Source organism: Marmota flaviventris, chromosome 16, assembly GCF_047511675.1.
Source record: "Marmota flaviventris isolate mMarFla1 chromosome 16, mMarFla1.hap1, whole genome shotgun sequence".
Lineage (NCBI taxonomy): Eukaryota > Metazoa > Chordata > Mammalia > Rodentia > Sciuridae > Marmota > Marmota flaviventris.
Window position 1 is genome coordinate 26,872,961 of NC_092513.1, and position 237,240 is coordinate 27,110,200.

Sequence of the window (237,240 nt, forward strand, 5' to 3'; positions counted from 1 at the left end):
TCTGGGTGAACAGCTTTAAAGCCAATAGCTTTTTGCAAAACTTGATCAGCACTAGTATTTATTTTTCCACACACAGTGACATAAAATCATCAGTAGGTGTTTGCCAGAGTACAAACTCCACCTTCCCAAGCCAATAAATCACCTAGAACCAGCCTATTTTCAATCACCAATTGGGCTAGTAAGCCTAAATATTTTAGCTAGTCATTTAAACTCTTGTCAAGTTTCTATAGCAATGTCCCCTGTGGTTGCGGAAATGTTTTGAGTGGTCACTGCATTGCAAATTATTCCTTCTACCCATCCAATAAGTTATCCAATTAAGGTTATTACCCTAGCTATAATTAGACCTTGAATTAACTCTCTTTCTCCTGACCTGTGTAATGTAGAGGAGTTGGTGCCTCAGGGGTCACTAGTGAAAATTTGCATCTTATCTGCTGGAGTGACAATTTATCTCATGTCCCATGTTCTGGTCATCTCTTGCAATCTGTGCAGTGCAAAATTCATGTGACCCTAGATAGCTCTGTATTTGTGTTATGAAGAACATGCCACTAGGTAAGCACAGATGTCTGTGTTCAAGATTAGCGTCTCATCTTCAGGAGATAGTGAAGGGTTCCTTTGCTTAACAGAGATAGGATGATATTTTCAGGAAGGCAATTTAGGCCTTTAATGATCATTGGTGAATGCAGACTGTTAGAGATGGGGGTTTAAAGCCCTTGGGGGTCTGCAGGATTGATAGGATACTATCATTTGGTGGGGAGAATATTTGGGGTTTTTTTTGTTTGTTTATTTGTTTTTAGGAAAATAAAGACTGGCTAGGCATTTTGTCCTTCCTGATATCTTGGTGTCGCAAACCTAAGAATCTATTTGAGTTAAAACATCCTCAAGCATCCTCTGAGCCTCTCACTTGATGTCCTGTTGTCAATGGTTCCAGGAAGATGGGTGAATGTCCTGTTGTTAAATGAAGGGTTGCATCCAGAGAGGCATTCTGGAAGGAACAAGAAGGTTTGAGTGATAATTAGTTCTCCAAATCTGCAAGTCAAAGGTCCTATAAACCTTTTGACTTTAGGGGTGCCATCAACACCATTTACAACACAGGTTTGATAAGAAAGGGGTTTGGAAGGCTTGAGGAAGGCAGAAAATGAAACTGTATCCAATCAGAAATTGATATTTTTATCTGCCATATCAAGAGTCACCTGAGCCAGGTGCGGGGTGTCCCAGTGGCTCTGGAGGTGGAAGCAGGAGGATCTTGAGTTCAAAGTCAGCCTCAGCAAAAGCTAGGTGCTAAAGCAACTCAGTGAAACCCGGTCTCTAAATAAAAAATACAAAATAGGGCTGGGGATGTGGCTCAGTGGTCAAGTGCCACTGAGTTGAATCCCTGGTACACCTCCCCCACAAAAAGTCACCTTAGGGGGCTGGGGATGTGGCTCAAGTGGTAGCGCGCTCGCTTGGCATGCATGCGGCCCGGGTTTGATCCTCAGCACCACATACAAAGATGTTGTGTCCGCCGAAAACTAAAAAATAAATATTAAAAAATTCTCTCTCTCTTAAAAAAAAAAAAGTCACCTTAGGATCTTCACAAGGGATCTCTAATTTGTTAATGGGGGCTATGTGAGACCTCGGGCAAGTCCCATCCTTGAAAGCAGTCATCATGGGAACCAGATGTCCCAGCCTCCTTTTGGAGGTAGGGCCATTCTCTCCTCCAGTGGTTTCTCCCTTTGCATAGGGGACAAAGCTCAGGAAAAGTGGCCTCTGCTTGGGCAGTCCTTTCTCCATTCCCCGTATTCTCTGCAACTGAGACAGTTTTCCCCTTTTGGATTATATCTGCCTCTCTGGTGATCCTGAGGTACCAGGGTGTTACCTGTAGCAACAACAATTAATTAAACTTGTTCTCTACCCTGTTGCCATTCTCTCTGGATCTTCATAGTCTCTTCTATGAATCAAGATGATTAGAGAACATTCGAGGACCCATTTGATTTTAGAGCTTTCTGCAGATATCTGAGGCTGAATGGCTAATAAAATAAGACTCCAGCAAAATTTGTCCTTCCACAGAGCTAGATCAAAATTAGTAAACTTTCTGAGGAACTCAAATAGCCATCCAAAGAACAGAGCAGGGCTCTCATCTCTCTCTTGTTATTTCTTTGACTTTTTCATAATTCTCTGGTCTACTGAGGGCTGACAATGCTTTTGTTTCTTGATCTGTGTGCTGGTCACCTAGGTTTACATGTACTTTTTTTTTTTGGTAAATGTATTATACTGCAACTTAAACATTCTGAGGATAATTTGCATTTATTATTTTTAAACAGATTTGTTTTTCTAAAGAAGCATGCATCCAAAGACAAGTCTCAGAATGGGTACCTGATGGCAGTGGAGGATACGCAGGACCAGAAAAGAAATGAGGTTTCAAAAATTGTCCTGAATAAGTAAGACAGAACTTTACTAACTCTACACCTGAGCACCAACCAGGTGAAAATTAGTACTCTGCCAACTTGGATTCTGTGTGCAGGTGACATGTGTGTGGTCCAGTGACAGGGTTCAAAAAATTGAAGAAAACAAGAATGGACAATTAAGGTTGTGTTGGGATCAGGGACAACTGAACAGATACTCCCATAATTAAGTATGTCCCCGCCTGCATGTGTGGGAGAAAAGGTACCATCTGAGAGCCCAGGGACTTCTCCCAAGGTAAGTTGCTTTGGTCAGCTAGTGCTTTGGTCCATTCAGCTGTAAAATGAGTTAGCCAGAGGTTGGGAGATGAAAATTCATTAATATATGTGAGAAGAGGCAGGAATTACTCTAATGATGGGCCCTCCATATGTCTGGGTTGTTCTTTTAATTGCCTAAAAAGCCTACCTGTGACCTCCTGGATAAATACCTGAACTCTTCCTAGACAGCACAGGGTCCACTTCCACCTTGTAAATTTACACAAATTCCAAATTACTGGTGGAACCCTATAAGAGTTCATGAGGATTTACCGTGTATTCCTGGGTCTTTCCAGCTCAAAAAGAAAACTACTAAATGTCACGACCAGGGGTGTGGGAGTCTGAGTACTTCCCACCAAAGTTCTTTTTCTCTCTGAGATTTGGGTTTTATTCAAGTTCCAAGTAGAATTCCCGGCCTGACTCCAGAATCTCCCGGTGTCTGTGGGTCCACCAAAGGGGCTCCCTAGAATCATCCTGACTGGGATTGGTGGTGAACGCGGCCGGCACGTGACCAGGGACTGCGGTGTTCAGATAGCAGCGCGGTCGCCTGGCGTGCTGGGTCAGAAGCATGGCTGGGGATACACTTTTCGAGGTAAGGATTTCTGCAGAGGTAGGAAGTTCACATTTTATTTCTGTGATTATTTTCCCCCCTGCTTATACTTTGAAGCATTCCGTGCTTCCGGACATAGTTGCTTACAAAGCTTTTGGGGACCGTGGCCTCCGAAGGCGTCCGGTCGCCTGACCTTAGGTTTACCCGTGGTTAAGGATAAGACAGTGTCTTGGTGACAACAGGGTCTTTGACGAACCCTAGGAACTGAAGTTGGGGAGGAGGAAGAGGCCTGCAGCAGAAGCGGGCTGCCCCTGAATTTCTGCCCTGTCGGACGCCGGGGGCGCGGGCGGGCAGCCCCACAGGCCATTAGCATGCAGGAGTCGCGCGCGCCGTCCTTGAAGGGCTGCCCGGCTGACCTTGCTCCGCTTTCTCCCGAGCAGTCTCCAGGAGCGTGCGAGGACGCGTTCACGGCGGTGACTCAGTGCCCTGCGCGCCGCATGCAAATGATCCTCTCCAGCAAGCCCAGCTCCGCAGCCTCGGCTTCCCCATTCTGCCCTCTTTTTAATTCTACGATTCCAACTCGGCGTTTTCCGCTCCATCCCCTCCCCCTCTTCACGGCCCGCCTGTCATTAGTCTGACTCCAGGAGTGTTTTATTTTCCATTCCCATCCCCAGAACTGAAGGCCAACCTTTGCGCTTCCTCGCTTAGGGCCGAGGGATCAGACGTGGCCATCCTAGTTGAGCCCCAAGCTCTGGGCGACCGCGATCTGAGCCCAGCCGGAGGGGGCGGTAAACCGCGCGCTGGAGCGCACGGGCGGACTGTGCCCAGCCGGATCCCCATTGGCCATCACCTCAGCGGGAGGGGCCGCCCCCGGCTTGGGGCACCTGCCTTCGCCCCTCCGTGGGGGAAATCAGCAGCTGCCGGGCACCCACTCCCGGAGGTAAAAGACAGCGGAGGGAAGGCCTGGGGCTGCGGCCGAGCTTCTCGCGGGCGGCCCTGTCCTGTTGCCGCTGCGGCGCCGGAGACATTCAGATGCCCCCTGCTCGGGCTGCTCCAGCCGGAAACTTTGCCCTGCGAAGTCCTCCGCCCGCCGGACCACGCTGTGAGACGCCGGTTCGGCCGCGCGCCGCCGGGGTCTCAGAACCCAGAGCGTGATTGCCGGGCCTCCCCGCACCCCGCGCCCGCGGCGCCCCGCGACCAGGATGCGCTACGCAGACCCCTCCGCCAACCGGGATTTGTTGGGAAACCGAACTTTGCTCTTCATCTTCATCTGCGCCTTCGCCTTGGTGACCTTGCTGCAGCAGATCCTGTATGGCAGGAACTACATCAAGAGGTAAGAAAGTCCGAGACACGGGGTGGGATGCACGAGGCTCACGGGCGAGCCCCCAGATGGCTGATGCTGTGGTCTCAGCATCCCCGGGGCGAGTGACCCTGGGATCTGCACCTAGTCCCAGGCACCGTTGATTTAGGCTTGGGTCATGGCGCTGCGAAGCGCATCTCAGCGGCCAGAAGAGCGCCTGCTCAGCGCTGGTTGTGTGTGTGTGTGTGTGTGTGTGTGTGTGTGTGTGTGTTTAGGGGGAGCGGGGGGGGCTACAACTTTATTCCGCTGTTAAGAAATGGGGTGCAGTTTGGAATTCTAAGCAGCTAAACTGGCAATAAATCCTTTAGAATGCCCGAAGCTGCGGCGGGGATCAGATCCGGGGGTTCCCCAAACCCACAGTTCCGTGGCCATTTGATTGGAGCCCGAAGGGAAAGGGCTTAAAGTCAGGTAGAATTTTTTTTTTTTTCAACCTGGTGAGTTCTGAATTTTTTGTACGGGCCGCTGAGGCATAAAAAGCATATTTTCTCCCCCAGGAGCATCGAACTAGGTAGCAGTGTTAATGGACTGTGGCAATGCACAGGGGTAGTGAATTCTTACAATTCCATAGCCATTGGTTCTGTGAAACTCCCAGCCTGATCCCTTCTGAAGGAGAGAATTCTCTCCCATCCTTAGGGCCAAAGGTCGGAAAAGATGGACTTTCCCCATCCTACCCGCATCCTTGCGTTTAACTCCACAAAGAGAAAGGGCGGTAGGAGGTGTTGCTCAGAAACACCCCATTCTGTGTGGGGACAGCCCCATTCCTTGTGGGAAAGATAACACCAAAATGCCAGCTGCCTCCCTCTGTGGCTCCATTGACTTAGAGGAAACGCTGCTGTGGTTCTCTGCCTGGCTGGGGGCTGGGGGAGGTTGGGGGGAGGGTTGTCCTAGAATGCTCCTATACCAGAGCCTCTGGTGGTGGGAAGCCCCTTCCCCTTTCTGCTAATGGTTCATCCTCCTCTGTCTCCTGTGTCTCTCTGCTCTCTCCACTCTACCCCCAAACGGATAGGAAACAAAATGTCTCTCTGGCTTATAAGCATCCCATCTTCTTGAAACTTCCAAATAATGGAATGGTTTTGTTTTTTCTTTCCACCACTTTGGGGCCTACAATAGTCATTTGTGCTCCCAATTGTGGCTGAGCATGAGGATGGGAGGGCTAAGGTTGCTGCTGGTGGTCTCACTCCCAGTGGGAAAACTAGGCAGTCAGGCTATTTCCCCTCTTTGTAACTACTCCTAGAACTGAGGAGTCTGTGGTGACTCCTCCCAAACCTTTGTTTCCAGCTAGTCACTGCTACCATCCCAGAGAGGCTTCTTCCTTGGGGGGCAGCAACTCATGTGCTCTTCTCTGTGGCCCCCATGGCTTTAAAGAACATTTTCAGAGTTTCCTGGCTTGTTGGATCTCACAGGACCTGCCTCCTATTTTGGTTCCTGTTTTACCCTGAGATGACACCATGCGCCAACAGCTGGGTCCCTGAATCAGCTGCCTGGGACCCGGCAGGCCCTTTGCCTGCTGCTGTCTTGGTACTTTCTTTTCAGTAGGGCAGCTCTGGGTTCCTGCCCCCTACTGGTACCTCAGTGGAATTGCTGGGGCTGGATTCCTTCTGCCTGGTCAATAGGGCCAAGTATCAGTGCCAGGGCAAATGCCAACTGAATTACCTGCTTGCTATGGCAGGCCCTGCCTGATCTTGGGTGGATGGGCCGGCTGCCCAGAGCCCAGAAGGTACTCCAGTTGCTTCCCATCTGCTCTTCCTCAGAGACCCTGACCCCCTACATTGCACGATGCCACCTTGCAGGCTCACTCCTGAGACTCAGTTTAATCCAGCCAAGCAAGCACAATGTCTATGTGCTCTGATCCTGGAAGGGAGTCCTGGGGACAGTAGAGAAGGAGATAGATGATGCTGTGCTGGTGCTCAGGGGCTTTGAAGTCTATTTGGGGAAACATAGTAGCACAAATGAGATAGGAAGTAAATGAGAAGAGAGAGCCTAGTGGACTGGAATACTTGAAAGACTGCCTGGAGGAGGCACAACTTGAGTGGGTCTTGAAGGAAGGATTAGATAAGGAGGGGTGGGGGGGACAAGCATATCTAGAACTAAAGAGAGCAGGAATAGAGGTGCAGAGATGCAGGTGTGGTATATCCCCTCATCTCTCCCACACCTGACCCTACCTGCACCTCTCTACTTGCTCTATCCCTGGTTAGTCTGTCAGTGACCTGCCAGGACCACAAGCTAGACTGTGGCTGCCACATGAGTTGCATCCATAGCACTTGCTTACCTATCTTGTTTTCTGTGTGCACCATCATTGTAATGAGCTGGCTTATGTGAACATGAGTGTGACTCCTGTTGGAAACATCCCATCAGTATTCCCCAAGCAGAGGCCAGCACTGAGACCACCTGGAGGGCCATAGAGATGCAAATTCCTGGGTTTCTGGAGCAGATAACCTGGGGTATGATCTTGTGAATGCCTCTTTAGCAGGTTCCCAGGGAGACCTGTAGCAAGCTTCTCCTGCTCCATACCAGGGATTCTAGATTGAGGGCAATTCTTAATAGGCAGAGGCATTTTTTTTTTTTTTTTTTTTTTTTTTTAGATTGTCACATGTGAAAGAGGAGAGTGCTACTGGCATCCTGTGGGAAGAAGCCAGAGGCACTACAAACATCCTCCAATTCATGGTCTGGCCCCCAAACAAAGAATTATCCAGATTCAAATGTCAGTAGTGCTGAGGTTGAGAAACCTTGCTTTCCACCGGAAGCTCCATAAGGTGGGGATTCAGTGTCTTCTTCCCAGCTTTGAGCTCCACACGTGTGTGTAGCAAGTAAGCCCTCAATAAATATGGATGATGGATAAATGATTGGGATGGGCGAGGAGTGTGTGTGTGCACGTGTGGACAGAAGAGACATATTGAAGAGATGGATCCAGTGGTGTACAGGGAAGAAGCAAGCAGCTGTACCAGTGGTCAGTGGCTTTAGTGAAGTGCTTTGAAGACCAAGAAGGAGAACTTGACTTGGTTCATTGGGCCATAGGGAGCCATGTATGGTCCTTGAACAAGGTGGTGTCATAATAAAAGCCACAAAGATGGAAGCTTATCTGGGCTTTTTACAGGAAGGGGTAGAGAGGGAAAGAGGCTGGAAAGTATTATTAAAACACCATGTCAAGAAAGAAGTCAATTTGGTACAAGGATTGAGTCCACGTTAGCATATGGGGTTTCCTGAAGGCTGGCATTCTTCACTTCTCCACTGAACTGGTGTCATACCACCTCACAAAGACCTCAGGGGCACAGAGATGGCAGAGTCGGTCGGGTGATTTAGGGACAGATTGCTGCAGAAGGAAGTGGGGGATGTAAGTCAATGTGCATTTATTTCCTTGGACCTTTGGCCTCTTCTGGGCTTCAGAGAGACTCACTGTGAGCAGTCATGACCTGGGGAATCCATCTTGGTCTGAAAGTGGGAGAAAGAAGGGGGTTGTGGATGGTATCTTGGAGGAAAAGGCATGGAACAAAGCCGTGAAGTTTGCCCTTGATGCTCTTGGCTTCCTTGTCCTTGCTTAATTGAAGAAATAACTTAATGAAGGCTTACTTTATGCTGAGCACCAGCCCAGGTGCTTAGGATACAGTGGGCACTGAGACAGACACTGTCCTTGGTCCCTGGTTTGGGGGGTGGGGTGAACCAGAGGAGGAGGAGGGAGCCGAAGTAAATCAGTGTGCTTCATGGTTCACAGAAGCCTTTGAAGGAGGTCTTAAAGAGAAATGGTCCACAGGCTTAGGTGGAGATGGGAGGAAGTGGACGAATACAGTTTAAGCAGGAATTGAAGAGAACAAGGAAAACCTGAGTGTTCTGCATTATAAAGTTAGGGCTGTGTTGGTGGGGCAGGTAGGGCAGGCAGGGCCAGGTTATGAAGGACCAGTAGGACTGTGGGAAAAGAGGCACATCTGGAGGAAAGAGAATTGCAAGTCTGGGTCTGAATCTGCTCAAACACTGGAGCTGCAGATAGGGAAGACCCAGCTAGCAATGTAAACTGTGGAGTTGCCAACCATCAAAATCATGAACTTTCATGATTGTGATGCATAGTAGTAGGAAATACTTGGCCTTATTTACAAGAAATATGCTCTATTATTTTTTATTCTACTTCATTAAAAAACTTCTACTTTATTTAAAAAGTGCAATGGAATATTATTCAGTCCTTAAAAAAAAGGAAATTTGGACACAGGTTACAAGATGGATGAACCTCGAGGAATTGTGCTTAGTGAAATAAATCAGGCACAAAGGGATAAACATGGTGCCATTTCACTTATGTGAAGTAGCTAGAATTGTCAGATTCATAGAGATGGAAAGCAGAAGGATGGTATCTCCATACCACCCTTGGTGGTTGCACCAATTTGCAGTCTCACCAGCAATGTATGAGTGTGCCTTTCCCCCCATATTCTCAACAACGTTTATTATTAATGTAATTCACTGAATTCCTTTAACAACATGGAATAGATTCTAGTACCATGCTCATTTTGTAGATGGGAAAACTAAGGCACAGGAAGGTTAAGTAATTTGTTTAAGGTTACATAGTTATGACCAGAGGTATTTTCATTATCTTTAATTCCAAGTATTTTTCAATTTCTGTCTTGATTTATTTTTTTACCTATAAATTTAGAAACATTTATAGGTCAAAAATTTCCAGGTACTTTGTGTTTTTTATTTATTTTGTGATTTTATTAACTCAAAGCTATTATAATAAGATAATGATGCTGATTTGCCTTTTTCAACATTTGTGTGTCTTTTATTTTGTCTCTTGCTACCAGTACATAGTTACATTGTTTTTCTTTTTTCTTTTTCTGGTACTAGGGATTGAACTCAGGGGCATTCAACCACTGAGCCTCATCCCCAACCCTATTTTGTATTGAGTTGCTGAGTTGCTTAGAGCCTCACTTTTGCTGAGGATGGCTTTGAACTTTCCATCCTCCTGTCTCGCCCTCCTGAGCCACTAGGATTACAGGCATGCATCACCGTGCCCAGCCATAGTTACAATTTTTATATTGAGTGTGACAGTCTTTGTTTTTTTACCTCAAAATTTATAAATTTAGATTTTTTTATGATTATTGTTAACTAAGGATTTATTTCTCATATTTTTATGTTTTTTTATATATCTTGCCTTTTCTCTCTTTTTGCCTTTGGATTGCTTGCATTTTCCTGACTTTAGGAGGAAGTTTCTATTGCAATCCTCCACTTTGGGTAGGCCCTGTAGCCCTTGCAATGGAAGCACAAATCTCTAGCAATGGCTGATGTCACTAGGGCAGCGTCTGACTTTAACACTCTACTACTTCTTTCCTTGCCAGATTATTCATCCATTTAAGAAGACATTTTAAAGATGTTTTTAATTGTTGTTTTAGTGTTTTGTAGTGGGAGGATGTCGCACATTTAGTTCCCTAGAAAGCAGAATCTGAGCCAGAGTTTAGAATGCAAAATGCTTATTAAAAGAAGTGCTCTTGAGATCAATACCTGAGAAAGGGATAGGAAAGACTGCAATTGGGAGAGCTTGAATGGTAATATAGTCCCAGAGAAATCCTCAGCCAGCCCCAGAGGCAGCCCTGGAAATGGGATGGTCCTTCAGGCATGCCCAGAGTTGGGGCGAAGGATCAGACCTTTATACCTCTGTGTTGACCAGTCACTGGGTAAGGGGCAAGGGGGTTCTTCTCTTCTGAGGCAGCTCCAAGAGGGGGCTCAGCTCATGGCATCCCTGGCAGGCAATGAAGAAGTCCTTCACCCCTGCAGTGGGTTGGGGCACATCACAGCACCTGCTATAGAGGGCTCCTCATTTTGCCATTTTGTCTGAAATGGAAACCCTTGAATGTCTGTGTTCCCCACCCCACCCCAAATAAAAATCTCACCCTCTTGGTCTGCCTGGGTCTGAAGCCCACCCTGAAGTGGAGCATTTCCTCACACAAGGGTCTTTTCCACCCACGACGTCTGTCCTTACTCTGTGCTCTTACCCGTGCTGTGTCTGTCCCTGCTGTTCCTTCCTGGCTGCCTTTCAGTCCAAATCCTGCCTCTTTCCATTCCCAGCCCACAATGTTCTTGCCCTCCTCTGAATTCCTAGCACCCGTACTGGCTGCACTTGGCACGCTCTGCTTAGTACTGTCCTTTTGCTATGTGATGGCGCAGAGGACAGCAGATGGGCTGGGCCTGTTTTCTCCTACTCTGAGGACAGAGGACAATCCTATGCTCTGTCTGCCCCACCAGCCCTCCTCCTCCTGCACCCTGAGGGTGCAGACCTGGCCTGTCTGCATGTGGCTGGTGCAGACCTGAGACTTGAGGATTTGAAACTGGGTCAAGGGAAAGGACAGCCTGACTTTGGGCCACCTTCATGTGTATATTCGAAGGCTCTCATCTCACAGCCAGATCTCCCCACACCCAGGGGACAAAGCCTGCTGTTCTGCTGTCCTGAGAAATAGGCAGAGCCCCAGGAGATTGGGACCATGGGGAAGGGGGCTTAGGGGCTCTATTATCCAGAGTGTGGCTCTAATGGGGAGGGCGCCCTAGGAAGGAGAAAGGAGCAGACAACAGCCTGGGCTGTAAGCTGTGCTGCCAGCAGAAGAACTTCATAGTCTTGCTGCACAGGGCAGGTTGCTTGGGAGCACTGCTGCAGGCTGGGAAGAGAGTGACCTTCCTAAGGGACCCAGGAGCAAACCTTAGGGAAGCCCCGCTCTCAGTTGTCAACCCACTTGATGAGCCTGAGACTTGAAGACCTCCTTAAATGTCACATCCTTGCCCTTGCTGGGCACTCTCTAGGCCTACCCTGACCTACTCTGCCCCACTCTGCACTAGGGGAGGGATGATAGTTTCCTGTCCTTTTCCCAGTGCCCCTCAGGTGCACAATGATCCCCTCTCACTTCTGGATTTTTTTTTTCTTTAGTACCAGGGAGTGAACTCAGGGGCACTTGACCACTGGGTCATATCCCCAGCCCTATTTTGTATTTTATTTAGAGATGGGGTCTCACTGAGTTGCTTAGTGCCTTGCTGTTGCTGAGGCTGGCTTTGAACTCAATATCCTCCTGCCTCAGCCTCCAGAGCTGCTGGGATTACAGGTATGTGCCACTGGGCCTGGCTAGTTCTGTATTTTATTTTAATTTTTAAAAAATATTTTTTAGTTGTCAATGGACATTTATTTTAGTTATTTATGTGCAGTGCTGGGAATCGAACCCAGTACCTCATGCATGCTAGGCAAGCGCTTTACCATTGGGCTACAACCCCAGTCCTAGTTCTTTATTTTTTGACACTTGTTCTTTTCAGGAAAATTTTGCCTCTTTAGAGGATTTAGTTTCTCTTTGACTTACCTAAGTCCATTTGCTTCTCATCTAATACTTTCCCAATTTAGCTCTTAGCCCTACCCATGATTCTAGGGACTATCTTACAGGTGAAGAATTCATCAGGTAATAATATTAGGGTTCAGGGGTCAGGCTGTAACCTAAGCAGATAATTCTAAGTGAGGATTATTTCATTATTTTATTTATATATGACAGCGGAATGCGTTGCAACTCTTATTACTCATATAGAGCTAATTTTTCATATCTCTGGTTGTATACAAAATATATTCACACCAATTCTTGTCTTCATATATGTACGTTGGATAATAATGATCACCATGTTCCACCATCATTTCTAAACCCATGCCCCCTCCCTTCCCCTCCAACCCCTCTGCCCTATCTAGAGTTCATCTATTCCTCTCATGCTCCCTCTCCCTATCCCGCTATGAATCAGCCTCCTTATATCAGAGAAAACATTCTGGATTTGGTTTTTGGGGATTGGCTAACTTCACTTAGCATTTTCTTCTCTTATTCCATCCATTTACCTGCAAATGCCATGATTTTATTCTCTTTTATTGCTGAGTAAAATTCCATTGTGTGTATATGCCACATATTTTTTTTAATCCATTCATCCACTGAAGGGCATCTAGGTTGGCTCCACAGTTTAGCTATTGTGAATTGTGCTGCTATAAACACTGATGTTGCTGTGTCCCTGTAGTATTCTGTTTTTAAGTCCTTTGGATATAGACCAAGGAGAGAGAAGGATTATTTCATTTAATCCTCACCATAGACCTGTTAAATAGATTCATTTAATTCCTCATTTAATATTCAAGGGGAGAGGACAAATAACTCATAAGGGCCATATAGTTTGGAAGACTCTTGTAAGACATAAAAGATGTTTTATTCATCCGTGAGTTCTCAGGACCTAGCACAGTACCTGAAATTCACTGTTGAGTGAATGGATACAAACAAAAGGAATCCCAAAGCTTTTCCCCAACAACTGACAGACACTCATCAGACACCTGCTCAGCTTTGTAGCAGGAGGGGGAGGGTGCCGCTGAAGAACTGTTAGGAGAGGTGCCTGCCTTGAGGCACTTACAGAGCACCTAGAGGGACAAAAGGAAAAATCAGGTCAGATGACATGAACAAGCTCAATGTGATGTGGAATAGACTATACGTCATGCAGTTTTCAGAGAAGACAGCAACCAGGGTGTTGACAGTAGCCAGGTGGAACCTGATGGAGGCTTTGGAGAACAGATAAATTTCAGGAACTGGATTTGGGGAGAATCTGGAGGACAGATTGAGGTGTTGAGGCTGGAGGAGCAGGTGAAGGAAGGTTTTAAATTCTCTTTTTGTACCCCAGTGTTTGGTGTGGCCAACAGATGGCCTTTCTGGTCTCGGTTTTGTCCTATGCAGTTTGAGTGGGTAGGCAAGATGGCTGCTCTCGCCTCTAGGTATGATGATGTAGGTCACAGGGGCTGTTCCTTCGGGAGAATGGCTTGGGTTGGGCTTTGCCAGCTCCTTCTGGGAGGAACTAAGAGCCTCTAGACTGGGGGCGTGGGTGGAAATAAGGCAGGTAAGCCAGGAGATGAGTGTGGAATTCCATGCATGGGAAGTGCTGGGGGTTATTGGGAGAATCGCATGCACTTGTGTTCACTGCAGCCTGGGATCACACGTCCTCTGTAGTGCTCGCGCCTTCTCTGGGCAAAGGAAAGCCAAGCATCGTTTCCCTCACTCCTCTAGCAGGCCAGCTGCCATTCTTCCCGCAGCTCAAAGCAGCAATGCTTCTCAGGGTCATTGTTTTTATTTCCTAGAAATAACCCCCCTGCCATCCCCAAGAAGGCTTAAAGGGATCAAGAATCCCTGCCCTCCGCCATCATCTTCTCTTTCTACATGTCGGGCTGAGAGTTGCTGTCCTTCTTCCTGTCCTTCTTGCTGGCAGTGCCTGCAGAGTTAACATTTCTGTACCTCTGACCTACCCCTGGAGGGGCACTGTGCTGTAAGCCACCATCAGCCCCTCTTGCTTCAGGTGGATGAGCTGGCTCATTCATTCAGTTCCACAGCAAGCCCAAACTGAGCCCTCTTTATGTACCAGCCTTGCCCTGTCCAGTACCAGAGCCACTTGCCTCATGTGGCTGCTGAGTTCTGGAAACGTGGCAAGTCTGAATTGGGATGTGCTGGCTGTAAGTATAAATATGCACTGGATTTCAAAGATGGAACACACACATTAAAAGTTGTAATAGATCTCATTTTAAAAATATTTACAGGTGGAAATGATAACACTTTGGATATATTAGATAAAATAAAATAAAATGTATTATTAAAACTAATTTTACTTTTTTTTTTGATACTAGGGATTAAATCCAGGGGTGCTTAACCCCCGAGCCCCATCCCCAGCCCTTTTTACTTTTTATTGTGTGAGAGAGTCTCACTAAGTTGCTTAGGGCCTCACTAAGCTGATGAGGCTGACTTTGAACTCAGATCCTCCTGCCTTAGCCTCCTGAGTCGCTGGGATTATACCACCATGCGCCACCATGCTTGGCTCTTTTTATTTTTTAAAATCCTTTGGGGAATTATAGATTCACATACAGCTCTCAGAAATAACAGAGAGAACCTGAATACCCTATTTTCCCTCAAAGGTACAATGTCACAACCAGGAAATTAGCTTTGCCACAATCCATCAACCTTCTTTGGACTTTGCTGGGTTTACGTGCACTTATTTGTATATTGTATGTATTCCTTCTATAAAATTTTATTATATGTGTTTTAACTTTCTTATGAGAAGGCTACCAGACAGTGTTAAATTACATATGTGGATCCTGATATATTTCAATTGGATGGTGCTGTCTAGACCCTGGCTTCCAAAATGGACCAAACAGGCTGCTCTTAAGGAGCTCCTAGGGGGCAGGCGTCCAATACCCATGGAAAGTTGACAGACTGCCTCATGAATAAGTTATAAGCCATGTATGTATAATGTATCAAAATATACTCTACAGTCATGTGTATCTAAAAAGAACAAATAAAAAATGAAAAAAAAAGTTGACAGACTTTTCTTGGGTTCTAGGTGTAAAGCGGGTGACACAGTCTCTTGTTCAGTGCTGCTGGTGTTAGGGGACTGGGAGGCCCCTCTGACCTGACCTAGGGCCACAGAGGAGCCTGCTAATTCACCTGCTTTGCTGGAAATAGTGTGGGGGCTCTAGTCCTGCCCACTCAGCTCCCTCCTCCTTGATCCCATCCTCCACCCCTGCCCTCTCCTCCTCTGCAGAGACCTGAAGGGTGCATGGATCCTTCACCCGGCCAAGTTGGGAACCACTGAATAAGGCTGAGGATTTTAGGGGAGTCTGGGGAAAGAAGACTAAGATTTTGGCATGGAGGATCGGAGGAGCTACTTTAGGTGTGTTAGTTTGCAAGGACTGCTGTAACGAGCACCACAGATTAGAAGGTTTACACAACAGGAAGTCACTGTCTCACAGTTCTGGAGGCTGGATGTCCAAGATCATGACACCCGCAGGGTTGGTTCTGTCTGAGGCTCTGATAGGGAATCAGTTCAGTGTCTCTTCCCTCCTTTTGATGTTTTGCTGGTAACCTTTTTGCTCTTTGCCTGGTACATCTCTGCCTTCAGCTTTACATGCCATTCTCCCTTTGCATGTGTCTGTGTCCAAATTTTCCCATTTATGAGACCCCCAGGCATATTGGCTTATAAGTCCTACCTATGACCTCATCCTACTTAACTGAGCAAACCTGCAAGGGCTTAATTTCCAAATAAGGTCAAATTCACAGGTACTTGGGGAGGGACTTCAACTTATCAGTTCTGGGGGAGGGGAGGGGGGACACAATTCAACCCAGCAGAGGAACTAGCTGGAAAGGCCAGCATGAGGAATAAAAGGGTTGAAGTTCAGTTGGACTGGGTTCCACAGGCTTGGAGAGAATGTGGGCACTGATGATCTCACATACTTATCTATGTGCCGGGTGTGCACACACACGTGTGCACACACACACACACACACACCCCAGGGCATGTAACAAGATGGAGAAAGCAGTGCTCGTGGAAGCTCTGACAAAGATAGCAGTTAGAATGATGTGGGCCCTCCCCTTTGTCCACATCACTCTGCAGCCTCAGGGAGGGTGGGATCTGTACTCTGCTTGCTGTTTGGTGCCTGAATCTAAAGGAGAGTTGGGAGGCTGGTGGGTGCATCCCCTGTCCCCACTCCTCAACCTGTTGCCTCCTATGGGCAGCCCCTCCTTGAAATAAAAGTTGAGTATATATTTAACAAAGAGTAGCTGGAAGGGTTGTGACATCATTGGATGGTCCAGATGCCCATGTGAATGGGTCTGACTGGGGGGTAAGCTTGGGAGATGAGCAGGGAGGGGAGTGGGTAGGAAGTGAAGGTCTGGAAGGCTGTGTCAGTGGCAGGAGCATCTTGAGGTTGGCCCAGGTTTAGCCCATCACAGTTCTGAGGCCGGATGTGGCACATGGTCCCAGAGCTTGCCTGCAGCTTGTTCTGTTTCTCTCTGGACCCTTTCTTGTCAGAGTGGCCCCCATGTGCACCCTTTTCCCCACCATGCTTTGGCACTGTGAGTATCTGAATCACCCCAGAGGGCCCTGCAGAACCACAGGGCTTTAGAATCCAGGATGCCCACCTGCTCATTAGAATCTGGGGCCCAGGGCTGGGAGCTGGGGTCTCAGGGAGGCCACCCCCTGCAGTCCACAGAGCCCTTGTCTGCTCTGGTGCCTGCTGCTCACCCTGCCAGTCTTCTCCTTCCCCTCTGATGGTAGGACCAGCCTGGGGTCATCCACCCTGCAACATCTTTCCTTTTACCCCAGATGAAATGTCTCCTGGCAAACCTGGAGAGTAAAATCACTTCCCTTTCCCCTGATGTTCTTCTAGGGAGGCATTACTGTCTGGAGCTTCACAGGGAAGTCATGAGCCTGTAGTCAGTGAGGAGCAGGACAGTGAGGAAGGGGAATCTGGTAGCTATACCGCTAATCCCCCTGGAGAGGTGTTCAGCTGCCGGCTGGCAGCACTTCCACCTTGATCTGGGTGGAGAGGCCCTTGGACTCCTCCTCTGGACCTGGGGGGATATGGACAGCAAAAGGAGGGAGATCTGACCCTCACAGACTCCAGGTAGCTGTGCTGAAATCCCTACTTCCCAGAGGATGAAACTGGCCTACCTCTATTGGGAGCAGCAAGTGAATTATGGGTCTTGAATTGCCCAGAGACAGAGGGAATATCTCTCTTGGGAATTTCTCAGTGAGAAGGTGCTGATCAAAGATTGCCCAGTTGCTATGGTGATGCCCTGTTCAAAGGGGATTCTGTGCCAGCCACAGAATTTATCAGTTCATGACCTAAGATTCAAATGCCCACTGCCCCTAGGGGGTGGGTAGAGAATTATGGGTGCAAACTGATAACTGTAATTGGGTTGTTCATACCTTTGACCTCGGTTCTGTTTGTTTTAGGGTAACTTTCTCACAATAAATCCCTTTGATGTTAAAGCTTATTTAATAAATGTGCTGAGCTTGCTTGTGGACAGTCTTCCTCCATTGGAGGTTGGCGGAAGCACCAGGCCCTGTCTTTTTCTCTACTTTTGTGTCTGTTTGTCTTTTCTCAATCCCGTTACTGCCCAGTTTGGGAACCTGGAACCTGAATAAATAGCCATGCAGGACACGGCACACCACCTCAGAGAAGGCTTTGAGGGAGCACAGAAAGGTGGCATTGCTTCTATGAAGTGTCCTCTTATCCACCGTCACCTGCCTCTGGCTCCTCAGCCCAACAGAAACCTCTGGCCCCGAGCTTCAGGCCTTTGCAGGTGCTAATCCTCTCAGCATCCTTCCCCTGAGGTCACCTCACCACCTTTTGGTCCCTTTCAAGTGGCCCCTTTGGGGAGAGGCCTCCTTCACACCCTGTGTGGAAGGGCATCTCACCTACCCCAAGCTCCTCATCCTCTTTTTCTCCCTTTATTTTTCCCCACAGCACATTTCCCCCTCAGGCACAGTACACATTTTGTCACCTGCTAGTTTATTGTCATTGTATCTTTCTCCCTGTCGTAGAAGGGAAGCTCCAATGGGTCTGGGCCTCTGTTGGTTTGTGCACTGTTGAGACTTGGCATCCAGCCTGGTGAGGTTTTTTGATAATTATGGAATAATATACTAAAATAAATACATGTAATAAACAAAAAATAGAGTGGATGGGTAAAGGAAAGGTGCCTTCTGCCAGCTGTGAGGTTCAAGGCCAGTGATGGTGAATAATGGAAGAGTGCCTGTCCATTTTATTTCACGAGCATGGTGTGGTGTGTGAGAAATGGCTCCTTTAAAGATTTTTATTTAATTAAAAAGCAATGCCAGGTCTTCTCCACCAGTTGGTAGGAAGTTGTAATGGCTGAGGCGCCTTCCCTCCATCCCCAGGGTTGGGTGGAGACCTGGGGAACAGGACATTTGAGTGACCCTCTGGGCCACACTGAGACCCCCTGGGCCTCAGCTGATCTGCCTCCTATTTTCTGGAGGCTTCTGGAGCCCTGGCCCAGCCTCTAGAGGTGCCCCTAGCAGCAGTCTTTCTGAGGCCTGCTGTCCCTTCGGAAAGGTATGGAGAGGGGATCCCAAACCCCTATTGTGGGCCTCCCTGTCTCAAGGTATCTCCCCTGGGCATGGTCCCACCACTTCCTCTCTACCCCTCTCCAGACCCAAAATTACCCGCCTTCTGCTTCCCTCCAGAACAGTCTAGCACAATTTCTTCAGTGAGCGTTGAAGCCTTTCAGCCCCCACAACCCAGATGGCCCTAAAGTGAGAAGATAAAAAAGGCAAGCTATCTTCCTGGTGTGGGGGAGGGAAGATACCAATGAATAATTTAATAGATTCTCCTCCCACGAAAGTTAAGTGAAAGTTAAGTACTGGTGTTTGTGAATGATTTTCCTCTTATTATTATTATTTTTTTTCAAACAGAGCCTACTCAAGGTTATCCTTGTACTAATAGTGAGTTCAGCATTTGCATTCCTATTATATGCTGTCAAATGGGAGGGAAAGAGGTGCTTTCAGGCAGGGCTCCAGAATCACATTTACCTGGGCTTCCAGAGTGGGCAGCTGTCGCAATGGTGAGCAAGTCCGTCATGCATGAGGTCAAAAGGCAGAGGGTTGCTGACCCTGCACCCCAACAGGGGAAGACCCCAAGGTGTGGTGTGCAGCTGACTCCCAGGACAGAGTCTAGAACTTTGCTGATTGGAGAAATGAACTGAGAGGACTCCTGAGTTCCTGGCCTCCCTTGGCCACTAGTTGTCTGAGCACTAACTTTCTACTCTGTATCCCAGTTTCCTCAGAGGTGGGGGTGATGCACACTCTATCTCCCTCACAGGATAGAGTGAGATGATGTCAGTCAGGGGCTGCCAGTGGGTGGTCCCCAGCCTCCAGCACCACATATTTGGTCTGCACAGTGTTTCAAGTTTGAATTAATTGACAGCTTTTAAAAATTGGAAAATTAAAAATAAAAGTCTGGCTTCCCAGCACCCCTTGGAAAACGGAAGGAATTGGTGCCATGAGGCCCGTTTTCCCATGTGTTGGGCAGGGCGTGGGTTCTCTCGTTCTGGGTGCCTTTGTTTCATTCGTTCTCTGTCTGCCCCCATTCCCCACTCTTGAATCAGCTCCCTGGTGGAAGTGAAGCACTGTGGGAGCATAAGGCATCAATGTCTAGATATGATCTTGTTGGATATTTTAGCTGGGGTGGGCTAGGCTCTAAAAGGTCCAAGGAGGGCATGAAGATGGGAAAGTCAGGGTATCATGGGACCATCCCTACCTTTAGGGATTACTGTCATAGAATAAGAGTGTCCCTCTCAAGGCTAGGATGGAGTCCCCTATGACAGTAATGGCACCTGTTTCTTGAGTGACCCACTGGCTTGAGACCAAGTTGATTCCAGGAAAAGAAGTGGGTTTGGCTTTGTTCTTGGTCGAGACTTGGATTGGGAAAGCCTTTCAGATCAGCTGCTGGTTCATGTTCAGTCACTTTGGGCTGATGGTCCTTGGGGTCCCTGCCCTCCACCTGGTCCAGGGCTCTCCTGATGGCACGAGGGGGAAAGCAGGGACATGGGCTGGGTGATTCTCCCAGTGGGTCACTGGCTCCCTAGGGGCTTGAGTGACAGTTGTTAGGAAAAAGGCATGAAATCTCTGGAAAAGCTTCACCTGTAAAGTTTTTTCATGGGGTGGGGGAAACTCTGCCCCTAGTTTATTATTATCTATTTTTTTTTTGGTGGGTGTTAATATCAGCTATCCATCATCATTGCCATCTACCTGTTTGGGCAGTACCAAAAGGATTACAAAGGACTTTTTTTGTTAGGGAAAGAAAATATTTTTATAATTGAAGAAGCATCAAATCAGAATGTGGTTCTCACAGGCAACCTGCTAAGAGATAATAGAGGAAGAAATCTCACCCTTTTTTACAGCCACCCAGATACAACCTATTTTCCACATCTTCTCAAGATAAACAGCTAGTCCTCACGCAGTTGACAGCACCATTTGTCACACGATGTTCAACCTCACTTTACCTGGTGCTGTAGTTTGAATGTTGAATATTCCACAGAGTCATGTGTTGACAGTTTGATCCCAGCCTGTAGCACTGTTGGGAGATGGTGGAACCTTTAAGGGGTGGGGCCTAGTGGAAGGAAGTTAGATCATTGGGGGTGTGCCCTTGAAGGGAGATTGGAACTCCAGCCCTTCCTAGCTCACTTTTTATTTCCTGACCATCATGAGGTGAACAGTCCCCTTCCTCCTGACACACCTGCCATCACAGGCCCAAAGCAACAGGACCAAGTCACTGTGGACTGGACCTTCTGAAACCATGAACCAAAATAAACTTTTTCCCTTACTAGGTTGAGAGTCTCAGGTATTTTTGTCACAGTGATGGAAAACTGACTTACCAGGACAGTAATGGCACCTGTTTCTAAATACCTAAGGCTGGTAGTTGCGGGGGTGGGGAGTGGGGGTGGGTTATGACCATTGTGTTGGCTCATTGGCTTTGTCTAGAGGAGAGCAAACTTCTCAAATCTTTCTGACAGGAGGTAGCTTTGCAACTTGGAGCAAGGTACATGTTAAAGTTAGAATCCTTCCCTAACCCTGAGACTGGGAGATGGGGGTGCATGCTTCCTTGATTTTTACATTTCAAGGAGATGGCTTCCAGGTCTTCAAGAAAGATGTCCCTGGGTCACAAAGCTGACAAAAGGCCTATCATATTTTGAAAGTGATTTATATCCATTTCAAAGAGAAGAGAAAGGTGGTGCAAGTTTTCTAAAGTAATACAGTAAGAAAAAGGATGCAAGTAGACTTTTATACCTTTTGTCTTTTTTTGAGAAAGTGCAAGGATACTTTGTGGAAGATTTGCTTTGTGCCTACATACAGCTTGTGCAGTTTTCTAGGATTCTTATTTTGTTTTTTGCCTTCCTTTTTAAAGGATTATTATTTTATTACAATTACTTATTATATTATTTTAAGTTTATTATGCTGTTATAACTTTTTAATGTTATTACAGAAAGAACACATGTTCAGTGTTAGGACAGAAAAGCATCAAGAAGCAGAAAAAAAAAGTCTCAAAAATCCCACTACTCAGAGACATATTAACTTTTTGGTATATTTTCTCTCAGACTTTTCTTGAAGCCTTTTTAAACAGAAATAAGATAATAGTGAACTTCTACATATATTATCCTCCTCCTTCTCCTCCTTTTTCTTCTTTGCTTAAAATTACCAATTTCCCCATGTCATTTAAAGCTTCTGCACACTATGATGTTGTGGTAGCTATAGGGCCACCCATTGCATTGGTGGGTTGCATTTTTAAGCCTTGTTAAACCTTTTGATACATATTTCCAAAATCTCTTCCAGACAAGTGATTTCCAATGACCAGCCCTGATGTTAACATTACATATATTTTGTCATTTTGACAGGATAAAAAAAAAACTATTAAGACTATTATTTTCATTTGCATGCCTCCAGTTACTAGTAAGATTAAACCCACACCAAAATGCATTGGTGTTTATTTTTCGAAAAAGTGATAAATGTATTAGATTAAAAAACTACAAAAGAGTATGTGAATGGAAAGTAATAATCCTGAGGCTGGCATTGTGGCTCAGTGGTAGAGCGCTCGCCTTGCGTGTGTGAGACCCTGGGTTCGATCCTTAGCATCACATACAAAGGTGTTTTGTCAAACTACAACTAAAAAAATATTTAAAAAAAGAAAGTAACACTCCTTATCTTGTTATCAATCACCCCATTCTCTTTTCTTGAAGCAAACATTATGTTAAATGTATCTAAATGGTTTGTTGTTAGATACAGCTTTCTTATACTTAACATTTGTATGTCTGCTTTTATGGCTGTTTCTATCCTTAGATTGAGGGTTATATTTTTCCATTTGTGTTATTGTAATGAAATACCAAGGCTGGTAACTTTATTTTTTTAAAAAAAGGTGTATTAAGCTCACAATTCTGGAGGTTCAAGGACCCACCTCTGATGATGACTTTTGTTCAGCAGAATGCTGAGGCAGCTCAGGAGTCACATTGTGAGTGACCAGGAGCACACATGTGTCTTCTCTGGGCTCTCTCTCTCTCTCTCTCATAGAACCACCAGGATTTAATCATGCAGGTTCCAGCCTGATGTCCTTATCCAATTCTAATCACCCCCTGAAGGCCCCATCTTTGAACACCAAAGTTGTCTCAAGTTTCCATCGTCCTAACCATTGAGTCCCATGTTTATGAATCTGAGAATAAATGAAATGGAAACAGGTACTCTAAAACAGGAAAAATTGGAAATCATAATCTAGAGATTATGCATATCAGTTAATTGATATAATCATACCACAATTATATTATGTTAATATATTAAATATTAATATATGGTATAATTCTATATTACATATAATATTTAAGGTTTTTTGGGGTGGGGTACCAGGGATTGAACTCAGAGACACTAGACCACTGAGCCACATCCCCAGCCCTATTTTGTATTTTATTTAGACACAGGGTCTCACTAAGTTGCTTAGGGCCTTGCCATTGCTGAGGCTGGCTTTGAACTCAAGATTCAGCCTTCTGAGCTGCTGGGATTACAGGCGCACGCCACTGTGCCTGGCAGTATTTAAGTTTTTATACGTGTTTCACATCTGGGATGATGGGGCAAAATGGGCTAATGCCTCATGGTGGTAATTAAATAACACACAAGCCTGTGGAGGCAACCCAACCATATCCAACCATAGCAAAGGTCATTCCTCTCCTTCCACAGGTGAGGAAACCCAGGCTCCAAGAGGTTAGCTGCCAGGAGTCCTGCTGCTAGTTGGTGGTGGGTGTGGCTCTTGGGCTTCCCATCCGGGAATCTCAGGAGGCAGCTGCAGTTGGGTGCGTGACTGAGTGGCTCTGGAATGGCTTCCTGTCCAGAAACCTCTCCCTTGTCAAGCTGGTGCTGCTGCCTGAGATCCCACCAGAGGCTGTTCATCCGCCAGGGTCCACTGACTCCTCAATACCCTGAGGACCCGGGTAATCTCCACTCTTGGCCTTTTCTTGTCCACTCACACCCACCCCTGGGTCTCCCAAGACGCCCACTGTGCACAGGTGGTCATTGTCAATCAACAGTACAAACAGGCTGTCAGTTATTAAGCACATAGGTGTCTAATAGCATTGAAGAAGGCCATGTAGCATTGTGGGGGGAAGGCCCTCATTCTTCTGGAAGTACGAGTGACAAATAAAAGTGTCAGATATTCTAAGGCTAGAGATGGCCCCTGTGGCCCTTCAAGTCAGGCCCATTCCTGCCTGGTGGCTCTTGCTAGCACTGCTGGGATTATCCAATATGAGCCTGGGCTTCTGGGGTGGGAGAGTGCCTGGGAATACCTCCGCGCAGCCCTTCCCCCACCTGGGATGGTTGGACTCAGAAGCAGTCTGGTCCCAGCTGGGCCTCCTCCTCCCCCAGTTCCTTCCCTTGCCTGGGACTGATGGCAGTGTCTGGGCCAAATGGTAGGGAAGACATGAAGACCAGAGGCCAGCTGGGAGGCAGCTGACCTGAAGGAAGTAACCGTGGCTTCAGTCTGACCTCCAGAGCCTGCAGGAGCCTGAGGGAGGAGACCCTTGGATGAGTCTCCTGAGGAAGGGATTCAGTTTTCATTTTGTCCTGAGGCACCTGGCCAGCCTTTTGGTGACCTGGCTGCATGCTGTGCTCTGCGGGGTGGAGCATTCTTCGTGGGGGTCCTGGGCTCCATTGTCAGGGGTATGCTTTGCTCATGGAGCACAGGTGCCTGCAATGCCCAGTGGCTTGAGCCCCACAGATCCTGCCTTTCTTGGCTCAGCATCCCTGGTGATTCCAGCACCTGAGTGGACCAGCCGATGCTTGGCCAGGCCGACCATGTGCAAGGTTGGTGCTGACCACTGAGCCACACTTCCAGCCTGCCACTACATATGAAGGCAGACTGTGTCTGTGCTCATGTGCTGGGAGCGGAGAGCTATGGATGTGCTACTCGCCTTGCTGTCCCCCATAAAATTGCCCCTCTGGCCTCCTCCAGGGTCACAAGTTTATATTAAAAATCCATGACTTTGGGCTGGGGATGTGGCTCAAGGGGTAACGCGCTCGCCTGGCATGCACAGGGCGCTGGGTTGGATCCTTAGCACCACATAAAAAAATAAAGATGTTGTGTCCACTGAAAACTGAAAAATAAATATTAAAAAAAAATCCATGACTTTGGGTCTTCAATCAGATGGAGAGGCTCTCAGAGATGACTTGGTGCAGCCTCTTCAATTTACAGTGTTTCCAGTACTCTCCACAGCGACAGTAGAAGCTCTGATGATATTAAAAACACCGAATAATGCAGAAGTCCTTCAGCTTTTTGATTTGTTTGGTTGCAGTATTGGGGAGGGGACCCAGGGCCTCACACATGCTAGGCAAGTGTTCATCCACTAAGCTACACCCCCAGCTGTTTTTTAAAATTTTCTTTTGAGACAGGGTCTCACTAAGTTGCTGAGGCTGGTCTTGAACTTGAGATCCTCCTGCCTCAGCTTCTCAGTCATTGGGATCACAGGCATGTGTCAGGAAAGTATTCTTTTGTTGTTGCTTTGAAAGAGAATAGGGAACCTGGCATAGTGGCCCACACCTGTAAGTTGCTAGCCTCAGCAATTTAGCAAGATCCTGTTTCAAAATAAAAAGTGTTTGGGATGTAAAAAAAAACCCAAAGCACCTCTGGTTCAATCCCTAATACAAAAAAAAAAAAGAAAGAAAGAAAGAAAAGGAAAGCAAAGAAAGATAGATAGACCATGGGAACATGGATGAGGCTAAAGAAGAGGAAGAAGCACAGGCCCTGGAGTTGGACTCCAGCTTGAATACTTTTTTAGCTTCCTATAATAGCTGGGCAGGTTATGAATGTAATCTCCCTGAGCCTCAGTTTCCTAATCTGTGAATGGGGATAATAATATTTACCTCAAAGCTTTTGGGAGGAATGAAAATGACATATAAACCTGTCCCAGTGCTAAAGCATATGTTTTCTTAGCCACATATTTTCTCAATCCACTGGCATAAATTTTAATAAGTTAATGATTACAATTTTGGAGGACATTGTTAATGGAAGTAATTCCGTCTAATGGGCAATTCCTCTTGTTTTTAAACAGCATCTCTAAAATGTGATCTTGCTTTTTGCCCTGAAATTCCCTGTAGTTGACTTTGGGAAGGGTCAGATGGCGGGAGGATCCGTTGCTTTGAGATCAGGGGGTTACATTCCATGTCTGAGGGTTATGCAACAGGGGACGTGGATGACCCCGGTTGTCACCAACAACCACCACAACAGGGGAGAGCTGAGCCCCAGTGAACCTATCCCAGATTTCATAATCAGGAAATCTAGACCGCAGCTATTTTAATTCTAATAGGCGTGTAACTTTAGGTGGCACCAGAAACTTTTCAGTGCATGAGGCCTTGAAATTATCTGAATCCAGTCGTGAATAAATCAGTTTATGTAATTCTGTACGTGTTGTGTCTATAAGTTTCAGACAGTGTTCAGTGTTGGCTAAACCTGTGAGGCGCAAAGACACTACAAGTCTGTCCAAGACCAAAAAGTTGCCTGTGGCCACTCTGGAGCTTGTTAGTGAACTCCAGTTTAGAGAAAACACTTCATTTGCAAAAATTCCTCCAGGGTGTGGATGTAACTCAGTGGCAGAGTGTGTTGAGCATGCGTGAAACCCCCGGTCAATCCCCAGCACTGCAGACAACAAAAATTATTTTAACACATTTTTAGAATGAAAAGATGGAATGCTAAAGAATATGGAGAACAATATAATAAACATTCATGTCATGACTGAGTATTAACAATGTTGATAAGGTTCACATTCTGCCATGTTGATTTCAGATCTTTTTCTTCTTGTAAAATAAACGAGACAAAAACAAACCAAGACAGAACATCAATAGCCCCTCTTTTAGCACCTAATTTTGTCCCATGTTGTTTGCTAATGTTTTCACCTGCATTTAGTTGTTTGCTCATATTTCGTGTATGCTAGCAGGTTCTTGTGTGTGTTATTTTCACGTGTGTTAATATTTGTGTGTGTGTTAGTTCACTCACCTCTATTTTATGGCAAATATTTTGAAGACAAGAATTTGCTATCCTTTTATTATTTGTCCAAGTGTCTAGGACAGTTTTTGGTGCATAGTAGATGCTCAATAAGTAGTTGTTGAGTAAGTGAATAAGTGGATAAAACTTTTCTTTGTTAGCTGGATGTGGGAGCACATACCTATAATCCCAGCTAGTTGGTTAAATTCAAGGCCAGTCTCTCTCTTTCTTTCTTTCTTTAAGGGGGGGAGAGAAAATTTTTTAATATTTATTTTTTAGTTTTCGGTGGACACAACATCTTTATTTTATTTTTATATGGTGCTGAGGATTGAACCCAGCGCCCCGCACATGCCAGGTGAGCGGGCTACCGCTTGAGCCACATCCCCAGCCCCAGCAAGATGCAGTTTCTAAATATAAAATTAGAAAAGCTGGGGATGTAGCTCAGTGATAGAGCACTCCTGAGTTCAGTCCCCAGTACTGCAAAACAAAAACAAAACAAAACATTTCTCTTTCCTTTGTTATCCTCTCTCATACCAATGCTCACCTTCCTCATGGGAGTTTAATTAGCTAATAATAGACAATTCCTTCACTTAGCTCAGGAATAGAATTTTAATTATATATTAGCTTTGAAAATGATGCAATCAACTTTTTGAGATAAATAGAAAACATTTCGAAACTAAAAGAAGGATGAATTTCAACCATTTTCGCTTTTTTTTTTTTTTTTTTTTGTAGTGCTAGGGATCAAACCCTGGGCCTCCCGCATGCCACACAAATGCTCTACCACTGAACCCCATTTCTAGGCCCCTAGAAGAAACACATTTTAGCCTACAAAGATAAGTAGCTTTATGATGTAAAGCCTTATAAAAGTCAGATGACTACTGCATCTGACAGTAGTCATCTGACTTTTATAAGGTGGCCTGTTTCTTTCGTTAATTTATAATGAGCACCCTTTCTGTGATGTTGCCCTTCCTGCTCAAGAACTATAAAGAATGCCTGCTCATGATTCCTGACTGCTATCACCCAGGAAGCACTGTCTCCTGTACGTGGGAGAGTGACAGTGTGGCTTGCTGACCTTTTGTACATTTCATGGGAAAACCTCTTGCTGGTCAGAGTATTATTTTTTTGTGTGAATTTTATTATATGTAAATTATATCTCACTGAAAGCAATTTGCCTAGACATTCTTTTTGAGAGTCTTTGACCTGAAACTCAAGAGATACACATTCAAACATAGATGAAATAACATTTTTCTCTGCACATTAAAAATATAATTACAGTGATTTGATCTACATATTGAGTTTATCCAGACTTGCATTGTCCAGAATGGTAACCGTCAGTCACTTGGGTTTGTTCAAGTGTAAATTAACAATAAAATAATAAAAGTTCTTCAATGGTATCAACTAATGTCAAGTGTTCAGGGCCCACTACAGGAAGTTCTTTTGGAGAGCCTTCATCTAAAATTTCTCATAAGGAAAGTGCTTTCTTTTTCAGGGCAAAATGAACTAAGATATTAATTTTCTGTTCTGTCCATCCCTACACCATATCCGGTGAGAGTATTTAGAAGTAGCATGAAAGTGTGGTGGTGGAAATTTACACCTTTGAGCTCTTCATAAGTTTACAGAGACAAATGTGGTTCTTCTAGAGGGTTCTTGGTTCAAACAGGGTAGTTAGAGTAGGAAGGAACTATTGCCGTCTAGCGGTCTGTGTAGGTCTCTGGAGTTGTGATCTGATTAAATATCAAGGAATCTGCATGGAGGCAGATGGAAGGGCAGATGTTAACTGATGTTTGCCTCAAACATCAGCCCTTGCTGTCTGTGAGTCTCAATTTTGTGACTTTATAGATAGGATTATTATTATTATTATTATTTGGTATCAGGGATTGAACTCAGAGGCACTCAACCACTGAGCCACATCCTCAGCCCTATTTTGTATTTTATTTAGAGACAGGGTCTCACTGAGTTGCTTAGGGCCTTACTTTTGCTGAGGCTGGCTTTGAACTCGAAATTCTCCTGCCTCAGCCTCCTGAGCCACTGGGATTACAGGTATGTGCCACATGCCTAGCTAGATAGGATTATCAATTACATAAAAATGACACATTTCATGTGGACTTTCCACAGTTAAACATAAACTCAGGGTGCAGGTAATTAAGAGCACTCCTTGTCTTTGGGACTCTAGAGCAACTGCTATGCAGAGCTCAAGCACCCTGGAGGGCTGTCCTGACTTGTGAGCTAATGTCTCCCCTATTTATAGTTTTTGTTTTCTGAATGTCTCAGGATATAACCACTAGCCATCGCCATAGTTTTTGTGTCCATATGTTAGAGTTTTTACTAAAAATTGCTAGACAGTTGGGATGCAGTTGTTCTGCTCTAAAGAGACAAAAATGTGGTGGTGATGATTGATGATGATGATGATGATTGATACCAGGGATTGAACTCAGGGGCACTTAACCACTGAGCCACATCCCCAGCCTTTTTTGGTATTTTATTTACAGATAGGGTCTCACTGAATTGCTTAGGGCCTTGATAAGTTGCTGAGGCTGGCTTTGAACTCGTGATCCTCCTGCCTCAGCCTTCTGAGCCAGTGGGATTACAGGTGTGCGCCACCTTACCCGGCTTGATGATGATGATGATGATGATGATGATTGGGAAAGCCTATGAAACATTAGTATGTAATTGGGAAAAATTTGGATTAAACCTTTTGTATGTTTTACTTCCATCCATTGCAGCTTTTGAAGTCACAGGAAATGAGGGGATCTCCTCAAGGATCTTCTCTTTGCTATGATGTGAAGTTGTCCCTGGGAAGGCCGGCATTTCTTGCGAGGCATTTTTCAAGCCGAGGGGTGTTTTCCACTTCTGTATGTGGTCTTGCTTTAATGTGCGGTTTCAGAGGTCTCAGTTCGTAGAAGGCCAGCTCCATGGCTTTTTGTCTGAGGTGAGACAGAGCATTATGGCAGAAGGGTGTGGCCGAGAAAAGCAACTCAGGACATGGCACCACAAAGCAGAGAGAGAGCTGGTCAGATTATTTTTAAGAAGGCTGTGAGTTTCATAGCAGACTCCTGGGCTGGGGAACTGATTTGTAAACCAGCTAATTTACAGAATCTAAGGTGGAAATATTATTTTCTCATCCCATATTCAGCCTAGTAAAAGTCTTAGGGAATAAAAGCTTTTTGATAAGACAACCCTGGGTTTAAGTCTTAGGTTGGTCAGTTGTTAGCCTCGTGATCTTGGGAAAGTTACTAAACCTCTCTGAGCTGCACGTTTCATCAGCTTAAATAAAGTTCATGAGACTTTTTGGATGGGTTGTTGTTAAGAATTGAGATCCTGTATGTAAAGGGCCCAGTCCATAGTAAAGTGTTCAACAAGTATCTCTAAACCAAACCTAGATGGTATCACCAAGCCTTAAAGTAATGAAGCTTAACCAACAAATAAATAAATGAATAACTATTGAATGAGACCAGAATGGAGTGCAGTTGTTTTCTGAATGGACAAAGAACTGGATGGGCATTCTGCTAGGCCTCTGGCCTCTGTGAGTTATGCCTGTTCCTCTCCCAGGCCGAGCTCCCTTCTGCCATGGAGACTGGAGAGGATGAGAAAGGAACCCACAGCCAGTCAGCAGTGCATTAATTGAGCACTTTATGTGTGCAGTGCTCCCCTAGCAGCACCTGAAGGGGCACCCTCAGCAGAGGGCCAGCTGGGAGGCTGGGCCAGCATGCCCTTGGGAGGTGAGCTGGACTTGCAAGGAGAGGTGCTGGGCACCCAGAACGCCCAGCTCCATGACACTTTTGGCCAAGGACTTTGGAGACGTCCGAGACAGTTCCCTCCCTTGAAAGATGAGAGCAGAGACTGGGAGCAGCACTGAGACTTGCCTGAGGACTTTGGGCATCAGTGGAGGTGGCTCACTCCAGCTACCACCTGCGCCCCACGGCCTTGGTGGAGAGCCTGGTTATTATTAAGGGTTTTATTTAAAAATCTTGTCTGCCCTTCATCTGAGTATTCCTCTTTTCTCTGAATTTCTTTTTTGGTTTTTTGTTTGTTTGGTCTTCTGGCTTTCAAGTTCAGACTTTCTCCATTTGCCAGTGTCCTTAGCAGCCAGTCCCTAGAAGGTCACTTAGAAGCTCTGCATTGCTATGCAACAAGAGCTCTCAGTCAGGTTGATCTTTCCCCAAGGGCATTTGGCAGTGTCTGGAGACATTTCTGGCTGTCATAACAGGAGAGTTGGGGTGCAGTACTGCTGGCACCTAGTAGCAGACACCAGGATGTTGCCCACCCTACAGGCACAAGACATCCCCACCAAAGAGCTTTCCAGCCCCAGGTGTCCACAGTGCCAGTAGGGAAAGCCTGTCCCAGGGCTCTCAGATGGCACAGTCCCTTTTGTTCTTTGCTGTATCCTTTAAGCCTCAGTTTCTTTTCTGAGAAATGCATCCCTGGCTCAACCAGAGGGGCAGGGTAGGTGGTCCCAGCATTCTTCAGAGTTGGTGGGCAGGCTTGCAAGTGCCCCCAGCTGTTTTCAGTGTAAGGTCTCCAAGGAGAACAGAACAGAACTTCTCTGGGTCCTCTTGCTATGGGGGCACATGTGCTGCATCTGGGGTGGGCAGGTGGAGCGTGAGTGGGTCTGGGAAGGAACCTGCAGGGTGGTGGTAGCAGGAGAGGTTCATCTAGCTGCTCCTTATCTGGATTTAACACATTCTTTTGCCTTTAATGCCGTTCTATCTACCCACCTGCTGTGGGCCCCAGCCCCTCTCTTGCCTGAGTCTTCCAGAATGTGCGCTACCAATAGATCCTCCTCTTTTGCCTGAGTGTCTGATGCTGGGGATGGAACCCAGGGGGCTCCACTTCTGAGCTACATCCCCAGCCCTTCTTTATGTTTATTTTGAGACAGGATCTCACTAAGTTGCTGAGGCTGGCCTCGAACTTGTGATCCTCCAGCCTCATCACTCAAGTCTCTGGGATTACAGGCATGTGCCGCCATGCCTGGTTCAGCTCTACTTCTTGTAGATAGTCAGGAGTCTATCCTCTCCACCTAAGTTCCTTACCCATCTGCTTGTTGTCCATGCCCAGGTCCTTATTATTGCTTTGCTGATATTTTTGCAGGTTTGGGGAAGTAGAGACACATGTTTTAAGTCCATCAGCTTAGCCCAGGAGCAACACCCTTATGCATTGGAAAACTGGCAATTTCATGAAAATCTTTGAAGCATATTTTACCTCACGAGGGGACAAAATACTGGCAACCAGAGCTCTTCCGTTTAAGTCTCTAGAGGCAGGAATTGAGGGATGGCACTATAGTAAAGGTAGAAGAGCCCTCTGACCTTGATCTCACTGAGCCTCAGTTTCCGTGTGTTGAAAACGTGTGGTCTCAGCCCTGCTGGGAAAGGGGAAGTGAGCAGTGGCTGCAGGAGAGCAGAGACGCTGGGTCATCCTCATGGTGGGAATCCTCACCGTCAACTCCATCAAGTGTATGATCAAGGTGATGTGTCACTTGGGCACGAGGACAGAACAAGCCTTGTTAGACAGGCTTAACCCAACAAGTGAGTGTGTGTACCGACTGCCTCGTTTTCTTGCCAGAGGCCTCCAGTTTGGTTGGCAGAGTGGTGACCAGCTGGCCAATTGGACGGGGCTCTTTAATGTCACCGACAACCCAGCAGTGCAGAGCAGCAGTGACTCCAGTTCCAGGTACAGACCCCGACAAATGGCCAGGGAGGGGGGAGCCCATCCTGTGGGGACCCTGGAGTCTGTGCCCCATGGTCCACCCCCAGAGCTGCCTTCAGGGGAGAGGCAGCTTGATCTGCTGGCTCAAAGCAAGATCATTTGGGGATCCTCCTATCTCGTTACCCCAGGGGTGAGTGGATGTGAAGGCTGAGGAGTAGGACCCACGCCCAACAACATAGGGACTCATTGGCCCTGGGGTATCTGGGTCTCAAGCCTCCATCTGAGGGTGGGAGCCAAGGCTATGTCCCTGTAGCATTGATTGGGACATCAGCTGGCAGGTGTTGGCAGGGTGTGTGTGGCATCAGGGATGGGTGTTGGGCTAGGGTCCCTTGCTCCTCTGAAGTCCACTGCCTGGGCACAAATGGGCTGCCCTTGGCTGGGCAGAGACACTTCAGGGCAGTGCTGAACTGTGACGTCCGTGCTGTCACGGGGTGTTTCCTCTTGATCTCAGTGTTTGGAGCTCATGTCAGTAACCGAGGGCACTCTGCAGACTCAGGAGCGGAAGCTCAGCAAGATTGTTGAGCAAGTGCAGATGGAACATCCTCGGGCAGGCACAGTCCTTGCAGGGAGGGATTGTGGGGGATTTCCTGAGGAGGTAGGATGCTCTCTCGGCTGGGAGCTGGGTGTGGCTGGAACCTGCCAGCTAAATGCTTCCAGGGGCCGATGGAGGTGTTTGGTTCTTGTATTCCTAAGTACAGGCTTTCAGAGCCACTGCCCTGGGAAGAGGCCTGAGTTTTCCACACAGTTAATTTTGACGCCCAAACATGAAATTGACCCTGCAGAAGTTGAGTTTTTCGGAGATCCCCGGTAGGTATGCGTTTGTTCAATACTTAAACAAGTAAAGACGTGGTGGCAATGTCAGAAACCAGGCAGGCAGATGCCCACGGGCAGGACTGAGGTGTGGGGACGACATGGCGAGGGCTCCTGGGTCTGATGCTGGCTACTTGGGACCACAGTTCTTCCTGTTTATGGCCAGCTGCGTGGCCCTTGGGATGTCACAGGGAGGGTGAATGATCCATGGTTGTCCTTGAAATGTTGAGCTTGCACACTGGCCCGTCTGCCGTGTGTTCTGCCTGCAGAGATGGACAGTGGCCTGGGGAAGTGAGCGGCTGTCCATCTTCTGGGGGAGCCGCCTGGGAGAGGCTTGAGAGGCCTTGGCTGGAAATGCTGGAGTGAGCAGGAAGGACAGGCCCCTGGGAGGCTGTTTCTGGACAGACGTCCCCAGTCAGTGGCTGAAGTCATTGAATGGACTGTGTCCCTTACTCCTCCTGGGCCAGTATCCTCCTTCCCCTCCTCTTCAGTATCGTCTCGCCCCCCCTGCTCGCTGTCTCTGTTCCTGTCATCTGTTCTTGGCCGGTCTTTCATTTTCCTTCCCTTTGTCATCTCCCCTGTTCTTTATTTTCTCTTCCTCTCTTTCTGTCTCAAGGACTCAGGTCAGTCTCCCCTTTCCTAAATACTGGGATCCCTCAGGGGCGGTGATACCACTGTCCCCTGTCAGTTGGGTTTTGGAATTCAAGTGCCCTTTATCCAAGGTCATGACCAGCTGAGTTGACTTCCTTTTGGAGAGCAGCCAGTTGACCAAGAATTCCCTTAGCCACAGAATAAATGTCATCCCAAGTTTCCCTGGGACAGTTCCAATTCCAATCTCAGTTTCTAGTTAACCCCCAAAGGACTGCAGCATGCTCAGCTCTCCTGTGAGACATGGTGGTTCGTGTCATTAAAAACTGAGCTGGTAGTGCCTCAATTCACAATAACTGAGCTATGGAACCAATCTTGGTGCCCTTCATGAGATGAATGGATAAAGAAAATGCGGTACATATACACAATGGACTATTACTCAGTATTAAAAGAGAATAAAGTTATGGCATTTGCAGGGAAATGGATGGTACTGGAGACTACCATGTTAAGTGAAATAAGCCAATCCCCCCAAATCAAAGGCCAAATGTTCTCTCTGATATGCTGATGCTAATACACATTAAAGGTTGGGGGAGGGAAGAATAGAAGTTCATTGGATTAAACAAAAGGGAATGAAGGGAAGGGAGGGAAGATGGGAATAGGAAAGAGACTAGAATGAATTGGACATAACTTTTCTATGTTCATATATGCATACATGACCAGTGTAACTCCACATCATGTTTCATCACAAGAATGAGAAGTTATACTCCATGTATGTACAGTATGACAAAATACACTCTATTGTCATGTACAACTATAAAGAACAAATTAAACAAAAGAATAGGGGGCTGGGGTTGTGGCTCTGTGGCCGAGCACTTGCCTAGCATGTGTGATGCACTGGGTTCCATCCTCAGCACCACATAAAAGTAAATAAAATAAAAGTATTGTGTTCAACTATAATTAAAAAAAAAAAAAGAATAAAAGGAAAAAAAAATAAACTGAGCCGGATGTGGGAGATTTTTTTTCCCCTTGGTGAGCAAGCAGCTTGTTCTTCTTTAAAATGGGTCGCTTAGCTCCTGGCAGCCAATCAGCAGGGCCGGGGGAGGACCTAAGCAGGACACAGTGTACAGCATCCTGATGAGCGGCCCTCCGCGTCTGGAGCGGGGAATGCTCTCCGTGGCATTATCCAGCTATTGAATAATTCAGTGCCTGCCATATTTTGCTATCTATAGTTGTGTAGTGTGTCGATGTGTGGGACAACCTGTTATCATTTATTATTAACAGGGTTGGAAAGGAAGTCAGGATCTACCAAATATAACCAGGGGAAAAAGAGGGGCAGAAAAGCAAAGGATTAATGTACTGTATGCTCAAGCAGGAGCCACAGAAGGAACCAGTCCAAACGACCAGTCTGGAAGACTCCAAACAGGACCACAAAGAAAATCCAGACTGTGCTCAAAAAGGCCCTGGTCAGATCTTCTCACTGGATACATGCTGGGGAGGTCCAGGCGGAACTGGAAAGTGTGTGAGTTATAAAATCACATGAACATACAGCTTGATGAAGTTTAAGTCTAAGTCTATGAACTATTATCCACTAAACAGCCTCAGGAGAACTGTTTTAATGAGCAGATAGAAATGCTTTTTAATCAGCGTGTGTTTTATTTAACTGAGTACTTTGAATAAGTAGGAAGGTCTTTCTTGTCTTGTTTAAATTATGAGCTACTGGTTCCATGTCCCCAGCTCGATACTGATTTTGCTTCTTTGAGTTCTCAGCACCTTCTATGGTGTCTACTCGGTGCTCAGTGTTAATTGAATAAAAGAACAAAGTATGCAGAGAAGTGGTAAAGGGTATTGGTAAGATTGCAAACTTCAACCTCAGTGCTCCCACATCTTCCCTTAGAGATTTATTCCTTTGGATTCAACCTTGCTATCTCCTCGAATGGTCTTGGGAAAGTCACCACCAGAAAGGGGGAAGCACTTTGGATGCATAAACTCAGTCACAGGTTGGAATTATCAGAGCATTTTCTCTTGGGAAGAGCAGATGACAGGGCAGCCTGAGGGTTCTGAGCCCCAGGGTAGAAAAACGGGGAGACTGAAAGTTGTAAAGAAAGTAGAAAGGAAGCTGAGCATGGTGATGCATGCCTATAATCACAGCAACTCAGGAGGCTGAGGCAGGAGGATCATAGTGAGACCTTGTCTTTAAATTAAAATAAAAGGGCTGGGGATGTAGCTCAGTGGTAGAGTGCCACTATGCAAAAACAAAAACAAAAATATAAGCAAAAAAGGAGGCAAGAAGGCGGTGGTGGATTGTTTACTTTTGTGATGATGAGAAACCTCCCCAACACCTCCCCCCAGGCACGGCATTTCTGGGAGGAGAGGCCGAGTACTCATCCTACGGGGCCAGCTCCGCACCTTGGTCCCTGCTCCACACCCTGGTCCTGTCTTCCTGCCAATATGCGCCTCCTGCCCCACCTCCTCCTGCAAGCCCTCCGTGATGGCCCAGACTGCCTGAGCCCTTTCACTCTACTTTCTGTGAGATGTGTCTGCTTTCAGGTCAGTGTCTGTCATTACACAGGGACAACTCTCCCACAGTGTGAGGTGCCTTTCCGTGTTTGTTGAGGCATCTGCAAATCCCTAGGAGCCTCTCCCCTTGGAGACCTGGCTGCACCATCTGTGCATGTATCCCCAGGGCCCTCCCGATGCTCAGCCCCAGGTGCAGCCCACTGGCAGCCTGGTGGGCTGGCCTCTTCAGTGCCTTTTCCCTAGCTGCACACCAGCCTTGGTCCTCTGGTCTTTCCACTGGGACATGATGGCCAGGGGAGGAGAGGAGAAGCAAGTCAAGGGAGCCTTCCCACTGAGGTCTGGAGCAGACCTGGCTGGGTGGCCTGTGGCTGGGACTCCCTTCTCCCTGGACTGCTGGGCTTCTGGGTTGGAGTGTGGAGTACAGCTCCAGCCCCAGGAAAAAAAGAGAAGCCCCTGACCCATGACAGAAGAGAGCCATCCCTGCAGAAGAGTGAGCTGAGTGAGCGAGGAGGAGGTTGCCTTCTGTGTGTCTTGCAAGTCCCATATGTCATGGGGTTTGGAATTGTCATATTTTAGAGCACCTTATTATGCTGTAGTGAATTGTTCCCTAATTGTTTCAAGATAGTGTATAATTAGATAATAAATTATGTGGCATAGTGGGCGAGCGTTCTTGGAACTTAGGTGGAAATCAAGATGCTTTGGTGAGGAAGCAAGGCTCGGCTGAGCCCTTGAGGGTCAGCCCGCAGCCTGGTGTCATGGGGTTGATGGTGTGCCAGGCGCTTGCTGGGAGCCTTCTGTGCATTGTCACATTTAATCCTCACCCTCAAGCCTTTGAGATGGGCACTCCCACCATCCCCACATTATAGGTGAGGAAACGGAGTCATGGAAAGGTGACATCACCTCTGGGGGGTGGGTGGTCGAGGCAGAGCACACGGGTGTGGTGTGACTCTGAAGTCCCAGCTCCTGGGCTGCGGACAGGTCATCCATGCTGGGGTGAGTGCCGCTTGCCTTCCCTTTCCAAGGCCTCTCTTCCCTTCTGTTCTTGTCCTCAGCTCCTGGCAGTGAGACAGAACAAAAAGGTTTTGAATAAAAAAGGACGTGAGTGGGTCATTGCTCTGCGCATTTCCTCTCATCCTTGGGCTGCAGCAGTGGCTTTGGGCATGATGCTCCTGATTCTCTCACTGCCCCTTCCTAGCTCTCCCCATCTTTCCTCCTCTGGGGCCTCCTCCCTTCCCCTCACCCACTCCTCTGGGGTTCTCTCTGGGAGACTCCGATCCCTGAACTCAGTACTTTCCTGACGGCTGCTCCCCAAAAGATGCTTCCTGCCCTCTGCCTTCAACTAGGGATTCTGCACTTCAAAGGGAAGCCCTTGGGATGCGGTGAAATGTCAGGTGTTGCAGTGACGTGGGTGCAGGATGGCTTAGGGTGAGCCTTTCTGGTCAGTTTCCCCTTTTGAGGAAAAGGAAGGGGGAAGTGGGAAGGTGGCTGGTGGAGCTCTTGGTCTCCATCCAGCTGGCAAGAATTTGGAGAGTCAGGTTAGCAAAATCTTCTAGTGTGGGTGCTGGTGAAACAAACAAAACAAAAATGGTTCCATACTTTTAACCGACTTTTTAAAAAAAAATCACTTATTTTGGAGTCATGCAGCTATGAAATATATTATTAGTCTCCCCTGCTGTAGAGAGCTGCTCTGATGAGTAGGTCATAATGATGTTGGTTGCATGAGTTACTTTTAAGAGACTTGAAGGCTGATTCTTGCAAAACCACCATCTCTTCTCTTGGGCCTGTGCAGGTGTCCCATAGGTGATCTCTTGACATTAGGAAGCCAGAACCCCTCAGATCATGGGAACACCATTTCCTGAACATGCATCTGATGAAGAACCGTGCAGGTCGTGTGTGCACAGACCCCTGGTGACTTTACCTCTTATTGCTTTACATCACGCTGCTTCTTTATCCCAGAAAAATCTAGTGAGGAGGGTGGAGCATCATCCTCACCCCAACCCCTCCTGACCCGGGTCAGCTCCCCATGCTCCTCCCTTTAGCCGCCATGACCACATCTCCCTCCTCCCCTGCCTCACAGACCCTGTACTTCCTTCCTCTTCGCTTGTCTTCCAGAAGTTCATTCCAGTCCCTGGCAAAGGTAGGAGGCCTTGCGAAGCAGTGAGGATGAAAGGAAATGGAGAATAGGAAGAAAAGGGGCTGGAGTTGGGCAGAGAAGACCCAGCATCTACCTGGTAATCGGATGGGGGATACTTGCAAGTGTTCCCTAGAAGCTAGAAGTTCTAGAAGCATCTAAAGGCTCTATGTAACTACGCATAGCCCTGCATCCTCCTTAATCCATGGCTACCAAGACTGTGCTGGGATTATAGGTGATGGGGAATCACGAACAGGCAGAGACGGGGCCTGCACACAGGACCCTGGTCAGAATGTGCTCCATGTGTCGAAGGTAAACCTTCCCTCCCTGATGCTCAGCTGGCTCTTGGGTCTGCCCATTAGAGCCTCGAAGAACATGTTAAGTCCATCCCTTCCTCCTCCTCCACATCGATCACCTCCTGTCCCCTCCAGTCCCCCAGGACCTAGCTCTACCCCCCCCCCCTTGGTTTTCCTCACTGCGACTTCACGGTCAGCGTCATGGCAGCTGCCTTGCCTCGGCTTCTGCCCACAGAGCGTACCTGCCCCTGTCAAGACCACTGGTGGCCCCCTAGTTGTCTCACTGGTCTTGCCCTCCCTCCCTCCTGGACCCCATCAGCTCAGGATGGACTTGCCCTTCTGGCCTGGGGGGCGCTCTCTGCTCGGAGCATCCTTGTCTGGGTTTTCCTCCCACCTGCCCTCCTTCTTTGTGTCTCTCTGCCACCAAGGGCTGACCTCAGGCCTGCCCTGGGCCCCCTTGTTCATTCTGTCTGCTCGCTCTCCCCGACTTCTCAAGGAGTCCTTGTCCTTTGATTGGGAACATGTATCTCCAGCCCCATCCTCTGCTCAGGGCCACAGGTGTGCGTATCTGACTGCCTACCTGTTATCTCCCCTCGGATGTCTGAGGTCATGGTGACTTCACATGGCCCACTCCCCTTTCCATTCACACCCCAAAACTTTCCTCTCCCCTTCTGTAAATGGCTCCATCCCCTACCTGTTGTTCAAGCTAAAGTTGTTGGTTACCATAGACACCCCCCTCCTCCCCGCTCTCTGACTTGCTGAATCTTGGCCATCAGCATATCCCACCGGTCCAGTCCCTCAGCTACCTGCTAGGCCTGTCTCTTCCCCCACCTGCTCAGCCTCTGGGAACAGCATCAGGTCCCCCACTCTGCACCGTTTCCTTTCCTCCTTCCCAAGTCCCTTGGCAGACAGCGTGACCTTTTAAATCAGATGTTGGTGTTCCCCTGTTTGAATGCTCTGAGCACCGCGATGCTGGGTGGCCCACAGGCCCAGTGTGTCCCAGGCCTGCTGCCTTCTGACCCCCCACCCCTCTTCCCACCACACTGGCTGCTGGTGGACCTGCAGCTGGCCACCTCTGGCTGTCCTCAGAGCATCTGTGTTCACTCACTGTTCCCTCTCTGGGAAGTTCTTCCCGCACATCTGCATAAGGCTCCACCCCTTGCATTATGTCCCCTGTCCAAGGAGACCTTTCTTGACTGGCCTCAGGTGTCCTCTGTCTCCTACTCTGCTATTTATTTATTTATTTATTTTGATAGATTTCATGGTCGCCGTCACTCTGTTATAAATATCTGATCCTCACCCCTTGGCAGTGTCCAGGAGGGAGCGGTTTTAAATGCCTAGATCATCACTGGGTTCTGCCCTAAACGGTGCCTGGACTTAGTAGAAGTTTAGTGAACCTTCAGTGGGTGGAAGAGAAGAGCAACTCTCAGCTTGTGGAGGGGCCCTGACGAGCCATGGAGGGATGGCTTGTCATTCAGCATAAGGAGGGCTGGGGGAGAAGTAACCAGAGGAAGCTAACCAGGTGACCTCTGAGGGATGAGTAGGAAGACGCACTGAAGTTCTAGACAGAGAAACCAGCCTGGGTGAGACAGGAAGACCAAGTCAGGTCCCTGCTCTGCAGAGGAGATGAAGAGGAGGTACTTGTCTTGGGCACTGGAGGAGGGTCATAGCCCACTAGGAACATTAAGGACACTGACCAGTGCTGATGTAGACACACTGAGTATCCCAGGCTCTTGAGCTGAATTTCATAGAAGGGAGCTTTCAGACCTTCCTGGTCTGGCCGGAGAAATAAGATCACTGCCTTGGTACCTTTGCAGGGGATGAGCTGGACCCTGTGCCTCCGCCCTGCAGAAACTTTGGCTGGGGGAAGGAGGTGTGAGTCTGGGCATGTGGCTTTGCCCCACCACGTGCCAGAAATGACAGCCCAGGCTTGGTGGAAGGTGCCCATGGGAGCAGATTGACCTCAGGAATGCTAGGGCTGCCCTAGAGCATCAGGCCTTTTGCTTTTAGACCTTGATGTCTCAAATTCCTGGGGACAGGTGAGGAATTGTGGCCCAGAGAGGACAGGGGAAGCCTGAGGCTGCCGAGCAGGGCCATGGTCCAGCCAGGCTCCCAGCCAGGGCTCTTCACTGCCACTGTGGTGTCTCCTGCTGACCTCTTTCTAGACTGACCGGGAAGACGCTGCAGCCCTGGAATTGCCAGGCTGCTGTCTTCCGGCTCTGGTTTCTGAGCATTCGCTGATGGGTAGTGTACCAGCTCCAGCCGGCAGCTGTTCTGGCTCTAGAAATAGCACTGAGCCCTCTGAAGGGCTATTATCCCTGGGAGGGGGAGGGGGCTGTATGCTGAGAAAACCCTGAGAGAACTGTGCTGTCGGAGTCAGGGAGAGGGGCACGTTGAAGTCATTAAGACCCAGGATTCCGAGATCTCATGAACCTGAGGTTTCGTTTCTAGTGCCACCATTTATTACCTGAAGGATCTTAGGCAAGTTGCCCTAGCCCTTGCAGCCTGAGTTTCTGATATAAACTGGAGGAAATAATACCTGTCTCATGGGGATGTTGGGAGAATGAAATGAACAAGGTTGAAGTCCAGGATCAGGCTGTTTCATACCGTTACTCAGGATGGGCACGGCACAAAGACTCCCAATCAAGGAGACAGGTTGGGCTGAAATCAGCTCATTTTCACTTGACCAGCCAGCCACATGCCTGGCATGTGGCTTAATGAATCTAGAGAAAAGGGTGCTTTCTTCCAGATTTGCCCAAAGGGGCCACGTGAGCTAGTTAGTGGTGATCCTACCAGTGTGAAATAAACTACTCTGAGGTTCTTTAAGACTCTGCCCCAGGCTGAAAGGAGCCCAGGTATTCAGACTGCTTGGCTGGGTAGCTTCCCTGCTCCTGGGGCTGGAGGAGAGGCCTAGCAGGCCTCTTGTATGACACAGGGATGGCCCTGGCTCCTGTGCTCTGTGGAGCGTCTGTGAGTTGGGCGGAAGTGTTCTAGAAAGCTGAATGTGTGCGTCTCATCTGTACCGGTCGGTGGTTGCTGGCCCAGAGTATTGTGACCTCCAAGGATGAAGACACCACTCTGGAGAGACTCTGAAGGGGAATCAGGCTAGCAGAGGAGACCACGGGGCAGGCTTGTGAGGAAGGGCTGGTGGGAATACAGGACCAGGCTCTCTGTGGGCTGGAGCCCAAGTTTGAGTGGGATGAGGGGACTCATGTTAAGGGCCACCTGGGGCCCTTCTGTAGGCCTTTACATTTGGCTTTTCATCTGTGGACCAGGCAGCTAGGGCTGCACAGGGACAGGGGCAGATTGGCTGTGGCCTAGCACCAGCATCAGATTTGGCTACTGGAAGCCAAATGCCATTGGAGCGGAGCTGGGCTCCCTATAAAGCAGATGGTAGAACTGCGAGAGATGCATAGGTGATGCTGCGTCCCCTCCCCTTTGAGCTGGGTGGAGGTGGCTTTGCATAACTGAGAGGAGAGAATGTGATTCACTGTCTCGCAAAGTGTGTGTAGTGTAGAAGGTTAGAGAGACCCCCTCTCTCTGACTCCTCACAGGCCAAAGGGAAGCTTAAGATGTTCAGAGGGAGGCCCATGACTGAAAGGCAAAGACCATCTATTAATGCTTTCTGGTTGTAAAAGAATCATAACCCAGAAATTTATAAAAATATGGAAAAGCATTTTTACAAGAAACCCCATCACCGTCCCACCTTGGTTCTTCTGGCTCAGTCACCCCCAGTGGCATGCGTGATTTATTTTGGAGACGACAGTGCTGGACCTTGCGTTTTGCACTCAACACTATCATGTGAGCATCTTCTCACGTCAGCACACAAAGCCCCCTGAGTGTGCATGGTTTCCTGAGTCTCCATGGTGCTCTGTATCCAGGCCACATGGGGCGTTGCCTGGCTTCATTCAGACCCCATCCTCGGGCGTCCTAGCAGAGGCAGAAGTTCAGCTGACCCAGCGTGGCAGTACTTCTCTGAATAATTTCTTTGGCTCTGGGGTGTTGGGGCTGTCCCTAGTTTTGTGTTTCCCAAGTCAGTCATCTTTAGAGACCAAGTGGGTAGTACAGCCCCCAGTGGGGAAGCCCAGGGGAACAGAGAGGGAAGGAGCTGGTCTCCCTTTTCCAGATGGGAGAAGCGAGGCTCCAGACCCAGGCCGGGAGCAGTGTCGATGGCTTGGCTGAGGTACCACATAGAGAGTTTTCAGGGGACCTGTCATTGCGTTGGTCCACTGGGGTAAGATGCAGTTACAGAAATGACTCACGAGGGAAGGGGTTTTAAGCCATAAGCAGGGCTGCCTGGGAAGCCCGAGGGCCAGTCAGGAAGCAGAGGAAGCACAGGGCAAATGCAGGCAGGAGCCTTCCACCTGCAGGAACGGGTGAGGCGAAGTTTGCAGGCTTGGGATTGGCTCGTTTGAATAATACCTTTGGCTCTGGGGTGTTGGGGCTGTCCCTAGGTGCCCAGTACCTGGCCCTGGGGTGATTGGAGCAGGGGACTAGAGGTCCAGAGTGTGGAAGTCCCCCGGAGGAGTGGCTGGGGCCGGGCTGAGCGTGGGTTGGCTTGCATATGAAAGGTACACTGTGGACTCCTTTGTTACTGTCTCTAGGAACTGACCACCCCTGGCAAGACCCCAGGGTCAAAGCATTGGAAACCCATGGTTAATGCATGGAGTCTGCAGCAGAGACGGGATGATCAAGGACGTCCCCAGGCCCAGGCAGAACTTGGCATGAGCTTCATCCGCAGGGTGGCAGGGGGAGGTTTACTAATCTTGGCAGAAGGGGGTGTTGCCAGAGCAGATGGTAGAGAAGCTTCCTGAGTTATTCATCCCTGACTCAGCTCTGCCGTCAACCTGCCGAGGGACTGGAAGCGAGTCTCTGACTTCCTGGGCCTCCCTGTGGCATCTGCTGGCAGCACTTGCCCTTTAGTGGCAGGAGAAAGGGGACAGCACATGCGAGCATTTCTTGGCACTTCTTGAAAGCCAGTCCCTCCCAGAAATGCTCCCCAGTGTCTTATCTCAGCTCTGCTGCTCGTGCCCGGCACTGTCTTTGCTGATTTTTCAAATGAGGAAACTGAGGCTCAGGGAAGGCACAGGTCTGAAGTTAGCTCGCTTAGTTGGATGCCAGGGCTGTGGCGATCTTAGTGTCATCGTTTGGGCTGCTGTAATAAAATACCATAGACTGGGTGGCTTATAGACAATAGAAGTTAACTCCTCACAGTTGTGGAGGCTGAAAGTCCAAGATTCAGGTGAGAGCCTACTTCCTGGCTCTTAGGCAGTACCTTGTCACCTTGTTCTCACCTGATGGAAAGAAAAGGTCTACCTTGGGCCTCTTTTATAAGGATAGTAGCTCCAGTCATGAGGCCTCTGCTCCCCTCACCTCCCAAAGGGCTTACCTTCTAAAACCATCATCTTGGGGGACACAAACATTCAGACCATAGCAGTGGCTAATGAGGGATGTAAGTCCAGTTCTTAAAGCCTCCCCACCTAAGAGCCACCAGACATATGGCACAAGACTGGAGTCATTCTACTGGCTGATTTGGTATATGAGTGATATTGGGGATTCAAGAGAAATGGGGACCAGGTGGGGGCTGGGTGAAAGGAGGCAGGTCAGCATTCTGGAGGATACGGGAAGCTGGCTGGTCAGAGGGAAGATGTTGTCTAGTTCAAACAGATTGCTTTAGGGAGAAGACACAGAGAGGGGAGGTGATTTACCCAAAGTCACACAGCTGGCTTGCCGCCACAGCGGAGATGGGTCTGCAAATCTCCTAGCTCCCTGAGGATTCTAGAATGAGTCTCCTAATTATCTCCAGCATCATTTGCATCTAGAGCTTTTCTTAGCAGCAGGCAGGGATCTTGGTTCCAAAGGCTTAGTGACACCGGCTCTGGTTGCAAAAGACGGTGCTTGTGATAAGACACCAGACCTCACTTACTGCTGTGTGCCTGGAAAACTACTTGAGACAGAACCAAGGTCATGGACTGGCTTGGTGGCCCCAGGTTGACCCCTTGTTCTCAGTTGCAGACAATAGAATCCATGTCAGCTAGTTAAAGGAGAAAGGGATTTATTAAGGGGACAGCTGGCTCCAAATCTTTGAGAAAACTGAAAAATGGTTCACTTCCAGGAATGGAAAACTGCATTATAACAAGGGGCCATCATGAAAACTGCTGCCCCTGATAAAAATCACAAAGGTGCTGCCACTGCTGCAGTTTCCAAGAGCCATGCCACCTGGACCGCATTCTCCACCAACAAAACCATGCCTTGCAACTCTCCATCTTCTCCTGTAACAGCTCTGAAAAAGGTCTTGTGCAAATGCTTCTGATTGGTTGAACCTAAATTGCACCCAGGGCCCTAGCTGCAAAGGAGTCTGGGAAATGTAGTCTTTAGCTTTCCTGCCTCTGTAGTACAGAAGGTAGAGAGAGAAATAAAGACATAGTCCTTGTGTTTGAGAGACTTGGCGTTTGGAAGGACCATGGTATTAAAAAAAAAAAATGCAATACAATATTATTTGCTCTAATTTAGAGACAGTAGACTGGGAGCCCATGGGTCAGGGTAAGAGAAGGCTTCCTGAAAGTATGAGCATTTGAGCTAGGTGCAGAAGAATCGGTATGAATTTGCCAGTTGAGAAATACAGAGAAGGGAGTTCTAAAACACAAGGGAACCAGAGAGGAAAAGGTGAGTTTGATATAGACCCTGTGGTGGCTGTGACCTGTCCGGAGCCAGCTGGTACTGAAAAAGCTCAACTCCTCTGGAGGTGGCCCTTGGCCAAGCCCCAGGCCTTCCCTGCACTTGACATTGTGACCTGGGCCTCTGTTTAGCCTCAGTCTCTAGTTCTTATTAGCTCTCTCTTTTTTTTGTACTGAGGATTGAACCCAAGGGTGCTTAACCACTGAGCCATATCCTCAGCCCTTTTTTGTATTTTATTTAGAAATGGGGTCTTGTTGAATTGCTTAGGGTCTCACTAAGTTGATGAGACTGGCTTTGAACTCATGATCCTCCTGCCTCAGCCTCCTGAGCCACTGGGATTACAGGTATATGCCACCTTTCCCAGCTCTAGTTCTTATTAGCTCATATAAGAACAAGCAGCCAATTTGTTGTATAAAATATTTTTATATTAAAAATATCATTTAACATTACTTAAGGGCTGGGGATGTGGTTCAAGTGATAGCATGCTCGCCTGGCATGCGCGAGGCACTGGGTTAGATCCTCAGCACCACATAAAAATAAAATAAAGATATTGTGTCCACCTAAAAAAACAAAACAAAAAAAAATTAAAAAAAAAACCCAAAAAACAATACTTAAATATGTAATTATGTTACTTAAATTAACTATTAGAGTATATTAAAATTAAGAATATATGAATAAAACTTTAAAAATATTAAATACGGAAATTATATTTTTTAATTATTTAAAACACAAATATTTTAAAAAGAAGTCACTATGTCAGGTAAAATGTTTTGGGATTTCCAAGGCAGCCTGTCCGTGTTTGTACATGGCAGTTCTGTGTATAAGGGGACACGTGGAGTGACAGCCACCCTGTGCTGGGAGGTGCTGGGACTTGCTGGAGGGAGGCTTGCATTTCTGTCCCTGGTCCTGGCCCTGCAACAGCCCTGGGTGCCTCTTTCACTTTTGGTTCTTGAGGGCTCCCTGTCATGAGGCCACTGTTCCCACATTTATGTGGTGTGGCTCTGCAGGCATCTGGATTGGTGTCAAGGCTATGCTGGAATTCAGCCCTCCTGGCTCTGTCTGCCCCAGCTGTTGAGCCACCTCTGGAAAGAGAGAAGCTGTGGAGAGGGGTGACTCTGTCCCAAGAGGTGCTTCTTATCCCGTGGTTGTGGAAGATCTGAAGGCCTTCCAGGGACACCAGCTGTCTGTGTAGCTAGTGGGGGCAAGCGCAGCCTTGAATCAACATGCAGGTTCATGCCCCAGCTCTGCTCCCTGCCAACCAGGTGACACTGGGGAAGAGGTAACTCCCAGGGCCTGTGTGGTTTGCTTGTGCTGATCATTTCTTTCACAGTCTAGTGGGAAAGATTAAAAGTCAACACTTGGCCTGGCAGTGCCCTGTGGCCAGGCCTCAGTAAGTGCTGGCTGCAATGGGTGGTATCATTCTGCATGAACCTGACAGAGGGACCCTGTGGTGGCTGTGACCTGTCTGGAGCCAGCTGGTGCAGAAAAAGCTCAACTCCTCTTCAGGTGGCCCTCGGCCAAACCCCAGGCCTTCCCTGCACTTACAGTGTGACCTGGGCCTCTGTTTAGCCTCAGTGTTCTCAGCTGCCAAATGGGGAGAAAGAAACATCAGCCTCAGCTGCCTCACAGAGGGGAGCGCACAGGGAGTGAGTGGAGAGAAATGGAAATGCTCCCTAAGTAGAAAAAAGCAGCAGACATCCAGCCCTGCCTGTGGCTGTGTTGTAGGACATTGTCCCAGAAGGAAAAAGAGAAATGGGGTCAGGAAGGGCCGGTGGCTGCTGGTGGGCTGGCTCCCTGCCAGCCTCCCAGGACTGCTGCCTCCTGGCCTCTCATCTTTGTCTGATCACAGTCCATAGCGTCTCTCCTCTGGCTCCTCCTTCACAGCCACAAACTTGGAACCAGACCTACTACTGCATGTCACGGCTGAAATGGGTTCTTGCTACTGTAGGTGCTTCTAGTCCCAGGGCAGCAGAGTGCTCTCAGTAACTGACCACCCTCCTGGAACCCAACCCCAGCCCCAGGTCCTCTGCTGCGGTGGGGCTGATTGGCTCTATTTGTTTGACTGAGACAGACCCCCCACTCCCCCACCCCCGCCTCCCTTGGCAGTCCTTGGCGGGCCGGAAAGCCTGGCTTGCTTCTCTGTGTAACCTCTGTCCCTGTTGGTCCTCAGGTACTTTGAATTTTACGAGGGGCCTTTTGAATATAACTCCACAAGATGCCTGGAGCTGAGGCACGAGATACTGGAAGTGAAGGTGCTCTCCATGTGAGTGTGGCGGCTGGGTGGAGGGCGCAGGGGCATGCGGAGCTGGGGCAGGGCTGGGACCGGGTGGGGGCAAGGACAAGGCCATAAGGGAACAGGAAACGCAAGGCAGATCGTGGGGAGAAAAAAATTAGGTCTCCTTTTCCCGGAGCACGGGCATTCGGAAGGCCCTGGAAGCTGGTTCTTGACAGAAGGCCAGGTTGGCAGGGTCACCTCTGATGACTTGGGTGTTAAGTCCTCAGCTCAGTTACAGCCTTCTTGATTATCATCGCCGGGCTCTTGTGTAGAAATAGAAGAGGGCACCTGAGTGACTCACTTGAAATTCGGCACTTTGCACCACAGGGTCAGGCCCTCTTACTGTCGCATTTTTAAAATTGAAGTTTCATTAAGTCTTGATTTTTCAATTATTTAAACGATTCAACCTTCAAGGTCCAGGGAAATGCTGCCCTCTCCCAGCCATGAGCCCTCCCCAGGGGCCTGGCATGCCCTGTGCATCTCTCTGGGGCACATTGGGGCATGAACAAGCACCTATGTGGGGGACTCTTGAAGTCTGCCTTCTTACACAAATAGTGAAAGAACTATGCTCCTCTTCCGCCTCCACAATATGTCACCTAGTACCCTCTTACAGCTGTGCAGGAAGCACATTAAATGGTGGCCGTTTCAATGTGCATGTGCCCGCCTGCCATGAATTCAGCAGACAGATCCACTTAGAGGAGTTTGTGTGATATTAATCATGGCAGAATCTGTATTTATAAACAGTTACTTCTGATGGTGGGTGGATGTTCAAGGCAGGCAGTGTTGGGTTCTTACATAGACTCAAGGTCCCCTGACATGACTTCAGCTACCTTGGCCCATGATGGCACATAGATAGGAGCCAGGCCTCCTTTACCCATTTGATGTGATTCCAGCTAGTGGGGTGATGGGGAGAGCATGGCCTTTGAGCTCAGGCAGACCCAAGTCCAAAGACAACTCTGAGCCTTACCAGCTCTGTACTGTTGGGCAAACTTACTTAACCTCTCTGAGCCTTTCCTTGCCTATAAAAATGGGGACAGCATTACCTACCTTTAAAGGGTTGCTATTGATCTGCTGAAATGACGAACATGGAAATGGGTGACCTAGAGGTCTGCATGCACAACGGCACACATGATAGGTGCTCAGCCGATGCTCATGCTTGACTTGCTTTCTTCTACCTCTTTCCTTCCTCTTCTTCCTGTGAAGTCAGCAGCAGTTTTTCTGGCCTGTCCTATACAGAGACTGTGCTATCAACAAATACCTTAGACAATCAACTTGTAAAGAAAAAAAGGTTTACTTTAGCTCACAGAATTGGAGGTCTCCGTTCGTGGCCAAGTGGCCCCTTTGCTTTGGAGCCTGTGGTGAGCCAGCACAGTGTGGCAGGAGCTGTGTTGAGTAAAGCCACTCACTCATGGGTCCCATGAGGGCACACCTCCAATGACCTAGAGACCTCTCACTAGGCCCCACCTCTTGAGTGCTCCACAGCCTCCCGATAGCACCACTCTGCCAAACAAGCCTTCAACACACGGGCCTTGGGGACATTTCAGATGCAAACTATAGTAGACTCCATAAGCTAAGCCCAAGAGTGAGGCCAAATGTCCAGCTGGCATTGTCTGGGTCAGTTATGGCTCCTGCATTCACCAGTTGTCTGTGTTCCCGCCCTGGGGTGAATCCCTGAGGCAATCCACCATGCACCCCTGTGGTCCCACCCCTCATGGGGGAAACAGACGTGAATAACTAAGAGGTGACAGAGAATTGGACTTGGGCTAATGTGAGAAGGGGCTGGCCAGGCAAGGCCTCCCCGAAGGGGATGGCACAGCTGCAGCCTGCATGGTGATAGGTGCTAATTAGGTCAGGAGGTTCCTGGATGGAATATTTGTCTGAGGCCCTGGGCCAGGAGGGAGTCTGTGTCCCTGCCCTGAAGGACCAGGTCAGCTTGAGTGGTCAGCTGAGCAGCAGGAGGGGCCTGCCGTGTGGACCCACACCTGGGATTTTGTCTTTATCCAGAGGCCGTGGGTGCCCATGGCAAGGTTTAAGCAGGACCAGGAGTTGTTTGGAAGCACTGTCGAGCAGCTGTGATTTAGTGGCAAAGACCGCCCAGACTTCAGTCAGGGCCCGTGAGCAGAGAGCCCCTGTCTTTCCTCAGAATTCAAACACTTCAGGCCTTTGCACTTGGGTGGAAATCCAAAGCATATCTCAGCGTTTTCAAAGGGAACATAGTGAATTTTTAAAATTATAAAACATACAGTCTTTACATGGCCACTCCGAGGTCTGGACAGGAAGAGTGGAGAAGCCCTATAAGCTGGCCGTCCTTCCCTGCAACTCTGTCTTTCCCCATGTGATTCCTATCTGCTGGTGTTGGTCACTGCATAGGCTGTAGGGGCCTCTGTGACAGTCCCACAGACAAGGGACCTTAAACAACAGACACCGATTCCTCACAGTGCTTGACCCCCGGGGGTGTGAGGGCATGGGGTCAGCAGGACTGGCTTCCTTCATGGTCTCTCTCCTTGGCTGACCAGTGGTCACCCTGTCCCTGTGTCCTCACATGGCTGACCCTTGGTCTGTGTCTTGCGTCCTAATCTCCTCTTCTTATAAGGACACCAGTCACATTGGGGTTCACCCTGATGACTTAATTTTGCCTTAATGGCCTCTTTAAAGACCCTTTCTCCAAATACAGCCACACAGTGGGGTACTAGAGGTTATCGCTGTAACTCATGGGTTGTGGAGGGACACAACTCAGCCAGTAACAGTCCCCATCACAGCTGATATTTGGGGACCAGATGAGAGTTGACCTGGGCCCTCTGATTTGAGCCCAAATTCAAACTTTATGGACAGTGATGGACAGCCTCCTATTTCCCACATCTTCCCACCTGCTGTCCCTGGTCATGGCTTTCATTAGGGGTGTCTGGTGGCATTTTTTCTCACATTTGCCTTTGGGGAACCTTCTCTAGTCCCCCAGGGCTGAGTTCCTGAGATAAGTAGCCATCTCAGGAGGTGACTGCAGGTCTAGCTGCGCGTTTCATGGCCTGTCTCTTCCATGGTAGCTGCTCTCTCTGTGGTTCCAAGCCCCGGGGGTCTGAGAGGACAAGCGAAGCCCAGGCTACTCATGAAGCATCAGTGCATGTGCCCAGGAGATGCCAGGGAACTGCAAGCCCCGTGCCTTCCTTCCTGAGCCTCCAAGCTGAGGGTCTTCCAGTCCTCCCTGGATGAAGTCAGAGAAGCCCAGAGGCTGGCCTCTGATCTGAGCAGCTCTGACATCATCTGGGGACCCACAGGCTTTGCTGGGCTCCGGCTCAGCTCCATGACCTGGACTTATGAACGATGGCCCTGAGTCACTGGAAAAAGGTCACATCCCCATCTGTGGAGGGAGACTGCTGGACAAACACACTCATGTCGCTTCAGGCGCACACAATGTCAGCTGGTGCTGTCTGAGGAGACAGGGAGATCTGTGATTCATCTGGGTATAATTTTGATGCAAAATTGCTCAAATCAATGGTAAAAATCAGTCAACCAGAAAATTCCCACATGGGAAACGCCTCACTCCCTGACACTGTCAGATGCGGGAGGAGTTATTCTGTGATGAATTGTTATGAAAATACATGGTTGCTAATTCTTGTTCAAGTTATTTATGCTTGATTTTAGTCATTCTAGTACCTCTTTATTTTTAAATAAAAATATTCAGTTGCTGCCTGCCCTCATATCCAGCTGGTGGCCATGCAGGAGAACTCTCAGCTGGCCTCTCCACTGCCCATGACCCATCTTTCCAGGGTCTGGGACTCGGTGCTGAGCTCAGTAATGAGGCCAGGCGAGAAGCTGGGAGCCACAGGCACTGGGCAGATGCCTGCCGTCTGGGCTGGGAGCTGCTTCATGCCCCTGGAAGCTGTCTCAGGGCAGCGTTCACAAGTCCACTGCACTGGGGCTCCTCGAGGGCAGAACTTGAGCCTAGGCAGCTCCGAGATCAACCTGCACAGGTCCAGGACACACCTAGGAAACGAATGAGTGGGTGAAGGAAGAGGGTGAGACCTGGTGCAAATAGAAGGCTGTGGAAGAAAAGGGGAGAACAAAGACGCATAATGAGATGATCATCTCAGCTCATGCGATCTCCGCCTCCTGCCCAAGAAACCTCCAGTGCACAGAGACTCACAATAATAAAAAGTCCCAGTGCCCTGCACCATGCCTTCTCACCCAAGCTACTCCTTCCGATTCTCAGCTGTCTCCTCTGGTAATGACCTCTCACTACCATGCACATGCTGTTTCCCGTCTTCACCGATTCCATGCTTCAGTGGGTGAGGATTCTGTTCCCTTCCACCAGGCCCAGGCCCCTCCCCACACTTCCCCAATTGAAGGACGCTGTGTTTGGGACATGGTTTGTGCCCCCAGGGTTCATATATTGAAGCTTTGGTCTTCAGTGTGGCAACATTGAGGCAGTGGAATTTTTTAAATCTGGAGCCTAGTAGGAGATATTTAAGCTAAATAAGTCTCTTTCTTAGAAGAACTAGCCTCAGGTATTTTGTTATAGCAACAGAAAATAGAATAATACCAGGGGGTATTGATAGCCTTTGTAGTTCCTGTTTGTAGAGATTACCTAAGTAACGACTTTCCCCCAGGATGTTGAAGACCTTCACCATCTTCTAGCACATGGTTACATGAGAAGCATGAGAATGGCTGTTCCAGACTATCTGGTTTCTTTCTTTCTTTTTTGCCTCTGGGATCTTGTTAGCTCAGGCCACTTCTGAATGTCCAATGACATTCTCATTTTCCAGTGGGACCTCTTCATCTGAGCTCATGTCCAAACTCTTTTGTGTGTGTGTGTGTGTGTGTGTGTGTGTGTGTGTGTCTCCAAACTCTAGAACTTGCTCTTGAATCTTTCTGTACAGTTTTCTTCCTCTTCATTGGTCTGTACTTCCTCTTTCTAGTATATCTAAAAGCTGGGCTGGGTCTTCTCGAGTGCTTCTCTAGCACTCATATCTTTTAATCACAACCTCTTTCTCTCTTTGCCATTTGCTTCTACTGTCTGGTCAAATTCCTTGACCTCATCTTCCAGTTCTTCTAATGAACTCTTCCCTCCAGTTTTTCTTTTCTTACTTTCAAAGATGTACTCTTTTGAATAGCTCTGGAGACATTAAGCAGAACAAAATTATTACTATTTGATACTGAGGATTGAACCTAGAAGCTCTTTGCCACTGGGCTACATCCCCAGCACCTCCCACCCACGCCTTTTAAATGTTGAGACAGGTGCTCTCTAAGTTACTGAGGCTTCCTCTAACTTGCCATCCCCCTGCCTCAGCTTCCTGAGTTGCTGAGACTGCAGATGTGCAGCACCATGTGCCAAGCAGGATATTTTTAAGTGGTCTTTTGCACCTCCAGTAGTTTTCTCTGTGGCCATTTTATCTGGTGGTTTGTCCTGTTCTGTCTCCCTCAGGTTGACCAGGTGACCCTTGGTTGCCTATGCACATTTAACTTAAAGCAATTAAAAGTCAGCAGGAGCTTCACGTCTGAAGTTGTTCTAGGTGCTCCTGAGCCTTTTGCAGCTAGAAGGTCTAGGTTTTTAGCTGGGAATGGTGCAGTTTTTAGAGAGGAGTTAACAGTCTTGCTCCCCAGCCACACATTAAATCTTTGCCTGTTGTGGGGGAGGGGTGGGTTTTGCTCTCACAGCCTGACTCTCATTTCCAGGGACAGGGCCTTCCCCCTTTCTACTCCCCTTTTGGACTGTTCTATTATCCTGTCCTTTGCCACCCGCTCCACTTCCTTTCACTTGTTGAGATCTCTCTTCCTCCTAGAGGCTCCTCCTGCCATTCTGCTTATTTGGTAGGTTTATGCCCGTTTTTACTCTTTTGGAGTGTTAGTGGTGTCAGGGGAGACAGGGGAGTCTGGGGCAACCCCGTCTTTAAAGTAAAGTTGATCTCTGCACATGTAAAGCAATCTATAAACTGTTTTTATGCATATGATTCCATTTGATCTCTCCGGCAACCTTTGGGATGGGCAGGGCAGAGGCAATGATATCCATCCTACAGATGATTAAATGACTTGCCCAGGTCACTTTGCAAGTTGAGGATGGAGCCAGGATTTGAGGCTGGGTGCTCAGGGTGCAGCAACGGCACTGGAGGCCCAGGGAATGGGGCCTGGAGGTTGCTCACGGTTGAGTTCAGGACCTGGCCTGGCAGGGCTGTTTCCACCAGGTGATGGATGCAGTGGCTGTGCAAGGTGCTGCTCCAAGGGCCTGTGGGTTGGAAGGGGAGCCGTGGGGGAGCCAGGGTGCTGCAGAGTAGTGGCACCTCTTCTCCTGTGAGGTTCTGAGTGCGGAGAGCTGCTGCAGGAGGTTGGGAGGCCGGAAGGAAGCTCTCCTGCCTTCTGTCTGGATGTGAGGGGCTCCTTCCAGGGCTGAATGCCAAGCGGGTTCTGGCCAGAGCCTTGTACTCCCTCTTCTCTGCCTGGGTACACTCTCCCCAGATATTCCCTGTATCGTTTCAGTCTTTGTGCAACTATATTGGGAACATTGAGTATTTAAATAAAGTTTAATGCTTTAGTGCGAGACTTCTCAGACCCTTTAATAAAGGAATCTCATGCGTATCATCTCCTAGAGTTAATGGATCATGGGATCGACCCACTGAAACAGCCAAGAGCCACTTCCTTCTGTCTTCACCCTGCTGCACAGCGCTTACTACTCTCAGGCGAGCCATTATAAATTTTCTTCCCCGGGCCTCCACCCTAGTCTGTAGGCTTCCTGCAAGCAGGGAGTTGTTTTGGTCGGGGACTGTATTTCTAGTTTGTGTCATCTGGAGTTATAAATAGTTAGGGAACTTGATTTGGACTCAATATTATTGATCCATTCATTCATCTCTTGAAATAATAAATATTCTATAGGCACCTGCTCTGTGCTTTGCACTGGACTTGACAGTGATCCCTGTATTCTTGGTTATTTGCTGTCATGGGAACAATCAGGATTGAGTAAGGACAGGTTGTGGGTTTTACAAAAATGCAAAGTACAGAGGGTCGCAGCAGTTCAGCTGAACAGCAGTAATAACTTACACCCCCAGGTGCTTGCTGTGTCGGGCACTGGGCCCCATGCTTTATTGTGTCATCTTATTTAGTCATTTAAAAACCCATGAGGGCAAGAGACTATTATTATGCTCATTTTATAGATGAGAAAACTGAGCTCAGAGAAGTTAAATAACCTGCTAACCTGCCAAACCTTCAATAGTTAGGAGGTATCTCAACTGCGTCCCTGTAGTTTCCAAACCCATGCAGTCACCATCCTCTGTGACTTTTCCTGCGACCACCCCTCCCCCACCAGTCATACATCCTCCCTGTAGGTGAGGCTTGACCTGACTGGGGACAACTGTCACCCCCTCCAAATAAACTCAGGGACACACCTGCAGAATGAACCTTGTCTGGGTTGTTTTTTTTTTTTGTTTGTTTGTTTTTGTGTGTGTGTGTGTTTTAAATTATAGTTAAGTGGGTATCTGCCTTTTTGGGAATCATGATCCCTTCAAGAAGCTGATGAAGGCTGAATTCTCCCCAGAATATGCCCCAGGTGGACTCCCTCAAGCCCTTCAGGAGACTGTGGGGTAAGAACTACAGTCGTAGGGTTTTCTTGGGAACTCTCGGCTCCTGGATCACTTCCTCATTTGTGATCTAAGCCAGAATAGCTTCCTTTAAGGGGCTTCTTCTGCACAAGGGCCCAAGTCCAGCCAGCTTCCGAAGACCCACTACTAGGTGACCCTGGACGTACCCCACGCCTAGCCTTTGGTTGGGGACGGTGTATGATCAAGAGAGAGAAAAGTCTTGGTATTGCTTTTAATGAGTGTAGGGCCTGCCTTGCATTTCAGTGTTTCTGTAGAATTTCAGTTTTAGAAACAGCTCGATAAGAAAAGGATCCCATGATCCATTAACTCTAGGAGATGGTACGCATGAGATTCCTTTATTAAAGGGTCTGAGAAGTCTCGCACTAAAGCATTAAACTTTATTTAAATACTCAATGTTCCCAATATAGTTGACCATAGGTTCCCCTTCTTTAAAAAAATTGGTTAAACCATATGCAAATGCCATCTTGTAGCACTTTCATGTAGTTCAGCTAATACCTTGTGATACCACATTGAAGTAGCAGTCCATGGAACATTCTTGGGAAAACACAAATGTCCTCATACAGATTTTTCTCTTTTCTCCTTTATGCCCCATTCTCCCCCCACCACCCAAAGAGCTAACAGTATAAGGAAATGCATAAAAGTGCCAACCAAGTGGTAATAGTAAAAACACAATCTCTTAGTAGGCAGCCCAGGGTTATGGTAGCCCCATGTTACAGATGAGGAGACTGAGGCTCAGAAATGATTTTTCTGCGGTGACACAGGATCCAAGGAATAACTTCTCGAGTGCAATGGAGATATGTAACCAAGGATAGGGAAGATGACAGAGACACTGAGCACGTATATTAGAGAGAGGGTGTGAGACGTGGCATGTGGCCTTCAAGGTTAGACACTCTGAAAAGGAGAAGGGAGATGCTGGCCATTGCGGTCAATGTGTATAAGGGTCTCATGATCACCTGGTGTTTGTAGGAATTTGTATCTTTGATTTACTCATTTACTCAACAGTCATTATCAAGTGTCTATATTTTGCTAGGCATGCAAATATAGTACTGAAACTCAATGCATAATTACAAATATGCAAATGTAAATTGATAATTTAAGTAATAATTCTTTTGTGAGTTTCAAAGGGAAAATCACAATTTTTGATTGAGATCTTCCATTTTCTGTGAGTGCCTGAGAACAATGCTCAGATATTTAAAAATCAGTAAGCATAACGCCTGGCAGATCATCTTTCAGAGAAAAGGGGCATACCCATAGTTTCTCACCTCTTTTGTATGTCACTGGGCAGTTGTGATCTGCCCTGGGACAGGAGGATGAGAAGGGTTGCCACAGTCCTGAGTCTCCTGTGGGCTGTGCACAGTGTGGGGCTTGATGGGAGCCCTGCTAGAGAACTGATGTCACTCCTTCATAGCCCTGAGTTGGGTGTGGTGGCACATGACTGTAATCCTAGTAACTCCGGAGGCTGAGGCAGGAGGATTGCAAATTCAAGGCCAGCCTCAGCAACTTAGAAAGACCCTGTTTCAAATGAAAAATCAAAAAGGCTGGGGATTGGAGCTCAATGGGGAAGTACCCCTGGGTTCAAATTCTAGTACAAAAAAAAAAAAAAAAAACAACCAACATTTCCTGAGAGCGCTGTGCAGACCTGAGGGACAAGGAATAATGGCTTGTTAGAATCAGGTGTGGAAAGACATGCAGACCCAAAATGACCATCACAGGGCCCCGTGGGGAAGCCCTAAAGCCATTCAGAAGGCAAGCGCAGGGAGAGTCCGTCAAGAACGTTAGTGGGTTTTTTTGTGGGTAGAATGGGCAGGGTGGGAGCAGTCGTGCTGACAGCTTTGGGACTGGCTAGGATCACTGTGGCAGGCTCTGAGGCTTAAGGATTGCCACTGGTTGTCTGATAGCTGGCCCTGGAGGGATTATGGCAGGGGACAGCAGCTCTCTGAATAGGAGGTGACTGCACTGCTCAGTTTACACATGAAAGGCACGTGGCTGGGACTTGGCTTGCTGTCTTCAGGAATTAGCAAGGCTCCAGTCACCAGAGCATCAAGAACACAGAAAATAAAAAATACGTATATACTTATTTTCAAAGCACCAGTCCAGGATTTTGCATAGGGGAACAGGAAGGGGGCATTTTTGGAAAGATGACACTTGGTCCAGCCTGGCCCTCTTACCTGCTCTCTGTTCTCCACTCCCAAAGGGTGAAGCAGTCGGAGCTGTTCGACAGGTGGAAGAGCCTCCAGATGTGCAAATGGGCCATGAACATCTCCGAAGCCAACCAGTTCAAGTACCTACCGTCCGTTGTCCCCCCTCTCCCTGTGTGGCCGCACTGTCCCTCTCATTGCCACCTCTTCAGAGTCCCCCTGTCCTGCAAGGTCAAGCTCTGGGAGGCCATCTGCCCTGGAGCTGGCCCTGACTGGCTTGGGAGTGTGGGCAGTGGCAAGGTTCCCAGGCCACAGAGGGCAAGGCGGGCAGCCGAACAGCTGCTGTCTGCATCTCTCTCCCGCAGTCTTTGTAGCGGCTCTGCAAGGTCACTGCTGTCACATGCAGCACACAGCGGGGGTTAACTGAGGTGCCTAGTAGGGGGGCTATCCTTGCTTGAGGGCTCCCCAGGCCTCTGCAGCCTCACCAACCTGGCCTCCCTCTCTGGGACATTGCCTCTGACAAAAGACAGCCTCCCCTCTTTTCAGAGCCTGTGTTCTGACAGCCTCACCAGACGCCTGAGCCTGGCTGTAGATTATCTCCTAATTGCTCTCCAACCACAATGAACAGATTACAAACTCCCAAAGAGACAGGAGCTGTCTTAACGTCCTGCTGTGGGTGGCAAGCAGATGGAAGACATCCAAAAATTCTTTTCATTAGTGCAAGTGCCCGGGTTCCGTCTCTCCCTACAATCCCGCGAGTGTATGGTATTGTGGCGGTGCAGGTAGACTTGAGGCTGCGGAACTGATACGACCCTGGTAACCCGGGTGTAAGCTAGATTTCCACATCAGGTGCGAGTTGAAATGTTCAGGGAGCTTCAGCATGAAGGAATCCTATCCCAGAGCTTGGGAAGAGGGAATGTTACCGAGAATTCTGTATTCTCTTAATAAATCATTTATTCCAGTTTGTGGCAATTCCAGGCCAAGTCTAGAGGTAGGATAATTGTTTTAAGTAGCACATTTTTAGAAATGTGAATGTCTGAAGTGATGAGCCCTGAAGAGCAGGTGCTAGCGGCCTTTGTGAGATGCCAGAAACCCTGCTCAGGCCCAAAGTAGTTTGCAGAGGTCCACCTTCCCTCAAAGCCGACTGTGAACCTCAGCATTGTGCTGGAGGAATGGTATGGTGCAGGGGCTGTGCTGCAGTCTGCCCCTCAGAGGGTCACTATGTGCTGCCCAGATCGATGCCCCTGGACTGAGAAAGGCCTGAGCCCGCCCAGGGTGGCCGTAGAGCACAGCACAGGTGCAGTCAGTGAGATGACCGTTGTCTAGGCTGAGAGGCTCATCAGTGGGATTCACATGCCTAAGGAAATAGTGAAGCAACCGGAAAATGACAAGGGAAACACAGGGGTCATGTGGGAGCCATGGCAGGGATCAGAGAGCACCACCCAGGACAGCTGAGACCTTCCAGGGAGGAGGGATGTGGAAAGGGAGGTGTCATCAGGCCTTGGGGTGCTCTGAGTAGAAAAACCTCAAGGCCATCCAGTGGCCTCCCTCTGCTCATGTCTCAAGCTCCTGGAACGATGATGAGATTATTCATGCAGGTTGTAGGAACCCAGTGCAGGATGGGAGGGAGGCCTGAGCCCTGTAGTTGCAGGAAGGAGCCCTGTAACTGAGTCCTGCTCCTCTCCTGTGGCCTACAAATAGACACTGGCATTTTGGTTTGTATGTCTGTTGCTTGTAAGCTTGATTAGTATGAGTCGATTTCCCCAATGAGGGTACTCAAGATGGAGTTCTGCACCAGCGAAGCTTAGGGACAGATGCTGGTGTGTAGTGCTGACCTGTGATATGCCCTGCCAGGCTTCTAGTCTCCCCTCTGGAAGCCACCTCTCCATAGGAAAGACCACTGTCTGTGACTAGCAGCCAGCTGGGCTCTCAGTGAAGTCCCGGCAAGAGACATAATCATAAAAAAAATTATCCTGTAACTTTCCCAGCTTTGGCAAGCTGGAGTCACAGAATCACAGGGGTCAGAGTGGAAGAGCCAATTCTGCATGTCGCCTATGAGGAAACAGGCCCAGGGGGGGGAAGTGACCTGCCTGGAGCCCCACAGCCAGCAGTGGGAGAACAGATACTAGAATCCAGGCCCCTTGTCACCAGGTTGGTGACCTAAGTTTCCATCCCAGAACTTGGGCTTTCAGAAATCTCCTCCTGGTTCTTCATTAGTGGTCATTGCAGGGCTCCGTAGGGAAGGTGTCCCTCTCTGTAGGGAAGTTGCCTGGATGCTGGTGGTGATTGTGCCTGGATGCTGGTGTCCCTGGAGGCAGCCAGCATGTGCTGAGCCTGCTGCTGCCGCTTTTGGGAGGAAGTGGGCCTCATGGGCCCAGATCCCTGACATGAGGGGGCAATGGTCTGTGCCCTTATTCAAGTCCAACGCCCTCTGTGTTCAGAGTTTCACGTCCCCAGGGCTGGGGAGCACGGTGTGCCCAGGATCTGACCCACTGAGGCAGCGTGTGGAGTCTCCTGGTGCCCCCAGAATGCATTGCTGGGTGGAACACCTGGTGCAGAGTGGAGGGGAACCAGGCTCCCCTGGCCTGGCTGGTGCCCGGGCCTGCCACACCAGCCTGTCCTACCTGCAGCTTGTTCCTGATGAAGCTGCTACCTAAGCTTGAGCCCTGTGGCTCTCATCAGGACTCCTTTTATAAAAATGACAAACCCTGACATTTCTGTTGGAACCAGCAGCATCACCCACCACCCAGTTTCTGACCCTTCCTTTTTCCTGACTCAGTTTCTGAGTGGTCGATAGCACACAATTCTGTTGGCCACCAGGATCTTGGTTCTGGGGAGACTTCAGACAAGGTGGATGCCTTGTCTAATCTGCGATGGGGGCTGAGGCCCTGAGAGGAGCTCAGGCTCCCTGGGGGTTTCAGTTCAGGCTGCACAAATGCGGCAGGAGTAGCCTGGCTCTGGGCAGCAGGTCTGGATGGAGGCTCCAGTGGGGAACAGCTAAGGGTGTGACTAGCCCTAGGCAGGATTGGGAGGGGGAAGCCCCTGCTGTCAATGGCTGTCACCCAAGCCCGAGCGGGACATGGTAGATGAGGTTTATGGCTCCCAGTCTGTGCACCAGCCTTTGGGACAGTGCATTTGTGGGGACAGGGGCAGTAGGAGGCTTCATGGTGGTAGACCTGGTCTGGCTGAAAGGACAGTGCCTGGGGAGGTGTCACTGCTGGAGGGGGAGGGAGCCCCAGTGGAGGTGTGGGCAGGAGCAAGTGTGGGAATCAGAACCGGGGAGGCTCAGCAGAGTGACCCCTGTGTCCTCGGTAGGCTGTGCTATGCCTAGTGTCACCCTCCTGTCCTCCCACCCGGCAGGTCCACTCTGTCCAGGTGCTGCAATGCCCCAGCCTTCCTCTTCACCACCCAGAAGAACACGCCACTGGGCACGAAGCTCAAGTACGAGGTGGACACCAGCGGCATCTACCACATCAACCAGGAGATCTTCCGCATGTTTCCCAAGGTGCTCTGTGCGGGGTGCTCTGTGTGGGGTGAGGGAGCCCGTACAGCTGAGGCCCTCTGTGTCCATACCTGGTGATTTTGTGTGACTCATGCTCTGCCCTCTGTACCCAAGTGGCTTGTCCTGGTTGACCAGTTGCCTGGGCCCTGTAGCCTGTCTGCTGGCTTCCTTGGGGGTTCTGTCTAGGCACCATGAATGCCAACTGGCTATCACCCATGTGACTTTGGCAAGAAAGTAGTGAAAATCCTGGTTATTGCATTGCTTGCTGAGGACAGACATCTGGGACACGGATCTCATGTGCCTCCACTCCAGAGGTAGACACAGGAGTGAAAGAGACACCCCAAGGCTATGAGCCCCAGAAGGCACCATCCAGGGCAAACCAGGCTCTGAAACTTAGCCCAAGTCAGATGACCTTGGGGTCAGTCTTTCACAACCTCAGTCTCTGTGTCTAACAGGGGCTTGGAGTAGGCGTAGATTCAGTTGCTCATTAAAGAACATCCACAATATCCTTAAACCTTTCTTTCCTTCCTTTCACATAAGGAAGTCTGGAGTGGGTGGATCAGCCTGGCATGGTGGTCACAGAGTGAAGGATATACACATGTGACCTGTTCAGATCACTGAGGTTCTCTTGGGCTGACCACAGGCACAGTCCCCGGCTCCAGACTCTCATGGAAGGGGATGCTGTACTTGTCATCAGATGTGGATGGGGTTTGGCCTCTGAAGAGAGGCAGGTCACATGGGGCATGTGCACTACTACACTTTGGACCAATTGTGGAAATGTTGAGTGGAGCCAGTGTGGGGGACGCACACCTGTGATCTCAGGGACTAGGGAGGCTAAGGCAGAAGGATCCTAAGTTTGAGGCCAGCCTCAGCAACTTAGCAAGACTCTGTCTCAAAATAATTAAAAAAAAAATACCCAGAATGTAGCTCAGTGGTAAAGCACCCCTGGGTTCAATCTCTAGTACCCCCCCCCCCCCCCGAAAAAAAGAGAAGTAATGCTGAATGGAGGTGTGTGCAAATCTGTCTGGATGAAGCTTGAGGTCCTGGGGGGTGTGAGTGCCACCAAGCCCAGTCTCCCTGCAGTCCTACCAGAGGCGCCAATAAGACTCAGGTTCTGTGGAGCTCGGGGCAGCAGCTGGAGGCCAGTGGTTTCTTCCCACTGAGTGGTTTCATCTCAGTGCCGGAGAGGATGGTGGTGAGCTACCTTTGCAAGGTGGGTCTTAGCCCTGGAACATGAGGCTGGTGAGGTGACCAGCGAGTGAAACACAGCCAGGCAGGGACCTGGGGAACTGGAACAGCCAGTAGTGTGACTGCAGAGGCCCAGGGAAAGAGCAGAGGTCACCGAACATTTTCTGAAAGAGCCAGATAGCCAATGTTTTGGGCTTTGAAGGGCATATTGTCTCCGTCACATCCCACATCCAAGCACTAACGCAGCTATGAATGACAAACAAAGGATGGCAGCTGTGTCCCAATAGCACAGAAATCTGAATTGTGTATAATTTTCACATGTCTTTGATTTGTTTCCAGCCATTTAAAAATCTAGGAGCTGGCAGCGTGGCTCAGGATAGGGTCTTGGCTGGTGGGCACAGGCTCTGGGTTCCATCTCTAGCAAATATAAAATCTGTTCATAGTTTGCAAGACATACAAAACCAGGAGCCGAGCCAGATGTGGCCCAGGAGCCATAATTTTCCGGTCCCTGAATTCTAATTCAGGTGACATAGAATGGCACTTCCCTGAAGGTAAGTATTTACTGGGTTTGTAAAAATTCTCAGCTTCCCAGCCTTCTGTCCCTGCCCTGGACATTCTGATTCCATGATTCTTAGATGAAGCCTAGAAATGGATATTCTCAGGTAGTTCTTGATTTATGGAAGTTTGGAAAACATCCATATAAAACATAATAAGGCTTTGATGATTTTTCCAAAGATAACCTTGGTTTTCTCCTTCCTGTGTAAAAGGTAAAGAGTGCTTTCACTGTCCTTGAGACACCTGTGCTTTTCCTGCCCTGGCCCCCTGGGGTCTGTCCCTCCAGGGAAATGGGCTGTGAATACCAAGTCTCCCGCAGACGCTGCAGGTCTCTAGAGTTAGCCTAATTCCTGATGCTGCCGTAGCACTATCATGCTCCAAGATAAGCTTCTTCACAGATGTTCTAGGAAGAAGCTGCCTACAGACTCCTGGGTGTCAGAGGTGGGAGGGACCTTTGGGGCCACCTAGCAATAACAGGTTGACCTCTCTTCTCATGGGCAAAGTGGAGACCCACTTTCCTCCCACATTCCCAGTAAGGCTCGCTCATGGGGCCAAGAGATCCTAGAGGTAGACGTGGTTGCAGAGGTGAGCACCCCAGATGAGGGCAGGGGTGACCTTGGCTCTGACCACTGTGCCTGTGCCTCCCCCAGGATATGCCCTACTACCGGTCCCAGTTTAAGAAGTGTGCGGTGGTGGGCAACGGAGGCATCCTCAAGAACAGCCGCTGCGGGAGGGAGATCAACAGTGCTGACTTTGTCTTCCGGTAAGAGAACCCTCTGGGTCTGTACCTGCCATGGACCCCACCACCCTCCTCCTCTGTGACACCCCACAAACTGCAGCTCCCCCTCATGCTCTGACATTGTCCTTCAAACAATTAGCCCCCCATTCCCCAACCCTGCACACCCTTATGCTCCGAGGTATCCTGCTTTCTCTCTCCAGCCCATCCCTTGGGGTAAGTTGTTGGACTCCCAGGTCCTCCGTTTTCCCATTTGCAGAATGGGAAGCATGTAAAGAGCAAAGATCAGGCTGTGAGGCCCTGAGGACTTGTGGGCCAGGCTATGGGCACCCACCTCCCTGCCGGTTCTACACTTCCCTGAGTACTGATTGGAAGCTGGGCAGCCTTGTGGCTTCACCCTGGCTTTAAGCTGGACACTGGTCCTTGTGTCACCTCTCCCTTATGCAGAATACTCCTATGTCTTTAGGGAGCCCGGCTTTCCTCTTTAGCCTGGGTAGCAATGGGTTCAAAATAAGAGCTTCAAGCAAAGACCCACAGGTTGTCTGCAGGGGGATCTCAGGGGTTATGGATCTGCAATCAGGGGGCCACTCAGAGTTGGTGGCAGGGAGGGAGGCAGGGGAGGTTTGGTGTGGCTGGAAGTCCTGAAATAAAGGCAGCTCTTGCAAATTTTGGGTTCCTGGCAGTGCAACCCCAGCCTTCTGTCCCTAGGAGAAGGAAGCCAAGGACACCCTGCATCAGGCTTGGAAGTAGCATCACTGACGTGGGTGGGTGGGTGACATGTGTGAGAGACACCTATTCCTGCTGCCCTGAGTCAGCCCACACTTCCTGGGGACACCGAGAAGCCTAAAAGAAGGTTCAGAGTTCTCCAACATGGCAGCCATCCCCAAATCCTAAGCCCGGCTACTGGCTTGCTAATGGAGGCCAGAAGGCCCTCCCGGGTCTTTGGGGCCTATCTGAGCTTCTGTCCAGGTGCTTGGCCTTAGGAAGTCATCTTGCTCCTCTGGACTATGGTTCCTCACCTGCAAAGTGGGGTTAATGACAGCAGCTTCCCAGAGCTGGGGAATTAAGTGACATAGGCTGCTTCAGCTCTTATGCGTACTGCCCTGGACACTCTGTCAGTGCCTAAGAAATGTCAGCTACTACTCTTTCAAGGTCTCGTCCTCTCCACCTAGAAGGTTGCCCATTCTGGCCCCCCTGACCTTCTGGCTATGCTGTCCCCTTGTCCTTCAAGCTTAGTTCAGGGATCCCCACTCCTTCCCTGGCTGTCTCCGCTTGCACTCTTCATGGAACCTGGTGCCACATCTCATGTGGCATTAGACACCCAGCCCTGTAGCCATGATCAGCCGAGTGGTTTCACCTGTGGGGACTGGAAACACAGAGAACTTCCTATGATAGTGGCTGGCACATTGTAATAACTCAGAAAACGAGCATGGGGTGAAGGGGTGCAGGAGTGAGGGGAAGGACGGGGTCACAGTATCCCCAGGATGCTTCGTGGTGATAGATTGGTTAAGCCATGAGTTTGAGGCCTGGAAGCCTGCGTCTGAACTAGGGACTGTGTCACCTTAGGCAAGTGACCTAACTGACCATTCCATCTTCCCTTCCTGAAATGCAGGATGAGGGCCACCATGGTACCTACCCCCCCCTCCCGCCCCCCCCCCCCGCCGCCCCCGTGAGGATTGAATGAGTTAATACAGGCAAGATCTTCCAGCAATGTGGGACACACACTAAGCTTTGTTATAATACAAATTTGCCTTTTGATATTCTCTCATTTTACAGATGAAAACAACTGCGGGGGTGTGGGGGTGACATTCCAGGCCCAGACCACATGGCTGGTCACGGTCAGAACTAGGGATGTGGCTCTTGTCCTGCGTTCTCCATGCAGTACCATGGCCTCTCCTCAGCTCCCCAGGGGCCAGGAAGCATTTCCCTGGGGCGTGCTCTCGTCCTACCACCTGAGCCAGGTGTAACGCACAGTTGTTTGTGCTGGTTTTAGAGACACGGGGTCCTCTCATTGTTGTCACTGTCTTTGTCCTAGTGGGACATTAGTGGCAAAGCCTGGCTGAGTGCCTGCCATGCATATCCAAGATTTGCCAGTCCCTTTTGTGTCCAGCGATGTCCCTACTGGATAGGACATCCAGTTTTGGGAAAGCGCCTTAGGTTCAAGGTCAGACAGACGTGTCCCCAGCCATGACTCAACCACTTCACAGCTTCAGGTCTCTGTACTTCTCCAAATGTCTTGCTTCTCATTCATAACACAGGGGACCTAATATCTGCCCCTTAAGGTTAACCATGTCTCGTATAATCCTGTGAAAGCTCCTGGCATGTTGTAGGTGCTCAATACATGATAACTGCACATCCCCTGTCTGTAAGGGGAATGTAAAACCTGCCTTCCACACTGGTCTGATAGGAGAGGTATGACTGGGTTATAAGACAGGTGATAGTCCTGGTCCTGTTATCCAGGGTTGTTCTATACAGTCGTTCCTTAGACCCATGACTTCTCATGACTTCTCCTGGATAAAGAGCAGACACTCCTTTGCATGGGTCTCAGTCCTTTGTAGTCCAGCCCCTCGCCCTGTGCTTCTACCACCACCCTCACTCTGCTGTAGTTACTAGGCTTCAATCATTCCCAGATGCCTCCTGCTTTCTTCTACCACAGGACCTTTCCACAAGCTGAAATGCCCATGACCTTCAAATTTACCCACTTAACACCCACTTCTTTTCAGTGTATTTATTCATTCATCATGTACTATTTGATGCAAAACAAAACCCCAAAACCTTATACCACATCTCTAAGTATGTAGAAAACAATAAAATAAATATTTGTAAACCAACCACTTAATTTAAAAGTTGAAGATTTGCATCAAGGCAGTCTATCAACTTTCCCATTCTACTGTTTTACCCCCGAGGTAATCGCCACCCTGAATTTTGCACTTATTTTTCCTTGATTGTTAAAAGTGGTTTCATTCCATGTGGATTTAACTCTGAATACTTTGTTAACTTTCACTGTTTGGGGTCAGTTTCCTATTACTGCTGTAACAAGTCTCCACAAGTAGTGGCTTGAAACAGCACAAGTTTGTCATCTTACTGCTCCAGTGGTCAGAGGTCTCAGTGGGCTGCAGTCAAGGCACTGGCAGGGCTGCGTCCCTTTCTGGGGGCTGTAAGGGAGGACGGGTTGCCCTTTCCAGCTCCTGGAAGCTGTCTGCCTTCCTTGGCTCAATGCCAGCAGCGTAGCGTCCTCCCGTCTCTTTCTCTGGATCTGCAGTCACATGTTTTCTTCTCTTTCCTTTGTTGTGACATCACTTTCTCCTGTATGACCCTGTGATGACCTTGGCTTCATCAAGGATGATCCCCTCTCTCAAGCTCCTTAACAGTTGCAGCTGCAGAACCTGTGAGCAGAACCTATTCATAGGTTCCAGGTATTAGGACGTTTAAGGGCATCTTTGGTGGCCGTGACTCTATGGCAGGGGCTTTGCACAGAGTTTGCTCCTCTGCTCACTCTGCAACTTGCTCTGTCACTCAGTACTGCATTTCTAAGACTTACCTTTGACCATTCCCACCTTTGACCAGTCTTCCACTGGTGGGCTTCTGCTGCTTCCTCCTTCGAGTAAGTGTCGCTTCCTCAGAGAAGTCTACCCCTATGCAAGGGGGTGCACCCCAGCCATCGTCCACTTAGAGCCATAGTCCTGGTCCTGTTATCCAGGGGTGTTCTATACAGAGCTTGTAACTATACAATTCCTCTGGTGGTTTCTCTGCCTGCTGGGTCTGGAACTTCAGCAAAACCAGTGACTGGGCCTGATGCTGGACACAGAGCAAGAGGGCTGCTGTCTTATTACCTGGCCCCAGAAGTCTGGCCCAGCTGGCTACCTCTGCATCCCTGTGTCCATGTGATCCCTTCCTTACCCTTGCCCCCTCCCAGTGTCATCTGTACAGTGACTGACCCCCTGCCTGGGCTGCTTTGTGTCTTCTGCAGGTGCAACTTACCCCCCATCTCAGAGAAGTATACTGTGGATGTGGGGGTGAAGACGGACGTCGTCACGGTGAACCCCAGCATCATCACGGAAAGGTCAGTGGCCCTTTTTCTTCTGTAGCCAACAGTCCCTGTAGCCACTGGGCACTGGGAACGTGGCTAGTCCAGACTGAGGTGTGCAGGCTGTTCCCATGAAATATACAAATATAAATCTTTGAAATGGGTTTCAAAGACTTAATGAGAACAAAAGGGTGTCATTTATCTCATTTTAAAAATATTAATTCCATCTTGAAATGATATTATTTCAATATATTGAGTTAAATAAAATATAAAAATTAATCTCTCCCATTTCTCTCTTTTCAAGTTGTGTTTACTAGAATATTTAACATTGCATGTGAGGCCAGCATTGGATTTCCTTTGGACAGTGTGGGCTAGTCAGCCTGCTGTCGGCTAAGGCTGTGAGGAGCCTTCCAGGGTGTGGCCAGGGCAGGCAGCGCCCTACCTGGCTGGGTCTAGGCGGCACTGGGGAAGCCAGGGCCACAGATCGCAGCTCCCCACCCAGCTGCCCCCTGGGGGTGTGCCTGGGAGGTGTCAGGGGAGGGGCCAATTTGTTGAGATCCCCAAGGCTGGGCATAGTTCCACCATCCATATCACGTTGAAGGGCAAGAGGAGAGGAGGAGGAGGAGGAGGAGGAGGAGGAGGAGTTGATGAATTGTATCAGGTGCCAAGAAAGGTAGCAAAGATGGTGCAGAGGAAGTGGCAGGACACGGTGAGAGGCCACAGAAGGTGGGCTGTTCAAGGTTAAAGTGTGCCAGATAGATGGGGTAAGAGGCTGAGGAGGGTGCTGAGCCAGTACAGGGCCCATCCTTGGGGAGGACAGTGCTGGGGAGGATGTGAGGACTCTGGACGGCCTGCACGCCCCCGTGCCAAGCGCATCTTTTTGGGTTAAGCATGGCCTTTCCCTTGGCTCCGCAACCACACACTAGATATTCGCCCCTTTGGTCTGGACTGATCTCTCCTGCACCACTTAAAGGGCACACCTTTCTCTGCAGCGGCGCTGGAGGAGAGAGGAGGGGCGTAGCCTTGTGAGTTCCTGCCCCCTCCCTTTGCAAAGCTCCCAGGGGGCAGGGGGCAGGAAGCTAGGGGCACTGAGGGGTAGAGGTGGGGTTAGGGATCCGGAGGAGCAGGCGACAGGACTTCTCTCACTCTGGGTCCCCTCGCAGGTTCCACAAGCTGGAGAAGTGGCGGCGGCCCTTCTACCGCGTGCTGCAGGTGTACGAGAACGCGTCGGTGCTACTGCCCGCCTTCTACAACACGCGCAATACCGACGTGTCCATCCGCGTCAAGTACGTGCTGGACGACTTCGAGTCGCCGCAGGCTGTCTACTACTTCCACCCGCAGTACCTGGTCAACGTGTCGCGCTATTGGCTCAGCCTGGGGGTGCGCGCCAAGCGCATCAGCACCGGCCTCATTCTGGCCACCGCAGCGCTTGAGCTGTGCGAGGAAGTGCACCTGTTCGGCTTCTGGGCCTTCCCCATGAACCCTTCGGGCCTCTACATCACGCACCACTACTACGACAACGTCAAGCCGCGCCCCGGCTTCCACGCCATGCCCTCCGAGATCTTCAACTTCTTGCACCTGCACAGCCGCGGCATCCTCCGCGTGCACACGGGCACCTGCGGCTGCTGCTGATGTGGCCACGTCGGGCTGCCCGCCCACAACCGAACCACCTCTCCTCCTCTCTCTTCTGGCGGGACTGGGGGCGCTTGGCCTGGCAGTGCAGGGACCTGGTGAGCAGGCTGTCGCTCCCTCAAGTAATTGAGCTTTGTGCTTGGATCCTGGGGCGGGAAGACAGGGCTGGGGCGCTCTGCAGGGTGCTTTCTGCTGGGCACAGCCCCAAATCAGGGGCCTCGGGATTGCAAAGGAATAAAGCACATTTCCCCTCAATTTTAGCTTGTGAGAGAGCACAGACTGAAGTGGTCTTGTGGCTGAAGGATGACCCTAAGGACCAGAGGGAGGAAACAGGACATCTGAGCACAGTCAAGATTTCATTCGGGCCTTTGGACTCTTGACTTTTATACCAAGGACTAGCCATGGATTACCATCTCAGAGCTTAGAGGCCAACCAGTGGCCAGATCTTCCAGTGAAGAAAGAGCCGTTCAGAGCTCTTGGGGTGAGCACCCCAGCTGCACCCAGCGGAGACCTGGATTATTATCTTTCCTGGGAGCCAGTGGCCAAAGACAGCCACACCTTTCCAAACACACCCTGGGACACACATAGTCTTGGTGCCCCTAGGTTCCATCCTGCATTTGACCTCTTGATGAGAAGGAAATAAAACAGGCCAGCCATTTGCACTAAGGTTTCCAAGCCAATGCTATCGACTCAATAAGTGCTTAGCAATTTGCTTCCTCTTCTGTCTCCCTATTTTCAGCTCCATTTTATCCAGGAGTTATTTATAAAGATGCGTTCCTCTTGATGTTCCTGAATACTGCAGAATCCTGCTATACTGTGTTCCTGAATGGGGACAATCAGCTGGAAAATGCTGCCTTGTCACATGAGCTTAGTGACTGGAAGGAAACAAGGTGGGGCCTCAGACACCAGCATCCCTGAGGTTTCTGCCATGAAGGCGCGGACCCCCTGCAGTGTGGGCCTGATGTCTTCACCACAGGGACTCATGGGGCCTGGGCTTCTGAGAATCAGCTGTGCCTAGCCTGAGAGGGGTCCCTTGTCATTTCACATCTGAAATCCTTCCCTCTGCTCCCCCCCCTCCCCCCCCCCCCCCCGCCCCCGCCCCGCCCCGCCCCGAGGTGGGGGGATGGTTTCCACCATGAATGTGATTGTGCCTAACAGACTCTGTTGGTGAATTGCCTTAGAGCATAGCTGTGTGGAAGCATAGATGTTAGTGCCGGGAGGCTTCAGCCTGCCCATCCATCTGTCCTTCCTTTCCTCCTCCTTTTCCTCCTTTTTTCCCTCCCTCCCTCAGACATTTCTGGAGAAGAACCTGTTCTGGTCTTTGATTGACCTTGGGCAGACTGGAGGTGGGGGGTAGGGGGAGGTGACAAAGGCACCATCCCTATTTCTGGAGGTGGAGGAGGATTATACACATACTGCAGTCCCACATGTGAGCACAACAGGGAGGGGACCCCCTACCTGATCACCTTTTTCTTCAGGCAGAGCTGCAGGGCAACCTGAGAGACAGAAAACACGGACCTGGAAGGGTCTCAAAGGCCATTTGTCTCATTTAAGGAAACAGACCCAGAATAGGGAAGTGGCCTGGGTCAAGTCATGCCTGGGGCTCTACCAAGGGCCTGCTGAGGACAGAGCCCTCTCTGGGGACCCTCTGGGTAGGAGATGTGTACTAGGTGGGCGTGGATGGGGCCAGAGCCTTGGTTGGTGGGATACCAGGATCCCCACAGTCAAGGATGTTGGGATTGAAATTTGCGCCAGCCAGGGTCCTCATAGGACCTGGGGATGAAGCATCCTGGTCCATCCCATGTTGGAGTTGGGACACTGGGCTTATGGCTGTACTTTCTGCCTGTGGATCTTAGGACAAGTCCCTGCTCCCTTCAGGATCTTGGTTTCCTCATCTCTGCCAGGAGAGGCTTAGAAAATATATCTGAGGTCTCTACAATCTCCATTTCTTCCTTTGGAACCAGGGATTGAACCTAGGGTGCTTTACCACTGAGCTACATCCCCAGCTCTTTTTATTTTTTTTTTTAATTTTGAGATAGGGTTTTACTAAGTTGCTTAGGGTTTTGCTAAGTGGCTGAGACTAGCTTTGAACTCCCGATCCTCCTGTATCAGTCTCCTGAGTGGCTGGGATTACAGGCGTGTGCCACTGCACCCAGCACAATCTCCATTTTTTTGAGGTGTTCGTGATGTATGGATCTAAGCCATAAATATTTACTTTTATAATAGCTAAGACTGACCACACTGTCATTGTGTGCCAGGCACTATGCTAAGCCCTTTCCCTGCATGATCTCCTATCGTCAGCACAAGACCCCTCAGGTAGGGAGGCTCCCATGATACAGGGGAGGAGACTGAAGGTCAGAGTGACTTGGAAACTTGCTCACAGTCAGATTCCCAGTGGAGGCACTGCACCTAGGTCTGTGGAGCCCCAAATCCTGCCTTAGCTCCCCAGCCACTGTCACCAGGGCTTGAACATGAGGGCTCCAGACCAAGATGCCACTGCAGGGTGGTGCTAGGCCCTGTTCTAGGGTCAGATGCTCTGGGAGGCTGTCCTGGGTCAAGGCAAGCCTCTGTTTGTGGGTGCCTCTCCCTAGCCCTGCTACCTGCAGCAGTACTAAGCCACTTTCAGTGGCCTTGAGGGTAACTGAGGTGGTCTCCATGTTTTTCAGGTGAGAAAAGATTGCCCAGAAAGCATACACATTAAGTGACAACATGATTGACCTGCCCAGGACCACATGGCCAGCTAGAGGTTTAGCTGGGACTCTCCCCAGCCTCCTGACTTATCACCTTCTTTCTCCTGCAGCCAGTGTTTGTAGGAAAATACATTATTTCAAAGGTGAGAGACCTGGACATTGACTCTGGATGCCCTCTGCCACATTCCTGTGCAGCCCTGTCACTGTGCGGTACAGACTACCAGTTCAATTTGTATTTAAGGGACATTGATTTCCCTCAGACAAAACAACCACCCAGTCTTCTTTTGTGCTAAATCTACTTCTCCGGGCTTGAAAGGCAGCAAAACCAGCTCATGGCTCCGTGCTTAGCCAGGCAGAAAGGAAGGTGACCCAAGGTCAGGCAGGCCTCTGGGACCAAGTCAGTGATGCGGCAGCAGCAACTCTGCTCACTAATCGGCTGGTGCTGCAGTGGGCAGAGCAGCTTGGCATTGTCCTGACTGCTGAGCGTTGGGGTAAAGCAGAGAAGTGCTTCCTGACCCCGGAGGGGAAGCAGAGCATGCCCTGGCCTGGCATTCTCTGTGTCTTCCTTGAGTGCTTATTTTGTGCCAGGCCTTGAGCAAAGTGTAAACCCTGTGCTCCTGGTGACACAGTCTGGTGTGTGTGCACAGCCGTTTAGTGAAGCATCCCACAAACACTTAGAAGCTCACTGTGCAGAGTGCTGTGAAATCCAGGTTCAGAGACAATCACCTGGTGTGTGCGTGCAGAAGTTAACTCTGAATCCCGGAGGTTGCAGCATAAAGATTGTCATTATCAAATAGGGCCTCTATCTCAGGTCTCCTTGACAGCAGCATGACAGACATCTGATGCACTTGGCCTTTCTGGTCTTCTCGGAGCTGTCTGTGTTTCCTAACAAACCATTCTTCCCTGACGTGCTTCCTGCCTCTCTGAATGCTCCTCCTCAAGCTTCTTCGTGAATCCTCTTCTGTGAAGCTTCCTCAGGGTTCTCTGCTCTTACTAGGAGCGCTCCTGCAGAAATCTCATCTCCTCATAGCCTCCAGTTCTCCTGTCCTCACTTCTTACCCCATCCCTGCAGGCCCATCCTCCCTGGGAACATCAGAAGCATTCCCCTGGGGTCCCCTGAGTGTCCACACCTCAGCAGCTTCTCAGACCCCCAACCTGTCCTTGACTGGTATAGTTAAAAGAACAATCTGGAATCAGAGTCTCTTTCCATTGCTTAGTAGCTGTGTGACCTTGGGGAGTTCCAGAAGCCCCTGGAGGCTCTGATTCATCATCTGAAACATGAGAACCAGACTCCAACCTGATCAGCTATTGCCAAGATCAAGTGCCACTGTGTTGGGCCATCCCTAGTTCAAGGCCTCACAAACTGGACTCTCAGTAGGCACAGGTCCCTCTGCCCCAAATCTGGCTCCACTTCGACTCTTCCTTCTTTAGTCTCTGTTTATTAGTTCACTAAATCTTGTCAATTACAGCTTGGAAAAACCCCTAGAGTTCATTCCTCCCTGTAGACCAGCTCTTGCTCTAATTTAGACCCTTCTGGCTGATCTTTTTGCTGTCAGAGAATTACCACCTGAAAACACCTTTTGTGGGTCCCATTGCCTACTTGTACTGTGAAGTCCAGGTTCTTTACCAAGTCATGCAGGCCACATTCCAAACTGGCTCCCTCACCTTCCCAGAGACCACCCTTCTTCCCATGATCCTCCAGGCACTGTGCCTTTGCACATGCAGATCCAAATGCCTGGAACCACGCCATACTCCTTCCTCCGGCTTCCTTCTTTTGATCTGGCCACTTTTCCAGATGAGGTCCAGTTATGGCCCCTGCCACCTCTCTATGGTCCTGGACCAGGCACTCTCTCCTCTGTGCTTCTGCTGTGATCAGTGCTGACTCTGTTAGGACACCCTCACAACACACAGCTCCGGTGTCTATGTCCTCGGTGGAAGGTCTGTTTTTTCCCTAAGGGAAGGTCCAGTATCTGGTCCATCTTTGTGCCCCTCACACTGGCACAGAGCCAGCTGGGGGCTTTTCAGCACATGCTCACTCCAGTAAGGAGGTCCTGGTTCCTCGCAAGCTCCAGCAGTGCAGGACACCCTGTTAATAAACCGACTAACACCACGGAGGAGTCAGAGCTGAGCACAGTTCTCTGTTCGTCATTTTTTGCCTAGTACCTTCTAGGAAGGCACAGACTCCCCTGCCCATCCTGGGGAGCTTGGGACCCAAGAACTGAACATCATTGGAGCCAGGGGGTGGGGGGCCTGTTGGCTCCCAGCACCTCGTTTCTGCTTTCCTTTTTTATTTTTTAAATTTTTCTTCATCATCATAATCTTGCTCATCTGCTTCTTGGTTGCTGACCAATCTCTTTCTCTAGCTTAAGAAAAAGAAGGGAAAGACATGTTCTATTTTTCTTTCTTTCCCTTTGTCCTTTTCTCACTCCCCTTGAGATAAGTCAGGATCTTGCGTTTCTGCGGCTGATGGGCAGGGTCGGTTGTAGAATACAAGGGATTTATCAATAGTGTTTCAAAAACTAGACTCAATGCTTTGTTTTTGGCTGAGAAACAGTTGAGCTGAGCTTTTCAGAATATCTGCTCCAGTGGAAGGCCAGGGGCTCATTCCCAGGGAGCTGTGGGTAGAGACGTCATTCTGAGTCCAACACATGCCCTGCTCCCATCCCTCTGCAGCAAGGGAAACTGGTTGTGACTCTGGGCCAGGTGAGGCCAATCTAGGGGTATGTGAATGGCCAGGGTGTGCTTTCTGCTATTGAGTGGTCTCATCAAAAGAGGCTCAGTCTGTGGAGATTGATTACATCCAAGACATTCCAGCAAGGCGGTGTGCTCCTCAAAGTCAGGTAGATCTCCTGCATCACAACCTGGGTGCTTGTTAAAATGGTGAACTGAGAATCTGGAGGGGGCGTGACACCAGGCAATCAGCATGAGCGACATGTCCAGGGGGGCCTTGAGCACACTCCTGTTGTGGTTCTGTGGCTTCTGCCATCGACTAGCAATGCCTGGCCTAAATTCCAGAGTGGAATCTTGAGAAGATGGAAACAAGAATTTGGCACACAAGGCAACTTCTACCTTTTTATATTTAAATATAAAATATTACCTGCAATTAACCTGAGCATCTTGATCATTTTTCAGGGTACAGTCCAGGCATGTTAAGATCATTTGCTTTATGGTGCAACCAATCTCCAAAACTCTTCTAATTTTGCAAAATTAAAACTTTAAACCCATTGAATGACAATGCACTTTCCTCTCCCTCCCTGCCTGGCAACCAACATTCTATTTTCTATCTCTATGACTTTGTCTGCTCTAGGTCCCTCAAGTATATGGAATCACAGAATATTGTCTTTTTGTGACTGGCTCATTTCACTTAGCATGATATATCAAAGACTTCCTAAGTATAAAGAATCGCTAAGGCAAAGCTGCTTTCAAATGACATTAATAGTGTTCCTTTAGCAGAATTCTGATTTTTGTAGTTGCTTTGAGCAGCTGTCCTGAGCCCTCGGTCAGCCTCTGGCTTCTGGAGATCTGGGTACCTGGGTTGAGGGCAAGTGCAAACCTAGTCTTGCTTGGCCAGTGGGGCTCAGCTGTCCTTGCAGTTGTGTCCTTAGTGACAAGAGTCTTTTAAAGGTCTTTAGATATTTTCTCTTGCAGAATCTCTTTTGTGAATTTTTTTTTTTTTCATTTCAAAAAGAGCAATTTACACAACCATGACAGCTCTTGGCCACCAAAGCCAGAACTCAGTGACTGTCTCCTTCCAGTTGGAAGATGCTTCCTTTGGCAATGAAGTCATGCGTGTCCTTCAGCTAAATGATCTTCTTGGCTTTGGAGTGTGCCTCCTATCTCCTCTAGAACTGTGGTTCTCAATCTTGTGTGTACTTTAGAATTGCCAGAGTTCTTTTTAAAATAATTCCTATGCCAGGTCCTCTCACGTTACTTAAAAGATCAGAGAATCTGTTTCAGTTGTCTTGTGGTTGGCAGCCAGAATCCTCACCTTAAAAGATCTCCCGGGGTGGGTGGTTCTGTTGTATAATGGTTGGGAATCTCCTCCCACAAGCAGAGGGCCTGTGCTTTGGCTGTATACCAGAGTCATCTGCAGAGCTTTAAGAAATTCTCAAGGGACCCCACCCCAAGACTTTCTGGTTCTACTGATCTGAGATGTGACCTGGGCTATTAGGGTTTTTCAAACTCTCCAGGTATTTCTAATCTATAGCCAGGACTGGGGACTGCTATTCCAGATCTGTAGTTCTCAAATTTGAGCCTGTGTCAGGTATCTTTAGAGAGCTCAGTGGCTTTGGGCCGCACTAGAGTCTCTGGGTCAGTAAGGCTGGGTGGAACCTTTCGAGCAAGTTCCAAGCCATGCTGTGGCCTTCCCAGGGACCACACTTCCAGGATCACTGCCCTGGATGGTCTTTTAATGACATTGGCCTCCCCCCCGCCCCACTCCATATTCTTTTTCCTGGTTTGGGGTTTGTTTCTTTCCCTCAAATCTGATTCAGACCTGAGACTTCTTAAAGGTCCCAGATGGCTTTTTTTTTCCTTCAAAACATTTTAAACAAGTAAATATTATAAAGTCTTTTAAAAGCAAAGTGACAGATTTCTCCCCCTAGGATTCAGAGGCTCAGAGTGTGCCTGGGTTAGGTATTCATCCATGCCTATTAGGATTAAGGTGCATTTTGTGATCCAGAGTTAAGGGATTGGTGACACTTTATGGCTAGTGCTGGGGTGGGATCTGAGTACCACACTGTACCCTCTGGCATAGGGAGGCCCAGCCTGTCCCACCTGGGTGAGGACCCAGCCTTCTGACTCAGGCCCCATGCTCTGCCTTCCCTGCACACCTGTGCAAAACTATCAAGGCAGGTGGCAGTGAGGGGACATGCAAGGGAGGCCACCTGCCTGTCTGGTCGGTGGTACCTGGTTTCTGCCTCCATCTCTCTCCACTGTACCCAGGGGTGAGTTCCCCGATCTTCCCTCTGAAGACATCCCAGCAGGGAGAGGACATCAACCCCCTGCAGCTCAGAATTCCACTTCAACCACAAAGTTTACAAGAACCCTTGAAGATCTTGACAATTTATTAAAGGAGAAATGGTTACTGGTTTATTAAAATGAGGTAAAACCCCCTTCACTTCCCAGGACTACTTACCAGCACGTTCCCAGGTCACCGAGGACTCCAATGAAGGACCGTGAGACCCCATAAAGCTATGTATCAAAGGCCAGTTTGCAAACAACAAAACCTCATGACCTTCACTTCAAATTCAATTCTAGTGAACTTGGTTCTAGTTTCTATAAATAGAGCAAGCTAAGAGAATGGCAGCAGATGTTAGGTGTATAGATGTAGCAAGAAGTGGCAGCTAACCGTCTCACAATGAAGGTGGATCCATGCATCTCAGAAGCCACAAGCCAACCGAGGCAAGTATGTGGCAGTAAGCTCAGAGCAGCAGAGCGGTCCAGCTCTGTTCATTCTGTGACATCACGCCAGGCAGAGACCTCCTTTAAATAACCTTCGGCATGTGGTCATTAAGGAGGCAATAGAATGATCAGAATGATTTCCATCCCCCCAAACTCAAAAACATACTCAAAAAAGTCTTGGTGCTTAAGAGATCCACTTTCAGCGATCTACAAATTCATAAGTGAAAGGGTCCCTTCTCTGGTGGTACCCGAGTTGGCAGACTCCCTCTTCTGAGCTTGCTTGTAAGTAACTTCAGCCATTCTTTCCTGCCACCTCTCCTCCAAGGAAAAAGGACAAGAGGGAGGGGAGACCAGTCCCTTCCATCTTCCCGCCTCAAAGGGAGCTTGCAGCGTGGTTGATGATGTGGCCGGAACACCCTCATTCTGCACCTCCAGCTCTGCTGGTGGCATCCTTATTTAATGCACATGGGAGAAGGAGTCAGGACCTCACCGGAGACCCGGGTTAATTTCTGATTTTGAGAATACCACCGTTTTCCCTGCAGGTAGACACTCCTGCTTTCCCAGCATTTCCACCATTTTCTCCCTGGGCTTTGCTGCTACCCCAGGAGGAGGATAGGGCAGATGGTAGCAACCCTACCTGGGCCTCCGAAGATGGCGGTTGTGTGCGCCAGGTTGGGTGGGGGGTAGGGGAGTGAGGGGGTGGGGGTGGATTGGCGGTGGAGGTCTCCTGTTGGGTGGCCAAGGTTTTCCAAGGTGGGTGAGGCTCGAGAGTTCCAGCTCCCTGTGTTACCCTCTTCTTCCTGCTGGGGTTATTTGGTCCAGGTGTGGGCTTTACCCCTGGCCTCACAGCCTGCACAGCAACTGTGTGCAGGGAGGGGCCTTGGGTGTTTGCTCCTGTCTGCCAAGCCCAGGGCGTCAGAACCAGCAGCACTGGGTATCTGTACCTGTGGGTAGAGTGGGGCAGCGGTGATACTTGGTACTGTCATTCAGACCAAAGGCCTGAGCGAAGTGGCAGTGTGGAGGAAATCCCTGCCAGTGTCCTGCTGCTCTGGCTCTTTGGAAGGAGGCTGGTGGGTGCCAACTGGCCGCTCCTGCCTGTCCCCCAGAGTCAGTCTTAAATACTTACCCTGGGGATGCTCAGCCCTCACTGTGGCTGACTTCTGAGCAAGTCCCCCTGTCCAAGGTCTATCTGTGAAGCAGCCAGTCTTCCCACACCCTGCACGTGATTTAGGGAAGTGGCAGGGGCTTGATGGACTGCAGATTCCCTTCCTTGGCAGGCCTGACATCACAGTAGAAAGCCATAATGCCCCTACAATGCAGTATTGTCTGAAGTGTGAAATGTGCGTATATGTTTGTGTATATTTTTTTTGCAAAGTGAGCGCTTCATCCCAATAAGCAGACAGTGGGCTGCTCAGAGGGTCATCTGGAGCCAATCCCCTGCCATCTTCTCCCTAGATACAGCCAGGACAGATGCTGGGTGTCAGCAGAGGAGCTGTGGAAGTGCTTGCCCTGGGGCCAGTTGTACCTGGTGTGGCTTCATTCAAGCTCTACATGTTTCCCAGAGGAGTTGGTGGCAGCAACTCACCTCTGAGCTGTCTCCATTGATTCCTGCTCCAGCTTTCTCTGCTCTCCTCTCCAGGAGCCAAGTCACACTGCTCGGTGCTCCACAGAGCCTGCCCCCCCCCCCCCCCCCCCCCCCCGCCAAGAACGAAAGGGAGGACCAAGGTAGCTTTTGCTGGGATGCTAGAAAAAACGCCTTTGGTGTCAGAAGCCCCCTCTAGTCCAGTTGATTAGCTTTCCCTGGCCCTGGAGAGAAATGCTGAGCCATTCTGAGAGCTTTGAGGGAGGGGGCCCTGCAGCGCTGGCCTATTTTTATGCAAATGTGGCTTCGGAAGCTTTGGTTACTACAAACTCCTGTATAGCATAATTCTAGCTGCGTGTGATTCTGCAGTGATGGCTGGAACCCTAGACCTAAAAAACATCATCAGGGTATTTTGTGTCTGTCACTGGGTTTGAAAGACCCTCAATTTCTACCCAATAAAGCCAGTCAAATGGTTCATCTAGCAAAGACTGTTCTCTCTCTCTCTGTGTGTGTGTGTGTATGTATGCACACACATGTGTGTGTATTGGCCTGGACTGGGCTGACAAGAGTCGAGTCCAATATGGGGAGGTTGCCATATATCCATCCCCAGGGGCTCATGGCCACCTGGGCACATCTTTGGGCAGTGTAGGGGTACCTGAAGATCAGGAGACCTGTGGCTGTCTGGTAGAAGTGGCAATCTAACCAAGGGAGGAGGTGGGCTCACAGGATGGGCTCAGAGAGCAGAAGAGGAGAAGTCAAGTGGACTACTGAATTGATACATAGGTGCACAGGGACCTAGAGAGAGGACTGGGTGCTTCAGTAGGAGGAAGGAGGGTCCATAGGGACTGGAGCTGCCTAGAGAAGGTGAGATTTGAGATGTGCTTATACCTGGACCCAGATCTTGTGGCTCTGCAGACCTGTCTCTCTCTAAGCAAAATAACTCCATCAAGGTCCTGGATCACATCAAAGGCATTTGAGCACACATAACCCTCTCTTAAAAGATGACAGTAGGCTGGGGGTTGTGACTCAGAGGTAGAGCACTTTCCTAGCATGTGCAAGGCCCTGAGTTCAATCTCCAGCAGCACAAAAAAACAACAACAACAACAACAACAAAAAAAAACATCTCCTCTGGTGCCCTTATAAAAGGAAAAAATATATATATATATATATATTTTTAATGGATGGTACAGACGCCTGGTGTGGGTCTGCCTGCCTCCAGAGATGTAGATGGATGGCTTGTGTCCCCAAATTTGCATCCTTGGAACCCTGGCAGCCTTCCTTGTAACACTCCCAGAGGCTCACAAAGTTCCTGTCCCCTCTGCCTTCAGCTCCTGCTCTGGGGACTGCTTTGTATCTGTTGACTGTCCAGATGTCAGACACAGCTCTTTCTTTGGTACCAATGGTCACAACATGGGAGGTTCATCTAGGGAGGAGGTGGGCTCACAGGATGGGCTCAGAGAGCAGAAGAACATGGGTTCCAGAGTGTGGTAAGGTGGCAGGGAAGGGAGGGAAACCACTTCCCAACAGGCAATCACCTCCAGTGGAGACCCGTCCGGACACCAGCCAGCTGCTAGCACTCCTGTGGCCCAGCCTCTGCCTACCTTGCCTGAGGCTTCCTTCTCTGCTCCTGGTCCTCCTGTCCCCACCTTCCTCTCAGCAGTAGAACACATTCCTGCCATTTCCTTTCCCCAGCTGTTTAAGCATTCTCTGGAGTGCTGGTCTCCTGCTGAGCCTGGGTCTCAGCTCACCTGCCACCTGCCACTTTCCATAGACATTTTTTCAAGGGGAGACCATTTATTTCCTCTCTGAGATGATTGTGATGACAGCTGTAAGATATTTGGATGTTTCATTATTATTATTATCATAAAATGCTAAACACTGAAGCAAGCAACTCTGAAACCTAAGTACTATTTGAGGCTCCTCCCTGAGACCTGGCCCTTGTCTTCCACTCTATCCTGGTGGGAAAAAGAGCTGACGCTCTTCCATAAGAAGGGGGCCTTCCATAAATATTTTTGAACGAATGTATGTATGAATGTCATTTGTCTATTTACTCCACATCATTTATCAAGTTCATGCTGTTTACCACTTCATTCATTTAACAAGTATTTTCTGAGCCCCTGCATTGAGCTAGGCTCCTTGAGGAACTGGGACATAAGAGTGAACAAATGCACATGTCACCACTCACAGAACGTAGAGACTGGCCCAAGATATGGAGGTAGTCAAAAACCTCCCAGCTAAAGTTTAATTATAAACCGTGCTGTAAAGGAGCTACAGGAGCCGGGAAAGGATTTCTCGGACCAGGGATCAAGCACCATGGAGAGCTCCCTGCGGAGGGAGCCTGTCTAGGTGGCCTTGTGGGGGAAGCATCCGGGGCCTGCAAGGGGAGAGAGCCCCGGGAAGGAGGGGGACAGCTGGAGCACTGACAGAGTAGGACCCTGTGGGGAAGAGGTGGTCACATTAGCAAGGTTGATTTTTTTTTTTTAAGAGAGAGAGAGAGGGGGTGGGGAGAATCTTTAATATTTATTGTTTAGATTTCGGAGGACACAACATCTTTATTTAATTTGTATGTGGTGCTGAGGATCGAACCCAGCGCCGTGAGAATGCCAGGTGAGCACGCTACCGCTTGAGCCACATCCCCAGCCCCAAGGTTGATTTTGATTCTCAGAGAATCCGCTAGTCCTTGAAGGGGGAAGAGGATGTGATCAGGTTGGCACTGAAAAAGCTCACTCTGGCTACAGTGTGGAGGGCAGGATTGCTGGGGCCAGAGTGCCTGAGGGGAGGCCAGTTAGGAGGCTCCTGCTGGTGGCAAGGACTGGGTGATGGGTGACCTGGGGATGGGGTGGTGGGGACAGGGCCAAAAGCTCCCTAGAAGACAAATGGGGAAAGCAGACCCATCCACAGAGGTACATGTGCAGGGTGGGGGAAGCGAAGGGCAGACAGTGGCCCTTTCTTGTAGAGGCACAGAAGTCTGACACATGGCCCTCCAGGGGTGAAGGCTTGCTGGAGGAGGGAGATCATGGCAGTTTCAGCCAAGGCAATGGGTGCTGTTTCCCCAAAGAGGAGTTAGGACACCTATACTTTCAGACAAATCAACGGAAAACCAGTCATGCTGGTCTTGGGCTCTTATCACAGGGCAAAGAGCTAAGGGGTCATGGTTGATTTGAAAGGGATTTCACAGGGAGAACAGTACTGTGAGCACCACCATCATGGTAGATGGCGGGAGGAGGGTGGCGGGGGTCACCAGTGCTGCCTCCTGGCTCCAGGCTTCGTGAGAGGGGCTCCTGCAGGATCCCCAGAAAGCAGCCATGGATTCCCATAGCACTGGAGCCCTGCTCTTGCAGAGGACACCGTGGTGGTCAGGGCAGCAGCACTGGTCTCATGTAGGGTCAAGAAGTGAGTCCTGGTAGTAAGGTCATATGGTAGAAAGGTCAGCTAGGGGTCATTTTAAAAAGGTATTTTGCGGAAGAGGGTGGCCTGTCAGAATGAGGGGACCTTAGCAGGGGAGTCTATGGGGTGTACTGCAGGGGCAGATGTGGCATTAGGATTTGCCTGATCCAAAGAACTGGTCAGAGTGCCACCTGACAGGGGTCTGAGGAGGTCTCTCCAAGAGGGCAGTGGGACCTGAATTCAACATGGGGAGGTTCTGGATTTATGCTACTGAGAAGAATTTCAGGATGCATCAAAAGCAAGGCTCAAGCAAAGATTTACTAAAGGATAACAAAGCAAAGGTATATACACCCCAAAGGCAGGATGTGGACACCCTCACCTCTCAAATAAGAGAAGACAGTAATGCATCCAGGGTTCAACTCTCTGACTAGATACATGCTTTCTCTGTTTGGGTGCCCAGGCAAGATTTTGTGCAAACCAAATCCCAATGTCAATCATTTGATATTTGGGGTCCAGAATGTTTCTTCTTGATTAAGCCATCTAACCATCAATCATCTGAGGGCACATTGTGTAGGTCTACGAATCTGGTGCCATTGAAATTGATGATGTTTTTGTTCTAGTTGATCTGACATGAGCATATGCTGGAGGTTTTGTTCATCTAACTAAAAGGACAAGCATGGCTGGTCGTGCTCTTAGATCTGAGTCTCCATCTGGTAGGGTCTCTGCCTCTCTCTCCCTAAGAGTTCACCTAGCTAAAGAGGGAAGCCTGGGAGTGAACCCACAAGCATCACCACAAAAGACTTTAAACATCACTGATGTCCTTGGGAGTACATAAAGTCCTCTTGAGAGTGTCCCAGTTCTGTAGCAGGGGACAGGCAGGATGTATGTCAGAACATGCAGCTACCAAGAGAAGGGGGCAGGCAGATAGAAGGTGACTGCCACCTCCCCAGAATTCAGCAGCCACTGCAGCAGTCTGGGGAAGAGGTATGGAGAAGTCCCAGTTGGCTGAGGATTCAGGGTGGGCTCCTGTGGGATCTGTGCAGTCCCCTTACTGAATCCAGAAAGTGTTTGTCACTTGTAGTGCCTGATGAACTTCTAAACTACCTGATAGGGACTCCAACAATCATGGATCTGTCCCAGATTTCATCTGATGTCAAGGGAAGAATTGTCCTGACCAAGCAAAAATGAAGGTGTTCTCCATCATACAGAGCACAGCGTGTTTGAGGTACTGGGTCCAGAAGTTGAGAGCCATGAGCCACATGCAATGGCCAAGGAAGAGCAAGTGGGAGGGGTCAGGAGCAGGACCATTGGCCTGGTCTTGGACTGGGCACTGGAACTCTCCAGTCAGATGGTTTTGGCTGAAATCTGTAGGGAATGAAGGAGATTCACTCATGTTTGGGGGAGAAGAACCCTGCAAACATGGCCAAGGAATAGTTCATTTGTTTTCTAGGAAATGAGGCAACTGGGGAATGGATGTCAATTGGCTGGAAAAGTATTCTGGCTGGAGTGACTGAGAGGTTACCCCCTTGTGAGGTGGGGGAGATGCACAGGATGGCCACCAGGAAGCGCAATCTTGGTGAGAGAGGAGGGAGGCAGGGACTCCAAACCCAGGAGGGAAGGTGTTCACCCTTCAGTAGGTGTACAGTAGGGTGACTGGGTATGCTTTTGCTCAGGACAATGAGGCCATTCAGGGAGAGGAGTCCAACTGGAGGAAATGGGGCCAGGGGGAGCCAGTATGGTTGGAGGGTGGAGAGAGTGGGGTGAGCCTGCAGGGGTTAGTATTAGAGGGGCTCAGGTTTTATTCTAAGGGCACAGGAAGCCATTGGAGCACATAAGCTGCAGATTGGTGCAATCCGATTGATTTTTAGAAAAAATCCCTCAGCTGCTGAGAAGAATGGGTTGGAGGAGACAGAGGTGGTCAAGGCCTGCTTTCCTAACACACCAGGCAGCTAGAGCTAGCCAGAGTTTGCCCAAGATGACAGTGGGAACTCACATCTCAGTGAAACAGGAAGACCACCAACCTCAGACACTGCATCCTCTTCCTCTCCCAGAACAGGAGATAGCTCAATCTGAGACCCCAGACCAGCTGATTACCTTGAGTGAGAATTCAGGGCACAGGGTAGGCAGGGAGCCATGGGTGAGAGGCAGAGCAGCCAGGCCATGCACCCAGATTCTTCAGTTTCTACATGTTCCTTACCCACTTCCCACTTCCCACTCGTAGGTTGCTCACTCACTCACTCATTCTTGAGAGTCACACTCCTTCTGGGCCAGGCGCTGGAGGTACCCAGGACTTAACTGGAAGGAGCAGCAATATGGGGGATGAGATTGGGGTAGACTGAATTACTGTCCCATTCTTCACTCCTCACAGTGTGCTCGTGCAGCCTTGCGATCCTCCAGACCCTCCTACAAAGGCAGGACCCACTTCCTCTCCCTGCAACCATGGGCTTGGCCTTGTGTGTCGCTTTGTTTGGTGGAAGGATATTAGCAGAAGGGATGCAAGTGAAGCCCTCCAAAGTGCTTGCACTGTCAGGATTGCATTCCACGCCCCTTACACTTCCACCACAGAATGAGAAGAGTTTTCTCTGGGCCAGAGTTTGTGGGGAGTGCTCCTTCAGCCCAGCCCATCTTTAATGGGTGCAGAGGACAGCAGTCCCTACAAAGACCAATCAGTCCTATAGCTTGATGTAGAGATACCAGGCAAGGACAGCAGAGATGAGTCACCAGCCCAGTCCCAGACAGGGAGAACTAATGCTTGTGCCACTCAGATTTGGGTGGCTGATTGTTACAAAGCAAGAGCTGACGATAGAAAAATACATGCAAAAGCTCTGAGAGCCCCAAGCTAACTGAAGCTTGCAGCAGTTGTGCTTAGGAAATAGGCATTTGTCTGTTTACCCAGGGTGGCTTTCAGAAGAGGGAGGTTGAGTCAGGGTAGAGAGGGCCTCTACTATTTGTTTGAGGAGCTAGGATTCTGTTCATGTCATGGACATTTGTTATTCTATTGGCAACCCAGCATCCTAATCCTTTTGTCCTCGGAGAAGAGATCAGCTCCCCACCTAGGCATTGGAAATGCCAAATATTCCCTTTCCCAGCCTCCTTTCTAGCAAGGGTGTGCGTACATGACAGAGGCTCAACCATTCAAAAGTGCAGGTCTCAGGCTGATTGGCAGAAGGCAGTGGAGTCCATTCTGGAAAGGGTGACACCAGCAGAGATAGGCAGCAGCCGTGGTTCTGGTAGCAGCAGCTCATGTTGGAGCTTAGGGACACAAGCCACACTTCCAGGCTCAGCTGTGGTGGCAGTGGGGTCCTCACCAGACATGCAATTTCCCAGCATCGTTTCCAGGGTGCAGCTTCTAAGTGTAGTTCTTAGAACTCAGAAAAATTCTGAGGTCTCCCTTATCAACTTTTAAATAAAACTTTTGAAAAAACTTTAATTAGCCAGTGTTGGCTTCTGTTGCTTGCAATTCAGGATCTTGGTTGATAAAAGTCAGTTGCACTGGAATGTAAGTGAAGAGCAATAGAATATACTTGAAGGAGGAGGAGCTGCCAACAAGATCATTTTGCACGTGTGTGCTTGTGTGGGCGTGCATGCATGCACACGTGCAGTAGTCAGTGGGATTTAACAGACCTTTCCTGCTATCAGAGGTTTGGGTTCCAGTCATCACCCTGCATGCCCTTTGTGTTTTTATCTATATGTAAACTGCTGGGAATCCAAGAGTCAACTTTGGCCACGAGGACTCTTACGCTGCCCACTTGAGGGCTTCACTCTAGGTCTAGAGGGAGAATATGGTGACACCAAGGCTTCCTCAAATCTGGCCCTTGGATCTGCCTGGGATGAGAGGTGGATCTGGGCCTATTTTCACAGCTAGTCAAAAAGCCTGGGATGAGGATTGGGCCAATGGTCAGGTCTGCATCGTGGGCTGGACAGATAGGTGGTCATGGGGATGTGGGAAGGTGGGACATGTGAGAGAGACAGGTGGAGCCCGTGTCCTGTTTCTGAGGTCATTCAAAGCCTCCTTGTGATCCCTGACAGTCCATTCCTTCCTGATTACAGCCCCCGTCCACCTGGCCTGTTTTCTGATCCTCTGGTTTTACCTTTTGGAGAATCTAAACGCAATTGTCCAGCACGTACATTTTTTTCTGCCTGTTTTCTTTCAGCATAATGTTTTGAGATTCATCCAGGTAGGAGCATGTCTCCCTACTTCCTTTATATTGCTGAAAAGTCTTCCTCTGCATAGATGGACCTTGATTTGATTACCCAATGGCCAGTTGATGGGCATCTGAGTTGTCTACAGTTTGAGGCTATTGTGAATCAAGCTTCTGTGAACATTCACATACCGATCATTGTCATCTCCCTTAGGCAAATGACCAGGAGTGGACTTTCTTTCTGGACTGTGCAAGGAATGTTTGTTTAGCTGCAGAAGACAGTGCTGCTCTGTCCCCAGGGGCCTGGGCCATCACACACTCCCACAGTGCTGTGAGTTCCAGCTGTTCCAGGTCCCTGTCAATACACTGACTCAGAACCTACTTTCTCATGCATGTGTTCAAAGGCCAGGGGATTCTTCAAAAAGATTCGTTTCAATTTTTTTAAAAAACTCCAATAAACATTTTTATCTGAATTATAATTCATTAAAAGTGAATATTTTATTATTCTTTTTCTCATAATAGATCATCATTCAAAGTGATTTTTCTAGTCATTTCCTAGTAATCCACAAAGTCCCTGAGGTCAAACCACATGGTGCCAGCAGGGGGCGCGCGTCACCCACCATTAAACTTTATTCCTGTTCCTCTGGTAGATTTGGAGCTGAGTTCTGGGTGGATCCTCAGCAAAGTAGGGGAGGAGGTGGGATTGGTTTTCCTGGATGAGGATATTTGGGTCAGTGATCGGACCCCCCGCTGGTGGGGGATCTGGGTGGCTCCAACAAGTAGTACAGGAACAAAGCAGCCCCAGACTTGGAGAGAATTGAGTGCTACCTGCTGGTCAGCTGTCCCTCCATCTATTCATGAAAGTTTCTCCTTCCCTTTGAAATTGCTGCTTTATAGTTGCTCCTTTGGCTTAGAGTACAGAATTACATGAGATGCTTCTAGATGGCACTAATCCCACTCAAGAGGGCTCCACCCTTGTGACCTTATCACCTCCCAATGGCCTGCCTCTTAATGCCATCACCTGATATAGGAACTGTCATTCGCTCATATTCAACATATCAACCAGGAGAGACCCACACAAACATCCCATCTGGTGCAGGCCTCTGGGATGTACGTTAACCCTTGGCTTATTGTGGAGGTTTTTGATACTGAAGTGCTTTCTTCCAGTGCTGAATAACACCAGAGGGTCATTATGACCCTTTTATGGATGGGAAAACAGTGGCCTTGTCCCAGGTCACATAGCCAAGAGGTTATACAGGGGCTCCATTCTGTCCAGCAACCTCATGCTGCAAGGACACAGGAGTGAGTTTCAAGTGAAATGAAATTTTCTTGCATTTCAAAATGAATCTTATGATTTGGATTGTAAGGAATTTTAATAAAGTCTTAGGTGCCTTAATAAGATCAATAAGCAAGAAAGAGGAGTCTGGTGGCCACAAGGGAACTTTTCTTGATGACAGGGGTGGGGAGGGGCTGCTAAAAGTCCAGAGATTAACATGGGTAAACAGAGCGTTCTTGGTAAGACAGAGGCCGGTGTCTGAGCACTGCTGAGGGTCCCTGAGGTTAAGCGGGCTTCCCCAGGGTCCTGGGCTCTGGCCCCATAGTGTCACTAATTCACGGCTCAATAGCTGCTTTGTGGGATAAGAGCTTGTGGGGTGCAGCTGGTCTCCTCTGTAGAAGGGCCACTTTCCGAAGCCAGCAGTCTTCAAGAGAAGGAAGCAGAAAAACAAGAAGGATCCAATAAGAACCGGGGTTCTGAGTAAGCTGATCGGAGGTCATGAATAATGAAGAGAAATGGAGCTGGGAGTGTGGCTTGTTCCTGGTCTGTCCTCCTCAATAGGACCCTGACCCTAGGGTGATGTTCCGGGGCCTCCTGGCCTGTGAGGCTGAAAGGGTCAGTGGGGAGGACTCTGCTTGCCCCTGGAGTGAGGGGTCTCAGGTGGCCCTCTCTTGGGAGACCAGGTAGAAAACAGATGCCACCCTCAACATGTCATCTGAGACTCTGTGAAGTGGGGACTGGTGGGGGAGGAGCAGGGATGCACGAGGACAGCCTGTCTCATCTGCATAAATAAGTGAGGAGGCCCATGGAGAACCCCCAGGGCAGGTGCAAAGCAGGAGAGGCTGGTAGAGGGAGGGGACAAGGACAAGAAGAGCAAGGAAAGCACTGAGATGGTCTCAGGGGCCAGAGAAGAGAAAGGGGCTTTAAGACAAGACCTCGGGAAGACAGGTCACTGGCCCACCCAGCCTTGAAGCCACACGAGGGACAGTGGCTCTGCCGCTCAGGTATCCAGGCCACAGGTGAAGGGCACGTGAGCCTGGGTGGGCCAGGAAGGGACAGCCAGCACAATGATGCCCCAGAAGAAGAAGAAGAGGAAAAAAGACATCGATTTCCTGGGCCTGTATGAGGAGGAGCTGCGGAACTACGCCTCGGAGGATGACGACGAGGAGCTGGAGCACGAGTACTACAAGGCCAGGGGTGCGTCCTGCAAGGCGGGGGGTGGGCGCCGGTCTCCAGGACCTGCCTTCGCTCTCGGTGGCGATTGCAGGGTTCCAGTCCCCTAATCATCCCAGATAGCTACACTGCCTTGGAGGAGGCACCATGCCAGGGCCCCCATGGTACAAGAGGTCAGGAAACATGCCCTGAGGCAGTGTTCCAAGAGGACAGAATAGACTAGACCACAGACCCCGTGGGAAGGCTCCAGCCCGAGTCCACAGGTATGGTCTGTATGGGGCAGAGTCTCTGGAGTGGCTGGGGCCATAGAGGGACAACTTGGGGAGGAAGCCTGACCTCTCATTCCGTGCCCAGGGTGGGGTGGTGGCTGCTGCCCGCCATGGCCCAGGAGAGGTGGAGTTCCCTGGTTATGTCCCTTTCTTCATGGTTCCATAGTTACACCCAAGTCCGGTACTGGGCTTGTAGCCACAGCCGCCCTGAACTCTATGACAGTGGGGTCCTGCTCTGCCTTTAGTGGTCCATACCCAGAACCAACTCAGAGAAGGTGGCCTTAGCTGTGGCTTTAGCAGGGCAGTGCCCTGGGCGTCTTCTGGGGTTGTAGAAGAAAGAAGGGTCTAGAACAAGTGGGGCTCGGCCACCTCCCAGCACACGTGCTCTGCTCTGCTGGGCTAGTGTGGGAACGGGCTTGGAGCAGCATCACCACAGGACAGGCACCCTCAGCTCCTGCGCACCTGGCTGCTGGTGAGAACATTCTAGATCCTCTCAGACAGCACCTGTCATCGGCTCTGTTTGTGGCTCTGCTGCCTCGCTGTGCCCACATGGTCTCTGTCTTGAAGCCCTTTGACATCCATTCTCATATCGGATCCTTGGGATCCCTGAGAACAGTCAAGGCAGGTGTGACAGTCCCATTTAACAGGTTGAGGACTGAGGCTCTGAGACACTAGGTGACCTGAGCAAGGTCACAGGTGGGACAGAGGAAAAGAACTTCAAATATCCCTTCTCAAGGTGAGTCCTTCTCTCGTGTCTCGGCGCTGCTGAATAGAGTACTGCCCTGTGCACTAGGCACTGTGCTAAACACGTCACGCATCCGAACCCATTTCATTCTCCTAATGATGCACTGAGGTGGGTTGGGTCATTAAAGTCAGGATCTTGAGGCATAGAGAGGTTAAGTCACGTTCCCAAGATCACACAGCTGATCAGAGTTAGGATTTGAATCTAGCTGATCTGGCTGCTAAAATTGGACAACCTGCCAATTTTGATTGTGGTAAACCAGTTGGAGAAGATCAAGCTGGAGTGGGTGCCACACTGATATTTCTAAGAGACCCATGAACTCTCTGATCTGCTGCAGGGTCCTGGGGGAAAATGTGGTTGATGCTACTGGTAATTATATGCTGAGCTCCAGCTGCCCTGGGTTAGAAGGACCGTTCTCCCTGTGAGCTTTGGGATCTAGTTTTTTATGGAGTCCTGATGTGTGTGATAAGAAGGAAGGGCAAGGAGAGAGGCCCAGGTGTTTCTTCTCTGTTTTGCCTACACTGTTCACTGTCAGCCGGGGAGGAGCGTGGCTCCCTCAATGCTTGGAGGGCAGGCTGAGCCTTCTGCCTGAGACAGGTCCAGGATGGGAAAACAGTGATTTATACCAGAACCTGAGAGTTGAAGGGACCTCAGAGGCCATCCTACGCAGCCCATGGGGCATCTCCTGTCCTGCATCCCAAAGGGGTCAATCAGCATCTCTCTAGATGCAATTTCCCAAGGCGTTAGGTTGTTGCTAATGAAAATGGTAGCAGTGAAGGCGACGGTGATGACATTGGTGATGGTGATGGTGACAGTGATAGGTGATGGTGACATGATAGTGATGACAGTGATGGTGATGGTGATGTGATCATAGTGATGATGTTGGGGACAGTGATGGTGATGGTGACAGTGATGGTGATGTGATAGATAGTGGCAATATCTTTTCATTCAACTATAAGAGTCTGTAAAATAAATTCCCAAGGGAGGAAAGTGCCAGGTCAATGAGTATGAACACTGAACACCTTGTTTTATTTAACTGAATCTTTACCACAATCTTTAGAGGAAAATATTATCCCCACTTCAGAGATGAGAATGTTGAGTCTTAGTAAGAAATTCAGTAGCCCTCACAAGGCCAGTAATAGTAGCATTGGGATTCCAACACTGGTCAGCTTCATTCTGTTGTCCTCCTTCTTCATTCCATTGATTATTGCAATCGTTCATTTTTTACTCCACGTAATCATTCATCCAGGCGATTATTTGCAGAACCCTTCCTACATGCTGGGCTCCTGCTAGCAGCAGTGTGATGCCCTTGACGGTCCTGGGTGCTGGCCTGGGGGCTTTAGTAGTTAGGGTCCTTCCCTCCAGAGCCAAATAGAATTCTGTGTTTTCCACAAGATATCTGACTTCCACAAGATTGTTCTTCGACTCTCTGAATTAGATTTTTTAAATTGCATTTTTAAATTGAGGACGAATGTATACATAGTGCAAAAAAAAAATCATGAAGATACAGAGTGATTAATTTTGCACATGCCTGGGCTGTGTAACCACTGTTCAGATCAGAACACTCCTAGCCCCCACCAAGTCCTTCATACCCCTTCCCAGAGCTAACAACTCTCCAGAATCTATCCTCATAGATTGTTTTTTTCCTCTGTTCTTGAACTTCATATAATGGGATCATATGGTGAATACTTTTCTGCATCTAACTTCTCCTGCGTTCGACATTACATCCAAGAGATTCATCCCTGTTGTAACATATCATGTAGTTGGTTGGTGGGTCCGATTGTATTTTATAAATACATTGCTGTTTATTTACAATTGTCTTGCTGATGGACACTTGGGCTATTTCTAGTTATTTTGCTCTTTATGAGTAAAACTGTTACAAATCTTGTTCCCATCTTTGATGGACACACGCACTCATTTCTCTTGGATTTGTAACTGGAAGTGGAACTTCTGGGTCACAGGGCGAGCATATGTTTACCTACTGGGGGCTCGTGTAGACGCACACACCCACCTCCCTGTCTGAGATGACAGTAGCTCCACGTTCTTGCCAATACATGATGTTGTCAGTCTTAATTTTAGCCATTCTGGTGGGCATATGGTGGTATATTATTGTAATTTAATTTGCTTTTCCCTGATTAATAATGGTGCTGAGCATGTTTCCCTGTGATTTTTTTTTTTTGGTACTGGGTATTGAATCCAAGGATGCTTTACCACTGAGCCACATCCCCAGCCCTTTTTCTGTTTTATTTTGAAACAATGTCTCGCTGAGTCTCCTGGGGCCTTGCTAAGTTGCTGAGGCTGGCTTTGAACTTCCAGTCCTCCTGCCTCAGCCTCCCAGGTTGCTGTGATCATGTTTCCCTACATTTGTTGGCCATTGGGATGTCCTCTTTGGTGACATGTCTGTCTTTTGTCCACTTTTCAACTTTATTGAAGTACAATTTACTTACAAATAGATTAATCTTTTATAGAGTTTCATGTAAACAGCCTTGGAAAGAATGTAGTATTTTGGTCTGACTTTAGTTCAGTGTAATGTGCTTGATTTTTGTCCGCCGTGCCTTCTCACTGCCGAGTGTGTCTGTTGTGTGGACACAACGTGGTTTGTTCATCCATTCACCTGTGGATGGACATTTAGGTTGCAGTTTGGGTCCATCCGGAATAAAGCCACTGTGGAGACTGAGCTCATAGAGCTTTGTGTAGACGTGTTTTCATCTCTCTTTGGTTAATGTCTAAAAGTGGATTTTTTAGATCTTATGGTAAATGCATGATCATCTTTTAAAGAAATTGTTGCCCATTTAAAAATTATGTGGTCTCTTGGGCTGGGACTGGGGCTCAGTGATAGAGCACTTGCCTAGCATGTGTGAGGCACTGGATTTGATTCTAAGTACCACATATAAATAAACGAATAAAAAAGCAAAAGCTCATCAACATCTACATTTTTTTAAATTACGTTGTCTCTATTTTCTTGTCTATTTGTGTAAATTCTTTATTTTTTTCTGGGCAGGAGTCCTTTGTTGGCATATGCGTTTCAAATGTTACCTCCTAGTTGGTGGCTCTCATTTTCCTTCTCTTCGTGGTCTTAATTAAAGTGATGTCCAGTGGGTCAGTTTGTTTATGGCTGGTGTCCTGTATAAGTAGTGACTGTGTACCCCTGTGTCAGCTATTGAGGTAGTTTTCTCATCCCTCTTCTGTTCCCCAGACTTTTCTCCAAATCAGTCATCCCTGGGGCTCTTCTTCTCTCATATGATTCTAGAATTTCCATTAGGCTGGTCCTTCTGTGAACGCTTTGTTTGGACATGCCCTGACGCATGTGCAAACCATGCAGGCAACACTTCAGACCCCAGAGCCTGCAGGGTCAGTGGTGGTTTGCAGATCCAGCTCCTCTATGGTTGCAGGCTATTAAGAATGCAGGCTCTGGTTATCATGAGTGACAGGGAGCCACACACACACACACCACTTCTGCCCCACCTCAGTGCTTTGATGGGGTATCATCAGAACCAGGAGCATCAGAAGGTCCCCTTGCCCCCAAACACTGCTGCTGGTCATCACAGGCCTGGGAGGACAAAGGTGCTCCTTGAGGACTTCTGGAATGTAGGTACATCATTTGCATGCATGTTAGTTCAGCCAACATCCTGACTGCCAAAGGAACAGAACTGTTGGCTCCTGGAGCTGAAACCAGCTTCTCTGCATAAACAACAATAGTTAAAAAAAAAAAAAAAGAAAGAAAGAAAGGCTAATCGAGTATCTTCTATATGCCAGAGTCTTGACATACATACATAATCCCCAGAACAGTCTGTGGACCAGGTATTATTGGGAGGTTGGAACTTGTCGAAGATAACCCTGCTTCTAAGTGGAGGAGCCAGCAATGGCCACCCCCAGATCTCTGTGGCATGGCAATGGGGTACTTAGCAGCAGCTCATACAAACTGTGGCCTGCCGTGGTGTGAGCCGCACCTGTCACGCAGCTGCTGCAGGCCTAGAGCACACCAGCTGCACGAAGGTGTTCAGATCCCTCAACCCTCAGCCCCCAACTTTGCCATCAGCACCTGGGACAAACCGCCTATGAGGAATGGACTCTGAATAGATAGGTTTGAATGTCTAATCCCCAAATTTCCTCCTCATAAGCTGGGCCTCGTTGGGGCACCTCAGATATACTCAGCAGCTGGTTGGGGGACCAGCTCTGGAAAGACTAGAAAGTAGGAATGATAATAGGTTTGCTTCAGTACTCAAGTGCTCAGGTTTAGACACATAATAGGATGTCAGGCAATATTGTTTATGACTACAACTACTAAGTATTGGTGTTAATATATTCCCATGATGTGATGGACACCTGGCACCACATTTTGCTGGCTTCTCAAACTCAGCCTCCCTTGCTGCACGCATGTATGGCAGCTTCCAGCCCAAGACTGATTCAGAAGAGAACCTTTTCATGGAACAGGCTGAGAACTTGGCATTTATTTTGGAATAGGAGGGGCAGACTGATGGGGATGTGATTTGGCTGTTTCCACTTGGTAGAGGTGACATGGCTCTGGGGTGGCTGGCAGCAGCAACTCTCCCCAGGCCAGGTCTGGGCTGTGATTCTGGGAGTCGAGATTCTGGAAGTATGTTGGATGCATTGTCCTGCAGCCTGGCCAACGCTTCTGCTAACTACCTAATATCCCTAGTCATCTGGCTTGCTTACCTGGCTGCAGCGATTCACAGTCTCTGTCTTTCCTTTTATCCGTAGCCAGCAGGTAGGCTCTAATGGTACTCATTCCCTGGCAATGGGAGGTATTGATAGCAAATCAAATAAACTTCAAGAGGCCCTAAAGAGGGAACTCAGTATCCCTGCCAAAGAGGGACCATTTGCAAAGCTTGCACACTTGGCCCTGGGTGGCTTCTCCTGAACTGGCACTGCCCAAGTGGTTTGTGGGAGGTGAGGGTGGGCTCTGGCTGCATCATGTAGAAGGCAAAGAGGAAATTAGGGGCCAGCTGCAGACCCTGAAGAAGGCTGGGAGGGCTTCATTGTGCTGTACTGGAAGAATCCTGAGAGGCCTTGGGCTCCATCTAGTATTGACACTATGCAGGCTGTGACTGGACTCGTCTCCTGCTTTAGATTCCTTATCTGCAAAACAAGTATGATATCAAAGGTGAAGTCTGGGTCTTGCAGCAGGAGCTGGTGTGGGTCTGACTCTGGCTCAGAGGCTTTTGGAGATCCGGGGTAGAAGGATTCCCAGAGTCCATTGTGCCGGGGCATCTCTTGGAGGCTGGTAGGAGTTCTGGTTTCCCCAAGCTTATACAGAATTCTGGGTTCTCTCCTGAGCCTACAATCCATCTTCTTTTCTCCTCCAGTGTATGAGGTGGTCACAGCTACGGGGGACATTCGTGGTGCAGGGACGGATGCCAATGTCTTCATCACAATTTTTGGAGAGAATGGGCTCTCTCCCAAGCTTCATCTCACCAGCAAGTGAGTACCATGTTGGCCTTGGTGAGTTCTTGGGCATTAGTGTGGGTTTAGGAAGTTTCTGGAACCCAGGGGTGGCCTTCTGCTCTGGGGAGAAGGCTTATCTGATCATGGCATTTTATGTGATGAGGGGTCATGTACCAGCCAGGACTTTCCCAATGATACCCCATCAATCTTCCTTAGCCCTTCTCTTGATTTTGTGGACAGTAATGCCTAATTTGGATCTGCCAAGAATTCATATTATCTGTGCCTTGATATGGGAGAATAAATACTTAGGACCAAGGTACGTGGGTATAGGTCCAGCTTTACTATGCAGTCATTTAACTTTGGCCAAATCTCATTGTATCCAAGGCCTTGGTTTCCTCCTATATCATCATAGAGCTGTTGGTGCAGGGACAGTGGGAAGCTCATATTTGTGAAGGAGTCTTGAGCTTCATATGCTCTGCACCAAGCTCATTGGGACCTGTCATTGAACCTGCCCATCAGTCAGGCACACTCGGCCACATGGATCACATGTGTGTGCTTATGTGTACATGTGCATTGTGGACACTTTTTTTGCATGCTATTATAGCCCTCTGAGGCAAGGACTACTGTCCTGTCTTTTGTCCTCCCTGACCCCACACCCATGCACACACAAAGGCCGACACAGCAAAACCTGAGCACATATTAGCAGAATCACAGAATTTCAGAGATGGTCAGGGTCCTCAGGGAGGATCTAGTTCACTGTTTTCATTGTGTGCTGAGCGGACAGGAACTTGATCAGTTGCTTCTGGGCACCATGCACCCTATCTTAGCATAGGTAAGGCATCCCCTCCACGTAGGGATGCCTTACCTATGCTCACTGGGTTAGATTCTGCCTGAGCTGAAGTTTCCATAGCTAAGAAACATTTGAAGCCACTGATGGATTCTAAGCCATCATGGAGAAACTGAGGTCCAGAGACCAGCAGGGAGTGGCTCAGAGTCATGGAGTGTTTGAAGGGGAAGCTGGTTCTTGACCCTGGTCTTGGTATAAATATTTAAGTTGACCTCATGACTCTGGCCCTGGGGTGTGTAAGAGACTCCCCTCAGGGGTCCCTGGGGCTCTGGGTTTGATCTCTGGATTTATGTCCTGGAGCATCTAGGGGTGGCTGGGGAGCTGTTGGGGGGTGGGGACCCCAGGCCAGAACATTCTGGACTCTGTGCCTTGCGGGCTGAGGAGGCCCGTGACACGTGCTTGTCCTGACTGCGGGCTGCGGCCTGCGGCCTGGCTGGGCCGTGGCGAGGCTGAGGCCGGGGTGAGGCAGGCATAATGTGCTGTTTTGTCCATTTCTGCAGAACAGGGTACCCGCCTCCTTGCACTGCTCTCACTGCCTGTGATGTGCTCGTGGAAGTCTTTCCCTCCAGTGATGTGGGCACGGTAAAGGGAATACATGAAATGCCCGTCCTCTTTGCCATGTGCCTTCCCAGAATGCTCTGCAAGAGGGAGAAACCTCTAGGACAGATGCCTGACTTCTTAAACCCTTTTCTCCTTCTCTGACTCACCTTCCTTCTATCATGCATCCAGTATCTTCAATTTCCTCCCCCGGCATTTTTTCCTCTATTAAAACCTCTTCTCAGGAAGGGCCCAGAGTGACTTCTATAAAGTGGTGTGCAGGGTTGTCACTGATCCCCATCCCAGGAGCCTGAGCTTCAGCCTTGCCTCTCCATGGGAAGAGAGTAAAGGGGAGCAGGCTTGAGTGAGCTGGCAGAGCCAGAGGGGCACAGGCAGCTGGCTTCTCCAAGCTGCCCAAGGATGCAGTCGACAGACCCCAGTGACAGCCTGCATTCCCCAGAAGGCTGCGGGTGGGGGTCTCTGCCTTGATCAGTTATCATGCTCCAGGTTAGAAGGAAGAGCATGCATCTGGCCAGGATCCCAATGCATCTGGTCAGGGGTCTCTGCAGCAGTGACCTGGAGGATCTGCTGTGGCTCTGGGAGGCTGTAGAGGGCTGCATAGGGAGGCAGGGAGAGCTGCAGGACGAGGCATGGGAAGGGCTGCTTGGGTTTCCGGCATGGATCTTAGTCCTTTGTGAGTAGTCAGGACTCAGAAAGCTGAGGTGTCATATGGCTGCAATAAACTTCACAGGGAGGGGACAGTGCAGGCATCCAGTGGTGAAAAGAATTCAGAAGAGAGGGGTCTAAGGGGACTGAGGGGAACATCTTGCAGGAGTATGGAGGCAGCAGAGACAAGGTAGGCCTGCAAGGAGGAGGCCGGAGCTGGAAATGCAGGGCCGTGGTGAGGGGGAGAGAGGGGGAAGATGGGAAGGGCAGGGAGGCCAGTCTCAAGGAGGTCTTGCTTGAAAGTTGATAGGTGGCTGCTCAACTTACGGTAGTGGCCAAGATCATCTGACCGCAGGGAGCATGATAAATGAGGGATGAGGAGGCTGGAGTCTGGCTGCCGCAAGAATTTAGAAAAAGTCTGCAGAGGAAATTGCATAGACATGGTTCCTGCTATCGAAGACCCTTTCAATTCAAGATGGAAGCTGGGAGGGATCCCAGCAGGCCTGTACAACCCGGAAGCAGATGGCAGGCAAGGCTTCACCTGAGCTACAGGTGAAGTTAGCTCGGGACATTGCCGTCCCCATGCTGTCCCCAGGGTCTCATGATCTCCTCACATCTCAGCTGTCAATACTCAAACCCTTTCCATACCCAAACCCACCCTAAGCCAAACTCACTGTGTCACCCGGAAAACAGCACCTTGTCCTTCACATGCACACACACACACATACACACGCACACACATACACACATGCACGACTTTTGTAACAGAATTCACTGATAGCTCACAGTGCTAGAGACATTTCATATCACAAACCCACACAAACAGCTTAGAATGGAATACCAGACCTCTTATTCTTAAAATTCCACCACCATATTGGAATTTCTTTTGCTCTCTTTCTCCACAGGCTCCCGGCCACATCCCTTGTGACCCCTTCCTTTCTCTTCTGTCTCACCTTTGACTTCTGACCAATCCTGTGCTTTTTCTCCTGTGTCTCAGAACCTCACTTTTCACCCCAAAATGGCTTAGCAATTTTTTTTTTCCCTACACAAAATAATTCCTACTCCAAGAAGAACTTTGATGTCTGATGTTAAAAGACTGATCTTTTCCATATTTGTGTCTGGTGTCCAAATTCCTTGGAACACACCAGACCTTTCCTAGTTAGCAAAGGATGTGACATGTTTACTGAGGTTCCCTCACTTGCGAACCTCCACAAAGTGCCAACAGAACCTCTCTCGGAGGAAGCTCCTATCCCCGTTTCCTTCTGTTACCCAGAACCACTCCCAACATTGGGCCATGTGACCAGGATATGGCAAAAGGATGGGATCTCATGTATCTTCTGGAACACAGTTGTCCTGCTGAGAACTCACCATCTGAGAGTGTCGGAGAGTGCCTGGCATTTTAGCCTGATGGCTCTGCCTGACGGGCAGCTAAAATGACCTGTGCAACCTGTAAGGGCTCGGGGGGAGGGGTGGTGGTGGAGGGATCTGCTGCAAGGTGGCACGAACAGGGGCTGTGTGCTGCCTCAGCCTGTATTTGATGGTGGACCAGGATCCATGGTAAGGCTCAGTCTCCCAGGAAACATGAAGAGTCTGTATTTTTAATATTTCCTTTGCCCTGGGACCCTCTTCTGCTTTGCTATATCTACTCCTTTCCATTTTCTGAGACCCACAGGCATTTGCATTCTGACTGACCAAAAGTGAGCATCCCAGAGTGGTTGGGATTGTCCCAGGCCTTCCCTTAGTGAAGGGAGTAGGTGGAGCCTGTCTCTGCAGCCCTTTCTCTCTGAAGAGAGAGACCCCCTGGCACAGGGAAGGCCTTCCCTGACTTCCAAAGAGAGGTTGGACTCCATCCACCATCCCTGGAAGCTTGCTTTGTGTCTGGTACTACCCTGAAATACCCCAGTGTGGGCCTGGGACTTGGCTGGTGGGCTCTCTATTCCTCAGGCTCTGCCTGTCCTGGTCACCCTACTTTCCTCTGCATGGCACCCCCACACTGTAAAGCACCATGGGTGATTATTTAATAAGCACACTGGAGCATGTCATGGGTGCAGGGTTCCCCTGGGCTGAAGGTGGCTGTCAGCATCCCTTCCAAAACCTTCATCAGAGGTGCCCCCTGAAACCTGCTGCTTTATTTCTAAATCACACCTCATCTTTGCCTAAAAATGGGGAGGGGTGCCCTCCTCTGCCTCCACTCAGTGGCAGCAGCTGCTCCCCAAATTCCATGCCTCAAAAGACAAAGCCCAGCAATTCCCAAACCTTCCAAAGAATCCTCCCTGGCAGCCTGTGGGTGGGGTGGGGCAGGGCAGTGCCCAATCATGGGGTTGTGCTTTATTTCATAATCAGAAAAACAAAATGTGTTCTTTTGGGGAAATTTGGAAACACTGGAGACAAAAACAAATTTTCAACACTTCTTACGCAATCTGAATATCAAGACATGATATTTTTGTAAAAATCCTTCCATTCTGTTGTTTTTAAATGAAGGTGGTTTCCTGTTTTTATTGATTATCGTGTTCATACGTTCAATTTTAACCTGTTTTTTTCTTTTAAGCCTGTATCATACACATGTTTCTGTCTTATTAATATTCTTTTATAATGGAATTTTTAAAGATGGCAAAATATTCTTTCATATAGCTTCCTAGAATGATTATTCCTTGGGGGATTTATCTGATGTAGAAGCTCTTGTCTATTTATTCTAAAAATCAGTTGTCTTATATGTTGAAAGAGAAAATAACATTTATTTATTTATTTCTCATTCACAAAATCCTAGCATATACAATTGATGACTGTGTGCTTTCCAAGTTAATAGCCGCTGTGACTTTGAACCCAAACCTGGGTGTACTGTTGGTGAGAAATCCCCGCACCAGCTAGATTACCATGAGTGCTGGTTTGATTTTTCTTTCCAAGCACCAGACTGGTAAACTTCCTTTCCCAGGAAGAGGTTGACCATTCTTCATGGAGGAGACTTCTTATTTTCCTTGCTCTTGCTGAAGCTGTAAAAATGACATTCATCGTCTTTCTTATGCGACGGTGGAGTATGGACTGTTTGCTGAGCATAGCTTTAGTTCCCCTCTTCCTCAGGGGTGAGACCCATCTGAGAGGGTCCTTTGCAACCCAACAAACCAGAAGGCTCTGCCACTCTCCTCCTCCCTTCTCTGCACCCAGACTGCACCCGACAAGGCTGCCTGAGTTTGTGTTTTCATGAACTGTGCTCTGCTTTAGGAGATGTTGGCCCTCATCTCCTGATGTCCTTCTTAAGGAAACTTCTCCCAGGGCAGTTATTTGCCAAAGTGGGTCTGTTTGCAGAATCCCAGCTTCTGGATTCTGTAGAACCCACGAAGTCTTGTTCTGAGCCCGAGCCTTGTGGCATTGGGGCAAAGGCCCCCCACCCACCCCCTACCCCCTTTAGTTTGAAGCACATTGATAACCAATGAAGAGGCTGTTAGTTTTTCATTGCTGTAACAAATACCTGAGATAAATCAACTTAAAAAGAAGAAACTTTATTTTGGCTTACAGATTTGGAGTTCTCATTCCAGGCTTGGTTGCCCCATCTGTTTGGGTAGCACACCATGGCAGGAGTAAGTGGTGGAGGAAGCTGCTCACTTTACGGCAGCTGGGAAGAAAGACAGGAAGAAAAGACAGGAAGGCGCTGGGTCCCAATATCCTTCATGGGCATGATCCCAGTGACCTCTGTTTTTTCTTTTTTCTTTTTTTTAGTGCTAGGGATTAAACCCAGGATCTTCCCCATGCTAGGTGACTGCTATCCCACTGGGCGACACCCTCAGTCCTAGGCCCCACCCTTTAAAATTTCTACCAATTCCCAGGAGAACCATGGGCTATGATCCAAGTTTTTAACACACAGGCTTTGGGGAGACACTGAAGATCCACACCATAACGTTGGCATAAGTCTTCTGCTGTTTTCTTTTCCCCTGGGCCGTATGCTTACTCCAAAAGCCCTGGCCAGGAGCACAGGGGGAGGTCTATCTTCTCAGGCCTAAAGGACTCAACTGTGGGGCAGGCAGAGCTGCTGGAACAGGGGCTATCCTGGTCTGCATAGGGGACACAGCAGTCGTCGACAGGACCGGTAGATTCTGATGCGAGTCGGCTGCAGCCCTGTGTGTGTAAGCTGGGTGGATTTAGGACGCTCCAGAGCCTGGACTTGCTGGGGCGCCGTGTTGCCGAATGGCTCAGGTGTTCTCTTCTCTGTTCGCACCTTTTAGAAGCTGCCAGATCTGCATTTCCCTCACCACCCCACTTCCCTGGTTGCTGGTTTGGGATGGAGTGTTCCCTTTCCTGTTGCAATGGCAGGACCACAGTTACCTCCCAAGTCTGCATCCACTCGGGGCTGCCATTGCAACTCTTCCCACCAAGAACGAGGCCAGCAAGGGGAGAGGCAGAGTGGCCTGCGCACCCACGGGCACCATGGCATCCATTGCTCCTTCCTCCTCCAGCCTTCCAGCCTAGAGCAACCAGCAGGCATGGCTTCATGACTTCAGAGAGCCACATACTGGTCCCAGCTCTGCCACCAACTAGCAGTTTACTGGTCTGTAATGTGGGGCTAATATGGCCCACTGTGTTTGCTTTAGTGACTCACTGCAAAGACCCTGGGTGTGAGAGCAAGGTACTAACTGTCCTTGCCCCGACCCTCTCCCATGGCGTCAGAGGCTCAGGACGGGATCTGGTTGAACGTAGCTCTCCCTGGGAGTGGGCCCGATGGAGGAAGAAGAGGATGCCAGCCCTCAGCTCTCCTCCTGAGCCTGCGAGCCACGCCTTGATCTGCACTAACTAAGCACACGTTCCTTGCAGGAGCGAGTCTGCCTTTGAGAAAGCCAATGTCGATGTGTTCCGGGTGAGAACCAACAACGTGGGCCTTGTCTATAAAATCAGGTGAGGAGCTGGCCCTGACCAGGGGGCAGTGGAGATGAAGGCAAGTGATTAGGAATTGACTTCACTATTGATTCTTTCTGGGTATGGATACTCTCCAGGTACTGTTTGAGGCATTACCAAAGGCCCAAATTATTTCTCTCCCATCCTGACTCACAGTGACCTAAATCCCTGTTAGAGACTCATTTCTTGGGTTAAGATTATTTGAGACAAATTTTCACAAACTTGGGACATGGGCTCTGAGAGACACCGCGGCACAGTGGTTAGGAGCAAGACTGAGTCCAGATGGCCTAGGTTTAAGCGTCTGCTCTGCTATTTATTAGCTATAGTAGTTTGGGCAATTCACCTTTTCAAATCTCAGGCTCTTCCTTTATAACAGTGGTGCCTCATCTGCAATGACCCTAGGACTCCACAAGTTAGCATTAGGATAATAACTGACAAGCAGTAAGCTTTCAGAGGGTCTCATTTTGCAAGATGCCTTTGGACAGAGAGCTCCCTGAGGTGTCCTCTCCGGGGAGCATCCTGAACGAGGAGAGCTCATCCACCACCTTGTTACAGAGCGGGAGTTTCTCTCACCTTTTCCCCTCCCAGTCCCTGCTCACCAACTCCCTTCACGTTTGTGCTCTTTTGTCAGAACATTAAGGTCATCTGTGGTCTGATGGCACTCAGACTAGGGCCTGGACAGGGGTCAAATATGGCCTCAATTTAGTCCTGAGTTTTTTTTCTCCTGCTAGAAAAGTTAGGAGCATGAACTGTCTTTGGAAAATTAAGGGGCACAGGAGCCCTGGGTTCTTGGGAGGGGTTATAAGCAGGAAAAAGACTCTCAGAGGGGAGGATTGGGAAGGGACTTTGATGTGTGGGTTAAGGAAGCCACCAGCTGAGGTTCCTCCAGGTGCCAAGTTCTATGCCAGGCACATACATATATTCCTGGAAAGGAAGGTCCTGACACGTTGCGCCTGTCACCTGTGTGTTGGGTCGTGTGCTCTACTGGGTTGAGGTTGCTCTGCTAACAGCTGTCTGTATAAATCCTCACTGTGATGGGCAGGATGAGATGTCTCATGTCAAGTGAGCTTGTCCAGGAGCCATGTTTTAGGGAAGAGATTAGTCAAAGATGGCTATAGGAAGTGGGAGAAGATCTTGAGGGCACAAATTTTGAAGAATCTGAATCTATGCTGCCCCCAAACAGTAGCTTCTAGACATGTGTAGTTATTGCACACATGAAATGTGGCTGATCCAAATTAGGATGTTTTATATGTATAAAACATACAACAGATTTTTGAAGATTTAGCACAAAACAAAGAATGTAAAATATACTGTTAATAAATTTTGACATGATTACATGTTAAAGTAAGTGGAATTAAATACACATATTCTTAAAATTCGTTTTGTATGTTTCTTTGTATTTTTTTTATGTGGCTACTAGAAAAATCTAAAATTACAGCTATGGCTCATATTATATTTCTATGGGGCAACATTGTTCAGTGGCTATGGGGGATTCCCCTGATTTGTGGGGCTAAGGATAGTGTCTGCTAGTTGTGGGTGTCTGAGAGCCACAAAGAGGGACTCCCTGAGCCCCAGGGACAATGACCTTGCAAAGTACCTCCTTACACAGACCAGGAAACTGTTGTAAAGTAACAATAAAAGAAAATGGTGGAAACTTTCTTTGGAGGACACGTTGGGTATTCCACTATGGAGGGGGGTGGTCATCTTGGTTCTGCCAGTGAAAGTGTTGGCTTCCATCCCAGGATTGAGCATGACAACACAGGCTTGAACGCCAGCTGGTACCTGGACCATGTGATTGTGACCGACATGAAGAGACCTCATCTCCGTTACTACTTCAACTGTAACAATTGGCTGAGCAAGGTGGAAGGTGACCGTCAGTGGTGCCGTGACCTTCTGGCCAGCTTCGACCCCATGGACATGCCCAGAGGTTAGTGGCCAGGCTGGCCTGCCGCCATCCCTCCCTGCCTGGACTGGGCTCCCCCTGTCTTGGTCTGGGCAGTTCCACCTCCCCTTGCCACCCTTCCAGGGTCTTCCTGTTGGCTAGGGCCCAGTGAAGCTGTGTCTCTTTTTGTGGCTTTCCCACAAGTATGCTAACAGGCTCAGGGCATCAAGGAAGTAAGAAGGAAAGAGGAACTGCAGGCAAGATGGAGGGACGGGTTTGATCCTGAGGGCAACCGGGTGTTCTCAATAACTGTCTGTCAAGAGGCCCTCTGAGATCAAGGCAGCTTTCCCTATCTTCCTATTCTCTTCCATTTTTCATGATGTGGGAAGAAACACAAATTATAGCCAGGGCCTTGTGGATGGGAATCAGAATTTGGAGCTTCCAAATCCCATCATGCTAACCTCTGGCTCCTCCTGATTTTAATGAGGAATAAACTAACTTATTCCCAGCGACATCTCTGGCTTAAAATTCAGTCATATTCAGTCATCTTGTTCTATAGGAATAAAGAGAACAAAGCATAGAAACACACACACACTCACACACACTGTATCTCATGTTCTTATTTTCCACTCTTTTGTCCTCTAAAGTCCTGACCTGATCTGATCCCATCACTGAACATATTTGCCTTTCCAAAAAGGAGAGGATTATGTGAAGGTACTGTATTATAACACCCTGCTGTCATACATTCATGGGTCATCAGAGGGGAGAAGGGTTTGGAGGCTAGGGAAGAGAAGCCACTTCTCCATAGCCACTCAGCAGAACATAGCTGGTGACCATGCTGGTTGGATTCTGCCTTCCAACATGTACCTGTGTGGTACATTTCTACCTGGCCAGCCAGCCAGGTAGAAATCAACATACATCCTGTCCAGTGGGCTCCAGCTCTCAATTTCTGTCTACCTCTTATATGTCACCTCCCAACCTTGAACACTTGACCTTCATCATAATAATTTGCAACTTTATTGATTCTTTTAAAATATTGATATTTTCTCTTATTACAAAAGCCAAATTTGATCATTGCAGAAAATAGCCATATGAAAATGTCTAGAAAAGAATATCCATAATTCTATCACCTGGAAAAATAACACTAGTGACATTTTGTGCATTCATTTCTAATCTTTTCTATGCATATGCAGTTTGAAATAATGGGTGGCTATGACAGCTTCTGTTTTACAGCATGTTTATTTCTATGCCATTAAATATCACTCAACATTCCTACTTACAATGACTGTGCAGTATTCTGGAGTATTCACTGAATTTCTTATCATTGGAAATGTATTTTGCATTGCCCCCTGAACATTTTTTTTTTGATGATAGACAATTCTATTATAAACAATACACCTGAATCTTTGCACTGATTCATGACTCTTTCCTTAAGATAATTTCCAAAGTGGAATTTCGAAGTTGAACAGAATGCTCGTGGTTGACGTTTTTGAGGAGCATTTTGATAAGTGGCCCTTGAAATTGAGTGTCTGTGCACAGTCCTACCAACTGTGCAAGCAACCCATGCCCATCAGCCTGACCGACATTTAGTAGTACTGTGTAATGTTCCAATTGGAGAGGAAAAGGGGGTTTTCAAAGTTCTCTCTTCGGTTACTGGTGAGGCTGAATATTTTCATATGCTTATTGGCAAATTGTTGCATTTTCTTTTTTGATAGATTTTTATTTTATATATTTGAGGTTTCCAACATAATGTTAGTAGTAATATGTTACTCTAAGGCAAGGTGTGTGTGTGTGTGTGTGTGTGTGTGTGTGTGAATTGTGTGTCCTTTGCTTGTCTTTTCTGTTGGTGTGGAATTTCCTAGGTTCTCCCATAGATCTTAAGCATCTTTAATTTTTGATCAAGTCTCTTTACCATGATCAATCCTTCGAATTGCCCTGTTGGCCAACTTCCTTTTCTGTTCTCTTAGTCTCCCCTCTCTTGACTTTTCCCACTTCTAGTTTGTCATCTTACTTTCTGCTTTGGTCACACAAAAGTCTGGGGCACCACTGTCAGAGAAAAGCTTCTGAAGAGTCCCCACTGGGAAATGAGCTCACTGGTTCCTGGGTTTTCCAAAAGAGTCGCCCAGGTTGTTGTTTTCTTGCTTTTTGAAGCAGGACCCCTGCTGACCCGGTCTCTGAGTCATTTCTTGGACCCTGGTAAGCAGTGGAACATTAGGCTAGATTCCAGAAAAAAGAATGAAAAAGGGCTCTTGAATTAGTACTCCTTAATTAATATTCTTTAAATATTAATATGACTGTATTGGTAAACAAATGTTTCAATTTCTTTGTTTTTCACCTGGAATTATACTAACTTGGTATCTGGCTACCACTGGAGGTCTTTGATATAAAAATAGGAAAGATAATTAGTTCTTCATCCATGCAATTTAATAGGTGGAATATTTCAAAATATGGGATGTGAGCAATAGCAGAAGGAGGAGAGAGGAAAGGGAACTTTTCCCAGGTCTATATCACCAACTCCCAACATTGTCTAAGGGAGGGAAGATTGGTAGGTGGCTTTTACCCCTCCCTCACCCCAAGGACAATGGCTGAAGTCCTGTCTGGTTATCAGCTGGAAACTTGTTTCATTCCTGCTCTTCAGAGAATGCAGGTGTTCTAGGATTGCTGACTGACCCTCTGAACTCATCAGCAGGTAGCTATTGGGGTGGACGGGATAGGACTTGATCAGGTTTCTAGGAGATTTCTCTAATGGATCTCACATCTCATGTTTTGAGACATGCAGGGGGGGAGCTTGCCCTGCATGTGAGAGCAGAAGGGGGACTTTGGGGTACTAGGACTGCTGCCCTGGTATTCAACACTCACCTGGAGATGGATGTTTCCTGACTGGCTTTTCGTTAAATGCACTTCTTGGGGGGGAATACCCAACATATTCCCTACACCTTTAGAGAAATGGCCTTAACAGGGCTGACCTCCTTCTTAATGGACCCCATTGGGTAGAAGGTGAACCTCAGAAAAAACACAGACAGGAAGTTCCAAAGGAAGGAGGTAGCTACAAGTTGACCAGCCTCACAGTTTTGTGGATGGAAGGCCTAGAGCCAAGTTCAGTATTTAGTTGTGCTCATTTGGTTGGTAAAATTCCTGTATCTGGCATATTAAAGAAAATTGACAGCAGAACAACCAAAACAGCTTTGCCTTTGGGTTCTCTCGGTTGATCTCCAGGCTTTGGGGATCCATGGCTGGGCTCGAGGAGGCAGGTTGCTGTACCCCTCAGTCCATTGGGGGTTCCCAAGACCTTGTCACTCACATTCTACCTCCAAGAGTTTTTCCTTATTCAAGTATTATTGAATATTACATTAATTACTTGTATTATTATTATTTACTTTTTATTCTTTAACTCACTTTTTACAACTTACCTTAACTTTTAAACTTATTTGAAAAAGAAAATTATATCAATATCCTGAAGAAAAGCTGTTCTCATTTGCTATAAATACCAGGTATACACTAGTATACTAACTAATAACATGAATATGCATCATTAGATAATGCTCATGCCCTATGCTAGCATCCCACAATCCACCAGTGGTGTCCAGACTGAACTTCAGAAAATGCCACCAATCCTGATTTGAGAGGAAGGGAAGGCAGAGCCTGGGAGGAGAGTGGGGGGTGGCAATCATATCTGAACTTTCCTTTTCATGTTCTCTGCTTTATTCTTATGACACTTTGAGGGATCGTTATGGGGTGAGGAAGTGACTGGCAGGTGTTAATGACAGAGATGAGTAAACTGAGATGCAAGCAGGAGTGACCCATCCAAGGTCAAATGGTCAATCACTGATGGAAGTGGGAGTAGAATGTGGGTCTCCTATTTCTGCATTCCCTTGGGCAGAACAAGACCCAGGGTAATTTCCTATTTGTATCAGAGCCCGAGAGTTGTAAGGAATCATGGAAGTCAGTTGGGCCAATCTCCTACTGCCCCAGGATACCTTCCACAGTATCCACACTGTGGCTTCTTTGACCTTGGTTTGCATCCAACCTTTTTTGAGGGGTGGACAGTTTTCAGCCTCTCTGAGCAACCCATTTCCCTGCTAAGCACTTGGAAAGACCTTCTTGCAATTAAAGCCTTATGGTGTTCCCTAGGCTTCCTCTTGTCTGGCTCCAGTCCTCGGTTGACATCACACAGTGTCTGTCTACATGACAGTCCTTCAGTTGCCAGAAACCAGGCTTCTGTCCTCTCAGGAGTTACCTTTGGTCTCTCCTTTTGTGACCCTTTCCCAAGAAAGTTCCCTTTGGACTAGAATTCTGTGAAGTAGAAGGAGGCTCATTAGAACAGGTTGAGGGGCCTCCCTGACACCATCTTCCTGCTTGTTGTTGTTGTGGCAAAACATAAACAACAAAAATTTTTTCCATCTTAACCATCTTTAAGTGTCAGATTCAGGGGTATCAACCCATTAAAGCCTGTGTTTTCAATTCTGCAAACATTAATGAAATTGACACAGGTGCAAAGTTACCATAAGTGGTATATTGTTCTTCACTTTATTTTTATAGGTGTCCTTTGGGTTCTCTCGGTTGTTCTGTGTATAGGATGATGGGGAGTAATGAGTCCAGCACATTCTTATCGTTTTGCAGCTATTCCCACTATTCACCTCCAGAATTTTTCCTCCGCCCAAATTGAGACGGTTCCCATTAAATACTAACTTCCCATGTCCTCCTCCCTCCCAGTCCCTCGTGACCTCTATTCTAGTTTCGTTTTCTATGAATTTTGATTAGCCTAGGAAACTCATGTAAGTGGAATCCCACAGTATTTGTCCTGTTGTATCTGGCTTATTTCACTTAGCGTGATGTCTTCAAGGTTCGACCTCAGAATAGCATGTGTCAGGATAATTTAAGGCTAAATCACATTTCATTGTAGGTGTTTACCATATTCTGTTTATTCATTCATCTGTCAATGGATGTTTGAGCTATTTCCACATTTGGCCATTGTGAATAAAGCTGCTGAGATCACAGGTGCACAGATATGTGCTCAAATCATTGCTGCCAATTCTTTTGTGTATATACCAAAAAGTGGGATTGTTAGTTCATACAGTAATTCTATGTTTGACTTTTGAGGCACCACCCCAAACTTTTAAGTTTATTTGAAAAAAATAAACTTAAAAGTTTTCTACAGTGGTTGCACTATACCATTTTATATCTCCATCAGCGATATCTGAGGTTCCAATTTCTCTACATCATGACCGGCACTTTTATTTATTTATTCCATAATATCATTCGGATGGGTGCGAAATGGTGTCTCTTTGTAGTTTTCATATGCATTTTCCTAATGAGAGTGTTGGTCGTCTCTTCAGTGCTTCTTGCTCATTTGTTTATCTTTGGAGAAATGTTCTTCACCCAGTTTTTAAAAATCAAGTCATTTTGTTTTTGTTAATTTAGTGCAGTTATTTATTTTTCTAGTTATTAACCCATGATAAAGCCTGTGATTTTTATATAATTCTCTCCCACTCCATAAGTTGCCTTTCTGCTCTGTTGATTATTAGACTGTGTGCATCAGGGTTTACTTCTGTTCTGTTCCATGGATCAATATGTCTGTTCTTATTCCAGCCAGTACCACTACTGATGCTTCACAGGAAGTTTTGAGATCAGAAAGGGTGACACCAGCAATTTGTTCTTTCTCACGATTGTATTGGCTATTCTGGGTCCCTTAATGCCCCACTTCTGTTAATACATTCTGAGTGGTCATTAACTGTTTTTAACAGTGACAATATGCCATATTGACTTTGTAGTCAAAGGGATCCCGTTCACCTGGAAGAAAAGAGGAAAATGCCTGCTCCATCCCAACCCCTCAGTTCTTGCCCAGGACTTCAAGGGCACTGGAGAAACCTCCTGCCTTCTCCTTCTCATGTGAATCAGCAGGAGTGGGGTCACAGTCCAAGTGAGAGCCCCTGAATTTCTGTGAAATGTTCCACACAGATATCACACGCAATTAAGCATTTCAGACATGGAGGCTGCACAGGGACTTAGCAGCCGTCTCTATGATTGTCTCCCACTTAGAGTGGGCGTTAGGGGTCCTGGCATCCTCTGGAGCCTGTGGAAGGCTGGCAGCCGCTTTCCCAGCATATCTGCATTTATTATCCCTGGCAACAGTCTCGGCTATTGAATTGCTTCAGAAGTGCCGTGAATTTTCCCTCCTGCCATCTGCCTCTTGGCATCCCTTCCTCTGCCATGAATGCCTGACTCCCTTCCTGGAGGGTTTCTTCCATCCTTCCTGGGATGGCTCACCCTCTTGACAACCCAGAATCCAGAGGGGCTGAGAAGCTGCATTGACATCCACACATGGATGGCAGCGCCTAGCTGGAAGCCAGGCTCAGTCCCCACACTTTGAGGCTGTGAAGCGTCATTCTTAGCAGCTGCCAGAATGCTCCACCGTAGCTGATGGGGTGGGGTGGAGTCCTCAGGTGTTTGGGGTTGGATAAATGACTGAGAAACACCAGATTGCAGGGACTATTAATTGCCTTTTGGCTTCTGATTACTTAATATGTGTCTGTCTCTCCTACCAAGCTCAGGTGGCACTGAGGGGAACTCTGGGGTCTCCTCTGGCCCACCTGGTGATTGTTCTTTCACTTGCACCTGTTGCCTTGCCCCTAGGACTTAGAGGTTTGTATGAACATTGGTTAGAAATGTGTGCGTTTACCAGCAGCAGAGGTGGGTAGCGGAGCTCTCGTGGGTGTGGACCCTGAGTTGTAGTCTTACCCTTCAGCAACTGTGTGACTTCTGTTTCCTCCCAATATCTTCTTCCTCTTGCCCCCTCCAGGCCTGTTCTGATGCTGAGATGCACAGTCTTCAGTTTGGGCCTCTTAGAACTGGTAAGGGCTTTGGAACTGCCTGGTGCCAGGATCCCCTCTTGGACCCGGATTTGGAAGCCTCATGGGAGCAGACTGGCAACCTTGCAGGTGACTGAAACCTGCAAGGAGCCCCAGCCTTCTCCCCGTCCCTGGCATTTCCCCGACACCCAGCTTCAATATTGGTTAGGGCTCTATTTCCTGTGGTTCCTGCTCAGGAGTCCTTGTCCTTTGAGCTCTGTGGAGGTGGTCTCAGGCCCACAGACCCAGGGCCGAGAGCTTCAGCGTGGGGAGCTCTGGGCCAGCCTGCCGCATTCTCCTCCTTTGAACTTCACAGCAGCTTCCCGCCCACCCCTTGTGCTCCCACCTAGCACTGCGGAAAACCATCTCCGGAAAGAGTGGGAAGACAGAACTGCTCTGAATGAGGCCCCAGTGAGGCATATCAGAGAATTTTGGGACTGGAAGGGACATTGTCTACTCCTCCTCCACTTTATAGGGGAGAAAACGGAAGCCCAGGGGACTGAAGCGACCTGGCCTTGGTCACACGGTCCGACCATGGCACAGAGCTGGAGCCCTGGGCTGGCCATGCCAGCTCCGGCTGCTCTGCTCTGCTGCTCCCGACTCATTCATTCAGTGAGTCAACGAGTGGATTATTTTGGAATCTCCTGGAATCTCTTCATCTCCTCTCTAGGAGCTTACAGTCTAGACATGAGAGTCAGGCCGGGAGAGAATCCCAACGAAGAGGGCTAGAAAGCTCTGAGTGGAGGTGGCCAGGCCAACAGGGGCACAGTGCAAGGGCAATCAGAGGGCTTCGTGGAGGAGGAGATGCTCAAGCATCCTTGTGGGTGACAAGGAGTTTCCGGGCTGCAGTAGAATGAGGGCTCTTGGGGAAATCATGGGCTCCGTGGGCACAGAGTCTCATTCACATGCCACAGTTTCACTGTGACCTCCGACCCCACCCAGGGCACTGTCAGATTTGGGGTGCTGTGCCTCTGGTTAAGCTTCAGTCCAGCAGCCAGGACCTTTGCAGAATGCAGAAATGATATATTTGCTCTAAACTTGCTTATTCTTGTTTTTAAACAGGTGCTTAAAATGATTTTTTTCTACTGATGGAATTAGCATTTTCTCTGTGCCCCAGTTCGTATCCCTAAACACTTGAACTCATGATACAGAAACCGCCCTGGCCCTGATCCAGTAGTTCGTGTCCATTCCAGCACCAGTGCCTTCCTGATGGGACCCTTCCTAGCTTCCAGGGGTTGGCTGGGGCGAGCCCAGTGCAAGTCACAGAAAGATGCCTACTACCTAGTCCATCTGGTGGCCCTGTTTCGATCTTCTTCCATCTAATCCTCAACCCTCCCTCCAGCCTTGTGGCCGCTCTGACCCATTCAACAGCTTTTGGTACCAAAGTCAGGGTGTAACAGGCTGGCAGAAGTTCTCAAAGATTCCTTCCAAACTACAGAAAACGTATTCAAGTATTGGCTTTAGGCAACTCTAATTGTCAATCACAGGGGAAAAAACATGGCCATTGTAAAAAATAAAAAATATTGTACAAATAGGCAAAAGAAGAAAAACTTCTATAATTCCATCACCCAAATACGGTAATGGGCGATTTTTATTCAATGTTTACTCAATATCAGGTATCATGCTCAAGAAACTGCCTGTCATCCATCTGTCTGTCTATCTATCTATCTATCTATCTATCTATGATGTATGGTCTATCTTCCTGCCATCTATCATAAAATCCATTTATTTCCATAGCAACCCATGAGGAAGGTATTTTTAACTATGCCCATTTCACAGATGAAATTACCTAAAGATAAGTTAGTTTCTGGGTCAGGATGGAGCCAGGAGTAAACCCAGAGACTTGAATTCAGTCTCTGTGGAAGATTGCTTTGGAGACACCCCTGCTAACATGTTGGTGAATTTCCTTTCTGGTTTTTTGTTTTGTTTGATGCATGAATGTATTAAATAGTATATATTGCTTAACAATGGTATTATATTATACTCAGTTTTGTAACCATCTTTTTCACTTAATACTATAGTATAGCACTGAATAATCTTCTAACCATTATTTTAAATGGCTGTATAGTAGTCCATAAATGAAAGAATATCATAGTTTGTGCAAAGAAACCCCTATTTTTGGAAATTTTTAGGTTGTTCCCAATTTGGGGTTATTATTAACAATGCTATGATAGACATCCTTAAAGGTAATTTATGAGAATAATTACTCTCTTACCATAAAGGAGTTGCTATGCACAGGATTGCATGATTGGTTCAAGGATTTTGCAGAATGTTAAATCTTTGACACATGGGACTCACCTGCCCTGCAGAAAGGCTGAGTGAAGTTCCAGTGCCTCCTGCTGCAGGAGAGTAGAACTGGTTCTCCAGAGATAGGAGAGGATCAGGTGAGCACTGAGGTGGAGTCTGAGAAGGAAGTGAGCCCGGAGTGTGGAGGTGGGTGGGAAAGGTCTTCTAAGAGCCGTGGTGTTGGGACAAAGGAAGACAAGTGACTGAAGATGAGTGACAGGTCTGGAAAGAGCTCTGCAGGACTTGAGTGATTTGGATTCAGGGATGAGCAAGGTGGGCTAAGAAGACTGGAAGCTTCTCTATGCCCCATGCCACGTTTCCACACCTGAGAGCATCAGGCTAACATTGAAAAGATTTTTTTTTTTAACCCCAAGGGAAATATACTATTTATGTGTAATGAAAGAAGTAGAGTGATATTTTTTAATTGCCCATAAATAATTATTGACAACTGATGTTCTAATGCCATTGTCGACCAGGCTCAGCTGAGGAAAATTCCAGGGCCTCATGTTTTCGGGCCCATGTTAAGTGTCAAATGAGCACTTCAGATACTGGGAATTTGGGAAAGGCCACTGTGGCTTGGGAGGTGGGTACTTCTAAGAGAGCCTGGGGTGTGACCTGGGCCTGGCTGGTGGGTGCGATGACAGGGAATAGAGAGCCCTCGTGTTCACACCTCTTCAGTCCAAATCTGGGCTTCACTGTTTCCAACTGTGAACTTGGTTGAGTTCTTGACCTTCTGCTTCCTTTGCTTCATCAGTCCAATCGTGACAATAGTAGCAAGAGGGTCCATTCTTGGCAGGATTAAATGAGGTGAAAGATGTGACTGGCCCCTTTGGGTCCTCCGTAAGTGTTAGACGCTCTTTTTATTTTAGTACATTGGTGTGTCTGCAAGGGCAGCAAGATCAAGGGCATTCTAGGGAAAGCAGAAAAGTCCTGTCCTATTTTCTAGACCATGAGAGGCTGAGAGAGGAGGAGAGGCCAAGTGAGAGTGGGGGAAGCTGAGAAAGAGGCCTGGGATTTTGCAGGGGGAATCTTGCATATGGGCCCAGAGTTGGGAGTGTGTCCCACAGGCTATGAGGAGCTTGGAAAGGAGATAATTGGAGGTGGGTTTCACCTACTGGTATTGGACACACTGGGGCCACTAGGAGCTCTGGGCCTGAGGCAGGAGGAGGAGACCTTTTGGGGGACGGCATGTGGAGAGGGAGCACTTAAGTTCCTGGGCCTGGGAGGGATTCCCTGTCAGTGGTCATGACCCAGCATTGCCCTACCTGCCCATCCTGGGTTCCCCCGGCCCCTGTGCAGGCTTGAGGAGGGATGGGCTCCCCTGGCTGGGAGAGAACATTCCTCCTCACCCCCCACCCCAGGGCAGTCCCGCCGAGCTGCTCTCCCTCTCCATTTTCATCTCCACCTACGTACCGCCTGTGAGATCTCACTTCCAGCGCCTGGGCTCTCAGTAAGCGGAAGTGAGGGGTGTTGGGTGTGAGCCGGTGCAGATTCACTTGCGGGTGGGGTGGAATCAAGCCGGATCGGCCTCCTTCCCAGCCCTCACCTGCCAAAATGACTAAGGCCACGTTCCATGCTCATGGGATGCGGGGATAGGGGAAGGGAAGGGAAAGAAACAGCATCCGTCCATTCATTCATGAGCCTCTGCCTCCTGAAAGAGTCCGGACCACGTGAGCATCGCGAGCATCGCAGAGGCTCAAGTCACACTGGGTGTGGGACAGTCCATTCCCCAGGGGACAGGCTTAGCCGTGGCCACGTGCTTGACTTCTGTCATTGGGCTCAGCCAGGCTCAGCTGTGCAAGTGGCACAGGATTTGGGGGGCCAACCCGCTCATCCCTGTCCCCCACCCCCTCCTGCTTCCCCGGGCAGCTCTCTGATGCTTTCTGTCGCTGCTGTGCGCTGACTGTTCCAGACAGAGCGTAGGGGAGGCTGTGGGGGCGGTTGGCGCACCCGGCGCAGGCAGGCAGGCAGCTGGGGCTTGCCGGTGCCTGCCTTTTCTGGAAGCCCACGCAGGCAGCTTCCGCCGGCCTTCAGGGACAGATTTCCTGTTTGAAGGGTGCAGCCTTTGCCTCCACCATGGGGCCTGCAGTGGGAAGGTAGGACTGACTGTGTAGTCACCAAGAAGAAAGGACATTAGACAGTTCATTGCTGTGGCCTTGGGGCAGGAAACCTGTCTTAGGCAGCAACAAATTCCACCAGCACAGGACCCCAGCTCAGTCCTGTGTGGCTTCTCAAGGCACTGTGTGACTAGCCTAACCCCTGCTCTGTACCCTCATTATATTTTGTTCTGAGCCAAGCTTCCTTAGTTTGGCCCCTCTGAGCTCACAGTGACCTTTAGTGGCAGGAGGCCACTGCCTGAGAGGTAGGGTTGCTGGGCTCAGATGTAAAGGTCAGGCACTGCACCAGTGCAGCTCTATAAGGAGACACTTTCTGTAAAGGGAAGGTTGTAGATTTCTGTATTTATTATGATTATCCAACAGATGGCAGTAAAGTGTCTTGAGGAAGGGATTTTTTTTTTTTTTTTTAATACTGGGATTGAACCCAGGGATGCTTTACCACTACACTTTTAATTTTTTATTTTGAGAGAGGGTCTTGTTAAGTCACTTAGGGCCTCACTAAGTTACTGAGGTTGGCCTTGAACTTGCAATCCTCCTGCCTCAGCCTCCTCAGTTGCTGGGATTATAGGTGTGCACCACCACACCCAGCAGGGATTCTCTTTTCTAATTTTCAGGAAGCTCCTGTAAGAGTTAACCGCAGCCTGCCATAAAGGCCAGAGAGAAATCAGTTCTAGGGAAATGTTACAACAGACAACACACAACATGGGTAAATCACAGGCCAGCTCTTGTGCTGGCTCGAGTAAATTCCCCATCATTGGCCATGAGGCCATTTCTCCATGTTTGCTCACTCTTCTTGGAAGAGGAGTAAATGCCTTGCTAGACCTCATCCAACTTGACCTTCACCTCTTTCCCTCTCTGCTCCTGGCCTCCAGCCAGGCCATGTGCTAAAGGCATGATTCCTAAGGTAATAGGATTGGAGCTGTCATATGTCTTAACCTTTGGAAAGCCCCAGACCAGGTCCCCTTATTTATGAGACCCAGGGAACCTCCAGGTTTAGACTAGTCACACATTTGGGGGGGCAGGGAAATCTGGCCCTGTTTACTGACACAGGAGGTGCTTCACCCAAACAGGTCTGTTTAGCCAGTGCTTAGGTTGTGCTGTTACAGTCCTATAGCAGGCATTGATCACCTCATGCCACGCAGATTTGTACCCATCCCAGGGCACAGAGAGCAGAGTCCTGTGGTCCTTACCTAGAAACACACAGAACTGTGCCTGAGAGCACAAGACATAGGGCAGCGTGGGCAAACTATAGCCCATGGGACAAACCCAGGATGCCACCTGGGCCAAATGGCCCACAAAGCTGAAAATATTTCCTATCTGGTAATTCACAGAAAAAGTTTGCTGACCCCTGGCAGGGGGCACAGGAAGTCGTGGGGTATCCTGGGAAGTGCTTCCTCCTTCCCTGGCAGGAAGGATCTCTGGGAATTCACAACCATTCCCAGCTCCAGTCCAGGGCTCACTCTACCAGAACTTGAGACTCCTCTTTATAGTGGCAAGATGCCAGGATGATGGGGGCCCTGGGCAGGTCTGAAGGCCGTTTCCGAGCATTGGTCAGACTGCAGGGACAAGAGGACTCCAAGGGGACCAGGCACATGAAGCAGGAGGGGCTGGGAAGCATTTGTGGAAAGAGAAGCCAGTACTATGAATTATTTCAGAAGACAGAATTGAAATTTGTGGGCTGAATTATAAAGAGGGAAACTTTAGCTCTCCCAAACCCTTCCAGGCAACCTCAGGGTGGCTCATATTTCAAGCTACTAGCCTGGGAGTTCCCTGGTCTGGCCCCCTCTGAAGGTTCTGGTTCCAGCTGCTATCTCAGGGGATCTTCATGGTTAGGCAAGAAGGGTGGAGTCGGAGAGTGGCTGTTCCTCCAGGAGCCTTCACTTAGGAGCAAGGATTGGAGGAGTCTGTCCTCTCCCATTGGTGGATTTTGCTAAGTGAGGACTGAGGAGAGAAAGAGAAGACACTGTCTGTCTGCTTTAGGCTCCATGTTCTCACAGCCAAAGACCAACGTGTACAAGCTGTGCAGAGGGTGCTGGAGTTGGTGCCACATCATCTCCCAGGGCTGGCCCTGTACTGCGGGCAGGGGTAGAGGTGGATGACGTTGTGTTTCCTTCCCAAAGGCAGTGCTTCACACTGAACAACTTTCCTGGGACTTGGGGTTTTAGGAAATTTGATTCAACTTGACATAGAGGACAGAGCAGAGCTGAAGAATACAGAGGATAAATACCTCCTGGGAGACAGAGTGGGGGTCAGGGAAGACTCTAGAAAGGAGTTGGACAGAGGGGTCAGGACGATGGGCCTCAATCTAAAGAGCTCTGGTGTTATCAGTTTCACAGGTTGGGCATTAGACATCTTATACAAAGAATTCTGCTACACAAAAAATGGAAAGCCACATAGGAAGGGAAAGAGAGAGGAAGGATTGTCTCAGCTCTTGGGATTATTGGCACTAAATAAAATCTGGAAGAGTCTTCTTCCTCTGATCACACCCCAAAGAAGACTCCAGATGGGGAGAGATAAACAGAATTCATCATGGTGCCAGGTTTACATTGACCTCTGGGTCCCCTTGACGTAGTCTGGGGCTCACAGAGAATTTCTGTGCAGTGATTGGAACAAAGACACAAGAAGCAGATACAGGTCTTTGAAAAAGGAACCCCTAAGCATGTATTTGTTGGCCATCATGGTGCTCCAGTGGATTAGTTATGGCCTTGGCAAACTACATATGAATTTAATTTTCATCTACAGAATCCAGTTTCCCTAGTGAATTTCCACATTGTGGTACAGTGTGGGAAAAATATTGGAGAAGGCAAAGGAGATGCAGGGAACCCAGCTGGAGACATTTCAACAGTTCAGGGGAGATATGCTGGTGGGTTGGTTGGCATCTTGGGTTTGAATAGACATCCCAAGGCAACATGTCAGTAAATAAAAACATCAGGTTCCCACCAGCTCTGATTTATGTGTTGCATACAGTATAATAATGACCATTTGGAACCAGTGTTGAATGATTTATTTCTTGCTCTGTTATTGACAATAACGATGACAATTTGTGCCTTGCTGGGGAGAAGGGTGAATGGTAGCTCAGAATCAAAGTATTAATGAGGAATTTATGTTTTGGCTCTTAGAAGAAGGGAGCCTCCATGCTCAACACTCTAGAGGATGGGCCTGTTTTCCTTAGGAGCTTAATGAGCTAAGGCTTCCTCTGTCTTCATTTCCAGGTAACAAATATGAAATCAAGGTGTACACTGGCGATGTAATTGGTGCGGGGACGGATGCAGATGTCTTCATCAATATCTTTGGAGAGTATGGAGACACAGGTAATGGGTTTGAATCCTTTTTCGCAAACCTTGCCCAGCACTGCCTCTTAGATGGGTTATTTCCCACAACCCTGGCAGAGGAAGGCAGCTCAAGCCCCCTTTGGGCTCCTCTCTCGAATATCATGGCCTGTCTGGAGTGTTGGGCTGTCCATGCTGTGTTGAAAAATTTATGTTTTCAGAATATAGAATGCCTGGTTTGGGGGTTGATTAAAATTGGTTTATATCCTAGACCAGGTGCAAACCCAATCTCTGCATCTCCAGGGATTACTGCCTCTCTTCATCTCCATAAGCTCTGTGCCCATCCAAGCTATGCGTGGGGTTGTGGCTGGGTATGGTCTGATCCAGAGCAGTGAATTGGCTAATATTGGAATGGGGCCAGGGGACAGTCAGAATTGCCTTCACAGTTGAAGCAGGAAATGAGGACAAATACAGCTGCAGGTGCTGGTGAGAAGTTCAGGTCAAGAGAACTGAGACAGGTGGTTCTCTCCTGCTTCTGCCAATTTAGTGGTATAGGGGTCAGAGAAGCTACAGAGACATGTGAATTTTGGATAAAATATATTAAAGAATTCAAAATGTATTGTTGAGCTTATAAGGGAATAAAAGAGAACTCACCAGGTGCCAGAAATGAAGAGGGAACTCAAATATTAACCATGAATTGATGTTATGACTCTTAGAAGGAGGGAGCTTCATGCCCAACAATCTAGAGCATAGGTTTTTATACCCATTTGGGGGTCAGAAAAATGAGACCTTGGCCCTGCATGAGGCAAGAGATTTGAAATTAGAACTGCACATAAAGCCAGAAGCACTGAAATTTCATAGAAACATCTTCAGTGAAAAAATAGACCAGGAAAAAAATTACTCATCAGTAAACTTATCTCTGTAATATCACTAAAATTTTAAAAAATTGTTGAGAAATTGATACCTTAGGTTTATATCACATGTGGGCTCAAGGTCTGATTTTATGCTAAAAATGTGATTTGGAAAGCTGCTTTCCCTAGAACGTTTGTTCCATGGCAGTAATAAATACCTTCAAGTACTTGATGTAAGCATTTGGGAGACTGCACAAAATTCTCACAATAAAGTACTAGAGATGAGTTTATTTTCCCAAACTACAAAACACTCAAGGTCACAATAATCATAAATCAACACAGCAGATAATAAGATTAAATCCTTAGAAATGTGGTACATAGACACAATGAAATATTACTCAGCCATAAAGAAGAATGAAATTATGGCATTTGCAGGATGTGTGGAACTGGAGACTATCATGCCAAGTGAAATAAGTCAATCTCAAAGGACCAAAGGCCAAATGTTGTCTCTGATATGCAGATGCTGACTCACAATAGGCAGCGGGGTGAGAGTGGAGATTCACTGGATTGGAGGGGGTGGGGCGGGGGAATGGGGCAAAAAGAAGAGAGATGGGCATGGGAAAGCCAGAAGTATGAATTGGACATTAGTTTTCTATGTTCATATATGAATACATGACTAGTATAACTCCATGTCACATGCAACCACAAGAATGGGAAGTTATACTCCATGTATGTATGATATGTCAAAATATATTCTACTGTTACATATAACTAAAAAGAACAAATTTAAAAAATGAACATAATAAAAAAGATTAAATCCTTAGGCATTTCAGATAATGGAGAAATTCTGAGAAAGCCTATATCTTAAATTGTTCAAACCTATTAAGTGCATGAAAAAGGTAATTGAGAAAATAAAACACTAAAAAACAGCAAATTTTGAGAAAGAATCAAACAGGAATACAGGAAATGAAAATATGGCTACCAAATATAGTTAAGCTTTTTTTTTTTTTTAACTCATTGGATGAGTTAAACAATACAGTTAGAAATAGTTGAACAGAGTATTCCTTAGTAAACAGGAATACAGGAAATGAAAATATGGTTGCTAAAGATAAATGTTTACTAGATGAGTTAAACAATACAACTAGAAATAGTTAAATGAGAACTAGTTAACTGTAAGATAAACATGAGCAAAATATTCATTGAGCACAGAGGCAAAAAAGATTGAAAAATAGAAATGAGAAGTCATGGGAATGAAGGAAAGAATGGAAAGGGCTAATTGATGTTAAATAGGAATTTAAAAAACAGAGAATATGGAGAACAGGTGAGGGAATATTCAAAATGCAATGAAAACTTTTTTAGGTTGGAACAAAGATATAAATCTTCAGATTAAAGAAGCAAAAGGAGTCATGGAACAGGTTACATAAAAACAAACCTACATTTAGATACCTTACAGTGAGACCAAAGGCACAAAGAAAAATCTTAGAAGGAAGCAGATTTGGCAGATTGCCTTCTGTGAAAACAATAGTTAAATTGATAGCAAATTCCTAGTAGCAAGAGGCATAAATCCATGTAATAATATCTTCAATGTTCTGAGCCAGAATATATGTCAGCCTATAATTCTACACCAGCGAGGTCATCATTCCAGAGTGAGGCAAAATGGACAAATTTCCACGCCAACAAAGAGATATAGAATTTACCATTTCTAGATTGATACTTAAACAACCCCTGAAGGCAATACTTTAAGAAAAATAAAATTGTACACTGAACAAAGTGAGAGACAAGAACCAACTGTGAATAAAAAAAATCCATGACTATGTAACAAATCTAAGGAGGCATTAACTATGTAAAACTTGTCATAATGATGAACATAAGGGCAAGAAGAAATGTGGATCTCAAACACTTAAAATCAATAATATTTGAGAAGGAAAATGGCTAGTGAGAGTTAAAACAGAATGAGGTTTTGGGCCATAGTTCATCTTCCCACCCCCAAAAGATTTTGTAAAGGATTAATTGCACATTTTAATAAGTCAAGCATGAATATTAAAATTGTAAAAGTGCCCACCCCAAATAGAAATATATAATCTACACATCAATAGAACGAATACAAAGGAATGAAGAATCAAACCAATAGAAATAAATGAGGAAAGAGAAGCAAAGAAAAAGCATGAGTAATAGCAAAATTTAGATAAATGTATCAATAGAAGAAAAACTTAGTTAAAAGATAAATATTACCCTATTATGTGAGCGGAGAAAAAATAATGAGCTTAAATAGATGATACAGAATATTTGAAAAGATTTTTCCCAACCTTTCACCTTCAGCCTATGTATGTCTTTTCCTATCAAATGCATCTCCTGTAGGCAGCATATTGTTGGGTCTTGTTTTGTGATCCATTCTACTAGCCTGTGTCTCTTAATTGGTGAGTTTAAGCCATTAACATTTAGGGTTATTATTGAGATATGGGTTGTTTTTCCAGCCATATTTGTTTATTTATGTTACTAAACATGGTTTGTTTTCCTCTATGATTATTTCCCCCCCCCCCCTTTACTGTCCTACCTCCCACTGTTGGTTTTCATTGTTATTTTCCATTTCCTCTTCCTGTAATGTTTTGCCGAGGATGTTTTGAAGAGATGGTTTTCTAGCTGCAAATTCTTTTAACTTTTGTTTATCGTGGAAGGTTTTAATTTCATCTTCCATCCTGAAGCTTAATTTCGCTGGATACACAATTCTTGGTTGGAACCCATTTTCTTTCAGTGTTTGAAATATGTTATTCCAGGATCTTCTAGCTTTCAGAGTCTGTGTTCATAGCAGCACAATTCACAATAGCAAGACTGTGGAACCAACCTAGATGCCCTTCAATAGACGAATGGATAAAAAAAATGTGGCATTTATACACAATGGAATATTACTCTGCATTAAAAAATGACAAAATCATAGAATTTGCAGGGAAATGGATGGCATTAGAGCAGATTATGCTAAGTGAAGCTAGCCAATCCCTAAAAAACAAATGCCAAACATCTTCTTTGATATAAGGAGAGTAACTAAGAACAGAGTAGGGACGAAGAGCATGAGAAGAAGATTAACATTAAACAGGGATGAGAGGTGGGAGGGAAAGGGAGAGAGAAGGGAAATTGCATGGAAATGGAAGGAGACCCTCAGGGTTATACAAAATTACATGCAAGAGGAAGTGAGGGGAAAGGGAAAAATAATACAAGGGGGAGAAATGAATGACAGTAGAGGGGGTAGAGAGAGAAGAGGGGAGGGGAGGGGAGGGGAGGGGAGGGGAGGGGGAATAGTAGAGGATAGGAAAGGCAGCAGAATACAACAGACACTAGTATGGCAACATGTAAATCAATGGATGTGTAACTGATATGATTCTGCAATCTGTATACGGGGTAAAAATGGGAGTTCATAACCCACTTGAATCAAAGTGTGAAATATGATATATCAAGAACTATGTAATGTTTTGAACAACCAACAATAAAAAATTTAAAAAAAAGAATATTTGAAAAGAAATGAGTTGGAGTAAATAGGTAAATAGCAATGATAGGAAAGAAAGTGGCATGGCTATTTATATCTGTTGAAGGTAAACTACTTTGCTAGACAATGGTAAAAGGAATAATGACAAAAAGAATAATACCATAGTTCTGAATTTGTATAAATTTAACAGCAATATTTCCAAAATATGTCAGCAGTAATTAACAAAATTCTTGGAGTAATTTGAAAAATACACAATAATGAGGGAGATTTTAATACACCATTCTCAACAATTGATAGGTCAAATGGATAAAAATTTAGTATGAGTGGAGAAGATCTTAGCTACACAATTTGTAAGCTTGATCTAGTAGAAATATGCAGATTTCTGCATCCAACTGGTAGAGAATACATTTTCTTTCCAAGCACATAGTGATCACATATAAAACCACAAAGCTGTATGGATCAATAATATAGAGACAACATTCTTTGATCATAGGTGGTGAAATTAGAAGGAATACTAACCTCTCAACAAAAACACATTTCCAGGTAGTTAATTGATCAAGGAAGAAACTGTAATGTGAAAAATCTGATAGAATGTATATCATCATCATCATCATCATCAAGAACAAAATTTACTGGGTAAAACTAACAGAGACAGTACCGATAGCAGGTGTGAAAGCCTCGGGTATCCATCACATACTAGGGTTCTCACTACAGACCTTGGAGACAGACAATGATTCTGAAGCTGTGGGGTCTTTGTTATGCATTAGAGTCTTTCTTGGGGTTGGGGTCCAGGAGGAATATGGCATGGAGATTGTTGGCCTCTGATCCTCTTTGCTATGTTAGCGTTCATCGCTTAGAGGAATACAAGATTGTCCCATGTATGGTAAAGAGTCTGGGTCTAAGCCTTATGATTATCACTATATGATATAACTTGATCTTTGGTCTCAGCATCTTAAAAGGATTGATTGTCTCAAGGGACTTGCAGTAGCTAGTTTCCAAAGAGATCTGTAATCATTAAAGAAATTAGAGCAGCAATTAGAGTTCACCTAAGACATCAGACTCATAAGATTGGGCAAAAAAACACCAACTATTTAAGACATAATTAATTTCCATCTTATACAAATTGTTTCAAAGAATAGGGAAAGTGGTATTGAGCACTAGTTCATTTTATGAATTTTGATTCCCAAACCAGGCATTTCTTTTAAGAGAAAGAAATGTACATAGATTAACCTCATTTATGAACAAAGACCAAAAAAGCCTAAATAAGTGTTAATAAATCTGTTAGCACCCTAAATTTATAAATAAATAATCACATAAACAATAAATAATTTCTACTCTATACCATTTATTCTAGGAATTCAAGGATAATTTAACATTAGTCAGCCTACTCATTTAATTTATTGCAATTACAGATTAAATAGAAAAAGCAACATTATCTCAAAAACACACTAATCATTATTTCTATTCATCACAGTACTTAAAGTCCTAAGGCCAGAAAAAAGGTTTAGGGGGAAAAAAAAAGAGAGAGACACAAGCAAAGATGGTTGAAAATGAAAGAACAAGTTTTCCTTTTCATAAAAAAAATCAATAAAATCCAGGAGAATTCACAATTAGAAGATTTAACAAAGGTATAAGACTAATAAGACTAACATATACAAAATTTATATAAAACCAGTATATACAAAGATTAATATATATAAAAATTAATGAAAACAAGCATCAAACATTTAATTTAAATACATACTATTTGTAGCAATAATGTGGAACCTAAGAATATCTGTAAAAGAGCATATTTCAGGAAAATTAATTTTTGTTGAAGGGGATAAATAAGAATATGTTTTTTTAGCTGGGCTCAACGGCGCATGCCTGTAATCCCAGCAGCTCGGGAGGCTGAGGTAGGAGGATCACAAGTTCAAAGTCATCCTCAGCAACTTAGTGAAGTGCTAAGCAACTCAGTGAGACCTTGTCTCTAAATAAAATACAAAATAGGGCTGGGGATGTGGCTTAGTGATTGAGTGGCCCTAAGTTCAAACCCTATTATCCCCCATCCCGGGCCAAAAAAAAAAAAAAAGAATATGATTTTTAAAAATGGAAAAATGTTCATGGATGAGAAAATACTCAGACTCAGGTTATTCTATAATACAATACAATTTCAGTCAAAATCCCAAATACCAATACCCTGTAGCAGAAGATACTATTAAAATTCATGCAGAACCACATAGGGCTAAGTATTGCCAAATAATTTTGAATAATAAAAATAATATGGACAATATTAATAATATGGTGATATTTACCCTGCCAGATACTGTAGGTCTCTAAAAACTAAAACAGTGTGATATTGGTGAAAGGATAAATAAAATAGACTAATGGAACTGAATAGAGTTTAGAAACACCCATAGGGATGGCATTATAAATCAGAGAGAAAAGATGAGACATTTAATTACTGGTGTTTGAACAATTGCCTAACCATTTCAGAAAAGATAAAATTAGATCCTTACCTTTCACTGTGCACAAAAATAGCTTCCAGATGGGTTAAAGCCTTCAATGTGAAAAAGAAAATCATAACATTTTTTAGAAGGAACTTTAAGAGAGTATCTTTTTCACTTTAATAAGGATGGGGCTTCTTAAGTAATTCACCAAAAGCACAAAAACAAAGGAAAATATTGTTGAAGTCTATTAACACAAAAAAATATCTGAATGATTAAAAAAATAGGCAAGAAACATACAAAAGAGAAATAAAATAAAGGATACAAGCAGAAAAGTTACAGATGAGCAAGACCTAGATGGCATATATAGGCAGCAAAAAACATGTGCTCAGTCTCTCCAAATAAGTAGGGGAATGCAAATTAAGTTAAAGCCATGGTCAGACACCATTCTATACACACTGTATAAGAATTTTAAAAATAGATGCTAATAGTGATTGTGGGAATCTTCAAACTTTTCTGGTAGAAATTACTGTCATCCGGTCAATTTGCCATACCCCACAAGCTGCAGATGAGCGCACCCTAGGGTCCAGCAGCCCTGCTGGTAGGTTTCTGCTCAGATCAGTTCTTATGAATGTGCAGCAGGAAAGGGTACAGAAGAGTCTAATTCATTGCTATTTGCAAAAACAAAGAGAGACAAGCTAAATGTCCATCAGTAGGAAAATGCATAGACAGGTGCCTCTTCCATGCAATGACTATTAGAGGGCCATTGGATGAATGAACCAGTTATTACCATCAACAGGGTCCTCTCAAAAGCATAGCACTCACTGAAAAAAAAAAAAAGCAAGTTGCATGAAGTATGTGAATGATACCAGAACAATAGCAACAACCCCAGCAATAGCACTCTGCCCTGGTACCTAACACGCCCCAGGGCCTGTTCGAAGTGTGTGTGCAGCCCGCTCCATGGGGACACTATGAGGGAGGCCCTATTACCATCCCCATTGTACAGATGAGAATTTTGAGGCCATCAAATGTGCATGATGGTATTATTTATGCACCATTCTGAAACCTGCAGAAGTAGTATGTTTTTCTTCTGGATGCTCACATATGTATGGGGATAGTATATGCCAAACTGAGGGGAGTGTTTGTTTGGGGGAAGGGAGGTGAAGGGAGAGAGGAACAGTGAGGCCTTACACACATTATTTCCTTAAAAAATAAAATAAGTCTGAAGCAAACTAGATGAAATGCTAACATCTGCTATGCCTCTTACATTGAGACAGGGGTATAAGACTGATATTATTTTCTCTCTGTTTCAACATCACAAAGTAAAATTTGAGAAAAAAAAATACTAAATTTTAGAAAAGAAAGAACACAAGATGATTTAAACAAAAAAAGTCGGTGGTTAGACTGGGTGGTGAGGCGAATCTGACCGGCACCCACGTAATCATGGAAACATGGAATGGAAAATTGCAAAGCAGGAGGAACAAGTGAGAATAGAGTCCTGCCTCATTGCTTATTACCCATGAGCCTTTTGGCAAGGTATTCAACTTTTCTGTTTCTTCATTTGCGAGATGGAGTTAATAGTATCTCCTTCTTGGATTGTGGTGAGGAATAGCATAAAAAATTCATGTTAAACAACCAGCAGTGTCTGATAATAGCGTTTGGCACTGTTTTATAGAAAAGGAGCCAGCTCTAAGGAAGTCTGAAGCTGATATCAGGGTCCCGGTCACAGGCCTTCTGCCAACTTCCATGGTCAATGTTCCCGATCAGGATGAATAATAGGGAACAGCAAGGCAGGCCTTTGGGTCTACGGATGTGGGTACAAATAGGTTGACTGGGATAAGAGCTCCAGACAAGGGCAGAAACCAAAAGTCCCATTATGGGACCTGGGCACCAGCCACACGGGAGGCCAACCCTTGCCTTGCCAGAGACTGGAGGAATGTAAGGAGCCCTTAGATCTCAGTGGGGAGCCGCCCTGGACTTTGCTAGAGTTCTTTCAGTGGGGGAACCATTGAGGCTTGGAGTTGGTTCTTTCTTCTCTTCCGGTCTTTTGTGTCTGTCTTGCCTCTGTGCCTACAGGAGAGCGTAGGCTGGAAAATGAAAAGGACAACTTTGAAAAGGGAGCGGAAGACAAGTTCATGCTGGATGCCCCAGATTTGGGGCAGCTGATGAAGATCAATGTGGGCCACAACAACAAGGGGGGGTCCGCAGGTTGGTTCCTGTCCAAGGTAGGTTTCGGGGTGTGTCTGGGTCTCTGGGGCCTGGGAGGGGAGAGTCTGGCTCTTCAGAAGGTCTATCTGTGTCTACTCTGCTACCCAAGTCCCCTGGCCAGCCACCCTGCTCTCTGATGGCCGCCAAGGCTTCACCCTTGTTAGCAACTTCCTAGAAAGCTCGGTTCTCTCATCAGACTTAGCCAGAGCCTAAGCCTTCTTCAGGACTCCATTGTGAGACTTTCCCTGATTCTGGTGGGAGGGAGGAGACCCCCTGGGCTCCCCAGTTGCCTTGTGAGTGTGTGGTTCCCTTATCTGGACAGAACAAATGCCTACTCAATCAGGTGACGTCTTCAGGGAGGGAGATCTGCTAAATGACAGCTGACACTCCCCACCAGTCTACACACAGGGACTCCAAGATGGACTTCACACGGTTGCTCAGATGTTCTTAGCTCGTGCAGGAAGAAGCGAGGCCTGCATGGCCCACGATCATTTTGGGGTGCCTGTGAACCATCTGAGAAGAACAGGGAGGGAATGACTCCTATTCGGCACTTCATCTTTTCCCTCCCCCGTCTCTGTGGGAATTTCATCCTTCTTGGCTTTCCCATCAGGAGGGCTTGTCTTGTGATGCTGGCATGTCCCACCATCACAGAATATGGTTGGCACCACCATGGGCAGGCCCTTCACTGGCATCGTCTGTCCTCTAGGGACTAGCTCATGGCCTGCACTTTCCTTCTTAGCTCTCAGAAGGCCAGCCATGCCTGTGGGCTTGTTGGCAAGTGGAGATGTTCTTTGAGAAGATAATGGCTCTTGCTTTTTATTAGGTCATTGCTTCTCTCTCTCTCTCTCTTCCTTTCTGCCTCTTCTTCTCTCCCTCTCTCTCTCTCTCCCCCCACGTGGGTGTTCCCATCATTCACTGAGAAGGGTGCTTCTCTCTCTCCTGCCTTATTTAACAGGTAGGTCCTCCAGGCATATTTTGGAAGGCCCCCCAGTCCCTAGGTGTGTTTTCAAAGACACTCTTATCTCAGCCTCACCAGCCAGGCTCACGTCCCTTTGGGAAGTTCCTGGATGACCGGTTCCATTCATCTCACTGTCAGTGGCTGACCTGATCACCAGATTCTAGGCTCCTCTGTGCCTGATCTGGGGCTCCAAGTGCCCTTTGCTTTAACATTGCTTTATCCCAGTTAGGATCAGAGCCTCGCCTCCGGCCTGAAATCCTGGCTTCCAGGCCTTCATTTCAGCTCTCAGGGCACTTCCTGCCATGTTTCTTGGCTCAATTTTTAAAAAATGCCCTGCAGCAATGAATGGAGGGACAGTGGCTTGGGATTCAGCAGGGGGTGATTGGCAGTCATCCCTGTATGGTTTTTGTGATGTTTCAGGGCAACAGCTGCATCCTGTGATGAGCTTTTCCTGGGCCATGAGGAGATGAGAGTGGATTCTTTCAGTACCCTCAGTGACTGGAGGACTTGGGTAGATAGCCAGGGGCACCTCTTCATCTCATTCCTTCCTCTTTTCCTTCCCAGATTGTCATTGAAGATATTGGGAACAAAAGGAAATATGACTTCCCCCTCAACCGCTGGCTGGCCCTGGATGAAGATGATGGCAAAATCCAAAGGGATATCTTAGTGGGCGGAGCTGAGACCACAGGTAGAACTGGAAAGTTGAGCCCCCCATTGGCTAATATTCCACTTTCTGCCTGAGAGTCAGTGTTCACACCTGCAGGTTTGGAGGTCTGTGATCCAGCAAGGGCCAGACAGTATTTCTCCTGCTTGTGAAAATGTTCTTTCCCCATGGGCTGCAAACATGAGGCTTTGTTCATACCAAAGGAGCTGAGGCAAAGCCCCTGAGCAGGGGAAGTTACCCACTTCTGATGTGTGCACACTTGATTTACATGTGTATGTGTGGTACAGGGGTTGAACCCATGCTAAGCAAATGTTCTACCAGTGAGCTACATGCCCAGCCCTTTTAAAATTTATTTTGAGACAGGGCCTTCCTAAGTTACCTAGGCTAGCCTCAGATTTTGTGATCCTCCTGCCTTAGCCTCTCCTCACATGGAATTATTGGCATGTACAACTATGCCCAGCTAATTTAATTTTAACTCCTCCTAATATGAAGTGCTTTCTATATGCCAGGCTCTCTAGGCACTTGGCCCACCTAGTTTCTTTCAGTCCTCATAGCAACACTACGATATAGGAATTTTATCATCCTCGTGTCACAATTGGGAAAACTGAGGCCTGTAGAAGTTAAGGAACCTATCTAGGTTGGTACTTGGTCTGCCTCCTAAGGTCTTACCCATTGTGAATTTCACAAAAAGCCTCCAGGTCCCAGCCTGGGTTAGGTGGTCATGAGTGTTCCAGGATATCAATGTCACACACATCTGAGAACAGGCTCTGCTGCAAAAGCTTCCGGGGCTCGCCCCTGCACAGAGATGAAGTCCACACTCTGTCGTGTAATATGCAAATTGCTCCACCATTTGGTTCCAGTTTATCTTCTCAGCAGAATCTTCCAACACTTCCATCTCCCCACAGCGCATCCATGAAACCCTTGGCTCTTTCCCTTTCTGGTGCTCACACAGGGGACTCGCTGGCTTGCTTTACTCTCCTTACTTTTTTTCTTCCTTTGTCCTCCAAAGCTGCTTTCTCCTCAGCTTGTAATGACTGTTATCTTTTCTCTGTTTCTCAAATTCCCACTTCCAGTCACTTCTGAGGCCTCCTCGACCTCCCTGGACTGCATCATCTCATCCTGCTTTTGCACAGGCTTGGGTTGCTATGGCTTGTAGGAGTCAAATGTACTGAAAACTGTGCACTAGGACAGATCCCTGTGATCTTATTGACTGCGTTACCATTCCTTGTCTCCCAGTGATGGAGAAAGAGGAGAAATGACAGTCGCTGGGAATTCCCATAATCAGGCCTTGGAACTACATCTAGTAGGAGAATGCCATTCACCCATGTGCCTTGGGGCAATGAAGCTGAGACCCACTCTTTTTTAGATCAGTGGCCTTCCCTGTTTATCTTCATGTATTCCTGAAGGCCTGGTGTCTAGTAAGCACTCTGAGCGCTGGATAAATGCTTGTCAATCCAAAGAAGGTGCATCTGTGTAAAGGAATGGTGCCCAAGGAAGTTCTCTTCCAAAGAAGTTTGGGAGTTTTATTTCTCGAAGGTCATTGGATGAGGGTGTGGGGTAGGGTCAGGTAAGGGGTGGGTGAATGAATCAAAAGCCTAAAATGTCAGTTGTCTTAGACCCCAGAATAGAATGAATGACCCTAGGCCCGATCTCAGTAGAACTTCCTGCTCAAATGTTTGCCTTTGGTGTTTTCTCTCACTCTTCCTCATTTAGGAGTTTAACTCTCCTCGCTGTCTCTTCCCCCAAATTCTATGTCCTTCCAATGCCTCCTGACTGATGCAAACTCAATACAGCCCAACCTACATTGTCCCCCCTCTCCCCCAAACCTCCCTCTCTCACCAATTAGGTGATGAACGAGGACAGTGGTGCCCTCTACCAAAAGTTGTGTTTTTAAGTTATTGGCAAAACAGCAAGTTAAATGAATCAGATGGCTTAGGATATAAATCTCCATTAGTGGCGCTATTATAATTAGATTAGACATAACAGAAGCCATGTGACAGCTATTCATAAGGTACACATGGTAATTAACATCAATAATTAGTATTATTCTTAGCCAGCCCAGGATCCTCCTCCCCTTTGTTGGTTTCTTATGATCAGCACTGGCAGCTTTCCTGTAATAATAGACACTGTTTATTCTCAAACTCACATACACTGACATACAGACCCTGAAATGATGGAATGAGGTTGAGAGGGACATTGGGCATGGTCCAAGGGAAGAGGACATGAGGGGACACGAGCTATATGGAAGATGGGCATGCTAGGGTGTTGTGGGCAGGAGGGAAGATGGAGGATGACATACTGCAATTCACGTTGAACCCTTTTCTCCTGTTTGCACAACAGCTATCACCTACATTGTCACCGTCTTCACGGGGGATATCCGGGGAGCTGGGACCAAATCCAAAATCTACTTGGTCATGTATGGGGCCAGAGGAAATAAGAACAGCGGGAAAATCTTCCTGGAGGGCGGTGTGTTTGACAGGGGCCGCACGGATATCTTCCACATTGAGCTGGCTGCCCTGCTCAGCCCCCTGAGCCGGGTCTCCATTGGGCACGGCAACGTGGGTGTCAACAGAGGCTGGTACTGTGAGAAGGTAAGAGGAGATTCCATGTAGCTTTTCTTGATCCAACCCCCTTTAACTTGTGAGTGCAAACTCGAACCTGTACCCTACTTCCTACTTCCTCTGGAACAGTTACAGAGCACATGGGCAGTCCCTTTCATTGGGCATTTTGGGTGGTCACATATCCATCCAGCTTGTCTTCCTGGTGGTCAGGAATGGGGGCTGTTCTCCAAACAGGGTAGGTTAGCCAGAGGGCTCGGTTGGTGGTTATAGACCATCCTGCTTCTGGGGATGGTACTTTCGCTTCAGATTATAAACCCCTCAATCAACGAGCATTTTAAAGATATGTTTGTATTGTGGAATATTTATATGTTGAAGACTATGTATATATATTCAAAGTAAAATATGGGTTATAATTTATTGTTCAATTTTCCATTAGATAATCTGTGGCTGTTTCTTGATTTTTGCCACTATGGATATAGCACAAGAGTTTCTCAGGACAGAAGTTCTAGGTCATTCGGCAAGGGAATCTTCAGCTTTACAGGACAGTTTTTTTTTTTTCCCAGAATATTCCAGATTGTTTTCCAAAGTATTTGTGCTTCTTTGCTGTCGTCTCAGTCACATAGAAGAGACATTTTGTTCCACGCATCCTTGTCAACACTTGCAATAGTTTTGATCTTTACCTGGAAGTTGTCAAATGATTTTATGGCAGTTTTAATTTTTATTTTTGTGATTACTACTGAGATTGAACATCATCTTATTTCTTTATTGACCATTCATGTATCCTTTTATGTAAAATTCTTGCTTTCTTCTACAGGCCAAACTTAGTGATAATGGATTGCAATTTTATAATTTTTGTATACCTTTAGAATTGACTTGCTGACATTTAGTGTGTAATTTTTCTTTGAATGTTCTTAAGTGGCATTGACCTTGAATTTTCATTTATCACATAGTCCTTAACTGGTTTGAATCCTAGACTGTTTCATTTTAAAAATTATCTTTGTTGGAATATAATTAGTATTATTTTATCTAGAAAACACTGTGTGATTCCATTTTTTAAAAAAATCGTTGCGATTTACTTTACAGTGCATGCTCAATTTGTGTATAATTTTCTAAGAGTTAGGTTTAAAATCTTTATTTTATTGATTAAATTGAATAGGTTACTTTGGTTATTTGAATCTTTTATGTACTTACTGACATCTTTTTCTGCTTAATCTATTAATTACCAAGAAAGATGTGTTAAAATTTCCCACTTCAGTTGTGATGTTTCAATTTCTCCTTCTACAACTGATAATTTCTGCTTGGTATAGTTTGGGACTGTGTTTTTAGGCATAGAAGTATTATAGCCTCCTAGAGAATTCAATCTTTGCCATTATCTAGTCTGATAGGATCCATCTTTTAATTGGCCAATTTAGTTCATTTATACTTACTATAATTGTAGGTATATCTGTCTTACATTTACTGTTTATTTTATTTTATTTTTTAAAAATATTTCTTCTAGATGGACTGTTCCCCTGCCCAACCCCTGCAACTTAGTGTGTTTTATGTTGCTACCATAGACTGGGTAATTTACAAAGAAAATTTTTTTACAAAATAAGTTTACAATTTATTTAGCTCATGATTTGGAAGCCCAAGAGTCTGGCCTCAATATCTGCTTAGCATCTGGTGAGGACCTTCTTGCTGGGCCATGACATGGTGGGAGGTGTCATGGGGAGAGACAGAGGGTCTTAGTTCAGGTCTTTCCTCCTCTTATGGAGCTATGGTCCCATTGGATTAGGCCCCCACCCTTACAGCCTCACTTGATTACCTCCCCACAGTCCCACCTTTAAATACTATAACTGCATTAAGTTCTACCTTTAACCTCACAGTGGGGATGAAAGTTCAATGTAAGTTTTGGTGGGACATCCAAATTGTAATATCCCATTTGGGTGGTTTTCCCATGCACATTTAATATGACAAACCCTAAATTTAATTAAAATGTCTCCTCTCTTCTTGGGAAATAAAAGCACCTTAAAAATCACTAAATGCTAACAACCCCATATCTAAATTCCATGCTGTTTTTTTTCCTAGAATTTTATCTTTATTTGGTATTATTTTAAAATCCACACATTAGATAGTGTGGATTAGTTCAGATCTATCTACCTCCTTGCTGGTTTGCTTGCTGCTGCTTTTTGCATTTCAGACCTTATGTGTGGTATCAATGTTTTCCTTCCTGCAGTACATTCTGTAGGAGTTCTTTTGATAAAGGTCTATTGTTGGTAAACTTTGTTCATTTGAAAAATGTTTTTGTTCCATCCTCACTATTGAAAGACAATTTTAGGATATAGAATTCTAAGATGATTCCCTTCTCCTGATATCTTCTGGCTTCCATTAGTCTAATTGCTATTATGGGTCTTTTGTCTCTCGTTGCTCTTGAGATCTTCTCTTTGTCTTTGGCATCTGATGCATCTCTTCAATATGTCTAGGTATGTATTTGTTACCCGTCCAATAACCAGGCTCGTAGTAACTGATTTTTAGGGGAGACTATTATTATTTTCTTTTCTGAGCAAAGGCAGAGAAGGCAGGCTTCCCTTTGCAGATTTCCCTTTCCTACCTTTCATCCAAGGGAGCAGCTCCTTGAAGTGCTTCTGCTCACACGTGTTTCCTGTCCAGATCCTCCACTTTGCAAGTTCTTCTCAGGTCCCACCATGTGCTGCCATGTGTGACTGTTAATTTCTTTGTCTCTTGGTCTTCCTCCAGGACAGGACAAACCTTAGCACTGAATGCTCTGAATCCTGCTGGCTCTTATGGCTTCCTGTAAATCCCTGGCAGCTCACCAATATACATAAGATGATATTTCATGTTCTTTATCCAGAATGTGGGTATTTGCAATGGTGAGGGCTTTCATTCTACCAGCTTTTCTGGACTACCTAGCCCAGAACTCAAACTTTTAACAAGCACTTTCAAGCACTCAAACTTTTACTATTTTAAGCATTTTATATGGTTGTACCTATGTTCAGGGGAACTCCAAGAGGTGAGGAGACACATCAGGCTTTCAAAAGTTTGCCATCGTGTTGAAAAAAACAAAACTAACCAACTCACACACATGTAATAACCAGAGCACAATTGAAGAGTAAACTAGGAGGTGACAACTCTGGGATTCGTTCAGAAGAAAGACTTATAAGTAAATTTTTGGTATTCAGACCTTTCTATGCCCCCAGAGTACCCTGCATAGGTGCCTTCCAATTTTGCCTAAGTATAGGTGCAGTTCTGAACATGTGGTTATATAGACTCTTCAGCATCAAAGATGAAGTGAAGTTACAAATCCCTGTGGACCTCAGCCATAAATAATAATTCTGAGATTTGTAACATTTAGAAACATTAAAATGTTTCTAATTAGGGCCAGAAGCATTTATATTTCTTTTCTGCCCCTAACTGTGCAAACTTGGATATTTCATTCTCCTTTCTGGACCTCAGCTTTCCCATCTGTTGAATGAATATGGGGGTGGATTATATTAGTTGCCAATAAGTTAGTAAAATGTTTAAGGGAGCTGCCTCTGTGCCCCTTCACTGGCACAATCTCCAGGCAGAAGTGATTCTCCGGGAGTATGAGGAGGTACGCACTCCCCCACCCCATCTCTAAGCTCCCCTCCCCTTGGTGCTTCTTATAAGTTAAGGTTCATCATCATGCTCAGATAATGAGGATTAGGTGAACTCTCAGAGATACCTGGGTATATTTAAGGGTAAAAATTCAAGTTAAGGAAGTTAAAGGTTGCTATCGTGTTGAAAAAAACAAACTAACCAACACACACACACACACACACATACACACACACACAAATACCAGCTAAGGAATAAATACTAAGACAGTGATTAGTCAAAATAGTTGACCCATGGGAGAGTCACATTAGACTTTCAGTTAAAAACAGGTTAAAGCTTGGAATTTAGTAATGTGAATAGTCAAAATTTCTTTGCTAAGAGAAGATTCTACAGGGTGCCAGGAACATTCCTTTGACTATCCACAATGTGAGGAGCCTGGGCTGGATAGACTTTGGGGGTTCTAAATGAACGACTCCAGAGTGTGGGCAGTGATGGAGATGTAGGGGAGAGGCCCGAGTGAGGACACAGCCCGCAATAGGGCAGCTGGGTTTGTATTCAATTCCAGATATGAATTAGCTTTCCTGTGATTTGCCTTCTTCCTACAGGACAATTACAGGGAATTAATTGGGTAGTCTTGGTCATTTGGTTCAGATTAGCCAAGATTTCATGACAAACATACAGAAGTAGGGTGTTCAAGAGGGTGTTGCATACAGAGGAACAGGCTTGAGAGCTGAGCTAGGAGATTGGAGGATGGACGACACCTACTCTGGAAGACTCATTGGAGGAGGTCTTTCTCAATCGCAGATTTAATGAGACAGCAGAAGTGGCATTCATGGAGGGTCCTAACACAGACATCCCTTCCCTTGGGTTGAGGGGGCTGGTGAGCCTTGTGAGCAGGTCCCCCCAGGACGCCCTTCCCTTCTGTCCCTTATCTTCCCTTCACTTGTGTCTGCCCTCCCAGGTGGTGATTCTGTGCCCCTTCACTGGCATCCAGCAAACCTTCCCCTGTAGCAAATGGCTGGATGAGAAGAAGGCAGATGGGCTGATCGAGAGGCAGCTCTATGAGATGGTGTCTCTCAGGAAGAAGCGGCTGAAGAGTAAGTACAATGAGCCCCAGAATCTTCCAGGAATACCAGTATGTCAGAACACTGTCAAAGGCTTTGAAGGGGTCCACACCTGCTTCTCAATTCTCCTCTACAGATACTGGGAAAGAACCCTTTAGGGGACTCAGTTTTACAAGGTACAGACCATACCACATCACACACCTGGAACTAAGACTGACTCCAGGTCCCCAAATTGGAGAAGTGGCTAGGGGTTAAACTGAGGGATTCACTCCAGTGCATTCTGAATATACCAGGTAGGGTGGGCGGAGTCAATTCTTCCCCTATTTAAGACATACCACCAGTAGGCTTTGTCTGTTAAAAAGACATGGAAGAACTCTATTTTTAATAGCAGGAATCCTCAGCTTTCTAAATACAGCCCTTCTTATACTGGGTTTCTGAGAGTGGGACACACTTTCCTGTCACCTGCTGTTCGGTCGTGATCATTTTCTCTTCTCTTTCCTACTGGTAACCTGAAAATCTCTTCAGTTGATGTTTATGGTGCACCTTGATCTGTCTTGTAGAATTTCCTTGGTCTCTGTGGGTCTGGACCACGGACCTGAAGAAGGCTGGTACCAACTCTCCCATCTTCATCCAGATTTATGGACAGAAGGGGCGGACAGACGAGATTCTCCTGAATCCCAACAACAAGTGGTTCAAACCAGGTGTCATCGAGAAGTTTAGGGTAGGAGAGAACTGTGGTGAGGTGGGTGGGGAAAGGAGGAAGGATGTGGCAGGTATTCGGGAGAATCTGATTTTCTAAGCCAGATTGGTTTTCAACCAAGTTTGAAGACGAAATGGAGAGTTTACCCGCGCCCCCGGCAAGGGGTGACACATGTGATAATTTATAGGCAAGGGAGTGAAAGGGAGACAGTTCAGATCTGCCCTTCATCTGAGACAGTAGGAATCAAGCCAGGGGGAACAAGGATGGAATAGTTTTGAGCATCTAAGAATTGAGTGACTGGGGGAATCGTAGAATAGAGACCCGAGCACCCAATATGGGCTGAATTAGACAGTAAGGGTCAAATTAAAGGAAAAGTATGAATTTCAGGGCATTTGAAGGGAAATACAGCTTTAAAACTTTCCAGTACATATGTAACTAGAACAAGGGTCCCCCTCACCCCACTGAAGTGTTGCTTTGACCTTTCGGTAGGAATAATTTGTAATTTGCAGTCTTCCCTCAGAGAACCCCATTGGTGCCTTATTCTAACACTCGATTCATTGCTCTTTATGTATTTGTCTTTCCTGCCAGATTTGAGCCCCTAGGGAAAGGGCATGGCTTTGGTATTGATCTTTTTGTCTGTTCCACTGCCCAGTGGAGTCCTGGGGCTGTGGGCCTGTGCTAATTTGCAGGGCTGTCATATAGATTTTGTTACTGGAATTTTATTGCTTGGAAGGTTTTCTTTAGGCTGCATCCCACTGTGGGTCAGTTATTTTCGTTCCGTTTCACCAGCCCAGACTGAACCCCAGTTTTACATGGCTGTCTCTCCCCCATGGGCCTTTGGCTACCAGGAACAGGAGAGGAATGAGGGTGTTGGGGGAGGACTTGAAGCCCATTCATCCTCTCGAGGGAGAAACAGCCCCGGTGGCCGGCTGTGAGGAGACAGGCATTTTCCCAGCCATGCCTGCTCAGACCTGTTCATTTCTCGACACAGATTGAGCTCCCAGATCTCGGCAGATTTTATAAGCTTCGAGCATGGCACGATAGAAGGAGTCCTGGTTCTGGATGGCATTTAGAAAGGGTGAGATGTACCACCTTGAGGGTTGGGAGAGGAATCAGAATTGTCCCTCTTTGTGACTGTAAGTTTACTCTCTATTGGAAATAGAAGTGGAGAAGCGTGGACATGGGCCACAGGTACTTCCAGATGGCTGGGGAGAAACCTTCCAAAGCAGACTGAGAAAATGCTCGGGCGTCCATGGGGCCTGCATATCTGCCCCAGTTACCCATATGCTAGGCAAGTGTAGGTCTCTAGGGGACCAGGGGGAGAAATATTAACCTGTCTCTCTGCCTTCTGCAAGGGTCCTCTCCAGGAGATGGCCTTGACCTTTCTGAGATGAGATAGCAGAATGGTGACTTCAGGGCATGGGTGAGAGACTCTGCTACCTGAAAGTCACCTGCTCACCCTGGAACTTCATTTTAGATGACCCTGATGAACACTCTGAATAAGGACAAGTATAACTTCAATTGCAATCGCTGGCTGGATGCCAACGAAGATGACAACGAGATTGTGAGGGAAATGACCGCAGAGGGCCCAACAGTGCGGAGGATCATGGGCAGTAAGTACTGATCCCTGCCCATCCTGGGGAAGGCCATGGACCTTCTACTTGGTGTGCCAAGGGACACTTGAACTGAGCTGATAGTGTTGTCCACTCTGCATCTCAGGAACCCTCTGACTGCCAGAGTGGGTTTTGAAGTTCCCAGCTTCAAGACAGGCTTGAAGGAGCCACCTTCAAGGCATGATGCTCCAACTCGACCGTGATGGTTGGGTTGGGGAGGGAGGGGAGGTCTACGGGTCTTCAGGTTGGCCATGGGAGGGTGAGAAGACTCTGCTCTAAATAGTACTTCTCCAGAGCTGCCTTGAAGTTAAAGGAAGTGTCTTTTTATTCCCTTCAAATTATGAAATGCGGAGACTGATTCCCCCAAAGGAAGGCTGGATGTGGATTCTTGCAGCCATGCTTGGCTGCTACCCGATGAGCCTCTATCTCTATTTGAGGCTGGTAGGAGAGGGACTTAATTTAGAGTGTAGCAACCACATTCACAGAGCCAAAGGGAAGTCATTTTGCCTCTAGGTTATAGTAGCAGAGTGTTGGCAAATAATCAGCACATATTCTGTCCTTTTCCCATGGCAGACACTACTAAGTAACGTGACATTCTCTCTCATTGAATCTGAAATGAGCTTTGCAGCCATCAATATAGCAATTCAACAGACACTACCAACTGATCAGAACTGACATGTAAGATAACATGTTTGTTATCTTTGTGGCAGTTGTTAATCTTTTCAATAGTAAAGTAATATTGCAAAATCACAAAAAGCTAAGAACATACAGAAAACAATGTCACCCATGGTTCTAGTAGCCCTACTAAATATTGCAGAAACATCAATTCATGGGTGATCATGTGGTACTTATGAGTACTCTGCATAGACACATGCACTAGAAGCGCCCTCTGTATTTGTTGAAGTTATTTTATATTAGAGTTAAATGCTAAGTGTGTGTGTGTGTGTGTGTGTGTGTGTGTGTTTGCATCTCCAAACAGCAAATATCTCAAATGAGATCATCCAGTCTGTTACTCTAATTAGGCAATACTTATAATTAGTAACAAGTTTCCTCTGTTTTATGGTTTTTTCATTTTTAATTAAATATACGACTATAGAATATTTGTGTTCAAAGCCCCTTATACTCGTCTGATGAAGAACTGAGGAAGTTCTTGCTATGATCACATAGCTGGTTAGAGACAGAATGAGACCTAGAACAGGTCTTTGATTCCTGGTTCAGTGACTATTCCAAGACACCACTTCTGCCTTTTCATATTCAATAGTGGTTTGCTTTGGAAACAAGGCGATAATCTTTCTGTGAGTATGATAATACCATATGCTCCCCCACCAGTTGGGACCTTATATCATATGTAGCCCACCAGGGCAGAGATGCTCCTGTTCTTACCTGAGCTATCCACTTTGTGCGCCAGAAGTGAGCTTGTAGGTAGGTGTGAAGAACTGGGAGGGCCTCGTGGGACCTAACTGCTTTTCCAAAGCTGTCTAACCATTCTCATGATATGAGTTCTGCAGTCTCTGCTTCTAAAGTTACCTGGTGCTTTCATTCCTGAGCCTTCTGTGGTGTTACCTACAGCTCTGATCTACCGCCTCTTCTCCAGGTGTTCTCAAACTTCAGAGCATTCTCATCTGGGGGCTTGTCGAAACACAGTTTGTGGGGTCCCACTGAGAGTTTGTGATTCAGTGGGTCTGCACTGAGGCCTGAGAATGTGCTCATCTCGCCCATTTCTTGGTAATGGCAATGCTGTCCCTGGGGAACCACACTTTGAGAACCACCAGGCCAAGGCATGTGCCCCTTTTCTGTGGCTCTCACCTTCCATGATTTTGATTTCTGTATCTGTCCCTCCTCCTATCTTTGGTTCGTGAATGTTGTCTAGATACATCGAGAGGTGAACTTCCTGCCCAGGCAGTTGGGATTAAACTTTGCAGATAAAGTGGCATCTGAGCCAGGCCTTCTACTCTAAAGGCTGTTATTCGGTTTTTGTCTTCTGTGATTCTATTAAAGAACTATTTCAATGTGGAAAAAAAAAATCTGGTGATTAGCCTGGGCTGAGGCTGCCTGCCCTGCTTGTAAAGGCAGTTTGACATCTTCCAGGGGTTCTCGGCAGTTCTTTGGAGCCCCTACCGACTCAAATCGCTTTTCCCCAACTCCTGTTTCTGGCCCACTGATATTTCTCTGGTGCTTGGAATACACCTATGTCCTCGTCCAGATCTCCTTTTCTGGTCTGGATGCTTCTTTGTAGCACTAAACTGAGCTGATGGCAAAACATCCCCCTTCCTCAGTTGCTACCAGTGTGTGATGAATAACGTGCCAGGATTCCCGGGAAGCCCTGGGGTGCCGAGTCTTGAACTCATGTACATTGAGTAAATACCAATTTAAAATCAATTCTGAGTTTGGAGTTGTGTGTCCCCAGTTTACTTATAAAATAATGGCCAGCCAAATCAGCAATTAATACCATGCCTGGGAGCCGAGAGGCTTTGGGGAGTGATCATGCTGATTAACGCAGACCAGGAGACACGGACAAAACAGGCAGAGCAGCTCACAGTTTATTTCCACCTTGCCTTTCCCTTGGGAGCTCCAGGAGGCAGCGACATCAATGAGATCAGCATTTTCCACTGTGATTACACACCGCTGATGAGAGGGCAAGAGAGTCCATTGGACTTGAGTGCCAAACGAGTCGCTTCTCGTTAATCAGACTGAGCTGTAATTTTTAAATTAAAGTACAAGAGGTTTCTGGTACTTACCCATGTGTTTAAAGTCTTTCACTGCTGATGTTAGCAATGCAATTGTTCTTAATCGTCCACAGACTTCTCACCAGGAAGAATTTGGGACCTCTGTGGCCCTTGGGCCCCAGGGGGCCCCTGCAGAGAGGGAGGACCTTCAAGGACTTCCAATTGAATGGACCTTAGAGGTCCCAAACAAAGGGGGCTGGAATTCCTAGGCAGAGGAATTTCTAAATTCCCTCCTCATTTGGCTTCTGGGAGTTGCCTAATCCATAGAGTTAAAACTGTAGAACTGGCCTTCATCAAAATTCTGACGGAGGGGAGGCTGGCATCCAGGTCTTTCCTTCTCTTTTGTCCCCCAGGTTTCTACTTTCTGGTTTTCACTCTGGTCAGTGCAGATCATTCCTCTTAGTGTTAGCACAGCGTATCCAGGACAGCAGAACACAAAGACTCACCTTCACTCATCCAAAGGCTGAAGATGCAGGGTGAGCAGCTTTGGATTGTCGGGAGTCGATTAGAGGGGGCAGCGCTGGTTGGGTTTTGAAGGCTGTGGCCCAGTGAGCAGGCATGGGTGGGAGGTGGGAGGGTGTTCCTTGGACTTTAACTCATGGTTTAAGTGTCTCCTTATGTCTGCTGTTCTCAAGGCAGGTCTCGGATATGATTCGTCCCCTTTTTTTCTAACAGTGTTTTGCTACATACATATCTGTTTCCTTGTGTACCCACCTGTTTAGTGGTCCAATTTATTTTTCAAATGTGTCTGAGTCTCCAAATAGAAATGGGTACATTACTGAAAACCTAATTGGACATTGAATTAAACATCCTGGTGGCTTGTCTCCTTCCTAATATAATTTCAACCTCATTTTAGATGGATGGCCAATGAGTAGGGTCCATTTCTAAAACAGCTTTATTGAGAAAAAATTCATGTGTCATACAATTTGCCTGTACAAGGCAATGGTTTTCATTACATTGATACAGCCATCCAGCCATCATCACTGCCTCTAGAACATTTTCCTCTCCCCCAAAAGAAATTTCATACCAATTAGGGGGTCATACCATTTCTCCACCTTACCCTTCAGTCTCTGACAAACACTCTGTCTCTATAGATTTACCTATTCTGGACATTTCATGGAAATGGAATTATACCTTGTGAACTCTTGCATTTAACTTCTTTTAATTAGCATGTTTTCAAGGTTCATCCATATGTAGCACGTATTTGAACTTCATTTCTTCTTATTTGCTGAATGATATTCCATTGTATGAATGTAACACATTTACGTGTTCATGAGCATTTAGGTTTCCACCTTTCAGTTATTATGAATAATGGTGGCATGAACATTTACATACAAGTTTTATGTGGACGTGTTTTCAATTCTCTTGGGCATGTAGTTAGGAGTAGGAGGGCTTGGTCATATAGTTACTCTTTGGTTTACTTTTTAAGGCACTACTGAACTGCCTTTTAAAAAGTTGTACCATTTTATATTCTCACTGGTAATCAAAGAGAGTTCCCATTTCTCCAACATTTTTACCAACACTTGTTATTCTCCATCATTATTCTTTTTCAGGAATGTTTTGGTTATTCTGGGTTCCCTTGCAATTCTATGTGAATTTAGAATCAACTTGTCAATTTCTACAAAGTCCACTGGGATTCTGATAGGATTATGTTGAATCTGTTCACCAGTTTAGGGGTGTTGACATCTTGACAATGTGAGATCTTAAAAATCTATGGATACAGGATGTTTCCATGCCCATGAATTGAAATCTTTAATTTATTTCAACAATATTTTGTAGTTTTCAGAGAATATATATTTCATAGCCAGGCACGGTGGCACATGCTTGTAATCCCAGTGGCTTGGAAGGCTGAGACAGATCACAAGTTCAAAGCCAGCCTCAGCAAAAGTGAAGAACTAAGCAACTCAGTGAGACCCTGTCTCTAAATAAAATACAAAATAGGGCTGGGGATGTGGCTCAGTGGTCGAGTCCCCTAAGTCTAATCCTTGGTACCCCCATCCCCCCAAAAGAATATATATTTCATTTGTTTTGTTAAATTTATTCATAAATATTTTATTCTTTTTGATGTTATTGTGAATGGAAATGTTTGGCTTGGGATGTTTTATTGATAGAGAATAGAAATACAATTGATTTAGGTATACTGATCTTGAATTCTATAACTTTGCTGAATTCATCTGTTAGTTCTAACAGTTTTTAGTGACTTTTCTAATACATGATCCTACATCCGTGAATAGTTGTGATTTTACTTTTTATTTTCAACTTGGATCCTTGTGTACTTCACTTGCCTCACTGCCTTGCCCCAAACCTCCAGTACCATGTTGGATGTGTAGAAGTGGTGAGAGATGACACCCTTGTCCTATTCCTGATCTTGGGGGAGAGCATACAGTCTTTCACCATTGGGTGGGATGTCACAGAAGAACTTCATGGGTTGAAGTTCCCTTTGTTTCTGTTTTGTCAATGACTGTTATTAAGAAAGGGTGTGAGATGTTGTCAAATGCTTTTTCTGCATCTATTGAGATGACCATGTGATTTTTGTGATATTTTTTTATTCTATTGGTATGATATAATACATTAATTAATTTTCAGAAGTCAAACCAATTTGCATCTCTGAGATAAATTCTATGTTGTCACAGTGCATAATTCTTTTTATATGTTGCTGGACATGGTTTGCTGGTATTTTGTTGAAGACTTTTGCATCTGGATTCATAAAAGATATTGGTTTATAATTTTCTTTTCTTGCAATGTCTTTGTCAGTTTTGGTAACAGCATAATGCTGGCCTCATCAAGTGAGTTGGGAAGTGTTGTCTGCTCTTCCATTTTGGCAAGAGTTTGAGAAGAATAGGTGTTTTTCTTGTTTGAATTTATGGTAGAATTCAGTGGTAAAGGCTTCTGGGCATAGGCTTTTCTACGTGTGTAGTTTTTTGATTAGGGATTCAATCTTTTTGCTTGTTATAAGTCTATTCAGACTGTCTGATTCTTTTTGAGCCCATTTGGTGGATGTTTTTACTTTTGACCTACCTGTGTCTTTGAATCCAAAGTGTGTCCCTTGATAGATAATAGTCAGGTCCATTTTCCATCTTACAAATCACCGTATAATAAAGAGTTCAATTTTGTTATTGTTATTTGAATACTAACAGCTTTCAAGTTACATCACCTCATTTTTCCCTTTCTGCCTGATATCTAGGTGAGCTGATAAGAAAGCCTGGATCCTTTGTCCCTTGGCACTGGTGGAAGGTGGAACTCACATAAGCCCTGATCCAGGCATAGGAACTCCTGCCTTCATCTCGGCACCTAGTTTTCATAAAGCCCCAATCTCCCTGATGCCTCAAACTATTTTTGGACCTTCCTGGGAGCCTGTCAAGCTCTCCTAAGAACTCCTCATTGTGTGACTAGTACATCTTACGTTTGCTCTTGGCCCATGTGTACTTTCTCAGCTTTAATGTCCAAGCAAATCTGGGGTGGGCAGACCCATCCCGTCTCTGCAGGATGACCACCACACTCTGCCTTTTGATCAAAATGCTAAGTCCATTTACATTTAATGTAATTGTGGATACAGTAGGATTTATATCTACCATCTTGCTGTTTTCTGTATGTCCATGGTATTTCCTTTTCTGGTATTAAATAGATATTTTATAGAACATCGTTTTATCTTTCCTTGTTGTTTCTTTTACTATGTATTCTTTGAGTTATTTTCTTTGTCATTGCCCAGGAAATTACAATTAACATCTTAACTCAAAAAACAATTGAGTTCAGATTAATATCAGCTTAATTTCAGTAGCATCCCCAAACTGCTACAAAAGAGGTTTGTTCCCTTCTCCTTTCTCTTGCACTAGTATTGTTGTGTAAATGGCATCTTGACACATTTGGGGAGACAGGTGCACCTCCCCCATGGTGCCTTTTCAGTGTTGGAAAAGGCCATTGTCCTTCCCGCTGTGACTGCATTTGGTGACTTTCTCTCTTCTTCACTTCCTGGCATGTCCTCAGTGCTGGAGGGTTCTGAAGAGAAGGGGAAGTCTCAGTTAGGGTTCATAAGGTAAAAGCCATCTTCCTTCCGAGGACAGGACACATATGAATTGGAGAGCAACCTAAGGCAAAAAGGTTTCCTGGATCCAATGAATCAAGGGCCAAAATGTTTGAACCAGAACCATCCCTGAACACTGGCCAGTTCCATCAGAGTCCCCTGAGGGAGTCACAAACAATTCAGTTTTAGGAGTCCTATCTTTGGAAATCAAGGGGCTCAGGAATCTGAATTCTTATGAAAGTTTTTCAGGGATTCCGATGTTTGGCCAGGATTGGGTCTCTCTGGTGTGTTGAGGCCAAGGGTCTTGGGGATGAGCTGGCTCTTGCCTGGTTCATTGCAGCAGGACTTAGATAGCTGTGGATGAGGAGCAATCTCAGCCCAGGTGAGAGTCGGGAGGAGAGAAGGAGGCAGAGCTTAGAACCGGGTGCTGGGCTTGTCAGCCAATGGAACCTCTCTCCCTCCCTCTCTTCCCACCAGTGGTCCGGTACCGAGTGACTGTATGCACAGGGGAACTCGAAGGTGCGGGGACTGATGCCAACGTCTATCTCTGCCTTTATGGTGATGTGGGGGACACCGGGGAGCGGCTGCTGTATAACTGCAGGAATAACACCGACCTCTTTGAGAAGGGCAGTGTAAGTTGCCTCCCCTCCCCTCTGGACCTGGTTTCCCTTCTTTTATCTTCCCCACTCTTTTTTTTTTGGTACCGGGGATTCAACCCAGAGGCACTCAACCACTGAGCCACATCCCAGCCCTATTTTGTATTTTATTTAGAGACAGGGTTGCACTGAGTTGCTAGGTGCCTTGCTTTTACTGAGGCTGGCTCTGAACCTATGGTCCTCCTGCCTCAGCCTCCTGAACTGCTGGGATTACAGGTGTGCACTGTTGGACCTGGCTTCCCTGCTCTTTTAAAATAGAGTTAATGACTGATATTGGGACTTCAGCCACCAAATAGCCTCTCTCTGAATGGGGAAAATGGGGGACTGGGGAGTCCTGGCAGGAGCCAAGCAGTGCCTGGCTTATTTGGTCCCTGAGCATTTGTCCAGCTGTGATTCACTAACATGATGACACCTACCAAGCTCCTAGGACGATGCAGCTAGGACCTGGAGAGCCACCCTAGAGGCTATGGTCCCCTCCTCACCCCTGAGCTTTGAGAAGAGGGGAGGGAGAGCAGTACCTTTCTTACCTCCAGAAAGGACAGGGAGAAGGATTCTGGGTCTCTGTATGGCACTAGTGAACTCAGGCTGGGGGAAAGTCGGGCATCTAAGGCCAACACGGAAACTCTACATCTCCACTAAGACCACTGGGGGCATCTCGTTCAAAGTCCTTTGTGAAAAAGAAACCAAGAAAGCCACTAGGCATGGGAGTGGGAGAACAGGGCTCTGCTCCCAACCTTTTTACAACTGTTGTAAGTATTCCCTGTCACCCCACGCACCCAGTGGGTTTACTGGGGAGGGCTTATGAAGCAGTGGGGAAAGAGGCAGGCAGGTAGGGGGCAAACAAGCCGTGAGCCAACCACTCCATTCCTCTGTGCCTCCTTTTCCTCCTTCTAAAATGAGGCAAAGGATTCCTACCTGTGGCTGGCCTTGTGAGGTTAGGGATGGCTGTTGTAATGCCCCTCATACCTGCCCCATAGCACACAGTAGATGCTCAGTAAAATCATTGCTGCAGATAAAGTGAGGCTCTAGTGAGCTCACAGGTAAAGGGGCAACTGCAGAAGCCTTCACCCTGTCTCCTTCCTCTGCCACCCCTTCCTTGGTGAGTGTCAGTCAGCTTTCCATGGCTGTGACAAAATACCAGACAGAAATCCATTTAAAACAAGAAGGATGTATTTTGGCTCATAGTTTCAGAGGTTTCAATCCATGGTTGTGTGGCGCTATTGTTATGGGCCTGTGATGAGGCAGAGCATCATGGCGGGGAACCTGTGGTAGGGCAATGCTGCTTACTTCATGGTGGCTGGGAAGAGAGGAGAATCCAGGGACAAAATATGTCCTTTAAGGCACGCCCCCAGTGACCTATCTCTTCCCACTAGGCCCCATCTCCTAAGATTTCTACCATCTCCCAACAGCACCACTGCTGGGGACCATGTCTTCAACGCACAAGGCTTTGGGAACATTCCAGACCCCAACTATAACAGTCAGGACAGGATGGACCCTGGGAGCAGAGTGGAGGCCTGTTGTGAGGCCAATCCAAGTTGGCTTAGTTCTTAGATCTTGGCTATGGGCATGGATTCTCTGAGCAGGATGTTGCGGGGGGGCCCAGGGCATCTGGGGAGAGGAGGTGGGCTGCCTTGCCTTCCCTTGCAGTCTTACATTTTTCTCTCCTTCCCGCCCACCCACATTTTTCTCCACTCTTCTCCTCCTACATCTTCTGACATCTCTGTCCGTAACTCCCACGTATCCTCCTCTAGACCTAAAAACTCTTCATTCCCTTTATTGTTGCTGTCTCAGTGGCAGGAAAGACTTCAAAATCGGCCAGACCACTTGGTCTCCCAATCATTTCTAATCATCCCCGTCTTTAGAATAGCTAGTGACTGATAACAGCTTTACATATTTGTATTCCTAGGGGAAGCTGCCTTTTAAAAAGAGATTGTAGGGAATGGCCATGATTTAGCCAAAAAAAAAAAAATCAGATTTTGGTTGTAGGGAACTTGACCTTGTACAATAGTTTCAGCAGGAGAAATTGGGAGAGGGGTGAAGTCTGTTCTCCACCTCTGAAAGACCAGTAAGCCGACCTGTCAGCTCTGCCTTCTCTAATTTCTGGGTGTTTGTCTCCCTTTGGTGTTTGGTCCTGGGTAGCCACCATCCAACTGATCCCAACTGACCCGGTTGTCCTTCCCTCCCTGAAGGCCGATGAGTTCACCATCGAGTCTGTCACCATGAGGAAGGTGAGGCGGGTGAGGATCAGACACGACGGCAAGGGCCCAGGGAGCGGCTGGTACCTGGAACGGGTGCTGCTGAGAGAGGAGGGGCAGCCCGAGAGTGACAACGTGGAGTTCCCGTGTCTCAGGTACCTGGGTCCCATCTGCTCGCGTTTTCTCCAGCTTAGGCTCTGCTCCCTGAGTATGGAGGGTTCCCAACACTACTGCCAGGACCAGGGAGCAAATCAGTGGCTTAAGGCTGTCGTGGGGGGAAGAGTCCCACATCCCACCCACCACTGCGGGGGCAGGGTGTCCAGGTGCACTTCTAATTTGCTCCATTTAAGTATCAAATGTTGATATTTTCTTATAATACAAGTTGACAATCTCTGAATTTAAATGAGAGCTACTGCAAAGAATTAGTTGTGTGCTGACTTAAGGTTTTGAATTTAAGGTGTGCTTTTGTTTAAATAGCCTTCCAACCGCATCTTTTCCCAGTTGAAATCTTTTCAAGTTATCTCGCTTGTCGGCATTTCCTTTCCGCAGCTTGTGAGCCAGTAAAGCTTCTTTTCCCGTTTTCTTTTTCTGAAGCATTTGGATTTCTTACATAGCCACTTGGGTTCCTGTTGACTTCCAGAAGTCTCTGAGGCAAGGTGGTCCTTTGCATTCTCCTGGAGCCATGGCAGGAGGTGCACCCAGTAGGATTAGCTTGGGGCCTGATCCTCCAAGCTGCCTGTCTCCTCAGCTGATCTGCCAGGATCAGGAAGCATTGAACTAGGGCAGGTGTGTGTGTGTGTGTGTGTGTGTGTATGCATGCGTGCACGCACGCCCGCGCACGCTCACACCCAGGAGAAGAGTAATGAAGCCCCCAACAGATTGACTTATTCATTTAGCAACATCTCACTCTGAAACTGGGCTGGAGCATTTGAAGCCAAAAGGAAACTGCATTTTTTTTTTAAAAAAAATATCTATTTATATACTGCAAATATTTAGGTAGAAATGAAATGACGAGTCATGGTTTCCTTTTACCATTGGGAGAGGCTGGGGATGGATCAATGGAGAGAGAAGAGAAAGCTGATGGGATTTCCCGGGGGGGTGTGTGTGGGGGGGTGTGTGGGGGTGTAGGGGGTGTGGGGGGGGGAGGCCCGCTGGCCTTCCGTCCTTCCCCTCTGCAAATGTGTGGCCAGGTGCTCCTAGCCTTTTCTCCTCTGCAGACTCCATGGCTATGGGAGTTGCCAGAGTGACCTCAGCCTGACAAACAGAAAGGGAGGTCCCGTGGATCAATTTAGGGGACTCTAGCTGGCAGGTCTGTGTCCCCAAACGCCCCTTATCTATGCTCAGGTTTCCTTCATGAATCTTCCTGTCTTGGACTCTCCTGTTTCTCTAGTGCTCTGGGATCATAGCACCAAGGTCCATGGAAGTGCAATAGCCGAGCTGCCCTCTGGCATTATAGGGTTAGCTCCGAGCCACCTGACCACAAGGTCCCAAGGGAATGGAAGACCATGAGATTGGGGAGGGAGGTTGAGAGAGAAGGGATGGCAGAGACCGCAGTGTTGCCTCTGTTGTCCCTGAGACAAGGTGGCACATGAGCAGAGAAGACGACAGTTCCCAGTGGCCCAAGGTCCACATCAGAAGGGCTAGAGGGTAGCAATGCCCCCACTTCCTTCCGGGACTTTGTGGCCCAGGAATTGCATCTCTCTGGAGTGCACTAGAGGTGGGCTGTGAAATAAATACCAAGACATAAAGTTAGATGCTTTTTTGGTCAAGAGCCAATGTGTTGGTTTCCAAATACCCCCAGAGAACACTGAGGCTGTCTATTCTGCTGCCATGAGCCCCAGATCGCCAACCAGACTGGGCTCCCTGGGCACTGGGGAAGGCACTTTCCAGGTGGGTAGTCCAACGACGCAGAGAGCTGGGCCATGGCTCACTGTGTCATAGTGATGCGTGACAGCTGTCAAACCCCACAGGGCACAGACCCAGCTTCTTCACAAAGGCAAATCTCACCCTTGAAGATGCAGATCCAGCCGCCTCCCCTTGAGCCCACCCCCTCCTCTAACTCCTCTAGCACTCACCTGCTCCAGCACCCTCTTTACCTTAGTCCCCAGTGCTGCGCGCAGCCCATCCTGTCTCCTTAGCCCATGCAGGCTCTCCACAGCCTGGGCTGGGTCTTGTTTGTCTCAGTGTCCTGCCTTCTCCCAGCTCAGAGCTCTTAGCACAGGGCTAGGCACACAGAACCCTCTCAGAAAAAGAGGTGGGGGTTTTCTGAGGATAACAATGCCTTTTTTACTGTGAGCGTCAAGGGCCTACATCCTGTGGCCATTGCCTCCCGGCTTCATCGGCCTGCACGCAGCCCCCACTCGCCGCATCCCGTCCACGTGGGCCTCTGTCAGCTCCCCATTTCATCAGGACACGCTGATCCCTTTGGGATGCTCCTCCTCCTCCTTCTCCTGGCGCACTCACCGCCCTCCTTCTGGTCTCAGCCACATCCAGCTGGCACCTGCTCCAGGAAGTCCTCCTTCGCCAGTCTGGGGGGGGATGCTGTCTCTGTTGGGAGCCCCCCTGGACCCACTTTCCTTTGCTCAACTCAAAGCTCTGGCCTCCCTGGCAACTGGTGTGATGGCTGGGGCGTCTGCCTGCCCCTCTCAAAGCACTGACCTCGTCCTATTTGCCCACCAGGTGGCTGGACAAGGATAAGGATGATGGGCAGCTGGTCCGAGAGTTGCTGCCCAGTGACAGCAACGCCACACTCAAGAGTGAGTTGTCCTCATGACTGGGCGGTGGATGTGCCTTGGCAGGATGGGTGCCCTCCTCTAGCTGGGCAGAAGTGAGCCCTTCGAGAGAACATTTCAAGGAGGCAGCGTTGGGGAGGTGGAGAGGAGTGGCCATGAGGGAGGGGCTGGAAATGCCTGGCATGTCCTTTGGTGCTGTCCCTTTGTGGCCACAGGTGTGAGGCCCTAAATGCATTTGGGTGAACAGAATAGCGAGATCAATTACACCAGCTAATGTGCCCTGGCCATGCCCTGGAGAGGAGAGTCACATTTTGAAGGGACTACAGATGAGGACTGAGTTCACAACTGTTTCCTCCCAGAGGCCTTAGGGTTTTCCCCACTGGTGATATTCCTTCAAGTGCTGGGGTTTCATCATGGGCTCAAGACAACTTTTGAAAGAACCTTATCCCTGAATCCTAACAATAGCAACACCTCCTGGTTATTATTTCTGTCTCATTTGCAATATCCCCAAAGGAAGGTGGAACTGATGCTATTTGTTCTTTGTATGGGGTACTGAAGTCTGGAGGAGCTAGAGGTTTATATCTGACCTTTCCTAAGGCCAGATCAGAAAGTTGGAACCAGAGTGTCCAGTGTCTGGGCTCAGAATTACAGGACTTAAGAGACCCTCGACTGTGGTAGGGGACACTCCCACCCCCTGTCCACCAGGCCTATAGTCAGGGATGGAGCTGGCCCGAGTGCCCAGGGTGAAGCTGTCTTATATCACTGCTCTTCCCCCTCCAGCAGCCTCCTGTCCTGCCCTGTGGACAGGCCCTCAGCCTCCTGCTTTCCCAGTCAGAGTCTTTGATAGGGTTTAGATGGAACCTGGCATAAGGAAGAGCTCTTCTAGTTCCTGGTACAGCTTTAAGCAAGGACAAGTGCACTTGGATGTTCCTAGTGGACTGGTCTGGACCAGGCCTGGCCATGCTGCAGGGCTGGCCCCCAGAAAGTTGGGCTCAGCTCTCTTTATCCGGCCCTGTTTTCCCAGTGGGAAGACCCCAAGTCTTGAGTGGCAGGCCTTGGAGATGGTTTCATTTATCCTCAATGCTGCTTCTCCTTTCCCAAGACACACCTGGAGCACACCTGGAGAACTTTGGATCTTGGCTCCTGTTATCCTAGGACTCACCTTTTCCTTGGGTGTTTTATCCTTGCACACAGGCAATGCAGACCTTTCTGGGTGATAAAACAAAGTCACATCCACATGGGTCCAGTTAAGAGCAGGGGGCTTTATTTAGGTCCATAGCAAGATTTCACTCCAGGTTGGTGACTTCTTAAATGTCACCATCTTGCACCAAACATATGACCTCTGAGCCTCCAGTTCCTTGCCCAGGAAACTGGGATGAGCATCCCTAGCCATAATGCTGTGTGCCTGGTGTGCTCAACACTGTCAGATGATGCACCCTTTGCCTTGGTTTCCTCATCCATCAGAGGAGATGCTGGGCCACGTGATTGCTGGACATCCTTTTGTCTTCAGTTTTGGTGCTCTGGCCTGTGGTTTGCAATTTCCTTTCCTGTTCTCAGCATTTACCCCTCTGGAGCAGGCAGGGAACCTATTAAATTCTGATATTGCAGATGAGGGGGTTCCACAGAGATGAAGGGAGCTCCTGCCCCGACTCACAGGACCTGGGTTCTTGACTCACAGCCCATGTCTCCCCCAACCACAGACTTCCATTCTGTCCCAGGGGCCCTGCTCCTTGCCCTCTGACCTGCACTAACCTCCCCTCTCTCTCCCTCTGCCTTGAACTGCTCAGATTTTCGTTATCACATCAGCGTGAAGACTGGGGACGTCTCTGGAGCCAGCACAGATTCCAAGGTCTACATCAAACTCTATGGGGATAAATCCGACACCATCAAGCAAGTTCTTCTCGTCTCTGACAATAATCTCAAAGACTATTTTGAACGTGGCCGGGTGGACGAATTTACCCTGGAGACCCTGAACATTGGGACTGTAAGTGTCCTTCCCAAGGTTGTGTGACATCATCCCACCCATTCTGCACATGATCACATAGGAATCTACATGCATGTACATGTACACACTCGTGCACACATGGATGAGCCTATTTTGAAGGAAAAGAGTTGTTAACTTGGGGATTGTTAATGAGGGATGCTGTTTTTCAGATATGACCTAGAGCTACTGAAGATCTGTGAACAGTGGCTAAGCTCCCAGGGCCTCACAGAGGGTGGAATTTTAGTAGCTTTACCGCCCCCCAACATTTTACCTATAGGGCCAGAATCAGTGCACCTGGAGAGGGGATATCGGGTTCAGAGAAGGAAAAGAGAAAAGGAAATATTTAAAGGAGATCCTGAAAATACTTCCCAGCGCCAGGCCTGAGTGTGCACTGGAATTGTTTCAGTGGACAATTCCAGGTCACCCCTGAGGGATGCTGTCTTAGGGGGTGGGATCCAAGAGTCTCCCTTTCTCAAGGTTCCAGGTGGCCCTACTGTAGGAGATCTGAGCACTTCATCAAAGATAAACAAAGCCCGCCACTAGAGTGGTGAGGCCACTTCAATCAGTGTATCCTGCTGCAGCGGGGAAAGAGGCGTGCCAACTGAACCCAACTTTGATATGGCAGAGGTTTCCAAGGCAGGGAATGGGAGGAGGGTGAACAGCGATTCAGAGTCGGGGCAGTGAGGAATCACAGGGGTAAGGGGAGGTTGGACTCTGAAAGGGTTTCATCTGGAATGTCTCCCAAAAGCTCTGTGTTGAAAGCCTGGTCCCCAGTGCAGCCATGTTCAGAGGCAAAGACTGGATCATAAGGACTCTGACCTCATCAGTGGATCAATCTATTTGATGGATAATAATTTGAACAGATTGACTGAGAGGTGGTGAAAACGATAGGCAGATGGGGGTGTGGCTGGAAAGTAGGTCATGGGGCCATGGCCTTGGGGGCTCTATCTGCCCCGACCCCTTTCTGTGTCACTTTCTCTGCCTCCTGGCTGCCGTGAGCACAGTGGATTTCCTCTGCCATGCTCTTGTGCCATGATATTGCTGCCCTGGAGCCAGCCAACTATGGACAGAATCTCCGAAATTACCAGCCAAAATGATTCTTTCATCTTCTGAGTTGTTTTCATCAGGTGTTTGGTCACAGCAATGAAAAGCTGATGATCACAGACCACAGGACACCCATCTGGGACTGCTCACTGGCACCTATCCTAGTTAGGTTCTACCCTCCCAGCACCTGAATTCAGGACCACCTGCAGGTCCAGCTAGAACCCAGAGCGTATTCTTTTGGCAGTCTCAGGTTTTCTCAGGCAGGCATTTTAAGGGCAGTAGGGTCATCCTAGGAATGTAGCCTCAAGCTCTTAGAAACTGTGCTAGTGTTTTGTTTAAGTCAAAGTTGGGGCTTAGCCAAGAAAGATCTGAGTAGCCTGGCTAGGGGTTGGTCAAGGTGAGACTCTGTACTTGACCCGGAGAAACAAAGATCTAAACCCTGAACTCGACCACTGGCCACAGCCCCCAAAATGTCTGTGTGGGTATATGTGTTGCACCTGCTGCTCTCAGGGGGCTGCATGGTGGGAACTGAGGCAGTGACAAGCTCTCTGCTTCCCTGCCCTGTGCCTCTCTGTGGAGCACCCTATTTCTAGAATTTTCTCCTCCCATCAACACACACTCTGGGGAACAGTCTCATATCATTTATCTCTTGAGGTTAATGAACTTCAATCTAGGTTTTCCTTGATCAAAAATTATTTACATTTTAAGTTGAATCAATAACTGTAGAGTGGCAGCAGCCAACAGATCAATGAAACATGGGGGTGGGTGGGAAGGGAGGTAGTGGGAGGGCATGTGGACCCTGCCTTGTATTGCCAAAACCCCCTCAGTGTGGCCAAGAAGCTGGGTACTGAGCCCCATCTGCCAACTGCCTGGTCAGGGGCCCAGCATGCCCTGGCCACTTAACTTCGTTTACATCGGTTTTCTGATTTTCAACATTAGCGTTAGAAGTGCTCAGTATGCCACTGAACAATCACTCTACCTCAAGGGCGAGGTGCTGTAGGATTGAATGACAGTCCCTGCCCTTGGGGAGCTTCCAGGCATATCAGATAGAAGACACAGCCTTGCCTTGAGTTTTTCAGTCTATGTTTTCCAGGGACATTCATGGTCCCACCCCACAGGAAAACAATGAGACTCCTGTGTCCCTTGGCAGGCACCCAGGGGGACCTCAGACCTTGTAAACAGCTGGTTTCCTTCTGACAAGCAGGGGACCGGGCTTCATGCACTAGCATGTGATAATGGTTCCGTTACCAGCTGGAGAGACTCTTAGTATCTGGGAGAGCAAGGAGCAAAGCCTGCACAGACACTTTAAAATCTACCCCTTTGGCACAAGACATGGCAGAGAGAATCTCAGGGCAAGAAGGGTTCTTAAAGACCATCAGATAATTCCACAAAACATAAAAGCAATCAGAACGCTGATCCCTGTCACCTGCATGCAAAGATGTTAACAAATGGCAAAGCAATTGGCTAGAGAGGGACAGTCTCCCTGAGAACAAGCTGGAGGAGGGGATGGGGGTCCCAGGCAGGAGGGGAGACTCCCTGGTCCCCCAGCTGGCAGATGGCAGGTGGCCCTTTGGGCCAGGACTCTCTCTGCCTGTCCTGGGAGCCTCCCTCTTCCGAGGAGCTGGAGATCCCAGCTGAGGGGAGAGAGCGAGGGAGGCTGGGAAGTTTGCACATCCTGCTCCTGGTGCACCCTCACTGGGGTCTCCTTCCAGATCAACCGGCTGGTCATCGGGCACGACAGCACGGGCATGCACGCAGGCTGGTTCCTGGGCAGCGTCCAGATCCGCGTGCCTCGCCAAGGCAAGAAGTACACCTTCCCTGCCAACCGCTGGCTGGACAAGAACCAGGCGGATGGGCGCCTGGAGGTGGAGCTTTACCCCAGTGAGGTCGTGGAGATCCAGAAATGTATGCAAGAGGCTGGCGGGACCCGCAGTGTGGACCCCTGTGTGCTGAGGCTGGGGAAGGAGGGCGGACCCTGGGCAGCTGGGGCTTGTCTCCAACTGGTGGGGAGAGGGGAGTTCTGTGGGGAGATGATGGGTCTTCCGATTGCCTCCGGTACCCTGGTTCTGGGAGGCAGTAAGGGCGTATTTTACAGATAGGGAAACTGAGGACTCCACAGATGGAATTTTTTTTTTTTTCTGGGATAAAGGCAGCAAATGATATTATCTGGAAAATGCACATTCTCAGCCCTGTGGAGAAGAGTTTGAGGCATAGTCCGTGTCCTGCCCTGGGAGGACTGGCTGAGCAGATAAGACAGCTCACTCATTTATTCAGGAGCTATCTATTGAAGCTGCTCTGAGCCAGCCCTGCTCTGGGCTTTGTGGAGGCAGCAGAGAGCAAAACAGAAAAAACTCCTGTCCTCACGGGCTCTACGTCACACCCCCGTGGCAATAAATAGAAAAGATAAAGCAGCAGAGCTCTGAGGAAAATGAAGCAGGGTGAGGGGTTTGCAGTGGAGTGGGTGGAGGGGCATCTTGGACAGGGTGGTAACGGGGAAGTTCAAGGTGATCTGGTCTCCATTGCATTTCATGTGAGCCCCAGAGCATGGTAGGTCAGAGACTCCTGAGGGTGTCTAGAGGGGTGGGGAGACAGTGGGACCAAATTCTGACAGGGGAAGGTCCCTCCCTCCCCTGTCTACCTCCACCCCGAGAGCAGCTGCCCTTGGCTCACACCCACAGGCACCCCCCACCCTGGAAAGAGCCCCGCCCCAAGTCAGCTCTTCCCTTGCCAGGACCTTTGGTATCTTTTCCTGTGCACCTCACCTCCCCAGCCTACCCCAAAGTTCTCCAAAAGCTGAACCATACACATGTGCTTCTCCATGGCACCTGGCGATGTAAGAATGGGCCCCTTCCCTCTTTTATGAATTAAAACTTAATTTCCAATACAGCAGTCCGGGTACTAGCCAAGGACATAAAGATTTAGAAACAACAACAACAATAGCACAGGGGTGGGGTGCAGCTCGGTGGTCGAGCACTTGCCTAGTGCAAGATGGGGATGATCATACTTCCTCATGGTGCTGGGGACAGGTTAGATAAGATGGTGCTGTGAAGCAGGAGACACGTGACACAGACTCGGGGAATGTTTGTTTTGTGACTACCGTGATTGCTATTACTAAATTCCCCTTTCTCCCACATTTGCCTTCTCAGTGGTCCACTATGAGGTTGACATTTGGACAGGGGATGTGGGTGGCGCAGGTACCACTGCCCGAGTCTACTTGCAGATTTACGGCGAGGAAGGCAAGACTGAGGTGCTCTTCTTCTCCAGCCGCTCCAAGGCTTTTGATCGGGCATCCAAGGACACGTTCCAGGTGTGTGGGGTGAGCAGCGGGGGTGCCCATGGAGGTCTACTGGACACCGAGATACTTCCCTGGCTGTTCTTATTTCCCCAGCCACATCCACTCAGAACAGCTGCCTGTCTTCAGCTGAGTGGGAGATGCTGCTTGGAAAACAGATTGCACTAGGATTCCTTCAGCTTCCTGGGGAGGGGGGGGGTTCCCTGGGGGCAGTGAAGCAGAGCGTAGTTTTTTGGACTGGGCTCAGTCAAGTTTTACCTTGTGACTTGGACAGGAACCCCCTCTCCAGGCCTGAGTTTTGGGCCTATAATGAAGGGATTGAGCTAAATCAGGGGTTATTTTTGGTCTCAGGTCGAATTCAGGTGTGAGGAACTTTAAGAAAAAGGTCCTGGCCAAGCTGGAACTAGGCCAGAGTCACAGGTGTCTGGCACATTGGAGCTGGAGAGGCCTCGTTGAGTCAAATGCCCTCATATGCTGCTGAGCAGGCCCAAGTATTTGACCTGAGTCTCAACTTCCTCCTTAGTTAAAACCTAGCTCTGTAATGCCTGCCTGGCTGGCTTCACGGTCCCTGTAATGATCAGTGTTGGGGAAGGCACTCAGGAAACTGGCCAGTGATGGAGATGTGACTGAGCAGTGCATCCTCTAGGGGCCAGCTGGCTAGGTGTGGGGGAGCAGGCACAGTTGAAAGGGCAGATGGGAGGGGGAACAGACAGCCCTCCATGGGGAGGGTGGTCACAGGGTGCTATGAGTAGGCAAGTGCTGGAGAGGAGAACTATTGTACTCAAGGCATGACTTACCAGGCCTAGTGCCCATTCCCAAGTTAGTAGAAAAGAATAAATTCTGCGTGCCCTGGACTCCATCTTGGCTGGTAGTTTTTCACAAAGATGGTTTGGCCAATTGTGAGTTCATGAGCAGGAGGTCAGGGGACTTGCAGTCTCCTCTAGGTCTAGAACCCAATAGTAGGACACTGGGTGACCATGAGGCAGTCCTATAGGCCTTGGTTTTCCCTGGCACTCAAGTGGAATAACTGGGGGAACCAGGCTTTGAGGGGGGTCAAACGCCCAGCCAGGGGCTTTTCAGCATCAGGGTACCTAGGAGGAGCTGGACTAGCAAAGACCCATGTGAGCCTCTCTCTGGAGCCTGTAGGGACCAGACCTCGTCTTACGCAGGTCCTTCCTGAGAGCATGTGGTTCAAGACAGAGTGACAATGCCATCTAAGACTGATGACTCTATCTACATTGTCCTTTGAGCCAGTTTGTGCTATGCCTAGTGAGGAGACTTAGAATGATGGTCCCCACTCTTAAGGAACTCAGAGCTCTTGAGGGCGAAGAGTGCATCCAAGCCAGGCCAGAACTAGCTCCAAGCTCTGGAGGAGGGGACAAGCAGTCCAACTGATGCTGTGTGTCTGGGATGGCCTTAGACATCTGGGGACATGGATGAGAGTTTTGTTTTTTAAAAAAAGAACATTTTTTTCTTTTTGCTTATTACAAAAGTTATATATGCTAAATACTAAAAAACATATGGAAAGTGAACACTGAAAGATACAGAACGTTTTCAAAAAAGCAATAATAAAGCACAGGAATCAGAACGAATATGTTTGAGCTAGGGGTGAGGAGAGAATAAAGACAGACCAAGAGAGAGAACTGCATAAGAAAGATGTGGAAATAGGAACGATAGGAATGAATGGGGTGTGTGTGTGTGTGTGTGTGTGTGCATGTTTGAAAGAAAGAAACGGGGAAAAAGATTGGCTCCCACAGGGGTTAGAAGAAAAGAAGTTTAGGGGTCACTGGGACCAGGCCAGAGGAGCCAAGCTGGGTGTGATTGGCGAGAGGGAGCATGGAGACCCCTGCCCTGTCTGGGCCACAGCCCAGCACGCAGGCCCTGCTCCCGACTCTGCAGGGGAGGTGGGGAGGACACGGGGCCACCCCAGCCACTGGCCTGTGCTCTGCACAGCTGGAGGCGGTGGACGTGGGTGAGATCTACAAGATCCGTCTGGGGCACACGGGCGAGGGCTTTGGGCCCAGCTGGTTCGTGGACGCGGTGTGGCTGCGGCACCTGGTGGTGCGGGAGGTGGAGCTCACGCCGGAGCAGGAGGCCAGGAAGAAGAAGGAGAAGGAGAAGCTGCGGCAGCTGCTCAAGAAGGAGCGGCTGAAAGCCAAGCTGCAGAGAAAGAAGAAGAAGAAGAGGAAGGGCAGCGAGGAGGAGGAGGAGGAGGAGGAGGGGGAAGAGGAGGAGTCCTCGTCAGAGGAGTCCTCGTCAGAAGAGGAGGAGGAGGAGGAGGAGTCCGAGGAAGAAGAGGAAGAGGAGGAGTTCGGGCCGGGGATGCAGGAGGTGATTGAGCAGTACAAGTTCGAAGTCCACCGCTGGCTGGCCCGGGGCAAGGAGGACAATGAACTTGTCGTGGAGTTGGTGCCAGCAGGCCGATCTGGTCCTGAGCGTAAGCCTGAGGGGCCATAAATCCCCTAAAGGGACCAGGGAGGGGTCAGGTATGGCTTGGTCTCCCTCACATAAAGGCTGAGTAGGTGGGCACCCATCATGATTCTGGAATAGCTCTGCTGACCTGTGTCTGAAAAGCCACCAGGGGCAGTTCTCTTTGGGCTGAGCATGGCCCTTGTCCTGAGTCACTCAAGAGGAACCAATGGCTTGGAGAGGGGCCCTGAAATAACTAAATGTGGGGCGCACAGGAGAGAGGGATGTGGAGGCCAAATGTTGCTCTTAGCCTCACTGTGAAGGCGTCCTGGGCGGGAGGAGAGGCAGGTTCAGTTCCAGGTTGGTGCAGAGGTTCCTCTAGATTCTTCCTCTTCCCAGGGTCTGCCTAGACCTGGCTGGCTCTCAGGCCCATCTCATTGATTGCCCTCCTCAATGCTGTATCTCTGTGTGTCTCCAGCCAACACCTATGAAGTCCAGGTGATCACAGGCAATGTGCCCAAGGCCGGCACAGATGCCAATGTCTTCCTGACCATCTACGGTGAGGAGTACGGGGACACGGGTGAGCGGCCCCTGAAGAAGTCGGACAAATCCAACAAGTTTGAGCAGGGGCAGGTAGAGTGAGGGGTCTCCATTCCCTTGGGGGTGGGACTCAGGCATGGGGCCTGGTGCCTTTGGATGGTCCCCATGGCTGCCCCACCCAGCATAGCATCTGCTAAGTGTCTAGCTGAGTGCTTCTTTCAATCCACTGAGGCAGTGCCTCTTTTCTACACACCAGCACATGGTGGGGAATGAGAAGAGGACAAGCAGGTTCTAGCACATGGAGCCCATAGGCTAGCTGGTTCTCAGGTACAACTAGAGAACAGTATCTGAGAAAGCTCAGGCATGGAGCAGGCTGAGCAGGGCTCCCCGGATGAAGGGCTTACCATGGGGTGCCTTGAAGAAGCCTTGATGGGAAGGGGAGACTTCAGCTGGGCAGATGAGTATGGTGCAGGTGTGTAAAGATTACAGTGAGCCAAATGTCATGGTGCACACCTGTACTTTCTGTGATTCGGGAGGCTGAGGCAGGAGGATCGCAAGTTCAAGGCTAGTCCAGGCAACTTAGAAAGACCCTCAGACAATAAAAGGGGATGGGGATGTAGTTCAATGGTAGAACACCCTTGAGTTCAATACTCAGTGGCAACAAAAATAAAATAAAAATAAAAAAGACAGTGAAAGGTGTTTGTAGAAGACAGAACGGTGTGAGCAAAGAGGTGGAGGGAGAAAACTGCTCAGGTGTGAGGTTGGAGCATCTCCCGCCAAGCTGTGGTTGGTGCTATTGGGTGGTTGATAAGCTGGTATAAGACCTATGGGGTGGGTGCTGTCACAAAGTGCTTGAAAGTGAGGCTGGAAGGTTGAACTGTGTCCTGAGGCAGTGAGAATCCGTGAAAGAAATCCAAGCCTCTTCCTCTTCCAGGTGCAGATGGAAAAGCAGGAAAAAATAAAGCCATTATTTTTATCCTTCTAGATGTCACAAAATCCCCTGTTCCCTATCCTTCCCATTCCTGTCTTCATCCCCAAATCAGGTTCTTTCATCAACACAGAGGAGGAAAAACAATGAATCAAATCCATTAAAATACTTCCGGGCTCATGACTTGATTTTTATTCCAGGGCTCTTGAGTTTTCCTTCAGCTCTCCCTCCAGGGCTTGAGGACTAGGAGTCCCTCCTGGGTTTCAGTGGTCTCCCAGAAAAATTATAGTGCCTACATTCCTAGATTGGGGGGAAACTGCTGTAGAAGACAAAACTAGTACACTTGGTGAAATCTGAATATGGACTGTATATTAGATAATGCTACAGTCCCAAGTCATACAACAACATTTTTGTCAATGACAAATGGCATATATAGCAGTGATCCCATAAGATTATATTACCTGGTAACATCCTAGCTATCTTAGTTTTTGTAAGTTCACTCTTATTTGTTTTTGTTGTTGTTTGTTTGCTTGGGGGTGTCAGGGATTAAACTCAGGGGTACTCAACTACTGAGCCACATCCCCAGCCTTAGTTTTTATTTAGAGACAGGGTCTCACTGAGTTGCTTAGCACCTCACCATTGCTGAGGGTGGCTTTGAACTCATATTCTTCCTGCCTCAGCCTCTTGAGCTGCTGGGATTACAGGTGCATGCCACCGTACGTGGCTCTTATTTATTTTTTGTTCACGTAATAACAAAAATCCCCTAGTGACATGAATCTCAAAACGTATCCTCATCATTAAATGATGCATGTCTGTAATGTGTGGACACTAAATTTTCTGAATTTGGTCATCACGCTGTGACTATATGAAAATGTTCAAAATATTTAGGGATGAAGGATCATGGTTTCTTCCACTTACTTTCGACTGATTCAGAATAAAAGTAGAAAGAGAGAGCAAGAGAGAGAACAGATTGAGTAATACAGAAAATGTTGCATGTAAGTGCAGAATCTAGGTTAAGGTGAGCAGACTGTCATTACATTATTTCTGCAAGCTTTCTGAATATTTGAAATCTTTTGCAAAATAAAGAGTCAAAAGAGGATAGCCAAGAATACCCCATTCACGTAAAGGGTCCTGGTGTCGTCAGCTTCCTCCTGTGCATATGGCAGCCTACGTACACGTGTATGATTCCCATTCCGTCTTCCCACCTAAATGGCGAGCAGCCCCAAGCCTTCTGTTTCTGTCAATCACTTTGGATTTGCACAGGATTGACTCATGGCAGGTGCTTAATGAAAATTTGTGGTTGAAGGAGATGACGCACTCGTGCACACATATACAGAATCTCTGGGCACCCCCATGTCACACATACAATACGAATGCCAGTATCCAGCAGACTCGTCAACTCTCTACCTCTCTCTCTCTCTTCACCTTCCCTCTCTTCCCTCCACCTTGCTGGGCAATGAGAGCAAGAAGTTCCCCTGGGCAGGGGCTGGTTAAATACCAACAGTGCAGAGCAAACACCAAACTAATGAGTTGCAGTTTCCATCACCCCAGCCCTGGTTGCTTTGGGGTCTTATCATCCACCTCAGGTGCTGGGTCCTTGGGAGAGTGGGGCTGATGGAAAGTTGGGGAGAGGGTGGATCTCACCCCTCTGAGTGCTACTCTGGCCCCTCCTAGACAGACACCTTCACCATCTATGCCGTTGACCTGGGAGCTCTGTCCAAGATTCGGATTCGCCATGACAACACAGGCAGCAGACCAGGCTGGTTTCTGGACAGAATAGACATCACCGATGTGAACAATGAGATCACGTGAGTGGGGCTGGAGGAGAGGGAGAGAAGGCCATCCTTGCCACTAAGATAGTCCTGAGAGAGGACTGGGGGTGGGTGAAGTGATGTCTGTGGGTGAGGGTGGGAGAGCTGTGACTCTGTGGGTTTGGTCCTGTGGCAGGGTGGGTGTCTTGCCTCCTTCCCTCTCAGTGGGAAGCCCACTGGAGCTTCTAGTTCTCAGGTGACAGTCTGGAGACCAGCCACTCCAGTTGGCCTATCCATTCTGAGAGACTTCAATCCCTATCAGGCCTCACACGCCTAGTCTCTGTGTGTAGTCTTAGCTCACCCAGAAGTCCCACCATGGAAAAAAGAGCATCCCACACCTAGTTTCAATGTTCTAGACCAGAGACCAGCAACCCTTTTCTATAAAGGCTGCATAAAAATTATTTCTAGCTTTGCAGGTCATTTGGTCTGTGCAACAACAACTTTGCTGGTGAAGTACAAAACCATCTCTGGATGATACCTAAGTGGGTGGGCATGACTGGGTTCCAGTCAATCTTCATCTATGAACACTGAGATTTGAATTCCGTGTAATTTTCATGCCACAAAATATTATCCATCTTTAGTCTCCTTCCCCCAACCACTTAAAAATGCAAAACTCATGTTAGCTCATGGGATGTACATAAATAAGCAGGTGGTGGGCCAGCTCTGGCCTCTGCTGGAGACTCTCCCCATCTTCCACCCTGCCCTGCCCTACCATCCCTCAGAAGACCAGGCACAGTTTGCAGATGGTCCAGTGTTATGACTTCCATAAGGTCATCTTGGTGGCACATAAGGACCATAAGACAACCCCACAGCTGGGAACAGGATCTTGACAGGTCACCCTGGATGAGTGCTTCATCTTCATGCTGTCATTTCGTCTTCTAATAAGTGGGCTTAGTGATGTCACTTCAGCTTACTACTCCAGACCTTCTGAAATACTAAGGCATTTAAACTTGGAAAAGATAAAGTGCTGCTGAGACAGGAGGCAAGCAACAAGCTGTGAACATCCCGGTTCCCCTGTGGCCCCACCACAGCTGGCTAGTCTGTTCCATTTGTTTGACATTTCTGGTCCAGCCCAACAATTTAAAAATTATTGTACCTTTGTAATTTATTTGAGTCTCCATCAGTACTTGTCCTTTTTGATCATTCTTTAAAAATATTAGCTATTCTTACCTTTTTCCAAATCAAGACATTAAGTGATTTGAAAAAAAGTCCTGTTGGAATTTTGATTGTTCTGCCACTAAATGTATGTATGGAGAGTGGCATATTTAAGTTATTAAGTGCCGCACCCCATGTTCATTTTTCCACTTCTCTAGCTGTTCCTTTATGTGCATCAATAATGCTTTGCAAGTTCCAACACAGAACTGTTCTTGTTAAGTTTATGTCCTGGTATATGTCATATCACTCATAAATGAAATTGCCTCCTGACTCTTTTTTCTTTGCCTTCCTCCTTTCTTCTTCTGCTCTTTCCTTCCTCATGTCCTCTTCTTCCTCCCCTCCTTTTCTGTGGGTGTTGCTAGTTGGAATTTCTTTAATAAGAAGCCTTCTCTATCCAGTGAGGGCTCTGTGGTGAGCCACCTTCCCCAGTCTCCATGCTAGAAGCAAATGGAAACAATACCTGCTTTGGGTGATAGAGGTGAATCCACAAAAGTCCAGAAGGAACAGAATCACAAGAGCAAGTCCCAGCTTCGCGGAGAGACACAGCCTTCCCAGCAGTGCCCAGGCCCTCCCCAGCCTCTGCAGCTCAGGAAGAAGGGCTTTGCAGTCAAAGGGACTCGACAACACTGGCATCAACTGCCCTGGACCAAGTCAACAGTGTCCACGCACCTGGACACCTTGATCTCTCTCCTCACACACCCCACCCCCAGATCCTCAGCAGGACTTTCTGGCTCTTTGCTCAGGAAAGCATAAGTCTGACCCCATTTCTCCATCTTCCCGACTCTATCCCTGTGTTCAAAGCCTCCTGACTGGCCCCCCTGCTTCTCCCAGGCCCTCCTAGTGTCTCCAGCAGCCTAAGGACCTGATCATGTCCCTCCTCTATTCAAACACCTGCAGAGTTTCCCACTCACCCAGAGGAAAAGCAAATTCAGTTCCATTGGCCTGCCTGGGCTGCAGGGTCTGCCCCACGTCCCCACCTGTCTCTCTTCTTGGTCCCAGCCCCTCCCGCCTTGCACATTCCTTGCTGTTCCTTGAACCCAACAGACCTGATCCCACCTGGGGCCTTTGCATTCCCTGTCCCCTCTCGCTGGCACTCCCTTCTCCCTTGGCTCACTCTCACACCCTTTTTAAGCAGGTCTCTGCCCAGATGTTACCTTCTCAGGGAGGCCTAGAATGCTCCCTCCCCACTTCCTTTTTCTCTGTATCACTTATCACCTAACCCACAGTGAATCTGTGTGCTCAGTCCTTGCCCTGTCCCTGCTTCAAGAAGGTTAAGTGATGACCTGTCTGTGTTCACTGTCATGTCCTCCCCGGGATCTACAAGAATGCATGGCAGGGTACAAATATAAATCCAAAGGCCTCAAGCTCCAACCCCACTTCCTCATTATCACCAGTATCAACAGCATGGCCAGTTTGGTTATACTTGATATACTTGATGTTGCCCTACCTTTAGCTTATACACAAAAGTGGGAAAATCCTTACAAAATCATTTACACCTTATGACATTCAACTTTGCCACCTCCTCACTAAATTTTTACTTTAAAGTGAGATTCTCCGATCGTCCCAAGCTTTGGTTTAATGCTCTGTTCAAAGTTGCTCACCCAGGCCCTGCGTTTTCCTCCCCATACCCTTGTCTAAGCCATGTGGTTTCTGTGTCTGCCTCTCTTGTCTTCTGATCCTTAAAAAGCCCCTCTGCCTTTCCCTCCCCTGCACCTAGAGCCCTTCTTGAGCAGGATCTGCTCCCGTAGGAGGCTGGGACAGGGTCGGCAGGCCCCGTCTCCTCCAGACCTCCCTTGCTGGCATTGGGGAAAGGAGGCTGAAAGTCCAGCTCCCATCTTGGGTCTGGCCCAGTTTCTGGTTCTGAGAGGAGGTGTGCTGGCCGGTGCTGCAGCTTCGAGCATGCTGAGCCTTCAAAATGTATCTCCTCAGGGACAAGGAACACTCCTGCTCTGCGGAAGCTCTCGCAGAGCTTGGGAGGGCCTGCACCTTTGCTTTTCTGTTTTTCTGACTTTCTTCTCTCTCCCTGCTTAACCTCCATGGCCCTTTGTCTCTCCCTCTGTCCTTGTCCCCTGCTGACTTCACATTCTCATTGTCCCTGCCTCTGTCCCGCTCCACCCCTTCCTTTATCTCTGTCTCTCTCTCTTAATTGGCCATAATTTAGAACTATAGCCTATTATCCAGAAGTTATTTGATTGAATGAAATTTTAACTTTCCCATTCATACATTCAAAGGGCAAGAAGTGGAGCACTATGCATTTCACCCTGAAACAGTATTTTTTTTGTTTTTCTAGTATTGAACATTTGAGCCCAGGGCCTTGTGCAAGCGAGGCAAGCACTCCACCACGGAGCTGCATCCCAGCCCTGAAACATTAATTTAATGGCCTTTTAACTTCTGTCACTCTTGGCTGAGCTCTTCCTGCCTTTGAAATCCATGTCCATCAATATAACATTGTCCCTTCCCCCATCCGAGCCCTGGACTAAGGTCATGCTCTCTGGCTCTGCTGCTCGGGCATGTTGATAATTGAGGGTACTGAGGACCAGAGGAGCACATGGGCTCAGATGGAGCAAGACCCTTGGAGTACACTGTCCCCTGCCCCTATGTGGACTAGTCCCCGAATGGCTCTTATGCATCACATCAGGCCCAGGGGAGCAGGAGACACAAATGGAGTACAATGTTCCTAACTTGGAGATGAACAGCCTTCTCTGTCCTTAGACTTGTTCTATTGCTTTCGGATCAGGGGGTTCGGTTCAGACTACTGCCCTCCAGATAGCCGAGGCATGGTCAAGGAGAAAGAAAGGGAAGGAAAATAACAGCAACAACAACAATAACATCAACAATTCTGAGATTACTTTAGCATATCAGTATATCCCCGATATTGGATGCACATACATGAAAACATTTTTCATTGTTTATCTAAAATTCAAATGTAACTTGGAGTCCTGTAATTTTACTGGCTGATTCTGGCAATCCTGGCAGAGAGGTAGAGGGATTTGCTTGAGGTCACACAATGATTAGAGGAAGAGCCAGGTTTTTAGAGGCAGACACTGATTGCAAGGGCAAGCCCCTGGTTACTGCTCAGCTGCCTCTCTCATCCTGGCCCTGCCTTCCTTCTGTCCAGGCCCCTCCATCATGCTAGGCCCTTCCTCTCCATGGAGGAGTCTGACTAGGACCTCCCTTCCCCAGATGTCCCTGGGTCTGCTCCTTAGCCGCAACCTTTGTACTTTCCCCAAAGCACAATTGGTTCATTCCATTGAAATCTATTAACTCAACACATGTGTATGGAGCACTTTCCAAGAAACACTCTGCTAATGTAGCTCTGGCTAATAGATTAGTTCCAGAAAGTGTTGTCGGATCAGTTCCCACAGGCCCTCTCCTTCCACCCAATATGACCCAACTTCAATGGGATGTCTGGAGACCATTCCCCAGACAGGTGACCCATGGGGTCCTTCCCAGATTGGGTGTGCTGCAAGGGCAATGCTGTGAAGGGTGGATTGAGGGGACTGTGTGCCCCTCACTCTCAGCCCATGCCTGCTCCTGCAGGAAACCTTCCTAAGAGGACATTCCCAACCTTCCCTCCCCATCCCTACAGGTACTACTTCCCGTGCCAACGCTGGCTGGCAGTGGAGGAGGATGATGGCCAGCTGTCCAGGGAGCTGTTGCCAGTGGACGAGTCCTATGTGCTGCCCAGCGAGGATGAGGAGGGTGGGGGACATGGTGACAGTAACCCCCTTGACAACCTGGCTCTGGAGCAAAAAGGTTTTCTAAACTAGAGCTGATTTTCTCCCTCCAGAATTCCTGCCCCCTCCTCTCCTCCACTTTTGATCTCCATCTTTCCTCCCTCCCTAAGGGCTCTGGGTACAATCCAGATGCATCACCCTCTCATTCCTCCACGGCAAGGAAGGAGACGTCAGGGTGGGAAGCATGTTCCCATGAGCCCAGCAAAATGCTCACTATAAAGTACAGTTTGTAAAGTACATGGGGTTACTGTCGGGATGGAATGGTCGTAGCCAGATCTGATTCATCTTTTGTCCTTCCCTCCAGGCACATGAGAGGCTCCCAGTGCATTTGTGTCCAGGGAAGCAATGAACACTGGCCCTCAAGAGTCCCCTGATGCTTATACCTCTTCCCTGAAACCTGCATCCCAGCATGGGAGTCAGCCCAGGGCTCCAGGCTGGTCGCCTCTGATTCTCCCAATCACCCCCACCCCATCTCCCCTGTCCTATTGACTCTATTGATTGAGGGTTTCCTGTGTGAGCCAGGGTCAGGGGACATTATCTCCACCCTCAGGCAACTGCAGAAAAACACATACTGCAAGTAAAGTGATCATGGAAATGTGCTTATTTCTAATCCTGGGGTCCAGGAGTGTAGGATTGAGAGAGTAGGGGAAGAGCTGGCCTGATCGGGCCAGATTTGGGGAGCAAGGAAGCCCTCCTGGAGGTGATGGTCCTCTCTCCTCCAGGAGCCTAGAGCAGTGTGCAACTCACTTCTCTATGTTCTTCTGGCAGATAAATCAACCACGTTCTCAGTGACCGTAAAGACAGGGGACAAGAAGAATGCAGGTACCGATGCCAACGTCTTCATCACGCTCTTTGGCACACAAGATGACACGGGTAAGAAAGCAATGGGGACCAAAGCTTACCCACGTCTGTCCCTCTCTGGGACTCAGAAGTGTCCAGGGAAATTCTGATTGCTGAACCCAGCCCCATACAAGAAAGGAAGTTCCTTTTTTCCTAAAATATCTCCTCTGGGTCAGCTTTCTCTTCTGTTCTAATGGCAGAGATGTCCCTTACCCTAAATGCACCCCAGTAACACCTGGGAAAAAGTGGCTCCTCCCAACCTCCTATGAGCTCCAGCCAGTGGGCACCATTCTTCCTTAGTATGAGATGCCCAACGTGTCCTGAAGTTACTCTGAAGCCTTTGCATAGCAACCCAGAGAAGGGGGCATTTAGTGCTGGGCTAGGATCTTCTCGATGCCCCCATCCAGTCATTGTGTCTGAGTTTTGAGAAGTCAGCCCTCAAGTTGTCATCATGCATTAGCTCAGAGCTTGTGAGTTCAGAACTGCATGCCAACTGTTCTTGAAGAATGAACGGGCTTATCCTGAGCCATGGGTGCTTATATTCTAAAATGACAGTGAGCTAATAGAGACCTCAGCCTGGGGAACTTAACTGATTGGTTCAAATTTACACACCACCATTCATGAGTTGTATGACCTCGGACAAGCTGCTTAACCTCTCTGTGACTTAGTTTTTCCCCGCTTGTAAAATAAAGATAAAAACTTTATGTGCCTCATAGAATTGTGAATTTCATGGAATTAATTGAACATGTGAAATATTTGGGTCAAAGTATTATTCGATAAACACTAATCATTATTATTATTTAATGGGTTAGATAAAGCAAATAATGAATGATGAACTAATTAATTTATAACTTCTACCGTATGTGGTTGTGATGGCTCCTGAACCATGGTCAAAGGAATCCATGGCTCCAACATCTGCTCTTACTTGCCTAGACGCACTCTTGCGCCCTTGACGGTCATCATCTTATTATGTTCTTACAACAACCCTACAGGGAAGGGAACAAGAACACCTCTTTTTGACATTTGAGGAACCAAGTCTCAGAGACATTGAGCAATTTGTCCAAGATAGTCCAGATGGCAAGAGGCAGAGCCAGGCATTTGGACCAAGGTCTGTCTCTCTGTGTGCTTATGCCAGTCTGCAATGAGGCTATGAATGCCAGAGACTTTCTATGTGAGGTGGGACCACAGTAGGACTGAGGGCAGGGGCAGGGGAGACTTCAAGGCAAGCTGAGGCAGGAGGGGATGGAGGTGATTCTGAAACCACCTCAAATTTCAGGCTGACCCACAGCCGGAGTCCCCAGATTCCACATGAGAGACGGCAAGTGGGAGGTATTTGATGCCATCTCTCCAGCCTTCCAGATGAGAGTCTCCAGAGAATTCCCTTTGTCCCATCTGCACAGGGGTCCCTTGTTTTCTCAGTGAGCATGGGAAGGGTGGTTTTACTGGTAGTTCCTTCCTCACATGGAGAATCATGAAGAGTTAGGAAAGAATGTAGATGTTGACATAGAACCCCACCACCTTCTCCTTGGAGAAGGCCTTTCTTTGGGTATAAACTAGAAAAAAAATGTATACTTGAAAGGGTTACAGCAAAGCTCAATAAAAGAACACACACACACACACACACACACACACACACCCCAAATGTGCCAAGGTGCCTGGTGGATGATAACTGCATAGTCTAAATTTAACTTTAGAGTTGAAAAGTTTGGTCATTATGGAGAGAGGCAAAATGGGTTGGTGGCTAACATGATTGGATAGATCTCAGGGTCAGCCAGTCATGTTGGGGTCATTTGGTTGGCAGGAACAACCCTCCTGAAATCCTCCAAGACCAACAGCGACAAGTTTGAGAGAGACAGCATTGAAATCTTCACAGTAGAGACGCTGGATCTGGGAGACCTGTGGAAAGTCAGGATTGGCCATGACAACACAGGTCTGGCTTCCCTCCCCTGTTCTCTCCATGAGCACTATGTTGAGAACCTGTGGGCATCTGAGAAAATGCTTGGAGATTTGGACACCATCTTCCTTCCATAATAACACAGCTTCTCCAACCCTCTAGTCCATTGGAACCCAGGCTGAACACTGATTCTGGTCTAATTGGTTTGGGTTGGGACCTGGAAACTGGAAATTTTTAAAGCCTTTACCCATTCCCCAACCTCAGTAAAGTTAATATGAGGCTAGATTCAAAACTCCCTGACCTAACTCTGGCTCTCTGATTTGAGTGTGCATCAGAATCACGTGGGGGTAGGGCAGGGGTTTTGAAGCACAGGGTTCTCTCCCACCAGACTAGATTCAACAGGTCTGGGAAGATGCCTGAGAATATGCACATCTCCCAAGTCCTTGGGTGTTATAGAGCCTGATGACCTGGGGTTCCCACTTTATAACCACTATCTAGCCAGCCCTTTGTCTGGAACCCACAGACAATGCAGATAGGTAGAGGATGTACCTGTGTTTGCTCTCTCTGAGTAAAGTTGGACTCTTTTTTTAAATTTTTTTTTTTTTTTTAGGTACCAGGGATTGAACTCAGGGGCACTTGACCACTGAGCCACATCCCCAGCCCTATTTTGTATTTTATTTAGAGACAGGGTCTCACTGAGTTGCTTACTGCCTCACTAAATTGCTGAGGCTGGCTTTGAACTCGCAATCCTCCTGCCTCTGCCTCCCAAGTCACTGGGTGGACCCTTTTTCTTAGTGCCAAAACCACCCTTGTAAGCTTAAGGAAGGGATCCTGGTCCTAGAACCCATGACTGTCAAGACTGTAGGAACAGGGCTCTCTGCCGCGTTTCCATTGCTTTCTGGAAGCTGGAGCACTCAGGGAGGAGCATCATTCCTCCACTCATTTCCCTCCTCCTCCTGCATCACAAACTGAGCCAGGGAGCTGTGAGTGTCATCCTGCCATTGAGTGGCATGATCGCCTCTGTAGGCTCAGGCTCCCTGCAGCATCCCTGGGCTCCCTGTTTGGAGCTCCTTCCACCCTGGACTGCATCCACTTTCCTCCCCTCAGAATGTCTCTGACCTCCTGTTACCTCCCTGTGCTCCTTCACTGTTGCTAATTTTGCTGGCAGCAGCCCGGGGTGTGATCCAGCCCCAGCAGTGTGCACATATTAACAGGAATCATCTCAGCAGTGCTGTCAGCAGAAGGAATGACGCAGGAATGGTGGAGCTCTGGGTGTCCGCCAGCCAGTCAGGGAGGATGTTTGGAGTCCCTGCAGGAACCCACAGGAAACCATCTCTGCACAAGTCCCTGATGGTTTCTGGGTCTCCTCTCTCTCCAGGCAAGGCCCCAGGCTGGTTTGTAGACTGGGTAGAAGTGGACGCCCCATCTCTTGGAAAGTGCATGACGTTTCCCTGTGGCCGCTGGCTGGCCAAGGATGAAGATGATGGGACCATTGTCAGAGACCTTTTCCACGCAGAGCTTCAGACAAGACTGTACACACCATGTGAGCACCACACACGGCAAGGCCTGTCCCCCTCAGAATCCCAGTACCTGCCACCCGACTTCACCCCCGTCCTCCTCCAGGGTCCACTCCACTTTGGAGATTTGGCTCTCTCATTCCTTCCCCAAATTTTCTGAGCTTGGGGTGGGGAGGGCAGAGGAAGCAGCCATGGAGCTGTGGGCATAACCTCAGGGAAAGAAAACACAGGACTTATTCCAAAGTCATCGCAAACTAGCTGTGACAGAACAGAGAGCCTGATCTCTGCAGGCCTCAGTTTCTTCATTTGTTAAACAGAGATAATAATGTAGGGTGGTTCTAGTATCAAAAAGACTGGTCTAACTGTGGGGAATGGTGACCAAGCCACCACCAATCCTTCTTCCAGGCATCTACATGCCAAAGAAATCCCCGCTACATGAGGGTTAGGAGGAGGCGGGAGAACTCAAAAAGGAAGTCAATGTGATTCCTTTTATTGGAGTAGCTTGTGACATTTTGACATTTCCCCTCTACTGTTGTCAGCTGATTATAGGCATTAAATGTTTATATATGTGTAAGTGCATTTTAGGACCTGGGAATCAAACTGAAGTCAACAAAACTATAAATAATCTGTCTGAATTTGGTAAAATCTGAACCAAACCCAGAGCATATGTACAACTTTTTTTCCTAGCTAAATAATGAACTCTACCAAAATATTTTCCCCAAATAACAAACAGCATGAATCTGTGATGTACTTTTCCCCCTAAAGCAATTCCACTGAAATATTTTCTGATCCAAAGCCCGAAGCAAAGTGACATTTCCCCCTCCAGTGAAGTCCCTAGGCAGGCATGCACAAAGCAAACCCTAGATCCAGTCCTTGCTCCTAGGAGCTGCCTGCAGCACAGAGTAGACTCTGAACTGACACACACACACACACACACACACAGGGCTGGCAGCAGGACTGGTTGGGACCCTCAAGAGCAGATATACCCATCCCCTCTGTGCCCTAGGACAGGACTTCCTCTGTGTCCCACCAAAAGTGTAAGAGTTTATGTGGCCTGACTTTGAATATACAGTTGTTCCTTGACAGTCTGGGGAATTGATTCCAGGACCCCCCACAGACACTGAAATCTGCAGATGCTCGAGTCTCCTGTATTAAACAGCATAACATTCACATATACTCTATGCACAGCCTCCTGTATAATTTAAATTATCTCTAGATGAGTTCTTGTGCCTCATACAATGTAAATGCTATGTAAATAGTTGGAATTCTGTGTTGATTAGGGCATAACAATAAGGAAAAATGTGTGTACATGTTCAGAACAGACACAACTTTTTTTTTTTTAATCATGGTTGGTTGAATCTGCAGAAATGGGGAGCTGACTGTATTCAGTTCTAGCCTGATGGTAAAAGCAACCCATTTGCCCCTTGTCTTGGACTCACTTTTTCCAAAAGAAAAAAAAAAAAAAGCAAAAAGGTGGGGAGAGAAAGGAAGGAAGGGGAGAAAAGAAAAAAGACCACAAAAGGAAATTGTTCAGGAAAGCCAGAATGAAGAGCTGGATGTGGCGTGAATGTGAAACTCTCAGGGTGGGAATAGGGAGGGGGAGTTGACTGCTCAGGACCTACTTCCAGAGAAGGCCTCTGGGTCCAAAGCCAAGGGCTCCAGGGAACCAGGGAGCTTGGTCCAGGATTGACAGAAAACAGTGTCAGCAGTCCCAGGCAGGATACTGGAAAGCATGTTGGAAGCTAGGTGTGACAGTAGTCAAGGTTATGTGATCCCCTGTGAAGCCAGCATCAAGGCACCCTGAAAATAAATGAAGTGCTCCTAGTGGGGTAACCGAGGACCCGTCCCAGAGGCCAGAGAATCAGAAAGGGGCAGCGGAGGCTCTGGACATGCAGTTCCCAGGGGAGGCGGGCCCCAGTCTGGAACTACAAAGGCAGAACCATGCCATGCCAGAGCCAGGAGGGACTTTTGGTTTCCACATATGTCTGAGGGTCATGACAAGTGAGGAAGGTGTCCCAGGGCAGTGAGTTTGGGGAGGAGAAAGTCTGAGAGGGGACCCTCCCCAGGCCATCTTGAGCTCTTCCTCAATTTTCACACATCAAGGTTTTTCCTGGACGTTCTTAATAAATGTATTTGTGGTTCATGAAACAAACTGAACCACAGATCTAGTTAAACCTCCTCGTTTTATAGGTGAAGAAACCAAGGCCCAAGGACACACAGCTACCCCATGGCAGAGGCAGAACTAAAAACCAGAAACCAAATGTGGGCCCAGGCCTGGAGCCATGAGGGCTCAGGGTGGGCTGTTCCTACTCAGAAACGTCCAGGGCTTCTGCTGCTGCCCGCTGGTCTCAGGACAGCCCAAACTCCATCACCAGCTTTTCTCTCAGGCCTCCCAGGCTTCAGGCCAGGGAGCAACCTGAATCCTCAGAGGACTGCAGAAATGAGCCTCCCTGTGGCTTGAGGGCCTGGCAGGGTTAAGGCCTCTATTTCTCAGCAACCCATAAATGGGGCCCTCTTGGGCCACTGTAGAGCTCTATGTCATCTTCATGGGCCTCCATGGCATGCTCTCCCTGTAGCGTACTGTAGGAGGCAGTACGTTCTTCCATTTCACCCCTGGTGGTAGACTGTACAGGCTCGGAGGTCAGACAAGTCTGGGTTCAAGTTTGAATACTACCATGTTCATCTCAGGCAAGTGATTTCTCTGAGCCTTGATTTCCTCATGTTATAAAATGGGTAAAACAATACCGACTCCATCAGGTCATCGTGAGGATGAAAAGAGATGAGGACTTTAGGGTGCTTAATATAGAATCTGGCACATAGCAAGTCCTCCATGAATGACAGTTACAAGTGTCACGATCACAGGGTTGCATCAAAGCACCCTGAAAATAAATGAAGAGCAAATTCCTTGTCTGGAGAAGCCAGAACTGCCTGTTCTCTTGAGCATTTTCCACTGGGATTTCTCTCTTGTGTGATATCTCTCTCTCTCTCTCTCTCTCTCTCTCTCTCTCTCTCTCTCTCTCTCTCTCTCTCTCTCTCTCTCTCCTTATTTTACTGAGGCCTACAGTAACCACACACATTCATATACATATGCAGCAAATGAAAGTGTCACAAAAAATTTACCCTCCCTCTGTGGGACATACAGTGAGATTTTCTATTCCATTCGATTCGATTCCTTATAGTTTTTAAAAAATATTTTTTAGTTGTTGATGGAACTTTATTTTATTTATTTGTATGTGATGCTGAGAATCGAACCTAGTGCCTCACACATGCTAGGCTTCAAGTACTCTTCCACTGAGCTACAACCCCAGCCCCAATTCTATAAAGTTTGTAAAGAACTGGGTGGGCAGCTTGCTAAACCCACTTCACAAGCTGCCCATGAACCCCAATGTGTAGTTACAATACATGATTTTTAAACTACTGTTTTCAAACTTTAGTGGAGAGTGTGTGTTAGACCTACCTCACAGACAGTCTGAGGAGGAGTTTGGGAATCTGTATTTTTAACAAGCTCCCCAAGGCTCCTGAATCAACAGGTCCTCAGCTCACACTGCAGACTTGCTGGTCCTTCCTGCTGGTGGATGCTTATGAGGTAGCTGCTTGTTAACAGCCCTGGTTGGACAGATCTCTTTTAAAGACAGATGGTAGTCCCGGAACTGAGGAAACCTGGTCACCCTCATCTCCTCCTGTCCCTCCTCTACAGGACACTTCTGTAAAGTGAAGGTACCTGAATGAGGGTCCAGGTGTACAGGTTGGGGAGGGCAGGCCAACTTGAAGCAAGTGAGGCTGGGGGTTAGAGCTGGGGAGAAAGGAGAGAGGATTCTCACCACTGAAGCCAGGAGATCTGAGTGGAGAGTCCCCTGAAATCTAATGCTCCTAATTACAGAATGTCCAGCTGAGCACCATGTTGAGGGGACTTTACAGAAAACAGAAACTAAGGTTCATAACTAACTTGCTCAGGTCACACGGATAGTTAAGTCAGATTCAAGCTTGGGCTTGTCAAATTCCATAACTTGGGCCTTCCGTCAGTCCGTTGTACTGGTCTTGTGATGCCTGAGGCTCAGCGACCCTGATCTGGTCTGAGGGATCAAGGGATTTCTGTGATTGCAAGACATGAACAGGACCACCCTGTGGTTGCTAGGCAACCATGTGAAAGTCAGGTCCAGGAGCAGCAGCTCCCCAGTGAAAGGGTCTGGGCTGGTGAAGAACTTGACCTCACCTGCCTTTGTCTTCCATTCTCTCGTCCCCTCTTGCCACCCCCCTCAGTTGTCCCTTACGAGATCACCCTCTACACCAGCGATGTCTTTGCTGCTGGGACAGATGCCAACATCTTCATCGTCATCTACGGCTGCGATGCTGTGTGCACGCGGCAGAAGTTTCTGTGCACCAACAAGAGGGAGCAGAAGCTGTTCTTTGAGAGGAAGTCTGCCTCCCGCTTCATCGTGGAGGTACCTGGGCTCAGCAAGCTGCCTGCAGAGGTGGCGGGTCAGAGAGACAGGGAGAGAAGCCTGCGTTGAGGGCAGGACATGCTCTTTATCATGGGAGCTGGGCAGCTCATCCAGTCTCTCTGGGCTTCAGAACCTCCCACCAACCAAGAGGACAGTGAAGCTGGCTCTGGCCTTCCAGGACTGGGGTCAGGACCAGAGGCAACGAATGGCTAGGACATGGGAAAATGAGAGAAACCATGCCAACAGGTTGTCTCCCGTGAGTCCACCACAAAACCCAGGTCTATAGTTGGAGCAAAGCTTCTGGGCAGGGTGGTCTGGGGGATCTGGGGGTTGGCATGTGAATCTCACCACCAGTGATCACGTGGGAACAGGTCTCCTGCTTAGCTTGCAAGCCACGACCAAGCAATCCAATAGAGAAGAACATCCGTGTGTTCCCCAGCTCCCTGTCAAGTCTGGGCAGTAGGGTTTTCCCTGAAGTTTGGTATGGGTGTAGGTCCCAGCCCCCTGGAGTCCCACACCCCTCCATTCAGTGCCTACTCTGACCCAGGATCCCTGCAGTGTACCCAGCAGGTGGGAGACACGAGAGCAGGAGAAGCCCCGCCCCTGCCTTCAAGAGTCCTGCAGTGTGGGTGAGGACCCCAGAACTCCACACAAAGCTTCTGGGTCTGGTGATTGTCACCATAATTGACCCTGTGGGTCAGAGGGCACGGACCTCAAGGAACTCTCAACCCTGCTGGACCGATCCCTGGGCAAAGAGGGGGAAACCAAGGCATAGGGTGCTCAGAGGCTTACAGAAAGCCACGCCACTAGGATACAGTGGACGCAGGCCTGAATCTGGAAGGACTGGCTCTGGAATAGCACCCTGAGCCTCGGCCAGGTCTAGCAAGTGGGCGGAGCTGGAGCCCATAGGTATCTAGGGAAGGAAAGGGCTCTTGGAAGAGCTGGTTTTGGCTGGGCATGAAAGTGGACACATGCAGGGACAAGGAGGAATAGTATTCCTTGTGCGGGGAACAGAATGACCAGCACCCCAGAGGAGGAAATAAGTAAAGCTTGCAGATTGAGTTTTAGCCAGAGGGCCTGGAGGAGCATGATGTGACTTAGGGAAACAGCAGGGATGAGAAGGGCCAGGAACCTCAGGGGCCTCAACTCTCCAAGTAGCAGGGACCTGTGGAGACACCCCTTCTTTGTTGGTTATGGGAAACAAAGCCCCCAACTCTTCCTCATTATTGATCAGTCAGTGGCTGTCCCAGGAGACCTTCTTAGGGACCATTCAGGCACTCGTGGGAAGGTCTACCACCTTTGTTGAGTCTTTTAGCAAGAAAAATTCAAGGCTGATTCATTTATCCACATAAAACTCACATCTCACCACCCAAGATGTCATGGCGTGAGTCATCTGAGCCCAATGCCGTCAGTGGCTGAGGCTGTGGTTACACCTCAGCAGGACTTCTGGGGACTTTCATCAATGAAGTCCCCACTAACAAGCAGCTATAATTTGCCAGTAATTTGTTGCTATTTTTTTTTCTTTTCAAATCTATTTGGGTCTCAGGGAGTTTGAGACCTTGAGAACACACAAAAAGGCTTTGTCTCTAGCCCCTGCCCCTCCTCCTGCCCACACCCCTCTCTTCCTTTCTGTTGTCCAGTGGATCTCCAGGTGAGAGGAGAGCCCGGGATGGCCAGCACTGACTCTCACTCAGCCACTAGCCCATGAGCCAGCCACCACTTCTCCCCACACAAGGACACAGGGTTATCTGGGAAAAGAACAAGAAGAGCTCAGAGTCCTCGAGCCCTTCCTGCAAGCTCCTCATGACATGTCCAGGAGGGTGGCAGTATAATCATCCCATTTCACAGATGAGGAAACAGCACAGGAAGGCTTAGAGACTTGCTCAAGTTATCCTAAAACAGCAGAGCAGGGCTCTGTACTCCAGAACCTTCTGCTTATTTCTTTCACCTCCCAGGAGAATCCCAGGTCCCTTCTGATGCTGACATCCTCTGAGGCCCACCATCTGGGACCAACAGTCCCCTAAAGGCCTCCTGGCATTTGAGGGATAACTGTAGAGTCAGCTCCTGGTGTATCCAACTGAGTAGCTGGTAGATTCAGGTCTCAGAGGTATCATTGCAGCCAGAGGCCCACACATCTCACACCTCAAGGCAGTGGGATGGGGAAGGAGGAAAGAGGCCTGTGGCCAGAGGGAGAGTCAGTGACCCTTTACTTCCTGGTCCTACTGAGCAGCTGGGTCCTCAGATGGAGATCCTGAGGACCAGGGAGTCCTCTCGCAGCTTCTGCGCATGTCTAGATGGGGAAGAGTAAGGCCTCGTTTACAATTTCCATGGCAGTGAAAACACTGATCTTTGTTTAGAGACTCAGGAGCCTCGGGGTCTCCAGATGGCCATCATGGCCACTGATTTTTACTCCTCTGATGCAGAGGGGTGGTGGCAGTGGCGGGGGGGGGGAGGTGCCACAGGGCAGCTGCAGCATCCTTGTCCACCCACAGAATGTGCAGCAATGTGGGGTTCTGCCAGGCACTTAGAGCCAGAGAGCCGTGATCATGTCCGTAACCTTAGACCTGGAAGTGACCTTAAGGGGTTCCCCCATGCTCCTGCACCAGCTGAGCAAGTTGTGTTCTCCCCATTTCATAGACAAGGACGTTAAGGCCCGGAGGCCAAGTGGCTTGCCTAAGGTCACACAGGTCCAAGGGGCAGAGCCAGGGTAAGAACTGGGGAGCATGAGTGCCAATGCCCCTGCCATTGCGGCCGGGTGGGGAGGCCAGGGTTGGAGGCAGCCCCAGCTCATGCAGAGGTCACTTCTGGCTGAAGTTCTGGAGGCTTTGCATTGGATGAATGACTCAGTCGATCATTCAGACACTGTTGTCTCATCAAGAGCTCTCCATTCATGCCAGAACTGACTCTGCCACCTCTTTGTGGCCCCTGAGAGCTTGGTGGAGCAAGCTGGCAGCCACTTCTGCAGAGGGACCGACAGGCAACTCACATCTGCAGACACCCCACCTCAGCCCCCAACCTTATGTAGGCATTCTGGGGACCATCAGCCAGGACATCCGGGTGACACTGCCGGCTGACCCTGCCCTTCTTTTCTCTTTGCCCTTCCTCAACTTGTCCCGATCCTCTTATGGACAGGCAGGGTGTGGATCGGTACATACAGCATCACTTTAGAGGAGAACATGATATATGGAACCCAGAGAGGTCCAAGAGTCTCGCGGGGGTGCTTGAGTCAGGCTGGTTGGGTAGGCAGCCTGGCAGAGAGAGCACCGTGGACAAGTGCATGGCCTTGCCCTGTGTCTGGCCACTCCACCACTTCCTTAAAGAGGCTCTGAGGGGTCAGGGACCTGTCAGTTCTGAAGGAGCTGCTCCCTGGCACCCCATGCCTGTAGGCTTCAGGCAGGAGAGAGAGATCGGCTTCCCCCAGTTCAGGGCTTGCCCGGGCACACCATTGTAAAGTGTTATGAGGGCTGACGTCATCATACCCACCTTGTAGGGAAGGGAACAAAACACTTACTCTTTCATCCTCTCCACCTCCGCTGGTCCGCTGGTTGAATGCCCAGGTCACAGGCACTGTTCTTGGCTTTGGGGATACAATGATGAACACAGGTGCCTGCACTGTGGCTTTCAGTGGTAGAAGAAAGAATAGGTACAATGCAGTGGTGGAGGAGACAGAAGGCAATACACAAACTTCTGGCTGTCAGAAGTACCCAGAGGGGGAGCCACACCAAGCTGGGCGCCCGTCATGAAGAGAATTGACTTTCTTGGGAAGTTCAAGGGATTTTCCTGAGGAGGTGAGAGGAAGTGATCCTTGAGCTAAGACCTGAGTGATAAGATTGGACAGGTATAGAATTAAGCACAGAAAAGAAATGGGACACTGGCAAAGCACATGCAAAAGTTCTGTGGCAAGGGAATGTCAAGTTTGCAGGACTGGAGTTTGTGGGAGTGCAGAAAAGGCATGGCAGGAGAGGAGGGCCTCTTAGTGGCCTGAGGGCTCGAACAAGGTCAGCCTGGCAAGATGGCAAGGGCAGAACCACAGCTCCTCTTCGGATACCCAATTCAGTTCTCCAGTGGGGAATGGGCTGCTCCAACAGCAAGCAAGAGGAAGACAGAGGGCGGGGCTCCACCTTGAAGAGTGAGCCACCTCCTGAGAAGTGGACTGAGCTGGGAGCTGGAGATCAGTGACTTTAAGTGGGGGGTGGGGAAGTTAAGTATGAACATGGAATGTGCAGAGGAGGGCGTTGGACTGGCTGGCCCGTGGAGAAGTATTGGAGAAAGTGACCTCTAAAAGTTCAAAGGGACCTAGGGGTGGCTGCCCTAGGGAGGCAGAGTGTCACTGAGGCTTTTCTGCTAACCTCTGCCTTTTATCCTTTTCAAAGTTGGAAGACGTGGGAGAAATCATTGAAAAAATCCGGATCGGCCACGATAACACAGGCATAAATCCGGGGTGGCACTGCTCCCACGTGGACATCCGCAGGCTCCTCCCAGACAAAGACGTGAGTTTTTGCCTGGTCTGCTCTGCTCCTTCTCTTGTCCTGTTCCAGAAGAGACAAAGCAGATTCCCTTGATGGCTACTTCAGCCTTATTCAATTGAAATAAAATCTCCTCAGAAAAATTCACCCAATTCACTCAGACTAGTTCAGGGCCAAGGCAGAATCTTCTGGAACCTGGTTTAGTGGCCAAGGAGGAGAGTCTGGGCAGCCACGTCGCTGCTCCCCATGCCCAAGGCCAAAGTACTAGTGAATGACCAGAATGTCCATCTGCTACTCAAAGTCAGTTCACAGAAGGAAACCATTCTGCATCCACAAAATTCTCAAGTTAGGAGACATCTCTCTGCCATAGTGGCTATGAATGATTTGGGAGTGACTTGAAAGTGTGGAACTCCTTCCCTTACTCCCTGAATCTAAATGTTCGCTTTGGGGTTCAGATATCTATGTTTAAGTGACCCTGGGAACCCCAGCCTTCAAGAGCCAATCACTGACGTGGTTGTGAAAGTCTTCAGGCAGGACTAGATCTGCGGAACGGGGCAAGAAGGCGCCTTGTGGTTTTTGCATTTTTGAGGCTCCATGTCACTTGTCCTTGGTCCAGTTAACATTAACATGAGTCTCTGGAATCGGTAGTTCCCACACCAGGGGCTAATTTCTCCCTCCTCCTCACCCCAGGGTACAGAGACCTTGACTTTCCCATGTGATCGATGGCTTGCCACCTCTGAGGATGACAAGAAGACCATTCGAGAACTGGTCCCCTACGACATCTTCACTGAGAAATACATGAAAGACGGGTCTTTGAGGCAAGTCTACAAGGAAGTGGAAGAGCCCCTGGACAGTAAGTGTAGGGGTCACCCCCATCGCCAGAGGCAGCGCCAGGGCCTGGCCCTCTGTTGCAGAGTACCTGCCCTTTCCAGGCTGAGCCTTCTCCTGCAGGAGGAGGGTCTATTGTATCTCCATGCTGTAGAGAGGGTAACTGAGGCTCACAGAAGTCACACAAGCTGCCCAGCAGCTAATAAATTGCAGCAGTAGACTTCAAAGTTTTTCCTATTTCACTCCAAAGTGTGTATTCAAATCTCTTCCTGGTCCAATATTATGGTAATAAATCCAAATAGGCGTTTTCCTGTGCCTGAATTATCCTGGTCCTCGCTTTCTCTCTACTCCATATATTTGCCTACCAATCTGGGTGGATTGGTCCTCTCTGCTCATGCTAGATCCAGCTGCTCCAATTAAATATGACTTAAGAAGCATCTTGAAACTCGGGATGTAGTTCAATGTAGAGCACCTGCCTCGCATGCAAGGTCTTGAGTTGGATTCCGAGCACCACCAAAAAGAAAAGAAAAGAAAAAAAAGAAGAAGGAAGAAAGGCAGGCAGGCAGAAAAGCCCTAGCTGATCTGTAACTGAAACTCTTGTGTATTAGCTCTCCATGGTTGGGTGCAGGGACAGAGTGTCCAAGGTCCCAGATTTGTTTTCTGTATGAGCCAGCCCCTTTCTCTCTTTTCTTTCCAGAATCCCCAGCCCTTTTAAAATAATTTATTTAGAGAAGGGGTCTAGCTGAGTTGCTTAGGAACTTCCTAAGTTGCAGAGGCTGACTTTGAACTCTTGATCCTCTGGAGCTGCTGGGATTACAGGCGTGAGCCACCATGCGCAGCCCTTTCTCCCTTCTTCATGAATGTCATTTTCCCTGCAGGATCTGCACCACCCTGACCACTCAATTCTTGGGCTTCCTCCTTTACTTTGGGTGACACAGTCACATTCTGATTCTCTTCCTACCTCTCTAAATAGTCCGCTGAGGTGGTATTCCTCAAGGCTTACTCTTCAGTTTTCTCCTCTTTTTCTACATCATGTGTGCGTGCACATGCACATATATTCTTCCTGTACCACAGAGGCAGAGCCACACCTCTGTTTCGACCAGTGAAGGCGTGGTCCATGTCAATTCCCACGTTATTCACCAGTCATTCGTGAATAAGCTTTAGCTATTTCAAAAATCAACTTCACTTGTAAGAGCCAGACTTTATGCCACTGATAACATACAAAAAACTCCTCTGGGCCTCTCCAGCATGGTGGTCTACATGGACCCCAGAAGCTCTAAAACTTTAGAAATCCAGCTCAACATTGTGTTGTTGCCTTCTTAGAAAAACTGGAGTAAAACTCAAGACTCCAATAAAATCCAAAATTCCCATATAAAGACAGGGGAACAGATCTTTCTGCCCACCAAGCTGGTGAGACAATCAAAAGTCAAATATATTTTTCCTTTTCTATTACAGGAAGAAAAACAGTTATAGCTCCTTCATTCCTTCAATCTCAACTGCCACTCCACTTAGAAATAAAAACCAGTGTTGCCCCATTACCGTGACTCTCCCTGCCCATATTTCTTTCCCTAAATTTTCTTTGCTATTGAATCAGGGCAATAGTTTTCTTTTCTTCTTGGACCCCAGAGGATGCCCTGGACAGCTGTCCCAGCAGCATACTTGGGCTGTTCTGTATGAATCACTTGCCACAAAACCCACTCGGCGCTTGGTGATGTTTCTAAGGAAACATCTTTCCACTGATGAGCTGTGGCCTGGGTGGGATGGAGAGGGAGGAGGATCCAGAAATAGCTGGATCCTGCACACGGCATTGCTCAGCACCCAGAAGCTGGATCTGTTTTCCTAATTCCCAAAGGACTGGAAAAAGCAGTGGGGGTGGAGTAGGGGGAGTAGGAAGGCCATTTAGTCACAGTCCCTGGGGACACATCAGCACTCTGGGAAGAAGGCTTCTAGAAACGTGTCCTCACAGGCCCACCCACCCACCACGATGATTCCATGTGTGGAACAGGCAGGCCTGAAGGCAGCCAGGAAGTGGAGGAGAGGAAGTGAGAGGGGAGGACAGTCAACTGTTGTGTCTCAACAGTGACAAGACTCCTAATGTCACTTCATGTCAGTATTACCTTGGTAGACTTGGATGATGTTGGCTCTTTGAAGCAACAAGAGGTTTCATTTACTAATGCATCAGGAATGCTGGCTGGACCGTGCACTGAATATGGTGGGGTAGGGGCAAGCGTGATGCATCTCCAGTTGCCCTCACATTGGGAGACACACCTGTAACCATAGGTCTCAAAATGCACCAACAGGCTTTGGAAAGCAGGGCGCTGGGGGTGCTGTGGAGAGAGAGACAGTGGGTGGGAGGTATGAAATGGAGGTGGGGTACAGCTGCCGCTCATTTGGATGTGTGAGTTTGATGCTGGGTTCTAGTCGAGGTGGAGATGACCACTAGGTAACAGAGCAAGGGTTTGAAGCATGGGAGGCAACTGGAGATACAGACTCAGGAGCTCAAGGAAGACACTGCCAGGCTGTGCAAGATGAGCTGAGAGAGGTGGGTGGAACTGGGAGGGCTTGGGGTCCATGGGGTGCAAAGGCGACAAGGACCCATGATGCTACTCCAAAAGGCACACCAGAAGAAGAAGAGTGTGTGCTGCAGAACCCAAGGGAACACCAGGAACCATGTCGGGGGTGTGCCTGTGCCAGTGCCCACGGCCATGAGCAACCGTAGCCTCTCACTTACCCACATTGGATTCGAGGTGGTTGTGAGCCCGCTTCCAAGGGCTGGAGAGAAAGCCCTGCTTGGGTCCTGCAAGGAGAGGGACCCCTTTCCAAGGGCCTTGTAGGAATCCTGAGGCTCACAGGAGATCCTTGGCCCTTAATCCAGGGTAGGTGCCACTCTTCTCTGTGTCCTGTACCACACACTGTGCCACTGTTGCTATTGGCTCTCTGCCAACACTCAGGTGTCATTTCTCTGGGTCATAAACACCACTGCATGAACCCTGGCTTTGTCAAGAAACCCTTTCTTCTGCCTTGAGGCCTTCTCTAAGCTTCAAGTCCCTATAGGAATCTGGCAGCCATCTCCCTACTGGGTTTCTAGGTGCACATGGGGGGTCCCTACTTTCAAGGACAAGGGAAATTAGCCTCTAGCCTTCATCTCCCTTGGGGAGAATCCAGCAAAATTGCTTCATCCTTGACCTGAAACTCAAGATCTCCGTGGACAGAGGAGTATGGACAGGGGAGAAGCATTCCTAGCATTCGTAAAGGAGTTTTGTGGGGGCTGGGTTGTGGGTCAGTGGTAGAGTACTTGCCTATCAGGTGTGAGGCACTGGGTTTGAGCCCCAACACCACATAAAAATAAATAAATAAAATAAAGGTGGTATGGTGTCCATCTACAACTAAAATAAATAAATAGATAGATAAAGGTTTGGGAGGCTTGCCTCTTCCCACTGGGTCAGAGATCGGCAAAGGACTGTTTAATTTAATTCTTCTTCCAAGAGGCCACAGCAGAAGGCAAAACAAGCTTCCATTTTCCTTAAACTTTCTGTACTCATCACCCCAGTATGTATCAGGCACTTCCCAGGGTCCCTGGGGGACAAAGGAGGGGCAGCAGTCCCTGGGATTTGGAGAAGAGGAGTTTGTCTGAAGCCCTGGGGGAAGTCAAGGGGACACAGTGGGTTGAAGAATACATAAAAATAAGAAAGTGGACACTGACCGGCAATAATTTTTAAAAGTATATTGTAATTTTCCCATAATCCAGTTAGAAGGATCTGGCGTTGACACCAGTCGGATGGAATGTCATGTGATTGTCGGTGTGTCCCAGCAGGAAGATTTAGTGACCACAATGTAGACACACTTCAGGTGGCATCTGGGGTCTTTCCCCCGGACACTGTGTAGGTGGCTGGTTTGAGGTGCACTTGGAGAAGTCCCCATGCTCTGGTTCTCTGAGAGCCCCTGGGTGCAGATCAGCAGGGGTGGTAGCCGAACATGCATAACTGAACAAGAGGAAGGCCTGACTCCTTGAAGCCTGCACCGCACCTCAATCCGCCTGCAAGTCCGGCTCCCAGTCCTAAAGCAATGTCATCCTTCTCCCTTGGTCTTTTCCATCTGTCCGACTCCCTGCCCAGTCGTGCTGTACTCGGTGCAGATCTTCACAGGGAACGTTCCCGGGGCGGGGACGGATGCCAAGGTCTACATCACCATCTACGGAGACCTGGGGGACACCGGAGAGCGGTACCTGGGCAAGTCTGAGAACCGCACCAACAAATTTGAGAAAGGAACGGTATGTGGGGCGTGCTGAGTTCACCCCACTTCCCTTCTCTTCCCCGGGGCAGCTATCTGGGTGCTGGCTCTCCTTGGTCCCTAGGGATGTTTGGGAATTCTGTGAGATGTTGGGAACCCTCATCTGGGCTTTTGCCCTTGCCCTTGCCCTTCCCCTACAGGGCAGCCCATCCCCCTCTCCCAGCAGGTGTGCCTGCCCAGGGTCCCACAGATGATGTCAGGTGAGGCAGAAGGTGGGGCTCGAACTCTAGGTTGTTGGCTTCATGGAAGGGTCTCATGCCCGTGGAGGTGAGGGTTGGAGGGTGGCGCAGGCTGTGTGGACGGAGGCTTGGCCTGGGGGTCTGGAGCCCTGGTCTGCCTTCAACTCCATATGTGATTCACCTCCTCTGACCTCAGTTTCCTTATCTGTAAAGTAAGGGGTCAAATTTGAATTGTCTCAACTCCATCATGCAGAGCCCTGGGCGGTACACGGCGCTCGGGAACCATGGACAAAATGGGGGAAGCAGACAGGCCCCCCACCACCCAGGTAGAACCTCTTTGACCTGGCCTGTTTATTGAGGCGCCAAGCAAGCCCTCTGTCAAGAAAAGGGTTCTGTGACTATTAAAAGGCTTAAAAAGACACATGACCAGGCAGTATCGATGGTCCTTCCAGCTTGAACATACTGTGATTTTACAAAAAGGAAGAAGTCTGTCCAGAGGGACCTTAAGGGGTGGGCATTGCCAGACTTCCTGTTGCTACCAGCTCAGGTCTCTCCCTGTGCCCTGCCTGGACCCCTTCACTGGACCCACAGCCTCTTCTCCTCTCCATTCAACTAAAACTTCCCCAAACCCCCAGAGGCCAGGAGATCATATCTGGGGAATTGGCTCCTGATCCAAGCTGTGGTCTTGCTCGTTGGTTTTGTGGGGGGATTTCACACGCCAACCTGTGGGTCTTTATCAAAGGTGTCCTTAAGCCTGACATTCAGCCAGGCATGACGCTTAGTGTTAAACCACTTGCTACTGAATGGAGGAAATTAGACCTGGGGCAAGAAAAGTGGGTGTCACCTAAGTGGGTCTGCAGTGGCTGGTGACCCCAGGACCAGGGTCTCATGGGAGGAGCTCCAAGATGGTAACAGGTCTCCAGGAGTCAGACCCCAGGGCTCCTTAATCTAGAAGTAAGCCATTTACCTTTACTTCAGTTTACTGCTTCTAAAGTGGGAATGTAATGTGAGTGTTAAGTAGATCTTGCCCTGAGAGACAGAGTGAGGTGAACACATTCTGCATCACAGAAGGTCATTAAAGTCACACACACACACCACTAGAGATGTACTTGTTCACTGTTCATGTACAGTGGCTAGGAGGAAGCCTATCCTCCCCAGTCCATTTTTTGGGGAAAAAAATAGAATGCCAAAGAGGTCAAATGGATTCATGTGATGTCCTTGGGGTCAGGGATGAAGCAGTGCCAGACGCTGGGGTCTGATCACCTGAATTCAGATCCTGGTTCTAATACTTATTAGCTGAGTGATCTTAAGCAAGTTACTTAGCAACTCCATGCCTCAGATTCCTCCACATAAAATAGAGTTGACATTGAGTCACTGTGACCGTCAACCGAATTAAAACCTGTGAAGTACCTCATCACTTTCTCCTCCCATCTGCTGGTTTTGATGCTCCATCAGGAGAGCTGGAGCTTCCTCTGGATCGGTTACTATTTATAGGAACTGAAGTTCACTGCTGGGCATCTAAAAGCTTCCATTTCTCTAGTCACTTGCATGGGAACCTAGGAGTCACCCCTTAAAACCCTTTTTCTATCAGCACCCCCTTCCCACCTACATCCAATCAATCACCAGTTCTGGGAGATTCTCCCCTCTAAATATCCTCGGGTCAGTTGAGTCTGCTCCGTGGCGACTCAGCCCCTCCCCTTCTCGCCTCACTTACTGAATGGGCCTGGTGTCTCTGCCTCAGGCCCCACCAGCCAATCCATCTTCTTCTGCTTCCCTCAATTACCCTGTCCAAAGCTGTTAGAGTCACTCACACATTTTAGTCCTTCAGGGGTCCCCATAGATCCCAGATCTCACCCGAATCCTTCACATGACTTGCAGACCTTCCTGACCTATCCTGAGTGGCCTGCCTGGAATGTTCCTGACAAATCACTGAGCTCAGTTTCCAGAAAGTTCCATGCTTTCTCCTGTCTCCACACCTTTCCTAATGCTTTCTCTGAGTACATGGACATGCTCCCATAGAAAACGGACAATGCCATTCTGTGGTTTCACTTTTTTACATAAAAGGCATCATGCTATATAAATACTCCTGCACTTGCCTTTGGCATTCAGTGGGATGCCTTGGCAATCTTTCTGTGTCAGGATATTCAAACGTAGAAGGAGTTGGCTCTTCTTTGACACCACCACACACATCCATTCCACAGGCAAGGCTGTGCCAGGGTTGTTTAGCTGTTCCCCAAGAATGGAGCCTCAGCTGGCTTCCGGTTTCCCACTGTAGACTTGTCCTGCATAAGCATTCTTAGGCACATATGAAAGTCTTCTTCTAAAACAGATGCAATGAAGGGGAAGTGCTGGGCCACAGGGTATGCCCATTTCTACTCCAATGAACTCAATTTCTAGTGTATCAAGTTAACAGGTCTAGGCCAAGCATCACTCATCTGTCACTGTCATGGCCATTAGATGCCACCCCCTCACATCAGAGTCCATCTTCCAAATACCCACGAGTTTATCCCAAGAGAAATTTGGGCAGAGGCAGTTTTCTCCAAGGAATTGCATACATGAGTGGACTGTAATGGGGCCATTATGGAAGTAAAGCCTTGAACTTGGAGATCAATCACTCAGGGATTTGGACCTGGAGGTTTCCCCAGATAGGATCTGTTCAGCCCAATAATGAAGGAGGGTGGAAGGCCCTGAAAGGATGGGGTTGGAGTGGGATGAAGTGGAGTGCTCCCCACCAAGTCCCCCCATGGACTCCCCAGGCCGACACTTTCATCATTGAGGCTGCTGACCTGGGCGTCATCTACAAGATCAAGCTGCGCCATGATAACACCAAATGGTGTGCAGACTGGTATGTGGAGAAGGTGGAGATCTGGAACGACACCAATGAGGACGAGTTCCTGTTCCTGTGCGGGCGCTGGCTGTCCCTGAAGAAGGAGGATGGACGGCTGGAGAGGCTCTTTTACGAGAAGGTACAGTGAGGGATGGTCATCACCATCTTTATACCCGGGGAGGGTTCTTGAAGTAGAAGATGTTGAGCTGTAACAGGCCTGGGTGATGCTTTTCTGGACAGGAGTACACTGGGGACCGCAGTAGCAACTGCAGCAGTCCCGCTGACTTCTGGGAGATTGCCCTGAGCTCCAAGATGGCGGATGTGGACATCGCCACTGTAACGGGGCCCATGGCTGACTATGTTCAGGACGGCCCAGGTAAGATGAGACTCTCAGAACACAGATTCAGTCCAGAGGGCCTGGGGAAACCAGACAGAAGCCAGAAGCCGCAGTGGGAATCCCCTGCTGGTTGACAATGTACTCAGGCACACAAAATACTATGTCAGGTGTGGTAGGAACAGGGAAAGAGGTCCCAAGCTGGTTGGTTGGGGATGTAAGTTCCTTTTCTGGTTCTGACAATAAACCCAGCTTTGGACAAATCAGTCTCTCAGCTTCAGATTTTTCTTCTTCCATAAAACAGCATCATAATTCCCTGACAAGTTCACCTTGCCAACAAGACTTTTGAGATAAGGTGGTTCTAGATTTGTCTATTGAACATTTAAATACACTACTTTACTTTCAATCCCTTAAGTGAAAGAGTGTGATAGTGTCCCCTCCCGGAGACCACGTGGTGGGTCTGTGGGGTTGGGCAAAGAGAGCTGTCTATTTACACAGTACCTCTCACCCTGTGAGTAAACGACAGGACCCCCGCCCCACAAAATGCTCCTCCTTAGCTAAGCAGCATGATCTGTGGAAAGGCCTGAGGGCTCTCCTTGTGGAGATAAAACAGGGAAACACAGGTACAGAAAACATCTCATGTTATCCCACAAAGGGCTAATTTGAAAACTTTTCAGAGACACAGATTGTATATTCTAAACCCACTGTGCCAGGGCAGTGTCCCCCAACCTACTGAGGAAGATGGTCCAGGAGAAGGATTTCCAAATAACTATCAATCAGTAACTGCAAATGACAGTGCCCTGGAGATAGTGGCTTAAAGGAATGCAGATTTTTTTTTCCTTTCATGAAAGTTTGGAAGTAGGCCATCTGGAACTAATCCAGCAGCTCCAGTGACATCAGGCAACAGGTTCCCTCAACCTGGTCACCCTGGCAACCTTACAAATGGCTTGCATCCTAAAGCTTGCCCATGACTCTAAGATGGCTCTTGGAACTGCAGCCATCCCACCCACATTCCAAGGAGACTCAGACCCTTTAAAGAAGGTTTTCCCTACAACACCTGCTGGCCTGTAACTCCCTAATAGCTTCAAGGGGAGTGATGCGAGAGCGGAACTAGAAATCTATGCCATGCCCACTGAGCAAGTTGGTATGCTGATTAGTCTAGTTTGGCTTGGAAATGGATATCTTCTAGAACTTTCCTCTACCACATGATATATGTATATACAATACATTTCTGTTACTCTTCCCCAAATTCCTCTCTATAAGAAGTCACTTTTGCTGACCTCATTTTTGCTGACCGTGGAAGCCCTTTTGCCCTGTAACTCCTGCACGTGGACAGAGGCCATTGTTCTGACCTTCCTACCTGGTAGTGCTGGGTTCAAGACAATTGGCCAAAAGGGCTCTCCTAAGCTTGACACTCCAAACCAGTGACAAGGACACTCTCATTTGTACTCATTTTGGGAGTTACCAACTCCCTCGTTCCCTGGAGAGTAGACATCATCGGGAACTCCTCCACTGGGAAGTTTTCTTGTTCTGGGCTCTGAAGGAGCCAAGGGCAGTGGTCTCCAGCGGCCATTGCATCTCCAGGCCTGTGTAGTGCGTCCTGCCCTGTGTAGTGAGGCTGGGCTGCCACCATCTCTTGCAGTCATTCCCTACTACGTATCAGTGACCACCGGGAAGCACAAGGACGCGGCCACGGATAGCCGAGCCTTCATCTTACTCATCGGAGAGGAGGATGAACGCAGCAACCGCATCTGGCTGGATTACCCCCAGGGGAAGAGGGGCTTTGCCTGTGGCTCAGTAGAGGAGTTCTACGTCGGAGGCTTGGACGTGGGCACCATCAAGAAAATAGAGGTGCTGGCCTTTGGGGCCCTGTGATGGTGACCACTGCAGAGAAGGAAGGAGATGACTAAGACCTGGGGTGGGTGGGGGGTTGGGGGTCAGGAAGAGCAATGACCTGGAGCCCCTCAGACCAGGAAGCAGGGGGAGACCTCCCAGCCTCCTCCATCAAAGAGCTGGGTGACCTTGGGTGAGTCTCCTGCCTCTCTGGTTCCCATTCTCTACCCATCCAGTGGAGATGCCCTGTGTGTTAATTCTTTTTTAATCACCATGTAACAAATTCTCACCAAGTTAATCAGTGGATGGTCTCTTGTGGCCACCCTCCTGCTTCCCAGACACATTCCGGATGTGCATTAGCAGGTCCACTTCTGAAGGGCTCACTGGAATGACAGCAAGTTGCAGCCAGAGCTGTGATCTTTAAGGCTTGGAGTCCTAGTGACCAAATCCATTTTCTTGGGGTTGTTAGGATGGAAGGCTTCAGTTCCCAGTGTTTGCCTGCCATTCCCCACCATGTGGCTCTCTCCAAAACATGGTGGTGTCCTTGTTCAAGACCAATAGGAGACCATTCCCTTCTGCTTCAGACCCCCTGGACTTCTTCTATCCCCAACATTCAGATCCTCTTTTCAAGGGCTCACCTGATGAGCCAGAGTCATTCTTTGATTAACTCAAAGTCATCTGTTTAGAGACCTTAATGAGATCTGTAAAATCTCATTTGTGGGAGGGCCTTGGGCCAGTGGGTGCCCATCACACTGCAAGGAAACGTTGGGAGTGGGGCCACGGGACAGGGAAGGGGACTTTGAACAGAAAGGACTATCTTCCCGGTTGTACCCAGATCCTCACAGGCGGGTCTGTCTCTTCCTAGCTGGGCCATGATGGAGCCTCCCCCGAGAGCTGCTGGCTGGTGGAAGAGCTGTGCTTGGCAGTGCCCACCCAGGGCATCAAGTACACACTGTGCTGTAACTGCTGGCTTGCCAAGGACCGGGGCGACGGGGTCACCTCTCGTGTTTTTGACCTGCTGGATGCCATGGTGGTGAACATCGGGGTGAAGGTGTGGGGACACTGTGATGTGCCTTGTAGGTAGGGACCAGCAGGGGAGATCAAGTGGGGAGGTAGGAGACTCATCACTGAGGCACTCTAGCCTGGCATACTGGTTAGACTCACTGTGTTAGGAACAAGGAGAGGGCTCTCTTTGGTCCACTGCTGTGTGACCTTGGGCAAATCACTTAGCCTTACTGGGCCTTGGTTTCGTGTTAGGTTATAAACAAGATCATGAACAATCTGTAGAAGAGCTCTCAAAGGTAACAGCTCAGCACAGACATGCAGGGTTGCTGTTCTCCCAGGGTGCTCCACCAGCACCACCAGCCTGGGCACAGAGAAAGATGGCGCTTGAGATACTCTGGTCTCACAGCACAGGGAATGAGACTCTCCTTGGCTGGGAGAAGGCGGAAGCTACGTATCCCTGTCCTTGTTCTAGCTGGCCAAATGACTTTTGGCAAGTTGTATGAACTCAGGCCAGGGCCAGGCAGGACACAGGATAGGTGGCTGGAACCCAAGGACCCACGGTCAGTTGATGGCCTGACCCTGTGGTGTCTCTCTGTCTCATAAGCTATGGGATCAACAGAGACCCCAGCCCTTATCTCTGTCACTGAATCTAAACTCATGGCTGGCTCGGCCATCCCCCAAAAGTAAGGACTGAGCTGAGAGGCCCTGCTAATCTTGGGCATGGAAATGGCAGAAGGGTCTGAGTCCTGGATTCTAAAATCCCTGACAGGCAGGAGCAGGGGTGCCTGTGCCTCCTCTGCAGAAGAGTAGGGAGCAGAACGTTCCACGGTACAGCCAGCCCCCTGCTTCCCAGACACCTTCTGTGGCCGGCTGGACGGTGTGGGTGAGCTGCCACTCAGCCAGGGCCCAACGCACTGACCCGCTTGCCAGCTGGGTGCGCCTGTGCGGGCCCCACCCACACTGGGCAGCCACGCCTCCTCCCAGCTCTGTAGTCCAGGAAAATCCAGCTCCATACCCCTGCTATTCACAGAACAAAAGAACACAGCTCTGTCACTGTACAAAGAACCACAGGGCTCTTTGGACTGGCCTTCTCCCCAGGACACTTGATACCAGACCGGATTTACAGGAGCCCTGCTTCTGTCTCTTTTTGGAAACACACCAGTTACATAAAAAGGGACACATCTGTGTAAAGGAGAGGAAGGTGGATGCAGAGAACACAGGGGCAACAGGGCCAGCCCTCAGAGGCCGGTCTCCATGGGGCCACCAACGCGCTTGTTTTGATCATTCTATTTTTTTATGCCTGTCTGGATAAGAGCAAGAAAGCATCAGGCTCCCATGTGTGTCCACAGTAGCCCCTCCTGCCCACCATGAGTGCCCTTGGTGGGCAGCATAGGGGGCTCTGGGCAAAGCAGGAGAGCTGTCTGGCATTCCCCCTGAGAGTGGCCCTGAGCCCTGTGGGTGGGGCCTGCACGTGATAGAGCTAAACCTGCAGGGTCCTGGGGAAGATTCTAGATGCTGCTAGAAAAGCCTCCAGCAGGTGCAGCAGCATGGGGTATTGCCATTGGGGTGAAGGCAGGAGGAGGCAGCCATGGGGGAAGGAGAGGGCCAGGGCTTTTCAAAGGAGCCATCAGCCTGGCTTTCCGCCTCCTCTGCTGAGCATCTAACCCTGCTGTCAGTCTGGATTCTCCTCTCGAGGGAGAACGGAGGACGAGCCCAGCCCCAGGGACACCCCAGAACATCCGATTGGGTGTTGCCTCTTGCCACCAGGCTGCCTCTCACGGGAAGAGCCAGGGCAGGGCCTGGGGGAGGGCTGGGCTCTCCCCACCCCCCGTGGGGACAGCTGCAGGGATTTCATCCTTTTTGGAGCAAACCTGAGGCAAAAGAGCAAAATCCGGATCTAAAGCAAAAGTTCTGTAAATAGGCAATTGTCCTGTTCACCAATGGCTTGAGGCCGAGATCCTTCAGAAGTCACTCCCAAGGGCACCCCTTGCCCACGACCTCAGTGTAAGCCGGCTGTGGAGGGAAGTGGGGACACCTGGATCTGGAGCCAACCCCAAGGCAGGCCCAGGGCTGGGCACGGGATATGAACTGTCCATAGCCCTCTCTAGTCTGTGCCTCACCACAGGGAAACGGGCTGGCAGCTGGCAGGATCTGCCCAGGGTCAACAGCTGGCAGGTGGCAGATCTGGGATTCAAATGAGCTCTGGGTGATTTCAAAGGCCACTGCCCTCCCACTGTGGTTGGACTGACAGAGACTGGGTGCCCCTCGGCTTCAGGCCACACAGCCAGCCCTCTGCCAGGCCGAGCTCTCCAGGGCTGGCTGGGGCCTGCGAGGGGCAGGGCCTGGCTCTTGATCCCCAGGCTCTCCCCGTTGCTTGGTGGGGGGGCTCTTCTTGGAGCTCGGCGAGTGCGTCTTCTTTCCCAGGGAGACTGAGGCAAGTTGGGTGAGTTGACGAGGCGCCTGAGGCTTAAGACCCTGTCCCTCCCGTGGCAGGTGCTTTATGAAATGACAGTGTGGACAGGCGACGTGGTCGGTGGGGGCACCGACTCCAACATCTTCATGACCCTCTATGGCATCAACGGGAGCACAGAGGAGGTGCAGCTGGACAAAAAGAAGGCCAGGTACCCCAAGAGGGCCCCTGCCCCTCTCCCCTCCTCCCATCCAGCTCTCCATCCTCTGCCCCAGCTGGCCTCAATGTGAGCAGCGAGTCTCCCACACCCTGCACACTGTGGGACCTTCCAGCCACACCTTTGTCACCCTGTCTCAATACTTTCTCTTTCGAGAGCCAGCTCAGGCCCACCTTTCCCTGGAGCCTTCCTGGACCACCTCACCCAGACAAGTTCTCCTTTCCTTCTTTTTTATTTTTCTATTTGGTCATTAAAAAAAAAAAAAGCCCAATGCAAGATCTATATTTCCTAGTGCTGTATCCTTGCTAATTTCTTTGCTTAAGGGACCATAAGATGCAGACTTTAGCGAAAGTTGGGGGAAGGGTACACAAAATTCTTCTTCTTCTTTTTTTTTTTTTTTTTGCAATTTTCTACCTAAAACAATTGCAAAACAAAAGTCAATCCATTTCCAAAACATTAAAAAAAGAAAAGAAAAGAATGAGCACTGGCTCGGGCCTGGGAAGGGGTCATGTTCTGGAGGGCCCAGCCCTGCATCCATGGCACCTCCCACCCCAGGTGCACAGAAGAGCTACTGCCGTTCTTCACAGGGGCTGGCGGGTGCCAGGCATGGTTCTGAGCCAGGCATGGCAACTCCCAGTCTTTTCCACGGCCCCCTGAGGACACTGACCATCACCCCCATTTTACAGGTGAGACAACTGAGTCACAGAGAGGGGAGGTCATAATGCTCCAGGATGCCGCGGCACTGGGAACTGCACCCAGATGGGCTTCAGTCTTGAGCATGAGGTTCCCTTAAAATGGGGACTAGGAAGGACAGTAAGACGGGCTTCCTGGAGCACTTGGTCGGTGCCGGGCATTGAACCACCCTTTAGACAGCAGGGGTTTGAGTTGGTTTTCCATGCTCAGCCATTGTCCTTCAAACATCCTGGCCCCTGGCACCTTAAAACCCGAGGAGACAGACTCAGGGTCCAAGCCTAGCAGCTTTAAAACCCAGCCACGGCCACAGTGCCCTGTCACCATCTGGAGCTGGTGAGATCCAGGGTGGCTTTCTTCCGAATCCCCTGGCTCCTGGCTCTGGCCTCAAAGGAGGGACCGCTGAGTGCGTACCTCTGGATCCTCACTGGGGAGGGGTGCTGAGGACGGTGATCTTGGTGATGATAGCGATGACTGGCATGAGGATAACGAAGCTCTTTCTTGGGGACCAGGCAGGAATTTCCTCCCATGGCAGAGCAGCTGGTTAGAGTAGGAGCTTTGCCCACCCTCTGCAGCTCCTCCCGGGGCTGTGCTAAGGAGATTTCCCTGCCTCTTCTTAGCACTTCTGCCCTCTCATTACCCAGCTCCTGGTTCCTTCTGGAATTCTTTCTCCCTGGAGCAACTAGCCATGAGGATGATAGTGAACATTGATTAAGCCAAGTGCTGTGGAAAGTGCCTTTTGATCTATGTTAACTCACAACACCCCCTGTAGATTGCACCGTTAGCTTCTCCACTCTACAATAAGGTGCCTGAGACACAGAGAGATACAGTAACTTGCCCAAGGTTGCACAGCTAGTAAGAAGGGAAATTATTGGGATTTAAACTCAGGCAGTTGTGGGAATAAACGAAGATCAAAGGCCATTTCTTCAGAGTTTGTTGCTGCAAGGGGGTCAGTCACCATCACTTGGTATGTCAGGGGCTCACAGGCTGTCAGAAGAGGTGAGAAGCTTTCTAGTGAAGGGTTACTTGAGGCTGGAGGTGCACTAGGAAGAATGCGGGTATCCTGTGTGATTGGATTGTAGAGCACAGTGGGTCTCTCTGGTTGGTCTTGAGCTGGGAACAGGAACAAAAAAGGGGAACTGGCAGTCACCAACCAGGTCTTGACCATCCTGAGCCAATCTCTATAGAGCCTTGGGCTCCCTGAGAGGTGACTGTGGAAGCTGTGGGTGTCAGCTCTGTTGTCACGCGTGGTCTGGCTTGTTGTCCCTGTGCCCTGTGTGTGCTCAGTCCCTCTGGTCTTCACCTCTACAGCCACTGTAACCTCCATCCAACCCTTAATTCCTGGATTTTCTCTGGCTACCTATCTCCCTCCCACACTCCCCCTTACTGTGTAGATGTCCAGGGCATAATCACTGGTGGGACAGGGGGTAGATATCACCTCCGGGAGTATCCAAATTCCAAAAGTTACTTGAAATCCAAAATCCCATCACTATCAATATAGCTATATTGCCAATGCTTCCAGGCCCCTGTTAGTTCAAGGGTTTCTCTGAATGAAGATCTATTTTATGAGCAGGACCACGATTTTTCGGTTATGCTGCTGGCCAGCCCAGGGCTCTTCCCTGTGGCCTGTGCTGTCTTATTGTATTTGCATGCGGCAGAGGTTTCACCAGGCTCCTGGGGTCCTTGAGATGGGTGTCTGCATCTTGACTGGTGTCTTGGATAGGAAGACCCACAGGGCATAGGTCACAGTCATGGCTTGATGGTGTTCAAGGACATGCACTTCCCAAGAGAGGCCATGTGGCTGGGTGTAGTAACACACACCTGGAATCCTAGTGGCTGGGGAGGCTGAGGCAGGAGAATCATGAGTTCAAAGCCAGCCTCCACAACAGCGAGGTACTAAGCAACTCAGTGAGACCCTGTCTCTAAATAAAACACAAAATAGGGCTGGGGATGTGGCTCAGTGGTCAAGTGGCCCTGAGTTCAATGCTGGGTATGCACCCCCTAATAAAAGAGGCCATGTGATCAGAGAAGGCTGTGGGTAGGCTGGACCCAGAGGCCAGAACTCAGCTTGGTCCACAGCATCCCCAGCCCCAGCCCCAACTTTGGAGAGCTTCTCACTTCTAATCGTCATAAATGCACATGGGCAAGTCACCAAGAGAGGGCGGGCTCCGATCCCCTGCTGCCTCTAAGAGGAGGCATCCTTCTCCCTCAGCAGCACTTGCGGTCTCAGCCCCCGCTGGCTGTGGCCTCTTTTTATAAATATGCCTTGTATCCAAGGAAGCATAACAATTGCCACTCAGAGCTGTCTCTTCAGGGCCACCTGCATCACTCCGAAGGGCTTATCAACAGTATCACCTGGCATCAGTCAGCAGCCAAGCAATCAGTCACCATTGAAGGTCACATTGTACATGTGGCAGTGTGGGAGGAGCAGTGAAGAATAAAGACAGAGCCTCTCTGAGATGATGAGGTCATTCAGCACAAAAATAATAATAGCAACAAAAGCCGCATTACTTTCTATTTGCCACCACTTTACAGGTGCCCTTAGCATTACCCAATCCCGGGCCACTGTGTTCAGTGGTGCAGATTGCACATAGAAAAATATGAATGATGCCTTCTATAGTTGTGCAGTGCCCAACCTGCCCCATCACTCGTGGTGGCCCTGTCACTCAGAATCTCATTTAAAGCTTTTCAGGTTTGAAATTCTTTTGGCTTTTAAAGTTGTTTTCACATCCATTTGGTCCCCATGAAAGTTTTGTGAGATTGCAGGGTTAGTGTCATTCTGGAAGTGTTCCAGGTGACTTAGCAGAACATGATTAGAACCCAGAACTAGTAGCTCTTGGCTCAGGGCCATTTCTACCCACCAAATATATCTGGAGTGCAAGAGGTGGGGGCTTATCCCAAATCTGGTCTCTGGCCGTGGCCGGCTTCCCCTCTTCAGGCTCTGCTCCCCACCCCCAGGTTCGAGCGGGAGCAGAACGACACCTTCATCATGGAGATCCTGGACATCGCTCCCTTCACCAAGATGCGCATCCGCATCGATGGCCTGGGCAGCCGGCCCGAGTGGTTCCTGGAAAGGGTGAGGACCCTCACTCTCCCTTCTAGGCACTGTCTGCCCCTCCTCCCTGTTATTTTGGGTCATCAGTGGACATTTGTTAACAAATGTCACTGAAGAGGGTGATGACATGAGCCCAGCCATGAAATCCAATTTGCCCTTTGGTGTGAATTAATCAGGGGACGTAGTTTCAGGTGTCCAGTGAGAGTCTGGTCAGCTTCCGGAGCAGACAGACAGCATGAGTTGTGAACAGAACATGGCCACCGCCTGGGGTGAGGGGAGGCCTGGCTTGGGCTTTCTCTGGGACGTGGGTTGGGAGGTCAAGACGGGAGCAGCAAGAACCAGGACAGACAGACTGTCACAGTGGGACCCTCAGGCAGGATGGCCAGGGAGCTGGTGCCCCTGCGCTCCAGAGTGTGGTGGCTGCCTCTTGGTCTACCCTACCTGTCCCACAGGGGGCGTGGCAGCCCACCCAGGCAGCCCACCCGGGTCCTGGGCTCTCAGTGGCTGGGAGCAGCCTCAGGGCTGGCATAGTGACATCTTCACAGCTGCAGCTGGGTTTCCTGGTCCTGCCCCAGGCCAGGCCCTCCCTGTGCTCTCACACACGCCACTCATACGCACAGGCTCAGTGTCCCCCATGGGAAGAAGGCAGCTTGATCCTCCTCTTAGGACCTTGCTTTCAGGGCTTCCTCAACTCCCCCTGCCTCATGGGGACCTGGCCTCTGGGCTTCCCCAAGGAGGCCACTGACCCACCCTGTAGTGGAGCAGAGAGGAGGTTCCCAGAGCCTGGGGCCAAGCAGGATGCATGTTGTTGGGAACTACTGTGATGCCAGGGTCCACCAGGCTTCCCATGCCTTGAGTGGCCCCCAAGCCTTCAGCACTCCACACAGCAAGGACAATGGCTCTGATGACAAAGATGACAGTCCTGCAGACACAGCCTCAGTGTCACCTGGGTCCTGGGCTCCCCAACACGCTGGTCACAATATGCAGTAGTGTCCTGGGGGCTGCCATAACAGAGACCCGGACTCAGAGCTGAGAACGACGGCACTGACCTCTCCCGGAGCCTGGGATTCCAAGGCCCAGGTGTCGGCAGCTGCTCCTCCCGTCTCTGGGACCTTGGTCTCTGGGATGTGGAGGGGCTGCGTTGCAGGGGGGCTGGTAGGTGAGGGAGGGCCTTCCCACACAGGGTCCCTCCCCAGATCCTCCTGAAGAACATGAACACTGGCGATCTGACCATGTTCTACTACGGAGACTGGCTGTCCCAGCGGAAGGGCAAGAAGACCCTGGTGTGCGAAATGTGCGCTGTCATCGACGAGGAGGAGATGATGGAGTGGACGTCCTACACCGTCACCGTGAAGACCAGCAACATCCTGGGTGGGCTGGGGCCCCTCCCAACTCCTGCTGCCCTTGTCCTCACCCGAAAGTTTTGGCTCAGGACCTTGTTTCCAGGCAGGGCATTCTTTTCTTCAGATGGCCTTCCAAAAGCGAGTCAATCCAAGTCACTTCCACAGTCGGTCACTTTCTGCCTAGACAAAATAGTTCCTTCCATTGACAGAATGGGTCCCTTCCCTGCTCCCTCAGGGAAGTAGAGGAGAACATTTGTGTGTGGGTGGGGGTATGGCCCATGATTTTGAAAAGCCAGACCCACAGCCTGCTATCTGCCTGCTGTGGACTGGTGCCCCCCACCCAGGTGCTTTGCATCTCGGGGACCTGGGGCACCCTTTCACATTCATGTGCTTGGTGGCCATCCCCTGTGTGCTGGCTTTGGCCTTGGGTCTTAGGACATAGGACAGATGTGTGATTCTCAGGGACCTCACAGGTCTGACTGTACTGGGGAACTCAGAGGGGGACACCTTACCTACCTGGGCATCAGGGATGAGGTCATGGGGACTTCCCAAGGGTGATGCCAAAGTCAGATCCAGAAACACGAACAGAAGTCACTGAGGTAGATGGGACACTCAGAGCCTTCTAAGCAAAAGTACTAGCATGTCAAAAATGGAGGTGACAAGGACCAGACTCTGATCTAGCCATGGAGGCAACACCTCCTACCTCCCCTCCCCTGTGCCAAGCCCACTCTCCAGGAGCTGTTGCAAGGAATTGGGCAAATTCATTCACACTGATTCTAAGTGACTATGGAGGATGAATGTGGTGGCCATGGTAGCTTACATTTCAACAGAGAAGCCTTTAGGCAAAGAAGTGAAGCTCTCGTAGTAGAATTGTGGGCATAAATGATGGGCAGATAAATCTGATCAAATTTGTTCGGGGTACCTCCCTTCTCCCTCTGCTCCCCACAATGAAGACTTTATCCTTATGGCTTGAAGTTCCAAGTGTCCACATGTTTTCAAGGCCCTCTATGCCTTTAGAATGTTCCAGAAAAGCTTCACCGAGCCACCTCTTCCAGAAGCACTTGCTTTTGGACTGGGGTCAAAACCTTTATCCAGCTTAAGCAAATGATATGAAGCTCCAGTGGAAATGTCAAAAGTAGATTTAAGGAGTGCGGAACTTTCTTCTGAATCCACACCATACAGGCGGCAGCTTATATTTTTAACTGCAGATCCAGTCTATATGGCGTGCCTTTTAAGTTTGGGAGCACTTCCCAGAAATAGATGCATTTCTGTCCAAAATATTCACAGTTACTATGACTGCAGTTAGACCAGAAGCCTATACAAGACACAAAGAGAAGGCAAAACACAGAACTGGAGACCCGGGAGTTCCAGGACTCTTACCAGTCCTTTCTGACCTTCCCCTTGGTCCTGCCACCTCTGAACTCTGTCCATCTACATGCCTTGATCCTCTGAGGAGATCAGGAGCAAAGCCAGGGCAAGGGCATGGTATGTCCCAGAGACTGGTACCCAGAGCCTCACTTTGCACTCCCTCCAGGAGCAGGCACGGATGCCAACGTGTTCATCATCATCTTCGGGGAGAATGGGGACAGCGGAACCCTGGCCCTGAAGCAGTCGGCCAACTGGAACAAGTTTGAGCGGAACAACACAGACACCTTCAACTTCTCTGACATGCTGAGCTTGGGTCACCTCTGCAAGCTGAGGGTCTGGCATGACAACAAAGGTAGCTCCCGTTCAAGGTCAGGGTTGTGGGAAGGGCAGCCCTTGGCTCCCTGCAGCACGGGAGGCCTTCCTTGCCTGCCTGGCAGCTCCGTCACTCCAGCAGCCCAGCAGGCAATGCAAGGCGGGGAATCATGCCATTTGACGCTCCTATCAGTGGGTGCCAGTGGGTGCCTTTCTATGCATTGGAAAGGAAGCTTAGCTCCTCCTGAATTCTCCCTGGGTGGTTACTGGGCCTTCATGCTCTGTGAAGTCAGAGCATGAATTCTACTTGGTTTACGCATAACAATTTTTTTTTAAAAATCTGGTTGGGCCCAGTCATGCATGCTTGTAATCCCATCAACTTGGGATGCTGAGGCAGGAGGATTCCAAGTTCCAAGTAGCTCAGCAGTAGAGCATTTGTCTGGCATGTGAGAGACCCTGGGTTCCATACCTAGCACTGCCAAAAAAAAAAATCAGAGAGAGAGAGAAACATAGAGGAGATAGAAGAGCTATCTCATCAAATTTACTTCCCACAGATTTCATAGTGAGCCTAAAAGTGTCTAAGTTCACTTGTAAATATAAACTGGAATAGAATATAAATTAAGTGAGAAGTTTATTTTTTAACTGCAAAGTACCAAGGGAATAATTTGTCACCTCTGGAACTGTGGTGATGTTCATGACTTCAGCATTTCTTTGGTTATCATTGGCTGTCTTCAGGTCTATTTTCTCTGTCTTAGGAGTAAGTTCTATTATGTGTTAGAGTCAAATGGTTCATTGTTAAACTTCCCCTCCTCAGTGCATCCTGCTTTCCTAACTCATCCCTCTGGCCTGGCTTTGAACCCAGCCTCGGCCCAGCTGTCTGCTCAAGACCTCTAGCCTTTGCTAGGTCTTCCCCTTCCTGTCTCTGGAGCTGTCCTGGTCCTGGTGCTCCTCTACCTCTGCCCATTCAAATGCCCACCTCAGACAGGCCCGTCCATCATGGCCAACGATGAAACCCAACTCAGCAGTCGGTGACCTCTTTTTCCTATATGAGTCCCACTGTTTGGCTTTAACATGGGTTAAACAGTTAAAATGCTTCCCACAACATGGACCAGGCTCAAATTAGACACAGATAAAATAGCCGTTCTTTGAAGCAATAAAATAATGGGTGTCTTCACAAACTTCAGTTTCCCTATTGCCTGCATCCATTCGGTTATTCATGTACCAAACATCTGAAATGTTCCCCAGATGCCTGGAACTCTGGGAGGTATGAAAGATACTCACATTTGATCTTTAAAATCACTTTGTGAATTTTTGCAACAAAAGCACTTTATTGTCCCTCTTTTCTACAACCAATGAATATGGAGGCTCCAGGGTTTGAAATGTCACCAGCGCTCAACTGCAGGTCTTCTGTGCCTGTTCTGACCTGCCACACTGTGTGCCAGCCCGTCCTGTCGGTCACAGTTCTGCATCTTGGCCTGCCACTGTGGTAGATGCTCAGAAAAGAAGATGGGGAACAGCTTCCTCTACTCTCTTCCCTATGCTCCCAATGTTTTTATCAGGGTGCCTGGGGTAGCCCTATCCAGGAAAATGTGTTGTAGCAAGGGTCCCTTCTTCTCCACCTGCCCAATCAAATGGCATCAAGAATTTTTGGAAAGGAATGTACCAATAAAATGTTCTCAGATACCCATAATGAATCCTCTTTCCCAAGAAGGAAACAAAGACCCTTCTCACCATCCGTCATGATGGTTTTAGGACCAGTTGTGGGATGGCTGGAGGTTGACTGATTGATGAATAAAATCATCCTAATCAAGAAGATTATGTTCCACTGCAGACACTTCACAAGATCAGGGGAGCCCGTGACACTCAACAGGGGGTCCCTCAGTGAGGACAAATGGAAAAGCACTGAGGCCCCTGTGTGTAAATCCACAGGGGTAGAGAGACTTGACAGGTCAGATGAGCAGGGCCAGTGGAGAGTGGGGACAGGAGGACAGTAAAGAGCAGATCAGGGACTCAGTAAATGTTAATATCTCCCCAACCAGGAGAGGGCTAAGCAATACTTGGGCTTTTAACCCTGTCCTGCCACAACCTGTAGCTCAGAAGCAACAGAACCAGAGACTAGAACCCTGAGAAGGAAGAAGCAGTATTCACAGGCTGCCTAAGCCTTCCTTCAGGGCCCAAGCACACACGAGATGTAAGATCTCCCCAACCATCTCCCAACCCAGCCAGAAAAGTGGGCAGGAAAGAATTTCATGTAGATTAGGATGATCTCCCTTTTCCAAGGGGAATGTAATTCCAAGCCCATTCATAATGTATGTTCCGTTCATGGAGGTGGTAAGGGTAATGGGGATGTCTGTTTTGGAGAAACACAGGACAGCCTTGGGTGTGTGGATCTGTTCAAGGTCCTAAACCCTCTTCTGGCTTCTGTTGACTCTGGACTCTACAGCCTGATCCAGGGTGCTTGCCTTGGAGTCTGACTATTTTCAATCTAGCCTGCAGTAGATACCTAGTTGCTTGGCAAGAAGGTCAAGATTACCATGCATCATACCCTCAATCAATAGCATAAAAAGCAGAGGGTTTCTTCTGGAAGATCAGGGCTCATCTCTGTTTTCTGCCTACAAAGGCCACTCTTTCCAGCACCATTTTATCCAATCCTGAGCCCACCTAACTGAGCCTTTTGCTTCTTGGATGATTTCTCCTGGGGCTGCCCCACCTTCAATACCTGCCCTCACCTTCCTTCTCAGTCTGTGTCTCTCAAGAACTTCTAGAGTCCTCTCGTGCATTCCTGCCTCCATGTCATACCCTTCCTTCCAATCTAGGAAAGTAGAGGTTCAAGTACTCCAAAGGAATGTTCAAAGGCTCATGCAGAACATTTCTGGAGGTACGTAAAGTGTTTGTTTCCAGTGATGTTTAAGTTTCCTCCTTTCTTTTTTCTCTCCTCCTACCTAAGATGACGTCTCTCTTGGACAAAATGAAGGATTCAGGTCCTTTACTACTTCAGCCCTAACAGTCCCCATGGCTTTTATATTGATATCATTTCATAAATCAAGTACAATTGGTTCTCATTATTTATGATAGTTATGCTCTATAAAGTTGCTGTGAATACTGAATTAGCAAATACTGAAGCTCCTGGAGAAATACAGCGTTAAGTTCCTGTGAGCCTCTGGTCACAATTAGATCGATGTGTAACCTTGTTTTTATGTGTATTTCTGTTTACAAACCTCTTACTCAATATATATTGTTTGTTCAAAAATACTTAACTCACAACCAATAGCACTATAATTCATACCAGAATGAAGTTTACTAACAGGTTTTTTTGGGGGGAACATCATACACCTCTTATATTTAGAAACACTGAATAGCACTTTAGCCTGGGTCCTACACATGATATTTGGAGGCTATTTTTATATAATGAATTCACCACAAAAAGCACAAAAATGGGAAAACCATGGTGTTAAGCAGGAAAAAGACACTTGCTTACAATGTAAGAGCTAGAACAAAAAGTAAGTATATCCCCGTCCAGCCTCATCAGGGAACATGTGCATGGGGTGGCTCAGTTTTCACCGCTCAGCACGTGTTCAGGGTAATCATGTAAGTATTAATTTGGAGTATTAAATAATTTTAGCAAATAGGCAATTTCACAGAGATGTAACATGCAAATAATAAGGACCAACTGTATGTATTGAGCACTTACTGTCAGGCATTATGTTTAGTGGTAGGCACAGTGCAGTACACAGCAGACAAGGTTCCTGTCAGCTTACTATGAGCTTGTAGCAAAAAAGCACATTTATTACCTGACAAGAACAACTGAGAAAAGGAAAAGTTTATTTTGGGCTTATGATTTCAGAGGTTTCATCCCTGGTCAGTTGATTCTATTGCTCTGGGCCCAAGGTGATGCTGGAACATCATGGCGGAAGGGTGTGGCAGAGGAAGGCTACTCAGCTCATGCATCCAGAAAGCAGAAAGAGAGACAGCAGGGATCCAGGGACAAAATGCAATTCCCAAGGGCACCCTCTCATTGACATACTTCCTCCATCACACCCCACCTGCCTGCAGTTACCACCCAGTAAACCATTTTAATTATTAATCCATCAAATGGATTAATCTACTGATTAGGTTCCAGTTTTTAGTCACCAAATTATGTCACCTCTGAACATTCCTTCATTGTCTATCATATAAGCTTGTTGGAGGACACCTCTAGTGAGCTAGAGCATATTTCTGAGAATTACAGAATTTGAGGTTATAAAAGGGAAAGAAGAAGATGAGGGATGAGATTATCTCTACATTTTGCACTTCAAAGCCAGAATGAGTTTGGGGAGGAAGACCTCATCTGGGGAATTCTGTAATGCTGAGAATTTTTCACACACCATGAAAACCAAGCTATGGTATGTTGGTTCCTGACTCTAAAATTTCCTGTACATAAATATAATAGAGGAAACATGTAGCCAAAATTGATTTCAAATAGCAAAGCAAATAAAAAACATTTAAAATGTTTATTTCTCCCTAGCAAATTCTCAGAGTCTCTTGATGAGAAGTTTTGTTACACAGCCAACCATCCAAGTCACTGTACTGGAGAGAATGGAGGAGGAGATAAACAGCCTCTGTCATTCAAGGATGCATGTTTATTAGACAAAAATGTTCTTCACATCCTCCTAAGAACTGCCCCCCCCACACACATACATTAAAAAAAATGTCAGGGAACCTTTCTGACCTAATATCACTCTCTCTGCTTTCAGTTTCTTTTTAGACTGTGGAATAACCTCTTATTCCTGATTATTTCAATCCATCCAGAGAATGGTGTGGTACATTTGTGTTTGAGAATAAGGACTCTTTAAGATTAATTACTTCCATTCAAAAAGATTTTATCTTTTCTTCACTGTCTTCTCTTTAATAGCTCTATGAACTTTGAGGTCAGTCCTTGTTTAAATTTCACCTTGTGTGAAATCACTTACATTTATTGGGCGAGCTAGCAGTCAGTCATAAGTAGACCACTCAAGAGATATTTTGCACCTGCAATTCTCTTCTCCTACTAAAATTCTTATGCATCTTCCAGAATCTAAATTAACTCTTGCCTTCTTCACGAAGTTCCCTGATCCCCCCCCAAATAAAGATAAAATGTTCCTCACTCTGTACTTCTAAACCTCTCTCTTTGTACCTCTCTTTGCAGTACTCATAGTGCTGAATTGTGATTGTCTTGTCAATTGCAACTGGCTTTGAATCTTTTAAGGATAGAGATCTCATTTGATTGACATTTGTATTCTCAGTGCCTTGCACTTAGTAGGTCCTTAATAATTATGTGAGAGAATTAATAAATTGAAGCCAATCAGCTTGTAGCATCTTCTGGATTATAAATGAATTCTGACTCCAGAATGTCTTCTTTTCTAGACTTCCCCAGAGATCTCTTTCTAGATGTTTGAGAGGTCTCCAGATATAGATTTTCTAACAATCTGAATAAAGTACATGTAATTCTCCAAAGGTAGTTTGAACATTGCCCCTCAATCCCCAAATTCTTGCTCACCCACAACCTCAGACTGTGATTACATTTGGAAATAGGATCTTCGAAGATATGATTAGTGAAGGATATCAAGAGGAAATCATTCTGGATTTAGGGTGGGCCCTAAACCCAAAGATGACTGTGTCCTTAGATGAAGACAAGAAACATGGACGGGGATAGAAAGGAAATCATGTGAAGGAGACAGAGACTGGAGAGCAGAGAGCAGTAACAAGATGAGGAACACAGAGGGTTTCTGGGGGCCATGCAAGCCAGGAAGGGGCAGGAAAAGATTCTTTTCTGAAGCATCCAAAGAGAGAAGGACCCTGCCAGTGCCTCAATTTCAGACTTTTGGTCTCCAGAACTCTGAAATTGTAAGCTGTTTTGTTTAAACAGACCAAGTTTGTGGCAATTTTTATAGCAGCCCTAGGAAAATAATATAGCAGGGAAGAATCTTCTGGGAAATACTAAAGACCTGCTTAAGTCCTAACTCAGTCATGTCTTTGCAGCAAAGAACCCATGCCAGGACTCACTGCTGGGTGAAAAGATATCCAAGGCCACTGGACTGAGAAAAAACACAAACTCAGAGTGCAATCTCATCAGAGTCAGCAGGACTAACTGCAGCAGCTTAGAGCATGAGGTTAAGTGGCACAGAGTCATATCCCAAGGTGGTGTCAAGCAGTGATCCGTTTGGCAAACATGTTGCTCCTAACTTTTACACCAGGGGTCTCCACAGTCCTGATATCAGTTTAGTGGTAATGGGGCACAAAACCCAACTATTCTCTAGACACGAAAAAGACAAAAAGTCTAGATCTGGCAGGCATCATAGTCTAGCTTGATGCCACCCTGGACTTGCCATTCAGCCCAGCCACTGGGACTTAGGTCCTATGATCTGACTTCCACTTGCATCCTACCATGATTCTTCTACCTTCCTACTTACAGCGAACAAACTCTCTCATGTCCTCACCTTCTCCCTAAAAGTTTTTCTGATTGTCCTACCTTACCCGAACTCCTCTAGAACAGTGTGCATATGTGTACCTTCATTCTGTCTCCTTCACTTGACTCTCAGCTCACACATGCCATTGTTTGGCTCATTGTTCTTGCCCTGATGCCTATCACATGCTGTGATATAATAGGGACTTAATATAGTTTAATAGAATTTAATTATACTCTAACTTCAGTCTCTTGGATCCTTCCTTGTCTTTTCATGCCTTAGACTTGGGAAACTCAGTTTTCTCCAGAATCAGTATTTCCGTTGCTTTTGAAAATTGGGTTATGGACATAAACCTTGGAGTCATGACTAAGTTGTCTGATACTTCCTGACCCCTCTTCCAGACATTGGCCACACATCTAGACTTTCTTAGGTTTTTTTTTTTTTTTTTTTTTATGCTTCCCCCCCACCCACTATGCAAAAGCCTGACAGCCAATTAGTCAATTTCTTCCTATCTCATAGCAGTCAAAACTCCAAAAGGGGAGTGAGGCTTTTCAGAACCGTGGACAGCTCTAGATGGCTTCAACAAGGCAACTAGTGGCTATTGCCATTTTGATGCCAGGTTCTCCCAAAAGCTTGACACCTCATCCCATGCCCACTTGTATAGTCAAAGACTATCTTGTGACCTTGACCCCACAATGGCTTATGGACTTAAAAGAAATTCTTTGTCATTGATGTGATCTTTTTTTCCCTGTAATGTAAGAAGTGGGCCCCTCTTTCTCTCCAGCCCAGGCTTAGGATCTGAAAGCAGGGTCATACCATTGGCAGGTCTTGAAGCTCAGTAGAGAAAGGAAGATTTCTGTGTGCTAATTGAGCCTACATGATCAGAATACCAAAGTCAAGAGAGAAACAGAGTAGTCTATGTCCGATGCCCAACTCCCTCTAGGAAATGGAAGCTCAAATATTAATCCAAGCTAAGTCTGCTAAATATGTCTTCAAATCCTCTCTGTGACACACTTTTATCATATCTAGTTTTAAAACTTTCCATCTATGTTATACTTATCTTGCACATAAATTTAAACAAATATCACATAAGTTACAAATGTTTCATTTGCTTAAAGAATAATAACCTTCTCTTTTCCTGAATCTATCCTCCCATTTTTTTAAATTTAATCAATAGTTTTTTTATGAAACATTTTAAACATAAGCAGAAGTGATGAGATAGTAGAATGAACTTCCCTGTACCCATCACCTGAGTTCAATAATTATCATGATTTATCACATCAACTTTAACCTTTTTACCTTTTTTACTTTCTTAACTTCTTTCTGGTTGTTAGAGGATATGACATGAAATCCTGAACTTGGTGTCATTTTACGCCAAACATATTTCACAAGTTTTTCTTTCTGTAAGACATTTTCTTCCAAAATCTCACCACCATGGTCACTTTTATCAATGACTTCTTTGTGTCATTCAACTTCCACTTTATAAAAAATTTCCCAATGTGTATAATATGTAAATGTGATAATTTCTATGTATTGATACAGTGTGAAATAGCCCCACTCTTACACAAATAGTGAATACAGAGGCTTCCACCCCGACCTATCTATTGTGAATTTCCCGCATAACTCTTCACCTAATGGCTTCATCTAGTGCTGATCAATTAGAGTTACAAATGTGATTTTATAATTCTGTCATTTCTTATCCACTCACTAGCTGGAATTTTTCTTTTAAAAACTGTCTCTAAGGCTATGTGATTACTATGAAATATATTTCATGGGGGAAAACCAAGATAAATGATTAATTCTTCCAATTACCCAGCTAGCTTTTACAATACTGAACAAATTATAACCAGTGTGTTTATTTTCTAATTGATTTTGCTCTTTTTTTCTTCTGGTTAAATTAAAACTCTGGTGAGGTAAAGAATGGTTTTAACCTCAAAATGAATTGATAAATTTCCTCTTGCATAATATTCATTCTTAGAAATAGAGAGGGCCTCAGAATTCATCTGTTCTAATCTTATTGTACAAATGAAAAAATGAGGCATGGAGACATGATAGCATGTTCAGTTAGGAGAATATACTGAGACTGGAACCCAGATCTGCCAAAGCTCAGAGTGTGACTTCCAGTGGCCTCTTAGATGATGAACCTGTGGAAGTGTTTTTGGAACAATAACATTCCTCCATAGCTAGGACTCTGTGACAATTCTATATCACTTTGAACCATTGATTGATCTTGCTGAAGAAATGTAAGCTACCGAGATGAAACCTGAGATTCCCATAAGTTATTTTTTAAGGAAGGAGTTGCTTGGTGAAGCAAATATTTTTACCTGAAAAGAATTTTTCATAGTTTGCACTGGAACAAAGAGCTGACAGCTCATCTTTGAAAGTAAAAATAATTTATTATTTCTGTGTTTATAAAACGCTAAGTTCACAACACTGTGATACTATTAAGAGGACATAAGATGTGGGTTTTCACTCGCTAAAATCTAACTAGAGAAGTCAGACATACATATAAAAATAGTCAAAAAAGAGGGCACAGTCATGGTCTCAGTAGCATGGTCTCAGTAGCCATGCTCATGGCCAGGAGAATGGACACACAGGAATAGCATAGGCCTGGGGATTCCAGAAGTCCTCATGGAGGAGATGAGAATAGCATAGGCAGTTATTTAGGGCTGGAGAATAGCTTGGAGCCATAATGAGAAGGAGAAAAGGCCAAAGGGATGCCTAATAAGTCCATCTCATTGGGGTAAGGAGCCACCAGGGAATCACAGGCGTAGATGGCATGCTGAAATCTAGGGGCATCCCAGCTGCCAGCCTTGTTCCCTATCAGCATCTACCATCTCTTGTTGCCTGGAAAGACTAGACTTCACACTGGTTCAGAGTTTCTAAGTCTTTTTTTTTAAAGTAATTTTGAAACATTTGAGAAAAATTAATCAATTTTACTCAGACAGGACATTCCTCCTGGATGAGGCTATAAATCCCTCACCCCCATCATGATCGTTCTTCCCTGTTCTCCCCTATTTCAATCCTAGTACACACTCATGCATTCAATAAACATTTATTGGATAACATCGGAGCAATGTGCTAGGCACTAGAATATACAACAGAAGATCACAAGCCCCCTGCTGTTGTGGGCTTACAACTTAGTGGACAGAGATACGACATACAAGGAAATAGAAACAAAATGATTTCAGTTGTCAAGTGGGTAATGGTGATTGATAGAGAGTAATCGGAGATGAGGAAACTCCTGAAAATAGGGCCATAACAAGGGCTTTCAAAACACAGGGAACTTGATCTGACACCTCCGTGACAAAACAGTGCTGATACATCACTGCAGATAAACAGAATAGTCAAGCACAATTCTCCAGAAAAGAGAGAGGTTCATATGTCAAGTGTAGGTGGAATATATAAGTCAAGTCGAGAGCAGCCTGGCATGAAATCATACAGGTGGAAAGGAATTGGATGGTGTCAATCCATGAAGTTCTTGAAGAGCAGTTTATATTTGATTCTGAGAGTAACAGGAAACCTCTGGAGAGTTTTATGTGGCAAAGTGACAAAACACAATTTATGAATTTAAAACATCCGTAGGATACATATAGAAGGGCATTGGTGATAGTATATGTGTGAGAGCAAACATCTGGGAAATAACTAGTTATACACCATCAAGGACAAGGTGGACAGTCTATGACAGGTGCTTACATTGGATTGGAGCACCAGGCAGCTATGACAAAGAACGGGGCAGATATCTACACTCTGATATGTGTTACCTGCATGCAAAAAGGTACAGTGGCAAACTTTTGACTGTTTGCTACCTTCGTATGAAAAAACAGAGTAGAACCCTAAAAGTGGAGAGCCTGTAAAGAAATGGATTCTCTTTATGGTCAGTTTCAGGTAGTTCCCTATCAGCTCACCACTATTGATTAGTGCTGGCCAGACAGTTAGTCCTGCTGTAACTGTGGGTCTGTCTATGTTGCTGTTGTCTTTACCACCAAAGGCCAGTCACAATGACACTAGTCTGTCCAGAGCTGTCTGCTTCCACTTGCCCTTTTGATGGGTTCTGAGTGGGAGAAATTTTCAGTAAGAGCCCTCTCAATCATAACTCACATTTACAAAACTGGGCAAGTAAGTAATCCTTGAGCACAGAGCTGAGGATTAAGTCTCTTTCATATCAAAGGAGCTGGGGTTAGCCTGTGATTTGCCACGGAGTTCTATCTTGAGAAGAGAATTTGGATGGGCTGAGACAATGGAGTCAGGTGCAAGGGACAAAGAATCTTTCCCTGGGACATCTTCCAATAGGATCAATAGTGCATCTGCTTTTTCTCCGCCTTCCTCTTTTTTTTTTCTTAAAAAAGAGAGAGTGAGAGAGAGAGAATTTTTTTTTAATATTTATTTTTTAGTGGTTTTTTTTTTTTTTTGGCGGATACAACATCTTTGTTTGTATATGGTGCTGAGGATCGAACCTGGGCCACATGCATGCCAGGCAAGCACGCTACCACTTGAGCCACATCCCTAGCCCTCCGCCTTCCTCTTTACCCCCCCCCCCTTCCTTTCTATGTTCCACTCTAGAAGGCTTTGAGAAAAAGCCTTCAATCACTCTTACCTGCATCCTTTTCAGACTGAACACATGGAGGCTTGCTATATACTCTAATCAGCTTCATGACACTCTCAGAAACCATCTCAGAAAGGACCAGTTTGGAAACTTAGATGGGACTGACCCTAACATAGAAAAGTAAGAAAGATTATTGAGTTAAAAAGTAAGTTTGTCATAAAATAACTCACCACTGTTTAACTCAATGGAAGTGTTTCAAAATATAAGTTAATTGAGCACTATTTTCTACTTTAGTAAAGATTTATGTTAAATAAAAATAAGAACTGTTAAAATCTGGAACGATGCCAATATGTGTGCCCTGCCCATGAGTCTTAACATCTTCCCCTGTAGTCTAGGTGACTGGAAATTTGTATCCATCGTTGTGTGTCTCTGTGCTTATGAGACATGGAGACCAGAGACAGGATCAATCAGCAGTTGTTGCTTGGGGCAGTGTCTGATCATAGAGAAGAACTTTTTGATGGGGACAATGGGGATGTCCCCACATCCCTAGGTGGCATGAGAGAATAAGGGGTGGGACTAAAGCATATCAATTCATTCCTTGAGGGGTTGCCTTGAGCACATGTTATGAGCAGCAAATATCATCACCACAACCTGCTAGACCACTGGGATTTCCCCCCACATGGGTCCCTTTGGCATTCAGAGTTCTCAAGGAATTTGAAGGGTACAGAGCAACCAAAGCAGCACACAGTGTAAATACCACGCAGCTGTCACGGCAAATGCACATCGGTTCGTCCTGGCTAGCTGTGCTATCAGGGGAACACTTCTGAAGGAATCCCTGCCAATTACAACAGAAGCAGCTCTGTATTCGTAATCAGTCCAAATCTTGTCAAAATTAGCAATATATCCCAAAGAAATGGCAGCTTCTGGATCCTTCTATGATTGTTGAATGGCTCAGCCAAAGACCCCAAAGTCATAATATCTTCATTCACTCTGCATTCATTGAGCAATGGCTTGCCTGCCAGTCACAATGCTAGCCATTAGGGAAACAAAAACAAATAAGACCTGGTCCCTGTCCTCAGGGGCTCCCGGTTTCAGGGAAGAGATGGATATAAATGATGACAGTGCAATGACATCCTTGGTCAGGATGTGGCCACAGAAGATGCAGGGTTCTATAGCAACATGGAGGAGGACTCTGTGACAGGCCCAGTGGGCAGTGGGGGCATGAGAGAAGGCTTCCTGGAGGAGGTGATAACCAGAACTGATTCTGGAAGGATAGTGGGCATGAACTCCATGAATACTAGAGTTGGAAAGTGATAGAAGTTTCCTTAGCCTTGGGAACATCCAAAAGATCTACTCTGCAGGCCAGATGTCTCTGTTGTGAATCTGATGAAAGCGACAAGCCCCTTCCCTGGTAAAAATGTCTATTTAATTATAGCACAGTTTCCATGGCCCATAAACTCTTAAATTCCATGTGCAAGTCCCCTACAGATCATGAATCCCAGGCTAAGGGTTTGCAAAGAGAATCTTATCCTACTAGCTGGAGGAGCCCTCTGAGATCACCTCACCCAACTCATCACCAAGGAAACTGAGGCCCAGAGAAGACAGAGAAAGGGTCCAGGGCTGCATAGCCTGTGGGTTGGGGGAGGGAAGCCTAGGAAGACATGGAGGGCACCTCCAGCTCCCAGTTCCCATGACGTCTCTTCCACAGGGATATTTCCTGGCTGGCACCTGAGCTATGTTGACGTGAAGGACAACTCCCGCGATGAGACCTTCCGCTTCCAGTGTGATTGCTGGCTCTCCAAGAGTGAGGGTGACAGGCAGACAGTCCGCGACTTTGCATGTGCCAACAATGAGATCCGTGAGGAGCTGGAGGAGACCAGTACGTGGGGAGACCACAGGGGCCCAGGCTAACTGTGATATCTGAGCTGGCTCTTAAGGAGGGTGGCTCCTGAGGAGGTGGGGACAGTGAGGGTGAGAAGATACCAGGACAACTGTACATGAATCAGATCCTGATGAGGGAAATACTATGGGGGAGATGCCCAAGAAAACTCCTAGACATTGCTCCATGAACCTGGAACTGCTAACATGCCAACTCATGGCCCTGAATCACAGGGGCCAATTAGGTAGCAGGGATCCCCACTGGGGGCTTGCACTAGGCTGGACAGGTTGGTGTGAAGCTCTCCTTGGTTTATTTCTACCTGGTAAACTAGATCCAATTGTACCTTTGGCAATAGCTGTGAAACCAGCCTTTCTAGAAACAGAAGGCAGGTCCAGCAAGTCTCAGCCACTCTCTCTGTGTCCCTTCCTCAGGGGATATTTAAAGAGAGAGAGTAATTGATCCCTAAGGTGGATGGCCACCAAGGCCCAGGGAGGTATATCTTTAATACACAATTGTCTGGGCCCAGCTGTTTAGAAGGCTTGCCAAAGGCAGAGCCCAGCGCAAGAAAGTATTTGCTAACTCAGTTATTAAGGCAACACTAGCTGCACTAAGAGGTGAACCCCCAAATCTTAGTGTCTTAACATAAGGAAATTCATTTCTAATGTAATTTGTGGTCTAGTGTGGGTGATTGGTGGGAGATCCTTCATGTGGTGATTTAGGAACATAAGAACTTTGCATCTGGGTCTTTGCCATTTCCAAAGTGTGGCTTCCACATTTCTTGCAGAAAGGAAAAGAGAACCTGGAGGAGGCCCTCCCCCACCTCCTTAACACATTAACACATATTCTATTGGTGAGAACTAGTCACATGGCTCCACCAGAGGCAAGGGCCAGCCAGGGACTTGGGCCCTGGCTGTACAGCCCCTTCTAGGGGACCACTGTACACCCCAAAAGGGAATTATGCATTTGGTGGAAAACCACCTAACCTATCTTTGCCAGGATATCTGCCCAATGATGAAGTTGGTTGTCCTAAGAGTTAGTGAGCCCCAAGTCCCTGGAAGCACTCAAATGAAGGCTGAACACCCTTTCTTCAAGTTTCCTATAGGGGACTTCCTGCCCTGATCCAGAAAGTGGGCTCCCAGCTTCTGTAATTGCACTTCTTGAGGAGTTACTGGGCCCAGTCTTTTCTGAAGGTGCTATAGGTGATGCATGCTGCTTTGTGATCTCTAGTGTGTCTGCATGGACCTTCACACGAGTTAGGCTCTCTAAAGATCCCAAGGTTCGCCCAGGTCAGGGAGAGCACTGTTCATGCTTGCCACCCTCTGTAGCACCTCCAGCCCTGGGGCTTAGTAGAGACTCAGTGAATGGAAGAAGACGTGCTCCTCTTCCTAAGAGCCTCACGGTGTAGGCAAAGGGGGAATGGAAGCCCCTTATACAAGAGCCAAGGGAAGTTGCTAAGGGGAGTTTAGTTCTGGAAGGATGTGTGGGTGTGGAGGAAGGGAGGACAGGGGCAAGAGCTAGGAGAAGGCCCGAACCCATGAGTCATTGCCACAAGCCTTCAGGGGACAGCATGGCACCCTCTGGGCTGCCCAGGAGGGGACAGGCAGCCACACCCACATTCAATGCCAGAGGTTTGCCCTGGGAATGTTATGGACACAATCTTAGCTACCTTTATTTAACCAAGTAACAAATTCAGGTTGATCATCTTGAAGTGCCACCCCCTATTGACTTCAGGAAATGCTGTCCTTGTGGCACTTTCATTCTTGGATGGCTGACCCCACGTGGACCTCTAGGCACTCCATCTGATGGCATAAACACTCCCTCATGCCTGAATAGAGCTACCCTACCCACATGTCCTCACCCTCAGGACCATCTCCTCTCACATCTCCTACTTGAGTTCATGGTGGTGGGCATGGAGGTTCCTACAGCCCCCACCTCTCCCTCATGCTGACAAACCATGTCCTTCGCAATGCCCCTTAAACTCACCAGTGCCTGTTCGCCAAACATGACTTGGCTTCTGCTGGGAAAGCAGAATCTCGGCAATGGCTGGGATCCCTGGTCTGGCCTCTTCCAGGTGTGGAGTGCTCCCTCCTGCGGGGCTATGAGCCCTGTGGATCTTTTCCCTCGCCTAGGCTACCTGCCTCTGCCCAGTTCCTTCTACCTATTTTAGGGAGTGAGAGAAATTACAAAGGCAAAGGGGTTGCACCGGGGCTGGGATTGACCTCACACTGAGCAGCAGACTCAGAATCCCTCTCCTTGATTGTCTTGATCCTACCTCTGAGGTAAAGGCACAGAAACTGAGCGATCCCTTTGGATCCCAAATCCCCAACCCTTAAGGATTCACTGCCGTCAGCAGAAGCTCTATGCACAAGGCCCACTCCTGGTGTCAGCTCCATCCCTGGCCTGGCCCCTGGGGAGAAGGCTGGGTCACATCTCGCCCCCATCAGTATCTTATTTATGTTCTTCCCTCTGCCGAGAACACTCCTCAACCTTCTGTTGATTGCAATCTCGGCTCTTCTTCAAGGCCAACCTCAAACACTGGCCATGAATGGTTTCAACCATTCATTCTTTGGTTCAGTAAATACTTACTGAAAGCCTACCCCATGCTGAGCTGTTCTGGGCACTTGGAAGTCTATCAATGAGCAAAATGAGGAGTACTGTCTTCATGGAGCTTACATCAAATAGGAGAAGAGAGGTACAAACAGAATTAATAAATAAATGACATAGATGAGGACAAGAGAAAATTACACAGCGAAGCAAGACAGACAAGTGCATGAGGGAAATGCGTTGCCATTTTAGTGAGGGGACTTGGAGTCGGCTTTCCTGAGAAGTTGACTTTTGCATAAGGAGAAGGAGAGGAGGGAGGGGTCAACTCACTCTGAGGAAAGCATTCCAGGCAGAGGAAGGGGCAGCGCAGAGCTCTAAGGCAGGTGCAAGGGGGCAAGTGGCTGGAGAGAGCAAGAGAGAAAGTTCTAGGAGCTGAAAGGGGTGAGGGATCGACCCCGTTTCTTCTCACCCCGGATGACTCTGGGGTTGCAGGGTTATCACGTTTTGTCATACGGTTTGGCCAATGTTTGTGCCGAGGGAGTTCCAGTGTCACCAGAGTCTGGTGCAGTCCCTGACCTGTGGCACCAACTGGTCAGAGGCTGGATGAACGAATGCTGATGCAGACATGCTGGACAGAACAGCAGGGCAGAGAGGTTGCTGTGTGGCTGATGGTGGCAGCTGAGGCAGGTGGAAGTGGGGCTGCACACTGGAGCAAGTTCAAGGCTCTCTTGAGGTCCTTTGTCTGCCAGGTTTTGTCCTCGACTTTTCAAAGCTGGACCTAGCCTCTCCCTACTTCTTTTCCTTGTAGCATCTTGTCGAGCCCTGAGTCAGGCCCAGCGTCTCCGGAGAATTCATCCTCACATCCTGCTTCCTTCCCAACATCTCCCCTATTTGCCCAGCAAAGAGGTGGCTACTATAAATAAGACAGAACTGTCGCTGTAGCCTCAGAGTTGGGCACTTGTACTTACCCGGCTGGGACTGTGATGATGCTAACCTGCCTCCCCGCCCCCAGGCTGTGGCCTAAGATCAGAAGAGAGGCCCCGAGGAAGTGGTGCTGTATTCCCGTGGTGGGCGGCTGCTTCCCCTCTGCTGACCCTCTCCCGCCTCCTCCATCACAGCCTATGAGATCGTCATAGAAACGGGCAACGGAGGCGAAACCCGGGAGAACGTCTGGCTCATCCTGGAGGGCAGGAAGAACCGATCCAAAGAGTTTCTCGTGGAAAATTCTTCCAGACAGCGGGCCTTTAGGAAGTAGGAACAGGGTACCCACAGGAAAATGGGTGTGGGGTGGGTGGGAGACGGACCCCAACAATCTCCCTCCCCCTCAGGGGGAGCCATAGGTCTACAAGTGGTCCTAACTAGCAAGAACTTTTTGAGAACCTACTGTGTGCTAGTTCCGTGCTACCCACTGCAAACACCATCCCAGGCACACAGATGGAACTTACTTCCTGCTTCCTCAGAGCCGCCTGCGAGCTACTCAGCTGCTTGGACCGTCTCCACCTCCCCACTAACTCCACTAATCCTGGCTTAGTCCATTCGGGCTGCTGCAACAGAAAAATCTGAGAGGTGACTTGTAAATGACAGTAATTACTCAAAGTTCTGGAGGCCGGAAGTCCAAGATCCAGGCACCTGCAGATGCAGTGTCTGGTGAGGGCCTGACTTCTGGCTCATAGACAGCCATTCTCCCACTGTGGTCTCACACAACAGAAGGGGTGAGGGGGCTCTCTGGTCTCTTTTCTATAAGGGCACTAACCCCATTCATGAGGGCTCCACCCTCGTCAATTTCCAAAGACCTTATCTGTAAATACCACTGCACTAGAGTTTCAACATATAAACTTGGAGAGGGCATAAAAGTTCAGTCTTCAGCAGACTCCCTGGCTACCAGGACAAATTCTGATTTCCTTAGACTGGCACTTACAGACCACTGCTGACTGCCCACACTCCCACCTTCTCCATTGCCATTTCCCACACTGAACCCAAACTTCACCCATGCCAGAATTTCCTCGCAAACACCTGCATATCTACACCCCACTATTCCCATCTGTGACTTTGCTAAGACAGGTGTGCATTAGGGAATGCAGTAGGCACTCAGTAAATGCTTACCTACTTCACAGGTCACAGGCAGCTCATTAGCCACACTTTGTTTCTTTCAGGGGTACCACAGACACATTCGAGTTTGACAGCATCTACTTGGGGGACATCGCCTCCATCTGTGTGGGCCACCTGGCCAGGGAGGACCGGTTCATTCCCAAGAGAGAGCTGGTCTGGCACGTCAAGACCATCACTATCACCGAGATGGAGTATGGCAATGTGTATGTACAGTACCTCTAATGCAGCATGGGCCAGGGGTGTGGGGAGGTGTCCCTCCCAAAGCCAAGGCCACCCCATTCAGGAGGCTTACAAGGCAGGACAGGAAGGAACAGCTGTTCTTGTTTTGGAGCTATATGAATTATTTATCAAACTCCGGAGGCAGGGGACTTGACTAGATGACCTTGGATGTGTTCAGCCTCTGACTCCAGGGAGACTTCCTTGGAGGAACACTGAAAAAGCCAAATAGTGCCGGATAGCAGGGCCTTTCCTTGCCCTCCCATCCCTCCCTCTGCAAGGACACAGAAATATCACAAAGATCAATACTTACATAGTCACAGTGAGAACATCTGTGGATGGCACAGGGACCAGAAAGCAGCAGGGTGATCCAACAGCACCCCATCCTTTGGGCCCCCTACTCCTCTCATTGGGGTATTTAGGAGATAGGCATTTTGGGAAGATTCAGAGCCTTTGTTACCTGGGCAACATAGGCACAGCTGTCAATTTGTCTAATTAAAGTCACTTGGAACCCATAATAGCCTGAAGGCTCCAGAAGGCCCGGAAGACACCAAGAAGAACCCAGGCAGGAGTGGGAAGAGGAAGCCAAGGCCAAGCTTGGCTGGTTGCTGAGTGTGCAGCCTCCTGCCACATCCCATTCTGGGGCTGTGGCATTCCACACACTGGAGCCTTTCCTGCACCTGGGAAGGTGGCCATAGCCCCCACAGAAGCAACACCCAGGAGAGTCCCTTGTCTGCAGGCTCCGGCCATCAGGAACCCAAGCCTCTCAGAGCAATATCTTTCCACACTCCGTTTGTGACCAGCAAGTCACAAGTGCCCTGCATTTAGCTCCCTTCATCCAGGCTTTCCCTTTTGGAATTGGGCTGTTAAAGGGTTCTGAGCTCCAAGCTTCTGTCTTAGCTTGGGCTGCCCTAACAAAATATGGTGGCTTAAGCAATAGACATTCATTTGTCCCAGTTCTGGATACTGGGAATCCAAGATAGGAGTGCCAGCATGGTTGGGTTCTGGTGAGGGTTCCCTTCCTGGTGTGCAGATGACTGCCTTCTGGTTGTGTCCTCCCATGGCAGGGGACAGCTCTGGCTCCTCTTTCTCCTCTTTTCAGGTTGCTGATCCCACTGAGGGTCCCACCCTCATGATCTACTCCTAGTTATCTCTTAAAGGTCCTGTCTCCAAATACCATCACAATGTGGGTAGGGCCTCAACATGAGTTTGGATTGGGGGAAACATTAGTTCATAGAAACTTCCCTCTTGGGCTGCAGTATCATTTGTTGCTCTTTTAGAGAAAACCTAGCCTGAGGACAATCAATCCTGCGGGAGTGGGGTAAGGGGGTGGGGGGGTTGGTTTTGGGGTGTGGCTTCTCTGGCCAATCCTGATGAGGATTCGAAAGCTGGAACTTCAGTCCCAAGAGTTCAAGACTCAATCAGCAAGTTAGGGCCAGGTTAAATCCCCTTGGGCTGCCCAGAGCTGCCTCTTAACCACAAGGAATGAGTTTGCTGATGCCTCCTCTTCATGCCCCCAGATAAACAAAATCAATTAATAAGAGAGTCACCACTCCAGGTATCTTTAAACCTACAATGTTGTTTGTGAAAGAAAGAGAGAGCTAAAGACCCCCACGCCTCCTGGTCTTTTCCTACCCCAAGAAGAAGGAAAGGTGAGGTTCCCACTCCACGGTTCTGAGGCCAGGTTGTAGGATTCATGTATCCAGTTGAGAGATGCAGCCTCTCCCAAGTGAAGCATCTTCTCCTGCACCCTCAAACTGGGACCCGTTGTCAGTGTGTCCCCAGGGCTACAGGAGGAAGAAGAGGTGTCTGTGGGAGTGGTTTCTTCCTGAAGTGAAAGAAATTCAGAGAATCTGGGCCCCTGGACACTGGAGCTGCCGTCAGACAGCTTGTGACCTTGAGCAAGTGCCCATCACCTCTCTGTGCCTCACTCTCCTTTGGGAGAGAGCTAGATGCCCCCTGGAGTCTAACTAGAGGGGAAGGACAGCAGGAGTGCCATCCTGGGGTGCTTTCAGAAGTCTCCCCACCCACTGCTTGCCTGTGTAGGTCTCAAGTCGTGGTTCCTGAGGAATAAGAAACTCCCCCACCCCCTAGAATTATCACCTTCGTCCTCAGCGCAACTTTTCAGGTGGGTCTAATCATTGCAGCTGGTTACATGGTGTCTTTCTAGAACGTACTTCCATCTACACTAGAAAAGACACTTAGCACCGCGAATGTGCCCACAGTTCCTTTCCAACTACCATGTTAGCCATATTTGAATTTCCATGAATTTAATCTCAATCTCTTATAAGCACAATAACCTCAAATTTCCTTCCTCCGATCTTTTCCCATTCTCTGATTTTGCTTTCACCTTTTCTCTTTCTCTTCCGCTCTGATATCCTCAGGATTTTGGTGGAAGAACACACAGAGAGTCTTTTATCTATTTTTTTAAAATCAGAAACCTCTATTGTTTTATCGCAATAGCCTTTCTAATACAAAATTATCATCAAAATTCAAGTAACACGGAAAAGTAGGCAAAAGAAAGTAAAATTTCTGTCAGGCCCTGCCAGCCGGTGTTTTGGTAACTCCGTTCTCTCTGGCATTTTCTAATACTTCACATACACCGTGTGCACAGAAGGGCGATCATTTTGCCCGTGTTTTTACGTAGCGATCGCTTCCTGCTCATCCTCTACTTTGGCCTCCACTCTTACTGGCCACCCTATGCTCATTTCTAGCTGGAGCCTGGACTCCACCAAGCCCTTGAGTCACATTATGGGGATCTTCTAATTATGTCTATTAGAAAACATTTCCTTATATCTACATCAGGGATTTTTTTTTTAGCCATCAAAATAATGAATTAAATATGTACCAGATGACTTGGAGAAATTCCCAGGAAGTATTGTTGAGTGAGAAAAGCAAGATGCAGGAAAACATGTCTTCTATGAAGCTGTTTAGTCAAGGGAATACTGACATCCCCATATGTCTGTGTGTGTGTGGGTCTGGGCATGGTTGGGTGGAATGGGGGGAAATTTGGCAGGCTGCACCCTCAACTGTTACTTGGGTTATTTGAGGTAAAGGTGGGATGCTAGAAGGAGGGAGAGAAGAGGAGGTAGAGCCAAGCGAAAAAGAGAAAGAAAATGAGTACATTTGGGAAAGCATATATATGCTCATACAACTTGTGCATTTACATAGTTATTATGGATATTGGTAGGCATATGCATGAAGAAATACATTTTAAAGAATTCTTAAAACAAAGAATGCAAGTATATCTCCCTCTAAGCAATTCTGGAATGGAATAACAATCCAAATATATTAAGTGATAAGTTGGGGAAAGAGATCTCAAAAAATAATCAAGATTTCCTGTGAAGCATCTTTAAATGGCTTGTTCTTCAGGGCCAGACGCCCCTGGCTCTGGGTTACATGGAGCAGTGACTTTTCCTCTTCAAGCCTTAGCTCCCGCTTCCATAAAATGAGAGGATAATGTTTAGGGTTGTTGTGGGAGTTAATGAGATGCCAAATGCAGAAGACCAAGTTCTTTGTGCTGTTAAGAATGTTCGTCTGAGGGCTGTGGGTGTAGCTCAGTGGTAGAGCATGTTCTTAGTGTACTCGAGGCCCTGGATTCAATCCCCAGAACCAAAAGAAAAAAGGAATTTTTATCCAAAATAGATGTTTTAGTCAGGTTTTTGTTGCTGTGACCAAAAGTCCTGACAATAATGACATAGAAGAGGAAAAGTTTATTTGACGATCACAGTTTCAGAGGTTTCATGATGGCCAACTCTATCTCTCTGGGCCTGGGATGAGGCAGAACATCATGGCGGAAGGGCTTAACAAAGAAAAGCATCTCAGGGCATGGAAATCAAGAAGCAGAGCTCTCTCTGCTCACCAGGGTCAAAATATAAACTCCAAAGCCATGCCTTGGTGATCTACTTCTCCAGCCACACCCTACCTGCCTATAATTACCACCCAACTAGTTAATCCATATCAGAGGATTAATCCACTGATATGGTTACAACATTCATAATCTAATGATTTCACCACTGAATGTTCTTGCATTGCCCCACACTTGAGCTTTGGGAGAACACTCCAAATCTAACGCATAACAATAGGGGTTTTTCCTCACTGGATACACCTTTCCATTGCTTCATTCCTCAAGTGGGCCCATGCATAAAGAAATATGCACATGCTCATTCACCAAGTGCCATGACTGCTCATTTCCAAAGCTGATAGAAATATTAGCAATTTGGCGTGGGAAGAATCCATACCAATTGTTCATTCCAAACCTAGGGAGCAAGAAGCAGGGAGATCAGTTAGGAGACCTTTGACATTCTCCAGGTAGAAGAGCGTGGTAACTTGGACCAGAGCAGGACAGACAGACAGATACTGGGTAGTTTTTCCAGTGAGCTCATTCTGGGTAAACTTTAAAAATAGAGTCAAAGCTTTTGCTCATGGATTGGATATGGAGTGTGAAGGACAAAGAAGTATGTAGAAGAATCAAGGTACAACTAGAGGATGCCACCTCACTGCAAATGTGAACAAGCCCCAGACTCACAGCTTATTGCAGACATTTCCAGCCTCATGATCTTGGGCTGGAATCTTGGGAGGAAATTATCAATGGGTGGGGGAGGGTGAGATCCTGGGTGGTGTCCCCTGAGTCCCTCTCTCTCCCATCCCTCTGCCAGGTACTTTTTTAATTGTGACTGCCTCATCCCCCTCAAGAGGAAGAGGAAGTACTTCAGGGTATTCGAGGTTACCAAGACAACGGAGAGCTTTGCCAGCAAGATCCAGAGCCTGGTGCCCGTCAAGTATGAGATCATTGTGACGACAGGCTATGAGCCAGGGGCGGGCACCGATGCCAATGTGTTCGTGACCATCTTTGGAGTCAATGGGGACACAGGCAAGCGAGAACTAAAGCAGAAAATGCGCAACCTCTTTGAGCGGGGCAGCACCGACCGCTTCTTCTTGGAGACCCTGGAGCTGGGCGAGCTGCGTAAGGTGCGGCTGGAACACGACAGCAGTGGCTACTACTCGGGTTGGCTGGTGGACAGGGTGGAGGTCACCAACACCAGCACGGGCGTGGCCACCATCTTCCCCTGCGGCCGGTGGCTGGACAAGTCTCGGGGGGATGGGCTCACCTGGAGAGACCTCTTCCCCTCTGTCTGAGATGCCCTCCACGAGCTTTCCTGCCTCCACCTGACATTCAGCAGCCACTCCTGAGACCTCTGGGGACAGGGACCCGTGGCCAGCAGCCTCTGAGAACTTCATGGTCCTTCAGAGGCCACTATGTGTGGTTGACCTTTTGTGGAGTGCGGCTTTCCATTGTCCTAGTGTCTTGGACCTAAGGAATCATAGTCATCATGTGTCATATTCCATGACTGCACAAAAATTCCTTTTTGCGTTTCCTTTTTCTCAAATAACAGTGGTGACCAGGCTAGGACTTGCTGCAGGGTGTGGATGGAAAATTGGGGCTTCACCCAGGGGAGAGAAGTGGGGAAGGAGAGGCCACCAAGATGGTGTATTTTAAGCAAAAACTAATTAACACTTTTTTCCCAAAAAAGCTGGGCTAATTAAATGATTACAAACCACACCCCACAAAGAACTCATCTTAGCATCTCCTCAGTAAGAAAAGCATGCCTTTCCTCAATTTTAATAAATCCAGTGGCAAATGGAGAAAAACATCAGAAGGAAGTGTTTATGGGGGATTTATGAGCCTGTGAAATGTAGATAATTCTTCCCCTCACTTTACAGAGAACACCTGGGCAAGGGCCAGCTGGTTAGCCCAGTCCGTGGCAGCACAGGGGGGACAGGCACCAGCTGATGGGGGACAGCACCTGGAGCAGCCTGGTATATCTGAGAGAGTCAGTTAGCCAGTGCTCCCTGTGGTTCTCTGTGGGCAATATTTGGATGATAAGCTGAGGTATTAGGAACAAGATGAAGACCTTGATGCAGAAGCAGCAGGAAAACTGCACACTTGTGCACGCACACGGATATGCATGTGCGCAGACACATGCATTCACACAAGCACCTACATGCACACATGGCCCCCCAACTCTCCCTGAGAGACAGTCACAGAGTCAGGCGACAGACAGCCAGACTCAGCAGAGCTCAGGCTCTAACGTCTGATTTTCCTGCAGAGAGGGGCAACAGGAAGAGGAGTTAGGCCAGGAAGTATTCCACCAGGAGAGGACCAGTTTACCCTGCAGTGTCGCCTGTGCCCTCTACCCCAGAGAGGTCTACACTGTCAGTGAGGCTTCATGACTGCAGCAAGCTCAGAGAGCTCTCAAGGATTTCTTGGGCAAAGGTAAAATGCACAGGCTCCGGCACCCCAGCTCTGCAGCCATGAGACCTTGGGCACTTCATTTTGTCTCTCTGGGCCTCAGTTTCCTCATCTGCAAAACAGGGAGAATACTGATAACACTTACCTCATAGATTATTAGGAGGACTAAATGAGTTAACATGTGTGTGGTTTGAATGCAGCACCCACACTTAACAGTGAGTGTAGCCATCAGGTCAAACCAGCTATCCTCACAGGACACCAGGAGAGGAAAAGTGACCCTGAAGCTACTGTATTTCTAGCCTTCATTGGAGCTGGCTCTTCCCCTGGGCCTGGATGAGAATTCAGACAGCCTTGCCATTCCTCTGGACTCCATTAGGTCACAGAAAGTCCAAGGAACACTCGAAGTTACAAAGCCCACCTCTAGTCTATAACTGAATGTTCCTAATAGAGACGCCCAAACATCAAACCTAAAATGAGCCTCCTCCCAGTCCCCAGATCAGCCTTGAAGTGAGGGAGAACTGAGAATGTGTGTTTGTGTGTGTGTGTGTGTGTGTGTGTGTGTGTGAGCACATATTGGTGTGTGTATGTGCATGGGTGTGAATGGTGTGGAGGGTGTATGCAAGTGTGTTTGAGAAAGCCCCGCCTCTTTCCCCTGCGGGGCCTCTCCCCTCCTTCTCCTGCCTTTGCCTCCAGACTTCTGACTCCTCCAGAGGAGGGACAGGAGTGAGGGGAGGCGGCTCCCTAGTTAAGTGGTAGCTGTGTGGCTGATGTCTGTCTTTCTGGACTTGGTGGGCATTTGGAACTTGTCCCACAAGCACCTGTGTGGGTTCATCCCCCCACACTGTCTTCTTGGTTGGGATCTAGTACACCCCCAGGGCCCTACCCCACCCCCACCCATCCCTAGCACGCTTTGTTCTGTCAAACTCTGGGCCTGCAGGCCTCTTATTCCTCTCTGTCTTGAGCTGCCAGCCCACCTCTCAGCCCTGCCATTTTTCCACAGGGAGCAGGCCACTGTGTCCTCAACCAAGGTGGACACAAGACCCTCTCCAAATAGCCCTGCAAAAGCCCCAGCCACTCCCTTTGGGCTAAAGGGCAGCCAAAGGGAAGGGGGTGCTCTCAGCCCCCAGTGACTCTCTCCGAACATCCCACCCTCATGTCCATTGCCCCCTCCCAGCCTGTCAGGCCCCATCATAGTCTGGAGGGGGATGCTCAGCTCAGAGTCCAAACCATTTTCTGCCATGTCCCAGCAAGTGCTGCCTCATGGTTTCGCTGCAGAATGTGGCATCTGTTGTCTTCTTGATTCAGCCAAAACTGGTGTGGAAGAGCCTCGCGTTCTCCCGACAAACACTGGTTTAGTGTTCCGAGGATGCGCAGGCCTGGCTTAAACACACCCAGGAGCTCAGTCAACTCCATTGCCATCCATATCTGTCCGTCCCCTCTACTTTCCTCAGAGGGCTCATCAGGATCTGCTAAGACTCTTGCTGTGAACGCTCCATGTAAAAAAAACAAACAAACAACAACAACAAACCCTCTTACTTCCTTTGGTTTATTCAGGTGCACTTGGTTACTCCCAGCGCTCCTCTCCCACCTGGTTCCTCAAGTTCCTGAGACCTGGGCTACTTCTACCTTGAGCAATTTGCCCACAGCTCTGAGCCCAGCATGGTACCTTCCAGCAATGCTGTGCACATTCCTCTGTGTGCCTCTGCCAGGGCGGCCCCTCTGTTGCAAGTCTCCACCCCCTCCATCTTGCTAGGCCCTGTGCTCACCTTCTTTAAGTCTCAGCTCAAGATCTCCACTCACTTCCAGAGTTTCCATTATCCCTCCCCCAGGACAGAGGAAGGAACAGCCTCTGTGCCCACATCTGTGAGAGATATTTTGGGATTTCATGCCACCTCATTGATTGTCGAGAGCTGCCCTGGATGCAGATGCCTTTAAGCCCTGATGCATGGAGTTCTGAACAATTATTGCATTCAGTCTGGCATGGTAGTGCCAGGTCGCAGTAACTTGGGCGTAACCCCAGCTCAGCTAACTAGGCGTGGCTTCTGGGGTAGGCATCACCAGCTGGGGTTGAGTTACACTCACCTGTTCCTTTGTAATTCTACCCCTTTGCCCTTTTTGGGATAGAATGTTTCATGGAACCACCTTGTGTGTCCCCTATATAAGAATAAAGAATTCCAGTGGCTCTTTCTCTTTCCATGGACCCCTAAGGTAGCAGAGCCGTCCCCGCATTATTGAAAAGGTACTTCTGTATGTTTGCGTGCTTTCTTTGTTGTTTTCTTAAGTTATTGGAATAGCCAGATTTTGTGAACCCAGTGTTAGGTCGCCAGCTAGGATAAATGGTGATAATGAATCTCTCCAACTAGAACATGAATTTTAAGAAGGGCTACATTGACTCCATATGTGTAGCTCCAGCACTCATCACAGGGTCTGGTGCATAGTTTATACACTAAATGTGTGGTGGATGATGGATGGATGGATGGATGGATGGATGGATGAGTGGATGGATGAGTGGACGGATGGATGGTTGGGTAGATGGGTGGGTGGATGGATAGATGGAGGGGTGGATAGATAGATCAAGGCTTAGAGACCCATTCCAGCTCATCATCTCTGGTCAGAATACTTGCAAAAGCAAACCCTTCCTGATACCTCAACTCTTTGCCAAGAGGCCCTTCTTAGCCAGTCTAGGTAGGTTATTTCTCCAGACGCCTATTGTCCAAGCTTCTAGCAGCCTATTTCTCCTTTAATGAAATTCCCAAGTTCATGATCTTCATATTTCAAACTCCTCAGGGCACACAATTATGCACATTCAGTGGTGACCCCAGGGATGCACAGATGAGAAGATCGTTCAGGTTGTCCCCATTGGATCCTCAGGGAGCTCCTATGTATTGTTGGGGCTGGGGAAGGACAACACCATTAGCCCTGGTCTGGCCTAGAAGTCACTCCTGGCCATTCACTTATTTCATAAATATTTATCAAACATCGTAATATGCCAGGCAAGGCTGAGGATACAGTGCCAAGAAAAAGAGATAAAAATCCTAGCTTTATGGAGCTTATATTCTTTTTTTTAAGCATATAAAGCAGGGTTTATTTAAAAAGGGGTAACATAGACTTCTCTCAAGAGGGAGATGGGGGCCATAGCTGGTATCCTGGTATTCCAAGAAGTGAGGTCATTTTGCCTTTTTTATATGTCCTAGGCTCCCTTTGATGGAGCTAATCTAACTGGAGGAAAGAGGTGTTAAAAAAAAAAAACAACAAATAAATTTAAATAAGTAAACTCTGTGGCACATCAGATGGAAATACATGATGGAGAAAAACAGAGAAGACATGCAGGTGGGGGTGGAAAGAAGGGGGCTGCAACTTTAAAATCAGATGGTGGAAAGTTAACAGTGAGTAAATGAATCCCTAGAGGAGAGAAAATGACGTCATGTCAAGATATGAAGGGAAAGTTCTCCAAGCCAAGGGAAGAGCAAGGGTAAACCTGGAATGTTGGAGGAAGTTTACGGAGACCAGGTGGCAGGCGCAGCATGAGCTGGAGAGCCAATAGGAGACAAGGTCAGAGTGCTGGTAGGCCCCATAGGACCTCTAGGCACCTGAGGGTCTCTGCTGTGTGCTCTGAAAGAGAGGGAAGCTGTTGGGAGACGTGAGCAGAGAGTAGCATCGTCTAACTGGATCACTCAGGCTGCATGCTGAGGACACAGTACAGGGCGGCACCAGGGCAAGCTGACGGGAGGCTACTGCAGTGATCCAAGCAAGAGATGAGGACAGTTTGGAGCAGGGTGGTAGCCGCAGAAGAAGTCCAAAGTGGTCAGGTCCTGAGTCTATTGCGAAGACACAGGATTTGCTGAGGGGTTGGTTAAGTGTGAGATGTGAGATCAAGAAAGGAGTTGATATTGTTAGAAACAAGCTTTACCTGTGCACCTAGGAGAGTGGGGTTGACATTCCTTGAGATGGAGAAGACTGTGGGGGAGGCAGTGGTTTGGGCTGTGCTGATTTTCTTGTAGGTGAGGGGAGGGTCGGAGCTTTAGATGTATGTCTCTTAGATAGGCGGTAGGCACCTGGTGGGAAGGCATTTGAAGTCAAGCACATATTCAAGGGAGAGATGGGGCATCTGTGATGACATACTCTGAGGAGAGGACTCTTCCCAACTCTTCCACTTTCCCAAGTATCCCTAAATACCCCTGGAACAATGCCAAGGGCCAAGGACTGTGTCTCAGAGACCTGGGCCTTAGGAGAGAGGCATGCTCTAGAGGCTGGGTTCAATGCCATTCTCACTTTCTAATTATGTGATCCTGGGCAAGTTATAAAACTGCCTGTGCCTCTTTCCCCTAAAATTGGAGATGATTCTAGGGCCACAGAGATTCCTATAAAGAAAAGTGTAACCAGCTCATCATGGTGCCTGGCACCCAGGACCTGCTTTGTGAGGGCCAAATGTCATCAGCCTCAGTACCCGCCCTGCTACTCCCTAGATCAGTGATTGGATGCTTCCCAGGCCCTTCCTTGCAGCTCTGAAGCTGAGTCTTTCTCTTTTCCAAGAGAGAGGCAACGGTCTTTGGGAGCCACCCGCCCACCACGGTGGAGGAAGAGGCTGCCAGGTGGCTGCCAAGACATCTTCAGCCTCAGGAATCAGGTGAAATGGGGCTAAATAATAAAGGCAAACACTGACTCTGGCATCCTCTCTGCTTCCTCTTCCCCGGGATTCCCACAGCAACCCCACCCCCACCCCATCCTCTCAACACACACACCTTGATGGTGTCTTTCTGATGTCTCCAGTCCTCCCAAAGCTCTGGCTGTAGCCCATGCAGCCTGCCCTTGGCAGACAGCTCCCCTGTGCAGGGAGCTCTTTCTAGCAACTGGTGAGACTGAGCACATCCTTCTTCCCATCTCTTCTGGAAAACCCTCTGTCAGTGCCTCAGCATTTGCAAGACATCATGAGAATGCCCTTAATCAGAGCTTTGAGTACTCCCACTGCAAGCCTGGGCAAAGGAACATTCCAGCTCAGCCTGGGCTTCTGGGTTTTGACTACAAACTAAGCTGCTAGCGTGTATGGAGGAGAGCTTCAGAGATGTCTCCCAGTTCTAGGTCACTCACATATAGGAGTTTGTTTGTTTGTTACCAAGTATTGAACTCAGGGCACTTGACCACTGAGCCACATCCCCAGCCCTATTTTGTATTTTATTTAGAGACAGGGTCTCACTGAATTGCTTAGGACCTCGCTTTTGCTGAGGCTGGCTTTGAGCTCGCGATCCTCCTGACACAGCCTCCTGAGCCACTGGGATTACAAGCATGTGCCACTGTGCTTGGCTCACATGGGAGTTTTGAACCTGGCCTCCTGCATATTTTCCCATCTCTCTGCCCAAAGCCACACCACAGTCCGGGGGAAGAGGCCCTATGGAAATCAGCCCTGCTGCCTGCCCCGCTGAGGCGCCGCCTCACGTTCTGCTCTGTGTTGCCCTGGCCTGCTGAAGACCCATGTGAGAAACGTATTTTCCAAAGTCCAGACGGCTTCCCACATCTGAGAAGCAAGAGTGACAGAGACACATGCTGGGGTCTCGGGATGCAGAATGGAGGTGCTCACTCCCAACATTGTAAAGCCCCTTAATCCCACCTCCCCTGAGCCTCCTGTCCCTCACCTGCCCAGAGTCTCTCCTCGAGCTCTCCAGAGAACAGAGTGCCCTGCGTGACAGGATGGGGTCTCTGAGTGCATGGTAGTCACTGAAGGAGATGTGGAAAGGATCCCAGGATCTTGTTAGATTCAGCCAGCACCCCTGATTGCTGCTCCCCCACCCCAGCCTACAGATTTCTTCATTCCTAAGACTCTGGCTCCTTCAGCCCTCTGGCGTGAGTTTTATTCTCTCTGCTGATGGGTTTCATCTCGTTCGTCCCCCTTTATCTTATAATATTTTTCTGATATCTCTTATCTCCTGGGCCCAGCGGATTTCGGATATTAGCGCCTCTTATTCTTTTGTAGTCTTTTAAGTGAAGCTTCAAAACAAATAAGTCAAGTCTAATCTTCAAATATAAATGTAGCTATTTCCAACTTTAATTTTCTGCATTCTGGACTTTGATAAATACATTTTTAAAATGAAAATTAAGCATCATTCTAATCCAAAAAAATTTTTTTGAAATCCAAAATGCTCCAGAATCTGAACATTTTCCAGCCCTCATATGATAGCATAAGTGGAAATTCTCACATCTGACTTCACATGATGGGTTGTAGTCAAAAGGCAGGCACACTTAAAATGTTATAGAAAATGACCTTCAGGCTGTGTGTATAAGATATATATGAAACATAAACAAATTTTGTAGTTAGACTTGGATCTCAGCCCTATTATACCTCATTATACACACACACACACACACACACACACACACACACACATGCAAATATTCCAAAAATCTAAAAAAAAAAAAAATCTGAAATATTTTGATCCCAAACGTAATTTTGGATAAAGGATACTCAATCTGTATGTATATATAGCTAATGCTTTATGTATTACTATAAGCTACCTCAGACTCTTAAAGCCACAAATTCAGAAACATATAAATGAAAATATACCTCCAACACATCTCTAATTTTTAATAAAATAGGTAACGCTGACTTATGCAAAGAAATGAGAATCCAATAAGAGTGTCAGGTACCAGTGAGGGACCAGAAGCTAGTCTTGCTCCAGAGGAACCTCCCAGAGCCAGAAGGTACCCAGCTCTGTTGATGGTAATAGAGAGTGGGAAAGAGCCCCTTCTGTGCAGAAGCTGTTAGGAAGCCCTGTGCTAGTGCAGCCTTCCAGTGTCTGGGAGTGGAACTGGGGGCCAGAAAGAACCTCTGACTCACCAACAGTGGCAGAGGGCAAAGCTGGTTTTGCAACAGCCTCTCTGATCCCTCCACATGCTGTAAAGTTCCAAATGGGACAATCTTCTACACAGAAGCAATGGAGGAGGTGAGAGGGTGGAGCATGGTAGTGGGAAGGAGAAAAGGGATAGGAACCTGGAGTCTTGTAGAACTCATTACCTGCCACATTCCATCTCCACCAGTTTAAAGGCCCCTTTCATCAACATGGCCCTGGGGTTATTACTGGTGCTACTCTGGAGCCTGCATCTTTGACTGGGCACCTCCTTCTTCCTTGGGGGCTCCTGGGGCACTAGGAAAGTTTTATTGCCTGAGGGCCTACAGTCCAAAGGAGCTGGAGAATTGCTTACAAGGCCCTCTGAGAAAGGCAGAAAAAGACTTATCTCTGCTCTGTTCTATTCTCACCTGGTTGCTATGCCCAGGCCTGGCTGCTGCCCCTTCCCCTGCCCTGTATCCTGAGGAAGGACTGAGAGACACCCATGAGAAGCCCCTAGAAAGGGACTTCCCTTCCAGTTTCACTCCATCTGCCCCTGGTCTGGGCTTTGCTTTTCCATACATCCCTTTCCTCCAGACAGGGCAGTAAGCAGGGGAATGAAGGTCAGGCAAGCAAAAACTCGGGGTACAAAATTTAAGAAGATGTCCAACCTCAGGCTCCTGCATGTGGAACCTGAGAGCTAAAGTCTCCTTCACTTTTATACCAGGGACACCTTACTGTTCTCACCATAGTCCTGGCCCCAGCAGAAAGACATTTTTCTACCTGCAGCCCCTACAGAGATTTGTACCCCCAAAATCCTAAACTTGAGAGGGACACCCTCCAAACAACCATGGTGAAGGTGAAGAAGTCTCAGTCCCCCAACCTGTCTCACCCCAATGGCCCCTGCCATCAACATGGCCCTGGGGTTATTATTGGTGCTACTCTGTGATGGGAAAGTGCACCAGAATACCACCTCTCCCCAGGTCCCTTCCTATGGCTCATGCTGAAGGAAACAAAGGAAAAATGGATCTCTTCCTCCCTGGCCACCTCCTTCCTCTTCCTTCAGTCCTTGTAGGAGCAGCTCATTCCCTCCCTAAACCCCCCGGGGAACCCAGGGCTCACACTGTTGGAAAGTTCTTCCTTATAAGGACAGTGGTTGAGTGACAAGCTCTATCTTTCCTCGCCTGATTTAGAGACACATCTGTATTAAAGACTATTTGAAGAGAACCATAATTGCATTGCTTTCAAGTAACTGCTAACAAAGTATTTCCAAATAAATATACCTGAGGGTCTACTTTAAAGAAAATACTTTTTTTTTTTTTGCAATTAGCAAAAGCTGTTTACATACAAAAGATTGTACAAAGTCTAAAAAACACTTTTGCTTTTAAATAGGTAAAAACAAAAAAACAAAAGCCTTCCCATTCTATTTTCTCAGGTCTTTGGCTGAAAAGCTTTTCATCCAAGGTTTTGATAAGAGTAAACTTGCCTCAGTCCAGATACACCCTATCTGAAATCTGATTATGTGGGGTCCAAAGGGAAGAGATCAGACAGTACTCTGGGCACCCCAGTTCCCGAGGTGTCCATTCTGAACAGGCATCTCTTTACCCCAGCCTCTTTGCAGAACAAGGAACTAGGTGTCAGCCATTTAGGGACACCTCAAAATGCCCTAAGCAAGGGGACTGCCGGGAACAGATGGAAGATCTTAACCTCAGACAAAGCCTGAGGGCAAGGTTTTGGACACAGGGGCCTGGAAAATGAATGACCCTTTAGAAAGGAAAGAGCATTTTAACACTATATTTAGAAGGAGCAATTTGGGTGGGGACAGCTGACAGTGGGGAGGAGCTTCTGAAGGGGAGGAGAGAAAGTTTCACACTTCTAGGCTCTGACCTCACTGTGGCCCTTCTTCCAGAGGCCCCCCAACCCCGCCCCAGCTGAGCACAGCAAAGACTGTTCCAAGCCATGATTCCAGAAGTCTCGGTTGTAACCCTTAACCCCCAGCAGGACAGGTGATTGTTGGTGGCTGACCACATAGGAGGTGGCCAGAGAACATCAATGGGAACTGGAAACACTGTGAGAGAAGGAGAGGGAGGACAGGATAAGAAGATCAAAGAGAAAGATCACAGAGGCAGGGATTTTTTAAAAAAATAAATCATCATCATCATCATCAGTAAAATTTATATAGTGCTTAGTCTATTCCAGACACGTGTTAAGTGCTTCACACAGATAATTCATGAAATCCTCATTGTTTAAAAACAAACAAACAAAACAAAACCTATGGGTCAGATACTATGAATTATTCCCATTTTATAGATGAAGAAACCAAAGCACAGACAGTTTAAGTAATTTGCCCAAAATCACACAGCTAATAGGAAGCCAATAGGAAGGGCAAGGCTTTCCATCAAATGGTAATAAGATGGAAGCTCAACACACAGCGTAAAACAGAGGAAGGAATGGCTGCCCTGGCTGGTTGTGGGGATAAGACCCTGTAGGGAGAGAAGGCCACTCCCTGTGGGACAAGAGGAGGTGAAGACACATTCTTCTCGGTTTAAAGCTGCTAGATATGACACGTGACTGAGTGCTGAAGGGATAGGGACCAGAAAACTCTAGGCCACAGAAGGCCTGGGAGGGGAGAGGCTTCTCAGGGAATGGGGGATGGGGAAGAGCAGAGAACCACAGCAGGAGTGATGCTTCCGGTGGTGGGTGGTGCTTTGGGTGGGTGCAGGTGGGGGGACTGGGGGAGAGCTGAGGACAGATTCCTCTCCTACTTAGTTTGGGAGATCCTGATGGTGACCAGGGGTCTCAGGGCCTGGCAGAAAACAACCCAGATGTTTTCTGAGCAATTTCTTTCCTCCTGGGAGTGCAGTGGGAAGGGGGAGGGGGAGGAGGTAGGCTGAGGATTTTCTCATGAGCTACGCAGGTGCAAAACCCCAAAAAAGAAGCTACGCCCTGAGTCCCCTACCCTGAAAGTAGCCCAGGCCTTTGCTCGCAGGCTGTAAATGTAAACACAGAGAAGGGACCAAGGGACACTAAGGGAGGCAGAGCCCGTATATAGTGACCTGAGAATTGCAGAGCTGGGCCTTGCCTACCATCTAGATGGGTAAGCCAGGTGTCATGGTTTGGCTCTGGAATGTTCCCCAAGGACTCCTGAATTCAGAGGCAGGGCTTTTGGGAAGTGATTCAATCAGGAGGACTCGGAACTCCTCAGTGGATTCCCCCATCGATGGCTGAATGCATTACTGGGCGACGTAGGCCCTGGGGCACGCCTGGGCAGGGTGTATTTTCTCTCAGGCCCTTTCCTGTCCTCTGCTTTCCAGATGCCATGAGCAGCTTTCCTCTGTCTCGCTTTTCTGCCAGGATGTTCTGCCTCATCTCAGGCGCAGAGCTATGGAACTGGCTGGCCACGGACTGAACCTCTGAAGTCATGAACCAAAATAAGCCTTTCCTCCTTCAAACTGTTTGTGTCAAGTATTTTGGTCACAGTGACAAAAGGCTGACTAACACTCTGGGGAAGTACAGCGTTTTACCCACGCTCCCGTGGAGCTGACTGGGAGAGCAAGGACTCAGAAACCTGGCTTGCCCAGGCACTATGGCACACACCTGTAACCCCAGAGACTTGGGAGGCTGAGGTAGGAGGATCACAAGTTCAAGACCAGCACTGGAAACTTAGCAAGACCCTGCCTCAAAATAAAAGATGAAAAGGGCTGAGGGTATAGCTCAATAGTAGAGCATTTGCCTAGATGATATGAGGCCTTGGTTCAATTCCCAGTACTGAAAAACAAAACAACAACAACAACAAAAACCTGGTTCATGGATCCCAAGAAACATAGATAGAAATGTATGCAAAGCTATACAGTTTTGTGTTTCATCTCTCTGAATATGAACCAGGAATTTAAATGGCTCATTAACATATTGTAAATTGTGGAATTTAATAGTAATATATCAATATTGACTCATCAATTATAAGAAATGTATCACATAAATGCAAGATGTTAACAATAGGGTGACCTGGGGGTGGTAAGGAGACAGCAATAGAAATTCTCTATGTTCTACGTTCATTTTTTTCCCACAAACCTAAAACTACTTTAAAAAAGATACTGCCTATTGCTTTTAAAAAAAAGTTCATTGATATGGGTTCTGTTTGCAGCTTATGAAAGAAAGCAATTTCTCAGTTCACTGAGAACAGACTCTGAAGCGTACAGAATCCATGAGCCTGGGCTCCTACCAGGGAACCAAAATCCACACCAACTGTTGACGTCAAGTTCCCTCTCTCCTTTGGAGAAAGCAAGGAGCCCTCCAGTTCAAACAGCAAGAGTTTACATTTGAAGGTTGATCAAAAATGATAACTCGACACCCTGGAAGATTCATAACTAAAGCTTAGGAAACTGGTCAATTAGTTGGCTGATCCACAATCATAGGACAGATTCTTTGAGAGATAAATAAAAGATAAAAATAGTGACTTTCCCCAACTTAGATGCCCATCAATAGTTGAATGAATAAAGAAACAGTGGTACATATACACAATGGAATATTACTCAGCATTAAAAGAGAATAAAATTATGGCATTTGAAGGTAAATGGATGGAGTTGGAGAATCTCATGCTAAGTGAAGTAAGCCAATCCCCCCAAACCAAAAGCCAAATTTTTTTTTCTGATTAGGGGATGCTGATCTGTAATGGGGGGCAGGGAGCATGGGAAGAATGGAGGAACTTTGGATTGGGCAAAGGGGAGGGAAGGGAGAGAGAGGAGGCATTGGGGTAGGAAAGATGGTGGAATGAGACAGATTTCATTACCCTAGATACACATATGAGTGCACGAATGGTGTGACTCTACATCATGTACAACCAGAGAAATGAAAAGTTGTGCTCCATTTGTATACGATAAGTTGAAATGCATTCTGCTATCATGTATAACTAATTAAAACAAATTTTTAATGGTGACTTTCCTTCACTGTGATGCAGAGCCTGAGATAATCAACTTATTAGGAGGAAAGGTTATTTTGGCTCATAGGTTTGGCGGTTTCAGTCCATGTTTGGTTGCCCTGTTGCTTTGGGGCCTGTGGGGAGGCAGAGTACTATGATAGGAGAGTGTGG

General features: G+C 48.0%; 2 protein-coding genes across 7 annotated transcripts; both read left to right on the forward strand.

Annotated features, from left to right (window-relative positions):
* Positions 1-3,213: 3,213 nt before the first annotated feature.
* St8sia5 (ST8 alpha-N-acetyl-neuraminide alpha-2,8-sialyltransferase 5) lies at positions 3,214-76,807 on the forward strand. Of its 4 annotated transcripts, XR_011704811.1 has the most exons (10): positions 3,214-3,285; positions 3,684-4,576; positions 31,980-32,087; positions 47,314-47,406; positions 57,196-57,282; positions 60,500-60,644; positions 63,035-63,147; positions 67,091-67,183; positions 68,311-69,669; positions 71,446-76,807. XR_011704811.1 is itself a non-coding variant. In XM_027935705.3 (9 exons), the coding sequence occupies exons 2-9, from the start codon at positions 4,446-4,448 to the stop codon at positions 68,777-68,779; spliced, it is 1,239 nt and encodes a 412-aa protein (XP_027791506.1). In that variant the 5' UTR covers positions 3,214-3,285; positions 3,684-4,445; the 3' UTR covers positions 68,780-69,672. The 4 variants fall into 4 exon arrangements, 3 of the variants coding, with proteins under 3 accessions (XP_027791506.1, XP_027791507.1, XP_027791508.1); XM_027935705.3 differs by lacking the exon at positions 71,446-76,807 and having other exon boundaries at positions 68,311-69,672; XM_027935706.2 differs by lacking the exons at positions 31,980-32,087; positions 71,446-76,807 and having other exon boundaries at positions 68,311-69,672.
* An 11,519-nt stretch (positions 76,808-88,326) lies between these two features.
* Positions 88,327-224,219, forward strand: Loxhd1 (lipoxygenase homology PLAT domains 1). Of its 3 annotated transcripts, XM_071602632.1 has the most exons (41): positions 88,327-88,456; positions 94,771-94,885; positions 101,703-101,783; positions 103,526-103,710; positions 118,129-118,227; positions 127,017-127,165; positions 128,671-128,794; positions 131,111-131,361; positions 135,869-136,004; positions 136,532-136,692; positions 137,663-137,749; positions 138,149-138,284; positions 145,509-145,663; positions 147,877-148,037; positions 150,562-150,638; positions 152,402-152,598; positions 155,355-155,547; positions 156,789-156,949; positions 158,888-159,371; positions 159,822-159,976; positions 162,486-162,619; positions 167,367-167,533; positions 168,283-168,387; positions 170,156-170,284; positions 171,627-171,791; positions 176,026-176,207; positions 180,581-180,697; positions 181,364-181,526; positions 185,617-185,771; positions 188,727-188,936; positions 189,038-189,173; positions 190,774-190,982; positions 191,830-192,015; positions 194,463-194,590; positions 198,245-198,362; positions 199,538-199,712; positions 201,219-201,404; positions 214,041-214,211; positions 217,874-218,006; positions 218,909-219,067; positions 223,739-224,219. In XM_071602632.1, the coding sequence occupies exons 1-41, from the start codon at positions 88,327-88,329 to the stop codon at positions 224,217-224,219; spliced, it is 6,846 nt and encodes a 2,281-aa protein (XP_071458733.1). The 3 variants fall into 3 exon arrangements, with proteins under 3 accessions (XP_071458733.1, XP_027791473.2, XP_027791474.2); XM_027935672.3 differs by lacking the exon at positions 191,830-192,015; XM_027935673.3 differs by lacking the exons at positions 158,888-159,371; positions 159,822-159,976.
* The last annotated feature ends 13,021 nt before the right edge of the window (positions 224,220-237,240 follow it).

Bases quoted from the DNA above. Each gene is read 5' to 3' on its own strand.
- St8sia5 (XM_027935705.3), top strand. From the start codon at position 4,446: ATGCGCTACGCAGACCCCTCCGCCAACCGGGATTTGTTGGGAAACCGA. The intron at 4,577-31,979 runs GTAAGAAAGTCC...TTTTCTTGCCAG, and splicing joins GGCAGGAACTACATCAAGAG to AGGCCTCCAGTTTGGTTGGC. The intron at 60,645-63,034 runs GTGCTCTGTGCG...TGCCTCCCCCAG, and splicing joins TCTTCCGCATGTTTCCCAAG to GATATGCCCTACTACCGGTC.
- Loxhd1 (XM_071602632.1), top strand. From the start codon at position 88,327: ATGATGCCCCAGAAGAAGAAGAAGAGGAAAAAAGACATCGATTTCCTG. The intron at 145,664-147,876 runs GTAAGTTGCCTC...CCCTCCCTGAAG, and splicing joins ACCTCTTTGAGAAGGGCAGT to GCCGATGAGTTCACCATCGA. The intron at 162,620-167,366 runs GTGAGTGGGGCT...CCATCCCTACAG, and splicing joins GATGTGAACAATGAGATCAC to GTACTACTTCCCGTGCCAAC.